This window comes from Ochotona curzoniae, unplaced genomic scaffold, assembly GCF_017591425.1.
Source record: "Ochotona curzoniae isolate NIBS_2020 unplaced genomic scaffold, NIBS_Ocur_1.0 scaffold_2587, whole genome shotgun sequence".
NCBI lineage: Eukaryota > Metazoa > Chordata > Mammalia > Lagomorpha > Ochotonidae > Ochotona > Ochotona curzoniae.
In genome coordinates this window covers 714,970-987,612 of record NW_024467096.1, presented here as the reverse complement: position 1 = coordinate 987,612, position 272,643 = coordinate 714,970, and the positions used below count along the sequence as shown (strand labels likewise).

General features: G+C 42.0%; 4 protein-coding genes and 1 long non-coding RNA gene across 6 annotated transcripts; 2 read left to right on the top strand and 3 right to left on the bottom strand.

Annotated features, from left to right (window-relative positions):
* Positions 1 to 21,819: 21,819 nt before the first annotated feature.
* On the bottom strand, positions 21,820 to 24,434 carry LOC121171292. Its single transcript, XR_005886107.1, has 3 exons — positions 23,895 to 24,434; positions 22,890 to 23,486; positions 21,820 to 22,055 (listed from the first exon to the last, which is right to left on the bottom strand). It is a non-coding gene; the product is annotated as an uncharacterized LOC121171292 (long non-coding RNA).
* A 5,371-nt stretch (positions 24,435 to 29,805) lies between these two features.
* GTF2E1 (general transcription factor IIE subunit 1) lies at positions 29,806 to 60,278 on the bottom strand. Its single transcript, XM_041002845.1, has 5 exons — positions 60,207 to 60,278; positions 55,239 to 55,716; positions 39,262 to 39,463; positions 35,185 to 35,426; positions 29,806 to 31,628 (listed from the first exon to the last, which is right to left on the bottom strand). Exons 2-5 carry the CDS (start codon positions 55,684 to 55,686, stop codon positions 31,204 to 31,206), a joined length of 1,317 nt encoding a protein of 438 aa, XP_040858779.1. The 5' UTR covers positions 55,687 to 55,716; positions 60,207 to 60,278; the 3' UTR covers positions 29,806 to 31,203.
* Positions 60,279 to 60,454: 176 nt separating this feature from the next.
* RABL3 (RAB, member of RAS oncogene family like 3) lies at positions 60,455 to 102,459 on the top strand. 2 transcript variants are annotated; one of them, XM_041002910.1, is made up of 8 exons: positions 60,455 to 60,516; positions 64,151 to 64,242; positions 76,385 to 76,514; positions 80,732 to 80,846; positions 89,465 to 89,615; positions 94,427 to 94,498; positions 99,838 to 99,876; positions 100,741 to 102,459. In XM_041002910.1, the coding sequence occupies exons 1-8, from the start codon at positions 60,471 to 60,473 to the stop codon at positions 100,804 to 100,806; spliced, it is 711 nt and encodes a 236-aa protein (XP_040858844.1). In that variant the 5' UTR covers positions 60,455 to 60,470; the 3' UTR covers positions 100,807 to 102,459. The 2 variants fall into 2 exon arrangements, with proteins under 2 accessions (XP_040858844.1, XP_040858845.1); XM_041002911.1 differs by lacking the exon at positions 94,427 to 94,498.
* A 12,200-nt stretch (positions 102,460 to 114,659) lies between these two features.
* On the top strand, positions 114,660 to 162,836 carry HGD (homogentisate 1,2-dioxygenase). The gene is made up of 14 exons (XM_041002691.1): positions 114,660 to 114,810; positions 121,810 to 121,881; positions 123,431 to 123,519; positions 126,328 to 126,433; positions 141,646 to 141,705; positions 144,307 to 144,398; positions 145,538 to 145,572; positions 146,858 to 146,937; positions 147,408 to 147,507; positions 149,624 to 149,748; positions 152,957 to 153,061; positions 155,156 to 155,282; positions 159,769 to 159,950; positions 162,478 to 162,836. The coding sequence occupies exons 1-14, from the start codon at positions 114,796 to 114,798 to the stop codon at positions 162,625 to 162,627; spliced, it is 1,338 nt and encodes a 445-aa protein (XP_040858625.1). The 5' UTR covers positions 114,660 to 114,795; the 3' UTR covers positions 162,628 to 162,836.
* Positions 162,837 to 179,321: 16,485 nt separating this feature from the next.
* Positions 179,322 to 185,339, bottom strand: NDUFB4 (NADH:ubiquinone oxidoreductase subunit B4). The gene is made up of 3 exons (XM_041002933.1): positions 185,079 to 185,339; positions 180,468 to 180,614; positions 179,322 to 179,441 (listed from the first exon to the last, which is right to left on the bottom strand). The coding sequence occupies exons 1-3, from the start codon at positions 185,256 to 185,258 to the stop codon at positions 179,379 to 179,381; spliced, it is 390 nt and encodes a 129-aa protein (XP_040858867.1). The 5' UTR covers positions 185,259 to 185,339; the 3' UTR covers positions 179,322 to 179,378.
* Between the last annotated feature and the right edge of the window lie 87,304 nt (positions 185,340 to 272,643).

Below are 272,643 nucleotides of genomic sequence, written 5' to 3'. Positions count from 1 at the left end.
GAGTCTATTACCAGTGCTGCTGTTGCCAGAGCTGACTCTAGCTTCCTTGGCACCCACCAAATGTATCTGCCAGACTGAAAGAGAAGAAGAATTGATTTCCATTTCCAGCTTGAGAATGTCTGTGCTTTTCTGACCTTGAACTGGGCTATTTCACTTTCTTGCCAATCCTCAGTCCATAGCCAGGGTTGCTCTCAGCACTGTTTTGATGCATTTCACCAAGAATTTTTTTTTAGTGGCCTCTCATCTTTCTTGGATTTGTGCCCTGACCCTCTCCAAATCCAGCAAGGCTGCCTAGCCAACCAAGATAACAAGAGACAATAAGAAAAAGTTGTGGCATTGGCTCTTGGCAGACTGACCAGCCTCAAAGGGACCAGGGACTTGAAGAGAAATGGACTAACTAACCAGCCCTTCCAGCCTAAGACTCTCTTTGACTCATGTAAATGAAGAAACAGGTCCTAATACTGAGATTACGGACATGTGCCTATTTGACCTCTTTTTTTACATTTATAAAATGAAAACAGTATCAGGGAGGTATAAATACTTATACATGCACACACACACATACAGAGAGAGAGAGAGAGAATACTCAGTATCAGAGTAGTGGTAAGATTTCTTTGGAAGAGAGCAGCAATTGCTTTAGGCTACTTCCATTAAAGATTGAACAAAGTAGAGCAGCAGAACTCAAATTTGATCAGCCTTTCCAACAATAACATCCAAACTAGATTAGGTAGTCAAGCAATTATTCTTCTTTCCCAGTGAGTATATTTTATTGTCAGACATTGGGCCCATCGAGGAAATACTGCTTCTTGCACAGACTTGCTATTACAGAATTTCCTATCCGGGCCATGGACCAATCCTTTTCCTATGGCTGCATTCCAGCAAAAAATGGCTATGTGACTCCCTTGGAGGTTGTTAAGCCTTACTGCTAGAAAGCAAAATGAATATCCTTGATTGGAAGTCAAGAGTGCAGAGAGCTCTGTTTCCAGTTCATGATGGTTTGGATATGTTTTAGTCCCCAGAGCAGTGATGCTGAAGTAACAGAGCCTTTAGAAAGGTGGGGGCTAGTAGAAGGTAGTGAAGCCATTGGGACATCACCTTTGGAGAAGGTCCATGCTGGGATGCTAGAATGGGTTCGTTCCTTCCAGAGTGAGTTGTTACAAAAAAGTGAGCCTGACCCCTTCCCGTGATGCACCAGGAATTTACTCCTTCTTGCAGGCAGTCCTGCCATAATGCCCTCTTTCATATCGTAAAATAGCTACAAATGTCCTCACCAGAGTGAGTAGGTGTCAGATGCCATACTCTGGGACCTCCAGACCTGAGGATAGTAAGCCTCTCGATAAAATACTCAGTCGTGGGTACTTTGTTATAGCAAGAGAAAGTGGCATGAAACATAATTCTACCTCAGTTTGCTTCACTCTTTGGGCCTCAATTTCTTTCCCCTGCAAAATAAATGGGCTAACTCTTTCTACACACCCCTTCTAGGCTCTGCTTCAATAATTTATTCCCAGCAACATCATGTACATCACAACTTTGATAGCAAGAGGAAAATGATCGGCTCTCAAGTCCGCTGATTTTTTATTCAGTACAAATGGACAATCTTTTAGAAAGATCTAGCAAAACAGCTTTAGACATGAGGGAAGGAATTTGCTAGAAAGAAAGCTGTACTCCAGAGTCCTGGACATGAATTATTCTTAAGAGGCAATTGAGTTTATAGAGACCAGCCAGAATAATCTTATGCATCATTCCTGCCCTCCGCTGCCCAGCTAGTTCACTACATGTAGAGTGAACATTTTCATGTGCCAGGCACAATGGGAAATAAAGAATAAATTAAGCCAGTTATCTTCCAAATCAAGTTCACAGTATCTAGTAGGAACAAGAAGTCAGGAAAGTTACAGCACAAGAGTTCTAGTTGAGGAATCATTGTGAGGGGCCAGTGCTGTGGCATAGTGGGCTAGGTGTCCATCTTGGGGCCAGCATCCCATGGACACCAGATCAAGTCCTGGCTGCTCCACTTCCACTCCAGCTCCTTGCTTGTAGCCTGGAAAAGCGTCAGAGGGTGGTTCAAGTCTTTGGACCCTTGGGAAACAAGTAGGAGGCTCCTTCATCCTGGCTTTGGATGTTCACCTCCAGCTATTGAGGCCTTTAGGGGAGTTAAATCAGTGGGTAGAAATATCTCTGTGTGTGTGTGTGTGTTCTATCTTCTCTATTTTTCAAATAAAAGTAAAATAAATTAGAAAAAATAAAGACTCATGGGGGCTGGCATGATGACTCAGTGACTAAAGTCCTTACTTTGTACATACCAGGATGCAATATGGGCACTGGTTCATGTCCTGGCTACTACACTTCCCATCCAGATCCCCGCTTGTGGCCTGTGGAGAGCAATAGAGGATGGCCAAAGACTTAGGACCCTGCACTCATGTGGGAGACCCAGAAGAAGCTCCTGATTCCTGGTTCCTGGCTTTGGATTGAATCAGCTCTGACCATTGCTGCCACTTGGGGAGTGAACCAGCAGACAGATCTTTCTCTCTGTATTTCTGCCTTTCCAATAAAAACAAGCAAATCCTTTTTTGAAAAAAAATTGTGATACTCTTTGTCATTCACTCAAGAAGCAAATTAAGTAGAAGTTAAAAAAGATGTTTGAATCAGACACACCCACATTCAAATTAAGACAAGTTAATCTCTTTCGATTTCTATCTTTAAAATGGCACAATAGTGCTTCTAGCACCTGTCTACTTCAGTACTTTTTTAAAATTTATTTACAATGCTTCTAACTGCAAGTTAAAGGTCCTCATAGGACAGACACATTTGCCCTATTAAGAGATGGCTTGGGATGCCCACATTCCATAACAGAGAGACTGGATTTGAGTCCTAGATGTGACTCCTAATGCCACTTTCCTGATAATGCATACCTGAGAAGGCAGCAGATGGCTTAAATTATTGAGTCTCATCAATTACATGGGAAATATGGGTTACATCTTTGACTCGTGGCTTGCTTCATCCTTCAAGACCAGACCTGGGACTGTTGTAGGCATGGGAAGAGGGAACCAGCAGATGGGAAGCCTCTCTCTCTTTCCACTTCTCAAATACATAAAAATAAATTTTAAAAAGTTCTTCATGTCACTAACATTGTGGCACAGTGAGTTAAGCCATCACCTGTCATGTCAGTATCCCATGCAAGCTCTTATTCTACTCCTGGCTGCTTCATTTCCAACCCAGCTCCCTGCAAAGATGCCCAAGTGAATGGGCCCTTGCCACCCACATGAGAGCCCTGAATTTTAGTTCTAGGCTGCTGGCTCTGACCTGGCCCAGCCCTTGCCACTCTAGCCATTTGGAAAGTAAACCAACAGGTGGAAGCTCTCTTATGCTCTGTCTTCCCCCTCACACTCTGTCACTCTTGTTTTCAAATAAATAATCCTTTTTTGAAAAAAGTTTTTCACTTTCTTTCCATAAATAGTTTTGAGGACAATGTTGGAAGATAACTAAGGATACAATTTTGAATGTAGATGTGGCTGTTTCCTTCACAAATTTTTGCACTGTGGAAGCAATATTAACTAGGTATCTTTTAAAAATAATTTATAAGACTAAATTCCATCATGTTACTCTTGCTCCCTGCTTTAAATTTAGGCAAGTCTCTGAACTCTCTACCAATTACCTCCACTCTACTTTTTATTCACCAAAAAATATATTATTTAGTAATCTCACATTTCACTGCTCTGTTTTGGACATTCTAATTCATCTTATGAGTATTTCCATTTTCTTAGCAGAGCTTATACATTTCTGTTTAAAACCACAGTTCACGCCCCATCTACCTCTTTTCCACAGTCTGCCAACAATTATCTACCTCTCTTCCCAAACTCTGCTAAGGCCCTCTTGGCCTGCCCCACTCGGCCTGACATTTCCTACACCTTAATTCCTTCTGTAGGGTTGTGAATTGTGCCAGAATGTCATCTTTATATTCTTTGCATGCTATCCCCCCCTTTTCTGAACTCTGAGAAATCAGCATCCCAGGAAGTAACAGGCACTTCAAAAATGAAAAACTGAAGGATGATTTATCTTCTCAAGAAGCTCTGCATTTTCTTAAAAAGAAAAAAAAATGTTCGAAATGATCAAACAATTTAGCTTGCTTCAGTTGGAAAACAGAAGCAAATGAGAAATAAGATCTACTCAAAAAACAACTACATATACATATATATTTATTTATGTGTGTGCATATATATGATGTACTGGGCAAAAACACTCAATAGGAGCTAAGGCATTGAGTTCTTCTCTATGAATTACTAAAAGGACCTTATTTAAACTATTTCATTCAATTCCCAACACTCCCCAGCTATAGGAAACTGCCTAGGTTGCCTTATACATAGGGAAGTGTTACACTACTGGGAGAAAAGCAGCTGATAGCTAGTGGGCATTCTGGGCCTGATTAATGCCAAATTTGTGTTAACTATACCAGTGTGCCAGCATAGTTGCCTATTCTATTAAAAAAACTAAAAGGATATGTGGGGAAGGTAGGAAATGCTGAGATGGACACACAACCCAGAACCCAGCCCAGGTGGGAGGGCTGAAAATTGCCTGAAGAATGGGCTTGGAGATGCATTGGAGTGGGAGCAGCTTAGGACATGTTTGACAAAGGAGGAATGACTTCAGGGATCTTCCACAGACCAGGCTATTGCACTCAGAGGTAGGTGAGGGAGCTGAGATGGAGTGGTTTAGAGGGGGAAACCGGAGAGTAGGTCTGCGTCAGGCTAAGATACCTGCCCATGTGGAAGACCTGACTGAGTTAAATAGCATCTCCTGCTGCCCTCTGGTACATGCAAAAGCTGGGGCTAGGAGCATACCTGGCTGGGCTAGCCCACACAGTACCTGCCTCTGAGTGTCAGAGCATGGGTTGGCCACATCATGCTGCAACACAGCACCCACCAGAAGGCAAGAGATTCATATCTGAGGGAAGACTCTGCAAGGAAATTGCGGGCTTACTTCTGTGGGACTGTAGCACCTGTTAGTTTACCCAAGAAGTTAGGGGTGGTGATGGGCTGAGCCAGGCTGGACCACAAAACTCACCTGATACAGAAGCTGGGACTGGAGGGGGCCAGGTTGCCTCCTCCTACCCCTTTACCCCACAGACACAGGAGGAAAAATTTTTGAAGCATTTTTCCCACCCACCTTCCTCCATATGTCAACCCTCCCTGTTCTAATCAGAGACCCATATGGGTGTGCATCCCTCTCAACTATGTAAAAATATAAAAAGTAAAATAATTGCCAACATTCTGTGTAGTAGGATTCTTATGTTTATTTTGTTATGTTGAATGACAAGCATCACCCAGTCTTCTGAAATGTAAAAAGAAAGCAGTTTTTCTCAAGCAACTAATTATTGAGCCTGAGGAGTGGAGAGTCTCTGCCGTATGCCAAGGAACAGAGAGTATTCTAGAAAAGTGGATAGAAGCCAAATGGCTTTGGAAAAACAAGGCTGAATTTCACAGCGGAAGCTTGTGTCAAAGAGGTGTTAAAGGGAGGAGAGGCAGGCAAGCACATGAGATTTTGAAAGTCTATCGGACAGTTTCAGGAAGCTTTACATATTCCTTCCCCATCTCCTACGGAAACTCTAGCCCAACACTGTTTAGTTTTTGTCTTCACATTTTCTGTTTCTGATCTTTAGTCACCAACACTGTGTCATGCAGTAAGAGCTGGGTAGTCCAACACATTCCTGCTTACCAAGAGGTACCGTCCCCCAGAATGTAGAAGGGATGTAAATGGCAAGAAATAACTTGAGACAAAGAAACACTACCTCTGATCAAGAGTGATAAGGTGAGGGAAGGACAGGAAGATTTTCTGTCTCTGTGTCATAGTGAATGGAGATTTTTAAAGAGCAGATACATGCAGAATGATGTCAGTGGCCATTTACTGAAATTAATAGCAAAGACAGACTGGAAGGTTTAAGATCATGATATGTATCAAAGAAATGCAAAGGCTGAGAATGCAGGCAACCAGAAGCCAGGCTGCCTCAACCTGCAATGAAGGGGAGGAGTTTGGATTTCCACAGAGTTGAGGGTTCATCTCCAATTTCTTTTCCTCTTCCTTATCAGTTTGCTTATGGAATTTCTCACCAAGCCAGGAAATAGACTTTATCTCCTTATCTTCAGGAAGCTCAGGGAGAATGCTTGAATAAGAGTTAGTGAAATACAATGATCAGACCGGTGTGGTGGTGCAGGGAGAGCAGCTGCAAGTCTTCGACAGACTTTGAGGCATTATTTGCATTATAAAACAATCTCATGAGAGCTGTATATCAGATGATAAGATATTTTCCAGAAAAGCCATTGCAATCTCTTGCACATGTGTTTACACTCACACACAAAGACACATGCACACACATACTTAATTTTCCAATTAAAGTACCTGTACACTTTTTCAGTTTGAAAACATGAATGTTAAGATAATTGATGTCTACATATTTCTAACTTAATAAGTGAAAAAAATCTGTGGAAGGGCATAAGGAAAGGGGTAAGGAGAAGGAAAAGACATTAGGGGAAGTGTAGGGCAAGGTTAGCAGAAGTGTGCAACTGATGTTCTCAAAAAATAATTGGGCTGGAGGGTTGACACTTGTTGGAGCAGTTAAGAGACCCCTTGGGACAGCACATCTCTTATCCGAGCAGCTGGGTTCAAGTCTCTGCTTCCAGTTCCAGCTGTTTGCTTATGGGTATTCGTGGGGAGATGAACTTGAAAAGATGATGTTTATATAGTGTGGCTATCTACTGCTATATGTAAGTGTATAGATGTTTTTATGTGTGTGTCCAATTGCCACCACAGACATGAAGGCCTTGGGGGCAAGTGCCTGCTCCTGGTGCATATCTCACCACCACCATAAAGGAGATAGAACCCATGAACAGCTCTGAGTTGTTTTCTGATTTGTCAGACTATGGATATGCTTGTCCTGGACCATAAGCCCCCAGCATACAGGCACCCTTGGATGCAGCCACTGGTAACTCAAGTAGAGAGGTTCCTGACATCTATGTGGGAAACTATGTGGTATTTCAAATCCCTGGCATCAACCTGGCCCAGTCCTGGGTTTTGTAGATATTCTAGAGTAAACCAGCAGATGAAGGACCTTTTCTTATCTCTGTCATCTCTTCTTTGTATGTTGTTCAAATAAAATAAAAAAAAAAGGTTTTGTTAAAAAAACTAAGGGGAATTTTAGTCTACTTCAGTGATTTAGGTGATTAGAACTGCACTTCCTTCTTTCAGGAATTGTTTTTAAAGATTTATTTATTGTTATTGAAAAGTCAGATATACAGAGAGGAGGGCGAGAGAGAAGACCTTCCATCCACTGATCTACTCCCCATCTTCCAGGAATATAATTGGATGGCTACAATCAGCTATATATAAGGATCTCCTCCTGATGCTGGAATTGTAATCAACATGGTCAATTCAACAACAGGGATAAATTCACCAACTGGATAAATTTAAGGGGTTCCATAAAGTTATCATGCACCTAAAATCATCCACAAATGATTTCCTTGCTCTCATATTCTTCCAAATCTTTTTATTCCTCGTGAAAGTGCTTCATATGTCGGGCTATTTACTTTCATCCCATGAAAGTAACCTCCCAAACCTCCCAAAATATTTTATAGCTTTTTTCTCTCTTTTTAAAGGGATTTATTTATTTTTCTGAGAGAGAAGAGATCTTCCATCTGTTGGTTCATTCCCTAGATGGTTGCAGTGTATGGGGCTGGGCCAGGTTGAAGCCAGGAGCCAGGAGTTTCTTCCAGGTCTCCCCTGTGGATGGCAGGGGCCCAAGCACTTGAGTACCTGCTGCTGTTATTCCCAAGCCTTTAGCAGGGAGCCAGACTGAAAATGGAGCAGCTACGACTTGAACCAGCACCCTCGTGGGATGCCAGCATCACAGGCAGTGGCTTTCTTCATTATGCCATAATGCCAGCACTTAATTTTTCTCACTTGATTCAACAACTATATAAAATAAAACTATTTGGGTTGTCCTATTTTCCTATTTTTTTAGATAAGAAAACCCAAAACTAAAGTGGTTACTTTCCCCAGGATCAAGTAGCTGTCAATGGCAAGAGTGATAAGAGACCAAGAACTCAGGTCCCTCTCCTGTAGGTCCTCTGCTGCTCTTTAGTAACTTTCATGGGATGTTTTTTCATCTTCTAATTTTCCCTCTTGGAAGCCTTTGTGAGCTCATTATGGTTCCCCTAAGACGTGGAGATCAATATTACACATGCACAATATGATTTTACAAATGCATCTCATATTCCCTTATCTGCTAAACTTGCTTTGTGACCTTATGGCCTATTTGCACACGGGCCAATGTGTAATGTATGTAGGCTGGCCCATAGACCTTCTCTTTACAAGGAGACTTGAAGCAGGAAAAAGGAACTCAATAGGTAATAATCATTTTTTGAAAGAAAAAATAGCAATAAAGTGTAAGAGTCAAAATCTCATCACCTCACTCACCAGTGTTGTCATCCTGGTGCACTTCTTCCAAGGTATGCTCATGTTTTACTATCATTTTTCTCTTTCCTTTACTGACTTAGCTCAAATCCAGTGATGCAATAAGCCTGTCCTTCCCTGGAATCCACGGAAGGATCTTCTACGAACACCAATATCCGAAGAGCTTTACCCAGTGCATGATCAAGAGTTGGAAATCCTTCCTGGATCATTATGGTTAAATGGTTTTGGCAGGACCTGCTAAGTAAGCATGTAGTATCATAATTACATTTTTCCCACCTGGGAGAACTCCAATGAACTCCAATTTTCTTTAAGATAACCAATGCCAAGCCTAAAAACTATATTTATTCAGCCTCTCATATTTTTTTTTTCCTATAGCCTCTTTCCTAGTCAGGATTGTTGATGTCAAATAGAGTTGCTGAAAAGATGCAGAAATCACAGGGTGCAGTCCAAGGGAATGCTCTTGTAAAGAGACTGGCTAAGTTGGTTTGTTCTGCTGCTTCTTCCTACCTGCATTATGGGTGTGACACTTGATAGAAATAGTGACTAGCAGACAATCCTGAGGATAGAAACCAAGGATGTTGACATCAGAGAGAATAGAGCTGGGCCACTGATGTTATCATGAGATAAGAAAAGGTTCCTATGATGGAACTACACTTTGCCAGACTTCTTCTTACTTGAATGTAAAAATTACTAGTTGCTACAAGAGTCAATACCCACTGAAATGCTTTTATGGACTGCTTCTTCTGATACTCTTTGGATGACCTGATGATTCCTGGGAGATTTGATCTCTTTGTTACTTGGGATTTCCCACACCTCCTGTGTACCCATACCTCCCAGACTTGCACCTTGGTGAAGCCAGGTGAATTCCAACCTTTGGGTTCTTCGGGCTCAGCTCTCTGGACGTTGAATGCTGGCCTCTTTTCCTCTCACCTTGCCCCAGTTTTAAATTTCCTTCCCTCAAAAGTCCTGGGTTTGGGAAGTTGGTGCTGCTTCTACGCCTCAATCCCTTTTTATTTCATCTTCACACCAAATTTTCTTGGGAACCTGCTAGGAGTATTCTAGTCAATTTTCTACTAAGTGTTTGCCATAGACACTACATACAATTCCTTTGTCAGCCTTTCTCTACGAGCTTCTCAAAAAACATTTCATCTAAAGTTTCCTATATTTATTTTCATGCTTCCTAGCATTCTCAATCAAACTGATTGACTAGTTTTAGTTTTCCCCATTGCTACTGCAAGGGGTAACAATGGCTAATCAAACTCCTCTAAGTGCTCACTTCAACAGCACATATACGAACACTGAAATAATATAAACTCACCCTAAAAATCTATCCATACATGATTTTAAAAAATGCTTCTAGTTCTATGAAAAGTTTCCACAAGGTTTAGCCACAGAGAGGATGTTTTCCATTTTATTTTTTTCCTTAAAAAAATTGGGCAGCTACAATTTGAATCTGTGCCTTGAAATTTTGTGTGTGTGTGTGTGTGTGTGTGTGTGTGTGTGTGTGTGTGTGTTTGAAAAGCAGATTTCCGGAGAGAGATCCATTGGTTACACCATAAATGACCACAATGGCCAAAGCTGGGCCAGTCTGAATCCTCAGAGTCTTCCACGTAGGTGCAGAGGTCCAAGGATTTGGGCCATCTTTTGATACTTTCCTAGGCGCATTAGCAGGGAGCTGGATCAGAATTGGAGCAAGCAGGACTCAAACCAGTACACATATGGAATTTTGGTAGGTGTAGGTTTAACCTAATAGACCTAGATTAGAATGTGCCAGTTCCATTCTGTGTTTTTTACATCAATCTTTCTATTTAAGTTTTGATTCTGACAATACATGGGATCTTTCAGTCTTTAGTGTTCAAATGAGCTAATTTACGGGTAAGTGATAACTTTCAAACCAGCCTAAAGTATATAACCTCTAAACAGAAACAAATAAACTTTAAAAAAAAGCAAATTATTAAATAATGATATTGATGCTTGCTTGAATTTTAGTGGTGAGTAATATTCTTCCCCAGGCCATCTCTCAACCATGTTAGCTTGTGGTCACATATTAGTGTTGTTATTACAAAAAAAACATGAAATGTCTTAGTATGTTTTCTGCTTCTGTTACCGTATACTAAAGATTAGATAGTTCATAAACAGTTGAAGTCTTCTGCCCCATCATAACATGACAAAAGAGCAAGCGAGCGCTCTAGAGACAAAGGAAAAACCTGTGCAATCTTCTCTTTTTATCGGGAGCGTATTCCTGTGATAATGGCCTTAATCCATTCATGAGGGTGGTGTCTTCATGACCTAATACTGTTACAGTGTCCATTATGTTTCAGCATTAGTTTTTGAGGAGGCATCAGGACCATCATAGGAAGCAATCTTCATCACTTAGATAGCCTGCTCATAAGGTACTCACGAGACTATTGACTAATGTGATTTGAGCAGACCTGTGGGTGCCCCCACTTTCCTAAGAGTTTAATTTCCGACAGGGCAACCTGGAAAAGATCACCATGACTGCCCCTAGGAGCAACAGGTCAGAGAAGTTGGCAAGAGAGAGTTGGATGAAGGACCCTTCACCCAAGTGTCTCAGGCTCAGCTCTTAGGGATTAATTACCAGGCTCAATAAATTACGAATTTGTATCAAGATAGCACACAAGCAGTCTTTTCCAAGGAGAGTTCTGAAACTAGGTGTCCTCAAAGGTCTGCCTGTAACACTGCTAGATTCTCATCTAGGGTTACATCATTTTTCTTTGGGGAATTTCATTTACCTTTTGCTTTTATTATGCAGAGTAATCTGCTCTTATCTACCCAGCTTATACCTTACCTCCCTCCAGATTTTATTCCTAACACCCATGATGGTTGTTGGGCGAACAAAGGACATTGTAGCTACCAGAACTATCTCACAGAGCTGGAAGCAACAACAAAACATCCTCTCCTTTATGCACAGAAAAAAGGCAAGATGATGATAGCTTAAAATCAGTTCAAGTGATGCTACTACAATCTTTTTTCCTTCTGTCCTCAATCTTCCCATATTTTCCTGGGTTAAAACACATCAATATTGATGCATAATAACACTTCCTAGGCACCAATTCTGGGCCAGAGACTCTGCTAGACACATTATGTATTTTGTCTCACTTAATTTTCTTCCCAAATGTGTGAGTTCATATGTAAGAAAATGAAAAATTAGTAACTCCTCCATGGATAGTATGTGAGTTTAGATCTATCTGACATTAAAGCCAGAGTGAGTACCACCTACACTTATTTTTACAGTAACTTGAAAAGTATATTTTTTAAAAAGAGAGAAAAAAGGTTATAATATGTTGAAACTAGAAACTCTCTTAGAAAACTGAACTATTGTGTATAAAAAAATACAGAGAGAAGGGTCCCTTTCTCCCCACATCCATGCCAGCAGGTGTTGTTAGTTGACTTCTGAATGTAGGCCAATCTCACTGGAGTTACGTGGTACCTCAGATTTTCATTTGTATCTCTCTGTTGGCTAGGGAGCCTGAGCATCTTTTCATATGTCTGTTAGCCATTTGAATCTTCTTTTGAAAAATGTCTGTTATTTCCTTTGCCCATTTTGTTACAGGAGTTTTTTTGTTGTTGTTGTTGTTTTTTCTGTCCCTGGGTTTCTGAAGCTCTTTGTAAACCCTGGATATTAGTCTCCTATCACCTGTGTAGTGTAGGCTAATACAACCACTGTGGAAATCAGTATGGAGAGTGCTTGGAGAATTATAAATAAACCTGCCATATGACCCAGCTATCCTGCTCCTAGGAATACACCCAATAGAAGTGAAATCCGCATACGAGAAGGGGATCTGTAATCCTAGATGGTCCCAACTAGAGACCATTATGCTCAGTGAAATGAGTCAATCACAAAAGAACAAATACCATATGTTCTCTCTTATATAAGGAAACCAGCATGGAAAGTGTAACTTCAATAATCCAAACCATACTTTTGTTGTTGTTGTTGTTTTTTTTTGGGGGGGGGGCTGTATCCCATGTGTTTTGATGTTTTTATTTCAGTTTTGTGTATTCCAAATAATTTCTTTTCTCTTGTCAAATTCATCACTGACTCGTGAACTACACGGTGGTATCATTTTTCCCAAGAGACTTTTGTGTTTCTTTTTTGTCACTCAGGTGTTGGTTACTCAGTGGCATGTTTTTTCATGGTGCTGTAATTTGTTGTTGCTGTTGTTGTTGTTGCAGTTGTTGTGGCTGTTGTTCTAACTCATACCAGTTGTTGACCTGGTTTCATAGCTTCTCAATTATAGAAATATATAGTGATGGAGTACTTGGGTTTAGCATATACAGATATGGGGGTATAATGGAACATGAATCCCTGTTTCCAGACAAAAGATGGATTCACAATGAAACTGCTGGACATGTGTAGACAATGGCATGCTGGACTGTCTGACGTTGTCTATACCAACAATGTTGGGGTACACCTAAATAAGAGACTTATAGAATTATGATTCCATATGAAGGACTACACCATTGTAGTAAAATGGGGACTATCTGTCGGAGGGGTTGGTGTTTGGGGAGGAATTCCAGCCTATACGAAATTGTACCACATAATTCAAAATTCAAAACAAACAAACAAAAAAATATATATATATGTGGAGAGAGAGAGAGAGAGGGTACATATGTGGTGGTACTTGCATACAGCACAGTGGTCAAGAACCAGGATTCTGGAGTCAGAACTCAAGGATTCATCATCTAGCCTCCCATCTTGCTAGCTCCATGACTCTAAGCAAGTTATATAACTTCTCAATGCCATATTCTCTATCTGTAAACCTGGGCTTATAAAAGCACCTGCCATATGATCTTTATGAAGATTAACAACCTAAAATATGTGAAGTAGTTAGTGTTTGATAACTCATGGATATTATCAAAGCATTTGTTTTTCGGCCTGGCATCATAGTGACTTCCAGGGAGGTGAATGGGACTGAAGGTTGAGTGCATTGGCAGTGACCGATTATATAATCAGTCATGCCTACAAAATGAAGCTCCAACAAGAATCTACAGGAATTGGAATTTGCTAAACAGATGGAGGTACCAGGAGAGAAGCAAACATTCCAAAAGGGCAGGTGGGGGAGAACCATAGAAGCATTTTACCACTTCCTGTATGCCCTGCCCCAGGTATCTCTTCTACCTGGCAGTTCATCTGCATCATTGGTAAACTCTTTTATGATGAATGGACACATTGAAGTTCTCCCTCTCCTCCATTTTGTGAGTTACTCTACCAAGCTAATCAAACCTGAGGGGGAGCTCATGGACATCTCAATATACACCTGGGCCTGTGATTGATGACTGAAGTGAGGTTCTCACAAACCAAGGGCTGAGTTTGTGAGATCTGATTTTCACTTGTGGAGTCAGTAAGAAATGTTCACTGGAGAACTGCTTGGTGTGTGTGTGTGTGTGTGTGTGGATAAACATCTACGCATCTGTCAGATGTATTGCAATAAGTGCTATGGGACAGCAGGAAAAGAGCCTTGGTTTCTCCAACCTCTTACACCTTCAGGGGAAAAAAAGTGAGTTGTAATGATTCTAAGCTTCTGGACCAAGGATTTTCAGAATGAGACTTGCTGCATTCTTCAATGAGAGAGCTTCAAGGTAAGGAATGAGCTGGGCTGTGAGAGTTCATCTCTTGTATCTCCTGAGATCATTAACAGCACAGCCAAGCCTCAAAGCAGAAACTTCCATCTCCTTTTCTATGTAGTAATTTTATTAAAGTTATCATGTTATCAAGATCTATTCTTTTTTAGTCAATTATTTTATAAGAACATAAATTACATGTCTACTTTTTTTAACATTTTTGAAAATGATGTATGTGAGTGTAGGGGTATAATTTACTAAAAAATTATGAAAACACAGAAAAGCAATACAGCTCCATACCTGCAGCACTAAGAAATGATTAATTTTGCCTGTTACTCCAAATAATATTTGAAACATGTCAATCAAGATATACTATTTTTGTTGTATATTAAAAAAAGAAAAAGATCTTTGGACCTGGCACGGTAGCCTAGTGACTAAAAGTCCTCGCCTTGAACGTGCCAGGATCCCATATGGATGCCAATTCATATCTTAGTTGCACCACTTCCTGTCCAGCTCCCTGCTTGTGGTGTGAGAGAGCAGTAGAGGATGGTCCAAAACCTTGAGACCCTGCATCCATGTGGGAGACCCAAAAGAAGCTCTTGACTCCTGCCTTTGGATTGGTTCATCTCCAGCCATTGCGACCACTTGGAGAGTGAACAAGTGGATGGAAGATCTTTCTCTCTGCCTCTCCTCTCTGTAAATCTGACTTTCCAATAAAAATATATAAATAAATATTTTAAAAAATCTTTGTACATGTAAGATTGGTAGCTTGCAGGGTTCTGTTTTGGTTAACAATGTATCAAAGATTTTTTTCCACTTCTTGGGCTGCATATAGCTCTTTGTATATTTTTTCTGCTTTCTATAAATGTTTTAAAAGATTTGTATGAAAAAGTATGCTTAAGTTGTATACATATATTACAATTTAGAAAGTTTATTTCAATTTATACTTCCACCGTATTTAAACCAGTTTTTCAAAAGTGTCTAAGAATTGCCAAATGAAAGTCAAAGCAATAAAGGAAGTGTTGAATTATAAAAGTATCCCTACAGCAGAAACAATGATTGCCTAATACATGCTCAAAAAGTAAGGAGAATCCTACAACTAGGCAAATGAATGAGTACAAGAGAAAAGCAGGGTTACAGGCTCAAGCATACCAAAACGTGTTCCCTGCTCAGGAGGTCATGGGCTGTGAATCCTCAGGCTGATCCTGATCCTTCAGCCAATAGAGTTGGCTTCCAACTCAAAGACCAAGAACCTGTGTGAGATACCAGGTAACAGCAATAATGAGCCCATTTGGGGCAAATCAGGTTCAGTGATGTCTTTGATCTAGGGAGCAACAGTGAAAGAGAGAATCCTTCTTCATTTCTCATCCCTCCTCTGTTCAGTGCAAAGGTCTCCTCCAAGGTAGTAATAGCTGTCATGATTCTAGATGCTTGGATCACTCTCTGTATCTCCGTCTCTCTCTCTAACACATACACACAAGGACAATGGCTTAGCTGTTGTAAAACTCTTACTTACATGAACCTGAAATCTGCCTTTTTTAAACTTCTGCTTTTGATCTAGCTCTACATCGTGGCAAGGGTGAACAAATTTATTCTGCCTGTCATACAGGAGCCTTTTAAATATTTGCAGACACTGATCTGGAATTCTTCGGGTTGACATGTCCTTTCTTTCTCTGGGTTAAATGTAACTATCTCAGCCAACTGTTTCCAATTCCCTGATCTTCACCATCCTATTAGCCTTCCTCAAGTTGGTCAGTATCCCTCAAGAATTGTGGTACCTACCACGGAACCCAGTACTCCAGTGTGGTCTGACCACAGCCCTCTGCTATAGTACCAAAGCTGCCTGTCATCTCCACCTCACTTCCTTCCATGCAATAAAAGATTAGATCAGTTCTTTTTCAGCAAGCACATCATAATATTGTCAGATAATCAATATGTGATAATTAAAATCTCCAGTCCATTTATAAGAACAAACACTCTCTAGGTAATCACCTGCATTCTGAACTTTCATGGCTGATTTCCTTTTTACATTAAATACACAATTCTGTAATTATTTCTGATAATATCTTAAGTTAGACAATACACTTCAGATGCCTGTAATTTTGACTTTTGATTTAGCTGTACTTTCCAGCTCTCTGTCACTTGTAGATTTGTTTGACATGCCATTTAACCAATTGATGCATTGTTAAAGCAGAGCAAACTCTCTGACTTTATTGAAAGTGTAGGCTTGGGTACACAATGCAGAATGAGTTCTAAATTAGCTAGAAAATTTATAGACAGCCTTTTTCAATTCTTTCCAACCCACCTGCATGACTACAATGTAAAGCACACAAAGAAGAAGAAGCTTATTTAATGCTGATAGTGAGAAAGGAAGGAAACATAAAGAAGCAGTGGCACTACCTGTACCTCCCTCACCAGTTTATCCCTGGTCCCATGATGATTGAATTTTCTAGTTAGGCCCTGGCATTACCCTTTGATGTGGATATGGCTGATGACATATTTATAGCTCCTTCTTGACCATTGTTTAGCCTCACCATCCAACTGTTTAGGGACTTCAAAAGGCTGTAGATTGATATCAGGGCATCATTTAAACAAGATTGATGTCAGATGAATAGCCCTACTCTGTACAAGATTTAGCCCTTTGGTAATTCTCTATCTCCCTGCCAAAAATGATCTTTTTCTAGCCATTCCCTTCACCTTAATGGTATTACTATCAATCATAACAGGAATTCTACTCATTGATTTACTTCCTCCTACTTATATCCAGTCAGAAGAACTGGGAACGTTAAATTACCTTAATGTTGGGGCAGGAAAACTTACTAATAACCCTAAGGAATAGATATAACTTTATGGCCAGTGCCTGATGACCACCAACAGTAATCTTTTCTCTTATGCATATTTGGAAAAAAAACATATTCTCTGAACTTAAGCAAATATTTCAAAAATTTAATGGAAAATACAATTAAGGATAAATTTATTTTGATGAAAACTTTTTGGAGTATGTTTGTTTTCAGTATGATTTTGGCAGCACCCCTTTTTAAAGGAGATAATCATAATAATATCCTTCAGAAAATCCTCTTATTAGCTGATATGAGTTCTTCTTCCTCATATCTCAATATCAGCAATATGGAATGGGACTTAAGCAATGTCCTACACAATCATCAGAGTAGACCAGAAAGCATGAAAGTAGAGAATATGATCCTGCTTACTAGTTAAGCCTAGAATAAGGCATAGATTTCAGAACTGCCTTTTTCATCTGTCAACCATATGATCTTCAGCAGCTCATCTACAACTCAGCTCCTAAAAAATGGATAAATATAACAGAATTGGTATGGTAATAGTTAATCAAAAATAATTCATGGTGGACAGAATCAGGCTGTACTGTAACACCCATTGGTTCATGTAGAAGACAGGGGGGGAAACAGAACTAGCCCACCAGCATGTGCAACCACCAGCGTATGCATAAGCTGACTAGGGCAGCAGACTGTGCTGCATCCTGTAATGGCATGCACACACAAGAATCAGGTCTGGGATCATCTCAAATGAAATTTCTTTGGGGATCCCTCCAATCAAACTGCTGGTCTCAGAACCCCAACGATGAAGTACAGGTTCCATGGACTGACCATGGAGCACATGTGTCAAAGCTGAGGCTCCTCAGAGGCTCAGATGGAACAGCAGACAGCAAATCCAAGTGTACATGTAGGATATGGCAGTCCATTGGAAACTGCAGAAGACACATGGTACCACAACAGAGGACAGAACAAATTGGTATCTACCCCAGCCATGTGTTGGCAGTGAAAATCTGGGCAAATGGAGACTCTAAAATGAACTATGTCAGCCAGTGGATTCTGGAGAGATTTCATCATGCTTGGAATGGTGAAATTGGCAGCAATTCAGAACAGTTGAACTACTGAAAACACTTGAGCAGTGTTCTTGGCGCATGCCCACATCAGGGACCTGGGATGGGTGGGAGGCTGAGTGGGGCTTCTCTCTTTATCTCTCCCCTTCCCCCAGATACAGAAAAAAATAATAATATTGAAACAATGATCTTACCCACTTTCCTGCAGCCCTTTGACCCTTTGTGCCCTAATCAACTATGTAAAGATTACAAAATAAAATAATTTAAAAAGAATTATCCATAAGTACATAGGAAAAACATAATTAAGTTTTTCTCAAAACCATCTCTTACAAACCCCCCATTTATTGGGATTGGTGGGATTATGAAAAGAACATAGACTTTGGAACTGACTGAGTTGAATTCAAATTCCAATGCCATCATTTACTATTTCTATGCCTACATTAGCTTTGTCACTACAACAAATTGCCCAAAAAAACTTACGTCGAGTTTATTTAACTCACATTTTAAGCAGTAAGCTGGCCCATTGATTTGACTTCTGAAGCATTGGCAGAAAGCTCACCTGCTGAGCCAGGAATTAGAGAGAGTGGTTGGGTGGATTCTTGGGCTTTTATAACTAGTCCTCTTGGAAGAACTACCCTCTGGTGGCATTCTCCCAGTGACATAAGAACCTTCCAATGGGTCCACTCCCTAAATATCATTTTCTTACACCATTATTACTTTCAGGTGTAGATAGCTGTGTAAGCTTGGAAGCAAAATCGTGTTCAGATCATAACTTCTTAGAGCCTCACTTTCTTCATTTGGAAAATGGAGATGTTAAAATCTGTCAGTGATGTTTGCAGTGCTGAAGATGCCTAATACAGGAATGCAATAACTAGAATGAGGATATGCCCATCGCCCACTGGCATCTCCTTTTTGGATGTTACTACTTTACTCCCCTTTACCTCTACTGTAAACAAGGCACTGCTAGATGCTAGTTGAAATGGCAACAATCGTTTAGAGAAAAGACAGTTATCTTTTTTTTTTTTTTTTACTTGAATGCGAAGAAAGAAGAGAGGTTCAAGGATAAAATTGTGATTGGCCTTCAAGAATTAGGAAATAACATTGTGTTCTGAGAGTTTGTCTATACAATCAGTCCATAATAATATGAGAATATGCAAAGTCATCTTAAAATGATAGTGTAGATTATTAGCCAAATAAGACTTGTTATTAGTACTGCTTCAAACTAATGATGTGAGTCACTTATGTAGACATGGAACTAATATCCTACAACCTGTCTCATACACAATAACTTAGAATTTCCATTGAGGGAAAAAAAAAAAAAAAACAGAGTAATGTGTCATTCAGAAGAGGGTGGTCCGTCAAGGAAATGTGGGGTAAATGCACACTTAGCAGTCCTGGCTCATGCAAGCAGTTCAAGAGTAGGGTCCTCAACAACAGTGGCTAAAACACCTAGACCAATTCGAAGGTAGATTCCTGCTGAGGACACAGGGCTCCAAGTAAACAGGCCTGAGGTTGTTTACCATTTGACTCCTCCAACTCCCCTCATTCCTTGCTTACCGGGCAACTCTCTAATGATCTTTCTTACCAAGTATTTGGCCTTTAGGAAGCAATGGGGAAGATTAGGCCAAATGTTTCCCAGTGTCAATGAAAAAACTGGCATTCTATTTATAGGTCAGCTTCTGGTAGGTTAGGATGAGTCAGCATCTCTGAAACTGACCAATTCAGAGGCCCCACCAAGATGAGGTGTCTAATGCTGCAAAGCTGAGGGCCTGACCCAGAGCCCAGGAAGTTCATGAGCACAGATGTGCCCCAACCAGGCCTCAGGAAGTCAACCAGGCAGCTAGCTCCTCCTAGAGCAGAGGTACTAAACAGCTCATTTCCAAGGGAAGCACGCTGTGAAGCCCTTCACATAGTGTGTGCTTTATTGGATGCATACACTTAGGGGATGTGGTGGGGGAGATAGGGGAGGGAGGGGGATGACAGGAGGTAGGAGTTGAGGTTCTTGCAAGAAGAGTCCTTCAGAAAGTTTGTTTGGTCTTAAAGGGCCTTCCTGTGTGTTGACTCATTTGTTACTTGCAACAATCCGGGGAAGCAGGGCAAGCTTACAGCACTGTTTCTCTTATTTCAGAAAGCAGAAATCTGAGCATATGGGGAACTGACCCGAGATCCAAAGTAAGTGGCCCAGCTAGGAACAGAATCGAGACTTTTGACTCCTGTAGTATTGTTCTCACTTCCCCACTCCTATAATAAGGAAAATACCTTGGAGCTACAGAAACAACTGAATGAGTCAGAGTGGGGCCAGTGTACATGTGTATAAGTGAGATAGAGTTAAGGGCACTAAGAGAAGTTAGTAGGAGAAAAGAGACATTGAACCAATGGTGGTAATAGTTGGGAACACTCCAATTCTGTTCCTACCTAAGAAAATTGAAGTTGATTCAATTGTGATTTGATGTAAAGCAGCAGATTATTTACTGAACCTCTACTGTGTACCCACAGGCGCATAGCTTGAAATTTTTATGTCATGATGAATGACCCTGAAATGTTTCCTTCTTTAATGGCAGCATCCTAGAATGTAGCCCACAACCAAGGTATTTAAGAGCGAATGGGGGAGGGGAGGGAGGCAGGCCCAGCACGGTGGCCTAGCAGCCAAAGTCCTCACCTTGAATGCCCGGGATTCCATATGGGTGCCAGTTCTAATCCCAGCAGCCTCGCTTCCCATCCAGCTCCCTGCTTGTGGCCTGGGAAAGCAGTTGAGGACAGCCCAAAGTTTGGGACCCTGCACCCACATGGGGGACCTGGAAGAACTTCCTGGCTCCTGGCTTTGGATCAGCACAGCACTGGCCCTTGTAGTCACTTAGGGAGTGAATCAATGGACAGAAGATCTTCCTCTCTGTTTCTCCTCCTCTGTAAATCTGGCTTTCCAATACAAATAAATAAATCTTTTTTAAAAAAGAGGGAATGGGAAAAGGAAGACACCACAATTAGAACTCAGGCAGCCAAGACCATTTGGAAGTTTGGGCTTGATGACATCTCATCAGAGATGGCTGTGCAAAATCCTTGCTGGGAAAAGACAAAAAAAAAAGATGCAGATTCCTCAACACTTTTGATCAATGTGTTTTACCACATATTCTAGTAAGTTTTCAAAGTCAATCCTGTGAGTTTTTAAAAAATGTTTTTTGACAATTTCATGAACACAAAAATCCAGATTTCAAGACTCAAGAATTATGAAAGAGGTCCCCGGGCATGTCTTCTGCTTTGCTACAGGCTTCCATGGTTTACAGCTGGGTCGAGGGCTTTCAGCCAGACCAGACTTTAGGAGCTGCTTTAGTCTTCATGCGTTGATAACAGATTGGTCTGGTTTTTTTTTTTTTTCCTGTAAATCTGCACATTTGGTGCCAACACCCCGGGGTGGCAAAGGGAGAAGCATTAACTGCCTGTTCCTCACCCAGTGGGTTCCTGTCTGGCTGGATCAGCCTCCCACCTCTCTCTCAGGCTGATTCATCAGGCTCAGTCTATTCAATCAGATGGAACTTCTATTTATGTATTTTAATAGCATGTATTTAAGAGACCCTATTGAGTCTGAACTGACAGAGGTTTGATGGAGTGTGGAAGTGCTGAAAACCAGGCTCACTTGGCAAATGACTTCTTCCCCAAAACCAGATACCTTAAATCACTTCCACACATATATTGCCAAGGGCTTACTTGTGTGTGTGCTCAGCTTTGAGTTAAGATAGTTAAGCTAAGGTGATTAAATAGCTAAATAATCAGAACCCATATCAAGCAACTCATGGGAAATGGCCATCATCTCTAATGATGAGAAAAACGAAACAGAGGATGTAACAGTTACTGGGCACCTTGATTCAATGAGCTGAATGCTCTTTCCTGCACCATGTTCCCTCTCACCAACCTGCTATTGCTTCTGCTATTGCCTTACCTTTAAAGGATACAGCTCCCCTGTCTGTCATGCTCATTCAATTCTGATTCTTGTTTTTTTTTTTTTTTTAATAACACCAAATCCGACGTTCTCTGAAAGTTTTTGCTCCCAATCTCCAGGCAATAATGATATCTTTCCTTCATAGCCTTTATTGTTAGTAGTATGCCTTTAGGATCCTCAATTTAGTCACAGCCTACATTGGAGTACCTCGACAAGTTCCTGAGAAAATTAAATTAATGGGTATATGTATTTTATTGTGAAAGTCTTATATATTTCTTTTATAACATGCATTTTCCATGAACTTCTTGAAGAAAGGGCTGTAAGACTTGGGAATTCAACAACTGTGCAAGCTCATTAAGGATAAAGCTCAATGTACATATATTTAGTTAATATTTGTTCAGTACCCACTTTGAAACCTAAGCACAACTGTGAATAAGTATAAATAAAGAATAATTCTTGTTATCAAGAAGCTCACATATATTAAAATTGTTATTGTAATGGGATCTTTATGTTTCTGAAAAGCATTTAACATAATGCCAATCAGATAGTAAGCCTTCTATAACTGGATATTATTGTTTATCATTTTTTTGAGACAAGAAGATTGGGAAGTAGGAATAAGAATTGAATAAAAAAGTTGCAACTTTTAAGATGCTTTTGGGGCCTGGCATCGAGATGTAGTAGGTTAAGCTGCTTGCCTGCCACACCAGCATGCCATGCAGTTGCTGGTTCAAGTCCCAGCCATTCACTCCTAATCCAGCTCCCTGCAAATGTTTCTGGGGAAGCAACAGAAGATAGCCCAAGTGCTTGGGCCACTGCACCCATACGGGAAACCTAAGTTTTTGCTCTCAATTTCTGACTGACAAACTCCTGGTCATTGCCACCATTTCGGAAGTGAACCTGTGGATGGAAGATTTCTTTCTTTCTTTGTAATTCTGCCCTTCAAATGAATAAATAAACCTTTCTTTTAAAGAAAAAAAAAAGATGTTTTTGGAAGCCAGTAATGGGAAATCCAATTCAAACGACTTAAAAAGTAAAGAAAATTGATTGACTTACCTAACTGAAAAAGTCCAGAGACAGAATAACGAAGGACTGGTTATGATTCAGTCATGGCGTTGGCTTCACTTCTTTGAAATTGCTTTAGTATTGGCCCTCCCTCTGTGTTGGCATAATCCTTAGACTGGGAGTAAGATGACTGCTTGTAGTTACAGGCTTCACATTTACACACAACATCCAGAGAGAGAATTCATCTCTTCTGATGGCTCTCTTAAAGGTGTGAATACTTCTTTTCTCAAATCCCAAACTTTCTTCTCATCTTGGTATACCCACTGAGTCACAAGCCTTTTTCTCAACCAATTCCTTGACCATAGATTGCTGTGGATTGCTTGGCCAAGGCTAGTTCACTGGCTCAGGCACTGGTAATAGGATGAGATTAGTGTATCAATTAAGACAGCCTTCTTATACAGACATACAGCCAAACCCCAGATCTCAATGGCAGAAGAAAACATTATGTATTCTTACTACATGTCAGTGGAAATCAGCAAGGGGAGCTCCACCACTGTTGTCATTCGAGGACTCGGGATGATTATGGCTTCATCCTGACACATGATTTATCATTCATAACAGCACTTTCACAATAGCACTTCCAAAAACCTGTGCCAATGAAGCGGTATCAATCAGTCCTGTTCATATATTATTGGTCAGAGTAACTCACCTGGGCACTCCTAAGTTTACTTATTTAAAGATTTATCTAAAAGGAAGAATGCAGAGAGAGAGAGGGAGACAAAGAGAAAGAAAGGAAGAAGCAGAAGAGACAGAGAGATACCATCTGCTGGTTTACTCCTCAAATGGCCAGAGTTTCATCTAAGTCTCGCATATTGGTGGCAGGCACCCAAGATGAGTAGCAACGACAAAGTCATCATATAACTTGGAACAGAAGTCATACTGTTATGCTAGAATAAGGTCTTGAGAAGCAATCTCTAACAGTAACAGAGACTTGCACTAAATGGTACACATAGAGAAAATGGAAGCAAATGATGGAAAATGGAGGGCAATTTTTACCTATGAGATATGGAAACAAACATGAGGCCTGTGTCCCATTGGGCTGACAGGTGTTGGAGAAAGGAAGTCCCTATGGGAAAAAAACAGTGCAAGTTTACATTAGAGCCATGTTTCTACCCAGGGGATGTGGTACAATATGAAAGAAAGAACTCTGGATTTGCAGTCAGAATACATGAGTTTGAGTCCCAGCATTGAATATAAATAGTTCTTTTTTTCCTCAGGACTTCACATGAAGATCCAGTGAGGTAGAAAATCCCTGTAACAGAATAAAAGTCCCAATAGATGAATGAAATTATAACTGTGATGTGGGTCAATGGGAGTTCTGATGGTTTAGGGATAGGCAAGACACATTCCCCATTTGAATAGGGCTAGGGGAAAGACAGAAGCTAAAGTAGGGATTATCAGTTAGATGATAAGCAATGTCTTGACCAGGATGTTTTAATGGCAAGAGTTAAAGACCCAACTCAAATTAGCCTAAGGGGTAAAAGAGGTTATGACCCATGTGATAGAAATAATTGCAGGGGCAAAAAAAAAAAAAAAAAAAAAAGCCTTTAAGTGTCACCAGAATCAGGTGCTCAAGTGCTGGAACTGGAAATCTATCACTCGACCTGGAGTCTTTGTCTTTCCCTGTGTCAGTTTGCTTTTCAGTCAGGTTGCCCTCAGATGATGAAACAATTGCCTTAACAGTCACCAGTTCCATTCCAACAGCTTGGTAACTTTTTTCATTTTCACAAAAATCCTGGGTAACATTAGCCTGGTTTGTACCTCCTCTCTGAGTCAATCACTGGTGTCAATCCACTTTGCTGGCTCACATGCAAAGTGGAGAAGGGAAGCAAACCATTCATCCATCACATAAGTAGCTTTGAAAGGCTAATTGCAGGGGCTGGCATTGTGGCACTGTGAGTTAAGTTGCTGCCTGCAATGTTGGCATACCACATGGGAATCAGTTCCAGCTTTGACTGCTTCACTTCTGATCCAACTCCTATTAGTGTGCCTAGGAAAGCTAAGGGAGATGGCCTGAGTGCTTAGGGTTCCCACCACCCATTTGGGAGGCTCGGATAGAGTTCTAGGCTCTTAGCTTGGAGTAGAGTCAGTTCTAGCCATTGTGGTCATTTGGGAAGTGGATCAAAAAATGCAATATTCTCTCTCTCTCCTCTCCTCTCCTCCGCCCCATCCCCAAAACTCAAGTAAAATAAATCTTTTTAAAACAAACATACAGAAAGCACTAACTAAATACACTTCAGGGGATGGGAGTTAGTGAGATGAGGTTGCTGCTGAAATAGAGATCTGAGTCAAAGAAAGGACAACAGGGACAGACTTGCCAGCTGCTGAAGTGGCCCAGCCCATTCACCTTTGGTAAAGCACCAGTTTAGGCAGGCAAAGCAGCTGTCACCATGGGCTTTCAGTCAGCTTATGGACATGCTTTCTCCCAATGTAGGTGGTCCTGGATGTGGGCAGGGGTGGGAAAGTGGTGTCACTAGAAAAGGACAGCTGCTGCGGAAGACATGGACTCAGCTGCCTGTTAATGCTTCCACAACAGCACAGTTGAATGAGTCTCAGTGGGAAAAGCAGCAAAGAAATCATCACCAGGTTTACTAGCAGTTCCAACCTGTCACAGAGCCATGACGTGTGACTGACGCACAGTGGGTCCTCTCCGCCCACAGGCTCAGCATAAGGGTCCTCCCTGTCTTGACTTTTCCCCACCCTCCCACATACACATTCTGCCTGCACACAGGCACATAACCACAGGGGAGGCCTCTCTTGGAACATTGTCAGAATCATTCTTCAGACCTCCCAGGTAGCTCACCGCCATGGAATGAAAAGCTGTGTCTCCCAGCTAGGAAACTGGTGAAATGCGGCTGATTATAGCTGACTTCACACTGAGCAAGTTCCACAAGAGGCCATTTAGTTCCAGATCCATCCTCCGGATGCTGGCAGTCTCCATCACCATAACCCCTGGTGCTGGCACAGTTCCAGGCAGGTCCTACCACAAGGGCCACACCGCCGGCTTAACCAGAGGAAGGACTCAGGTCCCTCTGACCCCTTGACCCTGTGGCAAGTTGGAGAACAGAGATCCCAGTTCCAGAAGAAGGCACTGAAGGCAAGAAAGAGTCTGAACTCCAAGAATGGGTTTCAAAGGCCCATCAACAAACCTAATTCTTTCATGAAAAACAATTTGGATCTCCTGAATTCTTACCTCCTGTCACTCTGTCATCTGTAGTCACTGCCAGAAAAGATTGGTCACAAAATCAAAGAGTGAATTCTTTTGTGATTTCTAGATCCCAATCAGACACTGTGGTGACCGGGCCCTGCCTGTTCTCCACTGAATGACAGTAATTACTGGGCACAGTGCAGAAAGAGGCATTCCTGTAAAACGAAATAGCATGCAAGCAAAGAGGTACCAAATGCCAACAACCCTTGTGCCTATATCCTCCCAAAACTGAAAACAGCCCCTCACACATTCTTTCAGTAGTATTATCCATATTAGACAAAATATAAAAACAAGTTAATGTCAATCAATAGCTAAGTGAACCAAAAATTATATATACCTGTAACGGAATATTGTCTTGAAACAGTGAAATACTGATACATGCTACAATATATATTATAATGTACAGAATGCATACCTGTATACAAACCTTTCAGTGAAAGATGCTGGACAGAAAATTTCCTACCCCATATGATTTTTACTTAAATGAACTACTCAGTGAATCTACAGAGACATAAAGATTACTGGTTGCCAAGAACTGGAGGCAGGGGAGAATGCAGGCCGATGAACAAGAATGCCTAAAGGGCACTAGGTTTTCCTTTGGGGTGTTGAAGGTGTTTTAGTACTGGATCAAGTGGTATTAAATGCCACTGAATTGCTCATTTCAAAACAGCTATTACAAGAGGCAGTTCTGTGATATGGCATGTATACCACCTGCTATCTCCTGCAGTGCTCGAATGCAATATGGACACCATTGAATAAAGTTCTGGCTGCTTCCCTTCTGAACCAACTCTCTGCAAATGCGTCTGGGCAAGTCGTGCAGAACGGTCCTCATGCTTGGGTTCCTGCACCTGTACGGAGACCTGAAGGAAGTTTCGGGCTTTTGTCTGGTCCATCTCTGTCTCTATTTCAAATAAAATAAATACAGTTTTAATGACTAATCCCAGCAGAAAATGACCCAAGTGTTTAACCTCCTATACCCATATGAGAGACATTGAAAAATTTCCTGATTTCAGACCAGCTCAGCTCTGACCATTGTGGCCATTTGGGAAATGAGCCAGCATACTTTGCTTCCATTGTAACAAAGCACAAATAAAAAAGTAACTTACAATAATGTCAGTTCTTGTCTGAAAATCTTCCCTTATTTCCCCTGGAGATTTTTAGGTATTAAAAAGAAAGTGACTGGTAGCCCAATTCTGTCAGAGACAACATATATGAAATATCTCTGGTGGAAACACAATGCCAAATAAACAGAAGGTGGAATTATACCAATTTGTAAATTCTAAAGATTTTCATATTTGGTTCTTGTCAGTTGCCCCCTTTTTAAAACTAAGGAAAAACAAAACAAACAAACAAACAAAAAAAACCCAAAAAACAGTGTTTGTATTGTCCTGGTTAGGAATCCAGTCACAGGGTCAATCAGAAAAAGAAACTGAACTGCTCTTTCCAGTTACCCATTCGAAATCTAAGTCTCTCAAACCATGGCCACAGTTACTGAACTAAGGCGTGGGGGGGAAAAAAGAGCCTGTTAGCTACATTCTTAATCCTAACCCTGTCACCACGTTGGACGCCTCGGTTAAACATCATCCACCTGGTTTGTTCTTCCTAAGACACCAGAGGCTGTTTCATCTCTAATCTCGGGCCTAATTTTAAAAGGTATGAATTTTATATACCATTTGTCTCAACTATTAGAAGTGGAAGAACTAGGCTTTTCTAGCACTGTCCTCTCGATACTGACAGCTGACTGGCCAGCATTACTATACCAGATAACGTTGTAACAAGTAACACTGCCTACTGTGCAGTAGGCAGAAATAGTACCTAATCTCCTGATTTTCAGTTAATCTCAAACTTTTTTTGTCGTAATAAATGAAACTCTTAATGCTATTTATGTTTTTTGGGGACAAAACAAGCAAAGTCAACTTTGAGGGTAGATACAGTTTTTGAATCAGCTAGCATCAAGATTGCTTATTTATTGTCTTATTTCTGGCAATGTATAACTTACTGTTTTAGTGCAGCGAGGAGAGAAAAATTCCATTTCAAGCCACAATTAACCCCCTAAGGTGACTCCTGTGGTGGGGAGATGGTTCCTTGATTAGGGAGACAGAAAAAAAAAAAGATAAAAGTCCTATTTTAATCTTAAATCACAATGGAAGAGACAGTTGACAGTTGGGTAGCTAAAACTTGAGTTACACTATAACCACATTCTGTGAATTCATGTTCCTGATAACTTATTGTAGGATGTGGGCAGTAACAAATTCAGCTGTTCTGAGGTCACAAGATATCGTGACTACATGGATCTACTAGTCTAGGGTGTTAATATTGCAGAAGCTGGGAATTGAAAGGGCTCGTTTTCAGATCCTCTGTCACTGATTGTTCTTCCACCTCAGGAGACAAACTCAACTGACAGTCATGGTAATCTACTGTGTCTTACTGGGCATGTTCCTGAAATAGGTAATGGCTAAAATTTTTACATTTTAAAATTTTCTCTTAACTTACTATAAACTCAGAGATGTTTCTCAAAGGAAATAACAAATGCAAGACTAAAAGAGCTTACTTTTGTCACTGAACTAGCTCTTAAACTATACCACGGGATTTCTACATGAAACTCATTAAATACCCGTTTGATTCTTTTCTCAAAATGACAGTATCTTTCCCATTAGGATCATCAAAACACTAATCCCAGCACAGGTATTTTATATACATACATATATCTATCTCAAGGGTTGTCATAAAAGCATAAGATTAATCAACAGATATTAAGCAGTTAAAAGCGTTTGGCACATGGGATGCACTATATATTAATGACTTTTTTGCTTTACACGTTCACACAAACACTAGGAAAACTGAATCCTTCCATATTAAACATCGTTTTCTAATAATACATTCTTTTTAATGACTCTATAGTTCCATGGGAAAAAATAACTTGATCTCGGATTAACATATATTTACTGAGTAGCTCCATCTTTCTATTCCATGTCAATGACCTTCCATCTACCCCTTTTTATTTTCATTTCTTCATAAGGACTTATGAAGCATAGTCTGTTTTCAATCTTTCACAACTCAAAACCAAAAGGCACTATGCAAAACAATATGACAGTGTAGTTAATTTTACAGGTATTTTTCTGATTTGAACAAACTCTGATTCATATTTCTATATTCACTTGAGAACTTTGCATATCCCACATACACACACACACACAAAGAATATAGTCTTCAAATTAGCTTTTTAAAAGGGTGAACAGTCCCATGTAAACAATTTATGTACTTACACAAAGGTCATTCTGTAGGTAAATTATTGCTAGGAAAAGTTCAGATCATACAAGTTACACCTATGATTTGAAATATAATGACTAGGGCCCGGCGCGGTGGCGCAAGTGGTTAAAGGTCCTCGCCTTGCACGCCCGGGATCCCATATGGGCGCCGGTTCTAATCCCGGAAGCCCCGCTTCCCTTCCAGCTCCCTGCCTGTGGCCTGGGAAAGCAGTCGAGGACGGCCCAAAGCTTTGGGACCCTGCACCCGCGTGGGAGACCCGGAAGAGGCTCCTGGCTTCGGATCGGCATAGTATCGGCCCGTTGCGCTCACTTGGGGAGTGAATCATCGGACGGAAGATCTTCCTCTCTGTCTCTCCTCTCTGTATATCCACCTTTCCAATGAAAAAATAATAAAAAAATAAATCTTTAGAAATATAATGACTAGTAGAAAGTCTTTTAAAACTTTTTAATAGGCAGAGTTTTCATTTTAATTATACTTCAAGATGTTACAGAGTTAGAAATGAACAAATTTCAGTCAGTATAACACAGACCTGTCAATATTCATTCATTAATACAACACAGGTAAATGAAATATCACTTCATACAGGACTCAAATACTCCAAAATGCTATCTCATTCACATACAATAAAATGATAAATACTTAAAAAAAATTATTACAACGTAAGGAAAATATTATTAAAAAGACAATTGTCATAAATTCTTGTATGCAAGTTCTTCATTTTTAAAGTTTTGCCTTAGGAATAATACCATGCTACACATCAGAAACCCAAAGAAACTCTATTTTTTGAGGTTACAGTGCTTAACAATAGAGTAGCTACACTCTGAAATGCCATGTCTGACAAGAATCAAGACAAAGCAAGCCTTCAAAGGTGTTTAGAGAGAGCATATGTGAGCAAGGAAAGGGTAATCCATTATTCTATGCTCAGCTCTGGAATGGTCTCATTAAACAATTTAAAGCACTGACGGGAAGTCTGTAGAAATAGAGAAAAGTCAAGTTACAGAACGAGTCTCAGTTTCAGATTAAAGAATTCCCCAATGAGAACCAGCCCAAGCAGTTCTAAGGCACTATTCCAATACTCGAAAATCTTCAACCCTTAACAGTGGACTCCTTATCCTATCAAAATGTTTTTTCTAATTTGTTCAGAGGTATTTACTAAAATATCTTCTTTTCTACCACCCAAGGTCCAAAATGAAAGGCATTATGTGAAATAACAGAATCTACCAGTCTGATCAGTTTTAAAGACACAAATTCCAGTTTAGACACTGATCATGAGATTCAGCCACAGCAATCCCTCTTTCAAACACACTCCCCCACCCTCCCCTTCATATTGAACCTGACCTTAATTTGGAGGAATACGATTTTTCCCCTTGTCAATGATTTGTTCAATGCAAGCTGCTTTGGCTGAAAGCAATATAAAGAATTGTTTGGAATGGTTGGTCGGAACACATAAAAGGATGTAACCAGTGACCGATGTAACTTATTGTAGTAGGTTTCTGTAAGACATAGTAAATTTACTCTATAGATGTCCCTGATTTGAAAAGGCAGAAAAATGTGTCTTAGCAAAGGGCAAACAACAAATCAGCAAATACAGTAAAATATGAATACTGTAACAGTAGCAGGGAAAGAAATGCTTACAGCAAACCTGCCTTGCTAGGAAACTTTTGGTACAAAATTCAGACTTCCTCTCCCATTATTCTTTGCTCAAAATAAAGATAACAGTTACTTTACATTAACAGGGCAAACAGACACATACTCCATTTTTTAAAGATGGAAGTATCTTTTTTTTTTTTTTAAAGAGTACTGGAAAGAGGAAAGTGGAGGGAAAGATCACTCAAAGAGGTCCTGAAACATGCGTTGTCCCATCGCTATGTATGCTTCCTTCTCTTCTGGTGTCATCTGAGCCACCAGCTCTGGCCCTTGGCTCACTTCACTGTAGGGGAATGGACGGCCAGCCACCATGACAATAGGGTCATCTGCTACTTCCTCAAACTCATCATCTTCCTCATCCTCTTCCTGATGATGCACTGTCACAGCTGCTGGACGGGGTGGAGAGTCTTCGTCTGACTCACTGGTCTCACTCTCAGAGTCACTGCCGTTGGCAGCGTTAGCAGGAGCAGATGCCCCCACGGAGCCTGCTGCAGCTGAGGAACTCTTTTTCTCGTGAATGAGCAGTGCTCGCATGACCTCTTCATTATCATCAGGTCCTGCACGGCCTTCCTCACGGTCTTGAAATGCGTCCATATCTAAGCCACCTGAGGGTTAAAACCCACAAAGTCAATAACCTTAAACATGTAACAATCCAGTATATTTATAATACATGACAGTAAAATAATACAAACTTCACTGGTTCCATTTCTTTAAGCCTGATTTACTTACTTGAAAGGCAGAATAACAGACAAGAGAGTGACTTAGAGAATGCTCTATTCAATGATTCACTCCCCAAATGGCTGCAATGCTGGGGCTGGGCCAGGCCAGAGACAGCAGTCTAGAATTCTGGCTGAATATCCCATGTAGGTAGCAGGGGTACAAATACTTGGGCCATCCATCTTTTACTACCTTCCTAAATAGAAGAGCAGGGAGTTGGGTAAGAAGTACAGCAGCCAGGATTTGAACTAGAGATGCTGGTGTTGTAAGCAGTAATCTGGCACACATCATGGCCCTTGATTCCATTCTTGGAACTGCTATCCATAAAATACTTGAAATGTTTCTTGTTAATGAGAGTTCAAGTAGCATAATGGTGAAGTACAAGGGTTTTAACAGTCATACAGTAACAAATTAGAAAAACCGCTTTTCCACATGTAAGTTGTCTTACTTCCTTAAACAAGTAATTTTATTTCTAAACTTGCTCCTCTTTTCTGTAAAATGGGCTGATAAAAGCACCAATTTTTTAAGGCTCTGGATAAGAACAAATGAAATAATGTTTATGAAAGATGAAGTATAATAGGTGACATTAATAGGAAATCAAAGCATGGCTGCTCACCTTGTTCAGAGTAAAACCTAGTGGTCTTCCAATGGTCTATTAGGTGCTAAACCATCTGAAATCCCTTCTGACCTATCTCTCACCTGTTCTCGTCACCCTTCCCCATTCTGCCCCCAGCTTCATCCCCTGACACACAAGACACTCCTACCCCCGAGTTTTCTATTGTTTGCTTCCTCTGCCTAGAATATTTTCACCTTGAAGTAATTCATACATCTAACTCCCTTCTATTTTTACTCAAAAGTTAAAATACACCTGATACTCCCATTCACAGTGCTCTATTTATTCCCAGAACACTTATTTTCCAACATAATAATAATAAAAAAAAAGCTAGGTCTATTGTCTATGCTACCCTCTTCCCAGGATGCATTCTTTACCAAGACAGGTATCTTTTATTCAGTGATACTTTGTACCTAGACAGCAGTTGATACTTGTTAGGCACTGAATAAATACTTGATGAATGGGTAAATCAATGGCAGTTTTATTTTCTTGAAGCAAATAAGCATACTTAAAATTCTTTATAAAAAGGGATCTAATTTCTCATCACACTTCTATCATTTTGTGCATATTTCTTGCCCGATACAGAAGTAATCGAAGAATTTAAGAAAAACATTTGTGTTCTGTATTCTGATAATACTACCAAACATTTTGTCATTTTCATTACACAAAGGGATTAAAAATGTTATTTGGAATCTGACACCTTGATTCAAATCCCAGTATTTACTAGCTGTGTAGTTTTGCCCAAGTTCTTTAAATTTTCAAGAACAAAAAAGAAAACAATAACAACATTTATATTACTGGGTAAAAGTGGAGACAAAATGAAGGTAAAATGCTTAGAATGGTTCTGCATATAAGACACTATGTATCTATCATTACCACCACCAAGACAAGGCTCCAAAAGGGTTAGTTCTGGCTATAGATGAAGGTAAATCATTTTTTCACTAGCACAATAGAATGTTTTAGCTGCAACTCAGAACATTTTGGGAAGTACAAAGGTCCTAAGATGAGACACTGGGTGCATAAGAGAAAGAAAAGAAAACAAAAGTTGAAGTTTAGCTAAGAAAAGAGACCTTTGATAACATAAATATCAAAAAGAGAACAAAAAATCAAACCTAACTACTTCAAAAACAATGCCAAAGTCTGAACCTCCTGACCACAGCTCTTGCTGCCAATGCCCTGTTTCATCAAGAAAAAAGAAAAAGGTGAGATATACATGGTCTTTTTATCACCACTATCCGACTCCACACTGCCTGCACAAGTTCTAGCATACACAATGCTAATATTATGAAGATAATACAGGTTAGGACGAAGGAAAACCAAAAATATGCAGGGGCAGGCATTGATTGTGGCATAGCAGTAGACACTGTTTGTAATGCCAGTATCCCATAAGGGTATAGGTTCAAGTTCTGGCTGCTCTACTGCCAATTCAGCTCCCTGCTTGTGGCCTGGGAAAGCAGTGGAGAATGGACACAGTGTTTGGGCCCCTGCACCCATATGAGAGACCTGGAAGAAGCTCCAGGCTCCTGACTTCAGCCTGGCCCAGACCTGGCTGCTCTGGCAAATTGTGGTGTGAACCAGTGGATGGGAGATCTCTTTTTCTGTCTGCCCCACCCCCCATCACTCTCTGCAACTCTTTCAAATCAAACTTAATGAAAAAAAAAATAAGCAGTTTTCAGCTATTAATGATTCTTTAGCACTAAATAACAATGCCCAAGTAACACGTCAGTAATGATACACAACCTGGAAATAGGGAAACACAGATCTTATGCTTATGAAACTTAACCAGACATACAGTGATTCCCTGTCACTTCTGCTTTCCAGCTTAACCTTTTAAAAAACAATTATTTTATTTTTATTGGAAAGTCAGATATAGAGAGGATGAGAGACAGAGAGGAAATCTTCCGTCTAATGATTCACTCCCCAAGTGGTCACAACAGCTGGAGCTGTGCCGATCTGAAGCCAGGAGCCTCTTTTGGGTCTCCCACACAGGTGCAGGGTCCCAAGGATTTGGGCCATCCTCAACTGTTTTCCCAGGCCACAAGCAGGGAGCTGGATGGGAAGCGGGGCTGCTGGGATTAGAATCAGCATCCATATGCAATCCTGGTGCATGCAAGATAAGATCTTATCCACTAGGCCACTACCGTACCATGCCCCAGCCTAAATAATCTTAATCGTAGCTTCCTATTTCCACCCAAAACCCTGAGCCCAATACCACAGTAAAACATAAAAAGTAAAATCCTGCAATTTTCAACCGTCTAAAGATTATTACACAATTGTTAACTTATAAGGCTCACAAACATTTCTAAAGTCTTCAAGAATAAATTCTGCCAATCTTGAACTATGGGATGTTTGATAGCCTACTTACATAGAATTTTTGTATATATTTCGAGTAGCAAAATTTTGGTATTTACAAGAAGGCAACAACAAAAAAAAGCTTGGACCACTGTATGCTTATGGCTCCCAATTCAGAAAAATAAAATGTATATAACATAGGGCACTCAAAGACTGAGAGAGGAGAATTCAGCCACCTTGAACACAATAGCACATTTATAAGAAATTAAGCTGAAGAGAAGCATTTTTTAAAAAACTAAACACAGAGATTTAAGAGGCCATCAAGTATTCTAAATATGTTAAAGGAAAAGAAAAGTATATTGATTAATTTCAATGGCTGATTTCAATTTCTTACTTCTAGATATAACATAACCAACTGTTTTAGGAAATAGGTATGCTGGAATACTTAGAAAATTAAGAGCTGCCAAAGCAGTTGCATACCAAGTCAAATTCATTCTATGCTGATCCAAGACATCTATTTTACTGTCATTTATTCTTACCTTCTTTCATGTCTTCAGAGCCATACGCCCCTTGGACAGTGCTTTCTCTCAGCCAAATGGGTCTCTCTCTGGCAGATTTCCCCTCTAGTGAGGCTCGATGAAGATCTTCTTGGTCATCCATGTTAATGACGACATTCTGCGTGTATAAGTCTTCATAGGAGGGGCCTTTGGTAGTCCATGCTTCCCGGTGGTGCCCACTTGGTAGACCAGCAGCTCCAGCAGTAGTTGTTGCATGATCCTTGCTACATATTCAAAAGAAAAGCAAAGGAGAGAGTAGAAAGAGCAGAAAAATTAAACATTGATATTGAAAAGAAGGAAAGCTAAGAAGGCAATCAGTAAAATATCATAAATAAATGCCATTGAGCAATCATGTACAAATGCATGAACAATTCTGAGAAATCTCTTTTAGCAAGTGAAATCTGCAGGGACCAGACCAACACATCATATCAAACTTGTGGAAAATGGAACCAAAGGTAACTTTACAGGGCGGATATTTGGTGTAGTTTTTAAGACACTGTTAAGAACGCTGACATTTCTGCTGTCAGATTGCAGCTTCCTGCTACTGCGTCTCTTGTGAAGCAGGAGGTGATGGTTCTAGTGGCTGGGTCCCTGCCATACACACAGGATACCTGGATTGTTTGAGGCTCCCTTGACTTAACCCAGTCCCAGCAATTGTGGGCATTTGTAAAGCAACCAGTAGCTTGAAGGTCACTGTCTGTCCATCTCGCTCTCCTCTTTCATTTTTTTTTTAAAGATTTATTTTTATTATTTTTTCATTGGAAAGGCGGATTTACAGAGAGGAGAGACAGAGAGGAAGATCTTCCATCCGATGATTCACTCCCCAAGTGAGCGCAACGGGTCGATACTATGCCGATCCGAAGCCAGGAGCCTCTTCCGGGTCTCCCACGCGGGTGCAGGTTCCCAAAGCTTTGGGCCATCCTCAACTGCTTTCCCAGGCCACAGGCAGGGAGCTGGAAGGGAAGCGGGGCTGCCGGGACTAGAACCGGCACCCATATGGGATCCCGGGCGTGCAAGGCGAGGACCTTTAACCACTTGCGCCACCGTGCCAGGCCCTCGCTCTCCTCTTTTAAAGAAAAAATAAATTTTGCAAAAAAATGGTCTTTTGGTGCAAAAAATTATGAAATCCAGGTCATGATAGGGTCTTCCAAAAGTTTTTAGAAAGCACAAATTATTAAAAACGATACACGAATTTATCATCCTCTTCTCTCACAATTCACATGACCTACTTTCTTTTCTTCCGAATTGTATCTTTTATTTCTGTACGTATGCTGTATGCTGACTCCGCACCCACACACAACCAGTTTGCACCCCATAGTGACTGCAACCTGTTGGTTAGTCTATTTTGTTTTGCTTTTTTACTTCTACCATTCATGACCATCTTTACTTGCTAGCCTGGAAGAGACCATTCCTTATCTTTCTCTAGTCACCCTGTTCTTCCATCCCCTATGAGTAAGCCAAGCTTTCAGTCTTTCTGCTATTCCTTGCTTATTTCACTCTCAATCTTCTGAAGTCCTTGGAAACCATCTGACCACTTGTGTCAGTTACTAACACCTTCTGCATCAAGCTCTGCGCATGACTCTACCTCCCTTTTTGTTCAGACATGGATGTTTTAACCTGGAAACTACTTTAATACTTCTTACACTCGATACCTTTTGCTGTGTTCGTTTTAGTGTCCACTGACTAATTCTCACTGCCTCTAACATTCTTCCTTTAAAGCTTTCCCATGGAAACTAACCCTTCCCCGGAATGGTGAGCCATGTCTCATTCTGAATCCTAATATCTCATTTGGCTTCACTGCTTAAGAGCCATTCACCATTTTTGCTTTGCTTCAGTCTTATTTTATTGCTGCTTACTCACTACTTTCCCTTTGGGCCCACTTCATATCTACTTGGGTTGTCTGTCCCATTCTGAGTTGAGGTTCTCTGATAATTAGCTCTGTCCATGTATTTAACTGGCTCATTACATCTCTAACAACACTATTTCTGTATGACCATCCTTTGGAATTAACCTTAGCCTTTATTCCATGCCTTCTGTTCTGCTCTCCACATTCACTGTCACATCTGTGATCAAAAGGCACGTTCTCTCTAGTTGTCCAAACTACAGTGATTCAATCATTTAACCTGTATCTTCCAGCTACTGCCTCTGCCCAAAACTATACCAAGGGCTACTTTGCAAACCACTCTTTCCCACAGCCTGTTTTCCCAGTGCCTGTTCTACTTCATGTTTCAATCATTTCTGGCCTCCTCCGTACTTGTCTCATCGCTCCCACTCTCTACCATTTACTTGCTCTCCTACTCTCAGTCTCTCTAAATATATCCACTCCATCTTTGTGTCTTGCTATATTTGAAGTTTTGTGCTACAGTTACAAATGACTTGTTTCTATCTTCTATTTCTTTCTATATTCATCTGATGTTACTTTGCACCATTTACTTTTATCTCAATTTGATCATATCTGTTCCTAGTTGTTCCTTACCTTTTACATTTTCTATGTTGTCTCCTAGCAGATTGTGAGGCTGCCTTCATTGTACTCTGACTCTGCTTAATTTGGTATAGATTGGCTTTTTTAATTTTAGTCTCCTCTTAAGCATTCATTTTTCTTTCTGCTCTCTTCCGGCCTAATCTGCTCCTGTATATTTTTGTGCTGACTCCATATTCTTGAGTCTTTCCTATTTCCCTCATTAGTTTCTGATTCCTTTCAATGCCTTTTCTATACTCAGTAAACATCTTCACCTGGTTGTGCTCAACCTGTTCTTTATGCCTGTCTGCTTGACTCCACCTGTGAGTGAAAAGGCCTGTTTTTCTGGCCTTTACCCAGCCTACTAAATCTTCAAGTTTTTCCTTCCTCCAGGCCCAGAAATTACCATTTCTGAGGCTATTTTCCTGCCTCCTCTTCATTCATAATTCTGAATACAGAGTGTTCATTTTCATTTGCAGTGTTAATTCTATAATTAATTTCATCTGCTGTGCTAATTCTGGAAATCCACAAAGGTATATACAAATTAACACAAGACTACTTTTATAAAGTTCTTTCTTTATGACACTGTTACAAAAATTTAAGATGGATGTTATTGATGTAGGAAAAATTCTGCCACAAGTTAAACAAATTTTAAAATTTGAAAGAATTTTTGAAAGGGCGTATTTTTCACCAAGAGCTGACTACACACATTTTGTTCTGCTTTTAACATAGACACAGACATACCTAAAATACAACCTACGTGAAGTTAAAAAGCTACCTGACAGAAATCTAGGTATACTTCTTCTGCATGTTCCCACTTCTTCCATCATTCCACTATTACAGTACACCTTGACACTGCAGTCACGGACGACAGCAGAGAGCCCAGTGTTCTTAACCAGAGGTGAGAGATGTATATTTTAAAACTAGCATCTTAAAGATCTACAGGGCTTAAGAGGTGAATGTTAAGAGAAGATGGAAAAGGAAAGGTTACTGACAAGGAATTCCATTTTGTCTTGACACTGGGGGTGGGAGGAGAGACAAAAAGAATGAATCAGGAGAGCACATCTTGACCCCAACACTCATCTTGCTTGAAAAATAATATAAGCCATTTTTTTTTTTTGGTGCAGCAAAACTAAGGCTGCTTCTGCACTTCCAACAACAATAGCCTACACTGATAAAAATAAGAAGTTATTATTAGAAGTTTAGCCAATAACATAAAGTACATTTTGCAAAAAAAATATTTAAAACTAAAAATTATGTGATCACAATGTTTCAAAAACAAACAAGAACTTCAGCCTTTAGAATTTGGCTAGGAAATTTTGAATGCTAAGAAAATTCAAATATCCCACGAGGAACAACTAAATTTAAAATTAGTTAACAACTGACTGAGCAAAATAAGCACTTGAAGTCAAATCTAAGGACTTTTGCTTAATGCCCACACTGAACGCAAAAGCTTTCAGTACAAATTTTATCCCAGGCACACATTAGTAAAACAAGTATGGCACAGTTTCAGCCTCCTGGTAAATTACTGATCCACTTCAGCTCTGCAAAATACAGGTAGTTAAAGATGAATTTTAAAAGAGCACAAAGGCTATACTCACTTCTGTTTTAAGGCTGGGATTTCTGTGGGTTCTGGTTCAAGTATTTCATAGGCCAAGTTCACATCCTCTGTCTGTCGAAGCAATTCATAAATGGGTTCAATTTGTTCATTAAATCTTGCCAAAAGTGTGCGTGCATCTTTTTTGGGCATTGCTGATTCATCCTCTTCTACTTCTGTACGACAAAATGTACAGTGGAAAGTTCCTACAGAAGAAACAAAAGTCTTAGGGAGACAAATCTCCAGGAGGCCATAGCAGCATCCCTAACATCTCTTCATTGAAACTAAAATACACAGGACAGTTAAGTTTTACAGCGAATACCCACATGCTCACTATCCAGCTCCAAAGCAGACATTTTGGTGTATTTGCTTTACATGGCCAGGCATCTCTCAATGCAAATTTTGATGCCATTTTTGATAATATTTCAAAGTAATTTCCTCCCTAATATTCACAATGGCCTTCTTAATCACAATTAAATAAGACTAAATTATTTACAGCTTACCACTGTAAGTTGTGGCCTTTCCCAACAGCTTTCTTTGTGTACATCACACAAAGTTGAGTTTATATTATAGGGAAAACCAAACTCCCAAAGCAAGTTTCTAGTCATCCCAGTCACATAGCCATTTCTACAAACCTATTAACCATTTATATCTGAACAATTTTAATTAATCTACTTCCAAAATTGAAGTTCAAGATGTCTACATTTTTCTGCTCTCTGTATCTATCACATTCAACCCATAACTAACTAATTCCTTAAAAACAGCTCAGACTTTTCACGTCTATAGTCATTTCACTAATCTAAGTTAACCTGAATTGGCCTGAAAGGTGTTTCTGCATCTGGCCTTTGAACCTCTGGGTTCTCTCCATGTTATCACCTCACCCTCTTAATCTAAAGATGACCTGATAGCTGCATTTCTATATAATTTTTAAAATTTACTTTTATTGGAAAGTCAGATATGCAAAGAGAAGGAGAGACAAAGATCTTTCATCCATTGGTTCACTTTCCCAGTGGCTATTAATGACTGGAGCTGAACCAATCTGAAGCCAGGAGCCAAGAGCTTCTTTTGGGTCTCCCACGTGGGTACATGGTCTCAAGGCTTTGAGTCGTTCTCCATTGCTTTCCCAGACTACAAGCAGGGAGCTGGTTGGGAAGCAGAGCCACTGGGGAAAAAAACCAGCACCCATATGGGATCCTGGTGCGTGCAAGGCAAGGACTTTAGTCACTGGGCTACTGCGCCAGGCCTGATAGCTGCATTTCTAAAATCCTTAACATACAATCCAAATTTCTCATCCTGACATTCAAGATGCTGTATAATTTGGCCACAAAATGTCCTAAGGCAACTTTAGTCCTGCATCCATCAAGGAGAGAGGCTATGCGCTAAACACTAACATTTATTTCTACAGAGCTGGTCTAAAATGCTTCCACATATACTTTCCCATTTTTATTATCTATTTGAATAAGGCAGCATGTGCACGTTTAACCCTTGTATCAACCATGCAAGGTGATGTCAGAAGGCGGATCTGAGCTTTGTGATTTGTCCAGCATGACATAGCTTATAAAGGAAATATAACAGCAGTTACTACATACTGAGTACTTTCTAAATGCTAGGAATCATCAATCCTCTGAAGCTGGTATTATTATTACCCATTCAAACCTTCAAAATATCCAGATTCTAAAAGGTTAACTAACTTGTTCAAGATCTTATAAGTGCTAGGTAGGGGATGAGCCAAAATTCAAATCAACACAAACTATCATATTGAAACTTATGCTCCTAACACTGTTTAACAGTACACCATTAGCTACACTTGGATTTCCAGTTTGCTTATTATTCCCAGTGTAAAGGACAAGCACCCTTCCTTTCTGACTCAACTGATCTAAGAAGTTAAAAAGATCATGTAAGTAGCATATAAAGTGGTCTTAATATTTACCTTTAGAAAGCCCCCGAGTGATTGACACATAAACCGCCCACTAATCCTCTTATATCCAGTTAAAAAATAACCTAGGCATTTCTGCTGTAACACTAGATCCTATAGATAAATTCCCAATTAAGTGTCTTTACTGTCTCACACCCAGCCAACAGCACGCATAGTTTTTGTTCAACTAGCCTGTCTGGAGCACTCTCCATCCACTTCCTGTTGTCCAAGTGCCACCTAATTTTCAATACATAAACAAATGCAAGCACACAGAAAAAAAGTATCTGGTAAGTAGGTTACTGGAATTTTTTTTCCCCAGAGTTACACAGATTATCAATATCATATAAGATCCTCTTAAGGTCATGAAGTGAAGCAAAAGTCAGTCACTGTGGAATCATGTCTGAGAACAGACAAAAACAACGACTCTATGCTAACAACAAAACCCCAGCTAACACAAATGACTGCTTTTTCCAAACTAACCAGCTTTGGGCTTACCGTGATCTTCTCATCCCCTAGATAATATATATTTAGATATTCAATCACAGATCCACACTTCTTGTCAGCACTCAGTCTAAAACAAACCTTCCACACACACAACTTCCATAAATCTTTCCCCAAACCACTCAACTAAGTTCAAATTCTCTAAGTCTGTCCAGCACCATTATAAGACATTCTATGGTTTCCTACAGTATGTGGTTTCCTTGCTACAAAAAACATCAATAAATGTAACTCTGTACAGCACAGATGTGAACACTGATTAATGGGTATCAAGATAAGAACTCTAGCCTAATCAACTACACAAAGATAATACAAACCAACATAAAAACAGAAAGAACAATTTTTTTTCTTTGTAAATGAAAGATACCAAAATATTTCATATAGCTGAATCTACATTGTCTATTAGTTGCAAATCGTCAGGTCAAGAGAAAGGCATACACAATCAAAACATATTGATGGTAATTGAAGCAATAAAACAAATAAAAAAAAAAAGATTAAGCAGAATGAGAAGATAGGCAGTCAAGGTATAAATCCTAGAAAAGAAAAATCCCTGGGGGGGGGGAAAAAGGCACAACAAGAGATGGGATGGTATTTGAAGAAAATGATATGGAACTACTTCCAGACTCAACAAGAATTAAAAACCACCTTTCCTACATTTAGTGACAAACAAAGAGGTTGGTTAGAAGTTGCAGATGGTGTTTAAGTTATTAACAGTCTGAAGCTATCTTAGCCTCTTCAACAAGAGCATTAAAAAACAAAATTATCTGATCCTCTTCTCCCCACGTGGGAGCATTTACAAAACCATCAGTGGGAACTAAGAATAATTTAGAAAACAAGCTAATCTAACCCAGTAGTTCTCAAAGGGATGTGAAGGAAGAGATCCCATTCCTCCAAAGAAAGGGTACCTAATAAACAATCACAAAAGTGCTCTGGTAGTACAAAAAGGCAGTTAAAGCAATGGGGAATAATCAAACCTTGACATTGCAAATCCTTAAAGCTATACAAACCAGTCTCTGCAGTGTCTCCCATCCAGGCAAGCACACTGCTGCAGAACCTATCCATTATCACTCCCCTACTTAGAATGCTTTCCATGTAAGGAGTCTAATGGCTGACCTCCTAACTCACTTAAATTCTTTATTCAGAAAACCTCAATAGGACCTTCCCTTGCCAACATTATCTGAATTTTCAATGCTTTTCTGTCTACCTCAACAATCCTACCCTTCTTCCTTTTCCTGTTTCTTGATATTGGCATTCAATGTTTTAGTATTACCTCTTGTATTAACTTATTTGTCACTGCAAATTCTTTTTCTACTCTCCCTTCTGTTTTTTCATTTCAGATGTATTTATTTGCAAGGCAGGGTTACAGAGAAAAAGATCTTTTGTTTGCTGGCTCACTTCCCCCAACAGCCAGGGCTGAGCCAAGGCAAAAGTCAGGAGCTAGGAACTGCATTTAGGCCTTAAATGTGGGCCATCACCCAGTGCCTCTTAGGTACTAGTAGGAAGCTAGATCAGTAAGGTAGACCTCAGCCAATACAGATTATAGGCATTCCAAGCAGCTGTTTATACTGCTATACCACAGAGGCTACCCCTTTTCTTTTTGAAAGACAATAAATATTCTGATTTTTAGCTTTAGGTAAACATAACAAATTGCTTTTCAGTGTAGCTCACCCTCACGAAACAGCTTTTCATTTTAATAAACAGAGAGAACCATCAACCTTTATTTCATAGAAAGACAAGCACAGAATAATAATCCCTTAGTTGGATACTTTTATAGGAGAAAAAAACAAAAGGCAGAGAAAGGACATGGTAAGGAACCCAAGTTCTAGCCTTTCTCAGGATTACAGAAGGGACTATGCAGTTCTGACAAGAGTGGCCTTTCATATTACTGTGAAGAATAGTGAAGGGTCTGAGATACTAACCTACTTGCAAGCTAGCAAGTTACTCTCTCAAAGTTTCATGGACACTGGCAGAGGACACAGATTAGAGACAAAAAAACTCTGTAAACTCATTGCTATAGCTGCAGCCTGCCTCAACATTTGAGACAGTTTCACAACCCTGATTCTCAAAGGATGACACAAGAAGAGAGAGGTGATCAACCGTACATGCAGTGGTTTGTGCTACAGAAAAGGCATGAGCTTAAAGGGAAAGCCAATTGTTTTTTATTATGGGCATAAGCATGCATGCTCTCTCTGCTCTGGAGGGTGATGTTATCTACAACATCAGACATCAGCCAAACACCACCTAGAGGAAAACACTGATTTTATTATGGTTAGATCGTACGTAAATCTACTCTTTTGTCTGGAGAGAAACAACATCTTCATCTTCCAAGGCTACTTGTTAAACGCTACTTGAAAAAGTGCAGAAAAAAGGCAGTCAGCCAGCACCATTGCTTATAAGCCATGCATTATATGTAAGAGCACCATGGGATTTGTGTCCCAGTAATTACCATGTCTGGCAAGCTTTTGGAGAGGAAAAGCTAGCCTCACATCTGAGAGCTTTGTTTATCACAAAAGCACAAACTACAAATGAGAAGCAGGCTGTTAAAAGCCAAATGTAGAAATGTGACATTTTATGGAAAATGACTTAAGGCTAATTTAGCATACCACCAACATTATTATAAATACCAAGCATTATAAAAATGCAAGTCAGCTTTACCAAAATCAGGAGGAGCATCAGGCTAGAAGCTAGGAAAGAGTGGGGCGTGGAAGCTTAGCATATACTCTGTGGTAAGTACCATGCCTCAGAGAAAACGGTGATGGAATATACACAGAAGCCATCATCAGGGAAGCTTCAAGTTTAGCAGAGAAAAAAGATACCTGGAAATAAAGATGAGTGTGAAACCAGTGCAAAATAAAGATCATAAATGTTCCCCAGCAGGTGAATGGACCATGATTTTAAACTGCAATTTCAGTGCGATAGGAACACAGTTATAAAAAGTGATAAAACAGAATAAGTAGGATAAATTGGGGTACCATGAGTGGGTTTTGAATTCTAAACTTCATCCTGATTTTCTTTCTCTTTAGTAGAAGAAAACCCATTAAAGAGGGTTGGGAAAGAACATAAAATCTTCTAAACTAATATTTACAAACACTCATCTTTTGAGATGGCCATACAATAAAGCAGTTTCTTGAGTGTCTGCTCAAAAACTCTGTGAGGGGTTGGGGGTACAGCACAGCCACCTGCAATGCCACCACCCCATACAGATGCCGGTTTGAATCCCTGATGCTCCACATTCAATTCAGCTCCCTGCTCCTGTGCCTGACAAACCAGCAGCAGATGACCCAAGTGCTTGGGTCCCTACCACCCAAATGCAACCCCAGATGAAGTTTCTGGTTCCTGGCATTGGCCTGGTCCAGATCTAGTCCTAGTTCTGGCCACTGAAGGGAAAATCAGCTGATAAAACAATCTCTATTTCTCGCCCTGCCTCCCCCGCCCCCCCCCCCCCAATCTCTAACTCTTTCAAATAAATAAAATAAGTATTTTTTAAAAACTGCTGTTGGAACTGATATTCAGGCCCTGTCAGACAGGCTAGTTTACTGGTCAATTGTGGGGCCCAGGATTGTGCTATCTACTCTTGGTTAAGAGCCGACATGAAGAAATCAATATCTCAACACTTTGGATCACAGATTTAGGAATGAACAAAAGGGGCCCAGCGGCGTGGCCTAGTGGCTAAAGTCCTTGCCTTGAATGTGCCAGGATCCCATATGGGCACCAGTTCTAATCCCAGCAGCCTCACTTCCCATCCAGCTCGCTGCTTGTGGCCTGGTAAAAGCAGTCAAGGACGGCCCAAGGCTTTGGGACCCTGCACCCATGTGGGAGACCTGGAGGAGATTCCTGGATCCCGGCTTGATCGGCGCAAGCACCAGCAGTTGCGCTCACTTGGGGAGTGAATCATCGGACGAAAGATCTTCCTCTCTGTCTCTCTTCCTCTCTGTATATCTGACTTTGTAATAAAAATAAATAAATCTTAAAAAAAAAAAAAAAAAAAGAATGGACAAAGAAATAGAGTTCTGCACTATCAACAAAGTATCATCCAGGAACATGAGCTCCTGGCCACAAACAAGCTCTATGGAGGAAAGCAAGCAAATGAAGGCTACAAAATTTCTAGAAATAGCCTGACATACCATTGCTATTAGACAGAAAGTTACTTGATAGATATTCCCACATATTCATCAGAAGCAAGACTATGCAATAGTATCATCTTAATCCCACAACTGACTATTCTGAAGCATTACATTAAGCAGGTTGTAGAGTGAAACCAAAAATCGCTAAACCTGGACTCAAACATAAATCTGACTCAACAGGCTAAATCCACCACACCGTATTGCATTACACATCCTCCTTCCGATCTCCTATTACCCCTGCCAGTTGCAAGGTAGCAAACTTTTTCATGTCTAAATGCAGCTCTAATTTTTTATGAAACAGAAGGCTAAATAACTTCCAACAAATAACTGATTTAACAAACATTAGGAGCCCATTATATAGTTAGCATTTGTTTAACTGAAAACCTATCAGGTTTGCAAGAAGGATCAAAACATATGTGGTTTAGGTAACACGCATTAAAAGTAGGAAGAAAAAGATCTTTTACAAATATTTCAAAACCTCTATCTTAGAGTCAGCTATTTCAGCAGTGGATATTGACCCAATTCTTTAACTCAGAACTTTTCTAATGAAGGTAAGCTATCACTCCAAAAGAGAGAAGAAAAGGAGACCTAATTTGGAGGATAGGAGGAGGAGTGAAGAAAAAAGGGGAAGGAGCTTTCACCATTTTAACTTTTTCCCAAAATAAGTGAAAACAAAAATGAATTGAGAACAGGAAAGATAGAGAGAAGGGACTGGGAACAAAAGAAAAGTAAACCTCAAGAAAATTTAAAACTTAGTATTTTTCCATTGTTAAGCACAGAAGATGCCTTAAGTAGTTTCTACTTTGCTGGCCATCGCCTTCCACAACAGTTCCTCACTTTGGCACATACAGTGCCCACAGTATGCAGTCAAGAGAATAGTAGCTACAAATAAAAGTCATGAACCATTATTATTCCCAGTTTTACTACAAGAAAGTGCTTTGGAAATTTATAATTGTTAAAAACAAGAAAAAGAACAGAGATATAAGACAATGGGCAGAAGACATTATGAGTCCAATCCTCAAATAGTTCTTTTCTTTAGGACTGTTTGTTATCTTTCCCTGTTCACTCTAATATATAAAATGAATAGGTCACAATTCCAGTTAAGGCTTTGTCCAAGGTATTAGCTACAAGAGGAATATTCAGCCATTTTACAGAAAGGAAAGAAGGAAAAAAAAGAAATCAAAATAAGCTCCACTGCTTTTATTAGGGCACAGGGCACTGCAGTGCTGAACAGGAGTCATGTTGCAGCCCATGCCCTCAAGGCTGGCCAGGGCAGCAGGGAGGATCAAATGTCTGCTGCTGTGGAGCCCTCAGTGGGTTTCTGACCATATGCCTTCTCAAGCCTAGTCAAACATCTTCTGAGCTGCTTTCACGAAGCTCATCTAGCAGGGAAGAGTAAAGACAATAGCAACAACATCTAGCATAGGCAAATATGGAAAAAAGCAAAGCGGGGAAACACACTAAAATTTAAAAAAAAAAAAACAAAACCAACACTTGGTGGTGAAGGAAAAGAAGTAATGCTCTATGACTTAGGAAATGCAGGAAAGACATCCCTGATATATAAGGTATGAATAGAGATTTAAAAGAACTGTGTTTTGTTTTGTTTAGCAAAGCACGTTGACTGGCCAGGGGAAATAGTACACCAAAAAGTCATGCAGCACGGAGGCAGGCCTGGTGCACGCAAGCACCAAATATCACTGCTGCCAATATGGGAAAAAGTGGTAGAAATAAAGTCTCCCAAATTGGAGGGGGCACAGAGAAAATACAAGAGCACCTGAATTCTCCTAGTAATACTAACTTGTGAGTGTGGGGAGCAGTCTTCCAGGGTTTTGAACAGCAGCATATCATGACCTAATATGCTTTCTAGAAGGATCACTGATTGTCATGGCACAGAGTTTCTACAGGCAGCAAGACTAACAAAGGGACTACCCGCTAAAAACAAGAATTCCTGAGAATAGAGCAGAATCTAAATAAAGGTGACCACTTGGGCAATTTTTCTGAATAATTACATAAGAAAACTTTGAAGAAAATTCTCATTGCTGTTCCCACCCTTGGTCTCACACAAGCCTAAAAATAAGTACTCAGAATTTTAGTGAGATAATTTTACTGCACTGTGAAAATCCAGCCACTGTATGTGAGAACACGTATTTGAACTTTGTGTTCCCTTCCAGTGGATGGTTTATGGATTACAGACATTTCTGAAAGGAGTATATTGGGGATTTTGGGAAATAAGATGACCTAACATGATAAATATTATTTTCCATGCCATGGTGTTATTTCCTAAAGTGGCATAAATAGAGCATATTTCCTATATGAAACAACCAAAACCAAGGGTTTTAATTCTTAAGCAAGGCTTCCAAATAAACCCAAAGTATTAGCATTAATCTCTAAAAGCAATGATAAATTAACTCTAAGTTTCTCATATTTTAAAAATGTGAACCATGTTCCAAATCAAAGAATAGAAAGAAATTAGAGTGGAAAGAAACCATTTATGGCATAGACTGAACTTATCATTTCACACATCTTAGAAAAGACCCACTATGATTACAGCATTTGCCCAAGATAACAGTTACAACATGAACCAGCACTAGAAACTAGAGCTTTGGAATCCTAACACATTGTCCTAAGGTCACTGCTTAAAACAAAAATAAAAACCAGTTAGAAATGACAAGTTCAATAAATGCAACAATTATGTGAAAAGTACCCAATGTAATAAGTGCACTTAAAAATATGTAATTCTATGAGAACTTACTTGTTATAACAAGACTCCCATTGCCGAATTTCAAAAGGGCTTAATTAAAGGTGAGTTTATAAAAAAAAGGACTGAAGGGATACTTACAAAATGTCATAGCATTTAAGACAGAAAAGTGGTGAAAGTGAGGTCTGGGCTAAGTGGAAGACATATCGACAGGAAAATCTGTGTGTGCCATTTTAGTTGATGTAATTATTATGTTAAAATATTAAATCAAATGTTTAAATCTCAAAAAGTACCCTTATATTGTTTAATTTTAAAAAAAGAATTTGTTGTAGTCAAAACTAACACATAATAAAACCATGATTATACATTTCATGTAATTATTGTATCCATAATAAAAAGGAATTTGAAAAATCATCATGACATACTGAAAAATGCATAAAACTATAAAAATATTTATTTGCATGCAAAAAGAAAAAAAGATTTAATATGTGTGCAATTTAAAACATCTAAAATGTCTTAATACTATCACCCCAAATTCACTTAACCAGTGAAAAATAAATCTGTCCTTTCTCAATTGGACATTTATCTAGATTTGGTCTAATCATCCATCATTCCTAGATTCTAGAACTCATATCAAGAGGAGAGGAAAAACAGAGTAAGGTAGTACAAAATGACAAATCAAAGCATTATACTAAGATAAATACTAAAACTTATATCTTTCAAATTAGGCCTAAAATCATCACAATGTGCAGTACGCATGTAAAAGGTCTACAGTTTTGATATGGACATTGAAAAGGCAGTAACTGATACACTACCATATGCCAGCATCAAAACAAAAAAAAAAATTGTCACAAAAAAATTAGTTGTTATGTAATCAGCATTAAAACACAAAACATACACACAATAACTAAAAAAAAAAAAAAAAAACCCTCAAATACTCAAAAGCAACAGAATTTTTACATAATACCAATCAAACCTAAAGGTTTAAAGGAAGAGGTGGAGAAGAAGCATGAATGAGGAAAGATACTTCTTCCTTACTACGTTTCCTTAATTTTTTGGGAAATTGGGAACATCCTAAATACTTAATTTTTTCTACATAACCACACAAAGCAAGTTAAATCTCTATGTTTTTTTCTAATATCCTATATGAAACATCCTGGCAATCTATACCCCACATCTCATTACGTAATTATTTTGTAAGATTCTCTGAATTCAACATAAGCATGCACTTGTGCATAATATCATCTGATGTGCTGAACAAGATCATTTCAAAATTTCAATTGTTAATCTGTTACTAAGTATATGTTTCAGTGGCTTTTTCAAAAATTCATTTTCTACCTCAAAGTTTCTAAATGGGCTTTCCTGACGCTACATGTATTCAGTAAGAGGGTCTTCCTAACAATCTCTAATTCAAACATCTAACACTTTATTCAACCCACAATGACTTCTGTGCCTTTATAGATGTTATTAAACTATGATCTTTTGCCCACTCTTTTTCCTGCTAAGAATTCTTAAAGAAAAGCTGAAGTGGGAATAAGATGTCAACATACAAGGCTTCACCCAAAGCACCTAATCTATTACAGCAAAAATAGAACCAAATGCCCAAAAGGGATAGAAAACAGGATAAATTATACCTATTAAAACACATTTTGAACACTAAATACAAACAGGAGATCTTGGCCCATTAAGGATCTGAGAGATCACAAACTGTTCCAGGCTACAATTATGCTTCTATGTAAATGACTAGTTTTTCAGTGAGTTTTTTTCCTTCTCCCAAATTCTCTGACACTATGGTTGCATAATTTTTAAATTAAAAATGGAAAACATAAAGCTATTTTTTTATCATCTAACTTTAGCATCTGAAAAGAGAATATGGCACAAAGCTAAACTTAACTTAGAAGTGACATTAACTAAATAACCCAAGGTTGAGGCTGCCAAAATAGAAATACTAAGTATTTTTACACAAAAAGCTTTCTAAATCTGAAACATGCACTCATGAACCACAAGATGCTGTTCTGCTGATTTGGAGAGATTTCATGCTATGTTTTCTTTGTTTTAATTAAGAACACTCCTCCCTCTATATTTCAGGAAATTAAAGCTGCTAGTTCATACTAATTAAGCTTCTAAAACCAGGTACTATTGGGCAAAGGTTAAGCAATTCCATGTAATGAAATATTCAATGAAATTATCAATGTATATTAAGTATCAAGCATTTAGAGAGCGCTCAACCCGGGGAACACCAAAGGCAAAATATGAATGAAAGGTATGATGAAAAATCCATATTAGAAAAAAGAGAGATGAAAGGGGAACGGTGTAACCTGACAAAAGTCACAGACTTGTGCACGAATTAACCCAGCTAAGACAATTCCAGGACCCAGTCTCCTGGATCCAAAATCACCAGACACTCCTTGAGAGACTCCTCAGTCACCATTCTTTGGCACAAAGCCTCTCTCATACACTGGAGGAAAGAATTTTCTATCAGGGGAAAAGCAAAGTCTAGACAGCTTCAAAATGAATTCTTGAATATCTCCCAGGTGCTAACATATACCCTAATTCAACCTATAAGAACTATTGAAAAAGGAACAGAAAGAGAAACCCATCAGCTGTCTCCATCATTTGGTCAAAACTATCATCAATCTCCAGAAGCAGCCAGAAAATTAGGGTAGAAAACTGCAATCTACCAATTTAGAAAAAGCATAAATGTCAGGGTAGAAACAGTTCCCTCATCCTCCGCTGTATATACCAAATGTTTATTTTTCATCTTCTTTATCATGGGTGGCACAAAGGGGGATGTGAATGAGCAAGAAAGGAAGTTAAGAAAAATATAAAGTCTTCCTAAAGGAATGTACAGACCAAGGGAGGGTATCAACATATTAATAGTCCAAAAAAAGGGGAAATGCAAACCAAATCATACAGTGAAGCTCAAATCAATAATAAGCACATTGTGTTCTCAGAAGAAAGTGCAGTGACAGCAAAATTATAATCACAAATACATTCTCAGAACAAGGATCTCTAATGATTATGAGTTTTCCATCATGGCACTTTAGGCTTCACTGTGGGGGATATAACTGCCAATTAATTAAAGTATTAATGCTAGCTGATCCTCCCCGAGAGACATCAAGGTTAATTGATGTGCTCTTGTTCTCCCTTACATCTTGTCACCTTTGTGCTGACCATAAGCCCTCACACTAAAAACACTTTGCGCAAACTGACCACAACACAAGTGTTTCAATTTCAGCCTCCATAATGTGTTTTCATGCCCTTGCCCACACCTCAACCGACTCACTGAAAATCTTTGATTGTATGTGGATATTAAATCAGCTGTTCCGGAGGCTATCTGCACGAACCCTGGGAGAAATTCAAAGGAGCATTATAGAACAATCGCTATATACTGAGATACAATTGAATCACCTCCTTTTAGAAAACAAACAAGTCTCAAACAAGAAATAAATGTAATAAAAGCACATCATCCTCCACTATGATCCAGAATAATGAAGACAGGACCAGTGCAGCACCAACTTCTGCAGGGAAACACAAAACCAATGCCCAGAGCTCCTTTAAGAAACCAAAGAGCCACCCACCTCAAAAAAAGAAAGAAAAGGAAAAAAAAAAAGTCTAGTCAATCTTGAAAGAGCTGCAGATATATTCTACAACTTCCCTCTGTAATTTACCCCAGCAACTCTCAAACTTGGGATGGTTAGTGCTTTCTTCTAAGATCTCTCCTAAATAAGCCCTTCTGAGGTAAATACAAGTCTGGTAAATATTTAATATAGTATCAACTCCTCTAATGCCTTTTCATCTAAAATGGCTACTTTATCATAAATAAGAAAAAGTCAGGCTCTTACTAGATTTTAATTAATAATCTAAACTGATATTGGGATTATGTCCCATTTAAATATTTTAAAAATTCAGGGCTGGTTCATGTCCCAACTGCTCCACTTCCTATCCAGCTGCCTGTTAATGGTCTGGGAAAGAAGTAAAGGATGGCCCAAGCACTTGAGTCCCTGCATCTGTGTGGGAGATTAGGAAGCAGCAGCACCTGGCTCCTGGCTCAAGGCCCTCGGCTGTGACCTGGCTCGGTCCTAGCCATTGCAGCCACCTGGGGAGTAAATGGGAGCTCAGGATCTCCCTCCTTATTAACCTCTTTCTGTAACACTGATTTTCAAATAAACATATTAATCTTAAATAAATAAATAAAAGGCAGATCTATGAACTCAAAAGTAACCTATGCTCTTGAACACAATCACAACAATGGGACAACCTAAGTGAACAGCATTCTATCCTTCAGCTTTAGAAAACAAGAACATGACTCCCATTAAACTGTGTGAAAGCTGTGTCTGGGTGCGGACCAGGTATCACTGGGCTGCCAATATCCAACAGAATGGGTGTGGCCAGCTGACCAACACCACTGTTCTTGTCAGGACAGGAAGTGGACAAAGTCAACCTGGGCCAACGACCCACTGGTATGTGTGAGAATTGCCACTGGGAGGAGACTCGATGGAGGAGCTTGGGAAACTCCTTTATTGGGATGCAGTCCCTGGAGGTGAGCACAAGAAGCAAGGCAAGGAGCAGCCCAAACCATGCCAGGCTACAGTACCCGCTGGCATACATGTGGGTGAGGTCTGGGGACAGACCAGTCTGGGCCAGCACCTAACACCCACTGGTAAATCTGAGAACCAGGGCAACACCAGCCAGTTCACATTAGAACCAGGACAGCAATCAGGCTGGCTAGGATAGGCTGCAGCACCCAAAAACAGGAGCTGGAACTAGACTAGGCCAGGCTGCACAATAAGATTGTGATCACTTTGTCTGACATTGTCCGTACCAGCAATGTTGGGGCACACTTAAGTAACAGACTGATGGAATCATGACTTCTTATGAAGGACTATACTATTGTAACAATGTGGGAAAAAAAAATCTGTCGTGGGAGGGGGTGGGAGTTTGGGCCCAATCTCTACAAAACTACTACAAAATAAAAATTTAACAATAACAAGAAGACTGCAGTCACTGACGTGAGGCAAGTCATGCCAACCTGGGCCCAGTAAGGGTCAGGTAATTGAGTCCTAGGGATGGGGGATCTGACAAGGCTCAGGTAGCTTGGCTCAGGTCCTGGGACCCACCTGTGTGGTGAGGGCTGGGTTCCTGAGCCCCAGGAATGGGGTAATGGGTGGGGTTTGGGTCACTTGGGTGTTGGTTTTGAAAACCCCAGGGGTGAGGGATATGGCACAGTCAGGGTCTCCTGGCTCGGGGCTGGGGGCCCACTTACTTGGTGGGTGTCAGGTTTGTGATCCCCAGAGATATGGAATCCAGTAGGCCTCTCGTCACCTGGCTCAGGTCCCGGGCCCCCTACTAGGTGGGTGCCACATTTGCGAGCCCCAGGGGTGGCGAATCCAGGGGGATACGGCAGGGTTTGAGTTGTCTGGCCCTGGTCTGAGGTTCTGCTACAAGGTGAGTGCCGAGTTTGTGAGTCCCAGGGGTGGGAGATCCGGCCATGCTTGGCACACCTGGCCTGGTACTTGGACTCACCTTCAAGAACATGTTCTACTTAATTAAGAAGGTGGAACAATGGACACAGGCCCTGTTGTAAAAGGGGAATATGGCAGCACATTTGGTGCTGTAGCAAAAGAAGAACAGAACAAACTGGACAACTACTTCAAAGAAGTGATGACAGCAAAAATCTCAGTGAATGGAGCCAATGGACATTGGGAGGGTGACTTCATCATCGGATCGGTGAAATCGGCAGCACTTCAGAATTATCCAAACCACTTGGATAGAATCCTCAGAATATGTACATACTGAGACTCTGGGTTGATATGCGGTGGCAGTTCCTCATCCCTGGATACTGGGATGTGTAGAAAGTCACGAGTAGTTTCCCCCTTTGTCTCTCCCTTTTGCCCAGAAACAACAAGAATAAATAGCAAATTTGGAAGCAATGAGTTCACTCAATTTTCCTTAAACCTCTATGCCTCCCATCCTAATTAAACCATGTAATCATTGTTAAAAAAGAAAAAAAAAAGAAAAAAAAAAAAAAACAATTTTATCCAATGAGTAATTAACAAACCTACATTTTTCTTTCTAGGCTTGTCTTCTAGGCAAGATAAAATAACTATACAACCTGGCATTTTAACATCTCATATTAATGCTGGTATAATAATTATTATACCTCTGAAAAACACATGCTCTGTAAATTATGTTGATTGAAACAAAATTCTGGGGCTTGCACTGTAGCATAGTAGGAAAATCTGCTGCTGGCAGCTCTGGAATACCACATGGGTAGGGTCCTTCGAGTTCTGAATGCTCCACTTCATATTCAGTTTCCTGCCAAGGTTCCTGAGAAGGCAGCAGAACATGGCCCAAGTGCTGGGACCCCTGCATTCACATGGAAGACCAGGAAAAGGCTCCTAGCTCCTGGCTTCCAAACAGCCCAAATCAGAACAGCTTATTCAGAGAAACCAACCCTCTAGATTAGGATCCAGCTGGCAAGACACGGAATAGGGACAGAAGCAGGATAGCCACAGGGAGAAAAACCCATGGATAACTTCCCTTGTAAAGAGGAACATTTTGCAACCGCCTTTTAACATAAGATGAAAACCAAACAAAACTTTGACTGCATCCTGAATCACACTGATCCATTCACTTTTACAACAATATACATGTGGTGTGCTTAAAAAGCTAGATGAGTCAATTTAAGAAAAAGGGTTCATGTCTCATTTTACCTGAAAGAGTCACAACTGAATGAACCTTACCTGTCACGGGATCAAAGAGCTGATTAGCTTCTAGGTCTGTAAACGTACTGCTACACACAGGACATTTGAAGGAAGCCCTGTTGGTGGAATCTCTTTCATCGGTTTCAATCCTCCTCCTCATGTGGTCCAATTTGTATTTTACCACATTAACAAGAGTACGATAATTGATAAAGTAATAGTTATGGCGAGTGGTTTTCCCATCTGCAGCAGTCTCTACTCTCATTCTGCACTTGATGAATTTGTCTCCCTTTAAATTATTCAAAACGGATCGAAGTTGCTTCCGATCAAACTTGAGCAGCTCCAGCATATCCTCTTCTTTCACACAGGGATTTCGGATCAGGATGTCCAAGGCCAGGGCATGCTCAATGCCATAAAACCCCCGGATCACGTACTTAGCTAACTTCTTCAATGCTGCTGGAACCTCAGTGAGGACATCTGGGTCTGCCATCCTTAGCAGTAAACTTCAACTTTATATATACTAAATTCACAGGGAAAAAAAAAAAGAGAAATAGCAAGGCATAAAAACATGGCAATCATATTTCTTTACTGGTTACTCTCATTATCTATCATATGTTTGGTTCTGAAAAAATATAAAAATTAGTATTTTATTAATATTATTATTTTTACAGAATAATGTCAAAAGCACTTTATTTCAGAAAGAGAAATACAATAAAGGTCAAAGAAATGCTCACAATTTCTAATCATATAGATCTTTGGGAATGCCAAAAGCCCTCTAGAAAACCTAACGGTTAACATAACTTTTACTTCTTTGGAGTAAACTTTTTTACCAAGATTTAGGATATTTTACCTAGGTATGCTCTCACAATAAAATCACAACAAGTAAACAAATATAAACAAACAATCTGTGGCTGATAAAATCATTAAAAGTTGCAAATCTGAGACAAATGAGCACTCAGATCCAGTTTTACTAACATTGTCAGACTAAATCTGACAATTATGCAAACACCACTTAGTGTGAAACAAAGAAAAGGGGAGGCTAGCACTGCTGCCTAGAACACAAAGACACAGGCTGAGACACAGGCATCCCATGTAGCCACTGGCAAAGGTCCCATCTACTAAGCTTCCAATCAGCTCCCTGCTAACAATCTGGGAAAGCAGCGGGAAATGGCCTGGGTGTTTGGGCCCAAGATGCCCATTTGAGAGATCCAGACGAAGCTGGTGGCTTCCACTTAGCCCATTCCTGTCTTGGCCACCTGGAAAGTGAACAACAGGAAATGGAAGATCTCTGTCCCTCCTTCTCTTTCATTGACCTTCAAATAAAATGCACAAATCTTGGGGCGGAGAGGAACACAAAGGAAAAAGAAAATGGAAGGAAAGCCCAAGATACCATTAAATCTCTGATACCCTGTGGGAAAAAGCAAAAGCTACAGTGAATCTAACGTTCATGCCATGACCCAGAAAGCTGTCTGTCCTCTCAACCCCCAAACTAGAATGTGCTTGGGAGAGTTATAAATGTACATTATAAAACAGCTTTTGAATCACCCTACATTTTGAAAAACATAGGATACTGAGTAAATTCCTCAAACAATTTCAAACTACATTTCTCTAGTGAAAAACAAGCATATCATCAACTACGTCAGCAGGGCTGTTGTGATTAATCAATTAGGATGTAAGTACTCTGGTATCAATTTAATATATTCCAAACTAAGAATGGCTGGGCCAGCCACAGGCTACATCAGTAAAATGTCCCTACTCCGTAAGTAAATTTTTAATGGAGAAACCTCATTGAACTATTTCAGGTCACTGAATCATAGTCAGTTATTAATGCCAGCTTCCATTGTGATTTTTATCTGAAATCAGCAGTTATCAATTCTAATCAGAATCAGTACCTTTTTTAATAAGATACTTTCATATTGACAGAACTCTAGTACAAAAAAATTCCTAAAAAAACAAACTGACATATTTCAAGGATAAAATATAAGGTTTTACCTGTGATAAAGGGAAAGCAAAGCCATTTATCAGAAAATATGAACTCTAAATGCTCAGGAATGATTGCAAAGGATAAAACACAGTAGCAGTTGGTTCCAAACCGGTGTCTCAGGGCTTTCCAGTGATCGCAGTCATGCCAGGCAAACACCTACGTTTAACATCAATGTAGACCACAGTGCACTATGGTGCACACGGTACTCAGCTACACATTGGTACTGAGAACCAGTTTTGGTTCTTTTGCTATTTCATAAACAGCTGACAGGACCTACCACACAGCTTGAGAAACAGCCAGCAGATCAAATAGTAAAAACCAATTTAACCCGGTTTTCCAGTATTACTTCCTAATAGTATTACTTCTTAATTAGTTGTATCTAGTGATAGTCTCCTCTGGCCAGACAGTACCTTACCTTAAGAATAACCACCCTCAGAGCCGGCATCATGGCTCAACTGCCTAATCCTCCTCTTGCAAGGGCCAGCATCCCACATGAGTGCTGGTTTGAGTCCCAGCTATTCCACTTCCTATCCAGCTCCCAGTTTGTGGCCTTTGAAAGCAATAGAGGATGGTCCAAGAAGACCCAGAAAAAGCTCCAGGCTTCTGACTTTGGATCAGCTCAGCTCCAGCCACTGTGGCAATCTGGGGAATGAGAACTACCAAATGGAAGATCTTCGTTTTTCTGTCCTCCTCTCTGTAAATCTGCCTTTCCAATAAAAATAAATAAATCTAAATAATAATAATAATAATAATAATAATAACAACCACCCTGGACCACATTCCCAGTTTCAGTATTAGTCTAGGAGAGCCAGATTAGGTATTATGCAAACTTTAAAAACTTATTAGAGTCACCTAAAAAGTATTCAAAGTCCCTGATCCCTGTGGTTGCTGCTAAAACAAATCCTGCATGAATAGACCCCTGTTCTGCCTAAATATTTGGTCTATTTTCTTTGACTGCAACATGGTAGGAAGCCCCAGATAGCAAAGATGTGGCAAGGGGATTCTGCAATCTAGTAGTTTTGGGATTTGAATCCAGTTCCAGCATTTCTTCACCTGTGACCCAAGAAAATACTCAGCTTCAGTTTCTTCTTACATTAAAAAAAAAAAAAAACGACTGACAGGGCCCTCTTCACATAATTGATGTAAAGACTAAATGAAATAGCTAATGTACCATGTTTTGCTTTCAGGACTGACATAAGAGTTCAATTATGTATTGGTATTCATATTAAGTAACTACAAAAGTGACTCTCAAAGCAGTATGTGCAAGGAACTCACATAAGCAATGAAGACAGTGCTACTATACAACTTTGAAGAGCCATAGTATAAGGCCTAAACTAAGAAAGCAAAAAAATTGCAACAAGAGGATAGAAAGAACAGATGCCCTACATAAATGAAATTAAATATATATATATATATACATATATATATTATACCGGTGTACTTTAACAGCATACTAGTGTTGGAAAACCTTAAATATATCTTTGTTTTGAGCCATGGTAAGTAAGCAGACAAAAAATATTTCTATAAGAAACACATAACACCTGAAGAGGAGCAGATTCAGAAGAAATAAAGCAGTCACCTCCAGAACTTGTCTCTGAGGAAATAGCACAGGCTGTTCCTCTGAAGATGCCCAGCAGATAACTGAAGAAGTGAGACTGGAGCTGGGACTGAGAGCAGGCGAGATCCAAGCCCCTACATTTGAACACCCTCCTTTCCGACCACTGCTTTTTCTTCCTGGCCACTTCCCTTGCCCACCCATGCTCACTGCCCTGACCCACTGGGATTTCTGAAGTTACTTAGGTCAAAGGCCTCAAACTGACAGATCACACAGTTGCACTCAAAGTTTTGAATTAGCTGTCAGCGTTTAAATTAATCTCAACAAACTCCAGCTCCTTTTGAACATTGGTGGAACAATGTGGGCCCAAGTTCCCATGTGGACACAATAAACCAAGGCGGAACTTGAAACAAGCCTCTCAGGTGTTTGAAACTTCTGAGGGTGTAGCCTCCAGGGGCCCTTGTTTCCTCTTCATCTTCATAGTCAGCTCTCAGCCTGACTTGCCACCCTCCCCAATCCAGACCCATATGTACTTGTCATCACCCAAATGTTAAAGTCACCTGTGCACCAGAGAACACTGGAGAAGCAAAGTTGAAAAGAATGTTTCTCAGCTCCATGCTCACACAGCATAATCTCAATTCAAGGAAACAGGTAAGCCTTCCTTACTTCCGCGCCCCCAAAGCTAAGCGCCAAGCCCTCTTAGGATCTCCAATGACATGTCTTCAGGCACCTTCCCGGATTCCCCAGAATTGCCCAGAAGGTCTCCCTTCACAGGTTACTCCCCAGCTTGCACCTTTGTCCCCATCTAGTTCATCAGTGGATTTCCACCTTCTAACCACAAAGACTTTAATAAACCTCTCACACACCTAAGCACCTATCCTTCCAAAATACACATCCTGCCACTCACTTCCTCCACAACAATTTAAAAAAAGAGAGACTACGAGACAAACCTCTTATTATTATTTAGAAGATTTTAGATCAAAACCGCGCTTTGAAAGGATTATGCTGAGGGTGGAGGGGGCAGTAAACAGGAAAAGGAGAACAGGAGAATCCACTTGGAGTATCCCAATATACAACTGTTCCGGGCTTCTATGTAGGGTGTCTAACTGCAGTTTTCTCGGTTCTCATATTCCACGGCTCGCTCCACGCCTTCGTACCTAAAGCTGCAGCTGCGCTCCACGAGGCCAGTTCTCTAACGCTCACTCCACTCCAAGCCCCCGATTCCCCCAATTTCCACGGACTTTAACTGGTGGGTCGAGGGGCACACGCGGGGCGCAGCCACGTCCTTCCCTTCCCGAGTTCGCTCTCGGGCCGGGTCGGGCCAACCGTTCTCGGAAAGACCGAAAACGGGACCAAGACAGGAGGGCAGCTAAGGAGAAGGGGGTAGTTAAAGAGAGGAGCGAAAACAATGAGAGACCAAGAAAGCGACACTGCGCCAGAAAACTGGGAACGAGCAGGAAACAAGGTTTACCAAGCGAACGTTCGAACACTCCCACTACAGCTTTCCTCAGCACCCCAACCACCGGCTTCACCGAACCACGCGACTCGCGCGACGAGGAAAACGCCTAATTTCTGCGACAAAGGCCGGGATTCACGCGCTGGCTTGAACTGCACCGGCCAATCCACACCGTGCAAGCTCCGTCCGGCCAATGAAATTGAAGGCGCTGCCCGCCATACGCCGCTCTGATTGGTGTACAATCCCGGAACAGGCGTTACCCAGGAAGGCAGTGGCAAGATGGCGGCTCTGGATCGGGTGAAGGTCCTTGTGTTGGGAGACTCAGGTGAGCGGCTTCGTCCACCTCTGGGGATTCCGACAATGAGGCGTTACCCTGTATCCCGTTTTCATTCACTCTTACACGCACAACTTCCTGGCTCTACTGCCTGCAGCCGCCTTCCCTCTCAGGGCCTAAAGACTACATTTCCCAGAGGACCTTGGTGTCTGACGAAGCTGTCACGTCGCGCGGGTGGGGGACACGGAGCCCTGGCATTTCTCCTCCTGAATAGCTAACCCCCTTGGCCTCTCTGGTGACCCAAGCCAGGAGTGCATTGTCAACGACTCTAATTATGCAGACTTTGAATTTTTAATTGGGCGCCAAGTAAGCGGTACAGAAATAACTAGGGTCTCTTCGTGAGATTGTGTTCGTTAGAAAAGTGAAGCAAGAGGAATGATCCTGGCGAGGGCTGTGATTGGGTTATCTTCTGTTACCCTGTTTTAGGGTGCAAAAGTGAGGTTGGAGAGATGTCATGAACCCAGAATCCGTACGCGCACACACTAAGCTATGTAATGAAATGCTGAGCAGTCGTCCTATTTCACTTTTAACGGCGCTTTTCGATTTCCTTGTTAGCCCTTTTTAAAAATGTATTTGATAGGCAGAGAAACAAAAGAGCTGGTTCACTGCCTAAAACCCCAGAGGCAAGTGCAGGTCAAGACTCTGTCTTCCACGTGGCTGCTAGAAACTGAGTTCTGCACTTGGACCACTGCTTCCCTGAGTCTGCATGAGCAGACAGCTGCAATAGGACATAAATATGGATCCCAGTGCAGGTTCTTCGTTGCTAGGGCAAAAGCCTGCCTCTTATTGTAAACTTAATTGAAAACCAGTTGCATGCTGAGATTGTCAGAAATAAAGAAATTAAAGGTCTCATTCTGAAGCCTTTGGTATCTGATTCTGGACACAGTTAATTATCCTTTCAAAGTTTGGTTCTCACCGTGGGCATCTGGGAACTACGGGTGAAATATGTACTCCTTCCCACCCTCCAGGAGAGTGTCTCTTTTGGTCCACCGCCACCACCACCCCTCAAGTTTAGCTGTCCTTAAGAACTTGAACACATCTTGCCTTTGAATTTTATAGATTGGTTTTACTGAAGTCGACCTTTGAGTGTGTGCTATGAGCAGACATTGTGCTGGCTAGATGCGTGAATACAGAGAAGGCATATTCCAGTTTTCAAAGACCTGCAAAATTAGTCTTCTATAGATTACAGTTTTTGGATACACTGTGTATTACCACAGATCAGGGAAAGCATAGTATTTGCCTTTTGGGGGACTGGCTGGTTTCTCTAAGTGTATTGGTATCCAGTTACATTCATTTTGGGGCAAAGGACAGGAGATTGACTTGGTGAACTGTTTATCATTCACAGCCTTTGTCTGTGCTCTTGAAGAACAATAGGGCTTTTTTTTCTAACCTTCTAGTGTTGAATTCCTTTTTCTTTTGTTTTAAACTTATTTTTATTTGAAAGATCAAGTTATAGAGAGATGGAGAGACACAGTCCCCACATGGCTTTATTTCCCAAATATTCCCCAAATGGCTGCAGTGGCCAGAAGTGATCCTGTTTGAAACTTACTCCTCCCACATGGGTACAAGATCCCAAGGCCTTGAGTCATCTTCCACCTCTTTCTTCAGCCATTAGCAGGGGGCTGGATTGGAAGTGGAGCAGCCAGGACTAGAACCATGTACCCATGTGGAATGCTGGCACCAGCACAGCAGACAGGCTTAACTTGCAAGCCATGATGCCAGCACCCCACTTGCTCCTCATGATCCAGGGAGTGCGTGTCCCCATTCCTCTGCTTTGCTTTTCTATCATAGCTGACGATCTTTTTCTGTTACGTGTTGTTAGAAGCGATCACTTGTTTTTTCAATAGGCACTGTGTATGGAGGTATGACTGGTATTAGTGCATTACATGGAAAGGGCAGATTTGGCTGCTGGCATGTGCAAGATAATTAGCAGGTTTGGGGCTTCATTTAATCCAGTATGGTTGTACAACAGAAGACACAGCTGTGCCCACCAGGAGCATAATTGATCTTGTCACACATTCACTAAGTTAGGTTAAATGTACAAAGTCACTTGTCTTTTTACCAGTTTCCATTTAACAGCTTTTTACTATCTTGACAGATTAGTATACTTTTTGCATTTCATCTGCTGCTGTTTCAAACATCAAAGTTTATTTTTCAGTAAATTCTAATCTACTGTGTGAAATGTTGAGGGTTTCACAATTATATAAAGCAGAGACTTGAGACTTGGAGCTTTGTTTTGTATTCTAAAGGTATTTGATCATTTAGTAGGGATTCTTGAAAGTCGCGCTAAGCTACACAAGCTGGTTTCTCTCTTCTCTCAGAGAGCAGGGGATGTAATGAGCTTAACACATTTCCAACAGCTATTCTTGGAACTGACATTTACTTAATTATATTGGGCCTTTTTTCCCCCTAAGCAAATTGAGTCCATTCTTTTGATCTAATTTAGTTCTAAAGGTGAAAATAAAGTCAGAACTTCCCAAAATTCTTAGAGAAATGTACGATTAAATATTGGATAGTACTTCAACTACATGCTGATACTGGTAATCTTTGCATGGTGATTTTTGTTTCTTTAAGCTTTCTAGATTGCTAATATAAGTTTAAAATAAAATGATTCATATCAATAATTCACACAAAGATGTTATCTAAATTTTTTATGTAATTAATGATTCATAAAGATTCACCAACTTTGCTTGTTGTAATGGAATTCCAAAGTTCTATTGAATAAATTATTCCACACAGAGATGTACGGATGTAACTCAGGCACTTTCCTCTTCATAGAAATCTCTGAGTGCTCCTGTTAGCATTAGTAATTGGTCTGCCCTGTGCCCAAAAAAATCTGAAAGAAAATGCCACCTTAATCTGTTATGTCAAAAGTTTGCCATTCTGCAAATATTTCAGTGACATAATATGAATTTCAGAGTTACTGTAAATGCTATATTTGTTGCTCAATTTAGTTCTCTAACAATATTTTGTGTATAAGACAACGTAAATGGTTGTTATATAGAAGAGGAAGTAAAGACGTCCTTTTTCCCATTGCAGAAAGCTGGGCCAAATGTTTGGCTGCTTCTTAAAATCACTCTTGGTCAGAACTGAAGTATCTAACTACGGCATTGTCACTGACAGTACTCAAGAACTACCTAGAAGACCATCTAACAGGATACTAGGAAGGGACCCCAGTGTGAGTGTGCAGGAGAGAGGAACTACCTAAAAGATCTGTTAGATTCCATGTGTCTCAAACAAGCTAAATAAAGTTGTTTAAATGGAAAGGAATTAGTTAATCTGAAATTGCTGCCGACCCGTGATTCTCAGAGTGAAGCCCTGGGCTGTTAGTATTGGTATCACCCGGGAACTTATTAGAAACCCAAAATCTTGGGACCTGTGACGATCTGCTGAATCAGAAAGTGTGAAGGAGGGGAGCCAGCAGACTGTGTTTTCAGAGGTTCTCCAGGTGATTCTGGTACTCCACAGGAGAGAACAGTGCTGCCAGCCATCCTCCCTTACCCAGGAAAGACTCTTTCAACAGCTTTGCTTTGCATCTCATTTTTGCCACATGCTCTCAGTCTTCCCCCGGCTGTAAGAAGTTGCAGCATGCCTTTCATAACTAGAATTCTTGTATCTTTTACAGGTGTTGGGAAATCTTCTCTAGTCCATCTTCTATGCCAAAATCAAGTGCTGGGAAATCCATCCTGGACCGTGGGCTGCTCAGTGGATGTCAGAGTATGTGTCTTTTATGCTTCAGTTTTTAATTAGCCCTATTAAAGATAACTCCTTCAAACTAGAAAAATCAAATTACACCACTGTAATTAAGATTAAAGAATAATACCTGGAGTTATCATCCTATAATGTGCTAGGTGTTAGAGTAGTGGTAGTTGCTTATCTTTGTCTATTTTATCTTTTAAAACTGTGCTACACTCAGGTAGATGTAGAAACTGAGGCAAAGGAAATATAAGTCACTTGATCTATGCACTCAGCTCATTAAAAATAGAATAGATAGGGCTGACACAGTAGCATTACAGGCTAATTCTTCACCTTGTGACATCAATATCCCATATAGGTACCAGTTTGAATCCCAACTGCTCCACTTCTGATCAAACTCCCTGCTTATGACCTGGAAAGACAGCGGGAGATGGCATGGGTCCTTGGGTCCCTGCACCCATGTTGAGGACACTGAAATAAGCTCCTAGTTCCCAGCTTCAGATGGGTTGAGCTGCAGCTAGTGGCTGTTTGGGGAGTAAACGAGTGAATGGAAGCCGTCTCTGTCTCTACTTTCTGTCTAAGATCTGCATTTCAAATTTAAAACAATCTTTTTTTTTTAAGGTAGATTGGAGATATGAATCCAATTAACATGATTCTGTGTATCTAGAGACCATTTAACAAACTCCACATATAATTCTGTGTAATCCTGTGCCCCTAAGATGGCAAGCTTTTGGCTAGAAATACAGAGTATAGACAAAAACTGGCATTTCAGATCTAGGCCATCTGTTCAATGTCATGTTTAAGAATCAGAAGCAGTTCCCAGTGCATAAATTGTTTCCCCAGGTATTCCTGGCCATTTCTTGACTTTGACATGGCCCAGCCCTGGCTATAACAGGCATATACAGAGAGAACCAGCAGATAAAAGATCGCCATATCTGTCATTACTCCCTTGCCCTCCTCCCATCTCTTTTTGTATCTCTCTTTTATGTCCTTCTCTGTATGTCTGCCTTCCAAATATTTTTTAAAAGCATGAATCTATTTTGATACACATAAATTTTGAAATTCATGCATAACATGAGCATTTTTGTTTGTTTTGTTTTATGGCACAGTTTAATAGGCACTGGGATTTCCCATCCTGCTCGCCAAGTTTTCTCCCATCCCACCTGATTTCCCCTCCAGTTTTACAATGGCTTTCTTTCATGAACGTAAGTCCATCATGCTGCCACTGAAGTGTCTCCCAAGAATGTAGGCATGAACAATGTTGCAAAGTCCAGCATCTTACTGTCAGGACATTATCAGCAATTTTGCTGGGAGCCCATCATTGTTCTGTATGCATAGAGACGTCCTGTTCTCTGTCTCCACGTCTGAACATATCAGTTTTCACTGCACTTCCATTATGCAACCCCTTAAATGCAGAACCAGTGTACACAGTCCACTCCAGGGAAAATAATAGTAAGCTTTCATCTGTGAAGTTACCAAACATACAATAAAAATTCCAATGGGTCACTAGAGTGTTGAGAAAGAATATTAAGAACCTTCATGTAGGAATACATGCCAGTGCATGACCCATGTGACGCTAAAGAAATTATAATAAAAACTAGAGCATCGTTACTCATGAGTTGTAGCAGTAACAGTGATCAAAGGGACATTAACAATCTCAGATGTTTATAAGCAATCGGTCCGTTATACATGATTGATTAATGAACATGAGCATTTTAAAGTCACAAAGTATACATGGATTTCAAAACTTCTTTGAGGGCCTCACCTTACATGCACCAAGATCCCATATGGGTGCCAGCTCATACCCCGACAGCCCCACTTCCATCCAGCTTCCTGCTTGTGGCCTGGGAAAGCAGTAGAAGACACCCCAAAGCCTTGGAACCCTGTATTCATGTGGGAAATCTGGAAGAGGCCCCTGGCTTCAGATTAGCTCAGCTCCAGCCTTTGAGGCCAATTGAGGAATAAATCAGCAGATTGAAAATCTTCCTCTTTGTCTTTCCTCCTCTTTGTATTCTGACTTTCCAATGAAAATAAATAAATCTTTTAAAAATTCTTTGAACCAATAATTAATTTTTTTCATTTTGCTTTCTGCAAATGCTTGAAGTACCCTTGTATATTGCTGCTAATTGGAAATTTTCTAAAGGTCCAGCTTCAGGGCATAGTGGGTAAAGCCACTGCCTGCAGTGCTTACATTTCCATATGGGCTCTAGTTCACATCTTGGCTGCTGCACTTCTGTTTCAGCTCTCTGCTGATGGCCTGGGAAAAGCAGCAGAAGATGGCCCAAGTATTTGGACTTCGGTCACCCATGTAGAAAACCTGGAAGAAGCTCCTGGCTCCTGGCTTTGACCTGATCCAGCCCTAGTCATTGTAGCCCTTTGGGAAATAAACTGGCAGAAAGATCGTTGCCCTTCCCTCTGTCACTCTAGTTCTTTCAGATAAAATAAAATCCCTTCATTTTTAAAGATGTTTTTAATTTATTTATAAAACAGATTTATGGAGAGGAGAGGCAGAGAAAACTTTTCAGTCCACTGGTTTATTCCCCAGTTGGCTGCAATGGCCAGAGCTGAGACAATTGGAAGCCAGGAACCAGGTGCTTCTTCCAGGTCTCCTAAGATGGAGAACTGGTACAAGGTCTCAAGGCTCTGAACTATCCTCTACTGCTTTTCCAGGCTACAAGCAGGGAGCTGGGTGGGAAGTGGAGCAACTAGGACACGAACAAATGCCCATATAGGATCCTGGTGCTTGGAGGTGTAGGATTAGCCAATTGAGCCATCATGCCAGACCCTAAAATGAAATTTTAAAAAAAAATTTGTCAGACTATGCCGGAGTCCAGCTCCAGCCGAGTTCGGAGCTCGGGAAGGGTGTGTGGAGTCAGCGATAAAGACACAGACACAGACACTTGCTGTGTTCTCATAACAGCTCAAGAAAAAACTGTCCTTTTTATTTACTCAAAACCCCTCTCAAGCTTCTGCATAAGCAACTATTCTATTTTTACTTCAAGACTAAGGGGGCATGTACAGACATTTGGTCACTCTGTCTGCACTTCAGGGCTAAGCAGGTGCCTCTAAAGATAATTCTGCAAAATACTGTATTCATATTCTTCAAAGCAAGCCATTATTTATTCTTCAACAGTAGCCATGGAGCAATAGCCAGGACTCCAAGGCCAAGGCACATGCGATTACCTGCTAATCAGTAGTACATTCCTACCACATTTCTATTTCTATAGTATACCCATTATTTAATGGGAAAATAGGTTACAAGGGAAAAAATGCAAAATCTAAAACAGAAACTTCAAATGTTAAATCCCCCTACAACTATAGACTCCTACAACCCCATAAACAATAAAGCAGTAATCAAAAGCATTTTTTGTTAATAAAAGCATCTTTAATTCCTCTAGCTAAAAATTATAAAAGCAGCTAAAACAATTACATTTTCTATGCTCCAAAAAATTGCAAAGGCAGGCTAGCCTTTGAGATAACAATGACTATATTTATTACCATAGCAGTTTTAGCTCTCACTCCCATCACTTCCATTACTTTGTAAAATTCTTATTAAGCCATTTCCCAGAAGGCGTGCTATATGTCTGGGACCCATCAGGGCAATGGGTAGGTACAGAATAAGATGTCCAGAAATGGCATGGGCTTAATTGTGCTCCTGTGCACAGTTAAAGGCCCACTCACCAAGACATTATCAGTAACATTAACTCTCAAGCTCATGTTAGTGGCAAAAGCCATCCCACAGGGGCAAACAACAATGCCTCAAATAGATTACAGAATTCTTAGTGGGGTGCTTGAGTGTCCATGCAAAAAGGTGGTGAAACTGTGTTAAGGTGGTCAGAGAGAAATCCGCTGGGCCTTGCCTAACAGCTGGAAGCTCCCCCGGGCCTTGCCACACAGGAGAGCTGTTCTCTTCACACCTTCATGCCTTCCACGCCCACTGCATGGACCCCAGCAAGACTGTTCCTTTTTTAAAAAATACATTCATTTTATTTATTTGAAAGGCAGAGTTACCAAGAGAATGGGAAACATAAAGACAGGTCTTCCAACTGCTGGTTCCCTCCCCAAATAGTTGAGAAGGCTGGAGCAAGGCCTAGCAGAAGCCAGGAGCCAGGAGTATCACACCTCCACTGCTTTCCCAGGTGCTTTAACAGGGAGCTGGATTGGAAATAGAACAGCTAGGACTCAAACTGGCATCCATAGGGATTGTCAGCACTGCATGCAGTGGTTTTACGCACTATGCCATAGCACCAGCTCTAGACTATCGGGGTTTTTTTAGATTTTTTTTTTTTACAATGCATTTAAAATATTTTATGTTTTAGTCTTTTCTGTTCTTTAGTTTTTCCAGCTTCTGTCTAGGTGTTGGTTCGTTTTTATTCGTCCCATTCAGTAGTAGTCATGCTAATGATGTCTTCGTTTCTCATCATTTTTATCTTTCATTTCCTTTATGCCTCCCTTTGTAATCCCATTAGGTTTTTGTCCTCCAGGTGTTTCAGATGCTCTGCTATGTTCTCTGTCCTTTATTTCCCCTTGCTACATTCTGCCTGATGCACTAAGAGCTGCCTTCCAATCAACTAAGAATTTGTTCAGTTGTTCAAGTAACTATAGTTTGGAATGTCAGGATTTTTTTTACTTATTTTAATACTTTTCCATAATTTAGTTTGTGTTTTTAATTGATTGTTCTAGAGGGGGGTAGATATCCTACTTCCTGTATCAACTGCTCCACTTTGTGGAAATGTGTTTGTAGAGCAAGTCTCCTCTTCAGTGGGATTTTCCTTCTCTCTGTAGATTGTCAATGCAAATACCTGGGTCACACCTGTGCCTTTCTGCTGTAGTCAGCACCCAAGGGGTTTGAATGAGCCTTGTAGTTTCTCAACTCTGACTTTCCACACTATGTAGATAATAGAAATCTATCGCTGTCCCCGGTGTCAGATGGTAGCCCAGGCTTATCACCTCCACTTCTTGTGAACCATAGGCTATTCTCTACCATCCTCTACCTCAGGTCAAGTTTTTACTGTTCCCCTGAGTTTCTGAACAGTTTTTTCCAGGTCTTTTCTATTGACTCAGCAGTTCTGCAGGGATCCAGATTTTGACAAGGTAATTGCAGTTTTCTTCCTTTAAAGATGGAAGGCAGGTCTGCCATTGTGGAGTGGGAGCTAACACTCCAGACACAAGCCTCTGAGATTAAATGTAACTCTGTGTCAGTATGTACTTATCCTTCTGAATATTAAGTTCTTTGTTCTTATCTAGCACCTGGGGATATCCCTTTCTGTCTTGAGCAGGTTTGTGTTCTCTCTCTCTCCTCTCTATTTTTTTCTCTTGTCTTTCATACTCTCACACTGTATTTTCATATTTATGGAGTGTGACTTATATGTAGGATACCCATATGTTTTGTTTTGATGACCAGTCTGGCAGTCTTAGTGTTTTAATTCAATTAGTGAGCCTTGTATCCAAATTTTCTGTTTCAGAATTCTGCATGATGCCTAGGAATCAGCATTTAATGGTATTAGGTTCAATTATTAAGAAGCCACTTAGATACCTGTTTCATGTACTAGAATGCCTGGATTCAGTCCTGCCACTTCTGATGCAGCTTCCTGCTAAAGCATTCACTGGGTGGCAGTAGGTGATGGCCAAAGTTCTTGGATTGCTGCCACTCACATGGAAAAACCCATATTGAATTCCAGGCTCCTGACTTCGGCCTGGTCCAGCCTGGTTGCTTTGGACATTTGGGGGAATAAACCAACAGATAGAAGATACCTCTCTCAAGTGCATGCTATCAAATAAATAAAAAAACATTTTTAGGGAGCCAGTGCAGTGGCTCAGCACTGGTATCCCATATAAGCACCAGTTTGTGTCCCAGCTGCTCCTCTTCCAATCTAGCTCCCTACTCGTGGACTGGAAGAGCAGTTGGGGATGGCCCAAAGGCTTTGGGCTCTGTTCCCACATGGAAGATCTAGAAGAAGCTCCTGGCTCCTGGTTGTGAATCAGCTCAGCTCCGCCCATTGTGCCCATCTGGAGAGTGAACCAGCAGAAGGAAGATCTTTCTCTCTCTGTAAATCTGACTTTCAAGTAAAAATGAATAAACCTTTTTAAAGAAAAAAACAGACAAACAAAAAAGCATCTGGTGCAGGTGAACTGTATTGAGGAACACTGACTAGGATGTAGGATCAGTGTACTGTAGGCAAATAAAAGCAGTTATGGACAGCACTTGGAGCAGGGAGTGAAACTAAGAAGCAGGTACCATGATGCTGGTAGGTCATAGCAATAAGACAAGAGGGGAAAGGAGAACTGATGGAGCAGATCCTCTAAAGGACACAAATACAGACACACACACACACACACACACACAGAGTCACATGCTGGAAACAGCTATAAAGAACAGTTGAGAATATTGGAGAATGGAGCACATTTGTCTTAGAGGGTAGAAGGTGAAGCCATGTCATCTGTAGGAGTGGGCCTACCGGTTTAAGTTAATGCAGTGAGTTGAAGGATAGAATATAGTCAAACTTTTAACCATAGAAAAAAATAACAGGAGGAAAGTGAAAATATTTGGAGGAAGGGAACAATTGGAAATTGAAAGATGGGTAAGAGGAAGAAAAAGCAGAGTGTGAGAGACCGATTAATGGTAACTGGGAATAGCACTGGTGACGAAGTTTCCAAAAAAAATTTTGTCTCTACAGTCCTCTATATTAGAGAGTGAATACTTGATTGTATCTCCAAGGAAAGCTTTTGTGAAAGATCCAGAGAACATGCAAGCATGAAATTATTCAGCAGCAGTTCCTTTTGGAAAATGCCACTTTTGCAAAAAGGGATGTTGGAGTTAGCTTATGTCACATTACAGATATATATATATAATTTTTAGTTATTTCTTTTCATTTGATTTGAAAGGCAACAATACAGAGAGCGCTCTTATATGCCGATTCAGTGCCTGAAAACCAGAAACAGGCAGAACTGGCAAGGTTGGCACTCTTGGCAGGTCTGTCCTTTGGACAGAAGGAAGCCAAACATTTGTGCTCACACTCATTGCCTCCCCAAATGCAGATTATCAGGAACTGAGGCTCTCTGAAGTAGCACATGGGTTTCCCAGTGGTGGCTTACGCTGCTCACCAAACAAGCGTCCCTGGATTGTGTATTTTGTACCTTTGTGCATTGAACTGCCTAGGAGACTGGAAGAAAGATGACAGTGGTCGGTGACCAACACCTTGTAATAATGTGATTTTTTTTTTTTAAACTGAAGTGTGTGTGATATCAAAAGACCTTTTAAAGCCACACTGGCTAGAATTATGTTATTACAGAAGGATATGGCTCAAGGGGCTGAAAACAACCTGGTTTTTATCACTGTCCATTCTGTCTGGTTAGTCTCTATATTCCGTCTTTGGGAAGAATATGTTTCTTGCCTGGCAGTCTAGGTAAAAGGCAATTTTAAACTATAATCTTAAGTTGTTATATACATATAAATCATTTTTACTACCATTATAATACAGTGAACAGTTTTTCTCACTGGAAAGAATCCTTAAAGCTTATAAAGCCTTTGCCTAAATAGCTTAGAAGAATATTGTTTTCTGAGAAGCTATTAAAATGCAATTTCAGTGTCTGTGTTGCCAAAATCTGACAGAGGGGATTTTCAGAATTCGTAGAGCTACCCCAATCCGAAGCCAGGAACCAGGAGCATCCTCCAGGTCTCCCATGCAGATGCAGATGCAAGGCTTTGGGCAGTCCTCGACTGCTTTCCCAGACCACAAGCAGGGAGTTGGAAGGGAAGCCGGGCAGCCAGGGTTAGAACCAGTGCCTGCATTCAAGGCAAGGACTTTAGCCGCTAGACCACCATGCCAGGTGTTAAATATATCTTGACAATAGGATGCTGGACTCTCTGCCATTGTCCATATCTACAGTGTCAGGATGCACTTCAATAACAGAATGATGGACTTATTACTGATTGTGAAGGACTATACTATTGTAATAATATAGGAGAAATCAGTATGATGAGGAGAGGATTTGGAAAGGGGGGAAGGGAATTCCCAGAGCCTATGGAACTATAGCATGAAATAATAAAATAAATGAATTTCTTAATACAAAGTGTTGTAGCAGTTCAGCAAAGTGAAGTTCATGTAAAGCATGTAAAATCATACTAGGTGTTAATGATCAAGGGGGTAGCTTGGGTAACCAAACAGGTGGGCCTTTCTCCCACAAGAGTGGTTGCTTTTAGGTGAAAGAGAAGGAAATGGTAATAACTTCTGCTCTGGGCGTGGGGAAGAGGAGCATCCATGAGCTACCTTGCAGAAGTCGTCCAGAAACCATTTGGACAAAGTTTAAGAGAGAATTCTGAGTTGGAGACACTTTTGTTGAGATAATGCAGAATCATGAGGGTTCATAAGATTTTTTTTTAACAAAAGAAAGAAAAGGTAGAATATTGGAAGATTTAGAAAGCTTAAGGTGAAAGAGGGATCAGAGCAAGATCAATTCAAAAGATGGAAGGAGAGCCAAGAGATGAACTTTCACAAGAATGCAGAAAGAGGAAAACTTCATGCATGAAGAATAGCGTTTTAGTATGAAAGACTATAGAGATATAAAAATTGAGAAAACTTTAAAAATTTGAATTTGGTAATGTTGACATCATTGTTGACTTTCAAAATCCCACAGCATGTTAGTGTAGAAACCAGATGTTGTATCAGAGAGTATAAACACATTTCAATGACTCCTTCATAAAGTTTAGAGATTAAATCAAAGAATAAATGAGTTCAAAACAGAAGAGAAAGCAGTTTATTTTTTTAGGTAAAGGAAATGACTGAAGGCAAAAGAAATTCCTGGAAGCAAAAAGGAATTAACAGTAAATTTTATACTATTCCTTCACCCAGTTGTTTATTTTCATAACTGCTAGGAACCAGACACTGCAAGAAATTGAAAGTATAGCCGTGAATAGGACAAGCGAACTTCTGGTATATTTTTCTAATTACTTTTTTCTGTCCTCTTCCCGCATTTACCTCCCAAAACTTCCAACATTCCTTCCTCTTTTTAGCAGTGATTCTGCAGGCACAGATACTTAACCAAACTTAGTAACATCTACACTATTCAGTGCTATTTCTTAAGGTTTCTCATTTCCTTTACTAAATTTTTTCCTTTTCAGTAGTTACTAATAATGCATGAACTCCCCCATGAGGTATAACCTTTTGTGTATACTTTACATTTGGCTTTCTTCTTCTTTAATTTTAAGTTATTTTATTTATATAAGCTAGACTAACTTCACATCACAGATTTAGGTACATACTGATACTTTCCACCCTACCCTCCCTGCTTCCAGATTCTCCACCCACTCTCCTCCTTTCTTTTTGAAATGTTTACAGCGACATACATTCAGTTCACAAGCACAATCTTAACACTCTATTAGGTAAAGAATTTAACAAATAGCAAGCAGGAAAAAAAGACACTTACTTCACTAAAAATATCAAGAGCTCAGTAAATGAGGAAGTCTGATGTGACAGCAGTGTTCAGGGTCATTTTCTCATTCAGTGGTCAGCATGTATTTTTGCTTCTTTTTGATAAAATCCTTCATTGTGTACTTGTAAGAACAACAATTATTGTTAAAGCAGCAGGCCCTTGATGATGCAGTTTACAAATGAAACACATTTCCTGTAGTTTGATGTCATCCCTGTTCAATTGGGCTCTTGACATGCACCAAGGTACTACTTATTGTTTCAAGAACAATAATTGTTAAATGTCAAGCTTTCCCTTGGATGTTACTCATCCATGTAAAAGACAGAATGTCATAACCACCAGCTGGAAGCTACTAGTTTAAAATTCTGAGAATTCATTCCATATGAATTAATTTAAACTTGAAGAATATCAATTAAGTGAATTGGAAAAAAAAAGGAGGACAATTTCTGTTTGGAAAGAAACTTGGAAGTGATATAATCAGGGAATGCATTTGTGGTAGAGAAGAGAATGGGTGAGTCAATTATTTTGGGAGGACGCATAACCAGAGAGTGCTGGCCAAGACTTGGTACATTGTTAAGCCAGAGAATATACTACCTGGGAAAGGTATTACATAATGGCTATTCTCAGATGAATCTTTTTATGGGAGGCAGCATTAGATATTTAAAACAAGTTTAGAGAAAAGTGAGGCAAAATGAAACTGTTAATTGACCATTGAAGTCAGCAATATGGATGCAAGTGGTGGCTTACACCTGGAATGGTTCACTAAAATACTAGATGGGGAGAAATTCGATTTAAAAATTTTTAAAAGAGGGTCCTGGTGCAATAGCCTAGTGGCTGAAGTCTTCACCTTGAACGCACGAGGATCCCATATGGGTGCTGGCTCAATCCCAGCAGCTCCACTTCCCATCCAGCTCCCTGCTTGTGGCCTGGGAGAGCAGTCGAGGATAGCCTAAAGCCTTGGGACCCTGCACCTGTGTGGGAGACCCAAAAGAGTCTTCTGGCTCCTGGCTCCAGATTGGTGCAGCTCCAGCCATCACAGTCACTTGTGTGAATCATCGGACGGAAGATATTCCTCTCTGTCTTTCCTCCTCTCTGTATATGACTTTCCAATAAAAAATAATAATAAATTCAAAAACTTTTTTTTAATTTAAAAAGAGACTGTGAGGAGCCAATATTGTTTGGTATAGAGGATAAAACTGCTGCTGGGCATCTCACATGGGCTGCAGGTTGTGTATGAGCTGCTCTATTTCTCATCCAGCTCCATGCTAATAGCCTAAAGAATGAACTGGAAGTTGGCTGACATGCTTGGGTTCCTGCCACCCCTGTGGGAGACCCAAATAAAGCTCCTGAGCTCTAGTTTTGGCCTGGTCCACCCCCAGCTGTTGTGACCATTTGAAGAATGAACCACCAGTAGAAGATCTCTGTATATCTCTCCTTCTCTCTGTAAGTCTACCTTTCAAATAAATCTTTACAAGAGAAAGAATTAGAGGTAAGAACAATTGGGGTGCTTTTCTGGGAAAAGGAACAAAAATGTTGCATATCAAGAGTACATGAGGTGAAGAGAATATAAGCTTGTTTAAGACGGGAAAAATTGTGACATGTTTATGTGTTGGTGACAGTTATTCACCGGAGAGGGAAAAATTGATGAGCAGGGGGAAATGGTAGAACTTCCTGTTTGAGGAAGGAAATGGAGATAGGATTTCATGCACAGAAGAGGTTTTAGTCCTGGAGACACAGGCAGCCTAAGATCCTAACAGAAGGCAAAGCAGATTATGTGGCATCGACACAGGAAAGTGTCTGTTGTGGGAGGGCAGCTTCTAGAAATCCGTATTTTTTTTTAAGATTTATTTTTATTATTTTTTTATTGGAAAGGCGGATATACAGAGAGGAGAGACAGAGGAAGATCTTCTGTCCGATGATTCACTCCCCAAGTGAGCACAATGGCCGATACTATGCCGGTCCAAAGCCAGGAGCCTCTTCTGGGTCTCCCACGCGGGTGCAGGGTCCCAAAGCTTTGGGCCGTCCTCGACTGCTTTCCCGGGCCACAGGCAGGGAGCTGGAAGGGAAGCGGGGCTGCCGGGATAGAACCGGCGCCCATATGGGATCCCAGCATGCAAGGTGAGGACCTTAACCACTGACATGTGCTAGGCAGCAGATATTAGCTGTGATTTAGGAAGGATAAGAAATATTCCAAATTTTGCAAGAGGAAAAGTATGAAATAGTTACCTTGGAAAGGAAATGGGTCAGTGTGCTCTGGAACTGGTTGAAGTATGGTTCCAACAGTATCCTGGAATTAGAAATGAATTCTGTGAGCTTGTGTGTGGTTAGTCTGGGCTCCACCTACAGCTAACTAGATTGTGAATATGGAGTCAGGGGAATGGTGCATAGAACTCAGGTTGAAATTTTGCCAAAGGCGTGCAGTGTGAAACAGGGACAAAGAAGTGACTGTAATGACACGGCTTGGAATTTTTGCCTAATTAGGAAGGAAGTAAGACTTTGGAAATGGAAGTGGAAAATATGAAAGATGTGGATGTGGCTCAGTTAACTGTATGGCTCTCTGTGATCAAATTTGATCAGAGTTGGAATGTTAATAGTAAACTTCAAAGATAGGAGATGGTGATCAGAGAGTCAGAGAAACAGGCTAATATGGCACCTGCAATGCTTTAACTGGAATGACCATGTTTAGGAGTTTGCTTAGTGGCTGTACTAACTATTGAATTGATTGACTTGTTAGATTCATGACTACAAAGAAGGAACGCCGGAAGAGAAGGCCTACTATATAGAATTGTGGGATGTTGGTGGCTCTGTGGGCAGTGCCAGCAGTGTGAAAAGCACAAGAGCGGTATTCTACAACTCTGTAAATGGTAAATTTTTATGTCTGCTATAGAGTAATTATCTAAAAGTGTAAATGATTTTACATGAGATATTGTAACACTCAAGATTCATTTAAATTTAGAAGGTTTTAATATACTCACAGCTCCTGATTTCATTGTGCATGTCACATTCCATTTTATGTTTCTAGATTCTAACCATATAGTTCAGAATAGTAAACATCTGCTTGGTCTAAGTTTTTCTATTTATATTATTGTCATAAACTAAATACTGAGGAATAAAATTGCATCAACATTCAGAACACTGTGTCCCTTAAGTGCTGTTGTTCCATTCAGTTAAATTAAGTGCAGTAAGACCATTAAGAGTCCTTTAGCCCTACACCAGATACCACAGAGATACAAAAATTTCTTTCCGTGCCACTTAAACAGAGTCCTATATAAAGAAATGCTTAGGGGAGTTTTGAAGGGAGCAGAAATTGCATGTAGTTTTAGATATTTAAATACTTCAAGAAAACTTCCATAGGAGATGTGTTAGAGAGGGCCCACTTTTGGTCCAAAGTGCCTAGGCTGTACTAAGGGACCAAACAAACTACATTTGTAATTTCTGTGTAGAATTTGTTTATCATCTCTCTTTACTTTTTAAAGCCTTTTTTAAAATGCAGAATACAGTTTCAACTTGTGTTTGATGAGTCTCTGAAAAGCTTTGGTATCTCAGTCCTTCCCTCCTGGTAAATGCCATTGCTAAGAGCTCGTGTGTGCTGTGCTTAGATTACATTCCATAATTAGGGAAAGGTTGCATTTACTTAGCACCTTTGTGCCTTACATTCTTGTATCATTCCTTTTTTTTAAGATTTATTTTATTTTCATTACAAAGTCAGGCATACATAGAGGAGGAGAGATAGACTGAAAGATCTTCCCTCTGATGGTTCACTCCCCAAGCAGCTGCAGTGCTGGAGCTGCACCCATCTGGAGCCAGGAGCCAGGAACTTCTTCTAGGGCTCCCACACGGGTGCAGGGTCCCAAGGCTTTGGGCTGTCCTGGACTGCTTTCCCAGGCCACAAGCAGGGAGCTGGATGGGAAGCAAAGCCACCAGGATTAGAACCGGCACCTATATGGGATACTGATGTGTTCAAGGCGAGGACTTTAGCCACTAGGCTACTGCGCCGGGCTCTGTTTTATTATTTCTAATATACCTACTCTTCATGGGTAATTTGTTTTCTCTCTTAATATTATTGAAGGAATTACATATACATGCTATGTTAGTGTTGCAAAGAGACAGAGACATATTCCAGTTTCTTAATTAAAAAAAAAAACTTATTATTGATAACCCTGTTTCTGTATTCTTTTGCCCTAGTTTTGATAGACGCATACAAGGCCCTTCATGCTGTCTACCATCCTCAATTACCTGAGAAACAGAGTATAGGAATTACCCACTCAAATGTGCACTCCTGTGCTCAGTGAGAGCTTTCGTGCCTCAGTATCCTACCGACTCCCACTCGGATGAGCCAGGCTGGTAATTATAGAAGGAAACCTGTAAATTGTGTCTGCTTCTGTCAAAATTAGAACATTCGCATCAACTGTCATTCTGACTTCTTCCATCTGGCTCTTCTAGCTCATGTTCTATAAAGCAAGAGCCCTCAGCCCTGATGAAAGAAGAATTAGGAAAACAATGCACAAATAAACTGTTCTCTGTTCATCTCATAGCTAGCCTACTCTGTGGTAATGCTTTCACTTTCATGTTCCAAAAATCCAAGCCATCATTTTGTGATATTTATGTCAGAAAAAAATAGAAAAGGAAAAAAAAATATCTGCCAATTCTTTGCCCTGAAGTGAGATTTTGCTCTGTTTTCTCCCAATCTTTTACCACTCTCAGATTACCTGATTCTAATTTCTTTTTTTTTTATGGAGATTTATTTTTATTGCAAAGTCAGATATACAGAGAAGAGGAGAGACAGAGAGGAAGATCTTCCGTCCGATGATTCACTCCCCAAGTGACCACAATGGCTGGAGCAGCGCCAATCTGGAGCCAGGAGCCAGGAACCTCCTCCAGGTCTCCCACGTGGGTGCAGGGTCCCAAAGCTTTGGGCCATCCTCGACTGCTTTCCCAGGCCACAAGCAGGGAGCTGGATGGGATGCAGGGCTCTGGGATTAGAACCAGTGCCCATATGGAATCCCAGCACATTCAAGGTGAGGACTAGCTGCTAGGCCACCGCTCCGGGCCCCTAATTGTAATTTCTGACTACCCCACCTACCATGTATACTGAAGGAAAGTTACTCAGCTTTTTTCAGCCTTGCTTTCTTCATATGTATAATGAAGATAATAATTCTTACTGCATTGAACCATTCTGAAAATTAAATTAGATTGCATGTAAAACAAAAGAGCTGGCATGTCTATATTGAATATATATTAGCTGCTTTCCTTAATGGGAGCCCTTTATTCTTTTTTTATAATCTGCCTTTGATGTTTATTGGAATCTTTCATTATGAAAACTAGAGTGAACACAGTTTGGATACTGAAGCAAGAGTTAAATCTCTACTTGTTCCAGACACTACAAGAGATAAAGATTTGTCTCAGCTTTTCTGGAGTGAATCAACTGTAAGTTGCACAAACACCTTAGTTACACAGATAGCTGTGAAAAAAACCCAGAAGCCAGTTAGCCCTACCTTTTCCACCCTTGTTTTTCAAATTCACATATACCACACCTTGAAGATGGAAGAACTACCAGTTTCATGTACCTTTTCACAGAAGAGTCTTTGTAATATAGGAAAGAATTGCAAGTTTCAAAGCCCAGTTTTTTGACCAGTGATATTCTAAATTCTAGTGGGCATTAAGGGTTTTTCTCTTCTGTATGTTAATGTAATTGCCTACTCAGCCTTTCTATCTAGGATCTTAATTGATTCTGTTTCATTGAATTTTTAGTTTCATTGAATTTTGTTACTTTTTCTTAATCTCTCCAAAAAAATCTATGTATTTTTCTTATTTTTAAATATTTCTTTGAAAGGCAGAATCTAGAGAGGGAAGGAGAGAGAGAATGAATGTTCTCTTGAATCATTCCCTGAATTGCAATAACAGCCAGTGTGGGTGAGGCTGCAGCCAGGAGCCCCAACCTCCATCTGGGTCTCCCACATGTGTTACAGTGTGCCAGCTACTTGGGCCATAATACATTACTTCCCAGGTTCATTAGCAGGTCCTTGGATCAAAATGCAGTAGCTGGAACTTGAACTGGGATGCTGACATCTCAAACTAAAGCTTAACCCACTGTGCCACAATGCCAGCTAAGCCTCATGTATTTTCTGCTATTCATACTCTTTAAATCTTTTCATGTTTTCTTCTAGTGGTATATTTCTTTTACATTATTAACTAAACCTCTTAAAAAAGTAGACAATTAAGCTTTTGATTAGGCCTGGATGATCTATGGGACAATGTTTTATCAGCTAATAAATAACATTTGTGACAAATTCATACAATTTTATTAATTTGTGTGACATAGTGTTTGTGGTAAGTAGAGGTAATGTCAATGGCAGTACTGTGCAAATGTAGAAGCAGTGTACCTTTTTGAATAAATATGATTTCTTAGGCACCTGAAGTCACTTTGACACTCTTGATTAATGAGATGATTCTGCTGTTGGGATCAGCAATGAAGCAAGCATTCAGGAAGTGTTGAATAAGTAAGAGTAGAGGGCCCAGCGTCGTGACCTAGCAACTAAAGTCCTGACCTTGAACGAGTCAGGATCCCATATGGGTGCTGATTCTAATCCCAGCAGCCCTGCTTCCCATCCAGCTCCCTGCTTGTAGCTTGGGAATGCAGTTGAGGATAGCCCAAAGCCTTGGGACCCTGCACCCATGTGGGAGACCTGGAGGAAGTTCCAGGCTCCTGGCGTTGGATTGGCTCAGCTCCAGCCTTTGCAGTCACGGATGGAGACCTTCCTGTCTTTCCTCCTCTCTGTATATCTAACTTTGCAATAAAAATAAATAAATCTTAAAAAAAAAAAAAAAGAATAAGAGAAGACATTCTAAAAGTTAAGAAGTATGTTAACTTTTGGGGAAAATAAGTTATATAACTGACAAAAACTTTAAGTTAACTATATGTAAATGTTTGTAAAGGCCATCTTTAAATAACTGTTCCTGGTTTGGTTATGGACATTAGAATGCCAGATTCATTAAGCAACCTAATGCTTGCACTTTCTAACTTCACTTTGCCAAATATTAAATGAAAAAGCACTGATATTATTTTCTCTGATTCTTTTAGGAATTATTTTAGTGCATGACTTAACAAATAAGAAGTCATCCCAAAACTTGTATCGTTGGTCACTGGAAGCTCTAAACAGGGATTTGGTGCCAACTGGAGTCTTAGTGACAAATGGGTAAGACCAGAATTACTTCACAGTTGGCTTGAAATGGTTTCTACAATTTGGGCAAAATCAGTTGAGGGGAGGGAATTTTGCCAGGGGGATCCTATACCCTACATAATTGTAAAATATATTCTTCAAAATAATACTTTGTATTTTAATATGCAAATATCTTCTTATTCTTTCTTTTTATAGCTTTTCTATACATATACATATACATATACATATATATGTAAAGTGAACACATTTCATGTATTTCACAATAAAGATATAGTAGTGTAGTGATAATTCCTACTCTACCCTCTCTCCTCCCCAATTTCCCCTCCTAACTTTCTTCTTGTTTAGTTCTGGTGTTTTTTTTTTTTTGTTGTTACAATGACATACTTTTAGGTCACTTCATAGTCACAGGCTTAACACTCCCTTAAGAATTCAGCAAATAGCTAGTAGGACAAAAAGAAACTATGCCTCAGACAAAGGCTACAAGCAGCAATCACATCTCAGTATGGCAATCTCACTCATGTAGATGACATTTTTTTAGACTCTGTGTATTACCACAAATCAGATAAAATGCACAGTATTTATCTTTTTGTGGAGACTGGCTTATCTCACTGAGCTAATACTTTCTACTTTGTAGTAAAAGAAAGCATTTCATTCATTATTTTTTTAAGGTTTATTTATTTGAAAGTCAGAGTTGTGAGAGCATCGGAGAAACAGAGATCTTCCATCTGCTAGTTCACTTTCCTAAACAGCTGCAATGGCTGGGCCAGACCAGGCAAGGCAGGAGCCAGGAGCTTCACCTGCGTCTCCCACATGGTTGCAGCGACTCAAGGACTTGGGCCATTTTCCACTGCTTTCCCATGTGCATTTGCAAGGGCCTGAATGGGTCAGATTGGGAATGGCAGGACTTGTCCCAGCACCCCTATCGATGCAGATACTGCAGGCAGCTCTTAATGTTTTGCACCACAAAACGAACTCCTCCTTTTATTCACTTAACAATTGCTTTAACACGTCAGTAGTTTTCATTCTAATGATACCTAACTTCTCAATTTTTCCCATATGGATTATGATATATTACCATTTCTGAGAACTCCTTGCCTAATCCAAGATCCAAACAGATTTTTGTCTCCTACAAATTTTATAGTTTTAGGCTTACAATTAGATATTTGACCTAAAGTTAGTTTTCAATAAGATGTGAGATTTTGGCTCACATTAATATTTGCCTGTGAATGTCCGATTGTTCCTACAGTGTTGAAAAGTTTATCATTTCTCAGCTGAATTATTTTATCTTCTTTGCCAAAAGCTAATTGAATATATTTGTATGGGTCTGTTTCTGAATTCTAATTCTGTTCCATTGATCTATGTATCCATTATTTCACTAGTACTATACTGTCATTGTTGCATGATAATAGTGCATTTTAAAATTAGGTAGTATGGTTCCTTTCACTTTGTTCTACAAAATGGTTTAATCTTTTCACACACACACCAAAAAAACTTTATTTAAAGATTTATTTTTTCATTGGAAAGGCAGATATACAGCAACATGAAGATACAGAGAGAAAGATCATCCATCCTCTGGTTCAGTCCCCAAGTGGCTACAATGGCCAGAGCTGAGGATCAGAAGCCAGGAGCAATGAACTTCTTCCAGGTCTCCCACCTGGATGCATGTCCCAAGGCTTTGGGCCATTCTCCATTGCCCTTCCAGGCCACAAGCAGGGAGCTGGATGGAAAGTGGACCAGCCAGGACACAAACCGGTGCCTCTATGGAATCCCAGTAGATACAAGGAAAGGATTTAGCCATTAAGCCGTCATGCTAGGCCCACAAAAAATTTGAGAATCAAGTTGTATGTATGAGCAAAAATTCAATTTGGATTTTAATTGAAATTGCATCAAATCCATAAATCAGATAAAATTAACATTCTTATTCTGTGACATCTTCTAATTCATGAACACATTATGCCTCTCCTTTCATTTAGTTCATTTTGATTTCTTTTACAAGTGTCAGCACTTTATAGTTTTGGGCACAGAAATCCTATATATATTTTACTTAATTTTATATCAAAGAACATATTTTAAAGATATTATAAATAATATAATTTTTTAACATCAGCTTAAAATTGTGTGTTGCTGGTACTATAAAGTAAAAAGAATTTTAGTACTGACCTTGTATCCTTTGACCAGAGTTTTTACTGGAATCCTTAAGATGTTCCACAAAGACAGGTTTATTTCCTCTTTTTCAACCTGCTCCTGTACTGTTTATTTCTTGACTTATTGCACTATGACTTCTAGTGTGGTGCTAAATAGAAGTGGTGGAATTGAACATTTTTATCTTGTTCCTGATATAAAAAGTGACCAGTCTTTTTTATAGTGCGTGATGTAGGTTTCTGTTGATATCATTTATCAGTTGAAGAAATGTTCTTTATATTCCTAAGTTGCTGCTAGGTTTGTTACGAACTTATGCTTTGTCAAAAACTTTCTCTGTATCAGTTGGTAAGGACACATGGATTTCTTTAGACCAGTAGTGTGATGGATTAGATTGATTGGTTTTCAAATATGAAACCAACCTTCTATTTCTTGGTCATGTAGTATTATTCATTTACTTATAGCTGGCTTTGATTTGTTAATATTTTCTTGAGGGCTTTTGTCCACATTTATGAGGGAATTGGTGTTGCATCCAACACGAGCTTCTTCCCAAGAAGTGCAGCCCACACAACTCTGCTAAGCAGCAAAGTTTATTGAGGAGGCAGATAAATCAAATGGTTGGGGTCAGCTCTCCTTGCAGTCAGAGAGTGATCCCAAGGTGGAAGTGAGATGGATTCTTATACAAAGAGTGAATTATACAGCCGTGGGAACCAGGTGATTTGGACAGCCACAGGAGGCTGCCATGGGAGTAATGGGTAAATAAATCCTACAATACTGATTCCTGGGAACCGAGGATTGCTAGCCGGCCATGTTAGCCTAGTGATCTGGACCAAGAAGCAGGAAACTGACAAAGCATTTTATACAGAAGCATAAAGAACAGGTTAGCAAACATATGCTTGCCTAAACCAAAGTGGCTCCATTTTGCTACTGGATTTTACAATTTGTGTGCAAATTTTGTTCATTTAATGTCATGATTGGTCTTGGTGTGAGGATAATATTGGCTTCATAGAATAAGCTGGAAGTATCCCTTTCTCTTCTGTTTTCTTGACAAGGTTATGTTTTGGTATAGCTTCTTCCTTAAATGGAGAGGCCTTTGGGGACTGGGGATTACCTGTTTCAAAGTTATTTCATTACAAACTTAATTTCATAGTAGCTATGAAAGTATTCAAGCTTTCTGTTTCAATCTTGAGAGTGTTTGGGAGTTTATGATTCTTGAGGAATGTATCAATTTCATTTAAGTTATTGCATTTATATGAATAGAGTTGCTTATATTATTTGTGTATAAACTTTTTTTTATATCTGCAGTGATATGCTATTTTTTTGTTCCAGATTTTTGTGATGTGTGTCTTCTCTCTGGCTTTGATCAGACTGGCTAGAGATTTATCATTTTTATGGGTCTTTCCCCAAAAATGTTCTCATTTCCTTAATTTTTCTCTGTTGCTTACTGTATGCAGTTTAATTGATTTCTGTTCTTGCTTCCTTTCTTCTTACTGTGTGTTTATTTTGCTTTCTCTTAGTTCTGTTTCTTAAGGTAAAACCTTAGATTAATACCTGGAAACCTTTCCTTCTTGCTAATATAAAGTTAAATTTATAAATGTTCCTTTTAGACTGCTTTAGCTGCATCCTACGAGTTTTTATGTCTTATCTTAACATCCATTTAGCTCAAGTTACCTAGTAATCTTACTTGATATTTCCTCATGGGTTATTTAGAAATGTATGTTTTCAGTTTCCAAGTGTTTATAGATGTTCTTTTCACCTTTTGTTGCATTCTAGCTTATTGTTGTTATGGACTAAGGACCCTTCTTTGTGTGATTTCAGTTATTTTATATTTGTATGCTACCAAACGATCAATATGGAACTGGAGTGCTGGTCTCTGCTGGCTCAGTATTTTTGTATACTAATTAGGATCACATCTATGCATATACCACCTTGAGGATGAGCCCAAGGTTTCATGAACTGCTTTATGGAGAAGCTTTTTCAAACTCCATACTCTAAAATCTCTCCTAAAACTTTGCAGTTTACTGAGCCTTCTTTGTTGGTCCCCTAGTAAAAAAAAAAAACCCTAGGGCTTTATTTACTGCATCATGCATGGTTGCAACCACACCTGTGTCCAGGGTGAAATAGCAGGACAACAAACAAAATAGTCATAAAAGCACTTAGACTTTGCCCCACCCTCTTGGGATTACAGCTTCACCAATCAAAAAAAGAGATTCACATTACTCTGTGTTCCTCGATATTCCTTTTGTGGCTATGCCACAATCAGCATGAAATTGCCCAAAAGTTGACTTTCGAGGGAAGAATTATGACACTAAATTTTCATATGATAGCCAAACATTAGGAATTTCCTTTTTTGTTCCTTAAGCCAGAACTATCAGACTTCTGGAGTTCTCTGCACACACAGTGACCGCTTTGGGATCTTAAGCTACATTACATCCTAAAAGGCTATATAGAAGGAAAACAAAGCCATAAATTCGCTGCTGGTTCAGTGACACTTTAAATTCTGGTCTTCTTCCTTAATGTGTTCACTTCCAAAATATATGGTTCATGCATTCTGTCCAGATTTGATAGTTGCATTCACTGTAAATAGAGGAATGAGTTTACTTCCATCTCGGTGAGTACAGAACTCCAGCTTCTGTTTTTTCGGCCAGAGAAAAGCTTTGCTATATGGAGGTCTGATTGTTATATAAAACCTAAATGTAATACATGTTTAACTGCATACATCTGGATTCCTAGATGACTTCCTAGGGGAGAAACATAACTAATTTAAAAGCCTTATGTCAAAGCCAGATGGATATTTCCTGTTTTCTGTCTCAGTTCTTTTCATCATTGATACTTCATCCACCTAGATTTTTTACAGCTGCTTGCTGTTAAAATTATTGTGCTCAATAAATTTATTCTTATATTTATGATTAATAGTAAATAATGTATTATTCATTCAGAAACAAATATGTGTTGTTATCAAGGGATTTAAGGTGGCCATACCAAAACAAGACACAATTTTAAAAAAGCAATACAATTGCATTTTGACCCAATAGCTTCATTTTGACTCAGAGATGAACCTATAGATCTATTAAGCAAATTAATGAATTGCTGTTACATTGATGCATTCTTTGAAAAAGCTAAAGATTTGTATGTAATTCTAATGTCCATCAGAATATGCATTAAATAAATGATATATCCACATACCAGAGTACTGTTCAACATTTAAAAAAATCAAAAAGACCTCCATTAATAGGTTTAAAAAATCAAGATGCAGTGATTATATATCATATACCTCATGTTGTATAAAAAAGTATGTACTTATATAAAGATTAGTGAAAGGAGAAGCAGGACCTAATAAAAGCCATCTATAGGAGACCAAAGGAAGTAGGCTATGAGGACAGGGTAGGAACAAGGCTCCTTCTATCAGCCTAAAGTATGAACCATATACAAAAATTCTAGGTAAGTCTTATGTGTTTTCCACCTAATACAATCACCTAATTTTTATTGTAAAGAATTTCAGAAAACAAATATATAAGGAATTGAAAAGGAACCCACATATACCCATCACTCAGCTTCAACAATTATGAATATATGACCTGTCTTACTTCTTCATACCCATGCCACTCTCCGTCTTGCTTGACCTGAACTGGGTTATTATCCTTCATGCCTCATGTATTATGCTTGTTCTATGTAACCTTAATTAAAGGGTAAGAATTTTTAGAACCTATCCAACATATAATTATCATACCTAAAAATTCCTGATAATTCTTTAGTTAGTAAATATCATTTTAATTTATTCAACTGATTTATATTTTTTTCAGTCAGTAGTATCTAAATAAAAGAACATTCCCCTTCCTTTTTTATTTTAACTCATTATGTCTTTGTGGGCAAAGATGACTTGCTTGTGTAGTTTCTTGTATTCTAGCTCTTGCTTTTTTTTATCTCTGTAATGTCTCTTTTTTATTGATGTAAAGAGAACAGATTTTTGTACATTCCTTAGGTACAGTTCCAAGAAGATAGCACACTTCCCTCTTTCACTGCTCCCCTCAGTACTCCTCCCTTTGTGCCCTTTCTTCATCCGTTCTTAAGAAGACATAGTTTTAGCCCACTCTATGTTTACAGGCTGAATTCGCTACTAATCACAACATCCAACTTGTGAAAAGTAGAAAGATCACCAGGTCCACTGGAGTTACTGTATCTCTATAGTGCCTTTTAAACCTGTTTCCTGAATCCTCCATCTTCTCTAACGTGGTAGTTAAATATAATGGGTCTGAGAGAGGCAGAGGTTTTTTAAATAGTGCTGTCTTCGTGATGTTAAAGACTTATCAACCTTATCCATCCATAGTGAAATTCTCCCACCAACTTTTCACTTAATGGTTAAAACAAAAAGATTTCAAGATCAGATTTTAAATTGGATGTAAAATTTTATGAAAGAAAGCTAAAGAAATGTATGTATTTTGTATGTTAATGTGTAATAGATTATGCAAGCCTATGTGGTAGAGATATTTGTGTGCCAAAGATGATATTTAGAATATATGCAATATTTTTCATGTGAGACAAAATTAGTGAGTGCAGAAAAAAACCAATAGTCCTGAACGAAGATATTCTTTTTTTTTTTTAAAGATTTATTTTTATCATTTTTTATTGGAAAGGCGGATATACAGAGAGGAGAGACAGAGAGGAAGATCTTCCGTCCGATGATTCACTCCCCAAGTGAGCGCAACGGCCGGTACTATGCCGGTCCAAAGCCAGGAGCCTCTTCTGGGTCTCCCACGTGGGCGCAGGGTCCCAAAGCCTTGGGCCGTCCTCGACTGCTTTCCCAGGCCACAGGCAGGGAGCTGGAAGGGAAGTGGGGCTGCCAGGATAGAACCCGCGCCCATATGGGATCCCGGGCATGCAAGGCGAGGACCTTAACCACTTGTGCCACCACGCCAGGCCCACAAAGATATTCTTAAAATCTTATTCTCTAATCAATCAAATTTCAGTTTTGGACTATGTCTCCTAAATCAGGGTGGATGTTGGTAGGAAAAATCAAAGGCCTTGAACTCCAGCTATTATTGGCTTTGATGGGATAAATAACATATTAATATTTCTATGAGATTTACATAGTTTAAAATAATTGTATTGCAAAGCCTAACAGTAGCTATGGCTCTGTTGGGCATAAAGATTGTAATGAAAAATATAAAGATTTAGTAACTTTGCCCCCACAAAGTCAATCCAGGTTATTCAAAATGAAGGAAAAGTAGTATCAACAGAAGAAAAGTAGCTATGCCCTTACTAGGTTGTATTGACTTGGATTATGCAATATTATTTTACTGTCATGAATTGTGCAAAATCATCTTTTGCTAGGTGTTATATAATCAACTTATAACATGTCAGAAATCCAAATCTGTTCTACTTCTAAAAATGAAGAGAATTTAAATTAACAACAATGGGCCTTATGTTCCTTGCAGTAATGAAACTATTATTTGTATTGCCAGGGTATCCTTCGGGTGTAAGAGGATTATAGTAGGCAGTAATCCAAGGCCACTAACCCCAAGTAATCCTTATTGCCTGGTCTGTCTTCCATGGCTCTCGTGTCACTGCAAGTAACTGTCTCCACTAAATTATTTTCTTTTACTCTTCCTTTTGCATTTCAGCACTTTCTTTCAATCTCCATTTGTCTAATCCATCTGTCCCCAGAATGTAATATCTATATTTAATTTATTCTAGCTTTCAGCTTCCCTGTTTGTTTTCCTGAAATAATGTGTTTCTCTTTATTATTCATAGACACCAATGTGTATGGGAGATATATAGAGCTTATGTATGCCCCCCCCCAAAAGTACCCAGAAGCTCACTCTTTGCCCCTCTGGCAAAGGTTTGAATATTTTCTAAGCTCCTGGAATTTTCTCTGTATGGGTTAAATCTGTTCTCGGTCTTTACATTGAAAGTTTTCTGAGCTGTTCTTACTGGTTTTCATGCCTTTGAGGGAAGCCAGCTACCATACACTAGGCGGATACTCAGTTGTTAAAGTAGTATGTTATAAGGACAATGATAGGGTGGGGCAGGCTTGTGACACAGTAGCTGAACCACCCTTGGAACACCTAGACGAGAGTTTAGTTTTAAGTCCTTGCTCCAATCCCAACTCAGCCCTCTCCTAATGTATGCTCTGGGAGACAGCAGACGATGAGGCAAATATCTGGGTCCCTGCTTCCCATATGGGAGACGTGGATGGCTTTGCCTTCCAGGTCCAGCATCAGCTATTTCTGGTAGTTGTGGAGTGAATCAGCAGCCCTTCATCTCTTTCAAATATGTAAGACTAAATTAAACTTTTTTTTTAAAAGAGACACAAACAAATTTTGAATATTTAGATAAATAGTTGGAAAGTGATAAATGATGAGGATAGATTAACAAATGAATGAGTAGGAATCAGTTGATTATCAATGTAATAATATATGCTAGTTGCTTTTAATTTTTACATATCTGTATTGGAAATATAAATACTATTTTCTTCTTCATTTTATTCATCACAGGGATTATGACCGGGAACAGTTTGCTGATAACCAAATCCCACTACTGGTGATAGGGACTAAACTGGACCAGATTCATGAAACTAAACGTCATGAAGTTTTAACTAGGACTGCTTTCCTGGCTGAGGATTTCAATGCAGAAGAGATAAATTTGGTGTGTATTTTAACTAATGTGTGTTTGTATTATTATCAAGTGTTGCAAAACCAGAGACCTATTCAGATTATTTAGGTTCTAGTCAAAATTGCAATTGATTATCCAGACTGCCAGATAGACCAGCACTTTGACTGTAATCTTTTGGCATGTTCAAACCTTATTTTATAATAATGTCAGTTATGGGCTTTTTAAAATTCACACCAAAAGTAATTATATTAAGGTGACGCTAGATTCTTGTTTTTAAGGAGCCTTTTAGCTTTTACAAAATTTACCTTGTGGCTTCTAAACTGAAATGCGAAAATTACAAACTGTTAGCCAGAAGTGCTTCTTAAGGCTCATTTATATAAGTGTATGCATAAATAAAAGATTAAATTCCTTCCTGAGATAGCTAACTCGATTAGACTGAATGCTGAAGTGACTACGAAACAGTACTCACGGAGCCAGTGTCATGGCAGAGTAGGCGAAGCCTATAGCGCCAGCATCTCCTATGGGCTCCTATTTGTGTCCCAGCTGCTCTGCTTCCAGTGCTGCTCTGAGCTATGGCCTGGAAAAACAGCAGCAAATGGTTCAAGTTCTTGAGCCCCTGTGTTGCAGGGGCTCCAGCTGTTGCAGCCATGTGAGTAGTGAACAAGCAGATGGAAGACTTCTCTCTGTCTCTCACCTTCTTTCTGTAACTCTGCTTTGAAATAAAAAATAAAAGCAAAACTGAATTAAAATATTTTTAAAGATTTATTTATTTTTATGGGAAAGGCAGATATACAGAGAGGAGGAGAAACAGAGAGAAAGATCTTCCATCCGATGGTTCACTCCCCAAGCAACACAACAGCTGGAGCTGAGCCAGTCCGAAGCCAGGAGCCAGGAGCTTCCTCCAAGTCTCCCACATGGATGCAGCGTCCCAAGTCTTTGGGCCACCCTTGACAGCATTCCCAGGCCACAGGCAGGGAGCTGAGTGGGACCCGGTGCCCATATGGGATTAGAACCAGCGCCCATATGGAATCCTGGCACGTTCAAGGTCAGGACTTTAACTGCTACACTAAAGCACCAGGCCCTGAATTAAAATTTAAAAAACAATATGCATAAGCCAGTTTTCACTTCCCAAGAAAAAGCATTGGTCAGCAGCTCCTGTCATAGCTATGTTATTGTGTCATAACTATGTTATTGCATGATTTCTGGAATATAATCATTGTGCTGTCATTTCAGGTAGTGGTGGTGGTGATTAAATACTAATGGCTAACATTTAATGCCTTTATAATTATCTAGTTCATTTATAAAATCTAATGTTTTTCTAATTTAATTATCTCACATGCACACCAACCTTCTGAGATAGGTACAGTTATCTCTATCTAAGTTGAAAACAGAAAGCAGGGAGGAAAACAGAGCAGAGTTCCACAGGTATGTAAGGCATTCTAACTCCAGAGCATATGCTTCGTAAGTAAGCCTGTTTTACATTAAGTTTTCCTGTGGCAACATGTAGAACTTTGGAGCTGCGAGAACTCTGGGACATTTTCTGGATCCACAGTAACCCAATCCCACCTGCACAATTATATTATCAGAAATAATTATACAGGTTTTTTGAATAACTACCCCACACCTCGAGACTTTTTATTCATAATGTCTGGCAGGAGTACCAGGACTGAAAATTGTAACAAATAACTCAGATTCTGATGCCTTTATTTTGTGACTCAACACTTGTGAAAACTGCTTGGCTCCATCCCACCTCTACCCCCATGGCTGAGTCAGCTTCTGCCTTCCGTTCCATTGTTTTTCACATTCTGCTTTGCAGTGGAATATGCCTTATTTATTCATTGCTTTTAGTCATCACTATGGAAAATTCAATGTAAATAACCCAGATAATTAGAAATGGGCCATGATATTCCAGAGGACTCCTGACATACCAGAGTATCCTCATTAAAGAAATATCGAGCTTTCTTTGAACATCATTTCTAATGAGATATTTACCATTGAATTCACTTAATTTGTTCCAGTGATTGCTTTTCGTATGTATCTCAACATATCTGTTTCTAGAATCTATGGGTTTCTGTAATACCACTTAGATATGTGTTGTTGTTACCTACTTTACCAAGGCCTAGCCATCTTTTAGTTGTTAGCAAGATATAATGGGAAGTGCATGTGGATCTCTGCAGAGTTCTTATACAAGATGATTTTAATCCCTATCAGTGTACAGCATTAAGAATGCAGGATTCACAATAGTAAAAATAAAAAAAAGGGGGGGGGTCATATGAATACAGGAAAGAAAAAATGAGGAAAATTGGATATGAGAGAATTTTTTAAAAAATAGTAGTCAGAAAGATTCTGCAAATAAATGTAAAGCCTCAAAGTGGAAACTGGTGTTGGCAAAGGAGCTGAGACATCTCTTGGAATGCCCACATGCTGTGCTGGAGTTTGCAGGTTCAAGTTCTGGCTCTGCTAGTTTCCTGTTATTTGCTTCCTAGGGGGCAGGCAGGTGTTGACGCAATTGCTTGGGAACCTGCCACGCACGTGAGAGATCTGGATTGAGATCTGGGCTCCAGGATTCGGGCCAGCCCATCCCCTGCCTGTTGTGGGCATCTGAAGAATAAGCCAGTACAGAGAGGGACATCTGTCTGTCTGTGTCTTTCTTTCCTTCCATACCTTTCAAACAAATCAATTTAACAACAAAAAACTGTGAACTAATGTAACAGTATTAGTGTTAGCATCATCAGTTGCGATATGAGTATATTTACAGCAATAAGAAATAAGAAACATAACCAGTGCATCCCTCAAAGGAGAAATCAAAATTACCTTCCGCCTGAATACATGCAAATGTGTAAATTACAAATTTATGGACAAATACTTATTTTTTTTTAATTTTATTAGGCTTACTCTGTTTAGTATGAATCTTTCTCAGCTTTGTCTTTTACTCCGTGCTCACACTGAACCATCCCTAGTTAATAATCCTTTCTAAACCTGAGACAAGCTGTTTCAAGCTATTAATTATCATTCTTTGCCCTGAGCCATGATTAGTGACAGATGGTTCTGTGGGCAACAAACTTTTCACTTTTTTTTAAAGAGTCCTTTATTTTTATTGCAAAGTATAGAGGAAGAGAGACAGAGAGGAAGATCTTCCATTCACTAATTCACTTCACCCAAGTGGCCGCAACAGCCGGAGCTGCACTGACCTAAAGCCAGAAGCCCAGAGCCTCTTCCAGGTCTCCCATGCAGGTACAGAGTCCCAAAGCTTTGGGTTGTCCTCGACTGCTTTCCCAGGGCACAAGTAGGTTGGGAAGCAGGCCCGCCGGAACCGGTGTCCATATTGGATCCTGGTGCATGCAACGTGAAGACTTTAGCTGCTAGGCTATTGTGCCGGGCCCTCTAGTTTTCATTCTAAAATCACCAGTTTCCCAAAGCTGATGACCCCTCAAATTAAATTTGGGGCAGCTTTATTTACTATTCTAGTTTTTGTGGAGTTTTTTGTTTTTTCTTTTTAGCCCCATGTGTATCATCTCAGAAATCATTCATATTCTGATGAATATCCATTTTGTAAAACATATCTAATGCAGGTAAAAATCTTGCTTTTTATGTGTCTGAATTGCTTCAGAAACACATTCAAACATTATTTCCAATACAATAGTATATACCATGATGTTTCAGTGTTTTTAATCCATATACGAATTATTTTTAATTATCTTCTTGCCTGAAAATTCATTCTGATAACATTTGGTTAGAATAATGAGAAAAAAAAGAATATTCCAGAACCTGCTATGTGCCAACATAAAAGATCTGATTTAATTTTCACAGAAACCCTATCGATAATTAGTATTACCCCTGGCTCTCTAATAAGTAATCCTAACTTTTAAAGGGTGGTAACCTAACTCGTGTTAGAATCTAGAAATCCTGGGTTAGATACTTGGAGTCATAGCTGGCCAGTGTCACAGATCGCTGATTTTTCTAGTGCTCTGCGGTCTTTGAAGAATTTTCCGTCTCTTTTTAGTGATTTTGGAGAATTATTACAGTTTCTGGTCAGAGCCTTAAAATGTCAAATACAGATGAAAAGTGCTAAATTCATTAGAAAGTAATCATATCTTAGGTAACTTTGAGGTGGACTCCAAGTAAGCTCTCTCTCTCTCTAAAGGTAGCAAGTACACAGTCGTGTTTAACATTCGAACACACAAAGTATACTCCTTCCGGAAGTGGCGAGTCCTCAGTGCCGTGGTGTAGCAGTGACAGTGCTGCACTAGAATTCTGGGAGGACAATATAAGCCTCTCCCTTTTCTGTTCAGGCTCTATTTTCGCTAATTTAAGGAATTCCATTTAAAAATGATAGTTTATTATCAAAAACTTTGTATCTTTCCATGTTTTCTACTAATATGAATGGCATAGTTCTTAATTACTTGAACATTTGGTACTAAAAAATGGAGTAGTTACTGTTTTTAATGGCTCTATTTCTGGTCTATTTTCAGGTCTCCCATGCAGGTGCAGAGTCCCAAAGCTTTGGGTTGTCCTCGACTGCTTTGGGATATATGCCAGTAGATCACCTGGATTAGTACCATTTGTTATTATTAAACTACTACCAGCCCAGTCTTCCTTAAAGAATTATTTGATACTGAATGCATTGATACATTATTCTCTAAAATTGCCTAAGTGACAGAGTAAAGGGCTTTATCTTACCTTTGTCTTTTTCCTCTTTGGTTTGTGCATGATTTTAAAATAATTAGAATATTTCAGGAAGGCATTTTGTCTACTATTTTACTGTTAGAAGTGTGTAACAGGAAACAGCGATGATGAAGAGTTTCTTTCCTCTAACTCGTGAATCTTAATGTTTTATCTTCCAGGATTGCACAAATCCGCGGTACTTAGCCGCAGGCTCTTCCAATGCTGTCAAGCTCAGTAGATTTTTTGATAAGGTAATGGCTTCAATTAAGTTATTTTTAAACTTAATTTCTATATTATCAGACTTTAAATTCTTTGTGAAATACTATGTCCCTTTATTGCTACGTCTGAAACTTCACCTCCTGAATAATACTTGTTTTGATCTCTCTTATCAGTTGGTATAATTACTCAAAGCTGCTGACGTATTTATTCCCTCACCAGTCTTCCCTAAGTAAAACCTGGATTTAAATGAGGTTTTTGCCTTTCCAATAAAAATAAATAAATCTTCAAAAAAAGTTATCCTTAAAGCAACTTATACTTACCAATATCCTAGCTTTTTTGTGCTCATTCACATACCCAGTTCTCCCCTTACAATACGCAATAGGCCAGGGAGGTTCTGCTGATAGCCTTGAGTTCTTTCGCCCTTTCCATGTGAATGCTAGCAATTCTTTGTAAGGTTATGCCATCTTCTTGTTCCTCTGTCCTAACCTTTGCTTTCCCCTTGTTGACTCTGCTGGCATCACTGCACTGTCCTGCACTGGGATGAGAATGTCATGACTCAGCATACTGGTAAATTTGAGTACTATTTGTCTTTCTTTCCACAAGGCCATGGGCTGCAATGTGCAAAGGATTAACCAAGTCTGAAGTGGTTGGCCCAATGTTGACATTGCTTAGTAAAGTAAAATGGAATGTGTTTCATCATATATTACTGGAGCACATTAATTTATGTGTCACATTAAGTGCAATCTCCTGATAAAACCATTTCCTTCCTCAAAGCTTTTTTGAAAATAATGTTTCTATTAACTGTTTAAATTTGATATTTGGCCCCTGTGTTCAATGTAAAATAAGCCCTATTCCCCTTTTGTTTTGGTATTACACCACCATTAGACCACATTTGGCTTCACTGCAAAACTTCCTAACTGGTATGTGGCAAATAGGATTTGGCTATGCCCAGATATTGGTTCACTGAATTCTTAGAGCCTCTAGTCCTAAAAGCTGAATAAATGATAACGTTCTCCATTTGCAACCATATGCTATGCAAATATGAACAATTTCTAAATATACTATAACTTGACAAATATTCAGAAGCATTGAAAGGAATCTGGCTTTCTGTTTTCAAACTTAAAATTTAAGAAGCAGTTATAGTGAAGGTATGGAGAAAAGATTTATTTATTTTTATTGGAAATGCAGATTTTCAGAGAGAAGGAGATACAGAGAGAAAGATCTTCCATTTGCTGTTCACACTCAAAATGGCCACAATGGCTGTAGCTAAAGCAGTCCAAAGCCAGGAGCCAGGAGCTTCTTCTGGGTCTCCCACATGGGTACAGGATTCAAAGGTTTTGAGCCATCCTCTGCTTCTTTCCCAGGCCTTAAGCAGGGATCTGGATGGGAAGAGGAGTAGCCAGGACAAGAACAGGTGCCCATATGGATCCCAGAGCTTAAGCATGGGGCGGAGGGATGGGTGATTAGCTAATTGAGTCATTGCACCAGGCCCAAAATGGGTTTATTTTGTACACTGTTGGTAGGAGTATGAATTAATACAGCCTTCTGGAAAACAACATGCAGATATTTCAAAAAGTAAAAACTGGAATGTGCATGTCATCTTATAATCCTGCTGCTGGGTATACTGAGTATATATGCAGAAGAAATTAAATCAGTCTGACAAAGAGACATCTGTGCTCTCATATTTATTGCAATGTTATTCATAATAGCAAAGAAATGCAAACAGACTGAATGTCCCATCAACTGATGAGTAGAGAAAGAACACAGATATCTATACACAGTGGAATGTCATTTAGCCATAAAAAGGGTGAAATCTTGTCATTTGTTACAACATAGATGTAAGTAGAGGTCATTATTTAAGTGAAACAAAAAAAGCCAAATCTAAAGAGACAAATTCTACATGATGCCACTCATATGTGGACTCTAAGAAAGTTTATCCCATAGAAGCTGAGAGCAGAATGGTATTTACCAAAGAGTAAGGAAGAAAGGGGCATGGAAGGGGAGACAGAGAAAGGGTGATGAATAGCGTGCTAACTTGAGAAAAAAAAATTTGAGTGTTCTTTTGCACAGTAGACTTATTATACTCATAGATAACAAAAATACTTTTTAACAACTGGAAGAAAAAATTTTGAATGCTTTTACCATAAATAAATAAATGAGAAGATAGTTTTACTCTGACTGGTACACAGTTTAAATATATCAAATAATCATGTGATATTCCAATATGTACAATATATGTGTCCATTAAAAGTGTTTAAATGTATTTTGAAAACAAGGCAAGAAGAACTTTTGCTTGATTTGGAAAGCGGGCCCCCCCCATAGTATTTATATATTTAAAGAGTTCTTGATTCATTGATATATTTAAAAGCATAGTAGAAAGAGAAGGGGGAGATAAAGAGATTTTCTGTCTACTGGTTTTCTTGGCAAATGGCATCAACAGCCAGGAATGCACACAGCCAAAGCCCAGAAGCCAGAAGCTCCATCCAAATCTCTCGTGTTGGTGTTAGAAGTTCAAGTACTTGAGCAGTTGTCTGCTGCTTCTAGGGCACATTGGCAGGAAGTTAAATCAAAAACAGGAACTGAGACTCCATACTAGGCATTTCAGTATGAAATGCAGGTTTTCCAACTAGCAACTGGACCCACTGCACAATACCCACCCTCCCACAGTATATTCTTTAAATTTCTTCATCGTGTATTAGCTGTAAAGTAAATAAAAAACAGCAAGTTATATCTGAGAACAGGAGGTTCTAAGCTGGCACAATGCAACTTGTGAAGAAGCTCTATTTTAGAGCAGTTCTAGGAGCAGTTTGGTTAGTTCAAAGAAGGGAGCAAGAGTTGGTGAGAGTGTTAGCATTGTGTCACAGTAGATTAAGGCCCCACCTGTGACACTGACATCCCATTTCAGAGCACTGGTTTGAATCTGGCTGTTCTGCTTCCCATCCAGCTCCCTGATAATGCACTAGGAAGGCAGTAGAGAATGATCCAAGCACTTGAAGTCCTGCCACCATTATGGAAAACCAGGATGGATCTCCTGCCTTCAGCCTGGGCCATCCCAGGCAATAGAACCAATTAGGCTGTGAATCAGCAGATGCCGGTTATGTCTGTCTCTTTCACTGTCACTCTACCTTTTAAGTAAATAAATAATTTTTGTAAAAAAGGAAATATTTTTTTAAAGTTTAAACGATTAGATTTTCCTATCCTGCTGTGGAGAGAAGAAAGGGAATCAGTGCTTTGTTGTTGCCTGTGGAGTCAAGTGTTTCAAAATAAGCCCTCGTCGGGAACTGGTTTTCTATTCTGGGACTAGTAAAGACAACCTTATCTTGGGTCTCTTGTGGCTAAAAGTAACCCAGTCAGAGTCTCTGAGATGGAATCTGGATGATCTCAGGCCAGTGAGAGGGAGCTGGCCCAGGCCTGAAGGAATATACTCTACTCTCATTCACAAGAATTCTAAGCTTCCTGATTCCAGACTCAGTGTTTTATTTTTTTTAAGATTTATTTATTTTTATTGGAAAGTCAGATATACAGAGAGGAGGAGAGACAGAGAGGAAGATCTTCCATCCAATGATTCACTCCCCAAGTGACCACAATGGCTGGTGCTGCGCTGATCCAAAGCCTGGAACCAGGAACTTCTTCCAGGTCTCCCACACGGGTGCAGTGTTCCAGAACTTTGAGCCATCCTTGACTGCTTTCCCAGGCCACAATCAGGGAGCTGGATGGGAAGTGGAGCTGCTGGGATTAGAACCAGTGCCCATATGGGATCCCGGCGTGTTCAAGGCAAGGACTTTAGCCACTAGACCACGCCGCTGGGCTCATCAGTGTTTTATTTTTAAACTCCAGCTATTCTGTATCCTTATCTGACTACTTATCAGAACAGCTACAGGTAAAGAAAAAACATTGCCTGTCAATCATTGAAGTTTCACAAATATTAGAGGAAAACTCATTATTTTTTGAAGTGTTTCTGACCACTTGAAAGCATGCCACTCTGAAACATGGTACATTAGGACATAGGATCTGCTTTCAGTGGTAGCGATGGGTAAATGCAGATGCATCTGTCACCCGAACTTGTTTCTCCTAGGATGTAGATTAAGCTCATTAAGGAAAGCTAATTGGCTGCTTTGGATGTTACATCATTTGTCCAACTTGAGGGTATGCCAAATTTTCACTCTTTACTATTTGGGCTTGGTGGGTCACCACATTGAACAGACTGCTCTTTAAGGAATAACTACTATGACAATAACCAAGTATTTACTTATCTTCTGGAAATTCTGTTTGGTACATTTTAGAGGTGACTGCTACAAAAACCTACAAAGCCAGATTTTCTGCCATACTCTAGGAATTGCCTGGGAACTTGTGTCATCCTCTCATTGTTTACTTGTCTTTGCTTGCTTATTTATAATATTTAATTGTTATTTAAAAAGCAGAGTTACTGGGAGGTGGGAAGAGAGATTGTCCATCCCCTGGTTCTCTGTCCAAAGGTACTCAACAGCCAAGACTAAGTCCACCCAAACCCAGTAGATAAGATCTTCATCCATCTCTCTGGCATCGGGGAGCAGAGCCCAAATATGTGAGCCATCCATCAGTGCCACCAAGAGGCACTTGCATTAAGCTGCATGGGAAGATCACATTAGCTGGGGACTCAAACCAGACACTCCTATAAGAAGGGTGCTGAAGTCCTAAATTACAGCTTGAACCTCTAGGCCACGAAGCTCACCCACACACACACATTTATTTTTTTACCTATTCTTAATTTTTTTTGTAATAAACTAGATCTTTATGGAAATACTCTACAACCCTGGTGTCAGTAGCACCAGATTTTAACCCACTACACTAAATGTTCAGGGAACTCTATCTTTCCAACCAACTCCATGGTCTTCTCTCTGTTTCTCGTTTTTAGTCACACTTCTTTGGTGGACAGGTGGCACTACAGCCTCTCCCCTCCAATCTCAGGGACCACAACTCCTCTAGCATGGCAGAGGTGTGGGACAAAGAGGGCAAGGAAGAAGAGTTAGTCACATAAGGAGGGCTTCTATGCCTGCACTTAGAGCAATGGGAGGCCACACTGCCAAGAGGGGCCCCTCAAGTGAACCGCCAGCCCCACCACCCCAGGAAGGCCTAATGTCACACCCCAACCCTGCCAAGGGAGGGCATTGTATCATCAAGCAGTGCTGAGACAGGCATAGCCTCTGGGGGAAGCCCAGGCTGCAGTGTGTTAGAAGTGTGGATGATCAATGTGTCCTGCAGTTCACATTAATTCTCTCAGCTAGCTGTGTCCTTAATCGCATGAGTTGAGTAGTCCCCTCATTCTCTCTATCCTCATTAGTGGCCATTTCAATCAAGCGTACTAAGCCCTTAAAATCTTTGTTTCTCACAGGTCATAGAGAAGAGATACTTCCTACGGGACAGTAATCAGGTTGGTATCTATCCTTTCTTGATAAAAATTAGTCTTAAATTTGGAGGGAAATGATTTCCAAATTTATTTTCAGAAGTGTTTGCATAAATTTGAGGGAAACTCTTTGTAGGCAGAAGCAGCTTACTTTGCACTGTACTGTTAAACCTGAAAGGAAGAGTGCTAAGGAAATAAAGATCCTGAGACAGAGTCGTTCAAAGATAAGGTAACGTGAAGAAATGACAAAGGAAAATCATTTAATTGGGACTCCAACAGTATATGTACAGAGACTATCAAGAATCAAATAATTCATATGCAAATTGAGATGTTGAGTATTATGAAATTCATCTTCATCCTTTCAATTTTTTTTTAACTTACTTATTTGAGAGGCAAAGGGAGAAAGAGAGAGCTTCTGCTCTACTGGTTCATTCCCACAAATGCCCGTAGTGTTTGGTGCTGAGCTGGGACTGAAGCAGAGGCAGAGCACAGTGCAGGTGAACCACGTGGGTGGCAGCCACCACTGCCTCCCAGCACCTGCCCTGGTGGGAAAGCTAGAGTGCAGAGCCAAAGCCAGGAGCCAGGCCCAGGTCACACTCTTTGGGAGTTGAGTGTCCCAACCATCAACCTAAATGGCGGCCCCTTTTCTAATTAGATGACAGTCACATTTGCTTGGCAGATTTTTTTCCATGTCGGCTGAATTTCTTTATATTTATTCCTCGCGTGGTGTGAGTAAAAGCTGGTTTTTTTGTTTTTTTTGTTTTTTTTTTTTTTAAGGAACAACAGGCTGACATATAGAAAAAGGAGAAACAAAGAAAAAAATGTAAAAGGCTACCAGTGTTTGAACTTTTCCAGCTTGAGATTTAACATGATTATCTTTCTTGCCTACAGATTCCGGGCTTTGCTGATCGAAAAAGGTGTGGAGGAGGAACATTGAAGAGCCTTCATTATTACTGAATTACACTTATCCTTTGGAAGACTGAGCAAGCAGTGGCAGTTTTTCACAGCTTTCCTCTTGCTGTGTCAGTTATTAACATCACAGCCTTTTAATCAAATCATCTTAAAGTGCGAGCCTTCAGCCCTCACCCTCTAATGGAAAAATGAAAAGAAGTGACAACGTGGGAGGTGCGGACTTTTCCCTGGCTCCCTCTGCTCCTCACCTTTCTGTGCCTGTTTATAGATCCTGTAAAAGCCTTGTGGAAATATGAGGTATTGTCAGAATGATGTGGTAAATGAGCAGTGACAAAGCGCTGCAGAGAAAATGTACTCTTGCCCAGGACTGGAGGGTTTTTATGGCTCTGTAATTTCCTGATCTCATTGCTGAAGGCTTAATTAAGTGCTTCAGAAATGTATCTCTATTGTTTTGCCTTCTTGAGAGGAAAGGTTATGTTAACCAGCCCTCAGTGGTCCACCCCAATAATCTCTCATTTTCAAGAAAGCAAAATGGTGTTATTTAATTGTCTCCCCCATCATTTCTCTCTCATTCTCTTTCTCTCCCTAACAGACACACACACACACACACACACACACACACACACACACGCCTAAAAATAGCAACTCTTTCCTCCAGCTCCTCTCCTTTGCAGATAGCTTGGTGGCTGGGAGAAATGGAATGAGAGCTGGAGTTAAATATAAATACAGATTAATAATACATAGACCAGTAGTCAGAGAAGAAAAGAATTCTATGAGAAACTGACAGCTCCTGTCTTTGGGTTGCAGCTGACTGCAGTCTGTCCTGGTGTTTTCTGCCTGGAAATGGGTAAGGTGAAACCTAAGTCCTGCTCAGAGGCAGCGAGAGAGTTAAAGCCTCTTTGGTATTTATGTTCTTAAAGGAAAAATCAAAATCTGAAGTGTCATTTAACTAAACTCAATGAATAGCATGACTCATGTATCAATAATGTATTCATGGAGAAAAGTAAAAAGTTCCACCATCTTACATTTACATAAATTATGAACTAGGATTTTTCAATTTCATAATCACTCCAAAGCTTTTGGGGGATGTAGGCTGTGTCTCTGTGTGTATGCTTGTTTAATTTACTTGGCCCCAGTTCTTCCTTAACATATTAACCTACTTTCAAAAAATTTACAAATTTACTGTCTTTGTCAACACTTGGTCACCCATATTATATCTCTCTGGTTTTGTTACAGATCTCTGCACTCTTTTTTTCTTGCATATTAAAAAGTAATAATAGTAAGTGCTCAGTTTCATTTCTTATTTTAAAACTAGAGAAAAACCACAAAGCTCACTTTCTGTTCCATTTCAGTGAAATTTCAGAAGTGCTCTGGAAATCAAGGTATGCTGAGAAAGGATATTAAAATGAAAACATGAAAGAATCCCTTTTAGAAAGGCAGCCTTAGGAATTTGGGAGAGGATTCCTAAAGCACTTGTCTTCAGATTGTTCTCCAAGCTTTCCCCATTTCCTTCCTTTGTTTTTTTAACATTAACGCCAAGCTATGGGAATCATGATTGCCCTGTTGAATTTGCCACAAGTGTGCTGTGTGATAAGGGCTTTGCAGTTGGGAAGTAGAAAGCAAATGCGACAGACGCGTAAACCAGTTGCAACACTTGGTATTTTTTTGAATAACAGCAATAAAATCTAAAACCCCTTTTACTATGTGTTTAAATGTGATTTGGCTCCCAAACTCATTCAAAACTCTCACTCTAAAGTCGTAAGATGAGAGGTACTAGAGGATGGAAGCTTAGTCCAATTATGGAGCTAAGAGAGGCCTGGTGGAAGATGCTTAGGCCACTGTGGGAGTGGGCAAAGTGCCATCAGAAGATAATTCTTTAAATTTTTTAAAAGATTTATCTATTTTTATTAGAAAGTCTGTCTGCTAGTTCACTCTACAAGTGGCCGCAAAAGCCGGAGCTGAACCAATCCAAAGCCAGGAGGTTCCTCTATATCTCCCTTGCAGGTGCAGGGTCCTAAGGCTTTGGGCCATCCTCTACTGCTTTCCTAGGCAACAAGCAGGGAGCTGGATGGGAAGTGGAGCAGCTGTGACACGAAGCAACACCCATATGGAATCCTGGCACATGGAAAGCGAGGACTTCAGCCACTAGGCTACCACACCATGTCCCACAAGATAATCCTTGAGTCTTTACAAAAACCTGTGTTTAGACCCAACTTCTCTCTGCCTCCTGGCTCATTCTGTGATTCTTCTTCCACATGCATTCTGCACTTGCCTCCCCACCTTCACAGATGCCAAACAAGTGGGACTCCTGAGCTTGGCCTAGAACCTCAAAAATAAATGAAGTCTCTTTTTATAAAGTTAGTTACCTTAGATATTTGATTATATTGACAAGAGGCTAACAGAGCTTTCTTTCTCTTAATAAAAAAAAAAAATCCATCCCTATTTATTTTCTCCTTTATAAATGAAAAGTAACACATCACTAACAGCTCCAGTGCCAGCCTTGTAACAACAGTATTCCTCGGCCGAGTTTCTTTTTGTTGCTAGGCTTGATCCTTTCAATTATAGTTTTCTAAGATGATTTTTAATAATTTAAGTATTAGTATGTTTCAGGTATCAGTAGCAGAAAAAATAAAACTGCCAAAATAAATTTCATTTGCAAGAGTTACTTTGTAAGAATGTTTTTGAAGGCGGGGCACATCAGATTAGTGGCCAAAGTCCTTGCCTTGCATGCACCAGGATCCCATATGGGTGCCAGTTTGTATCCTGGCTGTCCCACTTGGGGAGTGAATCAGCTGATGGAAGATCTTTCTCTCTGTCTCTCTTTCTCTCTGTAAAAATTTGACTTTCCAATAAAAATAAATAACTCTTTTACAAAATTTTTTGAATCATTATTTTTTTCACAATTCCTTGAGAACTTAGAAAAATTATTTCTAGATATAGACAAGTATAAATACAAGATCAGTTTTTTTTTTTTTTGTCTTGGGATGGTGTTAATTAAACCCTCAGGTTTTTTAAATATGAAATTTTTATTTATAATTTTTAATTAATAATATTAGATTTTCAGAGTCATGTCACAATTATTATAATATGATGCACAGCCATTCTCCTATTAATATGATAGGAATACAGATTAACAGATTCACAATGAATATTTCTGTGCTTGTGACAGTTGAAAGTAGATTGTAAGTTGTTCTGAAAATAATTTTTTACTTCTAATAACTGACTCTATGGTATTCTGTATTATGCTCAGGATGGTCTCACAGTAGATTCTTTTTTGTTTGTTTAATTGTTAAGAAATCAACTAAACGGGCCCGGCGCGGTGGCGCAAGTGGTTAAGGTCCTCGCCTTGCACGCCCAGGATCCCAAATGGGCGCCAGTTCTAATCCGGACAGCCCAGCTTCCCTTCCAGCTCTCCGCCTGTGGCCAGGAAAGCAGTCGAGGACAGCCCAAAGCTTTGGGACCCTGCACCTGGGTGGGAGACCCAGAAGAGGCTCCTGGCTTTGGACCGGCATAGTATCGGCCATTGCGCTCACTTGGGGAGTGAATCATCGGACGGAAGATCTTCCTCACTGTCTCTCCTGTCTGTATATCCGCCTTTCCAATAAATAAATAATAAAAATTTAAAAAAAGAAATCAACTAAACAAAAACATTTTGGCAAACCAAAATAAAGATAATGTACATAGATAAACAAAATGACACACACCAAAAAAAAAAAAAAAAAAACCCAGACTCAATGTAATTCTTGGATATTATTCTAGCAATTTAATGATACTCTCCATCTTTCTGCAGCCATACCATCCTAAACAGACCCATTCTCACCTAAATCTGAATCTTCTTACTTTCTTGATGGAACACGTTGCTAGAAATATAGAACGTTCTTCCTCCTCACCACCTGCAATAGCTGTAACTAATATTCTGAATCATTGTGCTAAGTGAACAGATGTGAAGTTTATTGCCACTCATCTTTTTTTTAAATTATATTTGATAATCTTTACAAAGTTAATTAGGGTAAAAAGTTCCAAGGGCTATAGGGAAGTGGTTAAGACTATTATTTCCATATTGTTTCCTTCATGTATCTGAGGTAAAGGGAGTATTGAGGGAGAAGCCCCACCCAGTTTCCCACCCCAAGTCCCAGATGTGGGGCATGCTCTGAGGGTCTTGCTCAAGTGGTTTTGATAGTTCACCAGTTATGAATCACTGCCAATCTTGCCACTCCAAGCACGATGAGGTTGAAGAATCCACTGATTGACACAGTCCCTCATAGTCTCCATTTGCCTAGTATTTCACTGCCAACAAATAGCTGAGGTGGTTGATAGACTTGTTCTGTCTTCTGTCTTTTCTTGGTTAGGGTTCTGAGTCCGGCAATTCGATGGGGAGATCCCGGCACAGTCCATCGCCCCGATCAGCTGGTGGTTGCAATTGCTGGGTTGGTTCTCTTTTCAGCCCCGATTTCCACTGGAACCAATGGGTGTTGCAGTCCAGCCTGTTTCTGCCCAGCACGTACTGGGTCCTCACATAAACCAGTGGGAGCTGCAGCCTAATGAGAGCGACCCGCAATAACCCCACCAGGCCCGCACCCTACCCTGGTTTGCCAGTATGTACAGAAGACTGGTCCAGTCTGTCCCATATCCCATTTGGCTCTCGTACATGACGATGGGTATTGAAGCTTAGTTCCATCCAACCAGCTCAACTATCCAGCCCTCACGGATGTTGTTGAGTGCTTCTCTCTGTCTAGCCACCCCAGCCCCTGTCCTAGTTTTCGTGCCCTCCTGTGGGAGTGGTAATCCAAGAGGGAGAAGCCCACTGTTTCCCGCCCAGGTCTCACTCCAGGATTATGCACTCTTCAGGTGGTTCTGGCATTTGACTTGACAGATTGGCCCCCAGTGCTAGCTTCTGCCAACTGATGCTGTGGCTAAGCCGAAACAACCCTCACCCACTCTAATTTTGTTTGCATCAGTAGGAATAATCAGCTCAGTCTGGCTTTTCCCTGATCTAGTCCACATGAGGCACACAGGTGTTATAGCCCTGCTTAATCTGGACTGCCCCCATCCCATCCCATGCCCTCCAGTGGGAGTAGCTGTCCAGCAAGGGACCCCCTCCCTTTTATATTCCACCTGCCGGCTCTGCCCCTTCCCTTCCTGATTCTCACGCATGCTGTTTGGGCGCTGCAGTCACTTCTGGTACAGGCAACCTCACTTTGGCATTCCGTATTGTGCACTGCTTTTGTCACAACCGAACCTGGCTCGACCCACACTCTGTTCTGGTGCTTGGATTCACCAGTAGGTAATGTGAACAGGTTCAGCCTGGTCTGCCCCCAACCCATACCATGTGTATGCCAGTGGGATAATTTCCATTGCCTGTTCTGGGTTGTTCCCTATTGTGCTTCTTGTGCTTACCTGCAGGGACTGTGTCCTGTCAGAGAAGTTGCCCAGGCTCCTCCATCAGAAGCTTTCCCAATGCCAGTTTTTGCGCATACCAGTGGGTCCATGAGCCAGCCCTACTCAGTTAACCTCCTGTCCTAGCAGGAACAGTGGCTTTTCCTGACTGGCCTTCAACCCAATCTGGTTCTTGCTGTTGGATGTTTCAGCCCAGCCATGGCACGTCCTTACCCACATATGGCTCACATATGTCTCAGTAGGCGTTGATACCTAGCCTAGTCTGTCACACATCTACTCTGGTCCTCCAGGACACCAGACAGTGTTGGAGTTTGGCCCGGCCTGGTGCGTGCGTCCAGTCCCAGTCCACACTTGTGCCAAGGGAGATTACAACTGTATGCTGATCAGAATGAAGCCCCCATTCCAGCCCATGCGCCCCTTGGTGTGAACCTCCACCCAGCTAGGGTGTCCCCTTAGCTCCCCAACTGGGCCTGTTCCCAGCCATAGATCATGTGCATGCCAGTGGTTGTTCTGTCTCAGCTTGGCAGAGCCCCTCACCTGTCCCGGCCTCTGCCTTAGACACTGTGTCTTAGTGTCCCTGACTCACGCAGACCAGTAGGTGCAAGAGCCTATTTCAGCATGACCTGTGCTCCATGCTGGTTTCTAGTTTCGCTTGTAGGCCAAGGCTTGCTAGGGCCCTGCCCAGTATATTGTGCTCCATTACCAATTCACACAATGGCCAGCCATTGGAGCTACTTTGCCCAGCTTGTCTGACCCCCATATCTGGACCACATGTTTACCAGCGGGAGCTGTGACTTGCCAGGGGAGTTTCCTAAGTTACTCCACTTGAGCCAGTCCAAGACCCAGTTCTCATACATGCCAATGGGTTTTAGGCCAGTGCCCAGCGCAGTATGGCCTTCCATTTGGCCATGTATGAGCTGGTGAATATTGCAGCCCAGCCCACCCCACACCCTATTCAGGATGCACATTCAGGTGCTGCTGCCTTGACCAGTCCAGACTGTTGCGGGTTCCTTTGCCTGTGATTGATGGCAAGCCCCTTGGTCACACCTAGCTTAGTCCATCACCACTCAAACTGTTGAGCTAATCAGTAGGGCTAGAATTTCCACAGGGTGTGGCCCACACATCCCTCACTGAAGTCACCCCTGGATATGGTTCTTGAGTGCTAGTTAATGTCATGGCCCCACCTAATGTGACCTGTCAGCTGATTCATCCTCATGTCAGATAACAGCATATCCTGCTGGACAAGCCCCGAACTTTAGCTTTTGTATGAACTGGTGTTCGGTGCTAAGAATTGTTAAGTGATTACAAGTTCTTCAAAGGAAGAGTTACTGTCATTGGGAATCTTTAGGATTGACTCACATCCCAGAAGCACAATGGGTTCAACCTGGAGCTACCTAAGTTGTGATTCAAAGAACTCAAACCCCAGAGTTTCCCGGCTGGGCGGCCAGCAGGCGGAACTGGGACCAAATGGCACTCTGGCCGCCCAGGGACAGCTCACCACGTGCACATGGTGGCTGGCGTATGGGATCCAGGCATGCGACGCCCAGTCCCGAGACCCACCGCCACTCATCTTGTTAATGGGGCTCAGGACATACCATTCCTAAATACAGTACCATGGCTTTGAGAAAACTAGAGAACAGTACTCACTCCTTCCTCTCACCACTGAAGCAAGCCAGAAAACCCAGCTGGCCTCTCTGAAAGAGGTCCGTATGCCTTTGTTCTCTCCCTATAACCAGAGCAAGGGAACCACCTTAGCCACAAAAATAGAGATGCCAAATGAATCTGAATAAACAGGCCTTCTTATGCTCATCATCAGTGAGTATCCTTTGCCTCCAGTGGTACTTCCACACAACTGTCCATTCACAGGTTTCTCTGAGTCTTTATTTCTAACAGTTCCCATGTCACAATAAAACTTACATTAAGTATGTTTGTGTGCCTTTTGCTTTTGTTAATCTGCTTTTTGTTATAGGTATATCATTCATGAAGCCAGTAATAGGTTGTCTCCTACATGCTCTGGAAGAGCTATTCACAGAGGTTGATCCATGTTGGCTTCCTGTTGAGTTCTCAGAATTAGATGGATTTAAAGCATTCATAATCTAAATATCATGGTGCTAATGTTTTTATATCCGTTCTGGAAGTGGACATCGTGGGACTGATGGACTGGACTGAGACAAAGAGCTCCCAGGTGCCACCAAAGTCAGTGTATCTAGTCTTTTCAACAGTGTGTGCTTCAGCACCAACATAGGTAGGACTCTGTGTGATTATTCAGTGGATGGTGGCTTCATTAAATTTTTTAAAGTACAAGGTGTATCTTATTTTAAGATGTTTGAAGGTCTTCCAGGATGTCTGCATTGATTTAATATCTGTTGAAATTCAAAGGAGGATACTGTTTGGGGAAAAGGAGAGAAATAAATTAAAAATTCATTTCTCCGTAGTCAAAACACTGAGCTAAATTACTGTGGTGGGAGAGGAAGGGATCCACGAAATCTCAACCTCTGCTTTCATTATTCCACATTATTATGTTTGTGTATGTGAAATAATCTAGAACCAGAGTGTCAGGACTACCGCATGGAATACAGCTAGGATTACATATTGAGTTACAACTAACCTGCACTTCCATTTAAGGATTTAACCCAATGACTTTCAAACCCATCAGGATATTTTAAAAGTTCCCTGAAGTGCACTTTTTAAAATGCAGATTCCAGGATTTTGTATCTGCCCTTCCCAAATTCACCATTTATCCCAAAGGCCAGGTTTATTTTTAACAGGCAAACCAGGTGATTCCAAAGCAGGTAGTCCAGATCTAGCCTTTTAGAATGACAACGAAGAAAGTCATCCGAAAGTAGAGGATACATTGCAGACTTTATGAGCACTATTATAGCAGTTTGTCGAAGTTCATTTTGGATGGTCTACATGATCTCACCTCAGTGAAATGACCTGATTCTGCTCGAGCCTATACATGCCAAGATGAACAGAGGTGTTTGCCAGGCTACCTGCTGGCAAAATAGGAAGCCCTTATCTTTGATCTACTGCTATCATTTTTATCACAGCCACTTTCTTCCCTGCGGGTCTGTCTTTTTCATCCAAATATATCTATTGGTAAATAGTTCCTTCCTTATACAACATCCTATTCTTGTACCAGGTTTGCCCAACTGCATAACCACTAAGGTTTATCAGTGAGTAATGGTGGAAAACAGCTCCCTCAACTCCAATCAAGAGGTAAAACCATGATCAATGCCTTCTCCTTTCTAGAGTGATGGCTTTGCAGACTATAAATGCTCTGTCTCACACTGCCCTGTAACAATCCCCAGCCTCCAGGATGTAATGTCCAGCTTCCTGGTGTGTGTCAGTGGCCTTCAGTTTGGAATGTGGCCAAGTATCCTCTCCAAGATGTGTAATAAGCACAAGTTTTAAGAAAGCCATTTTCCATATAGTGTTCATATGTCTGTATCTAGTAAAATGGATTTATTTGTGAATGTAACTCAGTGCTAGTTCTTTCTTCCTCTACTTTCATAATCCCCTTGTTTCCCATTAAAGAAAATAATACTATGATGTATCTCCCCAGGGTATAAATGTCTCCAGGGTGTCTATAAAAGAATTCTAAATACTTGCTTTATTTAAGAATTTTGCCTGTTCCATTTCACAAAACCATTCAAAAGAAAAAAAATGCCAAGTCCCTGTAAACAAAATAAAAAGGACTTTAGTAAAAAATAGCCAAATCCAGACCTATCACTGTGGCCCAGCTGGTTAATCAATGATGCCGGCATCCCCTACCGGAGTGTTGCTTCAAGTCCCAACTACTCCACTTTCAATCCAGCTCCTTTCTCACGTTACCTGAGTAGCAGCAGATGGTAGTTCAAATTCTTGGGCCCCTGACACCCAAATGGGAGAAACTTGGATGGAGTTCCAAGCTTTTGCCTTCAACCCAGTGCAGGCCCAGCCATTATGGCCATTTTGGAGAATAAAACAGCAAATAGAAGATCTCATTCCATCTCTCCCTCTCTCTGTCACTCTGCCTTACATAGCCTTTATTTTAAAATGCCCAAAGCTGTAGCACATGTGTTTGTGGTAAAGCTTCTGTTGGTTTTATCAAAATGTCAAAATAAAAATCAAAATTTTTTATCAAGAAATTATATGGGCATACATAAAATTAACATTTTTATTTCCCCAACCCTTTCTTAGTAAATGAGCTGGGCAAAACACCTCTACATGAAAGCATACTATTTAATTAAAGTGAATGACTCCAGTAGCTGAATAATGAAGCCTTTTCCAATGAGGTTTCCAATTATTTGCCTTCAACACAATTAAAGAAGAACCCAATTGAGTTGCTGACTGATAGATCATTTAAAATAATGTTTAATGAGAGATCACTGTATGATTATTTTTAAACATATTTAATACAGGAAGAATGATAGTGTCAGAAAATTCCTTCCATTTATAGATCAAACTTTTACATCTATAAAACCAAGAAAGTAATATAAGTCCTATCTCATTTTAGAAACAAGTATCATTCTTGTGAGGTTATATGAATTAAAGGGGAAGGGTACACATCCACCTCATGAAAAAGAAGCATTTCCAGAAAGATTGGTATTTTTATACTTAATAATTACATCTAAGTGTATGCTGTTTGCAGGCTCCTGTCCCAAAGAAGCCTTCCATTCTCCTGAGAGTGCAAAACGTGTGCTGAAAGCATTCTTGGGGGTTCCCCAGGAGAAGTCTTGAGCTTTTATCACCTCTTATTACACTTGTTTCTGGTGTCTGTGGATTCCAGACTTTTCTTGGGGGGATTCTGTAGTCAACTTCCTGTCTTGTGCTAGATCTGGAAGAAGCAGTCGCCTGCTATCTCTAGTTCCTGCTGTTTCTGAGTGTCTCTGCCTCACACATTCCCCATATTGGTTCTCCAGATGAATCTGGAGCCCCCTGTTAGTACCGCTCACTGCTTTAATATTGTGGCTCTGCTGGAGTGTCTTTTTAGGTGCCAACCACCCCGTTCAACCCTTCTATTTCTCCTACTTCAATGTCTGCCAAAGCTCTCTGCTTCCAAAAGCCTTCCCTGTCCCTCCACTTGACTATTTCAGTCATACCTCCTAACCATAGCTCTTTGAACGTACCACACATCACTTTTCTGTCACTGCACATGCTGTTCCCTCTGCTCAATGCCCTTTCCATCTGACTTTCAATTGTGTATAATTTGGCACAGACATCATCTCTGGGAAGGCTTCCCTGAGCCATCTAGCCTGGGCTGCGTGCCCTCCCATCTCTCTCATGACACCCTGGTCTCTTCCCTATCACAGTGTTTACATCTGTTATAATAGTCCTCCCAAGTTATTAAGTTAATGAATTAATGTGAGATTGTTTTAATTAAAATGGAAAGTCATTAGAGATATAGGACTATCAGTGCTATATTTTGTTTATTCTCATATCCCTTGTGTGTATGGCGCAGTGTCTGAAGCACAGGAGTTACATTGAAAATACTGGTTTTGTTGAACCATTTGTTACAAAAAACAGGGGAAGAAGTTAACCTGCCTATGGAGCAATCCCTAAAGTTTTGTGAGATCTGATGGAATTTTAATTGTCTCCAAGACCTTCAAAGCAATAGCAATCCAAACAAGAGTCCGTCAACTGATTTCTTACTCCTTCAGATATCACATCTCAGGAAAGATAGCTGAAAACATTTCTTAAATCTGACTTCAAAAGTGGTTCAATAGAGCACAGAATGTTGATGGAAAACTAAGCAATGAAGTTTTGTCTTTGCCTTTGATTGTTCCTCTTTCTTTCTTTCTTTCTTTCTTTCTTTCTTTCTTTCTTTCTTTCTTTCTTTCTTTCTTTCTTCCTTCCTTCCTTCCTTCCTTCCTTCCTTCCTTCCTTCCTTCCTTCCTTCCTTTCTTTCTTCCTTCCTTCCTTCCTTCCTTCCTTCCTTCCTTCCTTTCTTCCTTCCTTCCTTTCTTTCTTTCTTTCTTTCTTTCTTTCTTTCTTTCTTTCTTTCCTCTGTAACGACACAGGCTAACTTCCAAGATCCAGAGATTCAAGACCCAAGGTACTCATAAACTCAGACACACATGAGATGTTTTCCTTTTGTTCACATTCCATTGTGAGTCTGCATACTATAGGAACAGTGAAAAAGCCTCAATGAAGCTGGGGTCTGTTTCCCACTTCCTTCTAGTTTTGCATTTTATACCTTCCAGCAACACTAACATCCCGATATTATCTCTCTGTGCTGGCATATGCTGAGCTGTCCTGTATGCTGCTAGTCTGAAAGAATCAATCCAGTTTGCTGCCACTTGTTTATAAAAATATGGCCCCTTTGGCTTAACTAGATGAGCACTTGTACATACCAGCAAATCACTCAGCTGCTTCTGCCATGTGACAGGGCTTGGCGACTTTTAGAGACTGGTTCATTTCCTAAACAGAGGGTCTCAAACTGGCTGCTGATAGCCATCTAAAAGCTGTAAACAGGTTTTCTGATTGCCACCTCAAAGTTCAGCTGTGTAAAACACAGCTTTCTAGGGTCAGTGTGGTAGCATAATGGGTTACGTTTATGGCACCCGCATCCCTTATTGGAGCACTGGTCAACTCTGATCAGGCTCCCTACTAATGCACTTGGGAAAGCAAGAGGAAATGGTTCGAGCCTATGGGCCCTTGTGTCCCCTGTGGAAGACTCAGATGGAGATTGTGGCTCCTGGAATCAGCCAGCACAGTTCAGGCCACTGGAGTATTTGGAATCTATCTCTTTTCTGCCTTTTGAATAAATATTTACCCTCCCTCCACTGATTTTTTTTTTTCATACATAAATATCATTCTATTTGCTACTGATTCTGTGAATGAGCACTTTGGGTTTGGCTTAGCTGGTAGTACTGCTAGTCTTTCCTACTATCACAAATGTGTCTGGAGTCGCTAGCTGGGTTACCTCAATTGCTAGGGGTAGTATGGGATGTGCAGGGCTGTTCCCTGAATCTCTGGAGGCTAAAAGAGTCGATTTGTGTGAGGTCTTATGCTGTAAAAATGGACAAGTTTTAAAGCACAAGCATTTTTAAAACCTCAGTACCGAGTTTCTGTTGAGTAAAACAAGATTCAAGGAGGTTTAAAAAACAAACAAACAAAAAGAAAAAAACCCTCCATCTCTTATTGGGAGAAGCAGGTAAGTCCCATTCAAAAAAAGCACACATTAAGGCAGAATTTAGGTGTTTGTTTAGTCTACCACAGTGGTTTGTTTCTTTCCTTTCTTTCTTCCTTCCCTTGATTTTCTTTCTTTCCCAAACCTGCCTCCCTCCCTCCTTCTTCCTTTCTTTATAATTCCAGTCAACAACATTTAAATATCAAAGTTCTAGCTTATCTTGAAAATTATCAGTGTACTTTATTCAGATCCATTTCTTTCCTGATGTGCTTCATTTTAGTTTGTAACAATAAAGCCTAGTTTTATAAGATTTGGGGGAGGGGAGTCCATGAATGGTAGCCTAATAGCTAGGATCCTTGCCTTGCACGTGCCAGGATCCTTATGGGTGCTAGTTCATGTCCCGGTGGCCCCACTTCCCATCAAGCTTCCTACCTGAAGCCTGGGAAAGGATGGCCCAAAATCTTGGGATTCTGCACCTGCATGGGAGACCCGGAAGAGGCTCCTGGCTCCTGACTTCAGATGGGTTCAGTACCAGCCATTGCAGCCATTTGAAAGTAAATCATCGGACAGAAGATCTCCCTCTTTGTCTCTTCCTCTCCGTATATCTGACTTTCCAATAAAAATAAATAAATCTTAATAAAAGAGAGAGAGATTGTTTTGTGAATTAAATGAGGTAATGTCTGGAAAAGTCTGGCACAAGCAGGTACTGGATTTGTTTCCTTCCTTCCTGAGTATACCTAGCCACAAAGTTGCTGCTTTGCAGTGATGGAAGAACAGCGAAGATGATGGACAAGAGAGTCTTGGAGACGGTAGCTAGAAAATGATCACTTGGACTGTTTGTAAAGGGATGAGACATTGGGGAACAAAAAAAAATTATAGGAACATTAAACATAGTTCAAGGCATTAAAAAAGAGTAATGGTCAGCAGCTCCATTTGCTCCAAGTGGCATGCTTCTGCCTCAGAAGAGTTCTCCAGTTCAACCAGCTGAGCACATCCTGGGAGACACTTGTGTGGTTCTGCTCCCTGTCTCCAGGCACCTCTGGGCAAATACTTGGGCTGGGGTGCATTGCTTCACTGCTTTCCAGTTGGGGGTGAGACCTCTGTCCTATGAGTTCCTTCCTGGCCTGAGTCAGGACTGAGCAGAGAATCATCCAGAACATGCAGAAGACACCAAGCAGCACAATTTCTTTCCAAATTGGTACAAATTTTTCAGACCTTGCAGTAAGCTCCCTTTTAACTGGATAAAATATTTGGGTGAGTTTTATCTCAGGTAAAGAGGAACTAGGCTTTTGCCAACTCGCAAACACCCTGTGCTTAATGAAAAACCAAAAGGAATTGTGTAAGATGTTTGGAGGTAAGTTCATTGGACTTTCTACCTAAAATGCAGTGGGGCAATTCTTCTGGCCACCTGCTCACCAGTGAGGCACAACAAAGAGGTTGAAAGAGAAACACAGCATTTAAAAATTTCCCAGTCTCTCTAGACCTGGGTTTCCTCAAGTCCCCACATCTGCAACAGAAGGCAAATGGCGGAGTTGAAGGTAAGAAACTAGCTGGCAGGCTCACTGTGGTTTTTTCAGGCAGAATTTAGGAAAGCTGGGAATTCCAAGTTGTTGGATTTGGAAACTGTTCAGAGGTTCCTCTGTGTTATCTGAGACATAACATAAGTTGATGGACAGGGGAGATATGATCAAGGAAAGCAATGCAGCTCTTACAGGCCATCTTACCTTTGTTCATTTCAAATCTCATCTTGGGAATTTTTGTATCTCCAAAGAGCACCGCCCCACCATGGATACACATGTTTCTCACTATTGCTGTTTCCCATCATCCTATTACTGCAGCCTCTTGGACTGATCCCAGCCCACCTGGTAGAGATGCTTAATCTGCTCATTTAATTTGAAGCACAGAATTATTCCTTGTCCAGAAGAAGCCCTAGCACCTCCATTAGAAAATGCCTCCTTTTTATTTGATGTGTAATTGAGAAGTATGTATAGGTGATACATGTGTTTTTATGTGCTAACCATTTAAACAAAGAGCAAAATATTATATGTGTATTTTATAGATTCCTAATGCTTTTTAATGAACAATTAAAGCTCATCAAAATTAAGAGATTTGCCCAACATCCTTCTCATAGACAGAAAGGTTGTCTGAATCAGAAATCAAATTCAAAGAGACACCTCAGTGGCTCCTATTAGATAGAGTCACTAGTTAAAGCTAGAAACAGGGACTATGTTGCCAGTGTCCACACCTTGCCTAATACTCAACCCGCACGTGGATCGGGCCTCAGACGTGCAAGTAGCAGTAAGCAGCACTGCCCAGGACCATGGCTCATGCCAGGTGGGCCAGACTGCCAAGCTTCTTCCCAGATGCCTTGCAACTGGTGCTGAGTTTGAAGATTCATACAACTTCCTATTTGATTAGTATCCTGAAAACACTGGAGTAAAAGAGTGTTTCTGTAGCTTTAGACCTGAGAATTAACTCTTATTCTTTTTCTGAGAAAGGACTATGTGCTAGGAGAAGAGCTGGGCTTAACCTATGCAGAGTAAAGAACAGCTTTCTAATGGAGGATGCTCTTGACCTGAGTCTTCACTAGAAATTGCCTAAATAAAGAGAGACACCAAAGAAACAGTCCCAGGACAGTGCAGGCAGAAGGCCCTGGGTATTCTGGGACTTGAAATGGTTCAGGCAAATTTGAATTGCTAGAGGGCCAACCCAGCCAGAGAGACCCAGGAAGTGGCTAAACGTATTCATCTGTATCTTGGGTTGAAGAAGGGGCAGCCGAAGAAATAGACATGCAGGTCAGCGTGTCCAGAATGGTAGCTGAAATATTGGCAGGGGGAAAGTACACAGGAACTTGTTTGCTAATGAAAATCCCATGGGGGAGTTCAGCAGGAGATAGAAACATCCCAACTGTTTACAAACAAATTCTAGCTACATCCTTATCCTGCTGTAATTTTTGAGCAAATTATTATGCAGAGCAGCAACACAACAGTCTAAATTGCATGCTGGTCTTTGTTCTCAATTTCAAAGACGTACTTCCCAGCCTGCTGTCTAATCTCCATAAGGAAAGGTTAGTTTCAGAGGTTGGGAATCTAAACATAGAAAGTCACAGTACATCATACTCCATCCAATCAACAAACATTAGGTAATTTTTAAACCTTAAATTGTTTTACTTGTTCATTTTATTGAATATGTCAATCCAAAGCCTAAAGTAAAATCACAATTATATAAAAGCCTAACTGTAGGGAAAAAATTCAAAAGATAAAATGATAAAATTTTAAATGGACCACCCTAGGTTTTCTTAGGTAAGTTGCTTTACTTCTCCTAAGCTTGGTTTCCTTATTTCTAAAATGAAAATCTGGTTTAACACTCAGACTTTGCCACTCCATCACCAAATGCTTGATTGACTGACTTCGGGTCTGTTTTTAACTAGCTTCTGGAATGATTCTAATGATTAATCAGACCGGACCACTGCTGTATGTGATTAGATCCATATTGCTGCAGTAACAAATTGCCACTCATTTATTGGCTAAAAACAGCACAGATTTATTATCTTGTGTTTCTGGAGGTCAGAAATCTGAAACCAAGGAGTAGAGATTCAGCCTGGTAGTTAGTGTTACCAACGAAGCTTGGTGGGCTCCTTACTCAGCTTAGTACAAAAATAAAAAGCCAGGAAACAAGCAGAAGCATGACAGAATCTTTACTCAGAGTAAAGCAGTAGGAAAACAGGGCCCCACAAAGAGGTAAGGAAGTGGAGTGCCTTACTAGACCCTGGTTTTAGGGGAAATAGCATTTTTTTCCCTCAGTCATGAACACGGTGAGAGGTAAGAGGGACACAAGTGTCTGGGCTGATAAAGAGTGGCATTTTGGATGAAAGGATTCAAGCCACTGTCTTGTCTTATTCTGGGAGTATGGCCTTCCGCCTCCTCCTCCCTAGGCCTGGGCAGAGAAGCAGAAGAGAAACTTCCTTCCCTTTGGTTGTCGTGGCAACTCCAGGATGTTGCTTTTGCACAGCCAGTACATGTAGTGCAGACAGTGAACTGTGACTTGGGGTTCAGGAAATGGGAACACCCCTCCTCTCCTTCAAGGCCCTGGATCCAGCCTCAAAGCCTTGCCACATCACACATTGCAGCTCTCAAGTTCAGTTCTTAGCTCCGGCTTCCTGTTAATGCAGACCTTGGGTGACAGCAGTAGAATCTCAAAAAATTGGCTTCCGGCTACCCACACAGGCAAGGAGGAATGAGTCCCTAGCACTGAGCTTTCACCTAGCCCTGTCTCAGCCACCGTGAGCAATTGGAGAATGAACTGGAGAATGGGAATCCTTACTTGCTTACTCTCTCTTTGCCTGTCAAGTCATTGTTAAAAATCTGAAATCGGTATCACTGAGATAAAGACAGGATGCTCACACAGCTGATTATTTTGAAGACACAGTGAGTTATCTCTGTCCCTCTCTTCTCTGGAGCACATTCTTTTTCCTTGGCTTGTGGTCCCTTCCTTCATCTTCAGAAGACAACCTTCAAAGCTCTGTTTTGTCAGCATATGAACTACTCCTGGTTTGTAATCAGCTCTGTTACTACCTCTGCCATAGAAGGCCACTTGTATATGTATTTATAGGACCCAACACTAATCAGGACATCTTTCCTCAGCCCCAGATCCTTAATTCAATCTCAACTGCGAACATTTCTCTTGCTTTCAGAAGACACAAATTTCAAAGATTAAGACAGTCCTTATGCAACCTACAACAATAACCTTCGACTTCCCCTAACAAACTGCATCTTAGGTTCCCATCCATGTTAACTAGAAATACTGGATTCTTTCCATAAGAAAGAAGGTAGCAGTAGGTCCATCTCTACCTTGACTGCTGTTTCCTTCATACTCAGTGAGAGGAGGTGAGGTATGCCATCTGCTCATCCCATCAGGTGTTACCTAGAGTCAGAGTCAGAAGGCACCACCTCATAAAACTACTCTGACAAGTGATTCATATCCTGGGGACCATGTGAGAATGAAAAAGCTGTAGACGAGTCAGCTGCCAAAGAACTGATGGCAGTCAAGTCACATGAAGCTTGATAATTTATTCTCTTATTTAAAAGAATGCATATAATTCTCTTGGAGAAATGAAATTATATTTTCATTGGATCTAAGTGTTCATAAATCTGAACTGAAGAAAACATACAAACACAGTTGCTTCATGTTAGATCGTTATTTCTGTAGAAAGCATATTTTTACATAATCACTGAACCAGCTGGAGTGGAGTGCTTGGATTTTCAAATATGATAAAAGTAGAGTTCAGGTTCTGTCCTTGAGCTTAAAGCCTCCAGCTGTGGAAAGCATCACAAAGCTCTCATAAACTCATCTGTAATTTTGCTCTCAGGATTAGAAACACAAAGTGATTTGAGAGTGACTTGGCATTTTCTGGCCCCTCCTCTGCAGCCAGGCTCTGCAGTTAGGATGAAGAGACAGATCCAGAACTCACACCTCTCTTGGCACTTGGGTGGCTTCCTTCCAGATCACCAGCTGTTCCTTCTTTTTTCTTTTCTTTTCTTTTTTTTTAAGCAAAGCCTGAATCAAATGCTTCAGTTCACATCTGTGAGCTCTCTTTTCCCTTGTTCCCAAAAACACACAAAACCTTGGACTTTGTCCGGAGGCCAAGCAACTGCAAAGAAAGAGGAAGGCTAATGAGTAAGTGCCCCCACGCCTGCCAGAAAGCTCAGCTGTACTGGACAGCACTCAAACCTTCCTTCCTCTCTTGCACAGACAATGCAGCACTAGAACAAAGGAACGAACCAGAATATGTAGTAGCTTCCGTCACAGGCTAGTCTAAAACTGCATTTCACAGTAAGAAGATCATTTGAGGTCGATATGAATCTCAGCAGCTCAGATTCAATCCTGTTGATGGTGAGCCTGGGTTTCAATTCGAGAAAAGAAAATTGTATCCAGTAAAGAATCGAACAACTGAATGGTCTCTGCCATTCCCAAAAGAAATTGCAAACTGCGTGCTGCTCCTGAACAAATCTGTGTATAACAGAACCTGAAGACGAGGTAATGGTAAATTTTCAGATATACAACATTTTCCATCTAAAGGCAAAAAGAATCATTTCCCTTTCGTTTCTTTCTAAGTCATAACATTTCACATTTGATATGAATTCCAAATAGGGGCACTGCCTGTTTAATCACGGCTTGTGCATCAGCATGGTGTACCTAGCTCATTCTGCTGCATGCTGTTGAGAACTCTGGGGGACCTGCCCTTCACCCCTGTCATCCTTCTTCTCTTTCATAAGGAGATATGCCTCAGGTGGAGCGTTTTGTTCACTGAGCCAGGCTATACTCTAACTATCCTAGGCTAAAATCGATAGGTGTATAAGTTAGAGCAAAAAAAAAAAAAAAGTGTTATTATTATTTTTTTTTTTTGCCCGTATAAGAATAAGCTCTTGAAGAGCCAGCATTGTGACTCAGCAGGTTAAGCCCATGCCTGTGACGCCAGCATCCCACATGAGTGCCTGTTGGAGTCCCAGGTGCTCTGCTCCCAATCCATCTCCCTGCTGATGCTCCTGGAAAAGCAGTGGAAGATGGTCCAAGTCCTTGCCATCTTCCTGGCATGCTTCCTGGAGTTCTAGGCTCCTGGACTTGGCCTGGCCCAGCCCTGGCTATTGCATCTATTTGTGGAATGAAGCAGCAGAGGGAATATCTCTCTCTTTCTCTCTCTCTTTCTTTCAAATAAAATAAATAACTCTTAAAATACTACTACTACTACTAATAATAATAAAAGAATTGGTTCTTGGTACCAGTACTGTTACTCAGCAGGTTAAGTGGGGGCTTGCAACACTGGCATCACCTATCAGGGTGCCTGTTTGAATGCTAGCTGCTCAGCTTTAGATCCAACTTCCTGCCAATGAGCCTGGGAAGGCAGTGGATGATGGTCCAATAGTTGGGTAGTTCCATGCATGTAGGAATCTCCTGATTTTGGATGACCCAGACCTGACTTTGCAGTCTTTCAGGGAATGAACTAATGGGTATAAGCTCCATCTCTCTCTCTCTCTCTCTCTCTCACACACTTTCTCCCCCTCTCTCTCTCTATATATATAGGTATGTATGTATGTATGTATATATATATATATATATATATATATATATATATACACACACACACATATGTGTGTTGCTTTGTCTTTCAAATTGATAAATATATGTTAAAAATAATTGACTGGTCCTCGTCTTGCACGCCCAGGATCCCATATGGGTGCCGGTTCTATCCCGGCAGCCCCGCTTCCCTTCCAGCTCCCTGCCTGTGGCCTGGGAAAGCAGTAGAGGACAGCCCAAAGCTTTGGGACCCTGCACCCGCGTGGGAAACCCAGAAGAGGCTCCTGGCTCCTGGCAACGGCATAGTATCGGCCTGTTGCGCTCACTTGGGGAGTGAATCATCGGATGGCAGATCTTCCTCTCTGTCTCTCCTCTCTGTATATTCGCCTTTCCAATAAAAAAATAATAAAAATAAATCTTAAAAAAAAATAATTGACTGCATGAAAAACTAAATCAACAGAAATCTCTTGAGCATCTTGTATGGGCCAAAGCATAGGATACCTGGAAGTAAACTGTCATAGTCCTAGCTCCCATGAAGCATTTAGGCCAGGAAACAAGCTAAGCAATGAATAAGAACTCTTAGGCGTGTTTAGCAATGTAAGAGTTGGTTTCAGGGGTTCCTCATAATTTTGTTGTTGGAAATCTCTCCCCTCTAGTTGTAAAGTTAAGAGATGTTCATTACATGTGTAGACAATGGGATGCTGGACTGTCTGACATTATCTGTACCAACAATGTCAGAGTACACTTATATAAGAGACTAATAGAATTATGATTCCTTATGAAGGACGACTACACTATTGTAGTAAAATGGGGAAAATCTGGCGGGGGTGGGAGTTTTGGGGGAAATCCTAGCCTACATGAAATTGTACCACATAATTCAAAATTCAAAATAAAAATATATTTTAAAAAGAGAGATGTCCATTAGAGTAAGCTCTACTGTGCCACCAGGAAAAAGTTTCAGGCTGGCATTTGGCATGAAAGGTACACATGTGTCCATGTCCACACAGATACAAATATATGTATATGTGTGCCAAATGTGATGGCTAGTGTTGGCTTTTGCTTGCAGCAAGGCTAATTTGGAAGAATCTTTCTCACAAGGGTTTCTCACAAGGGTTTTGCTGACAGGCTTGAGCCATCCTCCTCTTCTCAGCTACTTTTTTTCTCCTTTTCTGCTTGAGAAAATGTAGGGGAAATTGAGCTCCAATCGCAAGTAAATTGCAATCTTGTCCCAGCAAGAGCCTAGCAACCTGCAGTTGAGGTGGTGTCTGATCCATCTTCCCTCTCAGGAACTCCCAGATACAGCCAGAATGCAAGAACCCATTGTTGGGATGAGATAATTCAAGACAAGTCCACAAATAAACCAAGTACAGCTTAGAGTGGTGAGCTACCTCCATAGACTGTGCATGTCGTGAAATGCTCTTTAAATGTCATTCACGTGGCATTTGTGTCATTGTCCCTTGCAGTACCTCTCTGGATTTGGGAACGAGTGTGCTTCAGAGGATCCTCGCTGTCCAGGCTCCTTGCCAGAAGGACAGGTATGAATACATGGAATTTTTAGAGATCTCTGACTTTAGAGGCCTGGATGACTAACCCTGTGAACAATCTAGAAGTTTTATAGGCCATTAGGACAATTGAGATATATAGCAATGTCAATACAAAGTTGCAAATTGGATTGGTGGTTACCTAGTCAAAACACCCAATCTAAATTGGAGAAATTTCCAAGAGGAACTGGAGGAACTTCTAACTTCCTCAAAGACTGCTGTAAAATGACTTCCTCATGGTTCTCTTGAATAAAATATCACAACATAGAAAATAGTAAGGTACTTTAAAAGCATATGTAGATGGGGTAGGTAGTTTGCATGGTGGTTAAGATGTTACCTAAGAGGCTCACATTCCATATTGGATGTAGCTGGACTTGAGTCTTAAAACCACTTCCAATTCTAACTTCCTGCTGATGCATATTCAGGAAACAGCACCTGATGCATGGCTCAAATACTTGGGTTCCTGAAACCAATATAGTGGACCTAAATTGAGTTCTGGACTCCTGGCAACAACCGGGCTCAAATCAGGCCATTGTGGACAATTAGGGAGTGAATCAATAGATGGAGGTAGATCTCTCTCTATTAACCTTTCAAATAAATTAATAAAATTTTAAATAAACAATGCATGCATAAAGATGCTCACATAACTGTTGGTTATGATAATAAAAATATGACACAAAAGCATTTTTCAAAACTTTTTAAACTTTTAAAGAACTTCTTTTCATTTTATTTGAAACAAAAAAAAAAGGCACACAGAAGTCTCCCATCTGCAGCTTACTTCCCAAAGGCCTGCGAACAGGCAGAACTAAACCATTGCAAAGCCAGGAGTATGGAACTCGTCCGGATCTCCCATGTGGATACCACCGACCCAACTACTTCAGCCATCACCTGCTGCCTCCTAGGGCAGGCATTAGCAAGAAGCTGGAATGAAGAGCAGGGCCAGGATTGAAACCCAAGCACTCTGGTACAGGATGATGTCTTCTTAAGTGGCATCTTGACTGTCGCACCAAATGTCTGCCTGCAAACCATTTTGAAGACTGTTTCTCAGCATAAACATATTTATTATATACTGTTTTCTTAGAAAGCAAGTGAAAGAAAGTGGAAGGGTTGGAGAGAGGGAATGAGAGAGAGAGAATAAAGAAAAGTAAGCAGGAAGGAAATGCCTGATTATCTCAAGACCATATGTACCATAATAGCCCTATTTGGAAGCTGAGAATAGAAAGAAATTACTAACATGTTAACACAGGGTGTACCTGGATTGGGAGATAATGTGTGATAACATATGTTTTGCAAACTTTCTATAGAAGGCATATATTACATGTAGAATTATGGGTAAGAGTCATATAAGAAGATATCCCAAGACATGTATATTGGCTGGGTAATGGTTATATGCAGTTGCCCAGGACAGGATTCTTTCACTGAGACTTTGGGAAAGTAAGATAGTCTTTGAATTGGAGTGATGCTGTTTTTCTTATTGTTTTGTTTGCTTGCCGTTTTTTAGGTTTTTTGTTTTATTTTATTTTGCTTGCTTCCTTTGTTTCAGAACAATCCTCAGATATGCCCCTACAACCTGTATGCTGAGCAGCTCTCAGGATCAGCTTTCACCTGTCCACGGAGTACCAATAAGAGAAGGTACAAGATTCATGTTGACCCGTGGATTATTAGAACTAAGCCCAGAACCCTGTGCTGCCTCCCATACTTAAGCCATAACGTGGCAGGACTGTCCCCAGATCCTTACCTGAGCTATGTTCTAGGTCGTAGAAGTGAAGGATCCACCTCATCCGGAGCTAGAACTGAATGCCCAGTGGAAGAAGGGGAGAGGGAAGAGTAGTTGCACAGAGCCAGCAAAACTCACATGTCCATTTCCATTTTTCAATTCTCAGCAGTACTCAGAAGAACATACGTCATTCTGGCCTTTCCTTAAGGAATAGCCAGTTAAGTTTTGGGTTCGAATTTACTTGTTTTATTTTTTATATAATGATTAAGTCAAAATTACAGAAGACCCAGAAGCATCTTCCTCAGTTGATGTGAGCATTATGTCCTTGGCATGAACATGTTGGATAATCCAAGGTTGGGTGGTGAAAAGATAGTGTCATTGTGGTTTGAATTACTAAGGTTTTTAACTCTTTGAGATTTGCTTTCACTGGAAACCAGCACATTCATTTGAACAGTTTTTCGTGTCCCTTGTTTACGCTAGACCTCTGGACCAGGTTAATGAAGCATGCCCCTTTGATTAATCCCTTGGCTGTAACAGGTACTATAGTTTCAGGAGACAGGAAGTGTTGTGATTAAAGTAAGTAAGTAAGAATTTCAGCCTAGGGCATCTATGAGGAGGGATACTACCACACTTGGGGACTTGGGGAGGAGGACAAGCTGTCTTGTACTACTTAGTACAAGGGACTAGGTTTATCTCCCCAGAGACTGCAGAGATGCCAACGAGAACATGACTCCAAAAAGCACAGTGCACCATACAAATGATGATGATGGTTTCCCTTAGTGGCTAATCGCACCTTCTGGGTGAATGTTGGCTGCCCTGGACCCATCATCCACATAGAACCTCTCTCTAGATTTTCATATATAAAATACAGATACCGATAGTGCCTATTTCGTCATTGTGGTCAGGACTGAAGCGAAGCATGTACATAAAGAGGCTAGCACATTGTCAGTGCTCGATTCATCAGGTAAATCATTATCATCACCACCTCTACCACCATCATTGTCATCATCAACAGCACCACTAGAGCAGTTTCTGTCTCAATTTCAAGGCATCTCTAGGAGACGTCAGGGAGCTGAGCAGGAGCTATGGCAGGTGCCATGCTACAAAGCCAGCGTCAATATTGCTTTTCTTTTGATAGATATGTCTGTGGTCTGGGTGGGGGTAGGGAGAAACTTCCCCCCCTTTGTGTGAAAAATCAGGAGTTAAATCTGCTATTTCACAGTCTCTGTCTTTGGAAGCCCAACAAGACAGGGTAAGAAAAGCACACAGACAGCTCCCATCTATTCCGATTTATGACAGCCTGGCCTTCATGACTGTGTTCTTGACTTTATGGCCCCTCCACTAACAGGCCACCTGGTCTCCGGATTCTGCTGCTTGCCCCCATTATTCAGCAATATCTTCAGCCAGCAGGAGCTGAGCTCTGTTCCAGGAGGCTGAAAAGGAGCTGTTGGCATTTCATTAAGAAGCTGGCTCTGTTCCCTGAATCAGAATTAAATCTCTGTCCAGGGCAATGTAGTGCTGCCTGGGGAGTTTTATAAACTCAGCTAAAAATAAATAAATAAATAAGGGGACACTAGGCTTGGCTCACCCATCTGTTTAGAACTTTCCAAAGGTATGCAGAAAAAATTTTTTAAAACTGCTGAAAATTTTCTGTAGGAAGATAAGACCAATCCTTGCTATAGGCTGAAACTTAGCTACCACTCATTTAAATCATAGATATTGGGCCCCCACAAAATTATTAGAGATTCTCTCTCTCTCTCTCTTTTCCTATCAATATGTCTGTCACATATTAATTTTTGTTGGATTAGTTAGCTTAGAATGTCAATCAGTACAGAGAATGTGGAAAATTTACACTGGTAAAAGCCCATACCTAAGGGAGACAGTTCAACAAATAGCAAATCAGTGATTACAGTGTGTCAAGCACTTAAGGTTCAGGAGCTCTTTGAGTTCTTGCAATAGTCCTAGATGATAAAAATGAAGAATAGGAAGATTCAGGACATGCAGTCACTGGCTCAGGGTCACAGAGCGGGTTCTAAGCTGTGCATACTCTCAGTCACATACTTCGTCGGGAGCTGCAGACGTTTATTACCTGGCTTGCAGTTCAAGCACTGCAGTCACGTCATGAGGAACTGGAGAAATCAAATGGAAATGGGACACATCTAGCCCATTTATCCTCCAGATGGCTCAGTGTTGGGCTACACCTCCTCCACCCTCTGACGTAAATGCTCCTTCATCTTAAAGGGGCAGACCTTGTGAAAACAAGATTGGTTTTGTTTTGTAAAAAAAAAAAGTAGGGTGCTTCTTTCTTCTGTGCCTTGTTAGGATAATGGTGTCTGGAAGGGCTGGAGTCCATCTTATTGAATCTTGGTGTTCCAGCTAGCTTCTCAAAGCTGCTCACCCTGGCATCCTTCAGGGTTCCTTCATGAGCGTGTTCCCTATCCCAAGAGGGAGGCATTGGGGATGGCTCAGTTCAGTAAGTTCCTGCCATACATATGAGGAAAACCCGGATTGACTTCCAGCTCTTGGCATTGCTCTGAACGTGAACTTGCAGATGAGAGCAATCTCTCTCACTCGTAAAGAAATACTTTTTTTAAAAAAATGATATTTTTTCATTGCTTCTCCTAGTAAAGCCCACAGACTTTTGGATCCTTCTGAAGATCTTCCTGAATCTGTATCTTACTCAGACTGCAGCCCTAAGGCAGTGTGTTCTTGTTTTCCCATAGCTGGCTGTACAGGATTCTACCTTCAGTTTCTCACAAGCCCTTTGAATCCATTGACCAAGGCCATGTCACTCACAACTGGGATGAAGTGGATCCTGATCCTAACCAGGTAACCTGGTCTCATGAATTGCAGTAAACTCTGAATCCAAAGCTTTGAAAACTTTCTAAATCCGGATAGAGTCTCTGAAAACTTAGAGACCGTTCTAAAAACAAAATGCTCATGTGTCTTTTTTAATTTTTTTTTTCCTCAAACCTGAGTGAAAATTTTTGGCACTGTTTGTGTGTTTGTGTGTGTGTGTGTATCTTTCTTACCTTGTAGCAAATAGACAGACATAGGAGTAGTTCACGCTAGGTATGAGTCCTTGGCTGAAATAGATGAATGGAAATAATGTAGAGTGGTCAAAATATCTCTACGCCTTAACGGGAGTGTATTTGTTTCAAATATAAACTTGCCACAGAAACCAGAGAATACATTCAATACTGACATCTCCAAAGAGAGGTTTGCATCCCGGTGCATCCTGGCTCCTCTATTTGCTGTGTCTATGAGCCATAACATTTCAACTGTAAAATGGAAAAGATAATGACATCTGCCTTCAGTGACACATGAAGATTGCATGACGGAGTACAGGTGAAGGTACCTTGCACAGTGCATGGCAACAGTGGAAAGCCGCCATGTTAATGTAGTCCCTTAAAGCTAATGGTCACAAAAACATGTATCTTCAGATAAACCTGTCTTTTTTCAATATTTTACATCAGTTTTAATTCTGAGATCTCCATCTGTCCCCCTCTCCCTTGCTCCCCATCATCCCTTCCCTGCGACTTCCTCTTTGCTTTTCAGGGCATTTTTGTTTATTTCAGCAAATCCTCCTCTAAATAGACTTTTTTGTAAGCAAAAAAAAAAAAAAAAAAAAGAGAGAGAGAGAGAGAGAAATGCATCATCAATACATTTGGTTTCCTGTCCTGTTTCATCTCTTCCCTAATTAGGCAAATCTCAGAGAACTAAGTACCTGTCTGATTATTACCCACCCTTCTCCAACAGGGACAGGCATTCAGGGTGGAAAAAAATGTGAATTCACATCTTAAGATATTCTCTATCTCATAAACATGTTGAAGCTAAAATCTGTTGTCTAAATAATTGATCTTTAAACTGGGATGAAGTGTGCTCTGTGGCAGAGGCATTGTCCCTAACCACTCACTGCCTTGGGAGCAGAGTGGAAAAAGGCAGTCCCTAGTCCCACCTCCAAGCCTGCAGACCCACTCCCCACACAAGGACACACAAGGCCAGCTTTCTGGCTCCTGCCCCCTTGCCCTGTGGCCAAACAGAGCCCTGGTGTGGGACACAACTTGTACAATTCACCTGGGGTTGTCACTGGTTCACAAGTTTCACCTGGGCTCCTACCGGAATCCTATTTCCTATCTTACCTCTCACACCCTAGGGTTAGGAATGGCTGGCAGACCATCATCATTTAGCCATTTGCCTCCTTAACTCGATTCATACAGGTCATAAAGGTCCTTAATGTCTCTGCCCTTTAGCTAAGAATCTACTTGACTCCAATGTAGGTGAAGTAGGGACAAAATCCCTTTCACCCTGGAAGACTCAGTGCAACAACTGACAACAGATTAATCAGAAGAAAAGGCATGCACGTTTATTACTCTGCATCAGCAGCAGGGGGGAAATGATAGGAAAATGATTGCCCAAAAACCTGTTGAGGTCTAAGTGCTTCTATACCCCTCTTCCTGGGGAAAAAGAAATGGGAGCCCAGGACAAGTTACCACTTGTAGCAGAACTTCAGATAAAGTCTCCCAGGCTTTACGTGCAAGCCTGTCTGGGTGTGAACAGGTTACATCCTTACTTCCCTGGGGTTAAGCTTTCCCGCTTGTTTGGTGATTCCTAGGGAAGAAGTTTAAGACAGCTGTGTTGCTTTGGGTAGAAGTTTTCTCAGTCAGAGAAGGGAATTTCTGGCACGGCTTTTCTCAAACACAGAGAAACTGTTTTTCAGAAGCTCCAAAGCATTACTTTTGGGATAATTTTTAAGCCCTAACAGTTGCACAAGAGCTTGTCTCTCTTAAGGTTGCAATGGTCATACCAATTTGTTTTGATTAAGGCATGATTGCTTAATTATAGGACTTTGTCTTCTATTAGAAAATATAAAATATGCATATCTAAGCTTTCATAAGATTCCTGGTCAGATTAAATGCCAACTAAACATGTATTATACATTTATTATTGGGAGGTTGAAAGATAATTTGAATCATGATAAGTTTTCTAATTATTTTCTTTGAGTAACAGATTCTTTTACATTTCTGACAGTTCTCTCCAATAGATCCAATTTTCATGTTAAGCAAGGGAAAAGGGCTGGCAGATTCACTGAAAATTAAGCACAAACCATATTTTCTATGAAAATTCCTTAAATTGGCCATAAAGTATAGAATACAGGGGTTTTTTGTACCAGCTTGAATGGTAATTCTTAGATATACTAAATTCAAGACCCACTGGCTAGACTAAAAGATGTTATAGAAAAAGTCCATGGGTAGACTTCAGATTTTAATCATATGGCCTTTAAGATAGTAATGCAGTCCCTGCTGGTTAGTGGGATGGGCTGGGGACATCCAGTGCTTCTGCCTGCACATGTGGTTCATTCGAGTTAGACTAAGGATAAAGTTTTAAAACTAACCTTTAAGAAATGTATGATGTGATGCTACTGTGAGCATGATGGATAATATGCCCACAACTATGCTTTCTTGAATATTGTTATTTCCCTAACTACTGTTACTACATTTTATTAAATGTAAATGCATCCTTTCTTTTTTTTAAAAGATTTATTTATTTTTACTGGAAAGGCAGCTATACAGAGAGGAGAGACAGAGAGAAAGATCTTCCGTCTGACGATTCACTCCCCAAGTGAGCACAACAGCCGGTGCTGTGCCGATCTGAAGCTGGGAACCAGGAACCTTTTCCTGGTCTCCCACGCAGGTACAGGGTCCCATAGCTTTGGGCAGTCCTGGACTGCTTTCCCAGGCCACAAGCAGGGAGTGGGATGGGAGGTGGAGCTGCCGGGATTAGAACTGGCGCCCATATGGGATCCCAGCGCGCGCAAGGTGAAGACTTTAACTATTAGGCCACACCGCCGGGCCCAAATGCATCCTTTCTTAATTATTACTTTTTGGGGGGATGCTAATTCCATCCTAATAAAATTTTTCTAGTTTTATCTTAATATACAAGTCACAAATACTAACAAGACTCAAATGATGTAAAAATTAATAAAGTAGAATAAAGAAGCACCCTTCATAGGTTAGAGTCAAGTGTACTAGTCATATGTGTTAACTCATTATTTCTTAAATAATTACCACTATTTTGTCCAAGAAGACTAAGGCAACTGCATTGAAAAGCTTGAGTTAATAGAGCACCTTCTGTTTGCTTTCAAAAAGACCTTCCATCCATCCATACTTGAAACCCTCTTCCTCATCATGTCCTAGCCATTCCAGCCTTGCTTTGCATTTATCCTTGAACTTGTTGCTTTTCCCCTGCTTTGAATTCTTTCAACATTTTCTATATGGTGACCGCCAAATGAGTTTATTCTCTACTCTGGTCCCTGGTCTCTGTGACCTTGTGGTCACACGCACTTGGAGGACGTTTATTTTGTAACCCCATGGGACCTCCATGGACACCAGGTTTATCAAGGTCATGGTTTGTCATCCTGCTAACCCTATGGCCTGTGTCACCTGCCATCTGTTTCTTTTGTACTGATGCACACGTCCTGACTGTTCTTGCAAAACTCTATCCTTTTGTCATCATTTACACCTGCCTGACAAGGTCATATCTTTTCCCAATTTTGTGCTTCATTAATTAGCTACAATATTCTGCATTCATCTCTTTCCCCCCACTTGGCCTCTTTCAAATACATATTCCAGACTCACCCTGTAAGTCTGAGAAAATTATATTTAGATACCTCTGACAGTTGTTCCCAACTGGAGCCTGCACGAGCGGTCTTAATCTGTCACAGAGCAAACCCAGTATGACATCAGCTTCACCAGCTACCCGCATTAGTCATCTCTGGGAATGTAACACCCTGAAAATTGCCTCGTACTCCCTCCAGTCTAACATCAGTCTCAAAGAAAACATAATAGGATGTGCTATCATCACTAACCGCCTTGGAATTCTCCCAGGAAGATGGGTGACTTTTTCTGGGTGCATATGTAATTAATCTTCCAAGAACCAAAGGGACCTTTTTTGAATGTAGTGGATTTCAGTCTTCGCCATCACTTGAAGTTCAGTCCTTTAAGATCTCGCTTTAGATATGTGCTTAATTTTGTTTATCATGTGGCTTTGTCTAATTCCTGAAATCTCAGAATTTAATGAACGAGTGTGCTCCTGAATGGCACTTCTCTTTAAAGGTCAGAGACCTTGAAAACTTATTTTTCTTATGACTTTATCCCTAACCTCTTGGTTGTTGGAAAGTCAGACCCTTGACCCAGTTATGTCTCTGCTGAGGAAATTGCCTCTCAGTTCTCACCTGGCATAGCACGGACCAAGTGCAAATACTTCATAGCTAATTAAAGATACCACAAAATACCAAAATTCTTTCTGTCTGTACTAAAAGCAAATTAGAAAAACAGTTCAAAACAATGCATTCTCACAAGATTGTTGATGTCTACTTTCTGAGCTGTTCAGTTTTTGCCATTTTAAATGCCCCATACTTCCCCAAAATATTAGATTTCCTGATGTCGTTAAACTTTTGCACAAGTCTCTTTTATTCAGTCAGACCTCACAGAAAAGCCATCTAAACCCACTTCCTTATCTCCTCATTTTAAAAGAAGACTTATTTTTGTTAATTTGAAATACACAAAAGAGAGAAGGAGAAAGAGAGAGAAAGAAAGAGAATGAGAATGTCTTTTATCTGCTGGTTTATTCCCTAAATAGTTTTAATTGCTGGACCAGGCAGAACCAGAAGCCTAGATCTCCATCCTGGTATCCCACATGGGTGGCAGGGACCCAAGCAGCTGAATCAGCATTTACTTCCTCACAGGTGCATTAACAGGGAGCTGGATCAGAAGCAGAGCACCAGGAACTTGAATCATTGCTCTTTCAAGACGCCTGCGTTGGTGTTACAGATAGCAGCTTAATCAACCAAGACACAAACATCCCCTCCACTTCTTAACCCAACTGGAAATAACCACGCCTTCTTAAAACAGAAATTCACCCTCCAATTAATAAACTTACCAAAAGAGTATCAATACCCAATAACTCCACCAGAGCAGATTAACTATTTATAATATTTTGATTTCTTCATTTCTAGTATTTTCTTTGCACATTTACATAATCTTAGAGCCCCATGCAACCAGTAACCAAGTGTGCTTAAAAATCATGCCCTTTTGGGGAACAACACCATGATGTAGTAGGTTAAACTTCCACTTGCAGCACCAGTGTTCCATATTAGTACATGTTCTGGCTGTGCACTATCTGATCCAGCTCCCTGCTTTGGCCTGGGAAAGTGGTGGAGGATGGCCCAAGGCCTTGGGCCCCTGCACTCATGTGGGAGACCTGGAAGAAGCTCTTACTTCCTGGCTTTGGATAGGTTCAGCTCCGGCTTTCGTGGCCATTTGGGAAGTAAGGCAGCAGATGCATGATCTCTCTTTGTCTCTTATTTTCTCTCTGTAACTCTGCCTTTCCAATAAAAATAAAACAAAATTAATCTTCAAAGTAAACACGCCCCTCTTTACTTTCAAAATTTTGCAGTATAGGTTTTATAACACTTTTTAAAATGTCCTTTTCCCAAAATCGAACCTCTCATCTCTGAATCTTCTATTACCTCACTGCTGTCTTCCCCAATCTGTCCCTACCTGTTACCACTGGCTCTCAGCTGGCCTCTCCCTATCTTCTGCCTCGGACACCTGAGATGTAAGTCCCCCGTTCTCTTTTCCTATGAGGCTGCACACACACACACATATACATACACACACACGCAATATTGATCTCTTTGTGAGACTGGAGTTCAAGGGACACCAATGAAAATGAAAAAAATTAAAACCTTCTTTAGACACTAGAGAAGGGGAAGGAAAGAGGCTGTTATACTTTTATGTTAATATTTAAAGTGTCTAATATATTTGTTTCAATTAAATTCATGCTATAATATAATTTTACATTTTATTTCAATTTTTTAAGATGTATTTATTTTTATTGGAAAGGCACATTAGATTTATCAGATTTACAAAGAGGAGAGAAAGAGAGAGAAAGAAAGATCTTCCATTATTGGTTCACTCCACAAATGGCCATAATGGCCAGAGCTGAGCCAATCCAAAGCCAGGAGTCAGGACCTTCCCTTAGATCTCCCATGAAGGCGCCAGGGCCTAAAGACGTTGGGCCATCTTCCACTGCATTCCCAGCCCATAAAAGCAGGGCGCTGGTTGAGCAACGGAGCATCTGGGACATGAATTGGCACTCAAATGGTGGACTGCTAAAATGACCTCCTAAATGATCCATGTATCTTCTTTGTACTATCCCACACATCACGGTCGGAATCACCTTGCTAAATCATCTCAAAAGTCTTTAAATTCCATCATCACCAGTCACCCTCCTCTGGCCTGTCAATCAAGTGTAGCCTCCCAAGATTGCAGGTCAAGCTCTTCTACTTCTTCTGTGCCCTCTACCCACAAGGCATGTTAAAAGAATCAACAGGGGCTCAGCGCGGTGGCCTAGCAGCTAAAGTTCTCACCTTGAACGCACCGGGTTCCCATATGGGTGCTGGTTCTAATCCTGGCAGCTCCACTTATCCTGCTCCCTGCTTGTGGCCTGAGAAAGCAGTTGAGGATGGCCCAAAGCCTTGGGACCATGCACCCACGTGGGAGACCTGGGGGAGACTCCCTGCTCCTGGCTTCTGATCAGCTCAGATTTGGCTACTATGGCTACTTGGGGAGTGAGTGAGCAGGTGGAAGATCTTTTCCTCTGTCTCTCCTTCTCTCTGTATATCTGACTTTGCAATATAAATAATTAAATAAATCTTTTAAAAAAAGCATCAACACCCCAGCCCTCCTACCTTGGGTGCTTTATGCTCTGTCCTCTACCTGAATTTCCTCTCATCCAAATCCTGCTGATAACTTCAGGCTTGTTTTAAATGCAACTTGCATCATTAGACTCTTCCAGTATTTCTTAGGATATCTGAAAGTAGAGTCTATATTTTCATTGTCTAATCTTCAGCATAAAGCACATGCCTTATTCCAAATAGTAGAACTGAAAATATTTGTTTAATTACTTCCTGATAGCTCACCCTGAATAGAACAGAATGCATTTCTCTAAATGCATTCACCAGTATTTGCCAACATTGCAGTGCACCTTGTCCTGTTCAGCCTTTTTGGATAGCTTGCTAGCTGTTTTTTACAGTACCTCTCCATCAACTTACATTTTGCTTCTTGAAAAGATACTGGAGCTGTCTGCAAACTAGATGATTTCATTGCCTCTATCTCTTATTTTCCATGTATGAGAATGTTAACTAGGCCCCATGCCAGGATTGGTTCCTGAGGGAACATTCCTATTTACATTTCTCTTCCAAAGTCATATCCACTTGCTCATCTTGTTATCCTATCAGGAAGGAGTCACAGTTCAGGGTCTTCAGTAATGGATTTCCTTAGGGCCTGTTCACCTCCAGCACTTAGCATAATATCTGGCACAGAAAGGCTCAATAAATATTTAACTTTACAAAGATTGAATCAGAATGCCAGCCCTGAAGAATCTTAGCACAGTTAGCAGCCCAGGAGTCAGCCTGGGCCAGAGCATCCCTGCACTGGGAGGGCAGTAAATATGAGTCAGATTGGAAGATTAAGGCCATTACAAGAATGTTAAACTTGAGTTCAGGAATAGGGAGTTAGATCAAGGTCAGCCAAGATCAGAGGGTTTGGAGTATAGGTTAATCAGAGGGACTGTAGGCATCAACACATAATAGAGAAAACTTAATTGCTTTAAACTTTTCTCACTTCTAAAACAGATGGTCATATGAGCCTCATAGAGTTGTTATGAGAATTAAATGCCATCCAACAAATATTTGCTGAGTGACTATGAGGCTCCATGCTCAGTCCTGGGTCATGTATATGTTCAAGCTCCTAGCCTTACCTTCAAGGGCAAGGTTAAATAGAAATCTAGTTTTCAATCTATGATGCTCATCCCTTTTGTGGCCTCATGAAACACTTTTGAAAGTCTCAATAAATCACAATGACTTGGATCCTCCTTGCCTGAGCTCTTGCCTATAACCTCAAAGAACTCCAATAAATCAATGAGAGCCTAATTTCTCTCCACATAAATCATGCTGTCTTTTCCCCTCAAACTGTCAGACTTTTCTGAAGAATTCTGTGAGATGCACTTCTACTCACCCCTACTTCCTACCTGGACTGAAACTCACCTATACCAATTAGCTGGACTGCTCGCAGACATAGCTGCTGCTAACAGTTGCCTAAGTGTACGCTATCGTCATTATTTCTCTTCTTAAAGAATCTTGGATAGGTGGTACTGACTTCTAATGATGTGACGACCTCTGGCCAGACAGCGTTCTTGAGAATATCCAATTCATCTGATCTAGTTACATCCATAGCAGTTTAGAAGGGAAACTTAATAACTTAAAGTATGTCAGTGTAGAGAGGTATTTAAACTGTCTATATCCCCCAGATTTCTGCCTCTGGAAATGCCAAGGCCAATTATTTGATACTGCCTTTACTCAGGGTATAAATCTTTTTTTTTTAATTTTAATAATCTTAGTTGATTAGGGTACAAAAGGTCAAGGGCTACAGGGTGAAAGTGGGTAATACCATTGTTTCCATGCCAATGTTATCAGTTTTCCCTGTATTTGGGGTTAGGGGAGTAACAAAGGGAAAAGCCCCACCCAAATTCCCAACCAACCCTGATCCCCAACAGGAGGCACGCTCCAAGAGTCCTGCTCAAACAGGTTTGATAGTTCATCAGTTCTGGATTGCTGCCAATCTCACAGTTCCAATTGCAATGAAACCTATTCAGAGTCCACTGGCTGACAGTCTCTTGATGGTTGGGGTTCCAAGATCAGCAGTTCAGTTGGAGGGATCTCCAAAGAAACTTCATCTGAGATGCTCCCAGATCTGATTCTTGTGTGAGTTTGCTAGCACAGACTCCAACACCGTCCGTCACACCAATCAGCTTATGCACATGCTGGTCGTTGCGATTGCCAGGTCAGTTCTGTTTCCAGCCCTGTCTTCCTTGTGAGCCAATGGATGTTGTAGTCCAGCTCGATCCTACCCGCTTCATATTTGGTCCTCATGCAAACCAGTGGGAGCTGCAGCCTAGTTGGGGTGACTCCCCAAAATCCCCACCAGTTCTGCCCCCTACCCTGGTTCCCATGCTTGCCAGTATGTACTGCAGGCTTGTCCAGTCTGTCTCACATCCCATTTAGCTCTCGCACATGTCAGTGGACACTGAAGCCTAGTTCAACCCAACCAGCCTACTGTCCAGCCCATACACCTACTGGCAGGTGCCTTTCTGTCTAGCCACCCCTGCCCCTATCCTGGCTTTCGTGCTGTCCAGTGAGGGTGGTAACCCAAGAGGGAGGTGCCCACTATTTCCCTTCTAGGCCACACCCACTCCCAGATTATGCAGTTTCCAGGTGGTTCTGGCAATTGACTTGACAGAATTTGCTCCCAGTGCCAGCCTCTGCCACCTAATGCTGTGGCTAAGCCCAAACAACCACCAACCCTCTAATTTTTGCTTGCACCAGTAGGAAGAGTCAGCCCACTGTGACCCTTCCCTTATCTAGCTCACATGAGGTCCACAGGTGGTATAGCCCTGCCTAGTCTGATCTGCCCCCATCCCAACTCATGCTTTCCAATGGAAGAGTTGTCCAGCAGGGGAGCCCATGTTTCCCCTGCTGGCTCTGCCTCCTCTTCCTGATTATCACATGTGCTGTTTGGGCGCTACAACCACATCTCACCTTGGCATTACTTATTGTGTACTGGTATGTGTTGCAACCGAACCTGGCTCGACCCACACTCTGTTCTGGTGCTTGGATTCACCAGTAGGTAATGTGAACAGGTTCAGCCTGGTCTGCCCCCAACCCATACCATGTGTATGCCAGTGGGATAATTTCCATTGCCTGTTCTGGGTTGTTCCCTATTGTGCTTCTTGCGCTTACCTGCAGGGACTCTGTCCTGTCAGAGAAGTTGCCCAGGCTCCTCCATCAGAAGCTTTCCCAATGCCAGTTTTTGCACATACCAGTGGGTCCATGAGCCAGCCCTACTCAGTTCACCTCCTGTCCTAGCAGGAACAGTGGCTTTTCCTGACTGGCCTTCAACCCAATCTGGTTCTTGCTGTTGGATGTTTCAACCCAGCCACGGCTCTTCCATACCCCCATACAGCTCACACACGGTTCAGTAAGGGCTGAGACCTAGCCTAGTCTGTCCCACATCTCTCCCCAGTCCTCCAGAGCACCAGATGGTGTTGGAGTCTGGCCTGGCTTGGTGCTTCCAGTCCCAGTCTACACTTGTGGCAAGTGAGATTGCAATCATATCCTGATTAGAATGCAGCCCCAACTCCAGCCCATGCGCTCCTTGGTGGGAAACTCAACCCAGCTAGGGTGTCCCCTTAGTTCCCCAACCGGACCTATTCCCAGCCTTAGATCACATGCAGGCCGGTGGTTGTTCTGTCTCAGCTTGGCAGAGCCCCTCACTTGTCCTGACCCCTTGGATGCTGTGGCTTAGTGTCTCTGCCTCACGCAGATCGGTATGTGCAATGACCTACGTGGCATGACCTGTGCTCCAACCTGATTTCTGTAGTTTCTTGTGAGTTAAGGTTTGTTCAGCCCTGCCCATTCTGCCCTCTTCCAGTGGCAGCCCGGCCCACCCCACATCCTGTTTAAGGATGCATATTCGGGTGCTGCTGCCTTGACCTACCCTGACTATTGTGGGTTCCTTTACCCATGAGAGATGGCAGGTGGCATGGTCACACCTAGCTTAGACCATTGCAATCCCAGCTTGAGAGCTAACCAGGGGGACTTGTATTCCAGAGGATTGGGCCCATGCAACCCCACAGAGTCTACCCCCAGACCAAGTTCTCTTGCGTGCTGGATAGTGTCTTGATCCTGCCAAATGTGAGCACTCCACAACTCCACCACCCAGTTGGGTAATGGTACCTAACAATGCCAAAGAGGCTCCATCCATAGCTTTGGTGTGGGCTAGTGTGTGGCGATCAGTGATGTTCTATGCTAATAGCCCATCTCTGTATTCCTAATTGAGCTGTTGCATGTCTAACTCAAATTATCTTCTGGATACTTCCCTCCAAACCACCAGGTCTTGGTCCCCACGCATGCCTGAATCTTTCATGATCCTGTCACTGAGAATCACCCAAAATTCACTTCTCACTCAAACTGGCCTTAGTCATGAGTGTCCCCAGGCAGCAACTACATATCTTAAAAACCCCAGAGTTTGCCACCGGGTGGCCAGCAGGCAAAGCCTGGCACCACTTAATACACTACCGCCCTGGGGGAGGCCAAGGACTCGTTCACTGCCTTGCAGCAATGTCTTTGGCGTGAGTAGGAAATAAATCTTAATCATGAAAAGATGTTTCCAGTTTTCTATGTTCCTCTTTGTGTAATCATAAAGAATTTTTATTCTAACCTTGGACACACTTGAAGATGCTTATCAAATTATTTTGACCACTTCACCTCTGGAAACTAAAAGTTTATTTTATGAAATAGTTTGCAGAATGCAGCCGTAAAATCAATGACACTCTGATAGAATATGAAGGGTAAATAGGCAAATCTACAATTGTAGTCAGAGATGTCAACGCCGCTCTATCCGCAGTTGATACAACAACTGGAATGAAAGATCATAAGCAATGGTTCAGATGTATGAAGAATTAGCTTATATTTTGGAAGCGATCTTTGGACTTTTAGAAACATTTTTCAATTTCCCAGATTTTGAATGAATGTCATTTTGATTTTCAAAAATCTCACAAAATTATTTTAGTCTTGTTTTTTGAAATACATCTAAGCAATGTTCCTAGAGCCTTATATTTATTCTTTCTTTGAATCATCCAACAAATGTTTATTGCTGCCTACTACAGTCAATACATTGCATTGAGCAGCATAATTAATGTTCTTGTTTTTGAAATGCTTAATAATTAGATTCTGAACAGGAGAACCATCTAACAATATATAATATGAATAAATGTAGTGTATTACAGTGCTGTAGGACTAAATTAATCTGATCAGGCTGACACACAAAAAATATGAAGGACGGAGTAACTAAATTAACACAAATGTATTTTCTCACATTGTGTATTTTGGAGACTGGAAGCTCCAGGTAGAGGTGCCAGCAGGGTGAATGTCTTCTCAGGGATTTTCCCTGTGGCTTGCAGACAGCCACCTGCTCATTGCACCCTCACGTGGTTTTACCTCCAAGTGCGTAAGTCGGAAGTGGAGATTGTCCTCTTATAAAATATCAATTCTACTAGCTCCAAATTTGTTATCTCATTCACCTTAATTACTTCCTAAAGGCCTCATCCCAAATGCAGTCACACCGGAGGTTAGGGTTTAAGCCTAAGAATAGAGGACACAACATGGTCCATTCAAAGGACTGAATCAAGTAGCAAACACTTCTACCTCTGTCATAACCTCTTCTCTGAAGAATTAGGAATTACAGTCGTCAACTACACACCTCTGTTACATGAGTAAAACACAATCTTTGGAGACAGGTGATTTGCCTCAGATTACTACGATAAACAGGAATAAAGGCAGTAGCAAAAATTAAGTTTGGCACAGCCAGTGCACTACCCTGCTGGTATGGCCTTGCAACACAGAATCATTGCTTTACAGCATAGCATGAAAAGGACCGTTTGGCTTTTAAGAGCATTTGTTGTTCATTCCCTGACCAAACCTCCGTTCTCACATTCAACGAAACATCCTATTAGGGATCTTGATCAAAATCTCTTGTTTGAGGACCATAACTGACTTCCTGGGTGGGTCCTGGGTTGGCAGAACTTTGAGGCTTTGCCATATAGGCCTTACACAGTCTGAATAGATTCTCTACACTCTGATGTTATCAGATCCAGCAGATAAATAAATCACCCCTCTCTCTATCATCCCTTTCACCCTAAGGAAATCATCGTTTTGTGTTAGAGAAGGTACCTCAAGGCCATGGCTTCACTCAGGATGAGGACCCTGTTGAAGGCATGGTCCCTACAACACCGTAGCTGCCTTTATTTCTACCACCAATACTTTTTCTTCATATCTTGAAGGTTTATATGGTTAAAAACTTGACCAGCAACCTATCCAACCCATCCACTTTTCTGTTTAAGTTTTTGCTACGCACAGAAGAAGAGCTTCTTTGGGGTTCCAACTTTTATTTTTGCCAAAAACCCATGTATTTCAAGTTGAAGTACATGGACTAGAATGTTGTCCCAATATAACAAATCAGGCAGTAATTCCCTTGTGACTGGAATATCTCCCTCTTTTCCTTCTCCTGTCTCTTTTTTCTTTTTTTTTTTTCTTGGCTATTTTAGGCATGCTTTCTATTCGGTATCTGGCTGATTGAGTGATTGGACAGTTGTTTGACTGAGTGTACATTTCCAACCATGATGCTTGCCTCAGCAATAAAGGAATCACAGAATCTCAGACTTGGACGTACTGCCTCTTTAATGCTAGCTGTCCACTAAAAGAGTTTTGACAAAATCCTTAAGTCCAGGTGCTACCTTCACAGTTTCTGCTTTAATTTGATCTTGGTTGCAAAGGCTTTCCAGGTGATTCTCATGGGTACACAGGATTGAGATACTTGGGATTCAGCCAAAAGGTTGCCCAGGCAACCACGGATCTGATGTTACTTAAGGCTTTTCCATTGGAACATCTATAAGGCTGAATCTTCCAAAATAAAATTTTAGATTGTCTTATCTTCCAGTCTTCCTGAATGTGCAAACTCTGCACTGCTACTAAAGAGGGGAGTGGCAGGCAGTGGTTGGTAGTAAACCAGAATCTCTCACTCAGAACGCTAGCAGTCCTTCCCTGTGGCTCCTCCTTATGCCTGGGAAATCTGGCATTTGCACCCATGTAGGAGACCCAGATTCAGCTCCCACCACCTAACTTCAGCCCTGACCTGGCCCAAGCCATTGCATACAAGATGATGGAAGTAACTCTTTCAAATAAATTAAAATAATTTGAAAATATCGATTGTACCCAAATTGAGCTTTTCCTGGAGTCTCACTCTGATTCTACTCCTCCCAGGAAAAAGCATGTTCATTGGAGTTCATTCTAAAGCATTCCCTTCTTTCTGTGGCATGACTTCAACAGTGCTTTTTCACATGCACATTTTGCATCCTTTATGGGTATTCAGAATGTGATCATCCTGCTTTAAGAAATGAAGGACATCACCTGAGTACACATCAGACAGTCAGAATGGTTCCAGCAGCCCCTTTCCCATTGACTGCTTCCCTTTCCCTTTGATTGACCTTCTGAAATACAGAATGAGCTCACGCCTCATGACCTGACCACTTGATTGGACACTATAGTCAATGGAGCCAGCCAGGTCACTCCCTGAGAAGAGCCTGGGGCTGATAGGGTTATCAGCACCAGTGTGACTGGCTCAGGCCTGCTGCCAAGTTGATTCATTAAGTGCTGGACTGACACTTTGAGCAGTGCCTGATCCCACTGATTTTTCTCTGCACTTCTTTAGATCATTTCATGATTAAAGATGGTTGTGATTCACGCTAAACCTGGGGACAAACATCAAGTAGCCTGGGGACAAACATGAGGCTTGATGAAGTAACTTAACCAGGGTCTGCATTTGCCAAATCTGATCTCAGCAGTGTGTTTTTTCTTTGTCTTCAAGAAATAATTCAAAACTCCCAGGGCTGGAAGTAGAAGCCGAACCTTCCCCTGCAGTGTTGAGAGCCCACACAGAGAGGCTGGGATGCCAGGAAAGGGAGCTGATTATAAATAGCAAGAAAGGGGACATCAGTCAAAACTCACTGATGTGCCTGAGCGAAATGTTACAAGAAACAAATAGCTTTTAACAGAGGAAACGATGATTGTGTTCCCCTTTTCTATAATTTAAAGTGATAAGGAGTAAAGGGTTTATATCCACACAGGTTTAAAGGCACATATGCAAATATGCATGCATGTATGCACAATATAAACATGTCCATAGAACCCCTATAAAGAAGTGATGATAATGCACTTTAGAGTAACAAAATCTCAATAAGTCAGGACCTCACAAGGGACTAAGCTCCCTTGGCTGCTGCACAGGAGTTGCTATGTATTTAGAAAGTCTGCATTTGCATGGTGAAATAATTTTCCTGCATGTGTCTTTTTTTTTTCTTTCCAGCTTAGATGGATGCCATTTGAGATTCCAAAAGCATCTCAGAAGAAAGTGGACTTTGTGAATGTAAGTCAGGACCCTCCCCCTTTGCCAGGGCACTCCTCTCTATCCTGCGGTGAGTGTGAGCCATCCAGCCAATTGCAGGCTGAGTGCAAGCAGAAGCAGCCAGAGCCAAACCCACCTGCCTGTGCCCTCGGAGCTGCGGGGCAGGGTGTGGGTGGGATGGGGGATGTCTTACCTACAGCACCAGATGCCCTAACGCCAAAGGACACTTGGGAGTTCCTTGAATCTCAGAAAGGCCACCAGTAATTGTAAACATCTTCCTAGCTTGAGCTCCTTTTTTGCTTTTGGCCAGAATGTCTGTTCTCCACTTAAATAAAACATTACTTTCAGGTTTTAAAATATTATTTATTTTTATCGGAAAGGCAGGTTTACACAGAAAAGGAAAGACAAAGAGAAATCTTTCATCTGCTGGTTCACTCCCCAAATGACCACAGCAGCCAGTGCTGAACTGATCCAAAGCCAGAATCCCATGGCCACTTCTGGGTCTCCCACACAGGTGCAGGGTCCCCAGGCTTTGGGTCATTCTCTACTGCTTTTCCAGGCCACAGCCAGGGAGTTGGATGGGAATATGAATTGGTGCCCACTGAGTCATCACACTGAGCCATACTTATTTTTGTTTAAAAGGCAGATTTTACACGAGAGAGAAAAAGAGACAGAGAGAGATCTTCTGTTGGTTCACTGCTTCCAAATGGCCACAATAACTGGAGCTGAGCTGATCCAAAGCTGGGAGCCAGGAGCTTCTCTCTGGTTCCCACTGGTTGCAGGGGCTTAAGGACTTGGGACATTTTCTGCTGCATTCTCAGGCCATAAGCAGAGAGCTGGATCAGAAATGGAGCAGCTAGGACATAAATAGGTGTCCCTTAGGGATATCAGCGCCACAGGGTAGATTATTAGCCTATTAAGCCACAATGCCAGCTCTTAATTTTTTTCACTTTATGGATTCTTTTGGTAGTCTGACAAAGAGTCTTTTTCATTTTTATTTTTTAAAGATTTTTTTAAAATTTTTATTGGAAAGTCAGATATACAGAGAGGAGCTGAGACAGAGAGGAAGATCTTCGGTGCACTGATTCACTCCTCAAGCAGTCACAACAGCCTGAGCTGAGCTGATCTGAAACCAGGATCCCAGAGCCTCTTCTGGGTCTCCCACATGGGTTCAGGGTCCTAAGACTTTGCGCTGTCCCCAACCGCCTTCCCAGGCTACAAGCAAGGAGCTGGGTGGGAAGTGGGGCTGCTGGGATCAAAAGTTGTGCTCATATGGAACCCTGGTACATGCAAGGCAAGAACTTTAGCTGATAGGCTGCCACACTGGGCCTCAAAGTATATTTTTAAAAGCATCAAGTAAGTCACATAAAATTATGAAGAAGTCAATTCTATTGAAAAATAATGATAAAAATATCTTTGAAACAAATTAAATTTGGTTTGCAGTCATAGAAATCCTCTGAGCTCTATGGCTATTAGAAGCATGAGAATAAATGGTATCTTGAGGTATCTGTAGCAACCATAATTTGATATAACAATATCCATGATTTCTATCATTGACAAGGTTATAGACATTTTAACATTGTTGTGATTTGTTATTTGCATTGAAAATCATTGAAAAAAATGACAAATTTGAGTCAGAAATTAGTGAAAAAGCTTATAATTTTTCTTCCATTCAAGTTCACATGTCCTTTGAAATGGATGTTGGGCTAGAATGGTGCGCGCTCGTAGTGGCAATTCCAGTTAATACAATGCTGATTGGCAAAATCGTTGGGTAATAATAAGTACATGGTGCATTAGCATAGCCATGCTGAGTAGGGGAGGCAAAGAGGTCACTAAGGAGGGAGGTCTGAAGAGCTGACAGAGGGCTCTGCCGACCAACTGTCCTCACATCTGACTTAAGGGCACAGCAGGTGCCCCTGACACAGCCCAAACTATGAATCATCTTGAAGTCTTCGGTTTTACTCAGTGCTCCAAACCCTGTGTAAACTCACTTGAATAGTCTTTAGATTTGCAATTTGATTCAAAATACAAAATGCAGAATTCACCTTCCTGGAAATGACAGGTTTTTGGAAGCATACTGCTCACTCCTTTTGAACTCTGCATCTGCAGGAGTGGGGCTGAGGGTTTTATAGAAGGCCCATGTGCGAAGGCTTTTGGAATTGTGCATCCTCCACTCACTTGGCAGGAAGAACTGCCATCGTTCAGAATGTGATTATCTGAGCGAACCGTGTTTTTATGCAGAGGACTCCCCACAGAGTAGAAGGTACTTGGGGGGCTCCAACTAGTCCCCAGTTTGCAACATTTCCCCTAAGCTTTCCAGATATTGGATATTATCCTCAGCAAGTTGATAATAAGACCTAAATTCCTAAAATGCTAATTGATGTATTGAGGCTTTATAAATTGAACTGATGGAATCATGAATTTAGGTGATGGCTGGCAATGAAGGTGAACCACAACCCATCAAACATAAGTTGGTTAATTTTAGGCTCCCCAAAAGCAGACCAGATGCCAAGGTCTCACTGACCCCAAATGGAAAGCCTTGCTTCACAGCACTAAGGAGCCCAGTGGTGTACCTTGTGGGCACCACTCACACATACTCCTTCCCCTGTGGATCTCTCTCAGGGCCTGCACACCTTGTGTGGAGCTGGAGACATCAGGTCTAACAATGGGCTTGCTATCCACATTTTCCTCTGCAACACCTCCATGGGGAACAGGTGAGTGTTTCCAGCTGGAGCAGAACATCCCCATTTCCCAAACCTATTGGCAAAGGGCATAGAGGCCAAATTGAACTCTTATAAAGTCACAGATGCACCTCCGTTGTGACTCTAATAGTGTCTTTTATTTCTCAGAGCAATGTTGATAAATATTTATTGATAGTGGTGTGAAACTGACCCTTAGGATGTAAGAAATGTCACCTGGGAGTGCAAACAGAAATGGGAGAAAGGGGTCCTGGAATTCAGGGGTAGTTTGAGGCATTTCGACCATAAGCAGGTTTGGGCTGGGATACCCTTAACCTCTAAGGTTCTCCATGGCTGTTCTTGAGCCAAATCCACACCAAATTTGGCTCACCCACTAGGGTCCCTGGTTGGTAGTCACAATGATAGACTTTAGCTTCAGCTAATAGTTTCATGTAAGTCCAAAATTCCCAAATAAAGGAGCTATGTACCAGCTTTTTTTAAAAAAAATCACTTTTTAAAATGTGTAAGTGGCATCCCTACCTCACCTGTAGCAAGCAGTCTTGCACACTACCATGAGAACCGAAGTATCACATCAAAAAACCCAACCTCACTCTTGCCAGGACAGCAACTTTGTGCAAACCACATAACTTCTCTGATCCAAAATCACAGCCCTATGACAAGGCACTGGAGACACCCTTTGGGTTCAATTTCATATCAGGTCCTCCTCTCTAATCAAGCCATACAACACCCATACTCTCCTTTCCCCTGCCACATGCTCTCCTACCTCAGATTCTTTGTGTCTGCTGTTCTTTCTGCTGTAATATTCTCCTACCCCCTGAACCCTCACCTTAGATCTCAGCTCAAATGTGTCCTTTCTCCACGCAAGCCTTTACTCCCTCTCCAACTAGGTTAAGTCCCCCGTTGCTCTTCCCTGTGTGCTTGATTTTCATTGAACCATTGCTATTTGCAATGATGGAGTTCTGCAAGTCTTTGATTGCTGGCTGACTCTCTACCAGAATCCAAGCTCCTTGGAGGGCAGAGATTGAATCCTTCCACTTAATATTTTATGTGCACCACTGATTCTGGGATACCGTCGGCAAAATAATTTATGGAAGTAATTAATTTAGCCAGACAGTGTCAAAACTGAGAATCACAAGAATTACTCTCTGTTTCAGATGCTTTTACAATTCAGATGGAGACTTCTTGATTGGTAAGTTCTAAAGATCTCAGACTGCTTCCCTGTTACTTGATCCCTAGCCCCAAGCTACGTTTCAGTCTCATGCCATTCTTTCCCTTCATTCCTCCAATCAGTCTTACTTCATGCAGTAGTCTCTAAAGTGAGATCTAGAGGTAACTGGTGGTCTAGAAGAGATTCTTCCTGTACCTCAATGTTTTGTTTCCTGATTATTCTATCTTTGCTTATCTCTTCTGAGAATTAATAATGTGGAACATCCAAGCAGCTGGAAAGAAGCAAAGAAAATTGCCAACATGGAATTTGTGGCTTAGTAGGTAAAGCCACAGCCTGTGCAGCCAGATCTTGTATGGGCATTGATTCTTATTCCAACTGCCCCACTTCCATTCCATCTTTTTGCAAAAAATGGCTCAAATGTTTGGGCCTCTGCCACCCATTTGTCTTGCTTTAGCCTGGCCAAGAATCTTTTTTAATCTAAAAAAAAGATTGGTTTCTTTGAAAGGCAGAGTTAGAGAGATTTTTCCATCTACTTGCTCACTTTATAAATGGCCTCAAAGGCCAGGCTGGGCCAGGCCAAAGCCAGAAGCCAGGAGCTTCATCCAAGTCTCCCACATGGGTGGCAGGGACCCCAGCACCTGAATCACTGTTTTTCCAGGTGTATTGGCAGGGAGTTGGTTCAGAAGTAGAGCAGCTGGAATTCAAACTGACACTCACATGCGATTTCAGTGTTGCATGGAGCAACTGTACCTTCTGTACCACGGTGTCTGCCCCATACAAATAAATCTTTGAGAGAAAAAAACAAAGATAACTACATTTTCCTTTTTCCCAAGAAAAGCTCATCTGGCATGGGACACTGCATTTAAATATAAATTCTCATAGGCCCACATAAAATCTAATGTCAACAGAAATTGTTCTGACTTTCTAATCCTACTTGGTGAGTTAGTGTCCATATTTTAGAGTCAATATTTTAATGTCGATACTAGACATGCAAATGCTGCCATCTCACAGGATCTCTCAAAAATGGTTAATTTTCCATCCTATTTCAGTCAGTTCACAAAACTCTGCATGTAAAAGCTCCTTGCTCTCTGAAAGCCAAAAAAAGGTGGACTCAGTTGCCTATCACATTCTCATAGACAGAAAAGTAGCTATTCTGAGTCATCACAAGATGCATTCTCCCCAAGAGACTCAGCAGAGCTCTTCATCTGGAAGGGAACAGCAGATGCAACCCTTCTGCCTTTTACTCTTCATGAGACACTCTGAGCTGAAGAGGGTTACTCAGCACTGCCCTGTCTGTCTTTGTCAGTCCCCCAGAAAGGAAAACTTCTCATTTACACGGAGTTCGGCAAGATGCTTGTTCAGCCCAACGAGATCTGCGTCATTCAGGTTTGTGATGTGTTTCCTCCTCTCCCACCTCCCCTTAATGTGAGAGCCATCAGATGTTTCAGCTGCTGCTGTTTCCAATTCTAAAGCATCTCTGTCGTGTCTGGGCAATGGGCAGGGGTTGGGCTCATGGAGGACACTCCATGTACACAAGGGTAAGCAGGTGCGGGTGCAAAAATCACAAGACAATACACACCATCAGTTCATGTCCTGAAATACTATCTACATTCTGAATAAGGCCCAGCTCCTATAGATGGATCTCAGAGGCAATGAAGGAAGAGTTGTTGTTTTGTTCTTTTTTGGGGGGCGAGTGGGGCAGGGCTAACTAAGGGCTATTACTGTCTCCAGATACAATGTGAGACCAGAGTAGAATCAGCTGGAGTTGCAGATGTTGGTAGGAGTCAAGGATTTCTTTCTTGAAAGCTGGAGATATGAACGGAGATATGAACTGACGTGTTTTCTTCCCATTCCAGAGAGGAATGCGCTTCAGTGTAGATGTCTTCGAGGAGACCAGGGGCTATATCCTGGAGGTCTTCGGTGTCCACTTTGAGTTACCTGACCTGGGACCCATCGGTAAATCTCCACTAAAAGACCTGAAGCTTCATTTGCAATATACAGCATAGAAACCAAAGCTAAACTATGTTCTTTAATCTCAACTTTCTCCTCTAGACAGCTTCTTTTTTAGGTCAACCATCTTCCCATAACATATTTATGTAGCAGAAAATGACCCATAGCACTTTAAGCTTATCTCAATAACAGAATAAGGACCATTGGAGATAAAGATGGCACATTATAAATTTCTGATTAACAGTGTACACTGCAAAGGATGCAGACATTTTGCTTACTGTGACCAATATCACCAGCTTCACAGATGAAATTTGCCTAATTCTTAATGAAAAGTCCAAAAGAAGTAAAGAAGAAAGGAAACAGCTTAAACAAAAGCAGACAGCTGGGAATGAGCTTTGTGAATAGGAGGGAGATGGTTCTCTAATGTTGATGAGTTGTGTGTAGATGATACAAAATATCATAAACGTGGCCAGGGCTTTAATTCTACAGAAAGGTGAAAGTAACTGAGTGACATACAATCTAAGTCTCACATTCTTATCCAATACAATCACAGAAACAACACACCTAACTGCAAAAATAGAAACAGAATGGGCAGATGTTTGGTTTTGTGGTTAAGACACTCATTAGGACATCCATGTCCCATGGAGTGCCTGGGCTTAAGTCATGCCTCTGACTACCAGTTGCATCTGTTGGCAGTTTTGGACCCCGGAGGCTGCTGTAACGACTCAAGCAGTTGGGTCCTGCTACCTACATGGAACACCTAGATTGAGTTCTGGCTTTCGACTTTAATCTTTCAGACATCGTGGGCATTTTAGTAGTAAACTGGTGGCTGGGCTCTCTCTCTCTGTCTCTCTCTCTCTTTCTCCCTCTTCTCTCTGCCTTTATAGTCAACTTCAAAGAAAAAAAAATGTCAAAGATTCCCTCACTCAATGTTATGAAGAAATAGAAAGCACAGCTCCCTTGAGGCAGATTAAATCTCTCAAAACTGAACGGAGGCCCCCTCATCCCCTTTCTCTGGTAGGTAGGAGGCAGGTGACACAGAGATAAGATGAAGGTATTAGGAGGGGTTACCCTCCAAAACATCTCTTGAGCATATAGAGTAGCTGGGAAAATTGGCCCTGGGTTTTGTCTTTGGCCGCAACTCACAGTTCTTACCTTCCCTGTCAACAGCTTTTACAGCAAAACAAGGACAGGCCAGTATGTGCCTGCTGGTCACTCCCCTGGGGATCCAAATATTCAGAGGAAAGTGGGAGGCAGCAGAGAGGCAGCTGGAGCCCTGGTGGGCCGTCTGTCTTCCTGTTCACCACCCACTCTTCTCACTTTGGTCTGGCTTCCTGCTGCTGTACAGTCAGCATAGCCTCCGGGTTGCAGGAACATGTGCCCTCTGGAAAATATATATAATTTACTAACCAGCTGGGAGCTTATTTTTTTTTAACCCCAGGAGCTGGAAATGATAAAACACTCCTCAGGTCTCTCCTTTCAGAGTTAAATTATGTTTTTGTACTTTCGCTTTTTTTTTTTCTTTCAGTCTTGGCCTTTTGATTTATTTTCATTCTCTAGAGAGAACACTCACTCCTAAACAAAGGTAAGCAGGAAACTCCTGAATCCTTTCTCCTTTGGTGGCAGTTTTTAGGATGGAGAGCAGTTTTGGACACTTGGTTTCTGAGTTTTGCCTAAGGAGCAGAGCCAAGCCTGGAACAACAAATACATACTGTTCTTATATATGTATCCTTCCTGAGACCAAGGACAGAAGATGATCTCTAGAGTCATCAGAATTTCCACCAAATCTTCCGTCTTCCTCTGTTCTAGTCTCTTCCTCTCCTCCCTTTGCATCACCTATAATGCATGTAAAATGGGTTTGTTAACTACAGTCACTCCACAACTTTAGGAGGTGAGGCTGGCGATAATAATGATGACTTCTGTGAATTTTTCCCACCAACCAAATCCCTTGGATCCTTGGGAAATGATACCAGACCAGAAATCCAGTGACTCTTTGAGCAATAATAGAAATTTACAAATTAGCTCTCACCACGAAAAAGAGTTCTACTCTATTGTAACCATGGATATCATCGCCATGTGATTTTGGAAGTGTCTGAATGAGTTTTGTGTTGTCACTTTGTAGGCGCCAATGGCTTAGCCAATCCTCGTGACTTCTTGATACCTGTTGCCTGGTATGAAGATCGCCAAGTGCCAGGTGGCTACACAGTGATTAATAAATACCAGGGCAAGCTGTTTGCTGCCAAACAGGTAAGCAAGAGGGCTGGTAGGCTGGAGAGGAATGAATAGTAATTGTCAAGCCCAGTGTTAGGCACTTCACATACCTCCTTCATTCTTCCCACACCATAAGGCACTACAAATGAGGTCCTATTTGTCTTCTCTGGAGTTAGGCCAAGTAGTGATAAATAGTTTTCCAATGTCACAATAGGCTGCAGATTTGAACCCGTGTCTCTTATTCCAAAGCTCTTTTCATACACTCACCAACAAATGAAAATCCTGGCGATATGTAGGTGTCTATAAATGGTATAGAAAACTTCTCTACTCTTGGAATCAGCACACTATGTTCTAATGAGGAAATGAGATAACAAGCAACCAACCGAGATCTATATTCTATAATTGCCACCATATTTTAAATATAGGCAATTACTAACATGAAACAAGTAGAACTCAATTAATTAGCTTGACTTAGTTTATACAATCAGCCTGGTAAACTGAAGACATACCAAAAGCACAAATAATAATAGTAAATTAATATGGTTTATAATGCCTTGCTATATATTATTACTTGTTAGACTGAATATATTGTAATAAAATAACCATATAGTAAACCAAAGATCTCTTCTATTTACCATTATTTGTTTACTGTGTCAATTTGACATATTTCTTAGATGAGGAAATTGCCAGGAAGTTTATGAAGAGTGTATATTATGAAAAAATTATACATGTATTTTAAATTTCTGCACCAAAATAAGTTTATCTTTTTAAAAAAGATTTATTTATTTTATTGGAAAGGTAGATATACAGAGAAGAAGATCTTCCATCCAATGATTCACTCCCCAAGTGACCTCAACAGCCGGTGCTGCATCAATCCAAAGCCTGGAGCCAGGAGCTTCTTTCAGGTCTCCCACACGGGTGCAGGGTCCCAAAGCTTTGGGCCATTCTCGACTGCTTTCCCAGGGCACAAGCAGGGTGCTAGATGGAAAGTGGGGCCACCAGGACTAGAACCAGCATCTGTATGGGATCCCAGTGCATTCAAGGCGAGGGCTTTAGCCACTAGGATATCGCACCAAGCCCAAATTTATCTTTTAATTTCATTTTCTGCATACATTTGGAAGCCAAGGCATGTTATTTTCCTTGAATTGCATATAGAGGACATATCAACCAGCAGAGACCAACCAGTCTAACTTAAAAGTAAGCTCTGAGTGCTCACTTTGCTAGAACAGGTGCTCAAATTGGAGTTATACAGAGATTCCATCCCTGTACAAGGGTAACGCATACCTGTATGAAGTATTCCATATTTATCATGTTATAGGTGATGCAAGTAATAGCTATTCTAAAAATTTTTTTGAAAAATTAACCATGGAGTCAGACTCATTTCACCTTCCTATGACTGCAGTCCCTAGGTTTCTCAGCATGTGGTTCAGGGATCATTTGCATTAGAAGGCCTAGGGGTGCTTGTTCAGAATGCAGTGCCTTAGATATTCCTGCAGCAAAAGTGGTTTAAAAAAAAAAAACAACTACATGCATTTTAATCATGTTCCCCAGATTAGTTGTCTATGTACTTACTAGAGAGCCACCATTCTAGAAGGAAACAGTAGCTCTCCTAGGAAGGTTTCCACTTTTCAGTGGGTCCTGTGCTTTTAATCCTTTGAGTGAGATCCATTGATCCATTCTGCCTTCTCTGCCATAGTGTGTACTGCAAGACTGACACTTAGCACCTGAGCTCTCTAACTTTGGTTCAGGTTCAACCCACAGGAAATTGGAGAGCAGCAGGGAAAATAAGCCAGAATACTTCCTTTCTAGTTTCCTCCTCGTCTGAGACTACATGTCTGGTAGCGATCTATCCCTCCATGACCACAGCTCCTGGGTGGGCAGTCCCACTGCTATGGTGGAGCCCACTGAATGACAAGCGCTGATACGCTCACCTTCTCCCAGTTCTGTGTTCACGGAGGCAGCTTGTAAATGATTGTGTAAGAATACCTAGACCCCAAGGCATCAGTAAATGTTAGAGCTCTGAGCTTTAACTTTTTTCCTGTGAGTAAGTGTTTAAATGTTTAACAGCATGTAACTGGGAAGCCCCTTCTTCATAGTTCTAGCTGTTTCTGGAGTCCTATTTTTTTAAAAAAAAAATGTCCCTCTTGGGCCAGGTGTGTTAGCATAGTGGTTAAAGTCCTCACCTTGTACTCCCAGGATCCCATATGGGCGCCAGCTCTAATCCCCGCAGCCCTGATTCCCATCCAGCTCCTTGCTTATGCACCTGGAGAAGCATCAGAGGATGGCCCAATGCTTTGGGACCCTGCACTGCGAGGGAGATCCGGAAGAAACTCCTGGCTCCTGGCTTTGGATTGGCGCAGCTCCAGCCATTGCGGCCGCTTGGGGAGTGAACCATTGGAGGAGAAGATCTTCCTCTCTGTCTCTCCTCCTCTCTGTATATCTGATTTTCCAATAAAGAAAAATAAATATATCTTTTAAAAAAAAGTGTCCCTCTCTCTTCCACATGCCTAGAAATGACGATGTATTTTCACTATTGCTAGGCTCAGGAACCTTAATATCTATGATTATCCCACTTAACCCTAATCCAACCACTGTGAATGCTTATTAAAGTCTTCAGAACAGTCGCACTTGGATTCTGTTTCCCAAATAGACCCATTGCTGCCATGGAGTCCACTTTCCTAAATAGTGGGACACTGATCCCCTCCTATCCCAGGACAGAACCAAGAAGTACCACCTTGGAGTCACTATGACATTTTGAAGCCTTGGTGCTGGGACTCCTATAGGCCTGCTCCCTGATCCTCTCCTCCCATGCCCCCACAAGTGCTGTCGCTTGGAAGTTCCTCCAGGCTGCAAAAACCCAGAGAACCCTAGCAGCAGGTACCCTCTGCACCAGGAACCAGAGCGTAGCTCAGAATATTTCAGAACTGCTAACATCCAGATTCCCACAGTTTAAAACTCTTGAAAGGAACTACTTGGAGAATGCCATGCTTCTGCATATGTGAACAGAAAGCAGCTGCAACTTACGAACTGGAAAAACAGGGTTAGTGGCTGAATGAAGATTGCCAGAGCGTGTGTGAAGCAGCTTGATAATGAGTAAGAATTACACTTTTCCCTCTGGAGGATATCATTAAATTGAGAACAAAATCAAATTAAAAAGAGAGAGTTACGCCCAGTGCATACTGTGGGATCGTAACTACACATGTATTCGGTGCTAAGATCATCTTTCCTGCTTTTTTGTGATCAGGATGTCTCCCCATTCAATGTTGTGGCCTGGCATGGGAACTATACACCCTACAAGTACAACCTGGAGAATTTCATGGTCATCAACTCAGTGGCCTTTGACCACGCAGTAAGTCTGGACCACATAGGGGCTCTGAGATGGGGCACCCCTTGGATTTGTGGGTCCACAGAGGACCTGTGTCATTCACAGACTTTATATTTCCAATGTCACACTTGAACTACAAAGAGGAGAAAAGAGGGTGTAGACAGAGAAGTCATTATCCTTTAATGAAGGATTAAATGACAATAGCTAGCAAGGGACCCAAGTTAAATATACAGCCCTCACCCACGAACACAGCTTAATTCTCTAGAGATTATTGGCCATAACTCTCACAGATGAGAAAACCTTAGTATTTTAACGGAAGCTGTTTTTTTGTTTTTTTAAAAAAAAAACTGAACCGACTGCTAATGTTAGTGATGAATTGAGAAGAGAACATTTCTAGATTCAGAGAAGCCTCCGTTCCTCTAACAAATCTCTGTGCGGCAGCCCATTCTAGTGCCTCCGCTCCTGGCTGCTCTGGGCAGTGATGAAGCAGGCAGCCCTTTACAGAAGTTACTGGTAATGCTGAGTGCCTGATTTAAACCAAAGAACTTCTGATGTATGAGCTTAGTCATATTTTTTTAGGCAATGTGGGGGGAGTAGTAGGAGGGGCAGAGATAGATCCCTGGCCTACTCTACAGCCTCCCATGACTCCAAGTTCCTGATAAAGTACTTGTTCCGAGATCCTGGGGGAAAGTTTGTTTCTCAGCCTAGTTCATAATGCATGAACTTAACCCACATGCAAGAGGGATAATTAGAGCACAAGGCAGAGAATCGGAGGCAGAAGGATTACCCTGAGCCCGTTCAGAGTTCTTGGGGCAGGGAGAAGAGGAGAGACTAAGCTAACTTTCTGAACAACAGCAACACTTAATAAAATCAAAAGGGGAGGGAAGAGCAAAATGCCAAACCCCAAACAGCATGAAAAAAGGGATCCTGAGACACTGCTGAGACTTTATTTCAGCCTCTTACTTGTACTTTAATAGTTTCACACCATTGTCCATGCCAGATGAAGCAAGGTGAACTCTCACAGCAAGAAAGATAGGTTTTGTTAAAAATTGAATTTATACAGGATCAATATTCTGTGTCCTGCTACTCTGGTTATTTAGGTTATCCGCCCATGGAGTAGGACTCACTCGGAGCTCTGAAGCGTAGTCTATAATGCTCTTAGCCATCTGGCCTCGGACTTCTTTTCCAGCACCACCTCTTGCCCCTGTCCCTTCTGTTGGTACACTTTTGGTCTCAGCCTTCTTTGCCCTTAATAAAATCACTGTGCAGTTTGGTATCTTTTCTGTTTTTCACTGATGAAATGCCTTGCCTCCAGCATACCTCCTCCTTCTCTCTCTCTCTCCTACCCTCCTCCCTTCTTCCAGTCATTCTTCAAGACCGGTTCAAAGGCCATTCCTTCTCTGATTCCTGCTTCTTGAGTCTAGAAATAGCTACCCTTCCCCTCCCCGTGTGAATGTGAACGGGGCAAAGAATAGATCAGAATCGTGTTTGAATACCAGGCCCTGGCATTGTCAATCTGAAAAAGAACATGTTAATTTCAAACAAATTAAATCTTAATCCTTCCACGGAAGCATTCAGAAGTTCTTTGTGGAAAATAAAAATAATAAATTACCCCTCAACTTATTCCCTCTTACTACCATCACCAAGACTAATGGTCTAAATTTGTGTATTTTCAACTTGAGCAACAAAGGTGAGAAAACAACAAACCAAGGCTTTCAGACTTCTACCTACATTTGCATCAACCCTGTATAATTTGAATGTCCATTTCCACATTACTGTGAGCACTCCCTTCGGCCAGGAATTCTGAGCTACACATGCCAACTGTGACCACCCTGCTTGAGGCTGGGAGGCAGGTTTTCAGATCCACTTGACAGGGCTCAGCATAGTGAAAATGTAATTCAGAATCCTTGTAACTGCTATTAATTCATTTTGCTGCAAGCACAGCAAGAGAGGAAAGTCTACTGAATGACTACTGCACTTTGACAAGCCCAGATCATTTCACTTGCCCTGTGTTGCTTGATTAGAAATTAGGCTGTCACTTGAAAACACCATCATATAGGAGTGACAGTCTGTGTCACCTCCCTTGCACGAGTTCACCCTCTTCTTGTGTATTCGCAGGATCCATCCATTTTCACAGTGCTGACTGCCAAGTCTCTCCGCCCTGGAGTGGCCATCGCTGACTTTGTCATTTTCCCACCTCGGTGGGGGGTCGCAGATAAGACCTTCAGGCCTCCTTATTACCACAGTAAGTCTCTCTTTTCAAGCCATCTTCGGAAACTCAAGAGAAGCCCAGCAGGGAGCACTATCCATTGGATATATGCCTGGGCTGATTTTTGAACACCTGTCCTGGCTTAAATCCAACATTCTGCCTCCTTAGGCCCAGTGCTGCCCACCCCCTACACTGCTCCAAACTTGAAGTTGCTTAAATGTCACCGCTTCAGCGAGGATGGCAGTGACGCACTGATCCTGTGCCTAGGTCCCAGTTGCTCTAGCTCTGAAGGGAAGTATAAAGGCTGGCAAAGGGCAAAGCAAGCTATCCCTTGATGTTTCAGTTACCTGTGTTGGAGCATGGGGAATGGCAGAGATCATGTTAGTTTGCTGTTTCTGGAAAGTTCATTAGCTATGTCTGGTGTAATAGCCTGTAAAAGGTGCCTTCTCAAATCCTTTTGGCCAAACAACACAGACTGTCGTCTACACTAGATGATGGACTCTAACCTATCCTGGAAGTAGTTTCTGCAGAGGATTGTTTCCTAAACCAAACCTAGTAAATCTACCAATTCTGTATTACTAATAGCTTATAATAATTGGCCAGCTTGTATGGCGCCATGTTATGAGTTCTTTAATTATTTTAACAGCTGTGAGAGATAGGTAGTATCACTAGCCCTTTTGCTTTGTTTTGTTTTCAGAAGATAAATCTGACATGGGGGGGATTAAATAAGACTCTCAAGCCCTCAAAGCTAATTAAGTAGTAGAGTCAGGATTTAATTGCAAGCTGTCTGAGCCAGATGAGACATTCATGACCATGAACTAATATGGCTAGCATAAAACTTAATATATAATATGCTTATAACAAATATTTATTCAATAAAATACATCACTAAGAATGAATAGCATACTTTGTGGCTGTATTTAATGCAGTTGACATTTTTAGTTGCACAATAGCAAGCTAAAGATCAAACCTAAACAAAGATCAATATGCAAGTCTACTTCCTGGAAATTACATTATTTGTACACAGAGCCCCAGAAAGACCAAGATGTATTTCATCCTGCTAATGCACACCCTGGGAGGTGATAACTCAAGTAGTTGCATTTCTGCCATGCACATGGGAGAGCTGGATGGAGTTCCTAGCTCCTGGCTGTGGCCTGGCCAGCACCAGTTGTGCCAGGCCTTTGAAGGCTTGAACCAGGGAATACAAAAGCTCTTTTTATCTGTCTCTCTCCCTGTCTCTAAAATAAAAGATAAGATAAAAATTGATTATACTGTTTTTCAGCTGGAACATTCAAGGAAACAATCTGATTTTCTAAGACTTGGATTCTTCTTTATATGTGGTTCCTCCCTACATAGGCCAGCATTCAGGATCCAGGGCTTAACAGTATAGAACCAGCACATCTAATGGAAAATGTAGGCACAGAGGTGGGCAATTAACATCCCCAGATTGAGACAGCTACTTCATGGTCAGATGCCAGCATCTCCCTCTTCACCCTCATGAAGGAGAAAAAAAACAATTGGTTACCACTGTGAAGACACCTGCTGCTTTGTAAATGCAGACACAGTGACCTGTGTCTTCTGTAGAGTATCAAGCCCATTAAAAGGCTTGAACTATTTTCTTTCCTGGAATGTAATGTGCTGAAGGGCCTGTTGTCAAAGAGAGAAAATTGCTCTGGCTTATAGCCTATACCTCATAGCCTTGTCCTGTGTAATTCACCGTTTCATTCTGTCCTAATATGGAGGTGATTCTATGCTCCTAGTGGAGTGGTCCTAACATTTTAGCAGGTGTCAGTTGCCTGGAGGACTTGTTAAAACATCGACTATTGGTGCCCACCCTTACAATTTCTGCCTCGGAACCCAAGAATTGGCATTATTAGCCCATTTCCAAGTAATGCTGATCAACTGTTCCAGAGACCACACTCTGACAATGGTAGAGGATGCAAGTATCACTTAGAAGGTCTTCTTTACAAAGTGTAATCTCAAACCCTACTGCTGGACAGAGTAGTCAGTTTTGTAGTGGAATCTTAGAATCTACATTTGAGAGATTTTGATGTTCTCTTCTTGGGAAACACAGGCCAAGGAAAGACCTGTCTCCCCATCTGGGTGAAGTTTGCTATGGAGCTACAGGCTCCTGGCCCACTCCTTAATTTTACCTCATGCATCAGACTTCCTAAAGCAAATAGCTCTGAGAAATGCCTCCTATGATTTTTTCAATGCTTCTAAAGCAAATGTGGCCTGAGGACAGATTTTGTAAAGGCATGATTGCCCTCAGACAGTTGGAGAAAAACCAAAGAGCCCCAAGTGAAAAATGAGTTCTATCACAACCATAAAAAATATGGCTTTAACAATATACACAATCTTTGCTACTTTAATGGAATTTTAAAAGAGAGGTGGGGAATTATTTCTGTAGAAACACTGCCTCCACTCATCTTAATGCACGTTAGTCAACTAGATTCAGCTTTAATCAGAAAGGCAACGTCTATCCTCCCACTATTCTTTGAAATGTAGAAAGTGATGTAGAAATGTCATCACAAAACTCATTGCTTCCTCAATTCATATTCAGATCAAAGCTGAATTCTGTCTTGCTGTCTTAAAATTAAAGCAGAAAGGTGACCCTGAGGACACATTCTACAGTGAGGGGCATGACAGAAAATCTAAGTCATGAGTAGAACTCCTTGCAAAGTGTACTGAGATTTCCATGTGCTTCTTTTCCTCTATATTTTGCTTTGTAGAGACACTAGTAGAGCTTGGTCAGCCCCTGCCTTTCCGGTAGTGGCTGTCACGTACTGGCTAACTATGTAAAGCGTTGTACCAGTTTTGTTTCCAGGGCAGAGTAAGTGGAATTGCTTACTGGATTACAGAGGTATTTAAGCACTTACTTATGCTTTGTACATTAAGAAAGGACAGATCATTGATCATCTCAATTGTTTGGCTTCTCAAGGTTGCCACTGCCCTATCTATTTATCTTATCCAGCCCTCTTACAAGAGATTACATGAACAGCTTAAAAAAGCTATTTCTTCTTCACCTCTGGATCACAGAACTTAGAATATCAAAGCATATACATGAAATGGATAGGTGGGCAGGTGGATGGAATAAAAAATGGACAGATAAATGGATAGTCAGATGTGCAGATGAAGATGGGAAGGTGTAATATTTATTTAATTCTTGTTCTAAATGTGCTTTAAGTGTAATAGAGTTTTGTTTCATGGAATAATGGGGATTTTTTTCTCTTTTTTTTTTGTCGTATTTTTTAATGACCCCAGAAAGCACAACTAGAACCAATGAATTTACATTGTAAAAAGAGACTTTTCTACTTTTCCAAGACTTAACTGTTATTTGAAAGTCACAGTTACAGTTATAGAGAGAGGAACAGAAGAAAGAGAGCTTCTATCCACTGGTTCACCCCCTAAGTGACCAGAACTGGGGCCAGGCAAAGCTCGAAGTTAGGAGCTTCTTCCAGATCTCCCACAACAGTGCAGGGGCCCAAGCACTTGGGATATCTTATATTAGCAGGGAGCTAGATTGAAAGTGGAGCAGCTAGGACTTGAACTGGGGATCAACACCTTAACCCACTATGGCACAGAGCCAGCCCCAGGAAATTTTCTGTTTAAGAAAAAACTTTCTAGCAACCAGAGCTTTTAAGTAATATGATAGGTTGTAGAGAGTTTTATCATAGAAAGCATACAGGCAGAGCCCAGGAAGTACTGTATCAGGAATGACAGGAAATTCTTCCATATTGAGTAGAAATGGGGATTCTTCCAATTTTAAGATTTAGGAGTCTATGAATGAATGTTAATAGAAATAAGAAGAAATAAATGAATTTTAGAGACATTATTAAGAGTTAGAAAGGCACTTAAATGTACTCAATCATTACATTTCTTTATTCTTGTCCTAAAAGTACAGCTATTCTATATAAATCTGATACTTTCTCAATATAAAGGAATGAAACTTAGAGCCATTTTGAAGAGAAGAAGAAAGATTATGTAACATTCAGAGACAGACTATTGGTTGTGCTTATTATAATAAATAGCACTTATGGTATGTTTTGCATACAATGATATTCTTTTACATAGGTTATTATTTGAAGATGGACTTGAAGCCCAGGGTTCTTCTCAATGCATCATCTTCCATCAACACACATACACATAAAAACACAGATACACACACACACACCATGGCATTTTCTAGGTTGTAAAGTTGAAATACAGCAATGAATGCCCCATACTAGAGTGGAGCTATTTGGAAAGGGGTTCTGATCTGAGGGAGAAAAGAAGCTTGATCGAGCACTTGTGGATTTTGACGTTGGAATACCTCTACTCCTTATTCTGATTTGCATTTGCAAGAATTCTACACTGACAAATGTTTCTTGGTTGTTCTTCTGTTGACTCATGCTCTCTATTAATGCAACATAATGTGTCAGATTATATGTCTCATATCTTCTTGGTGACACTGAAGGGATTGTGATTAATGTACTGATCCTGGCCTCAAATAAGAAAAATAATACTGCTTCCAACTTCCCAGGGAACTGCATGAGTGAATTCATGGGCCTCATCAAAGGTCACTACGAGGCAAAGCAAGGTGGATTTCTGCCAGGGGGAGGCAGCCTACACAGTGCCATGACGCCCCACGGGCCTGATGCAGACTGCTTCGAGAAGGCCAGCAAAGCCAAGCTGGCACCCGAGAGGATTGCAGATGGCACCATGGTAAGCATGCTAACTAGCAAGCTCTGAAGACCTTAGAGCAGCTCATTGCATTCCTCTGCAGCTGCACAGGAGGAACCAGAAGGGGATAGCTGTGGGTCTGTGCGTGTCTTGATACATCTAGCCCTGTGTACTGACTTCACTCCTGATGCTTTGGTGGAGGAAGAACTTTGAACTTGGAGGAAAACTTGGATTCAAATCTTAATTCTTAGTCCCTAGGGCTAAGCAACCTTGAATCAGTTGCTAAATACTCTATGCTTCATTATTCCTGTCTGTAAAATTGGATTTTCCAACCCAGCAGATGGCTGTGAGTTAAACTTTTAGACTAACGCTGTTCAGATATAAGGAACTACTGTTATCACTACGTGAGGGTCTTTCTCAGTCCTAAAGCCCCGTGCATCTGCTGTGTCTCAGAGCATTCTGCTTTGGGAAGTCGTCCTCCAGCCGCAAAGCAGCAGGGCGGCCAGGCATCCCCTTCAGCCTCTTCTCACGCGGAGAAACTTCACTACCCGCAGCGCTTGTGAGCCGCGATTCTTCAGTTGCTTTATGATTTTCCTTTATTCTTCATTGTCATGAAGCCTGTTTTGTATTCCTCCTGTGTCATACTGTAGACATAGAAGCTGAACACAATTGCAGTTGGCTGCGGCACTTTATTTTATTTTTGCATTCTTGGAGGTAGTCTTTATGAATTACAAGGAGTAATTTCATGCTAAATCGTATGCAACTTTGGCTTATAGTATTAAACAAATACCTTTCATGCTTTGTGGTTTAAAAATCTGTAGCACAGACCTGCCTGACTCCATGGCCAACTTATAAAATACCTGAGCAGTGAGAATTATCTGTCCCTCTGTCCAATATGGTTGCTTTCAGCACCAGCTTGGATCTAGCAGTGAAGCTGTTGTGGAGGAGAGGGGCACAGAATCCTTCCCACCTGCTCAACCTCAGCTGTATTCCCCTTTGAAGGACTTCTACAGAGTGTCCATAGAACCCTTGCATTTCTAGGAGGGGTGGTTTGACATTGTCAGTTAAGGTATTGCTCCCAAGGACTCCTAGAGGTTAACAGGTTACCCTGAGTTGCCACCCAGTAACCTCTGGCAATCCAAATTGGCTGTAGGTAGTCAATATGTTGAGGGGGCCATGTTCTATAATAGTGAGACACCATACAGAGCTGTTTTCAAGAGGAACTAGGCTTAGAATAATGTCTCGGGCTTAAAGAACTAGTGAGAGAGCTTTCCTATATAGAGTGAACAGGAGGATGAGGCACACTGGGTATCTTGGAGCCTGGAGGTTGGGGGAGTGCCCAATATTTTCTAGGCCTAACTTTGAGTCTTATGTAATTTAGACCAGATCCATCTACATATCTGCTTTATCCTTATTCTAATTTGCCTTCATTAACTTGATGTAATCATGTAGCACAGCTCAACTGAGATGAGGCTTTGGTACTGCAGCTAGAGTGTAAGGCTCCCCAAGGAGCCGTCAACCAGGATACGGCCATAATCCAAGCCATAATAATAGCTTTTGTATCTGAACAGTGCTTTGTAAGATGAATAGCACTTCTATGACCTACATGAGCACTTCAGTATGATCCCATCCAGTCTTGATGTCTTCCAGTCTTAAGTCTCATGTCTTCCATCTTCATTGTTTCAGATAAAAGTAAGTTAATGTTAATTGGACCTCAAACACTCATGTGGGTGCTCTGAGTTGCAGTACAACAGAATCTCTTGCTTGTTTTGTACCTGTCAATATTTTTAACAAATTTTATATGTGAGCATATCAGAATTACAGCACTTGGATTTTTGTTTTGGCTTTGTTTCTTAAAAGCCACAGTCGGTAGAGAAATCAGCATGTGGTAGAGCTGTGATGTCTAAGGTGCATGGAATGCTTGCATTTTCATTCTGCTGTAGACTGAAGCCTCCTGAACACAGTGCAGCACCCACCATTCAGACCTTCCTGGGAGGCGACTTTTCAAAGTGCTACATCCATGCCTGCCATTTCCTTCTCATTCTTCTTGTTCCTCGTTCTCCTTTTCCCAGTCCAGCTCTTGTTCAGAGTGGGGAAAGGCAGGCTCCAATCCCACCTGAGACCAGTCAGTTCCCAGCTCTGAGCCTCAGGATTTTTCTTACTATTATTATTTGTTTGTTTGTTGTTTGCTTTGCAGAAAAGAGTTTCCTGCCCTCAAGGACATGTAAATACTCCTCCTGAGAAAAGGAGCATTTCCAGGCTTCCCCGTGTCTGCCCTGGTGTGTAGCAATGTTAGCTCAAGAAGCACATGAGGCTTTAGGGCCCAATTTCATGACACAGAATGGGAGTTGAGCTTTAAGAGGTCCAGATCTATATGATATCTCACCAGTTCATAAGTGGGGATACCAGACCCAGAGCCCAAGGCTTGAGCCTGCTCTCTCACCATGCTCACACGATTCATTTTTCAAAGATTTTTGCCAGCCTGTATTTTCTCTTGCATCTAATGAAACGTGCTTTTTTAAAACCAACCTCACTTTTATTTTTTCATTCCCATCCTTATTTCCTGCAGGCATTTATGTTCGAATCATCTCTGAGTCTGGCTGTCACCAAGTGGGGACTCAAGACCTCCGGTTGTTTGGACGAAAACTACTACAAGTGCTGGGAGCCTCTCAAAAGCCGCTTTACCCCCAACTCCAGGAACCCAGCAGGATTGAATTGAGATTGGAGTGTTCTACTATAATTGAGAGTGGATGTGTGCAGTTTCCTTGAGAATCTCATGCCCTCTGGAAGTTTTAGGGGAAGGAGTTAGTTAAAATGAGAATTCACTTTTCATGGTCTAGTATTGTAGAACCTTTGCAGAAAACTTGTTTGGAAAAATTCCTTGGTTGTTAGCTAAATTACTCAATAAATACATGCAAGTGTTCTGTGAAAGCAGCAATTGATCATCATCAGGCCTTGATGAGACAGGCCTGGCAGGCCAGGTAAGCCCATGAGTTTGGGCCAAATCCAGGTCTTTACATGTCCTTAGTCTAAGGGCCTTCATTCTGGCAGCATCTACCAGACACCATAAGACCAGGCCACAAGAAGGCTAGGCTGAGTGTAAGGATCCTGAGCTGGGATGAAAACCACAGCCAAGTTCTTAGGAGACAGTGTAGGCATGGGAAATACAGGGGTTCAGCTCAATTCCAAACATTCAGCTGTCAGCCTGGGATAGTGGGGCAGAAAGGCCAACAGTTTCTCTAACCTTGATAGTCACATAGCAGCCAAGATAATGGATGTAGGACAGAAATCAAAGCCATCAAGTGGTGAGAATAATTGAGTTACAAGGGTGACCAGCTATCACAGTTTGCCTAACCCTGCCCTGAAAGATCCCTTCTGTCCTGGTCAAATTAGGGCAGTTGATTGTCTTACTGTTTTCTTCATATCAGCCGATTCAATAACCATGGGGTTGAGTCATAATTATCAGCTGACAAGAAAAACTGGGAATGAATAGTTAGAAAAAAGCAGTTTCTCTGATAGGAGAGCTCTCAGTCTGGGGAGATCAGAACCAGAGAGATCAAGGCCCCAAGTACTAGACCCCGGCAAAAATGAGACACACAGTGCATGAAAAGCTGTACCCAACAGACCTCTACCTGTGCTCAGCCTGCTTCCCAGTGCGGTGGGGCTGCCCAAACTCAGGGTGTGGGTTGATTAGGTTGCCCTGGTGTAGGAAGACATGAACATCAGAACACAAATATAAGAAGTGATGTTTCTTGCTATACATGTTTTCTCTACTTTGTCGCCATTCTAGTAATTTTGATACCAAGCTTACTTTCAGTAATACATAGTGAGAGGACCCAGGACAGACTGCCAGCTAAAACACAAGTGGTCCAGTTACATTTGACTGGGTATTCTGCATTTTTGTTTGCTAACTTGGGCAACCACGTGAAAGTATAGTGATCCAGCAGGTAGACATAGCCCTTGTCCTTTCAGAGGTTGCCCTGCCTGCTAGAGAGGTAGACTGACGAAAAAGATGACACAAATTGTGAAATACGTGGAGAAGACATAAATGCAGATGGAGATGCAGTAACAGGTGAGATGGGCTGGGAGAGAGCTTTCTTTACATAGGAAGGTCTTCCAAGAAGCCGTGACATTTAGAAGGAAACTGAAAGATAAGAAGGAGCTCCTATGTGGGAGAGAGGGGCTGGAGCAGGACTGAATGAAAAGAAGTTACAGGAAGCTACTGTAACAGTCCGGGACAAAATAAAATAACAATGGAAAAACACCTCATCTAGAACCTAATGAGATAGCAGCAGCAGAGACATGAGAACCTAACTTCCAGGATGTTGGGAGTAGAGCTAGAAGGACTTGTTGATGGGCTGCATGTACGGGATGAGAGAACGAAGGATGGAGAAAAAGGCTGGGGTGACTCTGGGTTTCTGGCAGTGATATTTTATGTTCTCAAATGACAAGGTGGGGGCTGGCACTGTGGCATACTGGATAAAGCCACCACCTGCAGTACCATCATCTCATTTGGGCAATGGCTCAAGTCCTAGCTGCTTTATTCTGATCCAGCTTGCTACTAATATGCTTAGGAAAGCAGCAGAAGATGGCCTAAGTACTTGGACCCTGCACCCATGTGGGATACCCAAAGAAGCTCCTGGCTCCCAGCTTCGGACCAGCCCAACCCTAGTTATTGCAGCTATTTGGGAGTGAACCAGCGGTAGGAAGATTCTCTCTTTCTCAGTCCTCTCTCTCTGCCTCTCCCTTCCTTCTTTATAACTCTGCCTTTGAAATACATTCTAAAAAAATAATAATAATGTTAAAGGCATCTTTGAGTGTGACCGACATTGGCATGCCTCCCCAGTGTTTCTGAACCTTATGTTTAATATCTGCTAAAAATTAAACATTATTAACTGGCAAAGCAGTTAATACCTTTTAGTGAGGTTTAACATTGACCACTGTAGCAGAAGATGCCCCAGCCTACTTATACCCCATCACCCATTGCTTAAATTGCAGCTCTACACCACTGCTCTCTCACTCCATTCTTGGGGGCTTGTGTTCCACTTTGGCTCCCTGCAACTCCTGAGGGATTCTGCGCCAGCGCCCCTGAGTGGCAAGATCTGCATATTGCTCACACCCACCCACCTAACCCCCTTGTCTGCTCCTTCCCTCTCCCTGCTCAATTCCCCCACTCACCTCTGGTACTTATTGAACTCTTCTCTCAACCCTAAACTAAGGCAGCCACTAAATTATTTTATTCACAACCCAGCCTTCCCTGTGTGAGCTCATGCTAACCCCTCTTACACTCAGCTCCTCGCGCTCCCCTTTGGAGCTCCTGCTCTCACCAGTTCCGTGGCAAAGCCTTCCTAGACTGATGCAACACCCTGCTTCTCATCCACTGAGCACCCAAGCCTTTGCACTTTATCTACCCACTCTTGGCAGCAACTCCTCAGCTAGCAACAGTATTTCATTCAGGCCATGCTGTTCATGCTAATTAAAAAAAGATTTAGTTTCCTTCTGTTGTGCCTCAAATCAGCTAGGAAGATTTGTATCATTTCCTTCATTGCCTATTCTCTGAGAGGCTGCCTTCTGCCATGCTCCCCAAGAATCAGATCATCTCTTCACTTCCAAACAGAAAACTTGAAAGAACAGACAGTACCCTGGCTAGGTTACCCCCAAGGACAGGAGGGCTCCGCTGTTACAGAAAGATGCTATAGCAGGTGCCATAGCAATCATTCAGCTTGTTCTTTCTGAGAGATTTCACTCATGACGCAGGCTACCAGCAACAGCTCTGAGCCAAGCCCAGAGGTACGTGTATCTCCTTCCTTCCCCCTCCCCAAACGTACAGCACAGCTTAGAGATGGTCACAACTGAAACAGGTGCTATCAGCATCCAGTCGGAAAGGCTAGGGACACTGATAAACATTCCATGGGCTACCACTATTGTGTACTAGGCTAGTCCTCTGCATGTGGCACTAACATCCCATGTGGGCAGCAGTTCATGTTCTGACTGCTCCACTTTTGATCTAGTTCACTGTTTATGGCCTGGAAAAACAGCAAAGGATGACTCAGGTCTTTAGGTCCCCACACCCACATGGGAGATTGGAGAAAGCACCCCTGGCTCCTGGCATTGGACTAGTCCAGCTCAAGCTGTTGTGGCCATTTAGGGAGTGAACTCTTCAATGGAAGATATTCTCTCTCTCTCTCTGTCTCTCTGTCTCTCTGTCTCTCTGTCTCTCTGTCTCTCTCTCTCTCTCTCTCTCCCCAATGCATGGACAGTCTCCTTTACCTTCCATCCCCACAAAGCACCAGCAGGTAGTGAATGTCAGGGTGCCCAGGGGAGAACCACAGCAGTTCTCAATGTCAGCTGCCCATCAGGTCTCTTAGCTGCTTTCTGAAACCCCAGGGCTCAGCTCCCGCCGTCCATCAACTAAATTAGAAGCACCTGGCATAGTGCCCGCATGCATTAGATTTTTTTTTTAATGTCTTCACAACTTTCCAGAAAGCACGGGACAGGCCAGAATCAACAGAGAGCTTACTCAGGAGGACAATCTACAGAGCAGTAGTGCGAAGGGGCATGCACAGTCCAGGCTGGTGTTTGACAGAGGTTTTTGTTGTTTGTTTGTTTAAGATTTATCTGTTTTTATTGGAAAAGCAGGTTTTCAGAGAGAAGGAGAAATGGAAAGAAAGATCTTCCATCCACTGGTTCACTCTCCAATTGGCCACAATGGCCAGAGCTGAGCTGATCCAAAGCCAGGAGCTTCTCCTGAGTCTCCCACATGGGTGCAGGGTCCCAAGGCTTTGGACCATCCTCCATTGCTTTCACAGTCCATAAGCAGGGAATTGGATGGGAAGTGCAGCTGTTAGGTCATGAGTCAGCACCCTAATTGGATCACAGTGCGTGCAAGACAAGGATTTTGCCACTAAGCTATTGCACTGGGTCCTGGCAGAGGTTCAGACAGCCCTGCAGATGCCTGCATCCTTTACTAAGTAATTCTGGAGACTCTTTAGGGTAGACATCCATCAAAAGTCAGAGAAAGATGAGACAGGTCTGAACTTAGGCTCTGCTAGGGCGTCCTACGTGTGAAGTAGCAGTCAGTGGAAGGCAGAAGCCCTCCACCACAGAGGTTCTTCTGAGATAAAGGCTCACAGAGCTTGTGTGCTCAGTGAGGACTCGTGGGTTCCTCCTCCCTCAAGCACACAATGAGCTCCTGGCAGTCTCTGAGGCAGGTTAACAGGGGGAATGGGGATGTGACTTTGGATCATGCCATGTCAGCAGAGAAACATAATAACCTAAGATAACAAAAAGTGGTGGGAAGAGCCTAATAGGGCTTATCTCCCTTTTGTAGACAGGTTCTTCTCCCCCTGCCCACTGCCTAGCTTTTGAAATAAAAAAAAAATATATATATATATATATATATTTACAGAGATGAGGAGAGAGAAGAAATATTCCATCCACTGGTTCATTCTCCAAATTCCCACAAAGGCTGGAACTGAACTGATCCAAAGTCAGGAGCCTGGAGCTTCTTTGCAGATCTTCCATGTGGGTTCAGGCACCCAAGCACTTGAGCCATCTTCTGCTGCTTTCCCACACCTTTAGCAGAGAGCTGGATGGGAAATGGAGCAGTTGGGAGGCCCACATTGGATGCCAGGGCCACTAGTGGAAGATTAGCCTGTTAAGCTACTGCACCAGCCCTGTGCCCTCCCCCAGAACTTTTATTCAACCTATACTTGTCTCACTTTCTGTATCTAGTTGTCCTTGGCAGAGTGAAGGTATTCAAGCTCCATGTCTTCTTGCAGCTTCTTGCCAGTGAGAGTCCAGGGAATCAGATGGTTGAGTCCCTGCCACCCATCCGGGAAACTCATGCTGAGTGCCAGGCACCTGACTTTAAGCCCTGCAAAGCCCCAGCTGTTGTGGATATTTGGAGAGTGAACTAGAACATGAAAGATCTCTCTATCTCTCCCCAGCTCTAGGTTTTTCTCTCCACCTTTCAGATAAACCGAAATAAATAAGTAAGAATGCTTTTAAAAAGAAAGCACAGCCCCTGCAAAGATGCTCAAGAGCCCAAGAAAGGCACAGAGAACTGAGGGAGAAAGAGACCAATGAAACTATACGTGAATGTAACCATTCATGAGCAGTTTCTGTACTATGATTTTCCAGCCTGTTTTGAAAGAGCTATCACAGGTCTGAAATAAAATATCTCCTTCTGGAATGATATTTACTAGTAAAATGAAAGCAAGGGACTTGAGTGATGACATGTATTATATTTTTAAATTTTTAATGCTGAAAGCTAAACTCCTTTGTTACATTTAATGATCAGCTATACTTCAGATAGATGCAATCAATGTGTAGAACTGAATACAAAAGGTGAAGTTCATTCAGAACCTAGGCTCCTGTGAGGCCACATCAAGTGTATGACTAAGAGCACAGATGCTAGAGGCAGCCAGCTGGGTTCAAATCCAGAATCTCTGACTCATTGGTTGTATGACCCTGGGCAAGGTCCTTAACCTTCTGGAGTTTCCGCCTTCTCAGTTGTAGAACCTCACTTCCCTCACAGCAGGAGAGTGCTGAGTTAGGAAGGTGAGAATAGTACCTGTTCTACTTGGTTTCAATGGCTCCTCCCACACTACTGTTATGTAGGGTGGGATTTTAAGGGGATTTTTATCTTGATCCATTAGTTTTTATTATAATTATTAGAATGTGTAAGAGTCATTATGCAGGAATTTCAGATTTTAGAAAGAATAATAATTTTTTTAAAAATGACTCTAGCGTTCCAACGGTACTTTTATAGCAAAATAACCTTGTGCAAGAGATTTAAGTTTCTTCAGTCTTACTTTCTTCATCCGAAAGACTTCACAGGAATTTTGCGAGTTAACTAAGATAAGCAAAGATGTTGCCCACATAGTTTCATCACATAGTGAAGCCAACCTAACATTAGCTATTATTAATGTTATAGTTTGTTACTCAGTGAACACTTATTAATTCTTCGGGAAAGTTGTAGTGCCACATACTGTGGTACATACCAGAATGAGTATATTGAGTTCTTTTTCCCTTACTAAATTAGCCTCTAGCTGAAGAGGAAGGGATCCAGGGCATGGAAAATGTAGAGGCATTTCCTCCTTTTTATCACCTTTAGCTCTGAAGACCATCTTAAGGTTTAATCTGAGAGCTCAGCAATCTATATTAGCAGATCAACTGAGGTAGAAGTAAGGACAGTCTCCAAAGTGCCTTTGGTAAAAGCTGTTTCCATGCAAAGGCCCACAGAGCTTTCCTAGAGGACGCCTTCCTAATCATCAGAACCCTGGAGGCGCTAATTAACCTCATCCAGACTTTTAAAATCTAAAATTACATCAGAAGCTTCTTCACAAACCACTACAGCATTATTTTGCAAGGGACACCTTGCAGACATCAAGTGTATGCAATTCTATACAATTCCTGAATGAGAAATTGAACAAATGGAGTAGTACTGTTCATGAATGAGAGCACAATTTTATTTGGAAATCTTTGAATCACATTAAAATCTGAAGACAGGTATACGTTATGATAGCATTTCTCTTAATATAAGGATATGTGTCCATTAGCAGTGTATTCAATACTAAATCAGAAAGTCTAGTGTGAGCTTAAGTACTAGGGCTTTGAGATCATGAAAGGAGTCTGGAATTGGAATGATAGCATGAAGTTGCTCTGAAATCAAGTTCTTTCTAATCTCCTGCTCACCAATATTCTTTTCCTTTCCAGCCCTTACATCTGTATCCCAGGTCAAAGCAAAGGTAGGAAATAAGCAAACAGACAGAAAGCTTTCTCCTGGAAATTGTTGTCTTTTTTATTCAGGAAAGGAAATCTTGGGTCTGGCATCATGGTGCAGTGGGTTAAGACACCCCTCTGTAATGTAAGTATCCCATATTGGTACTGATTCAGGTCCCAGCTGTTCCAGCTCTGATCTCGCCTCTGCTGTTGGTGCTGGGAAGGCAACAGAAGATGGCCAAGTGCTTGGGTTCCTACTACCCAAGTGGGAAACCAGGTGGAGTACCAGGATCCTGGCTTTGATGTGGCACAGCCTGGGTCATTGTGGTCATTTGAGGAGTGAAACAGTGGGTTGCAGACCTCTTTCCGTGTGTGTGTGTGTGTGTGTGTGTGTGTGTGAATCCTGCCTTTAAAATAAATAAAATAGGGCCCGGCGCGGTGGCGCAAGTGGTTAAAGGTCCTCGCCTTGCACCCCCAGGATCCCATACGGGCGACGGTTCTAGTCCCAGCAGCCTCGCTTCCCGTCCAGCTCCCTGCCCGTGGCCCGGGAAGGCAGTCGAGGATGGCCCAAAGCTTTGGGACCCTGCACCCCTGTGGGAGACCCGGAAGAGGCTCCTGGCTTCGGATGGGCATAGCATCGGCCCGTTGCGCTCACTTGGGGAGTGAATCATCGGACGGAAGATCTTCCTCTGTGTCTCTCCTCTCTGTATATCTGCCTTTCCAATAAAAAATACAAATAAAAATAAATAAATATATAAATAAAATAAAATATTTAAACGGGGCGGGGAGGAAACCTTCCATGTAGACTTCTCCTTAGGTCTCATAGACAGAACTGGACCATGTAGCCACACTTACATCAATCCCTGCTAATCCTGATTTGCTCCCTGGCCAGAGTTCTACCTACTCTCCCTGAGATAAAGTCAACCCCATCAGCCCACTGAATAAATCAAGCTTCTACTGGAAAGATGAAGAGAGAGAGAGAGAGAGAGAGAGAGAGAGAGAGAGAGAGAGAAAGTGTGGCCATGGGTGCCTGCTCCTGAACAGCCTTCTTGAGGCATTTCAGCAAGAATAATAGAGGAGACACTGAGTTTAAATACCTCCAAGGCAAATCTGCCAATACACACAAAATGTTTCAAATGCCTGATTCCTCCCCAGATCTTTCGCTGCTGAAATGGTTTCTGTATGTGTAAATCAGGAAACCTCACTAGCAATTGCTTTTAACCCCTGAGAGACTCACACTAATCACAAGTGGGTGAAGAGGGCACAAGAACAGCGGTTCCCGATCAAACCTGAATCCTAATCTCTGCATCAGCAGCACTTCTCTATTAATTGCACACGTCGCTTCACTAGTCCAAGTCTCTACCCCAGAAGTGGGCTGTGGACAAGCAGATCCTGTTTAAGCTCTAACATTCTAGAAGTTGGTGGATGTACAGGAAAACCTCAACGTGCTTGTGGAAGATCCTGTTCCCTAAGCTACTGTTGCTTCACCTCTCCAGACTGGACTAGGTGTTCTTTCCTAGCATCCAACTTCCCCCTGCATCAGTCTTGATCACTCCAGGAATGATTAAAAATATGTTCTCTGGAGTCGGACTGCCCAGATCTAAGTCTTGCTTTGGCTTTTATTACTTCCATGAATTTGGGGAATGTTATACCCCTCTAAATCTCGTCTATATAATGAGGACATTAAACCCTATATGAAAGAGCTGTTTTGTGCTATCTGGGGAGAAGTGTAGAGCCCTTGCTTTAGCTTAGAGGCTGGAACATAAGTCAGTGTTTAATAAATGTCAGCTGCTGTAATTGTTTTTCTCCACTCTGAGTTTCTCTAAGGAACTGTTGTCTGCTTCGTGCTAGCAAATGGCAGTGCCTCAATAAGTATTTGCTCAACGTGGAAGAGGTCTACAGGCTAATGTCCTGTAAGAATTCAATAGGAAGCAGGCTTCTCTGCCTTAGCATCTCCAGAAAATCAATCAGCTCAATATCAGCAGAACAATACCAACTCAACACCCCTGCACCTGTTCAGCACCACCTCCCAAATGTCCTGAAAGGACATGATCACTTCTGGGCCACTCCATTTCTGCAGAAGGTGAATTTCGAGAGAAGTTGCCTTGCCAGCCTATAGAAGATAACTTCAGAGTACCTAACTAATCCCATCTCTATCTATCCTCCAAAAAAGCCACCCAAATAATACTATTGATGCTTTCTCCATTATATCAAATATGAATAAGGTCCTCTTTAGAAAACTGTGTTTTTCAAACAAACAAACAAAAAATCTAGAACAGATAGAGAACAACAAGGAAAGCTTAGGATCACACAAGAAACGGTCAGTGGGGATGCACTTACATCTCACTGGATGGGACACAAAGATTAGTTACTCCTCACTGGGGTATTGAAGATTTCTCTGCACACCCCTCAGAAAACTGTTCTGAACCTAAACTGTTGACACATGTCTTATTAAGAGTTATAGAGTTAGACTACCCGAAAAACAGCCAGGTTCCTCCAGAGATGAATTACTTCAATGCATTTGGTGACAGAGATTTATTTTTATTGGAAAGGCATGCTTACAGAGAGAAGGAGAAACAGAGAGACATTCTTGTATCCACTGGTTCACTTCCCAAATGGCCGCAACAGCCGGAACTTCTTCCAGGTCTTCCACACAGGTGCAGGGTACCAAGTCTTTGGGCCATCTTCTGCTGCTTTCCCAAGCCACAAGCAGGGATGCTGGATAGGAATTGGAGCAGCTGTGACATGAACTGGTGCCCACGTAGGATGCTGGCAATTATAGGGGGAGGATTAGCCAATTGAGCCATGGCATTTGGCCCAAAGTTGATACTTCTTGTGATTATGGGGAAAACTGAACTTGAACTCTATGCCAGATTTGCTCTAAAATTTCAGATGTTCCACCAGCCATCCATCTCCAGGGAAACTCAGAGGTCTGATGTCAGCTGTCATGTGTTGAACTTCCTTTGTTCCTTTGAATCCTGAAGCTTGGCTGTGAGATGAAGGCATGCTGTGCTTTTTTGATAATGCAAGCCGAATGTCTCCAAGAAGACACTGTTCTGTATCTCTCCAGGACACAGTGAGTGTCAATAGAATACATCTTTCTGAGCCAGAAAAATAATCATATGCAAGGCAGCCAGAGGGAAATAAAAGTATTAATCACAGTTATAGATACAAATGGGTCTTCTAAAAGAAAAATAGAATACAATAAAAGTATTTTCTTTTCATGCAAAGGTAGGAAGTGGTGGTGGAAATGTTGAACACCCAGCTTCTTTTCATGTATCCATGGAATTATGTTTTCAGTTATTTTTAAGTGCTGCCTGTGTTTTTCAGGCCAGCACTTAATGGAGATAACTGCTCATATAAACCTCTAATGTCCTCACACACTCCATCAATTATCCTGAAGAATGCAGCAAGTACTCCTCAAAGCTCAGGGAGGAACTGTGCCATGAAAAAAGATCACGGACTGGACTCAATGGGATTTCAGCCGGAACATGCATCTGATCTTTTTTCCCTCATGGAAAGACATGAGAGGGAAACACAATTATTCGAAAGAAGGAGAAGGGATGTCATCCAAGGATAAGGAGTTATTCAGAAAACTGGCTCCTCACACCTGAGCAAAGGGGAGCTAATAGAGATAATATATTTAGACTGTCAGAGCTTTCAACAAGTTCACAACCAGGTGAGTCATCCTTGGATTGTCAGGGGTTGCTTTGTTCTGTGATGAGGGCTGTCTCAACACTGAAAACCAGGTCTGCTTGAGAATCAGCAGCAGCCTGCAATCACCCTGTAGCCTCCCACGCTCCCATGCAGGAGCCACAGTGATGCTGCAACAATGCAAACCCCATCAGCTTACTGCTGCTTAGAGCCTTCAAGGGCTGTCCCTGCAACTGGCTGAAGGTTGCACACCTTATGGGATACAAGCCTTACGAATTAGCTCCTGGTTGCTTTCTTCATTACACACTTGTCATTTTTGAATGCTTAGCAGTGTCAGTGTGAGTTTCTTGTGCCCAGCGCCCAGGGCTAGTGGCATCAGACAGATAAAAGATGGCATTTGGTGTTCAGATGACGTGGCAATTTGTGTCCTCATGAGAATACTCTTCAATGTGTTTTGGGACATCATTTCTGACTGACCAAAAAAACCCATATATATCTTTCGAAGTTGATTAAATTTTCAAGATCACACTGCTCAATAATTCTCAACATTAAAAAGAGCTTTTAAAAAGATTTACTAACCAAGACTTTCTCTGTATAATTGCTTTTTTTTTTTTTCACATTTAGGCACCAAGAAAATACTGTGCATTTATACTTAAGAGCCCATACTAGAATAACTATCAATGGAAGATACTGGTTTGAATAAGGATTTATATTTCATCTCCTTTAAGCCTATAATCACTGAAAATAGACATGTTATATTAGTTTAAATGAATAGTGAGTTTGAAAAAGCAAATAACAAATACACATGAACAAAAATACAGGCAAAAAGTTAAATCTCAGTAGTATATAAAATGTTTATTGAAACTTTTTATCATCATATTTTAAAAATAGTAGTAAACATTGACATTGTCACTTTATAATAACTCATTCTACAATACTAGAAGAATATACTTAGGAAACGAAGGCACGGAGAACTTTTTAAATATATTTAGTTTATGCCAGAAGTTTGTCCAATGAGAAATGTTTAGGATATACACACAATAATTCACCTTCAATGGCGACCATTCCATTGTATGTAACTTCAGTTCCCCAGTAGGGGATTCCAGAAATTGGGAGACTACCTCCACCAAGGCTTAGGAGCCCGCCTTATCAGTGATGTTTGTAGCATTGAGCAGACTTCCGCATGCCAGATAGCCGCTCCAGTCAAGGGCAAATGGTTCTACTCTACACCCTCTGCTACTAACAACAAAACAAAACAAAAAAGCACAGCATGCTGCTCCATTTGGGAGTGCTGCTCTGACCCACTCATGTAGGGATTTGTAGACAGCAGTTTTAAATGAACACCAGAAAGGATGTTCAGCAGCAGGTTGCTGGTCATGCAGCACAACAATGTTAATACAGGGCATCCTTGATAGAGAAAGATGCTGTCTCTTGAAGGACCCTGACAATAGGACAGCACAGATTCTGAGAGGGCAAAAGCAAGGCTTATGCTTGCCTTTAAAAATATAAAATTACTTCTTTATTTGAAAGGCAAAATTACAAAAAGAGAGGAAAAAACAGAAAGGTCTCCCATCCAGTGGTCCACTCTCCAAACTACCCCCAACAGCTGAGGCTGGGCCAGGCTGAGGGCTAAGAACCTGGAATTCCATTCAAGTCTCCATGTGGATGGCAAGGAGTCCAAGTTCTCATTGCCATATTCTGCTTTCCAATGCACAGTAGTAGGGAGCTGGATTGGAAGCAAAGCAAGCACAACTCAAATTTGGATGCCAATATTGAAGGTGATATCTTAACCTATTGTACCACAGTGCTGGCCCAGACAATTCACGATTTCAAAAAGAGCTGAGCATCCACTGTGAGATCAAGTGCCCATTCAGTCACAGCTGCCCATCATTCTGCACATAACATCTGAAACACTGATCCGAACACTGATCTGAAACACTTGTGCTGCAGGGCACAAGTGAAAACAGGTAAGCTTGCCAAGCGCAAGACAACCAGCATAGGGATAAAACTCAACAGAGGGTGGGCATAGGGCTCAGCATGCAGTACAAGCAATGACCTGGTGGCCATGAACATGGTGTTGGCCATAGGAGTTAGATTTGTGTGAGTGTGAGAACCACAAGAAGGAATCAGAATTGCTCTTTCTCCAACACAGTGGCTCACACATGGGATGCCGCTTCCCCTCTCTCTCTCTCTCTGATAATCCAGGTTCTCCTGGATGAGAATTTGATTCCCAGGTGAGACCACTTTCACAAGGAAAGACCAGTAATAAACAAATATGACTATCTGCTGGTCCTCTGGGGATTCTTCTTCCCCATTTGCTGGCTCACATCTCAAATGACCTCAATGGCCAGAGCTAGGGTAATCCAAAGCTGGGAGACAAGAGCTTTTTCCGGGTCGCCCACATGGATACAGGGGCCCAAAGACTTGTATCATCCTCTGCTGTTTTCCCAGGCCATTAGCATAGAGCTGGATTGGAAATGGAACATCTGGAACTCGATCTGACACCCATATAGAATGCCACTGTTGCAGGTATATTAACCTGCTATACTACAATGCCAGATCCCATCTCTCCTCACCAGAGATTCTTACACCTGGAAAATAAACACCTTCATCCATCAAAGTAACCCTGATTTTAAGAATCTAGGGTGCTATTGTACCATGACAGGGGTGAAGGATAGGTCTACTTCTGAATTTTCAGTTAGAATGCCCATGTATGATTATTATATCAAAGGCCTGATAATGGTAGAATAACTAAGATTTTGATCTTTGAAAATTAAGGTCTTGGAGGAGGGCCTTTCCACCCCCAGCCGGGAATTTGGGCTTCCTCCATACCCCCGATCCTCTCGGGCGGGTTGGAGGGGTGGCGGGAGGAGCGCTCTTGGTGGAAGCCGGCCCCCCCCCCCGCCCCCAGCGTGTGTCCCTTTCCCGGAAAGAAAGGAGCGCTGGTTCTACCAGGGGAAGCTGGGCTCAACGTTGAGGGATGACCTGCCTCTGCTGGCCCCACAGCTCTTTCCCACCCGGTCTGCTTGCTAATTAGCCCAACACTAATCCATCAAGATGATGCTCAGGTGGATGAAGAGGGAGGGAGCACCTCATTGGGAACAAGAGGTGGATGAAGAGGACGTGTCTTCCCTGCTGCTGCCGCCGAAAGGACCCACCCTGCCCACAATGGTACGCGCCCCATCACTCCCAACACACCCAACAGCACCCACAGTTCTGCTTCCTGAATGCCCCTAATTATGTTGCCTTGCTGCTGTGATGCGATGCTGGAAGCCTGACCTTCCTGCCACCATCTACTTCCATTATGTGCCCTGGTCATAAAGTTTTCTTTTGAGCCAAAAAAAAAAAAAAAACAAGAAAAAGAAAGAAAGAAAATTAAGGTCTTGGTAACTAGCAGGATTTGCAAGTGAAAATCAATATACTCATATAAATGAGCCCTTTAGAGCATGCTGTTCATCTATAGCACTGGATTTTATTATGTCTTTGTCACCCTCAGTTTTAAGAATGAGCTACGCAGCATGGGCTAGCTGCATTTTATTGGGCAGGATTATTTCATTTTCACCTTCATGAGCCTATGTATAAATGGGCATTACTGTCTCCTTACTACATATGAGGAAGCAGAAACCCAGTGTCGATGCAGCAAGCAGGCGATAGCCCAAGTGCTTGGATACCTGCCATTCATGCAGGAGATCCAGTTTGAGTACCTGAAGCCACTGAAGGCATTTGGGGAGTAAAGTGAATGGAAGCAGTCTCTTCCTTCTTTCCAAAGAGATTAAGAAGCCTCCTAATTCAATTACTAAATCTGACCAATGCTTCTAGCCCAAATTTACCTGCCAAAACCTGTGCTGTTAACCATTATACCTCTGTTCCCACCTCTACATTTCCTACCTGTCCACATCTAACATATCTTGCCTTTCAATGCTCCTGTTTGTCCTGCCAGCTTTGTCTTCAGTATAGACCAAATGCCAACATTCCAAGTTCCTCAGACAGAATGATTTCCTTATCAGCTTGCCCACTGTATTAACTCTTTGCTGAAACCCTTACACTTTTATTACTGTCTTGCTGCATTTACTGTTGGGCCTGGAGATCAGACCAGGACTTCGGTATTTAAAAAAAGACACAAAATAAGCAAACAATTGTTTTTAATGATTTATTCATCTTCATTAAAAGGCAGATCAGATCCATAAAAGACAGAAAAGATCCTCCATCCAGTGGCCACAATGGCCAAACTGAGCTGATCTGAAGCCAGGGGAGTCTTCCAGGTCTCCCACAGAGGGTCCAAGGCTTTGTGCCATCCTCTGCTGCCTTCCAAGGTCATAAGCAGAGAGCTAGATGGGAAGTGAAGCAGCCAGGACAGGAACCAGTGCACATAGGACATCCTGGAGCTTGCAAGGTGAGGACCTAGCCATTGAGCCATATTGTGCTGGGCCCAGCAAATAATTTTTCAATAAATAGTGTCAGAGGATGAGCTCCTTAAGCATGACCACCAAGTTAATTTCCACTGTATTTTCAGGCTATAACACAATACCTAGGTCTTGGCTTACACTCACATGCTCAATGGCTGCACATTAATCTCTTTCTTCATTGGATTGTGAATCCTTGGAAAACAAGGATTGTACTTAGTCCTGCAGCTCTTCACAACCATCTTGAGTGCAGTGACTCCCAGGGGGTACTTTTGCTTCTCTGTTCTTAGGGTGTTAGTAAGTCTTATCATTCAACTAATGAATAGTAAAATGTGTAGACATGCAGGACAGGCAACAACGCACAGGCTGGCAGTCAGCACTTTTGGCTATGGCCTGCCGAAAGTAGTGGTTTTACCCACAAGGCCTTGAGCCACCTCTCTGCTACCCCTGCTGTGGATGTCTGCCCTTCCCCATGCTGTTCTTGTTCACACTTTTCTGCTAAGTGATACTGTAGCTGCTAGCTAGTGCTCTTCTTCACTGCCTAGAATATTCTAGCATTGTAGGAGTTGGAGAGTGATGGAAAGAATCCCACAACAGTGTAATAACCTGAATCTTGTGCGTCCAGGGTGCCTCATGTCTGCATCCTTCTGCATCATGCTTATGTCTTAGGACACTGGGTCTCAGTATGTCCCAGTGTATTTATTTTCATGAAGTACGTATACATCGGTAAAGATGCTATGGGCCTATAACTATCATGGAGACTTCCAGCACAAATGGTCAGAAAAAAAAAATGATACAAACCAGCTTCTTATCTTCTAGCATTTTCTCATAACTAAATACAGCATGTTTTGGTGAGCTCTTGCACACAGAACTGGCTTGCAAAACATCACCAAATGTTAGGATTCCTCCCAGCAAGATCCTGCTTCCAAGATCAGTCACTTAAAAAAATTATTCCCATTTTTTTTTTGTTTGTTTCCGCATGTTTTGCTTGTGAATTATTTCCATGTTATACTCAGATTAGGAATTTAAAGAAATTACAATTATAATCCTCTCAACAACTTCATTAACTGCTAACTGCCCTATTAAAATACTACCTAATTATAAATTAGCTGTAGATATCAGGTACCTCTGATGAACCGACAATATTTTTTACAGAGATCATTCTGTGAGGTACCTCATCTTTCATACAGGATGATCACATAAATGAATAAACTTACAAAAATAAGAAATATAGGATGTTTTTACTTCAGTATTTTTCCATATTTTATATGAATAAGAGGTTCCCTCATTTCATCAGACTAGCATACTTGTTTTAATTCTTAAGTGTTAGTGAACAGTATATGAAAATATACATGGAATTACTTGTGAAGAATGCACTTAAATTTATTTAAAATATGTACTTGTAAGACATTACCTGACAAGTTGGTTATTATCCCTACTGTCTAATCTAGTAGTAAGAACAGTAATCGTAAGATCCTACAAGTATTTTTTTAGATTTTCAAAACTAAATGAGAAAACTGTAATTATTTTAGTATTTTTTTACTTGAAACATCTTTTTTTTTAAAAATTTTATGGTACAATTCCATAGGGTCTGGAATGCAACACAATAAAAACTCTGAAACTGGCAAACTAATGATTAATATAGGATTTATTTCAGAAAGAATACATATAGTCATCATTGCTGGATTTAGTATGAGATGCTAAATGTTCGATCCAATTTTCCCTCCTGGATAAGTTTTTCTTTCTTATCCTGTATAACATATTAAACAAAAACAAAAAAGGACATTAAGAAACAATGCATTCTGGCACAATCCATTGTACAATTATAAAAACAGAATAAACCACTCCCAAGGTGAACTGCAAATCCATTGCCCAGGGAAATGTCAGCAAGGAAGTGAGAAAGTGCTCCTATTCAAAACCATCACCCCCACCTCTTAGTGATTTTATCTGTGAGGCAATTAACTTAGCAGCTCATCAAAACACCTGAGCTCTAACAGGATCGCTGAAAGGACAGGGGAAAGGGATGAAGGCCTGGGGCTGCAGCCGGGTGTCTAGCACCAGGAAGCGACCTGCTGTCAAACCACCTGCACGGCTTTTGATCATCCTACATCAGGCTTCTGACAGCACTGATCCCTTCTCAGGCTGCCTCTGCTTCTCTTTGGGCAAGGATGTGACCCACTTAGCCAGAATTCCCACACAGGAGGAACACATTCAGTGATTTACATATTCTATTGGTAGCTGATCCATTAAACCAAGTATAATTTTGTTTCAAAACAAAGGAACTAAGAAAACAAACTTAAAAGTGCACAAAGATAACATCTAAAGGTTAATCAGAATTTTAAAAGGCTTATTTTCTGCCCATTTAACGAGCAAAAAATTAACTTTTTCAAGTTGTTTTGGTAGTCCCTTGCTTAATAATCCCAGGATAATTTCCTTATACTACCTAAAACATATACCAGGGGAATTCATGAGCTTAAGTTTAAGTCTTAAACTGATCACTTAATTACTTTAAATTCAAAAGCAGTCGTTACATGAAACTGGTCAGACCAGAGGCTACCAGGAGTTTTTAACAAAGTATGTTTTCATATCAGTTGATACCATAAAGCAGTAAAAACCGAGCTTAAAACTGAAACTTCTATTTTTAACTCTGGTCGCAAAAAAATAAAGAGAAGGGTCGGAGGGGCACATAGGTAATTTATGCTCACAAAACACTAAACGAGCACCTTCCCCAGAGGACCTGTCACCTGAACAGGAGACAACTAGTCCCAACACTCACCCTGTCGGTCTTGAAAACATAGTACCAGAAATATAGGGGCCCAATTCCAAACAGAGCTCCTAAGAGTGAGTTCTTGGGAGTGGGCCTGAAATTTGGATAGATGTTCGCTGATCTCGCGTATGTCCAACGAGTTAAGGCAGGATCTTCCTGAAATTAACAGAAAGTTACAGAATTTAAGAGCCACATTGAGGAACACATTCACAAGGACTTTTGTGAAGGAGCACAGGGGGCGCCTTCTGCTCTCTTAGGTATTTAGGGTAAATCTTAAACGCTCCTAAACAGCATCAGGATGGTTCTAGCATGTCTAGTATTTTCTGAGAAACAGAGGCATCTGCTCAAATCCTATCTAGAAGTTTAAGACTTTTATGTCACCCTTCAGCTTTCTGTTTATCTATGAATTTTTCTACCATAGGCACTACTTTTTCTCCTTTATCATTTTACCCACCCTTCTCTGGCTGCTTTCTGGCTCACTGATTTTCATGAAGTCTGTCCACCAGAACCACCCAGCACTCCTGATGAAGACAAGCAGATCTTGATTGTTCCACCAAGCTTTGTATTTTGTTTCCAGAAACCTTTTCTAACAATTTCCTAACTGGTTCTTAATGCCTACATATGAGCTATCTGTCAGATGAAAAGTGGTCATCACAGATTAACTCTGAACTAAGCTTTTTAAACTGACTTGGCTGACATGTTTTAAGCAAAATTAACATGTTACATTGCTGCCTACATTGCTGGCGCCCCATATTGGAGAATCAGTTTGAATCCACCACTTTGCTTCTGACCCAGTTCGCTACTTATGAGTGTGGGAAAGCAGTGAAAGATGGTCCAAGCACTTGAGCTTCTGCCACCCACACAAGGGATCTGGTGGAGTTCCTGGCTTCGGCCTGGCTCAACCTTGCTGGCTGCGTCATTTAGGGCGTGAGCAACAGATGAAAATCACTTTTTCTCTGTCCCCCTGCCCTTCAAATAATTTTTTAATTAGCATACTTTACACCATTAAACGATTTTAGAAAGGTCCAAGTTATTGTTAAAGAAAATTAGATTTTGGTTAATAAAAAGCACTTGTCTGTTTTATTAATACTCAAATAACTATCTAAGAACAGCAAATCTACCCCAAACACATAATTAAAGTTAATTCACTAAATCCTCAAATGGTTTTACAAAACTCTTCTCTCCAATTAACTGAGAGATAAAAAATAAGCAAATAAAATCAGTGTTAAGACTTCAGTGTGTATCGCTTCTCGGCCTTTTGGCTAAGATCAAGTGAAGATTTCAATATGTGACATGAATATGTAAGGTTCTAACCAATACCAAGAAATCATGCTTGGTAACATGAAAATAATTTAAGTTGGGCCTTCCATAGTCCTATGTCTAGCCAAAGAGAACAACAGCAAATTTGCCCTGAGGTCATTAGCCAGAGCTTAAAGGGGCAGACACCTTATGGTGGACACGCGCCCTTCTTCCAGTGTGCTGAACTCAAGGGTGTGGGCCTTTACTACACACAACCCCTGTTGACACTGCTGCTTGATCAGCTAGTAAAATTAGCATCTCGCATTCAAATGAAAGCAAGCTCAACGGGGTCTTGTAGAACTGTCTGTATTATGCCTGTATTGCAAACAGAAATGATAAAGAGGGGAAAATACAAGGTAAGATGTAGGTTCTTTGAGGGGGATGTTTGCATTCCATACCTGAAAGGATTAAATGCATTCATTCTTTTATCTGCCCCTTCTGCTCAGGATGTGTTTGGCTGCCCAAGACAGGCTTCTTAGTCTGCCTGTACCTGCAAAATCAATTTTCTAGCAATAAGGCATTTTGCTTGGTAAATTCCTAAGAGCCCTTTGACAATGGTTCATTGAGCCCAGAACACTAAGAGAGGCTCTAAACACCCACTGTGACACCACTCAACATCCACTGGACACGATGAAAATTCCTTCTGAAAATGTCTTCACTTGACTTGGTTTTTCTCCTCTCTGGCCATCCGCTCTTCCTCTTTTGCTCTTTTTCTCTGCTCACTCCAATTGGACCTTAAGCCTATTAATCTTCTCTAATTCACTACCTAGACAAGGCTGTCTAGACACGACTGCGAATATCTACAGGCTAACAAATGGCAAACTTCTACTTCTAGCCCTGGAACTCTATGTATAATATCCAACTACCCACTAACACTGTTGTAACCGTCACCTCCCCCAAACTCATCTCCCTAAACTCTGCTGCACTTCCAGACTTGATCCACTCACAGTCTTCTTCATCTGGGTTAAAAGGCAACTTAATTTTTCCAACTGCTTCAGTCAACAACCTTGAAGGAATCTAGGGTTCTTTCTTTTATGTCACAAACCACATGTCATCTGCTAGCAAACCTGGTTGGCTCTACTTTCAATAAATACCCCAAAATGATCACTTCTCATCACCCTCACTGCCACCTTCTGGTAGCCAACATCCAATTAGACAGTGTTGCCCCCTTCAACAGGCTCCCCACTCCTGCTCGATTCCCCACAGCCATTCTCAACTATACAGAGTGTTGTACTCCAAGTCCAGACTGTGCGCTCTATACTTTGCAGAAGTTCTTACAATGACATGTAAGGCCGGCGGGATCTACCTCAGGGAACCCTCTGACCACCTTGCTTCCAGTTCTGCCGGCACCTTCTCCAGATTAGCCACAGTGGTCCCTTTAGTGTATTTCTTAAGTAACCAGACACACTCCTGCCTCAGGGGCTCCGCACTTGCTGTCCCTCTAACTAGAATTCTACTTTTCCAGAGAGTACACGGCTAGCTCCCTCACTTCTTATAGATCTTTAGTCAACTCTCACCATCCCTGGGCCTATTTGAAATTGCAACAGCTCATCCTCCCTGCTACACACACACATATATCTGCCAATAATCTGTCAGATCTCCTTCCCCTTATAAATTTTTTTCTCCCAGAGATTTTATTTATTTGAAAGACAGAGTTATACAGAGAGAGATGGAGACAGAGGAAGAAGGAGACGGAGAGAAAGAGATAGAGAGAGACCTTCCATCTGTTGCTTCAATCCACAAATGGCTCCAATGGTCAAGGCTGGGCCAGGCCAAAGCCAGATGTGTCTTCCAGGTCTCCCATGTGGGTGCAGGAGCCCAAAGACTACGGCCATTCTCCATGCTTTCCCAGGCACATTAGCAAGGAGCTGGACAGGAAGTGGCATGGCTGTGACTTGAACTGGCATCTCTACAGGATGGCAGCATTGCAGGTGATGGATGGCCTTTTTCATGTTACTTACCACTGACATGTTAAATGATGTAGATTATTACTACTTGTCTCCCCAGCTGAAAGGAAGTCCCAGAGGACAGGAAATTTGTTCTCCATTGTTACCTCAGCATCTCACAGGGCCAAAAGAGATCCTTGGCAGTTACTGACTAATCAATCAAACGCATTAATAAATGATTCTGTCATGTATTCATTTAATTCACAGAAGCCCCAAAGAAGCATGTATTATTTTCTCTATTTTTTTTTTTAACGTTAGATAAAAGCTGAAACTTTCCCTGAAAAATGGAAGCTCTGGAATTTAGACCTCAGGTGTAACAGGGCCTTATTGCTTTTATGTATCTTATTTTCTAGATTATACTACGTGGGTGCATGCATAATTAATGTGTTTCTATCTTCCCAAGTGAACAGGTTCTGGATGGAGACAGTTCAGCCAACTAGTTCACAGTGTATGCTGTGGGCTACGCAGAACAGAGATGGGATATTCTTTTCTACCACTTGCTAAATGGGTATCTCTGAATGAACCACCTGTCCTTTCTATGTTGTCTCCTCATCTGTACAATGGGGTGAAGCTGCAGCCAAGTTCTTTGATGAGTGGTGACACTGAATGAAGTAACAGAGGATTTTGCCTTCCTGGGACATCAGTAACGTTCTTTCGACCCTCACAACTTGAATTCAAAACTTCCTAGAGAATAACAATGCAACTGTTGGGAAGGCTTTGAAAAAAAAAAGACATATTCAGGCACACATTTGTTAAGAAATAGTAACTACCAGTTTACAGAGCATACGGAAGGTGCTTGGGAACGTTAACAAATGATCTCACGTAACCTCACAACAATTCCCTGAAAAGCACACATCGCTTCCACAGGACCCAGAGTTAGGTAAACTGCCCAAAGTCACAGTCTGCCAGTATGTGGTGCTATGGATTTAGACTCCAAAGGCCAAAGCTTCAACAAACTGCAGGCTTCTTTTATAAAAAGAGGCTGGGAAATCACTATATTGTCTTATCAACGTTTGAACACCTGTACAAACCAGGCACTGTGCTGCTCCAATTGCGTGCCTCACTTTCATAGTCTATATGAGCTTTTATGCTCATTTTTCAGACAGGGAAACCGAAGCTCCAACTAAGCTTCTCAAGGTCAGCCAGGTGAACGAGGCGACCGAGCAGGACTCGCACCCAGCCTCGGGGGACCTCGGAGCCCGTGCTCCGGGCCGCACTGCACCCTGACCAAGGTCCTAAGGGCTCGCGGTCTGCGCCTGGACTAGGGACCGCCCCTGGGATGTTGCTGCGGGAGAGGGGTCGCCCCGAACCTGGTCCCCCTCAGCCAGTCGGGCTCCAGCCCTCGCCATTCCCGCCCCGAAGGCCCCCGACTCACGATGAGCCCTCGGCGTTTGGGGTTGTTGTACTGAAGCAAGTATTCGCGTTTAAGCCGGGCTCTTATGGCCAGCCGCTCCGCTTGCGCCTGCCGGGCTTCCGGAGATATGTCGTATTCCGCCGGGTTGAGTGTAGACGGCAGAGTGGCCAGGCCCGACGGCTTATATTTGGGGAAAGCCATCTTGGCGACTGGCGCGCAACTGCGCCTGCGCAGCTTTGGGCGCCCGCCCGCTTCACTCTGACCTTCAGTCCAAGAAGTGCGCCTGCGTGTTAGCGGACGGTCAAGCCTGGCGTTTACTCCTCCTTTCTCCCCGCCCACCTTCCAGGATTTGCTCGTGCGCAATGTGCTTTCCTCAGCAGCTGAGCAGTCTTTGCCGCTGCTTTCCAGCTGCGTTATCTCTTCCCAGGTGAGGTTGAGCAGTGATTGTGGGGACCAGGGTGGGAGCCAAGCCGCGCGACCCTGGGCAAGTCACAGTCATTCTGTCGGGCTAGCCAATATATTGTAAGAATCAAATAAGCAAATGAATAAATGCCAAAATGCTTGGCAAAGCACGATTCCCTATCCAAAAAGTAGGTTACCATATCAGGTCCATATAACTTAAGTAAACAAACAAACAATAAAAGCCTTATTTTTTATAGGCATGAGCTAATGTTACAAGAATAGGGTTTCCTGACAGTAGTTGGTGCGGGAGGGGAGAGAGAGAGGCAAGAAATGAAGCAACAATGCCTGAGTTAAGATGCTAAAGCTTTGGGCCCCGCGGCGTGGCCTAGTGGCTAAAGTCCTCGCCTTCAACGCGCCAGGATCCAGCTCCCTGCTTGTGGCCTGGGAAAGCAGTCGAGGACGGCCCAAGCCTTGGGACCCTGCACCCCCTGCACCCATGTGGGAGACCTGGAAGAAGTTCCTGGATCCTGGCTTCGGATCGGCATAGCATCGGCCGTTGCACTCACTTGGGGAGTGAATCATCGGATGAAGATCTTCCTCTCTGTCTCTCCTCCTCTCTGTATACCTGACTTTCCAATAAATAAATAAATCTTTAAAAAAAAAAAACAGATTCTAAAGCGTCTTCCCTAAAATCCTTGGTGTATAGGTGCTAAACATGAAAAACGGGCAGATGTGTGACAAAGCTGTTAAGTCACTACCTGGGACATCTGCATCCCGTGTCAGAGTGCGTGGGTTTGAGTCCCGCCTCCTCTGCTTCCTACCCGGCTTCGATAACCATACCGTGCACCCTGGGAAGCAGCAAATGATAGCTCAAGTACTTGGATCCCTGCCACCCGTGGGAATTCTGGGCTCCTGGCGTCTGCCTGGCCTGGGGCCCAGCTGTTTCGGGCATCTGGGGAATGAGGCAGAAGATGAAAGATCTCTCTCCCTCCTCCCTTCTTTCAAATAAAATGAAACTAAATGCATTTTTTTAAAAAAAGAATGAAAAAGCCTCACAGATATGAAAATACAGAGTCACTATATCCTACTGTATAAGACATCTGAATGGGGGGTGTGGTGCCAGCAGGCTAATCCTCTGCCTGAAAGTGCTAGTATCCCATATGGACACTGGTTCATGTCCTGATTGCACCACTTTCCCATCCAGCTCCCTGCTTAAATGCCCTGAGTGCTTGGGACCCTGCACACACATGGGAGAGTCAGGAGAAGCTTCTGGCTCCTGGCTTCAGATCAGCTCAGCTCTGGCTCTTACAGCCATCTGGGGAGAGAACCAGAAGATGGGAGATCTTTCTGTGTCTTCTTCTCCCTGTAAATCTGTCTTTTCAATAAAAATAATAGTATACTTTTTTTTTAAAAGGCAAATTTGGGAGAAAAACCTTCCTTACACCCACAGTCCTTCCTTCTTTCTCCCACTTCAAATTACACTGCTGTGGGTATTAATCCGCTATTCTTCGGTAGAAAAAAAAAATATATATATATATAAGCAGTATTTCTACAACACAGGCAAGGAAAGCTGGAACAAAGAACTTGAGCTTGGCGGAACCATCTGGGACGTGTAGGTACGTGGGGAGGTGGTTGCTAGGCAGAGAAGGGACTGGAAATGATGAGGAGCAGCAGTGCTGTCAGATTGATTCAATATTTTAATGCTGTTTTAAAATATTTATTAAGCACCCACCGGGTGAAGCATACTGCACGCTAGTCAGTCGATCTCTAAGCACAGCAGGAGAGTCCGAGAAGAAACAGAGGATGAGGTGTTCTTTGTTTCAGGAGCTAACGATCCGTCAGCGCAGAAAGAACAGACAGGCAGCGATGGTGTTTGAGGGCAAAGTAGTTCAACGTCCAGACGAAGCCATATCAAAATGGACTTGAGAGAATGCATAAAACAGAAATTTGACATCAATCACTGGAGCTCCATTTTCAAGACACATAAAGAATAGACATTCTGAATTTATGCAAAGGTGCTTTTGAAATATGAAGAAAACGCAGCCATGTGAGAAGCAGGAGCTGAGAATGAGATTCTAAAGACTCCACAAAGTTGCAAAAACCTTCTGGTTACAGGTCAGAAACTGATCTAGAAGGGCATGGAAAAAGAATAAAAGAAAAATGCTTCTTCTAAGGGAAATCTTTGAGAAAATGAAAATGTTTATTCTTACACATGTCTGATTATCATGGGATTGCCTAAGAAGATTGTTAAATTTAGCAAGGTTTAAAACTCCCAGCTTCTTTCTGCTCTACTCCTGGACCTTCAGAATTGACATGGCAGGGGAAACTAGGAGCTTCTTCAAGTACTGCATGTTTGCTTTCTCTCTTCTCTCTGAAACACTGTCTTTCAGACAAACAAATCTTTATAAACACTACTGTATACTTGGGAAATAGAGATGAGCAATCAAGCCATCTCTTTTTCTCTGCTCTCAACACAATGGCTCAACTGACTAATCCTCTACCCACAAGTGCCAGCATCCTGTCCTGGCTTCTTCACTTTCCATCCAGCTTGCTGCTTGTGGCCTAGGAAAAACAGTAGAGGACGTCCCAAAGCCTTGGGACCCCTCATCCCCAAGGCAGACCCAGAAGAAGCTCCTGGCTCCTGGCTTTGGATTGGCTCAGCTCTGGCTGTTGTGGTCGTTTAGCAAGTGAGCCAGCAGATGGAAGATCTTTCTCTCCTCACTGTAAAATCTGCCTTTCTAATAAAGATAAATAAATACAAAAAATAAAAAGATCCTTTTAGTAATGAATCTATTTAAGATGGTTATCTGGATTACATAATAAAAGTAAATGACTTAATTGAGACTTTATCCTCAACCAAATTTATGAAAACAAGTTTGTCTTCCACTCAAGGTTACAACTGAAATTAAGGGCTAATTCTGAAACATCTAGTGTTAATTTGGAAGAACAATTGTTACATGGCTCTTTTTCTATCACTTTGATTCTTCAGCAGGATAGTATTTGCAAAAGTATTGGAGGGTTTTATGCATTTTTCCCAAGGCCTGCTGTCAGTCCTTTGGACTGGGACTATTTCCTCCTGCTGCACCCACACCTACGCCATGATTCTCTTGTTTGCATCTGTTGCCCAGGCGACTGTCTGAGAGCCTCCTTTGTTAGTGATGGCAGGTGGACCCAGCAATTCAACGGCATCATTTACATCAGTTTTGTGAATTTTACATCTTTGGCAAAATGTACAGTTTTATCTTGTAAAGTTGAACATTTCTAAATGATCAACCAAGACTTTGAAAGGAGGTGAGCATAGGCACTACAATTTAAGTGGGAAGCAATTTCACAAGCTGTCGTTTTACCAGCAAATATGTCATGAGTTGAAAATTTTTACTAGTACTTCTCTGAGAAATCACTTAATAGAATTTTTCAAGGTTTTTTTTTTTTAAGGATATGGATTTCAGAGACTAAATATGTGTGCCCTTGTGTTTGAAAGAGGGGAGAGATGTGGTTAAGTGGAAAAGGAGTTCAGTGTAAATGGGTAGTGAAACTATGTGAATGGAACAGCATGTTAGGGAACAGAAGTTGGATAGGTGGACACAGAAACTGCAAGAAGGGTGAGTCAGGACAAGCCTGAATTATCTTTCTTTTTTTCTCTGCAACAATGTTATAAAGTCATTGTCATCTGAGGAGGTAAACCAAGTATACACAAAATATCAAGGCAAATGTATGTAGATTAAGATATTAATGTGAACATTGCATTATCTTTCTGGATTATTGATGTTAATATATTTTATTTATAATCCATTGTGATTTTTCTCAACTCAGACCTATTTGTATTTAAAATTTTGTGTATTTTTTTCCTCAAAGAAGTGCAGACCCATCCCCACCCTCCCAATTGTGTCAGTTTTTGTTCCATCCAACTTGGATCCTCCTTTAGTCAGTCTTGCTACAGCTGCAAGGAAGAAACACAGGGGACTAAGTTAACTGGCGAGCAGATCCAGCAGCAGGGAAAGCAAGGAGAGTTAGCTCTTCCAGAGCTGAAATGAACAGCAGTCCTAACAGAGAATAGGAATGACATTAGTGGTGTTCCCAACTAAGCTCAGGTAACTTCCCCTTTGCTTTCTTCACACTGACCCTTCCTCACAAAGGGGATATTATTGGATCAGTCTGACACTGATCAATCTAGGTTGCCTCCAAGTAACACACAGGAGATTGCCTATCATACCCAACTACTCTGTTGACGGTTCCAATGAGTAATTAGATCTTACAGCTGGGGGGTGGGGAGAGCCGATCCGATGGCTCAATGGCTAAATCCTCTGCTTGCAAACACTGACATCACTTGGGCTTGGTTCATGTCCTGCTTATGGCCTGGGAAAGCAGTAGAGGATGTCCCAAAGCCTTGAGATCCTACACCTGGCTCGTGCCTTTGGATCAGTTCAGTGTGGTCACTGGTGGAGTAAACCAACAAATGGAAAAATCTTTTCATCTATCCTAAATCTGATCTGGCTTTCCAAGAAAAAAAAATCAATCTTTAAAAAAGAAAATGATCATATAACATTTTTTTTTATTTTCTTTTTTAAGAGTTATTTTATTTTTATTGTAAAGTCACATATACACAGAGAAGGAGAGACAGAAAGATCTTTGTCCGATGATTCACTCCCCAAGCAGCCGCAGCAGTCAGAGCTGAGCCGATCTGAAACCAGGAGCCCAGAACCTCCTCAGGGTCTCCCATAAGGGTACAGGGTCCCAAGGCTTTGGGCCGTCCTTGACTGCTTTCCCAGGCCACAAGCAAGGAGCTGGATGAGAAGCAGGGCTGCCGGGATTAGAACCAGCGGTCATATGGGATCCTGGTGCGTGCAACTTTTTTTAAAAAAGCTTCTTTTTTTTTTTTAAAGCAAGGACTTTAGTCGCTAGGCTACTGCACCGGGCCCCATAAAACTTTTTTCATACAAATAGCACACCTAAGTCACAGGAACTTAAACATATTTAGGAAAGACCCACCTAGAACTACTGACTTCAGGAGTGATATTGTATTCAGCAGACCCTTGGACACAGCCTGACCTGTCCACCTGTCCATGACATTCTGTTTTTACTGTAGCTTTGTAAAAGCTACTTTATAAAAAGTCTTGTATTTTATGGAGCAAATCTTTCCATTTTATTATGGTTCAAAATTGTCTTAACTACTTTTTTTTTCTCTTCTCTTTCAGATTAGTTTTGACATTAGGCTGTCAAGTTCCAGGAAAAATTCTTGAAATATGAATATATTGGAATTGTCGTGAACTTATAGCTTGATTTGAGAAGAAACATTCTTAGTGCTCTGCCCTCATGCACGCTCATTAGCCGGGCTCCTTTCATGTCCTTCAGCTGTGGAACCTTAAAGGATGCTTATTTCTTCCATCAGTTTAACTCCTACTAATCAAAGATTGTCTTTCTTAATTCTCTAATTGATTATTACTGGTGATGGGAATGCTACTGATTTTTATATACCGCTCAGAGTCAGTACTCATGTTGAACATTTTATTCACCCCATTAGCTTTTCATTTCTTTTTCAAGTTATACTTTTTTTTGAAAGGTAGATATATATATATATACATACACACACACACACACACACACACACACACACACACACATATATATATATATAGAGAGAGAATATTCCATTTGGGTGCCATTCATGTCCCAGCTGCTCCATCCATCTGTGGAAAAGCAGCCTGGGAAAGCAGTAGAGGATGGCCCAAAGTCTTGGGAACTGGCACCCACTTCGGAGACCTGGAAGAAGCTCCTGGCTCCTGGCTTCGGATCAGCTCAGCTCTGCCCATTGCAGTCACTTGGGGAGTGAACCAGCAAATGGAAGATCTTTCTCTCTGTCTCTCCTTTTCTCTATAAATCTGCCTTTCCAATGACATAAATAAATATTAAAAAGAGAAGATGCAATAATTTTTCCAAATACCATGTACCCCAATATGTGCATAGCCACCCCTTTATCTAGGCCCCCCAGGAAGGTAGACTTGTTACAGTCCACAAACCTACATTCCCATATCATGATCACCCATATTTACATTAGGGGTCTCTCTTGTATGTTCTGTGTGTAGGGGCAAATGTGCAATAATATCGATTCCTCATGATACTATCACAGAACGTTTTCATTCCCATAAACATCCCCTGTGCTCTGCCTGCTCAGCCTTCCTCCTGCCAACCTCTGGACACCATGGCATTTTTTTGCCAGCTCCATAGTTTCCCTTCTTTAGAATGTCAATAGCTGGAATTGTACAGTAGTTAGTCCTTTCAGATTGTCTTCTTTCACTTAGCAATATATACTTAGAGTTTCCCCTTGTCTTTTCATGGCTTGACAGTTCATTCCTTCTTAGTCTTTAACAGTATTTCATTGCCTGCATGTATCACAGTTGATTCATCCATTCACCTGACGAAGGACATCTTGGTTGCATTCAGGCTTGACAGTTACACATAAAGCTGTTTTAAACATGCACACCCAGATATTTGTTTGAACATAAACCTCCAGGTCCTCTGGGTAAATAGCAAAGATCTCAATTGTCGGATTGTATGGGAATAGTAACTGTAGGTATAGTTTAGTAGGAAACAAAGTGGTACACTATTCTGCATTCCTACTGTTACCAAGAGCTAAGTCCCCGATCCAAGGCCAAATCAAAGTAATAAAGACAAGGTTTGAGGGTAAAGGAGAAAGTTTAATATAACAATAGATGAAGAGTTAAAAGATTTATATCTCAAGAACTATCAGCCCAATTGGTGAGAGGATGGTCTGAGATTTTAATGCAGGATTACAGGAAGGGCTAGAGAGTCTGCAGTAAGTACAGAAATGGGTCAGCTACACAGGTGCTCAACTGAACAAGGTGATGGATGCTGTAATCCTAAGAAGGCCTAAGAGATTAACCCCATCTCAAGCAGGCTGCTCTGCTCTGGCTCTCTATGAGGTTAAGATAGGATGAAAGCAGTCTTAGGGTATAGCAAAAAGGAAAGCTAAAGATTTAGCCTTCAGCAGAATATCTACCATAGCAGCCTGAAAAATATCACTAGGTTAGAATTACCGTGAAATTGTGCAGTGTGGAAATTTGCCACTCTGCACTTAATTATGACAAGAACTGACTCCTGCAACTTTTATATTATCTTGTACTGCTTACACTACCCACAATAAATGAACATTCCTATTGCTCCATGTTCTTGCCAATTCTGGTGGTGTCAGTATGCCAGGCTCGGACAATTCTAACAAATAAATAGGGGGCAGTTCATTGTTGCTTTAATTTGAACTTTTCTGTTGACCTATAACATGACACATCTTTTCATGTGTTCACTCAACATCTGTAGATCTTCTGCAGTGAATGGTTTGTAAAAATCTTTGTCCCTGTTTTGTAATAGGATTGCCTTCTTATTGTTGATTTTTAAGGGTTCTTTGTATATTTTCTAAGAATCCTTTATCTGATGTGTCTTTTGTAAACATGTTCTCCCCATCTTTGGTTTGTTTTCTCATTCTCTAACTATTCTCTTTTGCAGTTAGTTTGAATGAGATAGTTAATAAATGATTTCTTTCATGGATCATGTCACTGTTGTAGATAAAAAAATCTTCATCTCCACAATCATTTCTGTTTTGCCCTACTTATCTCCTAGCATTTTAATAATTATGAGGCTTAAAAACTATTTATTGGAAGCCAGCATTGTGGCACAAGCAGGTTAGGTCTCTGCCTGCAGTGCCAGCGTTTCATATGGGCACCAGGTCAAGTTTGATCTGCCCTGCCTTCAATACAGCTCCATATTCACAAGTCTTGGAAAGCAGCAAGGGATGGCCTAAGTGCTTGGGCGCCTGCACCTCTGTGGGGAAGTCTGGAGGAGGTCCTGACCCCTGCCTTCAACCTGACCCAATACCTGCCATTGTGGCCATTTGGGGAGTGAATCGACAGATGGAAGATCTTTCTATCAATCTCTCTCTCTTCTCTCTGTAACTCTGTCTTTCAAATAAACTTTTTCAAAATCTTGAAATTTTTTTGAAGAATTACTTTTATTTTAGCTAAAGACAGAAGAATAAAGATTTTCCAACTAGTGGTTCGGTTCTCAAATGTCCACAGCAGCCAGGGTGGGACCAGGCCAAAGCAAAGAGCCAAGAACACTTTCTGGGTCTCACACAAGCATTGCAGGGACTCAAGTGCTTGTGCCGTTATCTGCTGTCTTCCGGGGTACAGATGGATCCAGGAAGGCTGGTCGGAAGCAGTGGAGCTGGGATACAAATTAGACACTCTGACAGGAAATATCAGTTACAACTCCAGGAGACACCTTAACACACCCTCCCCCCCTCATTTTGTGGTTTAAATTTCATCTCTGAATCATTTTGACTTTATTTTGGTGGAGGGTGTAAGGTCTATATTAAGATTCATGCTTTTGTTTGTGGATTCCAGTTGTTTCATCACCATTTGTTGAAAATACTGTATTTTGCTCCTTTGTCAAGGATTAATTGATAATTTTTACATGGGTCTGTTTCTGGGCTCTCTATTCTATTAGTCTATTTATCTAGCCTTTTACCATTCCACACCATTCTACTGATTTGTGTAACATTAAATTAAGCCTTACAGTTGGGTAGCATCCATCCTCCAACTTTGCTCTTCCTTAAGATTATGTTTGTATAATGGATTCTTCTTTTCTCAAAGTATAAATTTTAGAATTAGATTGTTGATATGCAAAAAATGAGTTGCTGAGAGCTTCATTGCAATTTCATTTTATTGTGCTAATTAATATAATGAATAAAGCTGCTGATTATGTCTTCTATTTTTCTTGAGTTCAATATCTATTTTTGCTTCCTAAGTCAAATGCTAGGTATTTCATTCTCTTTTACTTTTATATTTTATCATACATACCCAGAAGTCTATATCTCATTTAGCTGTGTCATGGTTTTCAAAACTTTTAAAATTTATTTAGAGAAACAGCAACAAAGAAAGACAGAAAAATCTTCCATTTGGCGGTTTACAACCCAGTCTCTGGAGCTGGGCCGGGCTCATGCTGGGCTCTGGGAACACAATCCGAATCTCCGGCATGGGTTTCAGTAGCCCAGGGACTTGAACCATCACCTTCCACATCCCAAAGCACACATTAGCAGGAAACTGAAATCAGAGTACAGCTGGGACTTCGACCCAGTCCTCCAGGATGGGATGTGGGCAGCCTAAGCTGTGCCTCAACTGCTAAGCCAACTGTCACATGCTTCCACAAGTTTGTATTAATAGTTGCTTTGTGTAGTTGTATTTTGCAATTCCCATTATGCTGTTTTTCCTCAAATTACGTATTATTTAGAAATGTGCTTTTCAATATTTACTTTGGTTTTGGTTATCTCTTTCTCCCTTCCTTTCTTTCTTTTTAAGGATTTATTTATTTGTCATTAGAAACTCAGATCTACAAAGAGAAGGAGAGACAGAGAAGAAGATCTTCCATCTGTTGGCTCATGCCCCAAGTAGCCACAGTGGCCAGAGCTGAGCTGATCTGAAGCCAGGAGCCAGGAGCTTCTTCCAGGTCTCCCACATAGGTGCAGGGTGACAAGGCTTTGGGCCATCCTCTACTGCTTTCCCAGGCCACAAGCAGGGAGCTGTTTGGAAAGTGGAAGCAGCCAGGACACAAACCAGTGCCAGTATGAGATCCTGGTGCATGCAAGATGAGGACTTTAGCCAGTAGGCTCCTGCACTGGGCACTCTTTCTTCCTTTCTTTCTTTGCTCTCTCTCTCTCTCTCTCTCTCTCTCTCTCTCTTTCCTTCCTTCCTTCCTCCTTTCTTTCTTCTAATTTTTTTCTTTCATTTGGAAATTTACCTTGTTGTAGACCTCATCTTTCCATTCCAGCCCTTCAAATCTGGGACAATGGGTCAGAGATAAAGTTTATAAGGTTTTTTTTTTTGTTTAAATGTTTATTCTCTTACTTTTGTTTATCTGAAACTCAGATCATCAATGGGGGCTGGGACAGTGAAGATAAATCTTCCATGTTCTGGTTCATCTTCAAATGTCTGTAGCATCCAGGCAGGGCCCGGTGAAAGCGGGAGCACAGTGCTCCATCCAAGCCTCCCACATGGATGACAGAGACCCACCTGTGCTTATCTGGGATGCATTAGCAGGCAGCTGGATGGGAAAAAAAGGAACTGAGACTGAAACCCAGCACTCCCATATGGGATTCCAGCATCACAAGTGGTACTGTGATTCACAGTGCTACACCACAACATTGTCATTAGAGATCTTTGTCTTATGATATTAACTCTTTGAAAGTTGCTGAAATTGGGGCTTTGTATGTTATCAGATTTTTGTTTTGTCTTGTTTGGTCTCATCTGTTTTGGTGTTTTACTTAAAAAAAAAATTGTGGGTCGCTCTCATTGGCTGCAGCTCCCACTGGTTTATGCGAGGGCCAAGTATGTGCTGGGCAGAACCAGGCTGGACTACAACACTCATTGGTTCCAGGGGAAGTCAGGGCTGAAAACAGAACCAACCCAGCGATCGCAACCACCAGCTGATCGGGGCCATGGACTGTGCAGGGCTCTGTACTTGCCAGCACATACAAGAATCTGGTCTGGGAACACCTCAGACAGGGTTTCTTTGGAGATCTCCCCAATTGAAATGCCGGACTCAGAACCCTAACCAAGAAAAGAGAGAAGACAGAACAGGTCAATCAACCATCTCAGCTATATGTTGGCAGTGAAATATGGGGCAAACAGAGACTCTATGATGGTCTATGTCAATCAGTGGATTCTTCAAAGACCTCATGGTGTTTGGAGTGGCAAAATTGGCAGCGATTCATAACTGTTGAACTATCAAAACCACTTGAGCAAGACCCTCGGAGCATGCCCTACATGTGGCACCTGGGGAGGGTGGGAAATTGGGTGGGCCTTCTCCCTTAATACCCCCCTTTAAAGACATGAAGGAAACAATATGGAAATAATAGTCCTACCCACTTTCCTGTAGCCCTTGAACCTTTTTACCCTAATTAACTATGTAAAGATTGTAAAAAATAAAAAAAAAATTACTGAAATTCAAAATACAGATAGGGAAAAACACAAATTGCATGTTTGTATTCTGTTCAATTACAAATGAACATGCTCCTGAAGTAATGCAGAGTCAATTTTTATAATAGTTCCATGTGAGCTTAAATGGAACATTTATTCTCTGTTCACTGAGTTCTTGGGGAGATCTAGCTTGTTAATTGTGTTGTTTGGATTGCTCACAGCCTTATTCATTTTGTCTGCTTGATCTATTTCCAATATAAAGATGCATTATAATCTCCCAATGCCGCTGCAGTTTATTTTTTCTCTGAGCAAGATTAGAGTGCACAGGGTGAGTTGAAGGTGATAGGGAAATATTTAATACACACGCATCTATGAACTGTCTTCATCATAAAGATGAAAATAACTCAAGCATAATGGTTTGTGCATTCCAGCCATTCAGTGTGCTGATACAACCCAACCAAGGGAGGAAAAAAGATTTCTGCCTGAAATATAGAGTACACTCAGAAACACATCTGTCATGTAGATATATCCAAAAGCTTATGAATATTGCATTCTGCATTTCTCTTCTTCAGTCTTTTCACCATAGTGTTAGCACATATCTGTTCTTATTACAAAGTTACTTGCATAAGCACATATTTGCTTGAAAGGTATGATACACTTCCTACAAAGTGTCCGGTGACATTTTCTTACAGGTTGTCAAATCTACATGACAGCGGGTTAATTCTCTTAGCTGAGGCTATGCATTTGCTTTCCTCTTTGAGAAGACTACCTTCCCGCCATTGTCTTTTGCTCCAGAGGAGAGATAGTCTCCTAGTTGTTTTTTTTTTTTTTTTATATACATGCCTGCTCAGCCAGAGTGACTCATTTAAATACACATGATCCTATCACCCCTGATTAACTCCTTAAGGGACATACAACACCAGGGTGGTCTGCTTCCTGTCTTGTCAGCTGCCCTTGGCTCCATGCTCCAGCCATCCTGGCCTCTTTGCCTTTCCGTCTTCCACAAGGCCATTGATCCTGTACCCATGCTGCCTTACATGTTAAGCCTTTTGTCCTTCAGAGCTCATATCTGTAGCCTCTTGACTAATCAGCAAGGTCAGATTCCTCTGGGAACTGTCATGGCATTGTAGACCTCTCCCACAGGATACCTATAAAAGTCCTAATTTTACAAGCTTATTATTAATATTACTATTAGGTTAATCCTGCCTTCCTCTTCCTCCCTTCCCTCAACTAGAAGGTGAAGTCTTTTAAACAAGCCTTGACACTCCTGCATGTCAACACTACATGTTGGCTACATCACAGTAGTGACGAATGAATAGCTAGCTCCCTTTCTTCACTTTAAAGTGGGGTACATTAACCAGTGCATCTGTACTCCTGTTGCTGCCTTTGCTTTTATCCCACACTCAATCTCCATTCCCCAATACACAAACACACACACACACACACACTCTCTGTCTAAAAATTTAAGTCCAAAGCTTTGTCCAGTAATGAAGATTTTTACTAAAATTTTGTTGATACAGAGAGACAAGGGGCAGAGCACAAGCAAAATGCCCAATGCCTTCTAGGTCTCTTTTCCTTGCCCCCATTGTTGGCAGTAGGAGCTGTCTCTTACCCTCCCAGTAAATCTGTCCTGGGAGCCCCTCCAGCTGAGCTGCCTCCTGCACCTGCTTCTGTAGCGTCACAAAACTGAGGTCCACAGTCAGCGAAACAAAGCCCAGCCACTGGCCACGCCACTCCTCGGAAGTCTCACCTCTTAGGGCCACTAGTGCTTTTTAGAATTTGGAATGGAAAATGTTCCTTTCTATCTTTTCTTTAGTTGGGTGGTGTTCTTTTTATCCATGCCATCCTTACCCTCCTATTCTCTGAGCCTGATTGAAGTCTGATGTCCACCAGGGTCCACTTGAAAGGCCAGGTCCTCTGGAATACTTTCCCTAAGGCCCTAGATGGAGTTGACTTTTCTTCTTACCTCAATGGAAATCCTGTTGTTTCTGTTCCACTCAGTATTAAGGGTAATGCAGTGCTTGCTCTCTCCCTCAGCTTGAAGAGCAAGCTCTCGCTCTCATTGGACATGCCCCTGCAGCGTATGACCTGGACTTGGCCCGTTCTGACCGGCTCTGAGGTGGGCTGGATGATAAATAAACTTCATATTTCTCTTCTTTAGTTTTGGTTAAAGACTTGGAGAAAGCTACTCAATTTCATGTTTTAAGTATTTCTCATTTCAGAGTCAGCTGGAGGACACCAACATCCCTGGCCAAGGAATACTGTAGACAGTGTGGGTGTGCAGGAGAGAAGTAAATTCACCCACAAAACTGGTGAACCAAAGGTTACGGAGAGATGTCTTCCTACCAGTTAGGAGATGCAGTTGAAATATTTGCCTGGGATGACTCTGGCTTTCTGAAACTCAGCACAAACTTGGGCCCTGGAAGTCATTCATTGTGGAGTCAGACTTTTGTGCTTTGTTAAATAGGCCAAGTAGATGGGTAACTGAACATACTGGCATATGAGTTTAGCCTCCTATGATCCACAGAGAGACCAGCTTTGAAGACCCACATTCTGCTGCCTGGGCATAATCCTCACGAGAACAGACCTTATGTTTCACGGTCATGGTGACCAAGCCCTGGGGACTGAGGTTTGCTCCCTGCCTATGTGGCTGCCTGAGGGCTTTTAACATTGAATCTACCTCCACTTGCTCAGAATCTCATTTGACTTAAGTTTTTGATGGGAAGCCCTCTATATTTTTAGCTACTTCTATTCCTATAACATTTGCATTACCTTGAATTAAACAAAGATAAAAAGTAAAATGAAGTTCTTTGACCATTTTTAAACATTCTTGCAGCTCAAAGTCATGTATTGCATTACAATAAAATTTAAAAGTGAAATGAAATATTTTAAAAGTTCGTATTTCCAGTACCAAGGACAACCATGTAATATTTCAAAAGCTTTTCTTACTTTTTTTTTCCATGTAGACCTTTCAGAAAATTACAGTGCTGAATATATGTGATATATATAGGAGAAAAAGCAGACTAAAGTATATGTATGGATACACATGTATAATATAAATTTTTACTGTTTTGCATATGTGTCCGTGTGCCTATGTGGTTTGTTTGTATACATGTGAATATGTATACTGTATTTGGCCTTTTCACTCAGATGTTTAAAAGAAGCATTTTTCTATTGCCATTATTAAGGATGATGATATCCATGGTACCATGGACACACAACAGTCCAACAAGAGGCAATAAAGATTTTTTTAAAAGAGTTATTTGTTTTACTTGAAGGAATTACAGAGAAAGAGAAACAGGCAGATCTTCCCAAATCAATTTGGTTTACCCCCCAAATGGCCACAACAGAGCTGGCAGGTCCAGAGCTGGAAGCTGGGAGCTTCTGGCTCTCCCATGTGGGTGCAGATGCCCAAGTCCTTGGGCCGTCGTCTGCTGCTTAGCAGAGAAGTGGAGCAACAGGGACTCTAACCAGTGCTCACACACGATGCCAGTGCCACAGACAGAAGATTAGCATGTTGTACAGCGGTACCAGCTCTAAATATATATATATTTTTTACGTGTAAATGAGAACTTGAAGGTGGAAATGCTGCTTTCATTAACATTGTACGTTTGCTTGGTGAGTTACTTGCTTTTTGACAGTTCGATTTATCTTCCCCCATTAGCTCTTCTAGGTACTGTGAGCACTCCAGCCTTCCCAACAGCACCTGCCAGTCCCTTGAGGCTTTCGGGTAAATAGATGCTGTGCTTCCCTGACCGGCCTCATTGCCTTTGAGCTCACTTCCTGTCATTATCACTGCTCGGAGGCATATGCACGTAATATCTCTTGGTTTAAACTTGTCCCAACAAGTTCAATTTCCAGAGTCAGCTTGTAAAGCCATTTCTCAGAATCTCATACTGCAACCCAAGGTCAACTACCATGGGAACTAGCATGAGCACACTGTGGACTGGTGAGACATGTAACTTCACACCTGGGCCCTTTGTCCGGTGCCCCTGAGGTTTATCACCCTGTGGCCTTTAGGCGAAAGAGTTGACCTTTGATGCCTCGGTTTCTTTATCTATGAAATGGGTGTCTAGCAGTTTCTAGGCTGAAATATGACAGGGGGCAGTAGATGGCGCCATCTGCTGTGGAGAGTGGTGGCAGGAATCTACCAGTGGCCACACATCTGCCACATCTGACTCCTGGTTTCTTCATTTTAAGATTCAGCTCCCGGAGCTGGTGTTATGCTGCCAGTCAGGCTGACTGCATCTCATATTGGAATCCTTGAGTGCCCATCCCAGCTCCAGTTCCTGACTCCAGCTTCCTGCTAAGATGCTCCTGGAGGGTAGCAGGTGATGGCTCAGGTATTGGGGCAGTCACTACCAAGTACTGGGGCAGCATTCCTAGTCTTCGTCCCCAACCCAGTTCCAGAAAGTGTGGACATTTGGGGAGTGGACCAACGGTTGGGAGCTCTCTCTCCCTCACTCTCTCACTCTCTTTCTGTATATTTGTGTGTGTCTCTGTGTGTGTGCGCATCTGTGTTTCTCTGCCTCTCAAATAATAAATAAATAATTAAATAATTTTTTGAAAGATAGAGGGTAGGAATAAACACCAAGCTCCTATCAGTTCATTTCTTGTGAATCTCCTTTTCTTCTAGATATCTTCAACATAAAACCTGACCAAAGTTTTAAAGCACACTTTTATAGTTGTTTTTCTCATGGGTATATCAAAGATGATTGGATAAGAGTTCCTCCCAGGAGCACTTCCAAAATTTCCAAGTAAATTCTGCATTTTTCTTATGAAAATTTCCAAACCTTCCTAAATGGAGGAGATGGGCTCATAAGCCCCATGTATTCATTCTCCAGCTTTCACAGTCTTAAATATTTCGCCTAGTTTTTTTTTTTGTAGACTTATTTTCCTTCATATATCTTATTTTAATTTTTACTGAATTATTTGAAAGCAAGTCCTAACAGTATTTTATTTTATCCATCAAATACTTCTTCATGTATTTCTAACAGCTAAAAAGATTTTTTTTTTCTTTCTACATAAGCACAGTGTCATCATCACCCATAATAAAAGTATCAGTAATCTTGGGAGCATTTTAAAAATAGGATTCTGGAAAAAGCAAGCCAGGGGGATGAGTAATACGGCATTTCAAGCATTGCAAGCACTACGGTAAGAGGCTTGAGGAGATGCTCTTGGCAAAGAAAGCACTTTCACTTTTGCAAATGACATCATAGAGCCAGATGTCCTCCTTCCTGCTTAGCTGGAAAGGGGCAGACTTCCTTGCCCCCAGATTGAAGGCATCAGAATCAGAAGCCTGATTCCTGAGCATCCTCTGTCATAGCATTCCATTGGATTCATTCTTTCATTGATTGAGGCAAGGACATTTAAACAAGATCTAGCCCCCTCACAGATATGTAAGTGTACAATGTATCTGTGGTTGACTGAGCACAGTCTTGAGCCATACCAAATAACCTGATTTGACCAGTATTTCTTCTCAGCAACTATCTGTGAATTAAATGGACAGCTGGCTTCATTCACTTTATTAAAGCGCTGCTATTTACTGACTAGATTGGAAGTGGGGGGAGGCGCAAGCACACAACGGCCCCAGTGTGGAGCTCGCTGGGGCAATCTGCTTGCTCCCATCAGCTTTGCAGAGTCCTTCCTGCCGGCACAGTGGTATGTCTGCCACTGCACCAAAGCTGCTTGCAGCAACACTCTGCTCTTCTTTGCGCAGACACGTTCTCTGGGAATCTCAGTGTGATTTACAAGCTTACATAACTTCCCAAATGAATCAGCATGTTCACTCAGAAGCAGCATGGTGTAACGGAGAGAAGAGGTCATTTGGTGCCAGCGAGAACAAGTTCAGTTCCTGCACCTGCCACTTCTGGTGTGTTTGGACAAGATCTTCTGCTAACAAAAGGGGATGAGAGTGCAGTACCTACCTGGGGGCGGTGCGGGGGACGGGGGCTGATTCCACGGTTTCAGCCAGGCCAAGCAGCGAGGCCAGGCTTTTCCCTCTTGCATCCTGATTCACACATCCAGTGCCCGGTGCTAGAACCTTGTGGACCTGCAGGGAGCAGCACACACTGATTGATCTGTGTCTGCTTGTAGTCTCAGTGAATTTTAGAGAAATATCCAAATCAGCCTTTTGTTAAGGAAAACGGCTCTGACTGCATTCTAGGCAAAGCTGTCACATTTGTGCGCGAAAGAGATCAGCAGCGAGGTAGGGCTGGACTGGCACAGCCTGGCTCAGCCCCAAAGATCAAGGGCTTTCAGAGGTGATTTGCGGAGCACACCAGATGGAAGAAAACAAGCCCAAACTGAACAGGAGAGGATGTGGAACCCGCCCTGAGTCTCTGCCTCCTGCCTGGGGGTGCGGAAGGACGGCAGCAGCTTTGCAGAGTGCCTCTCCCCAGACAAAGCAGCAGTACGCGAATGAAGATACTGCTGGGGTTTGGGGACGAATCTGAACTGTGGATGGAACAAATGCCTGCAGTTTTTTTTTTTTTTTTAATCAAATCCCTGCTCAGCGAGGAAAAAAAAAAAAACAACCCAGCCCTGGTGTAAACATTCCTCCCTGCCCGTTGCCAAGTTAGGAGAGCAAGAAGCCCAGGTGAGCCTCTGCCCAAGGCCTCCACACACACTCATGGTCAGCAACCAACAGGGGCTAGTGACCGGTGGGCATGGCCACAGAGCTAGGAGACCTCTAAGAACAGAGTTGGAAATGGGTCTTTGAACTCAGCAATGCACACAATGTGAGAACTAACAGGGATCTTGCAAATCATTGGGCTGCTGAAAACCAGCAGCACCTCATCTAAAGCAAAATATTACTTGTACTCTCTTCCCCTTGGAACAAGCAAAGGAAGAGGTTACTCCAAGTAGGACAAGAGGGGACAGTGTAGTTCTGGGATCCCGGCTCCTAAGCCTCCGTTTTGACCTTCACTGCTAGCCCAGACAATTGTCCTGGAAAACTTAACATCCCTACTGGCTTTTGTTGGAACATCTCTGGTCTAGTTCATCCCCCCAAATGGTTCAAGCAAGGAATTCTGGCTCAGAGAGGGGAAGTGATTACTATAAGTGCCCCCAGCAGAATTGGGAAGACAGTCCAAAACTTTAGACTTCTCCTGCAAACCAAATGAGAAAGCCATCGGCTTTGGAAATGATCCAGTTCCATCTTCTTGTCTGCTGGACCCAAGTGCAGCTTCTGGTAGCATTTCTTTTTAAGGCTTTTAGAATGGCAGTAATTCGCTAAATTAATGGTCTCTTAAGCCAGGATAAGTCTAACCAGTTTGTACGTCTTCAAGAACAACAACTTCAAACAACCGCAGCAGCTTGGTATCCTTGAAAACATGCTTTAAATATATCGGAACATCAAGGAAGGAATGTCAAATACGTGGCAGGCAGAGTCCAAACTGAAGCTGCCAAACTGGGCACAAGGCATGGTGACCTCTTGCCTCTACTTCGCATTGGTGAGAACTTGGGCATGGCACAATCTCTCTAGTCCTAAATATTTAAAAATTTTAATTTATTTTTATTTTCATTTATTTGATAGAGAAAACTGATTCCCATCTGCTGGTTTGCTCCTTAAATGACAACAATAGCCACTGCTGGGTCAGGCTGAAGTCCGGAACCCAGAACGCAATCATAGTCTCCCGCGGAAGTGGCAGGGACTCAACCACTTGGGCCCCAACTTGCTGCCTCCGAGAAAGCAAATTACCAAGAAGCTATGGACCCCAACCTAGGTACCATGACACAGGATGTGGGTATCCCAAGTGACATGCTAACCCCCAGGCCAACTGCCTGTTCCCCTCAAGGTCTGTTAGCTCTGAAATGATTAAATCATTCAAGTCAGTATTCCACAGGACCCTCAATGCCCAACCTACCAGACAGCAAGGTCAGTCAACACTGTCCCAATTCCATAGTCAACACAAGTGCCTGTGTCTAAAGCCAAGGACCTAGAAGGATGGGCAATAGAGAAGAAGAGGACATGGCAACACAGAGAAAAGAGAGCTTGGAGGCGGTGAGCAGGAGGAGAGAAAAGCACAGGTTCTCTGCTCATGCTGCAGAGAAATGGCTCTTGGTCAGCATCTATCCCACACACTGATGTGACACCTGCTACTCTGACGTTCTCTAAATGGCAAGATAAATGGCATATGCAGATGAAGCAAAGTCTGTAAGGACATAAACCAATATGCTAACAGAGTTTGTTTTTCTGAGTTGCATGGTTACGAGTGCCCTGAGTTCCTTCTTTCTTTTCTTTCTGCTTATCTGATTTCCTGAGCCCTGTGCCTTTTCCGTGGATGATTTGTTTCCTCCATCAGAAAGTAAGCACCATGGGTGCAGGGATTTCTGGCCATTTTATTCACTATTCTATTCTCATAGCTTAGAGCTATGCGTGGCATTCAATAAGTGCTTGCTTAATAAGCACTTATTGAATGATGGAAATGTGAGAATAAATTTGATTGTAGGCAACATAGGGAATATCTTAAAACCAATAGCTTTCACTCTCCTTAGTTTGCTGCTAACAGTAAAAAATATTCCTTACATTGTGACATCATTGCACATAAGTAAGCACACATCCATGACATAGATAGCAAAGATTTCACAAAATTCTACCATTATCTGATGTGCTTTTGATATTTTTAAATGCTCTTCTGTTTCATCTTTCAAAATGCTGACGCACGCTCCATTTACTTACAGATTCACCAATAGGTTATGATCTGCAGTTTGGAAGTCACAGCCATTGAAGCAGCAATGCCGCTATGGTCGCCTTGTCGGGGAAGGCTTGGGGTTATAATCACACCTCTTAGTGCCTAGTCTTTGCAAAGGATCAAGATACTGAACTCAGCAAGACCAGGGAAGTTGCTCATGGTTCCTCATATTGCTGGATTTGTCTTCAGAAAGCCACTTAGGGAGAATCATGCAGCCAGTTCCATTCCTTCCCATGAAGAAATCAGGCCTCAAAGAGGAAGAGGCATCTTCCTACCACACCCTACGTGTATGAGCTGATATCCCTTGAGATTGTTATTCTAAATCCAGAACGTGAATGGGAGAGGAGGAACTCAAGGACAGGAATCAGTGATTCCAGCTCAACCAACAACGATCTATATGGCATGGCCAAACCACCTTGAGTCTCAGTTTCTTCATCTGTAGAGTGGGAGTTGGCCATGATGTTATTCAAGACCAGCTCTATCCTAAGAGTAAAAGAATCAATAATTACAATCTCTACCAAGTACCCACTACCACTCAGACACTGAGCAAAGGACTGCACACAGAGTATCTCACCCAGCCTCCCGACAACTCCATGAGGACAGGGTTTTTGGAGGAAACTCAGGCTCATGCTAAATAACTTTTTCCCAAAACCAAAAAAATGGCAGAGTTGGTTGCTTTTCTTCTGGTGTCAACTCCCATTCTCTCAAAGACAACATGTACTATTTCCTAAAGGAAACACTTGGGGGTCTTCCATTCAAACTGGTGACTCCTTTCATCTCCCTTTAGCCAGGAATCATAAGGAAAAGGAGAGCAAATTCTTAAAAAGATTTATTTTTTTTTCTATTGGAAAGGAGGATATACAAAGAGGAAGAGACAGAGAGGAAGCTCTTCCATCCAATGGTTCACTCCCCAAGCAGCCACAACAGCTGGAGCTGAGCCAATCCAAAGCCAGGAGCCAGGAACTCCTCCAGGTCTCCTACGTGGGTGCAGAGTCCCAAGGCTTTGGGCTGTCTTCTACTGCTTTCCCAGGCCACAAGCAGGGAGCTGGATGGGAAGCAGGGCTGCTGGGATTAGAACTGGCGCCCATATGGGATCCCGGCACGTGCAAGGTGAGGACTTTAACCACTTCACTATCACGCGGCCCAAGAACAATATTTTTAACAATTCAGTATTTCAGAATTGTGTGTGCGACATTCAATTCATCAACTTTACATGTTAGGTAGTTTTCTATTTTACAGATCTAGAGGGAGAGCCTCTTAGTAAGTTTTAAGGTGGCAAGGATGTAGGATAAGCTGTGGGGAATCTGAGTGCCCCAAGGATAGAAATCATCTTTCTTGTTCATGCTTTATTTTACTGCATAACAAAGTACCAGGCAGCTGGTAGGTGATCAACACACTTACTGAACAAAGTAGTGGCCAAGTTTCACACTTGGATCCGCCCAACTCCCGAATCAAACTCTTACCACTGCTAAACTCATCTAATTTATTAAGAAACAATCTGGATTTGACCAGCCGTTTCCAGCTCCCTTTTTCACTAAATAACTGAAAGCAATTGGAACTTTGGACCCCAGGCTTATTTGACACTCTAGCTACATAATTCGTTACTAAGTTCCTGTCTCCTGGCTGAATCTATAATTAAGCAAGCTTTGTAAGACACAGCTAAATGTATTCCCTGGCTCCCTAAAATGCGTAACATTCACTCAGAGGACTATTCTTAGAAAAAAACGCAGGCCTGGAAAACACACTCTAACACCATGGCCCTCCCTGGCCCGCAGGAGCAATTGCAGACCAGCAGGGTTGTTAAGTTTTTTACATGCATTCTAGTAGCATATCCTTATACTGATATCTTTCAGCATGCTTCTTAGGAAGAACACAAATGCTTACCAGACAGCAACAACAGTATCCTTGTGGTACCTTTTTTTGTCTGGGAGTTGGATGAAAGTGAAAAATTTAAGACCTAGACAAGGGGCCAACATGACAGCTCAACTGGTTAGTCCTCTGCCTGCAAGCATTAGCACCCCATATGCATGCTGGTTCATGTCCTGGTTGCTCCACTTGCCAGTCCTGGAAAAGCAGCAGAGGATGATCCAAGTCCTTGGGGCCCCTGCACCTATGTGGGAGAGCTAAGAGAAGTTCTTGTCTCCTGGCTTTAGATGGGCTCAACTCTGGCTGTTGAGGCCATTGGAGGAGAGAACCAGCAGATGGAAGATCTTTGTCTCTCCTTCCCTCTGTAAATCTGCCTTTCCAATAAAAAATAAAGCAATCTTGGGCCTGGTGCGATAGCGTAGTGGTTAAAGTCCTCGCCTTGCACGTGCCAGGATCCCATATGGGTGTCGGTTCTAATCCCAGCAGCCCTGCTTCCCATCCAGCTCCCTGCTTGTGGCCTAGAAAAGCAGTTGAGGACAGCCCAGCCTCTGCAAGGTGCCCAGGGGGCTAGCAGGGACACAGCACAAGCTGTGGGTGGGACTGATGCTCCATTCGGGAACTGCAGTGTGATGGTGAGGCCTCCAGAGGTTTACCTAGTACCACCTGTCTTTGCCACTGCCTGAAGGCTGTATGACCTCTTTCTTGTTACCGAGGCCTTAAAGGTGAGCTGCTTCATTAACTCCCACTGCCCAGGGTCACTGAGCCAGCACATCCAAGAGGAGACAGCTGCAGAAGATGCCATGTCAGTTCAACCTCACGAGAGAATTCTCCTTGTGTCCTAGGGTTTGGCTCTCTCCAGCCTGCTCTACATTACTTCTTATCATACAAAGTATTTTTCGGGAGGAGTGGGGCTGCCTCTCTCAGACGTCAAATGTTCTGTTAGCCATCTCTGTCTCAGGTTCGGCATTTCCCATTCTAATGTCCAAACTGGCCCAAATCTTTGGTATAACTTTCAATAGTAGTTTTACTGAGTTATAACTTAAATACCTAAAATGCCCTCTTTGGAAGTGTACAGTTTGGTGAATTTAGGCATAGTCAGAGTTGAGCAAACGTCACCACTCTCGAATTTCAGGATTGCTATCCGTCCCCTTCTCCTTAGCAGCACCCGGCCCCCCTCCCTTGCTGCAGGCCCCAGCCTACTGTGCTGCGTCTGTGGCATCAGCCATTGCGGACACTTCGCATGAATGCAGCCAGACCATATGTGGTCTTCTGTGGCTGCCCGGCTTTTAATTAGCAGGAAGTTTAGAAGCCCCATCCATGTTCTGTCAATATTGGATGGATTTTTATGACGAAGTAACAGTCCATTAGAAGGATTTACTGCAGGTTGTTTAAGCACTCATCAGTCACGGCACACTTGGGTTGTTTTCACTTCCGAGTTGTGTATATTCCGAGTTACAGCAAACTCGTATACAGGAAGCAGGGTGGACAGACGTCTTCTATTCTCTCAAATACACACCTAGTACCAAAGTTACTGGCCCAAATCTTAAGGAAACATTTTCAGTAGTCTTCTTCCTTTCCATCTCTCTGTATCCCAGGGAACAGGTTATAATCATTAAGGCAACAGAGAATGACCAGTAGTTGGGAAGTCGGCAACAGGTTGATGACACGGCACCTGCTTTTCCAAGCCCAAGCCCAAGCCCACACACGGCTCCCCACCTGCCTGCCAGGCAGCCCGCAGGATGGCCCTGAGACCGGGATGGTCCTGAGACAGGGACCCAGCACGGAGGTGACCCTGTGTTGGAAGCAGATTGCTGTACCTAGGGGAAACAGAGCTAAAATAACCTCTCCCCCCGCCACACCGGTTTTACGCTTGTCAACAAATATTTTATTTCCAAAGAGCTTATACTTTAAAATCTAGCCTCTCAAAATTAATCAGGAATCTGCAGGGTGGCACTCTAGCCTTGTATTTAAGATGCCTGGATCGGATATTGAAGGGCCTTCGTTCCTGGCCCAGCTCTGGCTCCTGACTCCAGTCTCCTGCTGCAGCAGCCTATGGGAGCTGTGGTAAAGGCTCAGGCCCTTGGGTTCCTGCCACCCACACAGGAAGCAGTCCTGAGTCCCCGGGGCAATTGGGAAGGGACTCAGCAGATGGTGCACGTGTGTGTGCAAGTCTCAAAATGTTTCTAAATATTAAAACAAAAAACCCTTGCTATCCAGATCCAAAGTGCGTGTTTATGCATGCAATTAACACTTTACAGTCTCTCTCTCACACACACACACTCACACACACACACACACACACACCCCCAAGCCATGCATCCATAACTGAAGGCTGCCCTCTGCTGGTCGTTAGCTGTCCAGACCCACATCAGAGGCCTGTCTTATCCCGGAGCATGCTAGAAATTGCTACCATTTTTGCAGCTATGGCAACACCAACACCTGATACCTTCTGGTCCGCATTCCCCTTTCATTTTTAAAATTTTTTATGTTTGTCAGATTTTTCTCCCTTTTCTTCAACAGAACTGGACCAGTTTCGTTTATTTACGAACCACTTTCATCCGTGATATGTGAGCATCATTTGTATTTACAGAGTGCCTGCCAAAGCGCCTCTGTACCTATTGGTTCACAAGTCACTGAAATGCCTTCTCAGGGTAGAAATGGACAAAGGCTTCCCGAGAGGAGAGACACTTACAGGCCCGTCAGCTGTCCTGTGATTTTAAAGAATGACTTGCAGTCTGCACGAGGAGTTGAAGAAAGACCCTTGGGTGCCTCACTTTTCATGGCGCCCCCTCCTCGCATTAGCCATCAGACATGTGGAGAGCCTCCTGGCTTCCCCAGGGAGCAGCAGCCAGGGGAGGGAGGAGCCCAGCGGTCCTGCAGGGATAGGCCAAGACAGGTAGGGCAGGCATCAGGGGAGGGCTGAGCAGGGGCTCCCGCAGCCTTCTGCCCTTAACTACAAACATGCTAACTGGTCCACTCCCCAGATGCTCACATGGCCAGCACTGGGCCAGGCAGAAGCCAGTAGTTTCTTCCGGGTCTCCTATCCCAGTACAGGGGCCCAGGCACTTGAGCCATACCCTGCTGCTCTCCCAGGCCTTAAGCAGCCAGCTGGGTCAGAAGTGGAGCAGCCGGGACTCGAACCAGCTCTCCTATGGGGTGCCAGCCACACAGGCCCCGACGGCACACTTCTTCATTCAGCGCCCTTTTCTCTCTAGGCTGGGCTTGGGGACACCTGTGTTTCTCTCCCTCCCGCCCCGGGGGACTCTAAGCCTGGAAACTGAAGGAACAGGTGAAGGGGTCAGAGAGGGAAAGCACAGCGTGGGGCACAGCGTGCCCCCTGACAGGCTCTCCCCAGGACGGGCGTGGCCTCCCTGCCCTCGGCCATCCCAGCGTCACGGTCGAGGCCGTGAGACTCCTGCAGCACCGATGGGTCGTCTCTCCCGATTGCCCTCGCCAGGCCCGAGGACCCTCTGGGGGCCCTGGCACTCGCGCCCTGGCGCTAGACAGGAGATGCCAGGAATTTGGAAAACAGGGTTGGCAAGTGGGGAAAGAGGGTGACGTCACCCTGTTCCACGGGTGCAGTTCTGACGTGTGGCCAGCAGGGGGCGCTCAGGCAGTGTGAGAGCCCCAGTGCCCGCGTTCCCAGGAGCCCAACTGTGGGACAAACAGAACAATGAAACTTTGTGGTTTCTTTCGGGTTGTTCATCCGGGAAGCCGCATGGCCGCAGCCTGTGTCGCAGGACTCTGCCGTCTGTTCTTGATATAAAGCCTTGCGTCTATTCTGTGCATTTGCTTCGGGCTGTACTTCTTTCTTGTGTTTCCATACGACCCTTGCTACCCTCTCACCCTCTAGTGTGCTCAAAACTTGCTGGTTGTTATCATTTGCTAGTTCTAGAATTTGGCTGACCCCAGTTCATATCTAAGGTAGTGGGTAGGGGGCAGATAGGCAATGCCATGAAATTCAGCACTGAAAACGGCCAACCACATGTTGGTCTTGCCAGGCCCTGGATGACAAGAGCGGCTGAACCAGTCCCAGGTCCTGTGCTCAAGATTTAGGGCTTGTATGGATCTGAAATAGCGTGTATTAGAAGAGACATAGAAATGAAGATGCTGCAGAAAAGCCTTGTGCTGCATGGCGCCAACAGCTTCTGGCAGCCCCCCTGTGTGGTGCAGCCCGTAAGCGTGGCAACTTCTAGAAGCAGACAAAAAAGAGGCTCCTATTGTTTTCCCAGTGAAGCTTTCCATGACTTTGGAAACTAACAAAAACCTTCCTTCCCACAGACACTGCTCCCAAATTAGACACTGTCAGCTCCGGAAGCTGCTCAAATGCTAGCGAACTGACGATGGAAAATTTTCTTTCTTAGGTAGGCAAGAGAGATAGGTGCTAAGGAATGAGAGGGGCATGCTGTGGGAAAGGTTTGTGATCCTTTAAGTGAGTATGTAAGATGTTGCTAAAATTACTGGATCTGGGTAAGTAGAGGGTCAGGGGACCCATTAAGGTCAAGTGTTTAAAAGCATACTTTCATATGGACACCTGGGTGAGCAGCTGTAATTAGGAGCCAAATCAACAGAAATGTTGGCAGTGCATCTGAGGGTCAATACGAGGGGCGGTTTTTGAGGTCTGACATTGAACGATAGGATGGGTCACAGAGTATGGCTGGGTGCCTTGCTCTGGAGATGTTAAATGAGACAACAAAACCTTCACATTCTGAGAGATTGCGGCTGAACAGCCACCACAGAGACACAGCTGTGACCCCAACGAGCTAGATAAGAATGCTTCCAGCAGCTGGTGGGGGAATGGCCAGGCTAGGGGGGCCACGATCCTCCATTGTGCATCTCCCAGCAACTTGGCAGGGACTGCCATCAGGCCAGGCTTCCCGAGCTTGTGCCCAGATGCTTGCCTTGCAAAGTGATGAGTCACCTTGGCAGGCGAGTCTTTGGAGAGCCCGTGTTGGAAACGGGGCCTGTAAAAGCTCACAGCAAATGGGCAGTATGAAAAAGATTATCCACAGGTTTCAGAATATTTTTGCACTAAAATCAATATTTTTGCATTCCATTTTCCACAAACCTTAGGAATCCTTTATAAGTCCTACATTTGATCTTCCACAAGAATATGGTCTTATGTTTTGGTTTTAAATGTTAATGATACCTTTTAGGGTTGGCGTTACGTTGTTAACAGGTGAAGCAGCTACCTACAATGCTGGCATCCCATATTAGATGCTAGTTCAAGTCTCGGCTGTTCCACTTCTGATCCAGTTCCCTGCTAATGTGGCCTGGAAAAGCAGTGGAGGATGGCCCAAGTCCTTGGGCTCTTGCACCCACATGGAAGACCTGGTGGGAACCTATTGGAAGCTCTAGTCTCCTGGCTTTGGCCTGATCCACTCCTGGCTATTGCAGCCATTTGAGGGGATGGAACCAGTGGCTAGAAGACCTTTCTATCTCTCCCCCTCCCTCTCTCTGTAATTGTCTTTCAAATAAATAACATTTCTTAAGAAGTTAAGGCTAAAAAAAGACACCTTTCACTGGTAATGACAGGATAGATAGATAGATAGATAGATAGACAGATAGAATTCAGATTCACAGAGAGGAGTGGTAGGAAGATCTTCCAACTGCTGGTTCATTCCCCAAGTGCTGCAATAGCCAGAGCTGAGCTTATTCAAAGCCAGGAGCCAGGAACTTCTTCCAAGTCTCTCAGACAGGTTCAGGGTCCCAAGGCTTTGGGCCATCCTCGACTGCTTTCCCAGGCCACAAGCAGAGCGCTGGAAAGGAAGTAGAGCAGCCAGGATACAAACCAGCATCCATATGGGATCCTGGTGCATGCAAGGTGAGGACTTAAGCCACTTAGGCTACTTCACTGGGCTCCTGCAGTTTATATTTTAGAAATCCTTTCATATACTTAGCTCATTCAATACTCTCAACCACCATAAGAGATAAGCAGAACCTAAATTGCTACCTCCCCACCATCATTTTAGAGATTGAGAAACTGAGATTGGGGAAGTCACATGTGTTATCACACAGATGGAAAGTGGAAATCCAGGAGACTGCAACTCAGGTCCTTCTACTTGGGCCTAGTTCTTCACCTGCCTGGAGGAGCTAGGTAGTAAGGAGTGCCCTTGGAATCAGATAACTACAGATCCTCTTTCCAGAAATATGGACTCAAGATTTTTATATGTTTCAAGCCCAACACAGATCCCAGGGTATAGCACCTTTGCCTCATGAGCTCCTGCAGTTGTGTTGTGTGTGTGTGTGTGTGTGTGTGTGTGTGTGTGTGTGTGTGTGTGTGTGTGTCTCACTTCTTTGACCCAACTGCAAACTCAGCTGGGTGTTTTCCCTTCCTGCCCACTCCAGCAAGTATCACAGTGTCAAGAACATAGCAACTGCCATGACATTGCCAGTGAGCAGGAAAGCTAAGTCAGACCAGAAAACATGGAAGCAAGACAGAAGCCCTTGGCCCACCCTGGCCTCCTTGTCTGCCTGCTGCCTCCACCCTGCCCAGCTCCAGAGCACAGGGCAGTTTCCCACAGCAACAGCAGCCTCCTCCACAGCTGGTTTTCCAGGCATGAGACGGATTCATGGGCACCAAAAAATGTGGAAACACACCCAAGGCAGCTTGATTTGAGGAAAAGGGCAGACTCACTGACTTAATGAGAAAGGCTACTATGGGTTTAAGGTGAGAGAGAGATAGAAGAATGGTGCTGGAAAGAAGAGCAGCCAGGCACATCTGCAGAAGGCTGTCATTGACATCCAGGTGATCAGAAGGACAGAGCACTTTTGTGTAGTGGGGGGAGGTGATCCTTGGAGTGTGTCCATGAGGCCAAGCCCAAATCCTGGATGGGTTCTCTGCCCACTTGCACACATTTGGCACCAAGCCCCAAGGCAGTCTGAGGTTTATGTATTGATTCCACGCCTTCATTGACAGATAAGGGAACTGAACATTATGGCTATGTTAATCCTCTACCTGCCAGCACTAGCATTGCATATTGGCACTGGTTCATGTCTTGGCTGTTCCACTTAGAATCCAGGCCTCTGCTTATAGCCTGGGAAAACAGCAGAGGATGGCCCAAGGCCTTGAGCTCCTGCATTCATGTGGGAGACCAGGAAGAAGATCTGGTTCCTGTCTCCAGATCAGCTCAGCTCTGGCTGTTGTGGTCAGCTGAGGAGGAAACCAGCAGATGGAAGATTTCTCTCTCTTTAAATCTTTTTTCTGTAAAAATGCCTTTCAAATAAAAATAAACCTTAAAGCCTCCTCAAGAAAGGTAGTGCCTGAATTTGCACTGCCTTTTTCTGTAGGAGGCCTCTTTGTGCTGCAGCCAGCCCTGTGGACTCTGTCTTGCCCTCCTTGCACCTGGTCCAACTGTTCTGAAAGCTTCTCCACTATCAAGTTGGACATCTCTGGCCAAAACCAGAACCTGAGCTGATGATGGGATGCTAGTTCTTAGCTGTCCTCCTGTAAGAAGGGCTTAAACTAAGTCAGGTGCAAGGGCACCTCCTTGCACAAGTAATTCCTAAATGGCCCACACATGAGTAGCAAGGGTACCAGCTCTTCTGCTTGACCGTTCACTCGTAACTTCCAAAAGCATCCAGCCAACTAGCACTCAACCTCTAGATCAAATCAAGCTGAATAGACAGATGTTTATCCAGCTGGTGGTGGAAAGGCAAGGGGACAGGGAAAGACAATCCCAAATCCCTACCCTCAAAGGACTCCAGAGACTAACTGAAAGGCATCAGGCAAGATGGCACTCACAGTCAATGTCATTAAGCAGCAACACGAGAAGTTATATGATACAGAGACCATATGCAGCACTATCACAACCAATCATAAGAACTGGTAACAGAATAGAACACTGCACACTAAACAGTCCAACCAAGCTTGTGGAAAAGGAAGAATTAATTGAACCAGGATTCTGAAAAGAATGGGAAGGAGTTAAAGGAAGAGCATTTCAGAAATTGGTAACTGTGAGAAAAGTTATAACAAAGACAGAAAAATGAAAGTTTATTGAGTAATAATCAGGCAAGTTGATGGTGGTTCCTATGTGTATTTCCCAGCACTCAGCCTTTTACTCTCTTAATTCTCACTTAACTCAAGTCATTACTGGTATCCCATTTTTATGGTAAAGGAAACCAAGATATGGGGGAGTTTTAGGGATTTAGCTGAGGCACAGCACACAGTGACTGAACAGGATTTCATTCACTCTCAGCCACTGCTTTCATTTTGCCTAGAGAGGTTGATTCATTGCCAAAGCATCTTGGGGTGAGCTATAGGGGATTTTGCACACTATGTTATAAAACTGCTTGATTTTTTTTTTGATAGGAGAGAACTATTAGGGATCTCTAGGCAAGAAAGTGGGCATGGATTAAACTGAGACACACAGAGAGGTCTGAATGACACTTTTACACCAGAGAAAAACCAGAGAGGATCTTAGCATGCCTCCTCTTGCTTTTCCTACAGGGCATTGTCCACAGCTGTTTCTGGCCACCTCCTGGGTCTTCTATTACCAAAAGCTCAAGTCTGGCCTGTGGCATGGAGGAAATAACCGGAAGGAAAGTGGTTCTCAAGTCTGTGCAGGCAGGAGCTCCAAAGGCAGAGGCAAAGTCGGCCTAGAAGACTTCTGTGTGCAGAGAGACAGGAGTACTCAGAGACAGCACGAAGGAAGTGGAGGGGCAGGTGATGTGAGAGAGTCTGGGAGAAGCCCAGGAAAGGACTCAGAACTCAGGTGTGCAAGTCAGCACTACCTGAAGTATAATTAAATGAAAGATCTGGAGGGAAAAGAAAGCCAGCTTGTTCCTGCATCATTCTGGAACCGCTCCTTCCCTTTTTTCACATGCTAGGATGGAATGTCTTTCTCGTGTGCACAATACTTTTCTTTTTCTGTAAGACTCATTTCGTTAATGTATTCCATCAAGGACTGTAGAGCTGAACTCTCTCTTCTCAAAGCCATCTACTGGATGTGACCGTGCACTATAATGAATGTGGGGGAAATGAAGTAATGGAACCTCCTGATTGAAACAACAGCATTCCCCCAGGAACTGGAAGCACAAAGGAGCCTGCTGCACTCAGGGGAGGGTCAACATTAATAATCAGATGAATCGCAAGCAGAGCTTAGATAGCTGTCTTGGGTGAAGCTTTGGGAACAGTCATTGGAGATGCAGCGTCATCCTGTTCAGATGGTCTGTAGGGACTATCAAGTTTGTGTGAATACTGTTCAGCCCTGAGTCACAAAGCATGCATTGTGAGGCTGATCTCATTCTGGGCTCCCAGCAAAAATGTGGACTGACTCTTGTAAATTGTGGTATTCAGTACAGGCATTGCTTCAATTTACCACCACACCTTCATGACTCCACTTTTAGAAATGGACTCCAAGTATGAGTTCCAAGCAGCTGCTTTGTGTCCACCCAGAGGAAATTAACAAATCATTGATGTAGGGACGTAGTGAGAAGGTGTTGCTAATGCTATTCAAATCCTGTTCTCTTGAATACATATTCCGACTTGGATGATAAATTGGTTTGTTTGTATTAAAACGGTTGCTATGCTCTAAAGGAAACCACATGTTGTTGTGTAGACAGCCGCTCTTCAGTCCTGGGCTTGATGTTGATAAACTGAGGCTGTTACTCTGACTTACCTCTTATCAGCTGCTATGACTTGGGAAGACACAAGCTCCTACCTGACAGCGAGACATTCCTGTCTGTAACTGCACATAAAGGGTTTGGAAATATGTGACCTTCCCAGGTGTAAGTTCCATGAACAAAACTGATGCTTCTAGATTCCTGTCTTAACCCCTAATTCTTCCCTTGACATCTGATCTGAAATCTTATACACCAAGAACAAACCTGAGTCTTCATGTGGCCCCGGGGCTTTGAATGGCAGCCCTCCTTGGTGACAGTTGGTGAACTGTCATTCTGGTCACCTTGCAAGGCTCTGACTTACTGTCCTGCTGGAAAATCTTCTCCCTCTAGACCTACAAATTTCATACAACCCTCTTCCAGCCTCTCCTCACTAACCAGAGTTCTCATTTATGGCTGGCCAAGAAATGACTATGCCCTAGCACAGGGCACATCTGCCTTAATGGACCCTCAGGGTGTGTATGAAAAACTTATCTAGAAATGTCTTCATGTGGAACGCAATCTCATCTACCTGGAAACACAAGTTATACTTACAAAGTTTTAGTAGACACTGAATTTTCCATAAATGCTTCCTAAGTATTTTTTTTTTAAAGCAAGAGTATATGGTACCTTGGTTCAGAATTTCAGGAACAGTAGTCGCAATTTCCAAGAAGTTCTTCATTGACAGCAATGTAGTCTTTGTGGGGTTAACAGGCCTGCCTCCATTTGTATTTGTCATTGTCACTTTCTCTCTGCTGTGGTGCTGTCTGTTGAGGGCAGAATGGGAATGATAATGAGATCGGTATCCCTGTGAAACAGCTGTGTTGCCTACTATCCTTTGGAGGAAGTGAACATTTTCAAAATTCGACACTTTATTCTTGATATGCTCTCAAAAATTTTCAGGATCATAAGTCACTCAGATCAATCAAATCCATGATCCCATCTTCCCTGCCAAATAAGCAGTTTTCAGTGAGAGACACGTCTTTGAAGCGATGAGGAGTTATGTGCTTGTACAGCCCATACTAGGATCAGAACACCAGGGAGACCAGCAATCTGTGAACACGGACAGACACCCAGGGGCCCTCACGTTCCATAGCAGAGCAGACATTCCAGCAATTGCAGGCCATAAACGACAAAGTCTCCCTTCCTGCACACGCTGGGTCAGGCATTGCTAAAAGACAGATTCTTGAGTTTTCATTTCCCATAGCTCAAGCTGAGCACTTTCGCTACGTCCACTTTCTGCACCCCTACCTTCCTTCACAATCTCTCTCCAGGCAAAATGCAATGCAACTGATTAAATGTCTTCTAGTAAGTGGCATTCACATTCTGCTCCTGCCTTCCTTTGATTATACCCAAATCACCTAGCTTGATTGCAGTTTTGTGAGGCCCACCCCTTTCAGGGCTGGCTAATCACAGACATTGTGTGTGAATCTTACTTCTTCAGCTCCCATGGTGACCTCATGTCCCTGATTCTCAAATTCATGGAGGCAAAGTATAGGGGCTAGGCTTCCAGAGGTTGCTTCCACAAACGGGTAACAACCAGGAAGTTCCTTCTTGCACTGCACCAGCCTTTATGGCAAGTACCCTTTCCTTGCTCTGATTACATCTCGATAAAGCAGGAAGGTAACAAAGCAAAACAGGAGAGAAGATGTACAAGCACACGCATCTACAGAAAGCACCAAGAAGCTAGCTTGCAGCTCATCTTCTCTGAGATCTAGGCAGTGAAGACACTTCCTGAGAGAGTGAGAGAAGGAGGAATCAATACACACACTGACAGTAGCTCCCATGGAGAATGGGAGAGGCAATGAGAACACCAGTTCATGCATCACCTCGAGAGGAATAGAAAGAAGGCTGGGTTTTAAGACTTGTACAGAGAATCAAGATGACAGACACATTTAAACAGACAGAGAAATATTAGCCAGTGTGAAGCGGAGAGGCACATTCCAGGAAGTAGGAAAAAACAGAACAGCAGAGGGGTACCTGGAGACTGACAAAAAGAGGAAAGCAGCAGACACAACGGTGTGATGTTGCAGTGAAGACACCCCAGCAGCATTCTGCGAGTGGCGATCTGAACTCCACCAGCAGCCAGAACTACACCAGCAACAAGGTGGGAAGGGAGCTCAGGAGGTGAACCCAGACAAAGAACTGTCCATCCTGCTGGTCTGTTTGATTTGACCACGAGCAGGGACAGAGCAGCACATCCCAGAAGGGCAGTGTGGGAACAGAGTGGATTTCACAACCCAGTCTGCCCCCTAGAGCCGTATTGGGGTGCCATTTTGCTTAAGGAGGCAAGGGCTATGGAAAGTATTGTTCATGCACTGAGTTGGGAGTGAACTCGTTTCTGGCTCAGCGAACTGTAACAACATGACATCCTACAGGTTCCACTCAAGATAGGCCTGGGTAGCCCTCAGACCTGATGGCACATCAGGTGCCATTCCTTACAGTGTGGCAAAGAATTTAAGACTGCAGGAACAATAGTGAGCTGCACATGTGCTGAATTTGGCAAGAATTCACTGAGCTTATTGTATTGCACTGGTCCCATAGGAAAATAATACCTACTACAATATCGTGCTGGTCAAAATTGGTCTGTATGGTCCTTAGACCTAATGGCCAACAGGTTCTGGCAAGATTAGCACCACCAATAATCTAGCTATAATCTCCCTAATCCTCAGCATGGTATCACAGGAGGTGGAGACTGGTGAGCCAGGAGCTGGGGCTACAGAGACCATGGTGGAAATCTAAGAACCCAGGACTGGAAATCACTGAAGGGAGTGGCGCAAATGGCTGCAAACAAAGAGTCATGTACCAACTGCAGTAAGTAAAATCAAACTATAGACCTATGGGTGACACAGCTTAGAAAACTGTCCCAAGGAGAAGAATATGATAACCAGAAGTTCAATGACCAAGAGCAAAAGAAGAGACAGAGGCACAATGAATATTACTGAAAACTCCCCTGCAAATGAGCAAAAAACCCTTTGCCTTTCTTCACTGAGGAAGACATCAAGAAAATGGGGGATACAGAATTCAAAACACTTGTTATAAAACTTCTTATCAACAATGAGAAGCAAGTAAAACAGGCATTCAAGGAATTTAAGCAATATTGTCACACTGAAAATGAATTAAAAGAAAGCTGATAATGAAGAATATGAAGAATGGTATGAAGAAATGAAAATTCAGTGGAGCAAACTGAAAGCACAGTGGAGAGTATCCAAAATAGAATGAAGCAAGCAGAAGAAAGAATCTCAGAATTGGGAAATATTTCCTGTCACCAGGGAGAAATAAACAAAAAGCTTGAAGCAGATCTGGATCAGGCTAAAAAAAGCATTCAAGAATTGAAAGACACTATTAAAAGGCCAAATATAAGAGTTATGGGAGTCCCAGAAGGTGCAAAAAGAGAAGTTGAGTTTGCAAATATATTTAATGAAATAATAAGGGAAAATTTCCCTAATCTACAGAAAGAATTGGGAAACAACATCCAGGAGGAGCACAGAACTCTCAACAGGCTTGATCAAAAGCGATCTTCACCAAGACACATGATCATCCAGCTCTCTTCAATTGAACATAAGGAAAAGATTCTTAAATGTGCACATGAAAAAATCAGCTGACATATAAAAAGGAATGCCAGTTAAACAAACAGGAGACCTCTCACAGGAAACTCTATAGGCAAGAAGAGACTGGAGTGACATATTCCAGATTCTAAAGGAAAAAAAAAATTGTTGGCCTAGGATAATGTACCCAGCAAAACTTTCCTTGGTCTTTGAAAATGAAATAAAATTCTTCCACAGTAAAGAAAAGTTCAAAGAATATGCCTCTTCCAAACATGCCCTACAAATGATACTTCAACATGTTCTCTTGACAGAGGAATAGCACCAAAACCAAAGGCAAATTAGAACAATATCCCAGTAAAATAACAACAGAAGACTGAATCAATGAACAACCCATTCCTAAAATGACAGGACCAAATTACCACCCATTCATATTATTCCTGAATGTAAAATGCTTAAACTCATCAATCAAACATCATAGATTAGTAGACTGGATTAAAAAATAAAACCCATCTATTTGTTGCCTACAGGAGACACATTTCACCAACAAAGATCAGCAGAAACTATATCTCATGGATTTTTTTGTGTGTGTGAGTTTCACCTCTTCAGAATACTTCCTTCTGATTAAATTCTTCATAGATCATACAGTAGCATCATTTTCTGCAAGAAGGTTCTTGATTTTCTTTTTCATTTCTTCAGCGACACATTAGTCATGCAGTAGCATGTTATTTTACTTCATGGTGTTGTTCATTTCTTCTTTTTTGGTTCCTGTTGTTGATTTTGTTTTGTGGCTTTTCATTTAGGGGGATGTACAATAACTGTGAAATGGAGACTAACATATCCAGATGGGAGGATATAATGCAGTATGCGTCTCTACTTCCAGACAGATGGACTGTCAATGAAACTGTTTACTATATCTCGACAATAGGATGCTGGACTCTCTGCCATTGTCCATGCCTGCAATGATGGACATATGACTGTGTATGAAGAACTATACTATAGTAATGATATAGGGGAACTTAGTGAGGAGGGAGGGAACTGGGAAGGGGATATGGGAAATCCCAGGGCCTATGGAGCTGTATCATAAGATGATAATAATAAAAAGAAGTAAAATTAAAAAAAATTTAAAGACTTGTACAAAGTTAGCAGCTGGATAGCATGGGGCCATATCAAAGATACGTGCCATCAACTGAACAAGTTGCTGTTGGAAGAAAAACTCAATAGGAAAATGCAACATTTTCCTGATCCAAAAGCCAGGTAGAGCTCATTATAGCAAAGAAAGCTTGAGACCAATAAACCTCATAAATAGAAACACAAAACTCCTAACATGTTATTGGCAAATTGAATTCAGCAATATATTAAGTGTACAGTGTAATCAAAAGATTCATCCTAGTAATGTAGTATTAGTTCAGTATTTTACAATCGCTCCAGCTAATATATTATATTAACATCAGAAGATAGAGGCCAACACAGTGGCTCAACAGGCTAATCCTCCACCTTCAGTGCCAGCATCCCACACGGGTACTGATTCTAATCTCAGCTATTCCACTTCTGATGCAGTTTCTAATCCACCTTTCTGCTCATGGACTGGGAAAGCAGCAGAGGATGGCTCAAGCAAGCTCTTGGGTCCCTGTGCCTATATGGGAGACCTGGAAGAGGCTTCTGGCTCCTGTCTTTACATCACTGCAGTTTCATCCATTGCAGCCATTTGGGGAATGGACCAGCAAATGGAGGATAGCTTACTATCCTCTCTTTCTTACTATCTATCTATTACTATCTTACTATTTCTTACTATCTCCTCTCTTTAAATTTGCCTTTCAGGGTCCTGGCGCAGTGGCCTGATGGCTAAAGTCCTTATCTTTTTAATGTGCAAGGATCCCATATGGACATCAGTTCTAATCCCAGCAGCCCTTTTTCCCATCCAGCTCCCTGCTTGTAGCCTGGGAGGGCAGTTGAGGCTGACCCAAAGACCTGGGACCCTGTGCCTGCATGAAAGAAGTTCCTGGTTCCTGGCTTCAGATCGGTGCAGCTCCAGTCATTGAGGTTACTTGGGAAGTGAATCATTGGATGGAAGATCCTCCTCTCTGTCTCTCCTCCTCTCTATATATCTGACTTTCCAATAAAGGTGAATCCAGGGAGAATCTGTCACACACTGGTTCACTCTCAAATGGCCACAAGAGCCTTGGTTGGATCCAGCTGAAATCCATCTGGGTTTCCCACATGCATGGCAGGGGCCCAAGAATTTGGCCCATCTTTGGCTATCTTTCCAGATACATTAGTAAGGAGCTGGATGGGAAGTGAAGCAGCTGGGACTCAAACCAGTACAGAATGCCAGGGTTGCAAGCAGTGGCTTAATCCACTATGGTACAGTATCAGCCCCTGTTTGGCAGTCTTTTAAGTGAAACATACATTGACCATACAGATTAGCAATCCCACCCCTCAATATTTGATCAAGAAAATTAAAAACAGACCCTATAAAACTTGTGCATGAATATTCATGGCTTAAGCATTCCTAATAGCAAAAAGTAAATGCAAATGTCCACTAGCTAGCGACTCCGTCTCCCAGGACCGCTGGACACTGACACCAGCTGGGCCCTCTCTGCTGGCCGCGGGTACCAAGGGGCTTGACGTGCAGTGAGTTTTTATGGGATTTGCCACAGAGGGCTGCTCAGATTTGCTCTGTGCTGATTGCTCATTCCAAGGATTCAAGTGTTGCCATGAAATCACATACCATTTCCAAAGTCAGTGCCAAGCTCTTTGTACTCCTGCAGCCATCTAGTGTTTTTATCTACCATCCTTCAGACTGGAATCTTTTCTGCTCTTTCATTACTCCAGAATAGCTCCAAAACATTGATGGTTGCCCTGCTGGTCAGGCTGCCAGAGGAGTATGGACCAGGCACAGATGATGGCATTTCCCTAGGGGGTCCCCTGATATGAAAGGGCGACTGCTGGAGAGATTGAGTACCATATTGGGAAAGGCTCACGAAGCGATGATAACACGCACTTGCATGCTCATTTTCCACTTTACTAAGGAATTTCACAGCCATTATACATGGCTAGAGATAATTACCTCCTTGCTCTCTAAAATGAGTAAACTGACTCTAAGAAACATGAAGCCACTTACCTAAGGGCTTCCAACGACTTGGGAGGATTGAGATCTTCCAAAGCTGCTCAGGAGCTCACTCAGAGGAAAAAGATCAGACCGGCAGAGTCGTCATCCCAGAATCACTTGCTAACTTCCTATCATTAATAAAGCCGTAAAGCAAAGACCACCGGAGCCTTAATATTACAAAAAAGGAGAAGCTGCAGTTTACTTACTTACCTAGAAAGGAAACACTTATTTAAAAAAAAAAAAAGAACATAGCAGCTGGGATGGGGCCACACCAAAGCCAGCAGCCAGAGCTTCTTCCAGGTCTCCCACTTGGGTGTAGGAGTCCAAGGACCTGACCCATCCTCTGCTGCATTAGCAGTGAGGTAGATCAGCAGCTGAGTCTCAAACCATCGCCCATACGGAATGCTGGCGTTGCAGGCAGAGCCTTGACCTGTTACACCACAACTCACACCCAGATTTCATTAATTTAGTAATTGCCTTCATTACCTTACTCCCTGTGATCAATAAACACATTTTTTTTTCTTTTTAAAGAAGAAAAAAAAAAAAGAAAGGACAATAGATTGCAATCTTGCAATCACTGATTCACTTCCCTGAGTGTCAGCAACAGCTGGGGCAGGCTGAAGCCAACAATCAGAAACTCTGGTCAGGCCTCCCGTGTGGGTCAGGAACCCAAGTTCTTGGGCTGTATTTGCTGTCTCCCATGTACGTTCTCAGGAGGGTAGATCAGAAGTTGAGTGGAGCAGTGCAATTCAGGCCAGTGTTCCAACATGGAACACAGGCCACATGTTTCCTCCTGTGCCACAGTGCTTCCCCAGAAGCTAGGAAATGTTCCACAATCTTTGAAGAACCTACATCTGCACACTTGGTCAAAGGACATGACACTGTTGTCACAGCTAATTCCAAAATCACACACTGTTAGGGCTAGCCACTTTGTCTAGCCTGCAGTGGAACACAAACCAAAACAAGTTATTCTGCTCCCCTTCAAGTGATGAGAAAATTGGAGTAATCTGTGATATGTATCCTGTGAATTAATTCCACCAACAAGTTCTTACTCTAAGCACAAAATTCCTAAAACATTCTTGGACAGGAAAAACTAGATTGGAAAGATTCACAAAGTAAGTAAGAGTTATAAAGGGAAACCATTAATCAAGTGAGTAAGGACCCTAAAAAAAGATTAGTCATTGTAAATATTAACTTTACTGTACAATGAAATGTGGATTAATCAGTTTGCTAAGCAATTGGACATTTTTTAAAATTTCACTTTCTGCATAATGGGAGATGGAAGATTAAGTGGACATAATTTCCTGTCCAAAAAACTCTTTTTAAAACGGATTAGTGTGCTTTCAAACTTGATTTATTACTAAACACCCGTTACTTAGCTTGTTTCCTAAAGGTAGCAAATAACAATTTAGAAAAGGCCAAAGCGAACTTAGATCAAGATTCACCGGAAAGTCTTGGCAAACAGGTGAGAAGACATAAATCAATTATTGTAGGATGCAGCTGGGGTTGGTTTTCTAGGTGTTAATTGTTTTGTCAATAGACCAAGGCTGCATAAAAAGTGCGAGCGAGAGAAGAGCAATCCGGAGGATAACTAACCCTCAGTCTCAAAAGGACCTTTCTCAGAGCTGGAAGGGCAACAGCCATCAGAAGGCACATGGCAGGTGGCACGATCAGCTCCCAAAGGGCAAACAAATGTGCGATCACACCTAGTAGGACTCATAAATGGTTTAGATTTTTTTTTTATAACAAATTGTTTTGTTTGGATAAGTTAAATTCCATTCATTTGACATGTTTAAATGAACTTCTGTCTGATGATTCACTCCCCAAATGACCACAACAGCTGGAGCTGAGCCGATCTGAAGCCAGGAGCCAGGAGCTTCCTCTGGGTCTCCCACATGGGTGCAGGGTCCCAAGGCTTTGTGTCATCATCAACTGCTTTCTCAGGCCACAACAGGGAGCTGGATGGGAAGTGGAGCTGCCGGGATTAGAATCAGCGTCCATACAGGATCCCAGGGTGTTCAAGGTGAGGACTTTAGCTGCTAGGCCACCATGCCGGGCCCTGGGATTTCTTAATAGACTGAAAACTAGGCTACTTGGATGTGCACCCTGGATTCGCTGCTGATTATGTGGCCTTGGAAAAATCACTGCACCTCTCTGTTCTTTAGGTTTGCAGTCTGCAAAACCACTTCGGACTGATCCCAAAGCCAGAAAGGCAGATGGCTCCAGTGGGCTGATTGCCGTTGTGGGGTGGTGGCAGTTTTTGTGTATTTCTCATCTTTACACTAAGTGTAGGAGGTAAAACTCCCCACAAACAGCTCCAAGTTGCTCTCTGACTTGTGGGAATATGGATAAGTGGATCTGGACGAAACACACACATACTAGGAATACACAATTGGAAGATCAGCAGAAAACATAACACTTAGGGACAAAGGGCTTCAGGTAAAATTTGCAGAAAGGAGAGTAAAGGCAAGAGAAGAAAACTACTGAATCACACAGATGGAAGTAAAAGTGAGTGGCATAGAAAGACAAATAACAGGGAAAGAGAGACCCACTAAGAAAAGAGTAATGAAGAATTAGGTTGGGAATACTACTTGGAGGTTCAAGTAATCATGTTTTAGTGCACAATAAGCAAAATACAATTGAATAGTTATAACAAGAAGCTTGGGGTCGGCACTTGGCATAGCAATTAAATAGCCGTTTGGAGTGCCTGCGGTCAAGTCTTGGTTCTGCGTCTGATTGAGGTCTCCTGCTGGTGTACACCTTGGCAGATAGTAACAGGTAATGGTTTCTGTAGTGCACCACAGCCGTCCACATGGGAGACACAGCTTTATTCCTGGATCCCTGGCATTTGGGTAGTGAACTAATGAGTTCTCTCTCTCCCTCTCTCTTTTTCTCTTTTTTCCCCCTTTCCTAATTACATAAATACAGTTTAAAATGTAAAAGTAGAAAGGCAGGATAGGGAAGAGGCAAGGCGGAGCAAGGGGAGAGGGAGAGCCCCAAAGCCATCTCGTGGAAGGCCTCAGCCAATCTGTCATGGAGTACAGAAAATGTGATGCCTCCTCAGAGCTCTCCTGGATTGGGGCAAGAACACCCATCTGAAGTGGGGAACCCCCACACCAGAAAACTTCATCATAGAAAACACTATTAACAATAAAAATATTTTTGTCATTTCTTTGCTTTTTGACTAAGACCAAGTCTAACAAAAGGATTTTTAATGTAAAAAAGAACACCCACCTAGACCCCTACCTCCCGTGTCAGTGAACTGGAAGTTTATGGCCTTGAAAGGTGAAGTTGCTGACAGACTGTGACCAGCTTCTGAAGCACCCCCAGAGCTAAATAATTCTTTCATTCCCAACAGGAAGTACATTGTATGAAAAAGCACCTACTGTGTGGGCACCTGTGATTTCATAAATGTTACCAAGACTTAGGGAAGTGACAATATTATAAGCCATGGATGGTGTATGCGTTTTCATTTCAACAGGATTGATAACAATCGGTAGCTCCACCATGTGTCAACTGCAAAAGTATGAAACCCATGAGCAGAGCACACAACCCGTGAAAAGAATTGTGTGAGAGCTGTTATTTGTGGACCATGTCAAGAATGCCAGACTACATGGAGGAGCCAGAGGGACGCTTTACTAAATCAAGTGATAAAAATGTCACTGAGGCAAGATGTAATATTGATGGGTTACTTCAACTATTTAGACATCTGTTCTAAATCTCTACAACAATCTGGGGATTTGATACATTCTTGACCTGCTTTCCTGATAATTTCATCTCTCAAAAGACACAAGAGGGAATGGTTGGAGCTGCTCTTTTAAATTCAATTCTAACCAGCAAGGAAGGCTTTGTGGGTGACAGAATTCACCACGTCAAACAACATGAAGTCTTTACCCGCATGAAGGTGAGAGAAAGAAACCATGTCATCCCAGATTCTATAATAGAAAAAAAAAAAATCTGTGACCAGAATAAACATGTAATTGAAGATTTAGGGGGGGAAAAAGACTTCAAGAAAGGGTTGAAATAAATAAAAATATAGTCCCAATGTTTCAGGCAATTAAAAGGAAACTTTTTTTTAATTGCAAAGCTCAGAAAACTTAAAAACTAAAAATTATGACAGTATTTCAAAAAGTGGAAAATTGAGTTTAATAATAAATTTACTTTGGTATAAACATTTTCTTTAGACAGATGCTTATGATGGGTCTTCAGAAATTTATAAAAATTACACATACAAAATATGCATGGATTTCAAATATGTCTTCCACCAAAGCCAGCCTTTCAATTCCATTTTCTGTTAACTACTTGAAATACCTTCATATAATACAGCCTGTAGAAGTTAAAGCGACCCAAAACAGGTATAGATTAAAATAATGCATGGAAAAGCAAGAGAAAGGATACAAACTGAGGTGAGTAAAAATATGATACAAGCCGTGTAAGAAGTGACAGCAAGTAAAACGCAAGAATGAACTGAGTACTAAACCAGGAAAACCACAGAAAGGGCTCTGACAGCACACAGCAGGTGAAGCAAGAGGAAGGAAAGGATCAGCTGAGTGCTTAGAGAAGATCTTGATAAACGACAGCAGAGCCAGGTAGAACCATTCAACTGCTTATTTCCTCTTCAGCAAGGAAAGTGATCTTCAAACCGAGAAGGGCAGAGCAGACAGCACAGGGAGTAAATTCAAGCACACCTTAAATGAGAGAGAGAAAACCTGGTAGACAAGCTTTGCAGACCGAATAAAAGATTATAGGTCTCAAAACCATTGTCTTTCATCTCAAGGAGATTGAAAATGAAGCAGGTGCTGGCAATATATGTGAAGCAAGAATACAGATCCTTTTTCAAAGGAAGGGAAACGTAATCTATGAAATGAGTTTAGCATCACTTTCTGCAGCATTCTAGAATGCATATTATATAAACATTTGTAAGCAAATCATTAAGGTGGGTTAGACCACTTTCATATTATTTTTGTAAAGAGATAAAATGTATAATAGAAGACTATGAGGCACAACATTTTACAAAACTGCCCATAATATTCATTTGAACAAAGCAAGATGTTGTCGCCCAGTTTGTAGATTGGTTAGGGAGAATAATTTCTGGTCAATTGGCTGCACTCATGAGGTGGTCTAAAGCTACGTACCTGGGTTCTGGTCCTACTCAACTCATCCTTTATGGAGGTCCATGTACAGTATAAGCATTGTAGAGAGAACATTATAAGAACAAGCAACTCATAAAAGCAAATACAACACACTAAAATCCATTGGTCTTTAGGAAAAATTAAGTGAATGAAAATTATAGCAAGTCATACAAATCACTATTGTTAAAAGTGTAAGAACTGCTATTCGTTTAGGCGCTGGTGAGAACATACATGGGTACAGACTTTTGGGAAAGCAATTTTGAAATTCCTTATTAAGATTCACCAAGTCATATCCACCTCCAGTTGTGCAGCCCAGAGAAATTTCCAGCATGTCCCCAGAGTCAGTTTCAAGATGTTCATTACAATATTATTTATTGGTATAAAACTGAGAATAGTTTCAAGATTTCTCAACAGAAGGAAAGTTAATTATTTGTGCACATACTCTCTACAAAGGAATGCTGGACATCATAAGAGATGAATAATAAAAGTAAGTACTGACATGAAAAAGAGCTCGAAGATATATGCAAAATAAAAAGGGCAAGTTTCAGAAAAATAATTACCTTATGAAATCTCATGAATTGAACAATTTCTAGAAGTGAGGGAGTAAGTGGGGGAAAAGTCCCGAATAATAAGCTTCAGGGACCAGGGCTGTGGTGCAGTGAGTAAAACCATGCCTGCAGTGCTGGCATCCGACATGGGAGCTGGTTCAGATCCTAGCTGCTTTACTTCTGATCTGACTCCCAGCTAATGTGCCCAGGAAGGCCATGGAAGATGGTCCAAGTCCTTTGAAACCTGCACCTACATAGGAATACCCAGATGAAGCCCCAGGTTCTTGGTTCCAGTTGATGAGGTTATTGGGGGACTAGACTAGTAGATGGAAGATCTCCCTCTATTATTCTCTTTCTCTTTTCCTCTCTCTCTCTCTCTCTCTCTAATTCTGCATTTCAAATAGACAAATAAATTTAAGAGAAAAAAGGAAAGAATACACCTCAGCTGAGTGAAAGTCATTAAACATGAGAGTTGGGGCCAGTGTGATGGCCCAACAGGCTAATCCTCTACCTGCTGGTGACACCATTGCATATGAGCACTGATTCATGTTCCAGCTGCTCCACTTCCTGATCCCATTACCTGATTATAGCCTAGAAAAGCAGCCAAGAATTCCCAGGTCATTGGGTCCCTGCATCCATGTGAGGGATCCTGCAACCACATGAGGGACCTGGAGGAAGATCCTGACTCTTAGCTTTGGATCAACCCATAGCAGGCCACTGTGGTCATTTGGGGAATGAGCCAGTGAAAAAAGAATTTTCTCTCTCTATCTCTCCCTTCCCCCCCACTTCTGTAATTCTGACTTTCAAAATAAAATAAGTCATTTAAGAAAAAAAGGGGGATCTGGTGCAGTAGCTTTGTGGCTAAATCCTCACCCTGCTCACACCACAATCCTAAATGGGCTCTGATTCATGGCCTGGCTGCTCTACTTCCCAACCAGCTCCTTGCTTACAACTTGAGAAAGCAGTAGAGGATAGCCCAAAGCCTGGGAACCTGCACCCAGGTACAGGAGACCCAGAAGAAGCTCCTGGCTCCTGGCTTCAGATTGGCTCAGTTCTGACCATTCCAGCCACTTGGGGAGTGAATCAGCAGATGGAAGACCTTTCTGTCTCTTATTCTTTCTGTAAATCTGCCTTTCCAATAAAATAAATAAATCTTTAAAAAAAAAAAAGGACGAGGGTTTGGAGAAGATCGAAGAAGAGGTTTGGATTTCAGGCAATATTAATGTATAACATTAAAAAAATAAATGAGGATTCTTTAAAAATATGGTTTTAAAAGTATGGTTTTAAAGAAAGCAAGCACCTCAAGGCACTAGTCTGCAGACATGTGTCCTTGCTATGGCTCCATTAGTAACCTCAGTGCCCTGCGCTCCAGGGGTCACCCCCGTAAGAGGGGAACAATTACCACCCTAAGTCTTTTTTTTTAATAGTTATTTTATTTTTATTGGAAAGGCAGCTTTACAGAGAGAAGAGGAGACAAAGATAAAGATCTTCCTTCTGCTGATTCACTCCCAGAGCTGAACTGATCTAAAGCCAAGAGCCAGGAACTTCTTCCAGGTCTCCCAAAGAGGTACAGGGTCCCAAAGCCTGGGCCATCCTTTACTGCTTTCCCAGGCCACAAGCAGGGAGCTGGATGGGAAGTGGAGCAGCCAGGACACAAACTGGTGCCCGTATGGGATCTTAGTGCAAGCAAGATGAGGATTTAGCCACTGAGTCAGGGTGCTGGGTCCCTCCCTAAGTCTTTGATGATGAAATGAGGTAAACAATGCTCCACAAACCTCAAAGTGCCCCGAAGTTCCTTATAGCTTAAATTTAGCCAGGATGAAGTTTCTGGTGACCAAATCTATCAAAGTCAGCAGTAAATCCAGGGTCCAAATTATTTTAATGAATTTGAGCAATGGGCTTCAAAGACCCAGAATAACTAAACAGGTATAAAGCTTATAGGTTCACAAAATGAGCTGTGCAGGTGTGGGATCTACATTTATGAAATACAGTATTAATGTCACTGCAAAACAGTCTTAGAAGGAGTTAATGATGTGGACATTGTAAGTAAAACATACCAAGGGTAGACTTGGGAAAAGAGGTGTGGTATCTGTTACTAAGCTGAGTCCCACCCTCCGCAAGGGCTAGGGGCCAATATGGTTGGGTCCATTAGGATTAAAATTGCTGAAATACATATTGTGAAGGAATGTGCCAGGCTTCCCTGGGCTACTATCGACTACCACGCAGTCCAGCAGTGACAGGATCTAAGTCATTTTCCCCCACGGTTCCTGTTACATTGAAACTGCTTGAGAACAGGCATCACATATTATGTTTAATCATTTTCCATAAAATTTGTAGGAGAGTGAGGCACAAAAAGGCATTCAATAAACATTACATATAACAATACAATTTTTGAGACTAAATGAAATTCAGTTGCCACCTACATCATTCTGACCACTGAACACAATTCCGAGAGTTGGTACTGGGGCAGACTAAACCTATGCTGCCAGATACTTCAGTATTATCATCCCATTATGACCTTGTCTTCTTAGAATGTTTCCTTTTTCAAAAACCAGAGTGTGGTAGAAATTTCCATTGATTCATTGTGGTATCACATCAATAAAAGTTTTATGAGCACAAAATTTTATGTTACAGGTGGTAGAAATGGCTTAGACATCTGCTAGAATGTGAAAGGAAATTATCAATCAGAAGCAACTGAGGAAGCATCCATTTAGGTAAGAAAGCCCTTTAAAGAGTTTTGGGGAATTTAGAACGTAAGAATGCAATGGTTGTCTGTCCTAGAAAACATCCAGGGAGCAGGAATCTATTCTAGCAGTTAAGGTCACCCATATCTCATATTGAAGTATCTGGGTTCTGCTCCCTTCTCCAACTTCTGACTCCAGCATCCTGCAGTGATAGCTCAAGTAACTGAGTTCTTGCTCTTGAATAACAGACCCTGCTCTGACTTTAGTCCTGGCCGAGCTTCAGGTTTTGGGAACATTTATGGAGTAAAGCAGTGCATGGGAGCTATCTCTGCCTCTCCTTCTCTATTGTTACCTCTCTCCCTCTAGCTCTGTCCCCTCAAAAGTTATGTACACACACACACACACACACACACACACACACATACACACACAGGTACAAATCCACTAATTTTAGTGCTTTCCAAGTTGTGGTACTGAAGCAGCAATACATTCATCGCAATATGTGGAAAAGGGGGAGCAGTATCAGCCACTTTGTGCTGTGTCTATGAATCTTTCTCAACTTCCGTAGTTTGCCTCGGAACGATGCAGAACATATTGTTCATGAGATATCTGTGCTGCAGTATAGAGCAGTATGAAATGGAATCCAAAGTTCGTAATTTTAAAAGTTCTTTGATGCATGGCCAAGATTAAAAAGAACTTGGCTAGACATGTAAAAATAAATTTCAAAATAATAATAATAGAATTTCTGAATAATAGATTTCTCAGTTGTCATATTTTAAAATATTGTCTCCATCTAGTTCAATTGATCAGTGATTTGTGGTGGAGAAGGAAAAAAAAAGGGAAATATATTCCAGTAATTTGTTGATTTGAGAAGGTAAGATCTGAGCATGTGTCACTGTGGGCCTGCAAATGGAATCACTGAGGAAAGATTAAAGAAACTCTTTCCAAGGTGTAGGAAGGAGTAAAGAGAACTGCAAAGGAGAAGTGTCACGGTGCAAGACCCTGGCTGTCTAGAACAGAGGGATGGCCAACAGGAGCCACCAGGAGAGAAGGAGTCTGAGCCCCAACCAGGAGGAAGCTAAGGGACTAAATGTCCAGGTGCTATTTTTCCTATGTCTGCTGATTAACCAGTCCCACCTCAGCACAGGGGCAATATAGCTGGTGTTGCAGTCCTTGTAGGTCAGTCTCCAGGACTCAGAGAGGATTTAGAGAGGTAAATGAAAGATCATTCACAAAATAGGTAAAATTATTTTACATACATCTCCATGGGCACCTCAACTCTTTTGTTTGGAAGTTTTATTAAATGTGGTCAACACTGGCAAACCTGCTAGTTTTCTGGCACCTAAATATTGTTAGCATAACTTGGGAAAGCTTCCACATTAAGGGCCCTGTGTCTCTAAGACAGAACACAGAACATGGTCCTGCCCCCTCACTGGCAGTTAGATTGGTTAGTATGTGAGACAGAGTCTACCCACAATAAGATATATATCTAAGCACAGTGAGTCTTGCTTGAGGCAAGAGGTTTGCTCAGAACCCATCATGCTGCTGAGGGTAGAGACAAGGGGCATGGTTTCTGAGACCAGTGGAGGGTATAGCTGGAGCTCCTGGGACTGAAGATGTCTCTGGAATGTGTCAGTCGCAACAGGAGCACTGGAGATGCTGGAGGCAGTCGCGGTCTCACAGAAGTCAAGCTTCTGTAAACATCTGGTTTACCAGAGCATCTTGCGTTTCCTGTCTGCTACAGTAGTGGTTTACCTCAGCAGCTCGTTCTAAAGTATGGTGCTGTCTCTGGAAGGTTGCCTTGAATTCTGGTCCCCCATTATTCCCACACTTTTGCAAGCTATGGAAAACCCTTTGTATTAGTTCACTTTTCATTACGTTAAGTAAAATATCTGAGAAGAACTCCTTGGGGAGGAAAAGGTTTATTTCAGCTGATAGTTGGAGGTTATAGGTCAAGATTGGGAGGGCCCATGGCTTGATGTCTGATGAAAGCTTGTGTGGCAGGTGTGGAGGCCCAATTTGCCAGGAAGCAGAGAGAGCAGCCAGGCAGAACTTGAACTGGAATAGACAACCGTGTCATGAGAACCATCCACTGAGGGTGACATCAGGACCGCCTGATGTCAGACCCCATTAGTAGATCAGGTCTCTGCCATTAATCCATCAACCATTCAGACACTGATGTTTTTTGGACATCTGCATGAGGTTTGGAGAGACAAGCCCTACTTGCCCATGACACTTTGGGGATTGTTTCATTTTCTGCCCAGTTAGGTACCTTTCGAGATGTGTTATTGTACATGTGTAGTACTTTCATTTTCATAGCTGCTGTTATTTTCAGTCTCTTATATTTATCTAAATTAGATGCTTAATAAGATAAAGCATTGTGGCTAACTAAGCTTTCTAGCTAGAACAAGAAATGTTGGGATGCATCACTTGCCTTAAAGAAAAAGTGGATTGAAATTGAGACCTTAAGAAACCTGGATGTGATTTGTTCTGTGAAATTCCTCTGCATTGTAAATAATTAAACATCACCGTAGAAATCATTTATCAAGCCTCCTAGTTCTATCACTTCCAATAAATGCCACCAACAGCTTTGTTGGGAGAAACACAAACCTACAAGGGCTCAATTATTCAAGCTCTAGCTTTTCCACAGATATCTACTTACCCTCAAACGAGACCTTTAATTTCTGTCTACTCTTCCAGATCCAGAAATAAGAGTTCTTTAATGTGTGCAAATGTGCCTTCGTACTCAATGCTTGCATATCTTTCTAAAAATCTTGAGAGAATGTATGAAGCTTTTATTGCATTTTGGCCCTTGTGGGAACTTCAGAACTTAAAAAGTAATTTAGAGATCTAGTTCCAAGGAGAACAGCTTTAACCATAAGCAGCGAAAACCGTGCCCTATTACTTTTATAATCAGCAAGTTATTCTTACTTTGTTAAATGCAAAATTCCTATTCAATTCTAAACAGTGATGATTCATGACTTAGGTACTAATGAATAGCTGCTTCTCTGCCACAGAAAAGTGAAAGCCTGGCAAAGGAGAAGTTTGCAAACAGTTGCTGAATTTTTAATGAGAGAGGACACATTTTGGCATTGTTTCTCTTCCCCGAATACATAGCAAAGATGGATAAACTAGAAAACAGAAAGAAAGAAAATTATACTGTGGAGGTCAGGGGGAGGCGGGGAGAAGCTTACTAAGTCCATGCACAGCAAAATGCAATAGAATGCAAAAAAAAAAAAAAAGGGTGAACAGGGCTGAGGTCATGGGTCTGCTGGTTTCCAAATGCACAATCAGGTGATGACCAGATGATTGAGTCTATTCCTCTTGACATCAGGGACCTGAACTTAGATCACACTGTTAGCCAAAGGCCACCTGAGCTATGACCTGTGAGACCAGGAGCTATGAAACCAGGAAAGGGTTCAAACCTTATGCAAGGTTGGTGCTGGACCTGAAATAACTGTGACATCACTGTGCTCAACATCTTGAACAGGCTTTATAGGATCTGATCTCTGAAATAGAATTTCAGCAGGGTAAACAGGAAGACAATCCAAGTCTCTAGATTTGGAAAAATGGGTACTAGGGGAGAAGAGAGGGGAAAAAACAGACTAAAAACAGGCAACTAAAAATTCTTCAAAAGAAGCTTGAAATTATTAAATCTGTAATATCTAATACTATAATGTCAATTGACAAAATCTAAAATCAGAACACAAATTCACTCCAGAAGCAGAGTAATCTCAATGATGTGTTACAAATTGGTTTAAATAAGAAGACTCAAAGAGATAGAACAATAACAGTTACAAGAATGACAAGTCATTAAGGAACAAAAGCAGTAAAAAAGTAAAGCAAAAAAAGATGACCATGTAATTAGCTAAACAGAACTCTTGGTGATGGATGTGTAGCCCTCGATATTTTTAAATTGCTGAATAGATGGCATGAACTCAAGACTCAGTTAAAAAAAAGAGTGTTGGTGAATAAAGAGACCACAGGGAGTTTATCCCAGATTTAACAAAGAAAGACAAAGAATTGATACACAGAAGAATGCTTACGTGTTTGTCATGAGAATGAAAAAATGACAGAGAAACAACATAAGGTACTTAACATAAAGTAATGGCTTCCCAATTGTAGGCAACTACTTAGATTGCATTGTACCTAGGCAAGAGTTACACTTCTGGGAAAAAAAAAAGCCAAGAGCTTTCAGGCATTCTGAGCCTAGTTAATGCCAAATTTGTGTTAACTGTATGAGTGTGTCAACATAGTTACCCATTATTATTTTTTTTAAGATATGTGGGGGCAGTCACCAGCATGTTGGCAATTGGGGTCTAGAGACCCATGCCTGAGTGTACATGGGCCCTAGGCAGGCAAGGCCCCAGGGTGGCACAACATACCTCCAGAGGACTCGGCTTGGGATCTATATACTCGCAGGCATGGGGGCAGGGGGCTGTGGATTGTGCAGAGAAGGGAGTCTGGGTATGTGTGGAATGGAAGGTGGCTGAGGGAGAATGTGACAGATAAGGAGTGGTTTCTGGGGAACTCCTACCAACCAGGCTACTGCATTAGAAATTAAATCAGGGGACTGAGATGAGGCAACTTAGAGGAGGGAAACTGGAAGACCTTTGGGAGCCAACCCAACATACCCTGCCCATGTGGGAGACCTGAGCTGGGATTGTTGGTATCAACCACTGCCTACCGGTACACATGAAAGCTGTGTATGGATGGAGGGCCTGCCTGTCAGGGCTTGACCACAGTACCTGCCAGTGAATATCAGTGCAGGTGTGGATCACATCAGCCTGGACAGTGACGCTAACAGCATGAAAGAGAACCATGAATAGGAGTAGATTCTGTGGGTGATTTGTGGGCTCACCTGTGTGGACTACCATATCAGCTGGTTGCTCAAGGGCTGGGAGTGGTGACAGGCCAAGCTAGGCATGACCATGAAACTCACCATTACTCATGGGTGTTGAAGTTTGGAACAGGCTGGGCTAGTCCAGGCTGTTGCACCTGCAGGCATACCCAAAAATCGAGTGTAGGGCAGTCCAGGTCACAACATCCACCAGCACACACGAAGGCTGTGATTTGGGAGCAGGGCGAGGCCAACCCATAATACACTGGCATGCACAGGAGCCAGGACAGGGTGTGGCTCATGCTGGCTAGGCTGGGCTATCACACCTACCGGCTTGCATGATCGCCAGGCACAGGGCAGGGTTAGGCTGTAGCATCCACCTGCAAAAGTAGGGATTGGGGGCAGGCCAGGCTGCAAAATCCAATAGCAAAGGCCAAGCCAGGGGATGGGTTATGCCTGGATGGATCAAAACAACCACTGGCATGCACCAGATCTGTGGTTGGCAATAAGCCTGGTTGGGGAGCTAAGGGGATGCACCAGCCAAATAGTGGTTCCCACTCATGAGCATGAGAGCTGGAATGGGGACAGTGAATCAGGCTGGCCCTGACTGCACTACACCTTGGCATGGCTGTGGACTGGGTCTGGGTGTACCAGACTGGGCTAGCCTCCAGCCCCTGCTGTTGGTCATAGGAATGAGGGTGGGTGTAAGACAGGCTGGGCTAGTTCTCAGTACCTGCTGAACCATACAAGAATTGGGTCTGGGTATGGTCCAGGTATGGCATCCCTAGAAAGAGCCAGAATGGGTATGGGTTGACTGAACAAGGCCACTGTACCTGTCAGGACAGGTTAGGCCAAGAACCCACTAGTGTGTATGACCTGATACAGGAGCTTAGGGAACTCCTCTGTCGGGACACAGCCCCTGCAGGTAAATGTAAGAACCAAGGCTTGGAGCAGCCCAGACCAGGCAAGCTTACAGCATCTGCCAGATTATTTGCTGATCAGGTCTGGGGCAGGCCAATTTATAACATTCATTGACAGATCTGAGAACCAGAACAGGGTGTAAGACAGGCCAGGTTGGTCTATAACACCAGGCAGTTCATGTTAGGACCAGGACTCGAGGCAGTCCAGGCTGGGCTAGGATTTAGCACCCACCAACATGGGCTGGAACTGGGGGCAGGTCAGACTGAACCAGGCAGCAGCACCCGCTGGTGAATGCTGAATTGAGGCAAGTCATGCTAGTCTGGGCTACATCATCGACCAGTTCACATAAGACGTGAGGAGGAGGTGGCTAGCTTGGAAGAGGGGCTGCAAGGACTCCCCTGCTGGGCCACTGCTCCTGCTAGTGAGCGTGAGAGCTGAAACTAGGGGAAGACCAGGCTGGGCAGGGCTACAACACCCCTTGGTTTGGATGTAAGATTGGCTAGGGGCAGAGCCCAGCTGGGCTAAGCAACTCTATTCACTGTTGCATGCATGAGCCAGAGTAAGTACAGGCTGGTTGGGCTTTGCCACAGTGTTAGCTAGCAGGCACTGGTACCTGGGGTAAGTCCTGTCAGGCTAGACCACAGAACCACCTGCAAAGTGTAAGATCTGGGGCTGGGAGCAGGCCCAGTAGGGAAATTGTGGGCACTTCTCTGATGGGTGGCAGCTCTGAGTGAGCATGGAAACTAAGGCTGGGCACAGGCCTGGCTGTACAGACAGTGGCACCTGCCAGCTTGAGTGTAGGCTGGAGAGTGAGGATGGTTAGGCTGAGCTAGGCTCCAAAATCCACTGACGTGTATGAGAGCCAAATGGGATGCAGGAGAGACTGGACCAGTCTGCTGCACACATCCACATGCACAGGAACCGGGGCTGGGGCTGGGGCTGGTGGGGTTTGTTCTGACTAAGCTATAGTTCCCTCTGGTATGCATGAGAGCCAAGTGTGTGGTGGGCAAGGTTAGGCTTGGTCACAGCATCTAATGATTTGTGTGTGAGATGGGGCTGGGGACAGGCCCAGGCAACTGAAGCCACTAGTGTGTGTAGGCTGATGTGGGTGATGGACTAAGCTGGACCCCACACTGGCTGGCACATACAACAATCAAGTCTGGGCTTACCTCTAGTGAGATTTCTTTGGTGACTCCCCAACTGAAACACTGGACTAAGAATTCCAACCACAGGGAAAACCAAAGGATATGTGGTCTGACTGTGGAGTACATGTGTCATAAATGGGTCTCCTCAGTTGTTGAAGACTATGCAGTGGATGACATGCCCATAGGCACATGGGGGACATGACAGATTTCTGAAGCCTGAAGAGGATGTCTAGTACCATAGCAAACAGAACTAATTGGACAGCTCTCCTGACCAAGCTTTGACAGCAAGTATCTGGGCAAGTAGAGATTATCTGGTAGGCTTTATCAGCCAATGAGCCTTTGAAGAATTTCCTCAACCTTGGAACAATGATATGAAAAGCATCTCAGAACTATCAAAACCACTTAAACGGTGCACTTGGGACATGCTCAACATCAGGGACCCAAGATGACATTGGGTAGCTATCTCGCATCCCTGGGTGCTGATGCAGTTAGGCTGTTGGGAACAGCCCTCTCTACTTCTCTCCCTATTTTGTCCAGGTATAGGAAGAAAAAGAGATTGGAAACAGTTGTCTCGTCCACTTTCTCCCATTCCTTGACCCTCCCCACTCTAATCAGTGGTCCACATGGACAGTCATCCTTCTCAACTATGTAAATATCATCAAAACAAAATAAGTTTACTATAAAAAGTAATGGCTGAGAATTCTCTAGAACGAGACATAAATCTTCAGATAGGAAGTTCACTATTGATAACAAAAGAATAAAAAAAATTCCCACCTAGGGACATTGTAATATGACTTAGAACATAAAGGATAAAAGGAAACCTTCAGAAATAAAATGGACTGCATACACTTAAAAATAACACATTCAGACTTCTCCGCAGTAACACTCAATGCTAAGAACAGTAAGGAAAACAGGCTCCCAAGTGCTAAACAAACTAAGGTCTCAACTTAGACTATAATGTCTAGCCAGAATTTAATGATGGAGAAAAACCAGCTTTAATCTCATAAAACTTCATCATTGCTCATGCGTAGCCTTCCCCTGAAAGAACCAACTGCAGCTTTGCCAGTCATGCCTCCTTCTTCAGCAACTTTCTATCCCTAGACCATTTCTACCACATTCTCTGCTGTCTATACCATGCTTTGGTGTCCTAATCTGACTTGTGTGGTTAACTCTTTGTCTCACATCTCTCTTCACTCCCTGTGAGTCTCCTTTTGCCCAGGACACCAAGTGTTGTCCTCCACCTAGTCCCCTGAGGTCGGTCACACAAGGTGGTCTAGAGTCCCTGATAGAGTTTCTTTTTTCCTGCGGTGTGTAACCTGGGTTACCAGGCCCAGAGACATGCAGAGATGCAGCTCCATTATCCTTTACCCTGTCAGGTCTGTGCAGGGCTATGGGGAAAGAAGGAACTCCTATGGAAATAAAACAAAAAAATCACAGCGAGGGAAACATTGAAAGAAATTTTCAACGTGGAATAGGAGGCCAGGAAAAAAGCAGGATCTGTGTAGATTTCACTGCTACTGGGAAAGTGCACTGTGATCATCCCCCAGCCCCTAGCTGGGAATAACCAGATGGTTGCTCTGCATCCAGAGACAAAAGATGCATGTTAAGAGGTTACCGGTCTCTGTTTCTCCTTTTCCCATAGATTTATTCATCTTATTTACTTGAAAGGGAAACAGAGAAATTTCCATGTGTTGATTCACTTCCCCAAATACCTGAAACAACTGAAACTGGGAAAGGTCAAAGCCAGGAGCCAGAAACTCAAGTTGAGTTTCTTACATGGAGGACAGTGATCCTAGTACTTGACCTTCAACTGCTGCCTCTCAGGCTGCACAATAGCAGGAAGTTGGAATCAAAAGTAGACCTGGTACTTGAGCTGAGGCACTCCAATATGAGACGCAGGCATTGCAGTTGGTGTCTTAGCTGTTGTTTTAACTGCTGAACTGTAAACCCTCACCCATTGCCCCAGTTTCTTAATTTCTTTGCTAAGTGTCTGCATTCTCTCTTTATCTTTATTGATCACACAGTCTCCATTCTTTCTCAAAAAATATTTCTACCAAATTATTCTTACCACTTATAGAAAATCAACACTGGCTTCCCGTTTAAATTCCCACTTTCCCTGCCTTCCCAGAGCTATCTAAACCGATATCTCTCACATTACCATCCTTTGGAGCTCTTACAGTTTCTCAGCTAGAATTGATTGACACACTAGATCATGGGCATGGAGTTGTGACAGAAGGGGACACTGAGGATTCTGGCTATTGCCATTTGGTCTTATTGCCATTTGGTCTTAAAATTAGTCTCTTTCTCCTGTGTGTGTGAGAAAGAGAGAGAGAGAGAGAGAGAGAGAGAGAGAGAGAGAGAGAGAGAGAGAGGAGATGAGATCACTGATTTTGTAGTTTTTAATAATGTGGTTTCTCTCAGCCCATCTGTCTTAAGCCAGGAGCAGCTAGTGCAGTAACACTGCTGACATTGTTGGGTAAAACAGGGTTTCATGGAATTTCCATCTAACCATCTCATTCACCTGCAGAGGACAAGGTCCCTCCCACATAGGAATATTTTGACTTGAGGCCTAATCATTTCCCAGGGCTGATCTTTCCTACCACAATCTTAATGGTGGAAACCTCAATTCTGTCTCTTTAATCAAGAAACCAGGCCTATTCTGTGCTTGCGGGAGTTCCTTGGCTCAGCATGTGGATCTTCTCAGTATCTGGGGTTTTATGTGACTTCACGATGTAATTTATCCCTGGAGGTTTGTGAAGAACTGTTTCATGGCAGCGCTGATGGCCATTTGACCAATTTAGCAGCCTACAAACACCACCTAGCAACTTTTTAAGAAACTTCACAGAAACAAAATGATAGCTATTTCTGAAGAATTTGGAATAGTCAAATTTGGTTTCCCCAAAGTATTGCATAAATGGAAAGAAAACTTCCAAATATGACAGAAAGTGACAGATATTTATCTTAATAGATGAAATGTAAGAAACAAATACATTTTCAGAAAATCAAGTAATTAGAGAGATTCTGTTTTCCAAAGGGATTAAATATGCACCATCTCTTAGCAGATCTGTAAGTGAAACATCTTTTCCAAGATCAATTTCTTCTGCTTACTTACAAAGAAAACATAGGAAAGGGCAGAAAGAAAATTCAGGTTTTTAACACTGTTCCAATAACTATTAACTTTTATAATCTACTATGTTGCAATCTATCCTTTTTAAAACATATCTGATAATTAACTTGACACATTACAACATTTTTTATCAAGTTTTGTTATCAATAGAGCATAACATTTGTTTTGTGACTGTATTGTTTTCCACTGTGTGGATATATCCTAATGTGTTTAATCCATCATCTACTTTTTGTCTATTTGATTACTTCTAATACTCACTGTGATAAATACTTTTGCAATAAACACCTTATCTTTTTTAACATCTTTAATTATCTTTTACATTGTCTTTTGAAACCTTCTTTTATTTCTGAAGGCCAGAGTGGTTAATTTGACTTTAAGATGCCAGTTTTTTCTTAGTACAGTCTCTCCCAGCAGTGTTTGCCTTTCAGGTTACCATAGTGTCAGTTACAGGAAGGCTTAATGTAACCACATCACTCTTAATGGACAGGCTCATGATTAGTGGAGTCTTTTATTTTCTTTTAGAAACCTTAGCTTTTTTTTTTTTTAACCATTTCACTCCAACCAATTAAAAATAAAAACAAACCCTAGAATGACTCTCATGCCGACTTTTTGATGCAGCTGAAATCAATATTGTTGTATCTTACATGAGTTTGAGAGTTGATCTTTGAGCACTGTTATTTTTGGAGTTTTAGTAGCTATTCCTATACTTTCTCAATGCCAATTCATTAAGTTGATCAGATCTGCAATATATGTTTTAGTTAAGCCAGTAGTTGACCAAGGAGACTCTTGCAATCTTTAATTGAAATTTTGGAGAAACTTGATGGGCGTCTTAACTTACAGTTCAGTCCCATTTAGTACAAGTTAGAAACAAAAAGGCATCTTTGGCTCACAAAACTGCCCTTACACTAACAGTTTCTCTTAAATCCCAGCAGGCAGAAAATGAAGTCACTTTGGTCCAAAGCCAAAGAGCACAATGACTTCAGAACACAAAATTTTGAGCTAGGGAGGAGCTCATAATAATCACCCTAGCAAGAAGTGGAATTCAGACTTCTTAAGCTCAATTACAGAGGAGGGGTAGTGAAGGGATAGGTTTTTCCTATGTATTTATCTTACTGTTTCTGCCTATTTGGTGTTTATGATACCATAGTATCTAAATGCATAACTGCATGATCCAGCAGTTCTCATAATTTCATCACCTCTAAAATGATGGAGGAAAATGCACTTTTGTCTCAGCTGACCTATTAATGGGGAAATAAATCTGATTAACTGAAATTTTTTTCTTCTAAACATAATATTATTCTAAGTGTCTTAGGTTTCCAGAGTGTAGCAGCTGAAAATAGTTTATGGCCCATGGCAAAAGCAACATATCTTAAGACATATCAGATTTGCTGGCTGAAAAAAATAATAATAACCGGTGAAAATGGGCATAATGAAAGTGTACAATTTCCAACTCAGTTCCTAATATTTTTAGCTGTCCTGACCCTGGAAGAATTGTAATGAGTGTTTAATAAAGGCCAACTCAAAAGCAGGAGAGAATTTTGTATTCATGGCACCTCTCATAATCATAGCTTGTTTTCTTATAAATCTTTATCGTTTCATTTACAAAAATTGGATCATACTGCCTGGCTCCCTGAAATAGCTTATGTGAGTGCAGGCAAGCAGGATGGCAGGGAAACAAAGAGAAGTCTTCACAAGGGCTGGGAGAGGAGTTCAGAGGAGAAACAGCCTGTGCTGAGAGCTCACGGGGGTCGGGGCACATTCTAGCTGCACCCTTCTGTCCAACACTTGAGCCAAAGCGATATCTAAAGAGTACAAAGTGAATAAAAGCTCATTTTCTCTGTTTGTAGTAAAAAAAAAAAGTATGTGATCTTCATTATCCATTAGCCCCTCAAGGAGAACTGGGATTGGAAAATGAGAAAAAATGCCTTGGGTCAACAAGGGTGGGTGTTGCTACGACTATGGGAAGGAACAGCAGAGTCAAGACCTCATTAGATGAGTCTGGGCTTATTGCCCAGACTGGCCAGGCCAGAGGATGGGGTTGGGCTTCTCCTTAGGGCATATGAATGTGCAAGTCGACAGATGACATAGCCCTGTTCCTGGATTCAGCACAATGGAAGATAAACTCCATAGAAGGAGGGTCAGTGGGACTCCATACTCTTGCAACAGTAAGAATGTACCAAATGTCAATCATCAAAAATATTGGCATTTAGATTTTACAAGGCACTTTAATCTTCTTTTTCTCATATTTGGCTCACAGTCTTTTCCATGATCATGAAATAGTGTGTAATCCCCAAGTTGCCAGGGAAAGAGTCAGGACAGGGTTTGAAACCAGAGAGAAAGCCAAACTCTAAGGGTGTGGTGAGCACTCAGAAGTGTGTGCAGAGTGGACTGTGCTGGGCTCGAGGGCCCACTTAGTTGGCTTTCTTTTGTTCTGCAAAACATTCAAACATTCAGAATGTTCCATACTTACAGAGAAGAGACACTTGAGACTTGCTGGGCTGCCTTCCAGAATCACCAACGTGCACGTAACTCTTACCCAGCATGAGGCAAAAGGAACATCTTGCTACCTGCAAACTTTCTTTCCCCTCTCAAGTGGACCTGGGGCATCTTCCAGAGGGAAAGAGCATTTGCCAGTCTAGGAAGGCTGGTGTGCTCAAAATGTCAAGCCTATGACCAAGACTCCCACACTTCAAACGTCAGTACCTTGATTAGGTCATGGGAAAGAGTTCCACATTGATCAAATATCCCTCACCAAGTTGGCCAACAGCCTGCAAATTTCAATGGCAAATCTCCTCTGCCTATGAGTTATAATTCCTGGAGAGTTAGTGCAACCAAGGACAACAGCTCTCCAAAGCCTCCATTTGCAACAGGATTTTAGCACTTGAGAGAGCCATCTTAATCCTTGGGCTCAGGTAAAAGCCTGTAACCCTGAAGTCCTGGATCATGGATGCTGCAGCATTGAATGTGAGTCCAGCATCCTGGGCTATCTTGAACATTCACTCAGTCATTGAGGCGGAGGGAATCCTTAATTTTGGACCTTAATCTCTCTCTCTTTTTTTTTTTTTTTTTTTTTTTTTTACTGTTTTGGCTACCACTTTGGTCATTCAGGTATTTTGATAAAAGAAAGACCTAACAAAGGTGCTTAAGCAAGATCAAAGTAGCAAGGGAGGGGAAAGAAAAGCAAGAAGAAATTCAGAACTGAACAATTTAAGGGAATCCAAGAAGAGCAGGAGGAAGGATTGTGGTAGTTAGTGAACTAGGTAGTTAGTGAAGCTGCATCCCATCTGTGATCCGCATAACACAGTGTGAGCCTGATACACACTCTTTGTAGCCCACCTTGACTGAAGTTCTTAACAATGATGTCTGCACTAGTGGGAAGAGTCCTTATTTAATTTCATAAATGGAGGGAGACTTGAAGGATGGGAGAGAAGTATCTTTGCCCCCAGAACACACAGAGCGCAACAGTCAGGAATTTTCCTAGTGCTTCATGTGCCCTCTGGTCTGATTGGTTAGGCCTTGTTCAGGTTTTTTTCTTGGAAATCTCCCCCTTATTGGGTTCTAAGGCACAAGCTGCTGTTACCAACCTGAACACTTTATAATGAGGGAGGCTGATACTATCGTCTTCGTGAAGTGGTCCTGAAGCACGAGATTCGTGAAAATGAGAGAGATGAAAGTGATTTTTTAGCTCACTGAGCTCCATCTCCTTATTTTCCAGGTTAGAAGCCCAGCTCTCATCCAGACGGGTGAAAACGCCCAAATCACACAGCTATGCAAGGAACACTAGAGCTGTAATATACACATCTACCCCTGGAGATCACCAGACATGAAACTTTCTCTCTCTCTTTTTCTTTAAGCCCAGTCCAAAGTATTGAACAGCCTCAGAACATTCCAAATTGGCAAGCAATAGCAAACAACTTAGTGTGATCCAAAGCACTGATGTCTCGTGTTTTTTTCAAGGGTATTCTTTGGCTTTCGATCTGTTAACCATAAGGAATATTGAATTCAGCAAAGTATATCAGCATTTTCGATGCAACATGTTAAGAACAGCTGAAACCAATTAAACGCTAATCAATTTCACTCCGTCTGATGCAGAGTGGAAAATATGTTCCAGAGTTCTCTCTGCCCTGAGATATTTTTGGCCAGGAGTCTCTTGCTGGGGGCCCCGTCTTAGTTGTGCACACTCAGGAAGAGGAAAACTGGCCAAGTACCTTCAGATCCAAGAGAGAGCAGAATGCAGCCCAGCTTTCCCCTTGAAATGAAAAGTTCTCCCTGGAAAGAGACTGCTGCAGCTTTGAGGGCAGTGCCCATCACAACTGTGAGAAAGAAGGGACACAGGAAGGGAGAGAGACCCAGCACACATATCCTCTGCTACACTAGTTGTCTTTGCTACCTTAGCTCGCTTTTCTAAAAGATGCACTTTACTTATTTGAGGGCAGAGTTGGAGAGTCAGAGAGAGATGGATGCAATGGCTTGGGGCTGGGCCAAGCCAAAGCCAGGAGCCAGTAGTTTCAAATAAGTCTTCCACATGGATGGCAGGAGCCCAGGAACCCAGGAAACCAAAAGCTTAGGCCATATTCTGCTTTTCCCAGACCATTAACAGGAAGCTGGATCAAAGGAGTGCAGCCAGGACACCTACAGGCACCATATGGAATGTTAGTTTCATTGAGGCGGCATCTTTAGCACTAACCACAGCACCAGCCCCTGCTACATCTCCTAACCACAATTTGTCCTGACTTCTGCCTTCTTCCATGAGAGACTGACAGTAAAGTGAAAAGTTTTCAAATCCAAAACAATTTAGCATTTAAATCTGACCTTTAACAGTTATAAGATATGACATCACACAGCCTACTTAACCTCCCCCTAAGCTTCAGTTTACATATTTGCAAAAAATATTCATTTAGTAGTTAAATAAAGAGAACTATTGTATGATAAGGTGACTACAGTTAATAATAAATTACATTTATTTTTGAAAAGTGTCCAGAGTAGATTTTAAGTGTTTTCATCATTATAAAGAATGAATATAGGAGTTGATGTTTATGTTAATAGCATAGCCATTTCACAATGTCTACACATTTCAAAATATTATGTTGTATACCATAAACATATATAATTGTTATATGTTGATTTCAAAAAACTAAAGAGAAAATGTGATATTTATAGAATATCTGATACTGTGATGATCAGTAAATACTATGTCCCATATCATTCTGCATAGTTATGATTCTGATTTCTTTATTTTCTAAATATTTATTTATTTTCATTGGAAAATCAGATTTACAGATAAGAGACAAATAGCTTCCATCTGCTGGTTCATTCCCCCAAGTGGCTACAACATCTGGACCTGAGCCAATCTGAAGCCAGAAGTCAGGAGCTTCATCTAGTTCTCCCATGTGAGTGCAGGGTCCCAAGGCTTTGGGCCGTCCTCCACTGCTTTCCCCAGCCACAAACAGGGAGCTGGATGGGAAGTGGAGCAGCCTGGACATGAACTGGTGCCCATCCGAAATGCCTATGCTTAGAGGTGGAGGATAGGTCAGTTGAGCCAACGCACCATCCCTAATTATAATTCCTGCTAATCCAAATGCTGTCTTTCCTTTTTCAAGTCATTTCAGAGAGACTATCTGACTGTCTGATTGTCCCAATGAACCTGTCCTAGAGGACAGAGGAATATGTGTATTAGAGAATATGTGTATTAGGAAAACACAAGTCTGAGTCCCCAGATCGAATCCTGTGTGCAAAACAGGGAACATGTGACTGTTGATCCTGCTCGGCACGCCACATGGAGGCAACCATCAGCCGGTAGCCTAAAAGACTAAAACTCTGAGGGCCTTGCAAGACATCCACACTTCTCCAATTCAAAGCCCAGTCTCTGTGCACATCACTGAAAATCTGTCTGTGAGGGTAGACATGGGATAATGTCACATAAATGCAGTCTGAATCACAAATGCGGACACCTTCCTGATGGCATCAGGAGCTGGTCACCCTCTGCCTCTTTGGAGTCATCATCACAGAACTGCAAGCTACTGAGGGACAAGGGTCTACCTTCCCAGGGTGACATCCAGAGAATAAAAAATAGCCAAGCGGTCCCCAAATACATGCGCTGAGCTGCTGGTCCTCATCACAGGCGGGGGGAGGAGATCAGATCCAAGTACACTTTGAAGCAAGAGCACAGTCACGTTTTCTTTCATGCTAGAAAACGGATTCAGGAAGGCTCTATTAGAACAGAATGGGTGGCCAGATCCAATCACCTGGTTAGCTATGGAAGAGTTTCCAGCTTTTTACAAGATGAAACTTCACAGTTCTTTCCTGTTGAGATGAAATGTGCTTTCAAAATAGCAGGTTTGGCTTTTCCTCACTATGCTCTGAAACTATGGCAAAGATCTTTCAGTTGATCAGGATATGCATTTTAACCTAGTTAGGAGCCACTCTTTTCTTTTTTCTTTTTTAAACTAAGCATCAATTTAAAAAATATATGTAAAAGCCATGTTTTTTGTAAGATTTTATTTGTTTTTATTGGAAAGGCATATCAAGTTTACAGAGAGAAAGAGAAGAGAAAGATCTTCCATCCACTGGTTCACTCCCCAAATGGCTGCAATGGCTGCAACTGAAGTGATCTAAAGCAAGGAGCCAGGGGTTTCTTTCAGGTCTTCCACTTGGGTGCAGGGTGCCAAGGCTTTGAGCCATCCTCTACTGCCTTCCCAGGCCACAAGCGGAGAGGTGGATTGGACATAAACTGGTACTTACATGGGATCCTGCCATGTGCAAGGCAAGAGTTTAGCCACTGAGCCATCGCAATGGACCCAAAAGTTATCAATCTTAAGGAAACTGCTACTTTCAAGATCCTGGTGTTTGCCTTAATCTTTTCTTTTCAATAGATTTCTATACTGAAGATTTTCTATTATTTCTTTCCCTAAGCTTTTACAATGTTCAGACTTTACAATGTTCAGATTCAGTATTGATAGTACTTTATACTTATAGCCAGTCCCTGTTTACCATACAATACACATGCTGTGAAATGTAGTTTTTTGTTTATTTGTTTGCTTTTTGCTTAGGCACTTCCATCATTATTAGTACTTTGAGATCAACATAAAATGTAATAAGTTATAAATACAGAGAAAAAGCAACCAAGCACATGATTCTCATGCTACACCTTAGGTAGATTTCAATTATGTTTACTTTAAATGGATCAAAATACATAGAAAATAATAATTGAAACTGTATCTCTACATATATATGTATAATAAAAGACACACTAACAAAAATAAAAGAACATTACATGGTAGTCTTGGAGGCTGCTGTGGTGGTGCAGCAGGTTAACTGCCTTCTGATACACTGGCATGCCATATGGGCACTAGTTCAAGCCCCAACTGCTCCATTTCTGATCTAACTCTTTGCTAATATTCCTGGGAAAGCAGAAGATGCCCCAAGTTCTTGGCCCTTGCACTCATTTCGGAGACCAGGATGAAGCCCCTGGCTTCTTGCTTCAGCCTGTCCCAGCCCTGGCTATTGTGGACATTTGGGAAGTGAACCAGTGGATGGTTCACTACCCTATCCCTCTCTCTCTCTCTCTTTCTCTCTCTCTCCTGCTCTTCCTTTCCCTCTCTTTATGTAGTGCTTTCAAATAAATAAATCTTGAAAGTTAATTAGTTGATTAAAAAATAAAACAGAATGGTAGACTTAAGTCCTAACATACAAACAATTACATTAAAAGCAAATGATTTAAATTTACTAATTAAAATACAGATTGTAGGGTCAGATTTTAAAACATGATCCAACTTCATGCTGTTGACAACAAGCTGTTCAAATATAATGCTATAGGCAAGTTGAAAGTAAAAGGATGGAATAATTTATCATGGAAATATTCATCAAATCAGGAATGGCTGTTTTAATAACAAGTAAAACAGATGCCAGAGCAAAGAAAATGACCAGAGACAAAGAGATACTCTATATTATCATGAAAGAATCAACCCACCTAGAAGATACAGCAATCCTAATCGTGTTTACATTAAACAACAGAGCTGCAAACCATCCGAAGTGCAAAGTAAGTGAAACAAACACTGGTGGGAGTGGACAGAGACAATGAGGAATCCTGTCTCAGGCCCTGGGGCGTTGGAGCCTGGGTAACATGCCAAGAGCAGAGAGCAGTTAAGAAGGGAGTTCCCCTGCCCACATGGACTGTACCTGCAAGACAAGATGGACACAGAGGACTCTGGCTGTGTGGAAGTTACAAGATTCAGAAAGCGAGCCATAGAACTTAAAAAAAAAAAAAAACAAGCAAACAGGCAAGCAAACAAACAGAAGAAACAACAACAATAAAACAAAAACAAAAACAAAATCTCCTTTGGAATGGAGTATTAATCTCAGTGTGTATGATAGCAAAGGAAAAAAGAATATGTCAGGCAGAGTGGGTTGAAACGGTTTTTCACATAAATTCAACAGTTTTTCATGAATGTTTCAGACCATCCTGTCCTAAATGTTCCACCACAGTTTTGTAGAAGTAGGAGTAATAAGAATGACTGCTCCCTGTGTCTCTCCCATCATGGTCTAGGTAGACTGTCCTGCCCATTTTATGGTAGTAGCATTAGATGGAATGTAATTTAACACTGGATCACAGCATCAAGAAGGGGTACCACTCTGAACTTGGGAGGCATGTAGGTTTAGTGATAGCAAGAGTTACTCAAGGGGCCAAGCTTGAACTTGGACTAAAGTTCTTCATATGTTTTCATAAAGCAGTTATTTTCTATGTGCATTTAAGAAAGGAATACACATAGGATAATTTGTGTGGGATTTTATTTTAACATTTAAAAGAGTAAGTTGTTTACTCTATATTTGTGTAAGCAATTCAGTGAGCAAGCATGGCTGTCACACAATCAAACTCCAACTTTATTTTCTATTTCTTATGTTCTACCTTAAACTTCACTGAGGGCAGATTGTCTTAGCACTGGATATTATACAAGCAGCTCCAGAATCTTTTTGTTGTTGTTAATTTTTTTTTTTAGAAGGCAGGTTTACAGTCTTTTATGTGCAAACTGTATCTCAGTTTGATCATTTAGATGTTAGGTTTAGATATTAGGCAGCCCTCTACTTTCCTATCTGATCGCTAGGCAAGACTCTACCTCACGACTGCTTGTCTTCTAGAAAGGCAGTGTGGTTGGGTTCTGTTCTCTTTACTCACTCCATCCTTCACTTGTCAGCTGCTGTTTTGCTTCTGTCCAGGAGGTCCAAGGGAAGAGAGGTAAGGCAGAAGGACAATACTTTCTGGTCAGTAGCTAAGAAATCTCTGCACCAAGGACAAGATCAAACCTATCCCTTGCCTGGGCATTTTCAAGGAAATTGTCACCATTCCACGATGTAGGATACTTTCTCCAAGCATTTCTAGTTCTAGTATCATTGATGATTTCTTTCACAGCCCCTAAAAACTAGCACTCCATTGACTATTTTTGGCTATACTTCTTCCATGTTATCCAACTAGAAGTATAGGCAATCCCAGCATAGGAAGGTTTACCCCTTTCTAGGTGAGTGACAGAAGCCACTTCTCGATATTTGCTAAATGCAGAGAATACCATCCACAGCTCCCCATGTGCTTCCCAAGGCAACTTCTCATACTAAGTTGGAAGAGAAGGCAATACCTCCTCCCTTGGTTCCCTGGCATAGTACCAAGTCCCTCTTAAGACATCTTATACATGCTTTTCTTCCTTCTACATATTGCAAATCTTTTGATCTGGCTAGGGGAAGGATCCAAAAATTATGGAACCAATTTCCAGTCTCATTTTAACTTTGGTAACACACCTACCACAGTGGAGCCTCAGTCAATCCTGTGGTTGGAAATCATAGTCCAACATCCCACTGTTCTTCTATTTCAGGAAAATGATACTAGTTTTTCATTCCTGGCAACAGTTTATTTTTTTAAAGCAATACATTTCATTATAGAGTGAGGTGTTTTAAAGGAAAATGTTAAGTAATAATATATATTAGATATATCATTATCTAAAAACACAGAGATACTGTGTGAGTAATAGTATTCATAGATGGTAAACCAAGGATGCTTTATTAAGACTGGTTTGGTAGAAGCAAGAAAAATAAATTAAAGGGAGACACCATAGATTTACCATGAACCCTGAGAAAACAAACTTCATAAATGCACAACCATAAAAAATTGATAGATGGTACAGATAAACTTGGAAACAGAAAGATTTTCCAAAAAAATAATTTTTTTATTTGAAAATCACATTTACATACAGAGAAGGTGAGTTAAAGAGAGAAGTCTTCTTTTTGTTAATTCACTCCCCAAGAGCCACAACAGCCTTATCAGAAACCAGGAGCTTTTTCTGGTTCTTCCATGTGGGTACAAGAGCCCATGAACTTGGGGCATCCTCTGTGGTTTCCCCAGGCCATTAGCAGGGAGCTAGACTGGAAGTGAAGCAGCCAAGACTTGACCCAGCATTCATGGGGGATACCAGAGCTGTAGGCAGAGGCTTATGTCATGGTACCCACACCCCCATTTTGAGGGTTAAATTATAATACAGAATGGAGAAATTATTGTTTCATTTATTCACATAGTCAAATTTTTAAAGAAACTGATTCAACCCTTCCAAATTAGTATAAAATACAAGCAGAACATTCAAAGGGGCTTCATTGCCTAGCCACGATGGAACATTTCATATTAGGAGACTGGCCCAGATTTGGCCAACAGCACTGCTTTAAGAATCTGGAATCATGACCAAGACATTAAAACTCAGCCTGTCTGCTTTCATGTCAGTGGTGGTATCACTGTTGATGTGCTGGAAAATTAGAGTTCTGAACTGACAAAATGATGGACAAGCTCCTTCCAAAGGAAGGGCTACCTAAACTCAAAGTAACTAGTTTTTAAAAGAATGAACAGGGCTGGTGCGGTAACCTGGTGGCTAAAGTCGTCGCCTTGAACATACTGGGATTCCATATGGGCACAGATTGTAATCCCAGTGGCCCCGCTTCCCATCTAATTCTCTGCTTGTGGCCTGGAAAAGCAGTGGAGGACAGCCCAAAGCCTTGGGACCCTGCACCCACATGAGAGACCTGGAGGAAGCTCCTGGTTCCTGGCTTTGGATTGGCTCAGCTCCAGCTGTTGCGACCACTTGGGGAGTGAATCAGACGATGGAAGATCTTCCTCTCTGTCTCTCCTCCTTCTGTATATCTGACTCGCCAATAAAAATAAATAAATCTTTTTTTTTTTAAAGAACACACACACCAAAATTCTAACTTAAGTTTTTAAGAAGTAGAGTGATACCACCAATTAGACACTTCAGTAGACACATCAGCATATTCTGTTACTGTATTTTGCTCAGTATAAACAACCAAGTCATCAGAGACAAAATATGCTCTCAGTGACAGCGACCGGTGGGCCACAAACATGAGGCATCATTCATCTCCTCCAAAGGGGATGTGCCGACTTGTAAAGGGAGAGCTTTATGTTTTCCAGCCTCTGATTGGTTCAACCTTTAACCTTTCATTTAGAGCTAACACACTGTTTAACTAGAACTTTTGTTTTTAAAATGTCCCAGTTGTGGCAGGCTAAAAATATAATTCTTGAAAGACATCTACATCCTGATACTGCCTTGAAACTTTGACTGTTAGTTTATTTGGCAATAATCAGCCTTTGCAGGTGTGATTATGATAAAGATTTTACAATGGATAAAATTATCTTGTGTGGTACAGGTGACTCTAGCAGCAATTCCAGTATCCTCTTGTGGGTAAGGGAGATGTGGTACACAGCAGACAGCAGGAGGGCACCATGGCCAGAGAAACAGCAAGGAGAATGCTGTGGCAAAGGCAGGCTGGCAGCAGTGAGAATTCTCCTGTCAAACCCCTGGATGAGCATGGCTGTGGGGAGCACAGCCCCGCTGACACCTTGACATGCATCCAGTGATGCTGCACTCAGACTTCCAGCTTCCCAAACGGTGAGAAAACACATTTACACACTTACATTTTCAGCTGTCCACTTGGTTGTAAGTTTCTTAACACAGCCACTGAAAACAAACACATCAAGTCTCAACAGTCCAACTTGGGAGCAACCCTGGCTCCTTCAGGTGACTCTGCAAACCTGATTTCTGATTCATTGTACCCACCAAGATACAGAAGTTGACATCAGCAGTAAGGGTTAAAAAAAAAAAAAAAGGGAAGAAAAGAGAAAGAGACAGACAGTGAGGGAATTCATACTTAGGATACAGACACATCTTAGAGCTCGGGGCAAGGACGCGGCTGGACCACAAGGGAAGAGAGGGGTCCAGGCAACCTGGACACCTTCCTTCATCACCTTGTCCTGCCCCTCCCAAGACCCTCTCTGCCCCAGGGCCCCTCTTGTTGTGGCCCTCCTTTCTGTTGCCCAGGCCACAAAGCAGTTGGCAGCTTCTTACCAACCACTCTCAGTTTTAAATTATGTTTCCTCAGCTGTTAAATTAAGAAATTGGATGATATGCTCAGTGAGGTGCCCCAGGCTCGGCTCTGAAACATGATGGAATTCTATTAGGGTGCTGGGAGGGAGCAGACATGCTCCAAGGGAGGTGCCTTCTGTCTGATACCAAGAACCCTGTGCTGGGCCCCTAAGGGGCCTGGTAAAATCACAGAGTTGGCCAAACTCAGGAAAAGCTGCTGACACCTGGAGTTAAAAGGGTCCACCCCAACTGTGGCACCAGCTACTTACACGCTGAGGGAGTCATGCCTGTGTCTCTAGCATCAAGCATTCATTCATTTCTTTCCCTGTCTTGGTAGGGAGGACCACTAGAAAAAAAAAAATGAACTGTGCTTCCCAATTCCACATATCTGTCCCTCAGAATACCCCTTTAAGATCTGTGTAGTTCAGCCTTTGAACCACAGTGGGTCTGAACACATCCATGGACACTCAGGGTTCAGGAAATCAATCCCACTATCTGCCAAGGCACAAATGCGTCAAGACACAAAGCCCCAGTTCAGGCTCACCAGCTTCTCTCTGGTGCACTCCCTGGATTTGGAGTCAGCAGGAAGCCTGGGACTTTCTTGTTGAGGCTAAGATTCACTTCCATGATGGCAACCCAGAGTTGCTACTCCTGATGAGACAAAACAGCTTTCTTGCATGGATCCCTTCTTGCACAGCCTGATTCATCCTTTCTACTCCAGTCAAACTAAATAACTCCAGCTAACGGCTTTTGTTCTCATGAGGCTTCTCAATTGCTCTTTGCCTGGAATCCCTATCTGCATCCATCTCACCTACCATGTCCCTCCACTGCACAGCTTCCATCTTTTTTTTTTTTAAGACAAGGACAAAGACAGAGGTTTCCACCCACTGATGCAGGGGCTCAAGGGTTTGAGACGTGCCCCGCTGCCCTCTCAAGCCATAAGCAGGGGAGTAGATTGTAAGTGAAACATCCGGGACATAAGCAAGCACTCATATGTGTTGCTGACCTGCCCCACAGCTTCCATCTTCCTACAAGAGACCTTTTTAGGGCTCTTTTCATAACCCCATCTTTCTTGCAATGCACCTTATGTATACACAAATCACCTTTCATCAACATGGCTGGCAATCAACTAGTGATCTTCTTCCACAAATTCTTTTTCACCTGCATCTTCGATTCCTAGCCTAGAGCCTGGAGCACGGTGAGAGTCCATAATGAATGGTGAGGGGATGAAGTATTTCATTCACTACCTTTATTATGCTGCTCTTCAGAGAGAAACCATAAGCCACTTCCGCACCTCGTACTTTAAACTGTGATTCTGTCAGCAAGGAGCACGGTGAAGCAGAAGATGCTCAGTATCCTAACCACAGAAAATGGAAAGCTTTTCTCATATGAGCTGGATTTTGTCCACCATAACCTAAACATGATTTTTTCCCCCGCCAAATACCACAGCTGTTCTAGGAACTACAGGAGGAAACACAGCCCTTCTTGAATTCCAGCTTGGACTCTGAAGGGAGAATTTCCAAACATCCTCCCCACATTGTTAGGGGATGACATGCATCACCCCTCCTGTGAGCCCCTTGTGGCTTCAATTCTCAGCCTGCTACCCTCCTCCAGATTGGGAAGCAGGGTGAGTTCATCTGGAGACTTCAGTTTATGTGCAGCATTCCAATGACTAAATCCATTCTGAGAAACATTATTCATTTCCCTGACTAGCGCTGTGGTATGGTGAGCTCGGCTCACATTTTCCAAGAAAGAAAGGGTTTGATACATGGAGCCTCAGAAGAGATCTCAGTACTGCCCTACTCCCAAGTGGGCCGACCCTGTATGGAGTGTTTGAGGTGTTCTCCAGGGCCCTCAGAATTTAAAGGACTGTGGACCCCTCTGAAAGGAGATACTTTTTGTGCAAAGAATGAGACCATGAATAAAAATCCCAGTTTCCTAGCACTGACGAAACCGCGCGCACACACACACATTGCAGCAATGATCACTGTTTCTGTAGACTCCACACTGCTGCTTCCAACACCACCATGACTGAATGGGTTGGGGAAAGAGAATGAAGGCAGGTGAGGCTCTAAGGCAGCAAGGAAGGACTCTACATGTCTGCAGAGCCGAGTATATCAGACATGCGTTATGTGCTGCCCTTCCACTGGCTTGTGTCACACTACCAGAGGTGGGGAACATCAGGTTTATGGGCCATTTAAGGCCCAGGAAGTCTTTTGATGTGGCCCTGCCAAGGCCATCAGAGGCAGGACTCAAAGTTCAGGGTAATTTTTAAGTTGATAGTCTTGTATGCTTGCAAGAGATATTACAAATATCTGCACAGCTTTTGGCAGGGGAAAATAAAAAAGTTCCCCATGCCCTGCAGCAAAGTTTCTCAACTAAGAGTAATCTTGCCCCCAAGGCATACCTGAGAAGTCTGCAGGTGCTTTTGGTCAACACACTGGCATCTAATGAGCAGAGATCAGGATGTTTTAAAAGGACATTAAAAGAGAAGTCTTCAAACTCAGGCTTGGAGGTTAGGGAAGGCTTCCCCAGGATAAACTCCTGGAAAAACCAGTGAAAGTGAATCAGATGAGTGCTGTAGTGGTCCATGGCTTTCTAGACACTAGGGAAAAAAAAAAAAAAGAGACACCACGTTCTTTTTCCCAGCACTAAAGCAAACTCCTTAAATTTCTCAGTGCTAGACAGGATGATTTTGCAGGCCTTATATGGCCCAGGGCCAGAAATTCTCCATCCCTGCAAGGTTCGAAAATTCTTACAAAACGAGGAAACTATAAATGATGAACTTTATAAATTTTAGTTTCCAGCAAAATGAGAATATCAATGACAATGATATGATAGTGGTGACTTTTACATGTATGTACACACCCTGACACACATTCCAAGAATATCTGTCCATGTCTAGAGACTAAGTTCTCCCCAGTGCTGGTGCAAGGCAAGGATGCTGTTGAACATCTTATAATGTACAGGACAGGCCTTACCACAAGGAATTCTCTCTCCCAAAGTGTCATAGTGCCAAGGTAGACAAACACCTAAATTAGAAGATTGCTACTCAAAGCTAGTCCACCAGCCTTCATGTCACCGAGAAGCTATTAGAAATGCAGAATCTCTTTCGCCCAGAGCCACTGAATCTGAAGATGCGTTTTAACAAGGTCCCCCAGGCAATTTATATACATATTAAAGTTTAAAATCAATGACAGCAATGACTGTCCACCCAGGCAGTATGTTAGAATCACCTGGGGTGCTTTGCAAAAGATATTAACTCCTAAGTCCACAATCCAATTTAAACTGGAAACTTGGCATCACTATTGGTCCAAGTTCTCGGGATGCTTCTAACATTCAAGCAGGCCTGAGACCCTCTGTCTGGAGTGTGTGGTGCTTTGCTACCCAGAGTGCGATTTCTGCACAGATACATCAGCAGCAGCAGGGAGATTTCCAGGAATGCAGCTTCTGCCTCAGGCTCCACCCCAGACCTCCTGAATCAAAATCTGCATCAAGCAAGATCCCAGGTGATTCCTGCTAACATTCAAATTTGACAAGCAACATTGCAGAAAGTTTCCTTTTGTGCTAGAAATTACATTTCTTGCCAAAAAGTAAAATACAGGTTTTGCTGAGGCCGTTCCCAGGATCCCCACATAAAGGAAACTATTCAAACTCTTGTTTAAACAATGCTCTCCTGTTCCCAAATACTGCCTATCGCATGACCATATTTAGTGGTGCAGTTCATAGGTAAGCCATTTCATTTTAAGCAGCTCACAGTTTGCCAGCTTCCAGGAACAAGGCTTTCTAAACAGAGTGCTGTGTGGAAAAGCACTGTTTCCCAAGAGGCAGGTGAGGTGGGGGCTGGAGGGCAGTTAACAGTGAGAACTTAGCCAAGACTTGCTTGTGAAACTGGGGTCTCCAACAAAATCAGCCATGCCTGGATCATGCCAAAGGGAGGAGAGAGAGGGAGGAAACCAAAGCAGGTCAGCCAGAGGAAGACCCCCTGAAGGCAAAATGAGAGGTTGCACAGGGCTGGGAGTGGGTGTAGACTTTTCCACAAATCATTAATATAGTTCTTGTCAGTGAATCTCAAAATGAGTTGTGAGCAAAAAAAAACCTATGGAAGTCAGAATCATATGGTAACAGGGCAAGGCAGAGCCACCCTTTTCATTTTCTCCTAGAAAACAGAGAGAAGTGCTCTGATTTCCTTACATTCTTGAATTTAATCTTAATAGTAGCAATTGCTGCATTTTATAGGAAAAAAATTGAGGCTTTGAGAGATGAAGCTATTTGCCTGAGGACACTGAGCTAGAATCAGGCCGATCAAAATTCAGTGTTCTCTCAATTTTACTCATTACAATCATGCCTATTCACAGGCTAAACTTCCAACCTCCAATACTTCAGAACACAATTTTAATCGAAGGCAGGGTCTTTACAAAGGCTATCAAATGGAAGACAGGTGGTTGGAGTGGGTACTAATCTCGTATACTTAGTGTTCTCAAGAAAAGTGTTGGGGGAAGGGTTGGAGGCAGATAGGTTTAAGGTAAAGATAATGGGTAGAGACATCAGAAGACAATTACAAATCAAAGAGAGACACCTAACAGATCCCTCAGAACACAGCCCTCAGTAAAACCAAGTCTGCTGACATCTTAATTTCAGATTTCCAACTTCCAAAACTGTGAATTCAACCCTGGATTCGTGGTACTTTGTTATGGAAGTGCCAACACACTAAAATGGATTTAATAAAAAAGAGAAAATTCACATCAATTACTTTTTCAGAAAGAAGTTAAGAAACAGAGCGATATCCTAGTGGCTAAATCCTTGCCTTCCTTGAGCCAGGATCCCATATGGTGCCAGCTCAGTCCAGGCTACTCCACTTCCCATCCAGTTCCCTGTTTGTTGCCTGGGAAGGCAGTCGAGGATGGCCTGAAGCCTTGGGACCCTGCATCCATGTGGGAGACCTAGAAGAAGCTCCTGGCTCCTGGCTTTAGATCAGCTCAGCTCTGGCCATTGCAGCCAGCTGGGGAGTGAACCAGCAGAGTGAAGATCTTCCTCTCTTTCTCTCAATAAATCTACTTTCCAAGAAAAACAAATAAATCTTACTAAAAGGAAGAGAAAAAGGAAAACAAAGGAAGGAAGGAAGAAAGGAAGGAAGTTAATTGGACCTGACTCAGTTCTTTAAAAAAAAAATGTTTATTTGTTTGAAAGGCAGCATTATCGAGAGAGAAGAAAAGGCGCAGAGATCTTCAACCCACTGATTCACTTCCCAGAGGGCAACAGTAGATAAGACAAAGATTGTGCCACATTAAAACTGGGAGCCAAGGGCCCAGTGCAACAGCCTAGCAGCTAAAGTCCTCACCCTGCATGTGCCAGGAACCCTTATGGATGCCAGTTATAATCCTGGCAGCCCTGCTTTCCATCCAGCTCCCTGCTTGTGGCCTGGGAAAGCAGTAGAAGACAGCCCAAAGCCTTGGGATGTTGCACCCACTTGGGAGACCCAGATGAAGCTCCGGGCTCCTGACTTTGGGTCAGCTCAGCTCTGGCCATTGCAGCCACTGTGGTGAACCAGCAGATGGAAGATCTTCCTCTCTGTCACTCCTCCTCTGTATATCTGACTTTCCAATAAAAATTTTAAAAATAAAATAAAACTAGGAGCCAAGAACTTCATCCAGTTCCTCATCCTGAGTGCTAGGGGCCCAACACTTGAATCGTCCTTCACTGTTTCTCCAAGCCATGAGCTGGGAGATGGATCAGAAGTGGAGCAGCTAAGATGTGAACCAGCATCCGTATGGGATTCCAGCACTGCAGATGCCAGCTTAGCTCAGTATTCTACAATTAAGTTCCTCTAAGTTTTACTCACCATGATTCTAACTCTCCTGTTTGCTACCAGAGAAAGACTTCTCAGGCCCCATAACCGAGACTAACTCCTTCACCACAAATATGACCCCTTTTGCCTCTCCCCAGGGCTTGCACGCTTGTCTAGATTAGGAATCTCACCCTCTCCAGAAGCTGCTTCTACTCCAACTCTACATATTCCACACCCACGTCTTCCCACATCCTAAAAAGGTCTTCCCAGATCCAGCTTTATCTCCACACTCTCACCCACACAAGTCTTTACTCCCTTACTTTTCAATCACTCCTTTACCCGGGCTTTCTGGCATCTATCACCATCAAGCAAGCACCTTCCTTGACCACATGACAAAATTCACTCTGCATTTGTCTTACCTTAGTAGATTTTCTGAAGCTACTTGTTTTTATTTAAAAGTAGCACACATTCATTATTATGTATAAACACTTTGGAAAATATGGAAAAGAACAAGCTGCAGTTAATGTACAAAATAAGTCAATGTGGAAAATATTGACACCACAGAGCATACAGGGGAGACAGGGGAGACACGGGATCCTTGGGGTAGAAAATTTAACAAGGAGGGCCTGGCACGGTAGCCTAATAGCTAAAGTCCTTGCCTTACACGCGCCAGGATCCCATATGGGCACTGATTCTAATCCTGACACCTCACTTCCCATCCAGCTCCCTGCTTGTGGCCTGGGAAAGCAGTCAAGGATGGCCCAAAACCTTGGGAACCTGCATCTGCGTGGGACCCAGAAGACGCTCCAGGTTCCTGGCTTCAGACTGGCTTAGCACTGGCCATTGTGACCACCTGGGGAATGAATCAGCGGATAGAGGATCTTTCCTCTCTGTCTCTCCTTCTCTGTATACCTGACATTTCAATAAAAATTAAAAAATAAAAAAATCTTTAAAAAATTAACAAGAAAAATCAAAATTGCAGACAGTTCAGAGGATACAAAATTTTGACATCAGGGACTGACACTATGGTGTAGTGCACTAAGTATCTGCCTGTGGTGCCAGTATCTCATACGGGTGCTAGTTCAAGTCCCGGCTACTCGGCTTTTGGTCCAGCTCCCTGCTTATGACCTAGGAAAGCAGCAGAGGATGGCCCAAGTACTTGGGTACCTGCATTCATATGGGAGACCTGGAAGAACCTCCAGACACTTGGCATTGGCTCACCCTAGCTCCTTCCACTTGGGATATTTGGGAAATAAACCAGCAGATGGAAGCTCTCTCTCACACTCACTCTCTCTCCTTCTCTCTATATAATTCTGCCTTTGCAATAAAAATACTAAGTAAAATATTTTTAAATGTTCACACTATAATCTTGACTACTTGCTGTCTTTGGGGAACTGTTTTTGCTTGCTGGGTCAGTATTCAAAGAATATAACACACATCCCTATACATTCCATGATATTTGACTCATGACACACAAAACTTAAAACCTATTTGTAAGACAACATATGCCCCACCTTCTCTAACAGAGACTGCCAAACACAAGTTAGCCTTCTACAAAACAACAGCAGAGCTATTTTTGCTACCTGCCTGGGTTGTACCAGGCCCCGTCAGGTATTTTACTTATGTATCCTTAACATGATTTCATGCCATGTGTATAGTTCGTCTGTGTTTTGCACATGAGTAAACTGAGGCTCAGAGAAATTCAGGCATTTGTGAATGGCAGCCTCTCTGCAAGGTCCAACCACTTGACTCATCCTTCGCTGCTCCTCAGGCTACACCAATGCCTCGGATTCTCTGCACATCCAAAGGGGAAGAATGCTGGACTCACCTCTGTGTCCTCCTGTAGAACTCATGCAAAGCACTCCCCTGCTCTGCGATTAAGGTACAAAGCCTCAGGTAGGTCTTCTGTGGAGGAGAGATAACAAGTCTCTTCTGAGCTGTGGACCTCAAAATAGTCTCTACCTGTATTTGCTAGGGCTGTCACACACCAATGCAAATGCTGCTCAGCAGGCAGCTTCAGCAGCTGAAACATCCCATCTCACAGAGTGGGAGCTGCAAGTGCAGGGTGAAGGAGTCAGCCAACTCCTTCATCTTTTCGAGGCCTCTCTATGTGATTCGCAGATGGCAGCCTCCTCTCTTTTCTCACGTGACTTTCTTCTGTGTGTGCCCATTACTGGTACCTCTGTGTGGCCAAATCTCTTCTTATAAATAAGGCACAAGTTATAACAGGTAAAGGTACCCTAACAATCTTATTTTAACTTAGTCAACCCTTGAATGCCATCACCTCCAGGAAGTGTTGTCATATTTGGAAGTATAGAGTTTAAGGCTTTGGGGCCCAACACGGTAGCCTGGTGGCTAAATTGCTTACCTTGCAAGTGCCAGGATCCCATATGGGTGCTGATTTGTGTCCTGGATGCTCCATTTCCCATCCAGCTCTCTGCTTGTGGCTTGGGAAATCCGTAGAGGATGGCCCAAAGCCTTGGAACCTGGAGGAGGTTCCTGGCTTCAGTTAGGCTCAACTCTGGCATTGTAGCTACTTGGGGAGTGAACTAGTGGGTAAAGATCCTTCCTCTCTGACTCTCCTTCTCTGTATATCTGACTTTCCAATAAAAATAAATAAATCTTTAAAAAAAAAAGTTTAGGGCTTCACTGCATGAACTCAGAAGTACACAATGTAACCCATTTTTCTTTGAAAGAAAACTCGGGCTTGAGATCTTAAAGCTTGATATTAAAAGCTAATATCCCAAAAGACTCAGGATCTAAGATGAAATTATATTTGAGCTCCCAGACACTATGGCCAATGGTAATGCTGCATCCACTGACAAATGAGACATTTAGGTTATAGTATATTTTACACCAAAGTCCCTAGACTATTCCTTTGTAATCACACTATCAGCATTTGTCTTGCCATTTGCACTAGGTAACCAGATCCAACACTATTCTATTCTCCATAGAAGAAACCTAGACATTGTCAAGGGACCTGTTTAAATCCTCAAATGTATGACTTATCACAGCTGCCTACAGTGGGATAACAAAACCCAAGGGTTCTCTCCCTACCTGTCCCGTGTCCCTATGCTTCCTGCACCCCTTGGCCAGCCTGCATTAGATCTAGACCAGAGATCATCCTTGCCTCAAGGCAGGTTTATTACAACAAAAAGAGTCACTTCTTCAGTTTCGGGTTTCAAAAAAGATTTTTTGGCTTTTGTTTGTTTGTTTGGAGGTAATACACTAATGCCCAAGAACACTCAGGAGGCAAAACTGTGCTACAGAATGTTCTCTCTGTGTGTAAGTAGTAAAACCTGTGTTTCTACAAGGGAACATAGAAAAATCCCTTTTTGCTGGTTCCAGCTGTTTTGTAATTAAACCAAGCAAATAAATGCTTTTTTTTTTCCTGTGCAGATCCTTTAACAGGAGTCAAAAAACAAACTTTAATAAAACACTGCCTAAATAGTAACTGAGAAGAGTCCTAAAAGGTATATGATTCGGCTCCTGATCCAAGGACTGGATGAGAGGGAGAAAGTCCCAGCAGCCACTGGAGAGAGGCTGTCTCCTCTACAGCCTGAGTCCAGGGAAGAAGCAAATGGAGAAGCTGCAGCCAGGAAAAGCGGGCTGATGCAGCTGCTTAAGCTGGCATCTCCTATCAGAGCCCCAGTTCATGTCTCCACTGTTCTCCATCCAGCTCCCTGCTCATGCACCTAGGAGAGAGGCCAAGGATGGCCCAGTGCTTGAGCTTCTGCCATGCATGTGAGAGATCCAGGTGGAGTTCCAGGCTCCTGGCTTTGACTTGGCCAAGCCCTGGCAGTCACTGGGGACATGACCCAGTGAGTGGAGGATGTGTGTGTGTATGTGTGTGATGCTGCATTTCAAACAAATAAATAAATCTTTAATAATAATACTAGTAATACATGGGGGAAAATCTGAGTCCAGGGAGTGGTAAGACTCGGCCCTGAAAACAATTGAATGACGTGATCCTGAAATTGTATGGCCAGGGAACCAGAGGCCACCATGCAGAGGCCTGAGCACCAAAGTGACAGATTTACAGACTGAGAGCAGCTGGGCCAGGAGAAAACTTGCATTCAGAGAGTGGTCCAGAGATGAGGGGACTCGGTGCAGATGCAGGCTGCATCAGTGAGGGCAGCCCAGGGAAGGCCCACCTGAAGACAATGTGCAAACCTGGGTTTTCCAGCCAGCTAGGAGGGAAGCTGCAGCTAGGACTGAAGTTTAGTTAAAGAAAAGCAACGTGACTTACTCCTCACTCTTAGGTTCCCCCAGCTCCTCAGCTGTCATCTGAGGACCATGTCCCCACCTCACATGACTTACCCCTCTGAAAGTTGCCAAACACAATTGAAAGAGATCCTTTCTATTGGCTTCTATGATCCCCTGAGACACAGCAACCGGCAGACTGATAGCTGAGCCACTTATCCACACTGCTGTGTCTTGGAGAAGCCCCCATTCCCACACGCAGTCAGGGACCTAACCACAGCCGACCTGCCCAGAAGTCCCAGGACTTAGCTTTCCTAAGTACTTTTTTTTTTTTTTTTTAAGAAAAAAGCTTATTGGAAGGATTTGAAGGTGTCCCTTGAAACTCAGAGGCAGAAAGGCGAGCTAGGTCTTTCCTTAGTTCTTTCTCTCTCTCTCTCTTTCTGCAGAGGTAAGGGGACTTCTCAAAGAAAGATGTGGCTGGACAGGTACTCAAAATGACTCTATGGCATCCTGACTTTTATACCTTTCAGAAATCTAGAGGGATAGATAGGTAGATACGATTATATAGAAACCATCATATGACCTAATAACAACTAGAATTGCAAAACTTTAAATCCACAAGTATCAACTGTCTGTAAAATGGTTCTGCTATTTGTCATACCCTATGGTGGAAGGTGGCTCTTGGAAAGTTCAAGGAATGACATCATCTTATGGAAAACTCAGAACTTACAAATGAATAAATAAACAGCAAATAGTAAGTAAAGGAGTTAATCTGCACTGGACTCTACGTAATACATTTTAAATACATTTAATCATTTTCACCCTAAACTTGTGTGACATTATTAGTATTACTCATATTTCACAGAATGGCCTGGGTATCAGGCTCAAGCAGCAAATAAGTGCAGGTCTCTAATACTTCTGAAGCTGTCCTCTCAACTAATACTCTGGATTCAAAAGCTTAGCTGTGCCCTAACTGCTTAAGGCAGCAACTCACTCACTTTCATTTGCCCTGAAAGGAAAAGAAAACTTGAGCCCATTTTTTTTTTTCACAACAAAGGGTAGAAATGACTCCACTAGCATAACCAGATAGTCCCAAACAACTCTTATCACGTTTACTGCAGGAAGTTCACTGGGGACACTTCTTCAAGGTATTCTTTGCCATGGAACTTTATCTCTGAACAGCCTCAAAGTAAGCCAACTACAAGTAAAAGGTCACGCGCCACATGAAGGAAGGTTATCTTTTCCTAAGAAGGTGACAGTGCTGGAATGAAGCAAGGGCTTTCTAATCACAATCCTGCCTCAGCCAGCAACACACCAATGAGTGTGTCTGTGGGAGCTTAGTCAGAGAACAGAAGGTGAGACCCCAGATGCTCGCTCCCATCTTCTGAGGGCCCTTTCCCAGGGACACCAGGGACACCCAGGGCTGAGCAGGGGCCATCAGATATGCTTCATTTAAAAAAATTTTTATTTATTTTTATTGCAAAGTCAAATATACAGAGAGGATGAGAAAGAGAGAGGAAGATCTTCCATCCAATGATTCACTCCCCAAGTGATCGCTACAGCCAGAGCTGCGCCTATCCAAAGTCAGGAGCTCTTCTGGATTTCCCACGCGGGTGCAAGATCCCAAGGTTTTAGGCTGTCCTGGTCTGCTTTCCCAGGCCACAAGCAGGGAGCTGGATGGGAAGCAGGGTTGTCAGCATTAGAACTGGCATCCATAAGGGATCTTGGCACGTGCAAGGGGAGGATTTTAGCTGCTAGGCCACCACGCTGCTCCCCCTTTTTAGAATTGTTATTATTATTGCCATGATACAGTTTTGTAGGCATACAGTCCTCCCTCCCCCTTCCTGTAAGCTTTCCTTAAGCCTGATTGTGGCCTCTATTATTGTATGGGATGGCATGTGCTTCAAGGCTTCTCTTTGGCAGTGGAAGCTATTGTTTCTGATAATGACCGTGGATGTTCTCTAGCACAACTATTCTCATTGTAGTGTCTGAGTCTCTTTGTCAAGGAAGTATGTACCTCTCCAGTAGCAGGCTTGTTTGGAAAAGACACCAAAGACACCCTCACATTAGTGAAGAAAATGTGCTCATGGCAAGGAAATGCAAGAAAGTGAACCAGAAGACATCATCTTTAAATATAGGCTTCCGAGGTTGAGTAGCACACATTTTCTTTTCTTTCCTTTCCTTTCCTTTCCTTTTCTTTTCTTTTTAACTCTTTTCTTTTCTTTTTAACTCTTTTCTTTTCTTTTTAACTCTTTTATTTTGGTAATCTTCACATAGTTGATTAAGGCACAAAAGGTCAAGGACTATAGGAAAGTGGGTCAGACCATTGTTTCCACATTGATATTATATATTTTTTTCTGTATCTGGGGAAGGGGAGAGATAAAAAAAGAAGCCCCACCCAGCTACCACCCAACCCAGGTCCCCGAGGTGGGACATGCTCCAAGGGTCCCGCTCAAACAGTTTTGATTGCTCAACAGTTCTGAATTGCTGCCAATCTCGCCATTCCAAGCATGATGAAATGTCTTCAGAATCCACTCACTGACATAGTCTCTTCATGGTTGGGGTTCTGAGATCAGCAGTTCAGTTGGAGGGATCCCCATAGAAACTTCATCTGGGGTCATCCCAGACCTGATTCTTATGTGCGTTTGCCAGTACAGGGTCCGACACAGTCCATCGCCCCAATCAGCTTATGCACATGCTGGTCTTTGCAATTGCTGGGTCAGTTCTGTTTCCAGCCCCGTCTTCCACATGAACCAATGGGTGTTGTAGTCTAGCCCAATCCTGCCCACTTCATACCAGGCCCTCACACAAACCAGTGGGAGCTTCAGCCTAGATGGGGCAACTCCCCATAACCTCCACCATGCCTGTCCACTACCCTGGATCCCATGCTTGCCAGTATGTACTACAGACTTGTTCAGTCTGTCCCACATCCCATTTAGCTCTCATATATGTCAATGGGCATTGAAGCCTAGTCCAACCCAACCTGCCCTACTATCCAGCCCACACTCATACTGGCAGGTGCTGTTCTGTCCAGCTATCCCTGCCCCAATCCTGGTTTCTGTGCTCTACAGTAGGAGTGGCAACCCAAGAGGGAGGTGCCCACTATTTCCCTCCTAGGCCACTCCCACTCCCAGATTATGCACTCTCCAGGTGCTTCTGCAGTTTCACTTGACAGAATTAGTCCTCCCATCCCGGTGCCAGCCTCTGCCAGCTGATGCTGCGGGAAAGCCCAACCAACCCTCACCCACTCTAATTTATGCTTACATCAGTAGGAACAATCAGCCTGGCTTTTCCCTGATCTAGCTCATATGAGGCCCCAGGTGTTGTAACCCTGCCTGCTGTAGTCTGCCCCCATCACAGCTCATGCTCTCTAGTGGGAGTGGCTGTCCAGGAGGGTAGCCCTCCATATTCCACCTACTGGCTTTTCCCCTCCCTCCCTGGTTCTCATGTGTGCTGGTTGGGCACTGCGTCCCAGTCTGGTATGGCCCACCTCACCTTGGCATTTGTCAGTGAATGTTTTAGCCTGGCCCGACCTGGCTCACCCCAATTCCAGCTGACGCTGGTGAGGGTTATAGCCTAGCCCAGCCCAGCAGGCACCCAATCCCAGCCATAATGTGCACTGGTATGTGTTGCGACTGAACCTGGCCCGACCCACACTCTGTTCTGGTGCTTGGATTCACCAGTGGTTGATGTGAACTGGTTCAACCTGGTCTGCCCCCAACCAATGCCAAATGTATGCCAGTGACAGCACACATTTTCATAGAGCCTTGAAACAACATTATTCTCATTCATTTCATTTTCTCCAATAGGTTTTATTCTTCCCAAAACAGTACATGTGACAAGTTCATCACCACCCACTAGTGAGCTCTCCTCGTTAATTAGACTCTGATGGACTCTTGTGTCAATTATGTCCAGTCTATTGGCCTTCAACTCAGGAAAACATTCCTTGTTCCATCATGTATAGTCAGGGAAGGAGAGAAGCTGGAAGCATAACAGACATTTGAAGCTTCATATTCCATTTCTTAATGTATATTTATTCAATTCTATTTTATACTTATAGTTTCCTTAATACAGAAAATGCTATGCCCGTAACTGTGAGGATGACAGAACTGAAAAGTTCCATTGTCACTGTGTGCAGAAAGAGTTAACAAGGTGAACCTGAGATTGTTGTGCTTAGAGATACGTCTGTGGTTGGAAGCAGGAAACTTCGGATTTCGGGATTTCCTAGCATTTCCAGAACTATTTATGCAAATATTATGACTCATGATGAAGACTTGCTTTCCCTCAAGGACTCTAGTCTTCTGGTATATAAAAGGCAGAAAGTACCTATGTGGCCAGCCCAAGTTTCTCCATAGGAACCTTAAACATTGAGTCTGCAGTGAACTTCCCTGGTAGGCAGTGTTTCACACGTGTTCTCTCAATATGTCAGCCGCTGAGAGAACTGGGTCCTGGATGACTCTAATGGATGGGTACTCTTAGAAGCTCTCAGCTGATTTCATCTTATCTCTGCATGCACCATTTGACTTTTCCTCTTGTAGACTTTCGCTGTGTGTGCTTTTCACTGTAATAAAGCACACTTCTAAGAGTGACAACATGCTGAATCCAACGAACCCTCCCCATTGAGTCTGGGAGTGATTGTGGGGCCTTTGCACACACCAACGGGATCCATAGATTTCCAGTCATATTCCTTTTGCAGAGTTATCACTTCTCCCCTCCTATACTTTCATTCCAGCTACTTATGCCAGTAATTTGAAAGAGTCAGCTTTCTTTGGAAGTACATATAAGCATCTAATGACTGAATGAGGGCAGAGCAGATGTCAGGGGGACAGGCCCAACTGGAGGAGGCAGCAGCTGATAGGCTCAGTCTGCATGATTATTCAGCAGATTAGTGGCAGCATTTCTATTTACCATGAAGAGCCAGTAAAAATGAGCCCCTTCTGCCGCATCCACACATTCTTAATAAGCCAAATGCCTGTCCTGCCTGACCTTTCCTTGCAGCTCAGCTCCTTGCAGCAGCTGCATTTATTCTCCTCCACACTTAGGTTTCACTGGTCTGTTAAAAATAGGAACCGAGGGGTTGAAAGAAGGTCTGCCACTGCTCAAAAGTGCCTATTTGGCCCTCAGGTAGTAGCTCAGACCCCAGAGAATCTGTCAGTGAAGTTTTGGACAAATGTTAGTGATCATTCTAATAATCCAATATTCCACCAAAACCAAGCAAAGGAAGATGTCACTGCTTCCTACAAAGCCCATGGCTTGTGCTTTAGTATCCTGCTTCTTCTCCCAAAGTTGGGAGTGGGAGACAGAGGAGGTGTTGGAGGAAGGGAGCACAACTGGGGAAGAGACGATGAGATAGCTGCCAGTGAATGAGAGGGCAAAGGCCTCTCCAGCTTTTGGCTTTGTCCCTGGGTTCTTATCAGGAGAGCTCATCTCTACCGCAAAACCAAAAGCTTCCAGAAGCCACTTCCTCATCTGGTCCAGATGTGTACCACCATGACCATAACATATGACAGGGCAGGTCTTTCATTTTGATCAAACCACCAACTTTTCAGGCTCCACATACATTTTGACAGCAGCCATCTAAGCCTGTGTCTGGATGCAAATGAGGGAATATCCAATGTCCTGTGCTCAGAGATAATCTGTCCTACCCACAATCCTATACTTCCTCGTGATATCCCTGGGCTGAGAAAGAAGCCAGGGACTGCCCTAATGAATAACTGGTTGGTTTGGTCTGTCCTGTCTCCCTTCCTTATGCATACAACATGGTTTGTGAGGCTATCAGTACAAGTGTATGCCCTGCTCTAGGAATAGCATCATGACCCACACACAGCCAACCACAAGGCTGCGTGCTTTGGCAATCTGCTCTGTCCACGGGGTAGGGCCTGAACACAGGCAGAAGCAATCAGAACCCTTCCCTGGGCTGGCTCTATGGAGTGTGGGAGAATAGGCTCACTTTATAGCAATTCCAAAGCTAACAGAACGTAACTTGGGGACTGGCCTCAGCCATCTTCTCAGCTGTATGTGAAAACTAAAAGATGGGATAAGCAGAGAGTCTGGGCTGTGAGTATAAGAGATATAGAGATGAGGGGGTAGCCAGAGAGAAAGAGTCAGTATGTAGCATTAAGTCTTGCATTCAGCATACTTGGTGGCTTCAAAAAACAGATATCTGTTCTCCCACAGGTCTGGAGGTCTAAAGCCTGGTATCAAGGTTTCAGCAAGGCAGAGCTCCCCCCAGGCTCTAGGGGGCAATGCACCCCTTGCCTCTTCCAATTCTCAGTGCTTACCAGCACTGCCTGGTGTCCCCTGGCTTGTGGCGCCACCACTGCAATCTGTGCCCCCATCAGAATGTGGCCTTCTTTTCCATGCACATCTCTCCCATCCCCTGTCAGCATCTTCTCTCCCCTCTGCCAATCTCTGAGAAGGATGTGTAAGAGTGCATTTAGAGCCCACTTAAAATATGCATACTGCTCTCAAAATCCTCAAGTTCATCATGGTGGGTTTTTGTTGTTGTTGTTGTTTGTTTGTTTGTTATGGCCAGTGATGGTAACATTCACTTTTTTACCATATAAGTCACATGTATATGTATAGGTTCCAGAAGTGAGAACCATCTTGGTGGGGGCAGTTTATTTTTCAGTAACTCACAAATCTCTTTCAAGACCCTGAACCATCTGTCTGTTCCTGCAACTCTTCTTTAAGCTGCAGGAAAAGCATTTGGCTTGGGCTACTATGAATTTAGTGTTAGTCCCGTGCATTAAAGACACCTTAAATAACACAACTTCCTGTGTATGCAGCAAACCGGGCTCTTCTCATGTGTGCAGCAGAACATTTGTTCTTCTGCAAGTTTTGGAGGAAATCGTCTACCTTTGTTAGCTCTGAATTTTACAGCCTTCAGCAAATGTTAGGTTTCAAGGTCTTCCCTGATGGGCAGAAGAAAATGGTTGGAAGCGGACATCATTAACCCTATTGTCCTTGTTTAGTCAAACGTCTACTCTGAACTTGACTGCTGTGGCCGAGGAGATGAAATGTCCTGCTAAGTTTAGCCATGCTCATTTCTTTACCTCCAGTCAGGTGGAACACAGGTTGAAGAGCGGAAGAGGAATGGCATCTGGGAGGAAGCTGGGCTTGTTGCCTGGAGTACAAGCCAAGCATGGAGAATGCAGAGTCATGAATCTCATGACATGTTAAGCTTTTATAAACTCCCTTTATTTATCCAAATTATTAGGGCTGCCAAGCTCATGATGAGTAGATGGATTATTATTAATCATAGTTTCATAAATATAATATGAAAATGTATTACTACCGATTTACTGAAGTTTCTGAAATTACCCTGGAGATTGCATGGGTCCAATACCTTTGGATAAGGCAAAATAAGCACACATTTAACTATGCATTGCTGGATGCAGTTGGTTGTACATTTTGGTGCAGTAAATGAAAACACTGCTTATGACACTGGCCTCCCATATTTGAGTTCATGCCCCTGGTACTCAACTGCTAATACAGTTTTCTGCAAACATGTCTGAAAGGGCAGGTGGGATGATGGCCTCGATCCTTGGGCCCCTGCTTTCCACACTACCAGATCCAACTGGAATTCTTGACTCCTGGTGTCAGCTTGGCCAAGCCCCAACTGTTGTGGGCATTTGGGGAATGACCCAGCAGAAGAAAGGTCTGTGTGTGTGTGTGTGTCCATATCTGTTTCTCTGCCTTCCCAATAGGTAAATAATTCTTAAACAATCTCACAGTGCTTTGGATACAGCAACAAATATATAAACACCTGTTTAAAGCTGTTTGCTACTCTGTCTGCAGCATTATGTCATATTAGTACTGGAACATGAAAATGTTCACAAATATATGTAGACCTAGATGGTGAGCACCATTGGCTCACAAAATTTTAATACTCATTTTCAGTCCTAGAAACTAAAATCATACAAATGTTTTTGTTGATAGTGGGCAGGTAGATTTCTATCTGCTATGCCATCACTTGTTCTTCATTTTAATTGAAAATTGTTGGATTTTAATATTTTTATTTAAAATTTTTTGAAGACTTGCTTATTTCAAAGGCACATTAACAGAGAAGGAGAAGCCATCAGAGAAAGAGTTCTTCCATCTGCTGGTTTACCTCCTGGATTTAAGTAATGGCTAGGACTCAGCCAGGCTGAAGCCAGAGACTGGAATTCCATCCGGGTCTCTCTTTTGCATGGCAAAGACCCAAGTACTTAAGCCACCTTCCACTGATTTCCCAGGCACAGTAGCTGGGAGCTGGGCCAAAAGCAGAACAGCTGGTACATGAGCCTGCTGTCTTGCATGGGATGCTGTTATAGCAAGCAAAAACTTAACCCATTGTGCCACAATGGTAGCCCTGTATTTAAATACCTAAAGTTTTTCAATTATGACGTACTAAATGATGTTTTATATATGTATAAATTATATAATGTCCAATCAGTGTAAGTATATCTATTTCCTCAAATATTAAAATTTCTTTATTAAAAGATCTGAAACCTGTCTTATATGTTTGTCTGATTTATTGTTTATTTTTAAAAGATGTATTTATTCATATGAAAGGCAGAGCTACAAATGCAGAGAGATAGAGG

Coding starts and splice junctions, on each gene's coding strand:
- GTF2E1 (XM_041002845.1), bottom strand. CDS start 55,686: ATGGCAGACCCAGATGTCCTCACTGAGGTTCCAGCAGCATTGAAGAAG. Junction 39,464..55,238: donor GCTCTTTGATCCCGTGACAG/GTAAGGTTCATT, acceptor TTTCTTCTGTAG/GAACTTTCCACTGTACATTT. Junction 31,629..35,184: donor CTCTGAAGACATGAAAGAAG/GTAAGAATAAAT, acceptor TTTAACCCTCAG/GTGGCTTAGATATGGACGCA.
- RABL3 (XM_041002910.1), top strand. CDS start 60,471: ATGGCGGCTCTGGATCGGGTGAAGGTCCTTGTGTTGGGAGACTCAG. Junction 64,243..76,384: donor GCTGCTCAGTGGATGTCAGA/GTATGTGTCTTT, acceptor TTGACTTGTTAG/ATTCATGACTACAAAGAAGG. Junction 80,847..89,464: donor GGAGTCTTAGTGACAAATGG/GTAAGACCAGAA, acceptor TATTCATCACAG/GGATTATGACCGGGAACAGT.
- HGD (XM_041002691.1), top strand. Junction 123,520..126,327: donor CGGAGTACCAATAAGAGAAG/GTACAAGATTCA, acceptor GTTTTCCCATAG/CTGGCTGTACAGGATTCTAC. Junction 144,399..145,537: donor AACACCTCCATGGGGAACAG/GTGAGTGTTTCC, acceptor TCTCTGTTTCAG/ATGCTTTTACAATTCAGATG.
- NDUFB4 (XM_041002933.1), bottom strand. CDS start 185,258: ATGGCTTTCCCCAAATATAAGCCGTCGGGCCTGGCCACTCTGCCGTCT. Junction 180,615..185,078: donor CCAAACGCCGAGGGCTCATC/GTGAGTCGGGGG, acceptor TGTTAATTTCAG/GAAGATCCTGCCTTAACTCG. Junction 179,442..180,467: donor ATGTTTTCAAGACCGACAGG/GTGAGTGTTGGG, acceptor TATGTTATACAG/GATAAGAAAGAAAAACTTAT.